This window comes from Dendrobates tinctorius, unplaced genomic scaffold (genome assembly GCF_039654945.1).
Source record: "Dendrobates tinctorius isolate UK_male_01 unplaced genomic scaffold, ASM3965494v1 ptg000069l, whole genome shotgun sequence".
NCBI classification, from domain to species: Eukaryota; Metazoa; Chordata; class Amphibia; order Anura; family Dendrobatidae; genus Dendrobates; species Dendrobates tinctorius.
This window is the reverse complement of record NW_027361737.1, coordinates 9,043,837-9,332,194: the sequence shown is the minus strand read 5'-3', so window position 1 is coordinate 9,332,194 and position 288,358 is coordinate 9,043,837. Positions and strand designations below refer to the sequence as shown.

General features: G+C 43.6%; 1 long non-coding RNA gene across 1 annotated transcript; it reads left to right on the top strand.

The window, feature by feature from the left end:
• The first annotated feature begins 86,141 nt into the window (after nucleotides 1-86,141).
• LOC141095360 (uncharacterized) lies at nucleotides 86,142-257,358 on the top strand. Its single transcript, XR_012233358.1, has 3 exons — nucleotides 86,142-86,246; nucleotides 132,221-132,255; nucleotides 256,414-257,358. It is a non-coding gene; the product is annotated as an uncharacterized lncRNA (long non-coding RNA).
• The last annotated feature ends 31,000 nt before the right edge of the window (nucleotides 257,359-288,358 follow it).

The window sequence follows — 288,358 nt, the reverse complement described above, 5'->3', positions numbered from 1 at the left end:
AATAGCAGGGTTCTCAAAAGAATTTATTAGCTGCTTATTTCTTCTTGGCCATATATTTCCTATCCTATATTGCCCTAGTTTAAAAGTCTCCTAATTAGTGTAATATGAGTTGCTACCTGATATTAGTAATGTTCTATGGTAAAAAAAGTATTCAAATTAGTTCTCATCCCAGAAACTATCTTACAAGTGTGACCTGTTGATTCTTATTAAACTACTAGCTGAAGAGCCCGGCGCTGCCCGGGCATAGTAACTAACTGTGGTTAGTTACAACAAATTATAATTATTCTCCATCCCATAGTCCCGTGCCCATATACCCATCATACATATCCTCCATCCCATAGTCGAGTGCCCATATACCCATCACACATCCTCCATCCCATAGTCCCGTGCCCATATACCCATCATACATATCCACGATCCCATAGGCCCATGCCCACATACCCATCATACATATCCTCCATCCCATAGTCGAGTGCCCATATACCCATCACACATCTTCCATCCCATAGTCCCATGCCCATATACCCATCATACATATTCGCCATCCCATATTCAAGAGCCCATATACCCATCAAACATCCTTTATCTCATAGCCCCATGCCCATATACCCATCATAATGAGCGGTGGGGCTTGCAACCTATGATGACATCAGCGTCGCCATGGAAACCATTATGACATCATAGTGAGGGGTGGGGCTTGATACGCACACACTGTTTCCCCATTATGTAGATAGGGGCATTATGACATCATAATGAGGGGCGGGGCTTGATGCGCACACACTTTTTCCCCATTATGTAGACAGGGGCAAAATTGTTTGGTGAATTGGAATGCGCGGGGTGAAAATTTCGCCTCACAACATAGCTTAGGACGCTCTCGGGGTCCAGACATGTGACTGTGCCAAATTTTGTGGCTGTAGCTGCGACGGTGCGGATGCCAATCCCGGACACACACACACACATACACACATACATACATACACACTTTGAGCTTTATATATTAGATTTTCATTCAAAACTTGTCAGCAGATAAGTTTTTGGCTTACTTCTAATATGTAGCACTTTTTCCTTTTTAAAGAGATAATTTGCATACTTTTTCTCTTGCAGCATTGACAAGAAGACTTCACACTTAGAGCCAGTCCCAAATGTTCCTGTGAATGTAATGCCTGAATGGGAATTGTAGTTATTTTCAATTCTCATGCAACATTTGCCATTCATTTTATCTTCTCTTTTTTTAGCTCATTTAGTTGGCCACATTTTTTGTACAAAAGCTATATCATTGTCAGTGCAGCATATCAGCAAATCTTTGAAGTTATCTAGGGTCCAGCTGTTTTCACACACAGTTTCAGTGTTTTCTGAAGTGTCCCACAAGCAATTTTTTTCATAAATACTGCACTAAGTGTTAAACCCCCGTTACACACTGCGATATCGCTAGCAATATCGCTGTGAAGTCCCCGATTTTGTGCCGTAGCAGCGATATTGCTAGCGATATCGCTACATGTGATACTTACCTCCGACCGGCTCCCCCACTGATTATCGCTGATCGCGCGAGAAGGTCCTGGATCATTTCTCGTCGGCCACTTCCTGCTGGGCTTCCTGTGGCGCCGACGAGCGACGCGTGGACACGGGCGGGAGGACGTCAGGATCGCCGCATCTGACAGGTAAGTAGCGACCCCCGACCACAGAGATGTCGCTGGTGAGATCTGCCTGTGGGGCAGCTCACTAGCGACCACTTAGCGATGCACCAGCGATCCATATCGTTGTCGGGATCGCTGGTGCATCGCTATGTGTAACGGTACCCTTAGTTTAAAGTCTATAAACAGTCTACAAACATAATGACCATTAAAAATAGAGAAAAATAGTATTTGTGAAGTGAGTGGTTTTCAAGAGTTTAATGTACACTGATGACCTTTCATTGTCCAGAGGACACTGCACCAATGTAGAAGTATGGAAAACCTCATTAACCAGTAGTAATAGTTTAAAGGTTTAATGAAGATGGAAGTCCATCAAGCTCAACTGTAATCCTAATGTTTTTCTACAAAGAAAGATAAAAAATATTAGGCAGATGCTAATTGCCCCATTTTTGGGGAAAAATGTCTTCCTAATTACTCTTATGGAAAGCAGACTAAGTGCTTTGGATTAACATTCTATCGCAGAAACTAGTACCCATACCCTGTGAAATTAGATTTTTCAAGAAAGACTTCCAGGCCTTCCTTGAACTTGTTTAGTGCATTGACCATTGCAACATTTTCTTGAAATTTCTATAATCTCAGTGATCAAACAGTAAAAAAAATCTGAAACCAATAGCGACATTGAAGTAGCAACACGATCAGAAATTAATAAAAATATACAAATTTTATTACACATTAATAGCAATTATTAATTATACATAATTATACAGTAAATTAATTAGATAACAAAGACATGAGTACTGGATTCCCTGTCACACATGGAATTATCAACAGTGACAAAAAATTAAGACAGCATGAAACATAAATCTTGACAAGAATGGATACTAAAATAGTAATATGAGCACCAATACTGAGTATATTATCCTAATGCAGTAAAAAAAATGTTAAATGCCCCAATAGGTGTCCATAGATGGATCAATGCACAGGCACACAGTCCATGAAACAAATGCACGAATAGCACAAGCACTGATGTTACAATCAAAAACAATGACAGCAAATGTTATCATAGGATATTAACAGAAGATGGACAGTGAATTACCTGTGGCCACGTTAAAGCAGGATAATGGTCTGTGACCGTACCTCGATGCACGTTTCACTGCCTCTGCAGCTTTTTTTTTGTGATGATAATTAAAACTTTTTTTCCAGCCAGTCAGATAGATTTAAATCTGCAGTCCAGTAAAGGTACTGTCACACTTAGCGATGCACCAGCGATCCCGACCAGCGATATGACGCGGTCAGGATCGCTGGTGCATCGCTAAGTGGTCGCTAGTGAGCTGCCACACAGGCAGATCTCACCAGCAACATCGCAGGGGTCAAGGGTCGCTACTTACCTGTCAGACGAGGCAATCCTGATGTCCACCCGCCCGCATCCACGCGTCGCTCGTCTTCACAGCAGGAAGCCCAGCAGGAAGCTGACGACGAGAAACGGTCCAGGACGTTCTCGCGCGATCAGCGATAGCCAGCAGGGGAGCGGTCGGAGGTAAGTATCAGACATAGCGATATCGCTAGCAATATCACTATAACGTCACAAAAAACAGTGACATTATAGCGATATTGCTAGCGATATCGCTTAGTGTGACGGGCCCTTTACAAACAACAAGCAGGTAGCCACTTCCCCATGTCAATGTAGACACAAATACAATGTTCAAACAAAAAATATGGTGTCCAAGAGCACATAAAATGTACATAAACCTTTATTTTATGGAATATCAGATGTTGGAACAACTCTATCAGCAGTAAAGTCATAGCTAATTACATGATAAATTCAAAAAATCCACATAATTCAGATTTATATAGGCTCCAGAAAATCTCACAACTGCTTAAGCATTGAACACAATAATAATTACATAAATAGTATTTTGAACTAATGTAGGCTATGAACTACCAAAATACCAGGAAAAAGAGCACTCTGTGGGGCAGTGGTATCTCCATATAAAGTTAGGCTTCTGCATTTTTGTACACTACGAAGACACAGCATAGAGAAATATTGGAATATATAGAATTATTATTCCATTTTATAGAGCGCTTTCTAAATACTGTAAATTAGCAAGAAACAATGATTGGCTTAATATTCATGAAATTATAGCCATGAAATATGCATGCTGCAAATATTGTTTGTAGAGGTTTCTTCATTGCTACTTCGATGTTTTTATAAGTTCTGTAACAAATTATTTTGAGTTTCAACTATTATATGTCTGATTAGGAATAACTCATAATTATACAGGTGAAAAAAATAACAGTTTGGCTCAGTAAAATTAAACAGTTTTAATTTTTCATCAAATTTGATATCATTGCATATGTATTCATGGAAATCAAGCACGCTGAAATGCTATAACATTGGTTACCTATAGTTATCAGGTTTATTATTGTCAGTGACCGGAGGGTCAAAAAGGCCACCTTGAACAAACTTCACATCAGGCACTTCATCTGTCAGATTCCAGAAGAACCTGGTCCTTCTCCCTAATACCGCTATACTAGGGTCTGGTTTTAAAATGCGAGCTAAGGGATTGCTTCCATGGAAGAGCTGATATCCAGTGAAGGCCACCAAAGCATCCTGGCTACTGCCTTTCTAGTGGCCCTGATACCGGGATGAGCACTCAGCCTAGACTCATGAAACTCCTGCAGAAGTCTAGGCCGCAAAAAATCCGGAACAAACAATTTATCCCCTGGCCTGGTCGTCCAAGTTAGGAACTGAGCACTCAAAATTTCTTGTTCCAATTCTGATGAGACCCCCGCCTCTACCACCCCTGGGGGAAGAATGGAGGACGGCGGCTCGGGGGGGAGAATCCGGGTCAAAACTTCTGGACTGGGCATCCGCTTTAACATTTTTGGACCCTGGTCGAAAAGTAATGAAGAATTGAAAGCGTGAAAAAAAATTGACCAATGGGCTTGTCTAGGAGAAAGCCTCTTAATAGATTCAAGGTATGCCAAATTTTTGTGATCCGTGATAACAGTGATAGGGTGAGCCGCCCCTTCCAAAAAGTGCCTCCATTCTTCGAATGCCAGCTTGACCGCCAGAAGTTCTCTATTGCCTACATCATAATTTCTCTCGGCGGATGAGAACTTCTTGGAGAAGAAGGCACAGGGTTTGAGATTAGTAAGGGTGGCCGGATCTTGTGACAACACTGCCCCCAGCCCTACTTCAGAAGCATCCACCTCCACAATAAATGGTTTGGACGGGTCTGGCTGGACCACCACCGGGGCTGACATGAAACATTTCTTAAGAGCTGAGAAGGACTCCTTAGCGAGTTCCGACCAATTTTTTACATCAGCCCCCTTCTGGGTAAGATCAGTGAGTGGTTTAACCACTTGAAAGAAACCTTTAATGAATCTCCGGTAATAGTTTGCAAATCCCAAGAAGCGCTGGAGCCCCTTGAGATCATGAGGCTGAACCCAGTCTGCGATCACCAGCACCTTCTTAGGGTCCATACGAAACCCCTCACAAGATACAATCAGCCCCAAAAAAGACAGTTCCTGTACGAAAAACGAACTTTTTTCCAATTTAGCAAACAGGTGGTTCTCCCTGAGTCTCTGGAGAACTGTCTGTAGATGTTGAAAGTGAGACTGACTGTCCGGGGAATAAACCAAAATGTCATCCAAATAAATGACAACAAAACGGCCTATCAGGTCAGAAAACACAACATTGATAAAGTTCTGGAAAATAGCGGGGGCATTAGTTAACCCAAAGGGCATAACCAGGTTTTCAAAGAGTCCCTCAGATGTGAGGAACGCAGTTTTCCATTCGTCCCCTTCCCGAACCCTTATCAGGTTGTAGGCCCCCGGAGATCTAATTTGGAAAACCATTGGGCCCCAGATAACTGGTTACATGCAGTAGATCTATGATGAGTGGAAGTGGATAATAGGGATGAGCGATATTGCCCGATATCGTATCGGAATTCCGATTTCCGATATTGAAAAAATATCGGATATCGGAATTTCCGATTTCCGATATCAATGCAAGTCAATGGGAGAAAAAAATTGGAATTACAAAATGACCACTACAGTGCTATATAATGGATAAAATGTAGGGGAAACACCTCAGGATAATGGGGAAGGAGTTTGCAGAGGCAGAGGAGCAAAAAAATCACTAGAAAAATGCACAGAGCGAAAGCTGTAGCAGGAAAACATCTTAACAGCGGTGTTATTTCTTTGGGTTAGGATTAGTTTTGGTAGGGTTAGGGTTTATAGAATCATAGAATCATAGAATCATAGAATCCTAGAGTTGGAAGGGACCTCCTGGGCCATCTGGTCCGACCCCCAGCTCAAAGCAGGATTCGCTAAATCATCCCAGTCAGATGTCTGTCCAGCCTCTGTTTGAAGACTTCCATTGAAGGAGAACTCACCACTTCTCGTGGCAGCTTGTTCCACTCATTGATCACTCTAACTGTCAAAAAGTTTTTTCTAATATCTAATCTGTGTCTCCTCCCATTCAGTTTCATCCCATTGCTTCAAGTCTTTCCTTGTGCAAATGAGAATAAAGTTGATCCTTCTACAATGTGACAGCCCTTTAGATATTTGTAGACAGCTATTAAGTCTCCTCTCAGTCTTCTCTTTTGCAAACTAAACATTCCCAAATCCTGCAACCTTTCCTCATAAGACAGGGTTTGCAGACCGGTCACCATTCTGGTCGCTCTTTTCTGAACTTGCTCCAGTTTGTTGATGTCTTTTTTAAAATGTGGTGCCCAAAACTGGACACAATATTCCAGATGAGGTCTGACCAAAGAGGAGTAGAGGGAAATAATGACTTCACGTGATCTAGACTGTATGCTTCTGTTAATACATCCTAGAATTGCATTTAATTGCATTTATGGTTAGTAGGGTAAGGGTTAGGGTAAGGGTTAGGGGTTAGGGATAGTTGGGGTTAGTGATTTTCCATTATTAAATTAAAACTGCCGGTGGTGGTGTCAATATGCCCTTTGACTAACATGTGTTCACGGTCAGCTCACCTTGCTTTGCAGGGACTTTCCAGGAGCACCACGTGGAGGAACGGATACACTCCCTTTAAACCATGCTTGGTCTTCTTCTGCTAATTATATTACTGTTATTCAGTAATTCTGCATATTGATATTCTGCTTTTCGTTCATGTACATCTGCTCCTACTGCTTCCTAAACCTCTGTCTATGGTTATCCTGCTATTGGCTGGTCGCAGAATTTCCCCAACCCAGAGGACATATGCAGAAGTAACAGTAGGCACAGGAACTTGAGAGAACCAGCTGGTGAGTCTGGAACCCATATAGGCAGCAGAAATCAGCATAAGAGCCAATGGAACTAACGGGCACCAGCTGACGTTACCGGAGGCCGATAACTAAGCAGGAGGTAACCTGTGCCAGAATGCATTACCAAGGACCAGCAGACGTTACTGGAACTCGGATACCACAAAGGAGGGACCTAAGCCATTGACTCTACTGAGAACCACCTGATGTTACTGGAACCCAGATAAGCAGCAGAAGGTAAAAGTGCCAGTGGCTGTACTGGGCAACAGCTGACATTACTGTAGCCCGGATACCACAATGTACTAGTGACATAAGCCAAAAGCACTGCCGAGAAGCCCAAAAAAACACACAAAGATGCAAGTTCAAGAGCAAAAAGACAGGAGTCCGGGGACATCTCCATCTGTCTTCTTGTCTTGGGTCTTCTGCATCTGTCTTCCTGTCTTGGGTCTTCTGCATCTGTCTTCCTGTCTTGGGTCTTCTACTGGAGTAATGTCTTCTCGGCAGAAGGTGCACGAGCCACATTTGCCCCCGCAACCCGGACATAGTCTTCTTTACTCCGCAGTCGCAGCAGGGGAGGAGGGCCTACTGGCACTGTCGAGACCAGTCTTGAGCGCCAGGTCCCGGAGTCCACGTAGGGGGCTCCTACACTGCCGACACCACGGATAACAGCAAACTGAGCCGGATTGATGCACGGCGGGGGCGTGGAACAGTGCGGCGGACACAACCGTGTAACGGCGAGCGTTGTCGAAACACGGTTTGGTGCAGGAGGTACCCGTGCCCTTGGACACTCCCGAGAACCAGCTGGCGATGCTGGAACTCGGTTTACCCCTCTGGGGAGGCACCTGTGTCCGCACTTCACTGCCAGGAAACAGCCGGCGTGGCTGGATCCTGCCTATTGTGCTTCTGCCTATAGGTGTTTGGCATCTGTCGTCCTTTTTTTCCACTTTGGTCTAACGAGGTACAGCTGGCGTTACTGTTGCCCAGAAACATGGCATGCTGTGAAAGTGGCAGTCACGGAAATGGGCACTAGCTGGCGGTACTAGAGCCCAGAAACACGGCATGATGTGAAATCAGCAGTCATGGAAATGGGCACTTGCTGGTGGTACTAGAGCCCAAAAACACGGCATGCTGTGAAATCAGCAGTCACGGAAATGGGCACTAGCTGGTGGTACTAGAGCCCATGGAAAACAGTATGAGGTGAAAGAGTCAGTCACAGAACCAGGAGCTAGATGTTGGTAGTAGAGGCCAGAGCACTGGCATAACAGATGACGCTGTGTGCAACATAGGCACATGACAGAGCATGCATACTGCTACCAACCATGCATGTAACCTGTCTACTCTGGCCCAGGGCAGCAAAAGTCACCAGAAATCCAGGCCTGGTTCATTTTTAGGAATGTAAGCCGGTCCACATTTGCAGCGGATAGTCTGGTACGTTGGTCTGTTAGTACATTGCCAGCTGCACTAAAGACACATTCAGAAATCACACTGGCACCAGGACAAGCCAGGACCTCCAAGGCATACTGGCTAAGCTCGGGCCATGTATCCAACTTGGAGACCCAAAACTTGAAGGGGGCAGATCCATCCTGAAGCACACTGACAGGGGTGGAGAGGTATTGTGCCACCATGTCACGGTAACGTTGCCTCCTAGTGCGTTGCACTGTCTGTCCTGATGGTGCCCGAACTGTTTGCGGGTTCAGAAACCGTTGGAACAGTTTGGGCATACTGAACCTGTCATTAGCAGATGTACTGCTTCTGCTACCGGCTTCTGAACGGATTCCGCTAGGCCCAGGACGCACTGAGGTGCCTGCTTGTGCACGCGCATCACTGCTATGCGGTGGAAAAGAGTACGAGTGAATTAACCAGTGCATCTTGGTACTCCTGCATTTTACGCGCCCGGTTCAACGGTGTAATTAGGCTTTGAAGGCTGTCCCGGTAACGTGGATCTAAGAGGGTGGCCACCCAGTAGTCATTTGTGTGGAGAATACGAGCCACGCGTGGGTTGTTTCTCAGACACTGCAGCATGAAGTCACTCAAGTGCTGAAGACTGCCAACTGGCCATGCATCGCTGTCACCAGCTGGAGGTTGCTCTGGTTGCTCTGCATCACCCCATCCATGCTCTATCTGGTGACTACTAGTAGAGCGCTATGTACTTTCCTCCTCTGGCTCATCCTCATAGTCCTCCTCATCCTCCTCGCTTGCTGTGTCCTGAATGGACCTTTGTGAGGCACACACAGAGCTTTGTACCAACCGGGCCAATGAAGATTGCCTGGTTGGTCCAAGTGTCTCATCATACTCCTCCTCCTCCAGAGAAACCTCATCCCTTAGTCCTTCAAGTGATGATTCTATAAGGCATATAAGTGGAATAGTCAGGCTGAGTAGGGCAGCATCCGCGCTCACCATCAGAGTGGAGTCCTCGAAGCACTTCAAAATGGTGCATATGTCCTTCATGGATGCCCACTCTGTGGTTCTAAAGTGGGAGAGCTGAGATGCGTGTTGCCTACTTTGCGCCTGCTGCAGCTGCAACTCCATAATTGCAGGTTGCTGCTCACACAACCTCCGCAGCATATGCAAAGTTGAATTCCACCTGGTGGGGAGGTCAACAATGATGCGGTGCTCGGGCAGGCCCAATCTGCGCTGCATGGCTGAAAGGCGCGATGCAGCCATGCTTGAACGCCGCAAATGAGAGCACTCGTATCTGACTTTGTGCAGCAGCTCCTCAAGGTCAGGATAGTTCCTAAGGAAACTCTGCACCACCAAGTTTAGGACATGGGCAAGGCATGGAATGTGAGTCAGACCACCTAGGCCCACAGCCGCGACCAGGTTTCGGCCGTTGCCACACACCACCATACCTGGCTGGAGGTTGAGCGGCGCAAGCCACATGTCACTCTGCTCCTTGAACGTGTTCCACAGCTCGGTTGCGGTGTGGCTAACATCACCCAGATAAACCAATTTCAACACGGCCTGTTGATGTTTGGCCGATGCAGTGCTGAAATCGGTTGTTGTGGTACGTCTGACGAGGAGTATGAGGAGGAGTCAATTTGTATGGAGGAGAGGCCTGCAATCCGTGGAGTTGGCAGGACCCATGCACTTGCACTGTCTACTTCAGTTCCAGGCTCAACTACATTTACCCAATGGGCGGTGTTGGAAATGTAGCGTCCCTGGCCATGCTGACTGATCCACGCGTCGGTGGTCAGGTGGACCTTGCTACTAACTGCATTTTGTAGTGCATGCTTAATTTTACGCTCCACATGCTGTTGCAGGGCGGGGACGGCTTGCCTGCTGAAGTAGAAGTGGCTGGGAACGCTGTATTGTGGGATTGCAAACCCTAACATATCGATAAAGGCTGGTTTGCTCACCAGCCAGAATGGTAGCATTTCCACTGCAAGCAGTTTGGCAATGTGAGAATTCATGCCCTGTGCTCGTGGGTGGTTTGCCGAGTACGGGCGCTTTTTTGTCCCACACCTGTGTGACAGATGGCTGCACACTGGATTGGGGGTGTGAGGATGCCAGTGATTGGGATGCTGATGCTGACGAAGTACAGACAGTGTGTCGCCACACAACACTGCCTGCAGATGCACCCTAGCATTCTGGCGAGGAAGCGGGAGCAGCTGTTTGCGAGCTGGAGTAAGAGGTGGCCGCTGTGGCTGAAAAGGTGGAAGGTGGGGAACCAAGTGCAGGTGGCGAATAATCTTGGGTGTGATGCTGCCACTCCACAGGGTGCCTCTTCCTGACATGTGTCAACATATTGGTGGTATTAAGGTTGCTGACGTTCTTCTCTCTCCGCACAATTTGTCGACAAAGCTTGCATCTGACTACTGTAATGTCATCTGCAACTTGGTCGAAAAAGGCCCATGCACCACAACTCTTGGGTGCACCCCTTGTGATCTTTAAAAGAGCCCTGCTCCTAACGGGTGCTGAAGTTGAGGGAGCCAACAACCAATTTTTCCCTCTTTCTCTCCCACGTGGACGGCCACGATGCGCCACACCTGCAAGCTCTTCCTCTGAGCTATCCCTATTTGCTTGCTGCCCCTCAGCATGCCATGATGGGTCAAGGACCTCGTCATCCAGTACACTTTCATCAGCAGAAACTGGCAGCTGAGTTTCATCATCATCTGCTGACTGGGGTCTGGTCACTGTGGGCACTGGCCCACTCTCCACTTCTTCCTCAGACGGACACAGTGGTTGCGCATCTGTGCAAACTACCTCTTCTTCAGCTGCAGGAGTGCTGTCTGGATGGCACACAGATTCCAAGCCAACAGATTCTGAGAAGAGGATTAAGGTTGGCTCCTGGCCCTCTGAATGTCTGGGCAATTTAGTGGGCGGTGAAGCAGCAGATGGGTGCTGCTCTTCAGTGGCCTGACCCGATGTGGTGGAGAGGTCCTGGGAGGATGCTGTGCTCATTGAGGTGGATTCCTCAGCTGCTATCCAACCAACAACGGTTTCTACTTGATCCTCTCTTATCAGCCTATGGCCCTGCACTCCTAACAAGCTGCAAATAAATGACTGCTGCCGGTTGAAAGTAGGTGCTGAGTGACTTGGGCCTGCTGCTTGCTCTGGATGTGCACCATGTCTAGCTGCTGATGCACTACTTCCGCGGCCACCGCGGGGACGTCCCTTACTCCCTGCCTTCTTCATCTCTATCGATGGATTCAGAATGGCAAGAAAGTAATTATTAGGAATTAGTGTGCTTATTCCTGTAGGACTACAAACAGGTATAAGAAACTCTAATGGCACTGTATTATGATGGTGTGTCTGCTACACTTTATTTGAATCTAGTGTGGCCTACACAAAGAGTAACATGTGTTTGTGGTATTGGTGTACACGTTACGGTCGGATGTCACAGCGCAGTAAATGACACTGCTGTGATACCAAAAAAAAAGGATTCTCCGGGACTGGGCCAGGTGCTGTGTGGCAGAGGTTGTTTGGGTCCCTCACAGCACAATCCCTATGTAGTGTTTAACTTTTAGGAAAAAATAGGGGAAGGGGATTTAAGGGATGAAAAGAAAAGGCAGTGAGACACACACCACACAGTGCTGCAGCAAGCCAAGGCATCTCCAGTACCAGTCCTGCAGGCAAGTTATCTAACACAGGACAAGTTAATTTTTCCACATGAGTGGAACCCACTTTCAGAGAAAAAAGTTCAGAGCTGAAACAGATACCGTCCCGGGAAGAGAGGGCGAGTTAATTGCCACAAGTTTAACAGGATCCTGAAGCCTGACTGTCCCTATCTTATTAAGAGTCATAATCCGGGCATCAATCAGGTTAACAGCAGAGCCACAGTTAACAAAGGCGGTAGTCTGAACAGGACCATCACCAAGTTCCAGTTCCACCCGAAGCACAATTTTTGCAAGTGAGGAAAAAGATACCTGAAGGTCTGGGTAGCCTCCTCGACTACTACCCAGACCAAATCATTTCCCGTCACCTTGGAGGATGACGGACAGGAGGGCAGTCCTTCTTCCAATGTCCAGATTCCCCACAATAGAAGCACAACTGCTTCTCCCGGCGGCATCTTCTTTCCTTCTCATCACAGGTGACAGCGCTCAGCTCCATAGCCACTGGAGGAGTCCGGGTCTCAACTCCACTGGAGAATAATGATGTTTCAAGTTGCATAACACCTCTTGCCCGCAGTCTGCGATCCATGCAAACCGCTTGGGTCATGGCATCCTCCAGGGAGTCAGGTGGAGGATGGAGAGCCAGGGCATCCTTCAGACATTCACACGGGCCTCTACGGAACAGCCCCCGAAGGGAGGCATCACTCCAAGAAACCTCAGCTGCCCAACGCCTAAATTCAGAACAGAACCACTCGGCCGAGTGCTTCCCCTGACAAACACTCTATCTGGCTCATCGAAAATTAGCCCTAAGGCCTCAAAAAACGCATCCACAGTCATTCTCTCTGGGGCAGAAGAGGAAAGAGAAAATGTCCAGGCTTGTGGGGACCCCCTAAGGAGGGACATAACTACCCCCACCCTCTGTTTCTCATCCCCAGAGGAGCGGGGTCTCAAGGAGAAAAAGAGCTTACAGCCCTCTTTAAACGCTCTAAATTTATTTTTGTCACCAGCAAACGTATCTGGTAACTTAACCGGGGATTCGGGTGGGACTAAAATGACATCTCTATTCCCCACCTGCTGAAAGCCTGCGGAAAGCACCCCCTGAACCGAGTTCCGCAACCTGCCGTTGAGACTGGGCCAGAACTTGGTGCTCCAAACTTAGCTTCTGCAGCGACTGAGTCAACCATTTCACCTGCTCAGATAAGGCATGCATTGGGTCCATGCTGCAGAAGTGAGAGAAAAAAAAGTTCATGGTCAGTTATAATGTCAGGAACACCGCACTGCACTTGCTCACTGAGCCAGTGCGCGTGTCCTGAGCAAGACAACCTGTGCTCAGAGATACCTGTGGAGCGGGCAGCAGCAGAGAAGATGCGTGCTTCAGACCCACAGGACCTGAAGCATGTGACTGCTGGGGGCATGGCCTAAACTCCCAAGAGTTAGGAGCTGCAGGAAAATTCCTAGTATGGTATCTATGGAACAAAGTTACTAATAGGCATAGACAGGGAAATAAACCAGATCAGGTCGGGGTCAAAGCACGGGATAGCATGACAATTACCAAAGGGCAAGACAGAACGGATAGTCAAGACGTAGCCAAGAAGTCAGAAACCAGAGAAGCAGATATACAGTACAGAATCAACAGGCAAACTCACAACGGGGGACAGAACCGGATCAGAACCATATAAGCAAGCTATAAGACAACGAACAGGCACACAGGGGTCACAACACTCGGCCAAAGGCAAAAGTATAACTGACAGGGATTGGAGTATCTCAGGGCAATAAAAACCTCCAGCTTAACCGGAGATTCGGGTGAGACTAAAATGACATCTCTAGTCCCCATCTACTGAAACCCAGCGGAAAGCATCCCCTGAACCGAGTCCACAACCTGCCGTTGGGACTGGGTCAGAGTTTGGTGTTCTAAACTTAGCTTCTGCAGCGACTGAGTCAAGCATTTCCCCTGCTCAGATAAAGCATGCATTGGGTCCATGCTGCAGAAGTGAGAGAAAAAAAAGTTCATGGTCAGTTATAATGTCAGGAACACCGCACTGCACTTTCTCACTGAGCCAGTTTGCATGTCCTGAGTACAAACCTGTGCCCAAAGATACCAGTGGAGTGGGGCAGCAGTGGTGACGATGCGTGCTCCAGGCTCACAGGACCTGCGTCACTGAAGGTAGAAAGCAGTGAAGGACCTACGAACATGTGACTGCAAGGGGCGGGGCTTAGCATCCTGCTGCTGGAGATAAATGCAGGATTCTACTACAGGGATCCTCAAATTAGACAGATGGGGGTCATACACAGAGAGGGCAGCGCGGTACCAGAGGGACAAGCAGAGAGAAGTCAGAACGTAAGCAATGAGTCATAAACGGAGATAGCAGTACAGTGCAAGAGGGGAAACCAAAGACTAGTCAGGACATAGGCAATGAGTCAGAAACCAGAGAAGCAGATAAACAGTACAGAATTAAGAAACAAACTCACAACAGGGGACAGAACAGAGTCAGAACCATATAAGCAAGCTAGAAGACAATCAGAAGGCACAGGCACACAGGGGTCACTACACTCAGCCAAAGGCAAAAGTATAGCTGACAGGGATAGGAGTCTCCCAAAGCTATAAGAAGCTCTCCTTGAGCAAAAGAGAGGCTACAATAATTAAGCCCAGGCATTCAGGTCAAGCCTGCACTGAGCTCAAGACATTAACCCCTGACGTGCAGGTCAAAACCTTCACTGGGATCATGACAACAACAGTATACAGTGCTGTGGTACTTTTAAATCTTCGTATATATTTCAATCTCAGTAAGCCAGTCCAGACTCTCTGCTACTGGAAACTACATGGATACAAGTACAGACGGAAAGTCGAGTGTTAGCAGAAATTTGGGAACTGCTCATAGCGGGAAAACCTCCCGGTAGAAGTTGCAGAGGCGATGCAGACACTCAATTACTGTGTCTGTGGAGACAGCGAAAACGGTTCTTTGTGAAGAAAGGATTGCTTTATCGCAGTAGCGTGGATCACATCACCGTTACTCGTCTCCATCAAATTGTGATCACAGGGAGAGATGTAGACATGGTCCTCACTGCCTATTATGATGTGTCTGGTCATTTTGGAGTGCAAAAGTAACAAGCCACAGGCTGTAGGCGATTCTATTGGATTGGCATGAGAGGAGACATTGAAAAATGGTGGTAGGAATGTCACACATCTGTGACTATCACAACTGTGAAAGGTGATCATAAAGCACCACTGCATCCACTTGTAAGTTGACGTCCATTACAAATGGTAACCATTGATCAGTATTGATAAGTATTGCAACTTGCAATTGCTGTGGCCATGACCAAGCAGGGGGGGCACACTCATGGTCGACGGTACTGGCACAGGGCCCCTCATAGTATGCTGGTGTGTCTGATGTCGAGTGGGCCCCCCCACCTTCAGAGACACTGTATTATACTTTGTGGGGCCCTGTGCCAGTGCCGTCGGCCATCAGTGGGCCCATCCACCTGTTCAGAGCAACTGCACTTGCCTGGGTGAGCCAGGTGTTGACCCCAGCCATTGGGGGGTGGGTGGGCAGCCCACTTAGGGAGGTTTAAAAAATGGCATATGTTGATGTGCTGGCTGGACATTCAGCTGCTGCAAAGGGCAGAACTGGGCAAGTCCGAGGAAGAGGAGGACAAAAGCGAGGCAGTTTTCTGGCAACCTATGTGTTATCAGGGGAAGGTGGGAGAAAATCCTTTGAAACCCATGTATGGTTCAATTTAATGAAGGTTAGATCATCAACATTTTGGGTCAACAGATGGGTCCTTTTTTTCTGTCAGGATTGATCCAGCAGCACTGAAGACTCTTTCAGTTAACACACTAGCAGCAGGGCAAGCGAGCTCCTGTAAGGCATATTGTGCCAATTCAGGCCAGCTGTCCAGTTTAGAGGCCCAATAGTCAAAGGGGAATGACCTGTGAGAGAGAAAATCGATATGGGATGAGAAGTAGTTTGTAACCATATTTGACAAGTGCTGTCTCCTGTCACTTTTAATTGATGCAGTATTAGCAGTCGCGTAAGTGGTACTTGAGAAATCATTCCACAACATGGTCATTAAACGCCTGTCTCCAACGCCACTTTGGCTGTGTGCACCACGAACACCTCTTCCATTGTGCCCAATACGGCTCGTGGGAGAACCAGCACCTCTGCTGTGTGCTGGGAAAGCCTCAAACAAACGGTTTACCACAGTTGCTTGTTTGTTAGCCAATATTATCTCTAGGATCTCCTGTGACATGATGTTGTGTAATTTGCCTTTGTAGCGTGGATCGAGGATGCTGGCCAGCCAGTAGTCGTCATCCCTCATCATTTTGACAAAGCGGGGGTCCCTTTTAGGATCCGCAAGGCATAATTGCACATGTGGGCCAATGTTCCAGGTGTCAATGCTGCTCTGCCACTTCTGGGTGTAGGAGCAGTTTCTGGCAAATCAACATCCCTACAGTCACGTACAAACACTGTACCTGACCTTGGAACGCCAACATTTTCTTTTGCCCTCTGAGAAGCATCCTCCTGCCCAAAATAATCATCCCCCTCATCCTCCTCCTCCTCTTCTTCCTCCACCTCATCCAGGACAGTTCCCTGACCAGACAATGGCTGACTGTCATCAAGGCTTCCCTCCTCCTTCTCCGCTGCACACGCCTGATCCTTACTGTGCATCAAACTTTGCATGAGCAGATGCATAAGTGGGATGCACATGCTTATGATGGTGTCGTCTGCACTTACCAGCCGTGTGCATTCCTCAAAACACTGAAGGACTTTACAGAGGTCTTTCAGCTTTGACCACTGCACATCCGACAATTCCATGTCTTCCCTCAAACTACCTGCCCATGTATCTTCCCACAAATGCATTACAGCCTGCCTCTGTTCGCACAGCCTCTCAACCATGTGCAGGGTGGAGTTCCACCTTGTTGCAATTTCTATGATTAGGTGGTGCTTGGGGAGGTGGATCAATCGCTGCAGCTTCCTCATATGAGTGGAGTAGACGTTTCAGCGACGGATGTGCGAGCACAGTTTTCACACCCTATGTAGCAGGGATATTAACTCCAGATAATTATTAAGGAAGCACTGCACCACCAGGTTCAAAGTGTCAGCCAGGCGAGGTATGTGTGTGAGTTTTGCACGGACTATGGCTGCCATAAAATCACAGCCATTATCACTGACTACCATGCCTGCCTCAAGATGTAGACTGCCCAGCCATGACTCAGTTTGTTGCTGCAAGTAGTCAGCCAGTACCTCTGCGTTGCGTCTGTTGTCGCCCAAAGGCATCATCTTTAACACAGCCTGCTGACGCTTACCACTAGCTGTTCGATAGTGGGACACCTTGTCTGCAATACTGCCAGCTGCGGATGGAGTGCTCGTGCGACTGCGCTCTGTGAACGAGCTTTCGCTGATGGAGGAGTAGGAGGGTCGAAAGCCTACAGCCAACTGTTTCCTATACCGTGGGCTAGGCAGCACTGTTCCACTGCCGCTGTCCCCTGTGGAGCCTGCATCCACCACATTAACCCAGTGCGCAGGACATGGACATGTAACGGCCCTGGCCATGCCTACTGGTCCATGCATCTGTTGTGAGTTGCACCGTGCCACTCACTGACTGTTTTAGTGCATGGACAATGCGGTCTTTCACATACCAGTGGAGGTCAGGGATGGCTTTTCAAGAAAGGAAGTGCCGACTGGGTAGGTCATAGCGTGGGACAGCGTAGGCCATGAGTTCGCGGAAAGCTTCGCTTTCAACCAAACGGTAGGGCATCATCTCTAATGAGATTAGTTTGGCAATGTAGGAATTCAAACACAGTGTACGCGGATGAGAGGATGAGTACTTTCTTGTCCTACTCAGAGTGTCTGGTAGGTGAGCTGGACTGGAGAGCTGCATATGGGGGAAGAAGCGGTGGACCGGATGGAGTGAGAGGGGGTTGGTGATGGTATTGGTGGTGATGGCCTAGATTCAGTGTTGTGATGCAAAACTATTGTGATTCCCTGAGTGCTTTGGCCTTGCGACGACACCTCCACATTTAGTGCTGGTGGTGTACTTAATGGTGGCGGTGGTCTTACAGTGGGGGAAGCGATGGAGCGTTGCTGGCTACCTTCAGTCGAAGAAGGTGCACATGTGCTACCTGAGGTTTTGTAGTCCGTCCACACTTGCAAGTGCATGTTGATTAAATGTCTAAGCATGCAACTGGTATTCAAATTTCTGAGTTGTTTACCTCGGCTAAAGGTCCTTCCGCACTTCTTAAAGTGTAACCTTTGCCTCATCAGTAAGATTTTGCACAAAGAAGTGCCACACTGCACTCTTCCTACTATGGTATACATTTTCTGGCCTTGCACGCTGTGCTAAGTTGACCGTCTGGCCAAGCTGTCCTGCAACTCTTTTAGTTTTTGGTCCACGTTTTTGGACAGCTACGGGCCTGCCAGAGAACTGCTGCTGTGATGTCAATGCCTGCTGCGGATCCTTCTCCTTATCTGAACTATTGCCAGCGCCACCCTCCTCCCCCAATGGATGCCATTCCGGGTCAAGAACTGGGTCATCCATCACCTCCTCTGCAAAGTCATCTGCACCTTCCTCTTTACCTTCCTCTGTGTCACCGTGTAAGGTGGTATAGTATGAGGGAAGGGGCACCTAAGTTTCATCAGGGTCAGATTCTGGCTCAATAGACTGTGAGGGCAATGTGCTCTGGGTCAATGTACCAGCAGAATCATCTAGCAGTGTCTGTGCATCAGTGCACTCCATGTCAGATTCATCTTGGACTGGGGAATTCAGGATTTGACTGGATAACCCAGGCATGGTATGTGAAAAGAGCTCCATGGAGTAATCTGAAGTGTGGACTGCCGCATCCTTAACTTTTGGGGGGGTGAAGGACACAAGGAAAGGTGTTTTTCCTGACCAGAACTCTGCACTGACAACTCCGTGCTTGCAGATTTCAAACGTTCAGAAGAAGAGGCAATAGAGGTGGTGGCTGTTTCGGCAATGTACACCAAAACCTGTTCCTGATGCTCCGGCTTTAAAAGCGGTTTTCCTACTCCAAGAAAAGTAAACCTTACAGGCCTTCTTGGGCCAGATGATGACGCAGGCTCAACACCTCCTGCTTTAGCTGCTATTGTGCTTTTGCCAGAACCAGCCGATGCACCACCACCATCAGTACGAGCTGCGCCCCCCTGCCCACGTCTGCGGCCTCTTCCACCAAACTTCCTCATGTTTGGGAATATGTACCAAAAATACCAGCAGAGAGATGGTACTGTATGAGGAGCATCCACCTGGGTAAGGTGTATTAAAAAAATTAAATCTACGTATATATTTTGTTTGTCACAGACGCCCTCACAGTATGTATTTGACCGTAATCCAACAAGCAGATATACGGAACTGTATCAGAAGTGTACGGCTGTATACGTTTTTTGTGTAACTAATAACATCTGTATATGTATTTACAGAGTGTCACACAAACACACGCTGACTCTGTTTATATGTGACTGTAATGCGAACGGCAGATATACAATACTGTTTGAGAAACGGACAGCTCTATACAGTGTGTGCATGGAAAATTGTCAATCTCCGTCTATTTTTATACGGATGACACACGATGTCTCTGTCTAGTTTTGACCATTATCAAACAGCAGATATACGAAACTGTTTGAAAAGTGGACAGCTCTCTTAGGTGTAGGTCTGGAAAAATGGAAAATCTCCTCAGCTTGTTTTTCCAGAGTCACACACAGCTTCTATTTGTCCATGATACAAGGCGGCACACGGTAGTATGTGAGGAGCGTACACCGCTATACGGTGTCTGTATGGAAAATTGTCAATCTCTGTCTATTTTTATACGGACTGAGACATGCTGTCTCTGTCTAATTTTGACCGCAATCAAACAGCAGATATACGAAACTGTTTGAAAAGCAGACAGCTCTATAAGGCAGCATGGTGGCTCAGTGGTCCTGGGTTCGAATCCCACCAAGCTCAACATCTGCAAGGAGTTTGTATGTTCTCCCCGTGTTTTCGTTGGTTTCCTCCGGGTACTCCGTTTCCTCCCAAATTCTAAAGACATACTAATAGGGAATTTAGATTCTGAGCCCCATCGGGGACAATGATGATAATGTGTGCAAACTGTAAAGCGCTGCGGAATATGTTAGCGCTATATAAAAATAAAAGATTATTATTATTATAAGGTGTAGGCCTGGAAAAATGGAAAATCTCGGCTTGTTTTTCCAGAGTCACACACAGATAGCTTCTATTTGTCCGTGATACCAGCCGGTACACGGTAGTGTTTGAGGAGCGTATGCTGCTATGCGGTGTGTGTATGGAAAATTGTCAATCTCCACCTATTTTTATATGGACTGACACATGCTGTCTCTGTCTAGTTTTGACCATAATCAAACAGCAGATATACAAAACTGTTTAAAAAGCGGACAGCACTCTAAGGTGTAGGTCTGGAAAAATGGAAAATCTCCTCGGCTTGGTTTTCCATAGTGACACACAGATAGCTTCTATTTGCCCATGATACAAGACGGTACACGGTAGTGTGTGAGGAGCGTACACCGCTATACGGTGTCTGTATGGAAAATTGTCATTCTCCGTCTATTTGTATATGGACTGACACACGATGTCTCTGTCTTGTTTTGACCGTTATCAAACAGCAGATATACGAAACTGTTTAAAAAGCGAACAGCTCTATAAGGTGTAGGTCTGGAAAAATCAAAAATCTCCTTGGCTTGTTTTTCCAGAGTCACACCCAGATAGATTCTATTTGTCCGTGATACCAGCCGGTACATGGTAGTGTGTGAGGAGTGTAAACTGCTATATGGTGTGTGAAAAAATGAACGCTCAGTATCTCACCAGAACAAAATAATAAAAGTTAGAGTACTTTGAAAAAAGCAGTTTGAACAGCAGTGTGCACACAGCAATGCAGCTAGCAGGTAGCCTTAAAAGGCAGCCTAATCACCACCAGCGCTGCTGCACACAACAAAAATCCTCCCCTTTCACTGCACACTAACTGTACAGTGAAAAGCGCTATCAGCAGAAGCAATTTTGTTTTTCTTCTTCCCTGCCTAACACTCTCCCTATTCAGAATCAGCAGCAGCACCTCTCCCTATTCTAAGATCGGCAGAAGTAAGATGGCGGTCGGTGGTCACAGCCTTTTATACCCACTGTGACTCCACACAAAGCCAGCCAATCTCTTCAATGCCCTTCTCTAAGATGGTGGTGGCCGCTGCCCATGTCATCGCGTTGCCTACAGTGTGCGTCCTCCATCATTGGCTGACAAAAGGCGCTGGAAGCATTAATTGAAACGTGACTTTGGTGCTCTGATCGGTGACCTCATGGCCGACCTTACGCTATGGTTGGGTTTCGATCAGCAAAACCCGACTTTAGCTAAATTCGACTATTTTTTATTTGACCGACCCGTTTCGCTTAACTCTGGTCAAAAGTAAAAGAAAAGTCAAAGATGCTGTATGATTTTTACAGAATGAAAATGATGAAATGGTAAGACAGGAAGTTGAGAAGGCTGAACGTTTAAATTCCTATTTTACATCTGTTTTCTCTGAGAAAGGAAATGTAACATCAACTGTTCTTCACTGTCCTATTAAGGGAATAGAAGAATCCAGGATATCTATAAACAGAAAGATGGTGAGGAAACACTTAGCTAACCTAAATGAATTCAAGTCTCCAGGTCCAGATGAGTTACACCCCAGAGTACTGAAGGAAATAGCAGAAGAAATTTTTGAACCCCTCTCCATAATCTTGGAAAATTCATGGAGAACAGAAGTCCCAGAAGACTGGAGAAGAGCAAATGTTGTTCCTATCTTCAAAAAGGGGAAGAAGGTGGACCAAGGGAACTATAGGCTGGTGAGTCTGACTTCTATACCAGGAAAGATCTTTGAACAAATTATTAAACAACATGTATGTAAGTACCTGGATAAGAATGAAGTGATTAGACAGAGTCAGCATGGGTTTGTAACTAATAAGCCAAGTTAGACTAACTTAATTTCCTTCTATGACAGAATCACTGATTGGGTTGATCAGGGAAATGGTGTAGATATAGTATATCTTGACTTCAGCAAAGCATTTGACAAAGTATCTCACACAATCCCTATTGAAAAATGACTAAGTATGGAATGGACAAGGCAACTGTTAGGTGGATTCATAACTGGCTTAGTGATCGGACCCAAAGAGTGGTTGTAAATGGCTGCACATCCAGTTGGAAGAATGTCTCAAGTGGGGTACCACAGGGCTCTGTCCTGGGTCCTGTATTGTTCAACATCTTTATCAACGATTTAGATGAAGGAATTGAGAGTAAACTAATTAAATTTGCTGATAACACAAAGTTTGGAGGGATAGCTAATACTAGAGAAGAGAAAGAGAGGATTCAAAAAGATATAAATAAACTGGAGCAGTGGGCAGCAACTAACAGAATGGTTTTTTAACAGGGAAAAATGCAAAGTACTACATCTGGGCAATAAAAATGAAAAAAGTATATACAGAATGGGAGAAATAGGGCAAAGCAACAGCACATGTGAAAAAGACTTGGATATACTAATAGATCACAGACTGAATATGAGTCAACAGTGTGATGCAGCAGCAAAAAATCAAATGCAATTCTAGGATGTATTAACCGAAGCATACAGTTTAGATCACGTGAAGTCATTATTTCCCTCTACTCCTCTTTGGTCAGACCTCATCTGGAATATTGTGTCCAGTTTTGGGCACCACATTTTAAAAAAGACATCAACAAACTGGAGCAAGTTCAGAAAAGAGCGACTAGAATGGTGAACCGGTCTGCAAACCCTTCTTATGAGGAAAGGTTGCAGGATTTGTGAATGTTTAGCTTGCAGAAGAGAAGACTGAGAGGAGACTTAATAGCTGTCTACAAATATCTCAAGGACTGTCACATTGTAGAAGGATCATCTTTATTCTCATTTGCACAAGGAAAGACTAGAAGCAATGAGATGAAACTGAATGGGAGGAGAGACAGATTAGATATTAGAAAAAACTTTCTGACAGAGTGATCAATGAGTGGAACAGGCTGCCACGAGAAGTGGTGAGTTCTCCTTCAATAGAAGTCTTCAAAGAGAGGCTGAACAGACATCTGTCTGGGATGATTTAGCGAATCCTGCTTTGAGCAAGGGGTTGGACCAGATGGCCCAGGATGTCCCTTCCAACTCTACGATTCTATGATTAACTATTTTACTATTTTACTTAACACTTTCCTCTTCTCTTGTTTAGCAATGGGCCTCACCTTTGGTTCCTCAGGAAGTACAAGAAACCCCTTGATGGCCTTTTTAGGGAATTAGGTCTGAGGTGGTGATTTTGTGTGTGCATCTAGGGTCTTTCTAGACTGTACCGTGACCAATTGAGTGCAGGTGCTGTGACTTTCTGTGGTTGAACTTCTCCATTTCTGTAACCCATGTGTGAATGTGTACATGTTCATAGTACCAATACTATTTGAGACTTGCACTAATTGGGGCCCATTGTATATTTTACTTTGGGTCCATGAGCTTCAAGTTACACCACTGCTCCTAGTGAAGTGCATTCAATGTTTCATGCTCCCCTTACATTGTCACCTCTTACTGCACTTTACCTCTTAGTACCTGTTGGCCCTTTGATTGCTGGTCCCTAATGTAGCTATTAAGACTACTATTCTTGCAATGACACCTATAATTTTAGGGTTAAATGAGATGTCTTTGCTACTTGACTGTTCTAAGCCATCTTTACAGGCAAATGATTTTACATTTTACCCTTCAGGTAAACTATTTAACATTATCCAATTATTGCTTTTCCATTTTACATAGCAGAAATATGGCCTCATATACTTGTATTTTGTAGGTGATTCAACTTAATACATTAAATTTGCATAACATGAGATGTAGAGAAAAAAATTTGACACGAGTGTTTGATCCTTGAAATAGGCAATGATATTAAGAACATAATGGAAAATTCAATCAAGTTGAATGTGACCCTGCTACAAGGAACACACACGCAATTGTAACGGTGTATAATTGTATATATAGCTAATGTATCATCCGAAAACATATCTTGTAGTGACTGTTTGTCTCTTGTGAATAATAGCAGTAAAGTAATTAGTCCATGGAAAAATCATTGCTATATACAATAAAAGGTGTTGTCTTTGTATATGGGTAAATTATCAAAGATCTTGTAAAAGAAGCAACTTTGCAAATAAATACCTTCTTGGCACTCAAGAATAGATTTTTTAAATTGATTTTTTACAGCAGATGCCAAATTTACCAGCCACCTGTGCAAGTGACCAGTTTCTTATGTAGGGAACGCATGCTTGAAAAATCTTTGCTATACCACTTCCAAGATGTGCTCTGAGGCTAAATTCACATATTCGGTATTTAGTCAATATTTTACAATCAAAATTTGCAAGCCAAATCGGAAGAGGAATAATCAGAGGAAAAGTGTAATATAAAAACATGTACTTCTGCATTTTTCACCCACTCTGGGTTTTAGCTTACTGTAGCATAGCTGGGTAGGACACTGTTAAATCCTAGCACTGCAAGTCTTAAATAGATGCACCTGACTTTCTTTAACTAAGAGCCAGGACCTTTGTTCACTAATTGTGTCAGTCTACTGAAAGAAGTAAAGTTGACTGGGTTGCTGCTGAGTAACCAGCCAAAATGTGAGCTGCAACTGGGAAAGAGACATGTCAGAATCTCTTTTGGAGTGGAGACTGCATGTTTTAACTAGGAAAGCTGAGCTGTCTGTGTGTTGGAGTTGCAAAGAAACATGTGGAAGCTGTAGCCTGTTCAGTTTGAACTGTGCCCGGAGTTCAACTCCTCTGTTTGGTGCTGGAGGCTGCCTCTCTTTGCTCCTGGAGAAAAAGCTGTAATCTTGTAAGAGGTAACAAGCAGGTACGCGGATGCAGTGACGGTACGCAGGCAGAGCAAGGGTTAACAGGTTTATTTACAGGAGAATGTACTCCACGCAGGGAGTGAGGGATTGTAGGGTGATGATAAGGAATGGGGGGCAGAACTGGGAGAGTGACAGGGTAGGTCAGAGACAAACGAAAGTTCAGTAATAAAGAGGTGAAACTTATCAGTCTGTAGTCTTCTTGGGTGCAGCTTCTCAGGGTTCCAACGGTGGCACCGACAACAGCAACACGTGACGTCTCGGTGAAGTCTGTAACAGGCGGGGATCCAACGGTGGCACCGAAAACAGCGGCGCGGGACATCTCGGCAAAGTCTCTGGAAGGCAGGAAGATTTCCCGTGCTCAAACGTATCTAGCACGGTACTGAGTCTAGTGTGGGGAACTGCAGGAACGGGACTTTGTTCTGTGGTCTACACAAGTCCTCAATAGCAAGGCTCTTTTCTAGCCATGTCTCTCTCTCTGTGTGTTGCACTCACAGTGCAGTCTCTGTCTTCACTAGGGTCACCTCCTAGCATGGAGAGTAGCAGGGAGCTGACAGTAGGTCACCCACAAACGGTGGACCTGTATGCAGGGGTCTGTCAAGTATGCGGTAACTCTTGGGCAGAGCGTATGAGGTACTCACTATCACGCCAGGTACGGCACTCGGCTTAGCTCTGCTCTGCTGGAATGGCTCTGCACGGCTCCACTCTGCTGGCATGGCTCCACTCTGCAGGGACGCAGGCTCCTTCTATACAGATCGTCGCCAGACCGGTACTTTCTGGTGGAGGAAACAGAGCACGCAGTTCTCTGCTCCATGCGCTGCTCTCTGCACTGTCCTCCGCACTGCTCTGCGCTGGCGCCAGAATGACCTTTTTGGCGCGCTACTCCCTTTTATCCCACTGCTGCTGTGCATGCTTTCCCAGCTCTCCTCGGTGAGCAGGTAGCTCAGTCTCTCTCCTCTTTCCTCCTGCAGCAGGGGAAGGTCCACCTCTCTCAGGCTTCTCCCCGGGAACAAAGGATGCCTTTCTAGTTCCGGACCTTGCATGCAGGTACCCACAGTCCGGTCTATCTCATTACAATCTATCTAGGGGAGCCCACATTGACTATGTGTTGACATCCTTTAAATTGTTGTAGAAAATCAAGTATTTCTCACAGAAAAATATTGTAGTTGTGCATGTTTTATACACAAGCTTATTTTCTTTGTGTGTATTGGAAAACCACTAAAAAACTGAGAAAAAAGGCAAATTGAACATAATTTCACACAAAACTTAATATTTTGTTGCACACCCTTTGGAATAAGTAACTGTAATCAATCACTTCCTATGACCATCAACAACCTTCATACACCTTTCAACTGGAATTTTGGACCAATCTTCTTTTTCAAACTGCTCCATGTGTCTCATATTCTATCTGGACTCATTGCTGGCCACTTCAGATCTCTCCAGTGCTTTGTTTCCATCCATTTCCCCCCGGATCAATAAAGTGTATCGTATCGTATTTCTGGGTGTTTCTTGAAGTATGTTTGGGGTCATCTGCTGAAAGACTCATGATGCCAACCCAGCTTTCTGATACTGGGCACTACATTGCAACCCAAATTCATTTGGCAATCTTCAGATTTCTTGATGCCTTGCACACGATCTAAGCACCGAGAGTCAGAAGCAGCAAAATAGCTTCAAAACATCTTTGAACCTTCACCTTATTTAACTGTAGGTTCAATTTTTGGGGGGGACATCCTCCTGTTTTGGTAAACAGTAGAAATTTATATTTTGGCAAATTGCAGTCTAGCTTTTTTATGTCTCAATATAAGCAGTGGAGTCCTCCTGGGTCTCCTGCCAAAGCATTTCATTTAATTTCAATGTCAAAGGACAGTTCACGCTGGCACCAATGCACCCTGAGCCCGCAAGTCAGCTTGAATTTCTATGAAACCTGATTGGGGCTGCTTATTCACCTTCCGGATTATCTTGTGTTGCAACCTATCATCAATTTTCCTCTGCTGTCCACATCCAGGGAGAGTAGCTGCAGTGCATTTGGCTGTAAACTTCTTGATTATGTTGCAAACCATGTAGAAAGAAATATCAAAATCTCTGGGAATAGACATGTAACCTTGGGATTGTTGATATTTTTCAACAATTTTGGTTCTCAAGTCTTCAGAAAATTTGATTCTCATCTCTCTGTTCTCCATGCTTAGTGTGGTATACATAGACAAATAATGCCAAGATTTAATCAATTTCTCCCTTTTTTATCTGGATTCAGGTGTAATTTTCATATTGCCCACACCTGTTACTTGCTACAGGTGAGTTTGAATGCGCGTCAAATACCAGAAACAAAGTTTTTTATTCACACTTTTGGAAAGGTGCAAACCATTTTGTCCAGCCCATTTTTGGCGTCTTGTGTAGTGGTTTGGGACCCGAACCTGACCCGAACACCGAACATTATATAAGCCAGTCTTGACCAGAACTTCAATGCTGCAAAATGGTCAGCGTAAGGGCTAGGGGCTCCAAAAGGAACAAAAATAGGGGTAAGAGGAGGACAATTACCCTGCAAACAAATGTGGATAGGGAAATGACTTAAATGGGTTCTGACACCATAGCAATTATGGTAAAATAGGTAGTAAATGAATAACATTAAATTTTAACAGTGTCCTCAGAGAAATTGAAGCTTGCTACTGCCAGTCCAATTAAAAATCTCACCCATGGAGCATGAGCCACAGTATCCCTATAGAAGCAGCTTACAAATTTCACCAACAGACCATGGGAAAAAGTACTCACACAGCTTCAAAATGTCAACTCCAGTAGCGTACTTTACAAATTCCACCAATCAATAGCTGGTAGTATGATCTTGACTCAAGCTGGTGATCCACCGCAAAGCTTGTTACTTGCAGTCCAGTTGAATATTTCCACAGAAACTGATAACAAATTTTACTCACAGAGCATATGTGGCGCCCCTGAGGGTTCAGTCGCCACAGAGGTACTGCACCTCCTCCTGAGGTGTGGTACCCCACCATCTATGTAAGGTGGAGACACCTGACCACGCTCCAACACCTGCACCCCACACCACAAAGTAGTGTAGCAAAGCACCTTCGGCGGCTCCCTGCTTGGAGTATAGCATAGCACCCCTTGGTGGCTCCCTGCTTGGAACACAAAACGTGCTGGGAGGTGGGTGGAGTTTAGTTGACACAAAAGATCGGGAAGAGTTGAGTTAGTCAGTCAGTTCATGCACTCAGTCAAAGAGTGAGGATGTATATGGACGGAGTGGGAGACAGAGAAGATCCCCGGGAGAGGGATGGAAGAAGGAAGTGCTGCAGCAGGCCACAATGATCTGGGTCTGCTGGCACGGGAAAGAGACAGAGAAAGGAAGCTTGATTCTCCATTGGAAAGAAGGATTAGCACGGAACGTGAGGCGAATAAGAGAACAAGGACCAGGGTTAGAGGAGAACCCTTTTCAAGTTCTAAGCGCAAGGCCGGGGTCCGGTCCCCGAGGTTGTACGGATACTAATGGTCCTGCAGCAGACACCGGAGGAATAGAAGTAGTGACCACTTTATTCCCACACAAGACTTGGGGGAACAACAGCAACATATTATTGAGCCGGGACTTAGTAGCAAGGAGTCCCCGAAGCAGGCTACAGCTGTCTGCCGTACAAGTAGAGTTCATAGGAACATCTGACAGGAGGCACTCCAGTGTAACTCAGTACTGAGAGTACTTCATTCTTAGGCGCTATAAGAGGAGACGTTCAGAAAAGGCACATATGTTGGCAGAGTGTTGGAAGGGAGTACTTCATCTTGTCTGGAAGTTGGCTGAGCTCCTGACCCGGAGGACATGGCACGGATGCGGGCACCTATACCTGCAACAGACTGTGAGTAAAGCTTTGGAACTACATGCCCTGGTGTCCTTCGCTTATTCCGGCGCCAACCTGCCCAGCACGGCTACATCCCCTGTGCCTGACACTACACCATCTATGTGTCACTTCACCTACACTGCCCTGGGACTACAGCCCTGCCTGTGGAGGGCTATAACATCACTGCTGCACCACACCATCTGTCCCAGAGGATCTGTCTGCAGCGTCGGCTTACATCTCTATTGCCGAATACCACAGGTGGCGTCACAAATCACTTATAAACTTTCACCACCATAAGCACACCTAAACAACCCCCCTTTGAAATGGAGCCCCAGGGCCACGGACCGGCTCACCGCTGCCGTGACGACCCCCCCGTCGAGAAGATCAACCGGCCCGGTACCGAGTACCCCACGGCCCTGGTGAGTGAGGGCGCTCCACATGTTTCAACATTTCCCCCACAGAAGCTGATAAAATACACCCACAGAGGATGGTTCCATATTTCCACCACAGAAGCTGATAAAAAATGTCACCCACAGAGTAAGTTTTCACATATCCTCCGCAGAAGCTAACAGCAAATTTCACCACACAAAACATGGTTTCAAATTTTCCCCAGAGAAGCTTAAAATGTCACACCCATACAATGGAGCACATACACAGTGAGGGTTGCAGAGTACACACCTTGTCATAGTGGAGTGCACATGGGATACGGAGAATCAGGGTTCTATTCAGGAGAGAGGGCCTGAAAAACGTGTACCACATCATAGGAGGCAGTCAAGCAAATTAACCACTTCTCAACTTAATCGGCAGTTGATGTATGAGACAAAATAGCCATCCATGATAATTCAGAGTCTCTTTAACTTGAATAAGTAGTTAAATCCTTTAATAAGCATTGGGCCTAGCTACAAAGGTAGAGTTAAATTATTTTGTAGGTATACTACTCCAACGGACACGGCTGAAGAATAAACAGAGACTTTTGGACACAGTACCTCCACAAAAGCTAATAATAAATTTCACCCACAGAGCATGTTTCCACATTTCCCACACATTAGCTTAAAAATTTCACCCACAGAGAATGTTTCCACATTTTCTGCACAGTAGCTGATAACAAATTTCACCCACAGAGCACCAAAGAATACACACAAAGGTTTTTGGCAAATGGCTCCCATAGATATGGTTTAACCCCTTTGCGACCTCTGCCGTACTAGTACTTTGGAGGTTGCCTCCCTCCCTTTGATGTAGGCTCCGTCACTGAGCCCACACCTTTCCCAGGACATGTCAGCTGTTTTGAACAGCTGACATGTGCCCGGATTAGCCGCGGGTGGAATTGCGATCCACCCGTGGCTATTAACCCGTTAAATGCCACTGTCAAACTATGACAGCGGCATTTAACGCACGCTTCTGGTCATCGGGCCACAAATCCTCCCACCGGTGACCCCCGTCACGTGATCGCGGGTCACCGCTGGGTTTGCATGACAGCCAGGGGTCTCCTGGAGACCTCTATAGTTGTCAGTGCAGATTGCTATGAGCGCCGCCCGGTGGTTGGCGCTCATAGCAATAGAGTAATTCTATTACATAGAGGTGAGCTGATCATCGCCACTATGTAGCAGAGCCGATTGGGTTATGGCAGCTTCTAGTCTCCCATGGAGACTATTGAAGCATGGCAAAAGTAAACAAAAAATGTTTTTAAAAATCTTAAAATATAAAAGTTTAAGTCACCCCCCCTTTCTCCGCATTCAAAATAAAACAATAAAAAAACAAACATACACATATTTGGTATTGCTGTGTTCAGAATCACCCGATCTATCATTAAAAAAGATTAACCTGATTGCTAAACTGAGTAGCAAGAAAAAATTTCAAAATGCCAGTATTACGTTTTTTGGTTGCCACGACATTGCATTAAAATGCCATAACGGTCGATCAAAAGATCGTTTCTGCACTAAAATGGTATCAATAAAAATGTCAGCTCGGCACGCAAAAAATAAGCCCCCACCCAACTGGAGAATATGAAAAATGGAGACGTTATGGGTCTTGGCGCAATTTTTTTTAACAAACTTTGCATTTTTTTCACCCCTTAAATAAAAAAGAACCTAGACATGTTTGGTGTCAATGAACTCATAATGACCTGGAGAATCATAATGGCAGGTCAGTTTTAGCATTTGATAAACATGGTAAAAAAAATCCAAAAAAACGCTGTGGAATTGCACTTTTTTGCAATTTCACCGCACTTGGAATTTTTTTTCCCATTTTTGCGTGCACGACATGGTAAAACCAATGGTGTCGTTCAAAAGTACAACTCGTTCCGCAAAAACAAGCTCTCACATGGCCAAATTGATTGAAAAAAGTTATGGCTCTGGGAAGAAGGGGAGGGAAAAGCAGAAATGCAAAAATGAAAATTGGCAGGGTCTTTAAGGTGTTAAAAGATACGCACAGCGGCTTTTTGCACAGTACTCCCACAGACATGTGTCAAAGAATGCATGCTGTGTCTTTTGACACAGTAATCCTACAGATATGGCTTAACCCCTTTCCGTCAAGTGCCATACATGTACTGCTCTGTGGGAGCTGTGTGCCCACAAACATCAGTATAGGTACAGAGCACCAATCGTGTGGTCTTACGCTGAGCGCCGTGGCGATCGGGTGTGGATGTCAGTTCTGTGTGCCCGCAGCAATGCCCACGATCAGTGCTATTGACAGTGACATAGAGGAGAATCGTGTAGGGAGGGGGCTCTCTGCGCGCTTCCATCAGCAAAATGAAATGGAGACCCCCGGCCCAAGATGGCCACGGGGTCCTTCAGGGAAGGTGGCTTCACAGTGCCTGCAGAGAGCAGAACCTGAGATGCCTCCTTCCCTGCCTGTCAGTTGCTGCTCCAATTTTCTGCAGTGCAGATGCATTGCAGAACATCAGATCAGTGATATGATGTAATACAGTCATGAAGAGAGAAGGAAGATCCGGCACTGGAGACTTAATAAAATCCACGATAAGTTTTATTCACATAATTCCATGATAAAACCATAAAGGGGAAAACAGACCCCCCACGCCTGACGCGTTTCGAACCTTACACCAGGTTCTTCCTCAGAGACATGAAACAAAACAGTTCACAAAATGATTATAAACATTCCTAATCAGCAGAGGGACTCCACACATGTGTATAATCAAAGAGGCAGACAACTAAGCCCTCAAATCACTGGTGGAGTCACTCCCTTGCAAGAAGAAAGAAAAAAAAAAAGGAAAAGACCAATACAACAATGGACAAGACATAGAATAAATAAAAACATGTGCAATACACACGTATAAATGCATAAATACATAGCAACTATCAAATGACAAACAGAAAAAAAAAAAAAAAAAAAAAATACAGTAATGTCCCACCCTGGGATTATGTATAAAAGTTAAAAAAACAAATATTTTTCAAATAAATACATTTATTTATGTTATTAAAAAAATAAACAATAAAAGTACTCATATTTGGTATCTCCACGTCCGCAATGACCCGCTCTCTAAAACTGTCCCATTAGATAACTTCTTCAGTGAGCACCGTAAAAAAATGAGGCAAGAAACAATGCTTTATCATTACACCACCAAATAAAAAAGCAATAAAACGCTATAAAAAATAAGAATGTAAATGAACATCATCTTGTAAAACTACGTCATCTTGTCCCGCAAAAAGCAAGCCATCAAACAGCTCCATCAGCATAAAAATGTAAAAGTTATATCTCTCAGAATAAAGCAATGCAAAAATAATTATTTTTTCTTTAAAATAATTTTTATTGCGTAAAAGCAACAAAACATAAAACCGATATAAATTGAGTTTTGGCAAAATACTACCACAGATATGGGATACAGAATACACACATCGGCTTCAGGCGCAGTAATCCCATATATGAATTAAAGAAATTACACAGTGGCTTTTGGCACAGTAATCCAATACATATGGGTTAAAGAATGCACATACTGGCTTTCGCCACAGTACTATCACAGACATGGTTGCATAAGAGTAGATAAATATGTTGAGAAAAACATCACTCCCAAGACACAGCTGAAGATAAAAACTATCACACATAAGGATGCAGAATACACAGAGTTTGTGGAAAACTGCACACGCGTAAAACCTAATACTGTCCTTCACTACAGTTGAATCCTATCCCTATGCTAAGCAGAACAGAAATATAAAATTAGAATCTTGAACAAGGAGGAACAGGTCCAAGTGGAGGAGGAGGTTTTCCCTGTGTTTGTGTGGGTTTCCTCCGGATACCTCGTTTTCTTCCCACACTCTAAAGAAATATTGATTGGAAAATTAGATTGTGAACCCCATTGAAGTTAGTGCCGATAATGCCTGTAAAATGCTGCGGAATTAATGAAGCTATATAAATGAATAAAATAAATAAATAAAAATAATAGAGTATTCAAGGAGCAGCAGTATTCCAACACTGCTTTGGAGTTTTTTTCTTTCATATTTTTTTATTTTTCTTATTTTATGCAACTGACTTAAAGAAACCTAGGATTTACAAAACTAAAACTATCAATTTATAACCAGGAGGCATAGGATCAAACAGAGGAAGAGGTGTACATGGCATTGAGATCTGAATCTCAGCATGCGCCGCCCCCAGCGGCCATTTTCCCGGTGGCCACCGCATCACAGCAATGGAGCTGCGGGGGACTCCGGGCATTGACGAAATGCCGGTGGAAGCCCCCACACTGCACAAAAAACCACCGTCACCCCAGCACAGAGAGCCACATAGAGCACCGCTGCCGCAATGAGGTAATACGGATACTTTACTTACACCTTCCCGGTGAGGTGCCCCGTCACCTCATCATCAGGACCACTCCCCCCACCATATGCGGTGACCGCAGATTGCTCCACACCCACCCTATAAGATGACACCCGATGTATAAGAAGACCACCGACTTTTGAGAAGATTTTATATTTTAACTAGAAAAGTTGGGGGTCGTCTTATATGCCCAGTTGCCTTATGCGCCAGAAAATATGGTACATAAGTTAAAACAAGACGATAAATTAAAACAGATATTGTCATTTGTCACAAAATGATATTAAGTTTGTAGCTAAAAAGGCTCCAACCCTGGGATCGATCCTGTCACCCAGTTTGATTTCCAGCTTTCCAAATGAAACTAATCGAGCTACTTGGCTTAGGCTACTTTCACACATCAGTTTTTCGCCGTCAGGTGCGATCCGGCATCGCGCCGTAGCCGGCAAATGTTATGTAAAACCGGATGTGACGGATCCGTTTTTTTGCTGGATCCGTCTTGGTCGTCAGACCATAAACCAGATCCGTTTCATCAGTTTCATCCGTTTTTCCATCCATTTTCCGCCGGATTATGCCGGATCCAGTTTTAAAAACGTCCCTTGGGGGCTTCAAAACGGGATTGGCTGCTGAAATCTATATATACCATGTTCCTACAGCCCATCTTTGACAGGTTGTAGAGGAGAAATTGCATGTTGGAGAGAAGAGCAAGCGACTGGTGAAGATGGATGTTGTGATTGCAAATATTTTGAAGAATGTGGTGGATGTTACAGCGGAGGCGAACCGTTTGAGGGTTCTGGACAAGGAGAGAGCAAGACAGCAGCGCATCAGGCATCAGCGACGCCGTTTGTGGATCCACACCATCACAGCCAAGAGAATGACGCGTGGGGTCTATTCTACACTCTGCATGGACCTTAGACGAAACCCGGAGAAATTTTTTGCATATGTTCGGATGAAAATGGAGAATTTTGATTACTTGGTGGAGCGCATTGCACACCTCATAAGAAAATCGGACACCTATTGCAGCTTCTCCGTTTCACCCGCAGAGCCTCTGATGGTGACTTTAAGGTAAGCCACATTTATTGGATATGCTCGCATCAGAGCACACTTTCACTGCAATCTTGTTGGTTGTAGTTTGTATCTCCAAGTGTTATAGCTGAGTTTTGGTATGTAATGCTGTGATTTTTAACTAATTTATTGTTTTTAACTTCCCCACAGATTTCATGCAACTGGAGAATCCCTTTCGCCACTGCATTTCCAGTACAGACTCGGGATTTTAACCATATCTGGAATAGTGAAGTACACATGCCGTGCACTGTGAGACTCCTTAGTTGAAGAGTTTTTACCAGAGCCCACAACAGAGAGGTGGATTGAAATTTCTGAAAAGTTTCTACAGATATGTCAGTTTCCGAACTGCTTGGGCGCTGTGGATGGGAAACATATCCGCATTGTAAAGCCAGCAGGATCGGGATCGGAATATTTCAATTACAAGAAATATTTCTCCATTGTCCTCATGGCCATCGCTGACGCGGAATACAAATTTATTGCTGTTGATATTGGGGCCTATGGCCGCTCCAATGACTCTCAAGTTTTCAAGCTGTCTGCCATGGGGCGTAAACTGTATGGAAACACCTTCCAGTTCCCATCCCCTAGACCACTGCCGCAAACATCTGGTCCACCTATGCCTTTTGTCTGTGTAGGGGATGAAGCATTCCAGCTGTCAGAACACCTTTTGAAACCCTACTGTAGCAGAGGATTGACAAGAACAAAACACATTTTTAATTACCGACTAACAAGAGCAAGAAGAATGGTGGAATGCTCCTTTGGTATTCTGACAGCCAAATGGCGTGTCCTAGTGACTGTGATCAACCTCAAGACAGAAACTGTGGACGAGGTGATCAAAGCTTGCGTGGTACTCCACAATTTTGTTATGTGCAAGGAACCCATTTCCATTGAGGACACCACTGAAGAAACCACCTTGCAAGATTACCAGAACATTACCAATAGAAGTTCTGTGACGGTGTCACGAATGAGGGACAATTTTGCAGAATACTTAATGTCACCTCAAGGCAGAATATACTGGCAGGATGACAGAATTTGATAAATTTCTGCCCTTAACCAAAGTTGTGTACCTTCTGTACCAACAGTATATACCTTTTCCAAACAAAGTTGGCTATCTTGTCGTCTATCTTGTCGTGGTTTAACTATTTTTACCTTGACCACAGTTGTGTACCTGGTTGTGTTTCAGGCAAAGTCTTTCACCTTTTACCAAAAGTTGTGTACATTGTTAGGAAATCCCCAACAAGATACACAACTATTGGTAAAAGGTGAAATACTTTGTCTAAAACACAACCAGGAACACAACTGTGGCCAAAAGGTAAAATTTATTTACCTTTTACCCACAGTTATGTACCTGGTTTTGTATACCTTTTTACCTTTTGTATACCCTGTACTTAACCTTTTTTTATACCATACTTCGCCGCAGAAATAAAAGACAGACAACCAGTGTAAACCAATACTTTAACTTTTATTGAAAAATTTTTTTTAATAAACTGTTTAATTGTTAAAAATTTTTCTCTTTTTTATTTGAATACACACATTTATAAATTAGTGTAGTGGAAATACTGCTGGAGGGGCTGTGGGACACTTCGACACTGGGAGTGTGGAGAGAGGACTGGGATCGTGGTGGGGAAGGAACAGTTAGAGGTGAAGGGGTGGAAAAAGCAAGAGAATGGGTGGACATGTGGGTGGCAGAAAAGGTGGTGGGTGGTGAAGTGGAGGTTTGGGCAGGGAATGGAGTAGCAGATGATGTGGTTGCGAAGTGGTAGGGGGAATGAGTTTGGTACTGGGAAGTAGTTTGGTACGGGGCAGGTTGCTGGAAGTGGGGAGGTTGCTGGTACTGGGGAGTTTGCTGGTACTGGGGAGTTTGCTGGTACTGGGTAGGTGGCTGGTACTGGGTAGGTGGCTGGTATTGAATAGGAGGGGGAGTAGGGACAATGGCTGGAGGGGGTGCAGGTGGAGGAACTACTGTGGTGGGAGGTGGATGTTAGGAGGTAACCTGCTGTAGAGCACCGTGGCACGAATGCATTACATGCATCTGCTGGGTAGGAGATAGCATTGCCATGCGCTCCACAACAGACCTGAAAAAGGTGTGGTTTGGAGAAGATCTTGCTTCTGAATGCATTGTTTGCAGAAGTGTCTTCAACTCCAGAATGCCGGAGTTGAGTTGCTGAAAGCCTGCGGACATTTGCTCGGACAAGACTTTGAGACAGTTCTGGAAAGATGCATTCAGATGCAAGAACTCTGGGGCATAGCTCTTTTCCTGACCCCTCTGCCGCTGCTGCCCAGTACCCGCAGGTGTTCTAGAGGTGGCAGGGGCAGAAGGGTGGGGTAAAGGGAAAGCGATCTCCTCATCAGCAGCTTCATGTAATGTAGGCGGCCACGATGCACCTGTGCTGGTGGATGGGACAGATGGGTCGAATGTGTGGGAAGGTTGGGAAGATGCAGATGTACTGGGGCGGTCGAAGTGTCCTTCGGTGCCTGTCTCCTCAGGGATCGCTTCAGAAGGGTCCAACCGTGCAGGCTCTTGTGTGCTGGTCACCGTGCTGTGGAACAAAGAGAAAAAAACACAATTAATATACTGACATGCCATTGGCCCTGGCTGAAAAAAAAATTAGACATGTAAACATTACTTTTGGACATGGGGTGTGTAATATTTACCTTCTGGTGACCATTGTTGCCCGGAGGAACGACAGGGCTCGTGCGTACTTGTACTTGCTCCTGCGTCCTCCAGATCCACTCGGGGCCCGCATCTCTTTATTGAACTCCTTCTTGAAACGATCCCTCACAGACCGCCACCGCTTCACAAATCTCTCCCCTGAAATGAGAAAGCACAAAGTGGTTAGTATACAACATCAGTGTCTCACAAACTCCAGTCCTCGTGGTTCCCAACGGGTCATGTTTTCAGGATTCCCATAGTGTTGCTCAAAAGGAAATCCTGAAAACATGACCCGTGGGTACCACGAGGACTGGAGTTCGGGAAACACTGCTTGACATCAAGCAACGGGAACTGTATATACTTACGCTCTTGAATCTGGGCCCGAGCTTCAAGGTCCTCCCAGCGGTCCACAAGGAGCGAACAGATTTCCTCCCAGAGCCGTCGAGTCAGAATTACATCATCATGCCGGCGGTCAGCCATATTCCAAAGCGGCACCCTTTCTCTAACAAGATCGATGAGGTGGTCCACATCAATCCCTCCATCCTCACCGTCAAAGTCGGGAGCATGCTGTGAAGGCTGTTAAAGAAAAAGAGAAAAATAAAATAATTAGACACCACACTTAAAAAAATGAAGTAAAAAGTTGAAAAAAAACAAAGCAAAAATATTATACTTACACGCTGGTGACCGCCGCGTCGCTGTCGCTGACGACCCTGGGAGGCACTGTGAGGACCTCTTGGCCGAGCACCAGATTGGGAAGACTAGAAAAGAAAAGCAAAAAAATGATGTGGTTGGATGTAGGCATATGTGTTTGCTGTGTGATATCTGCGCTACATTGTTTTCTATGTGTTGTATGTAGTGTGATGTTGTGTTTCTGCGCTTGATGCAGGAAACTTACCAATTGCGAGTCCACTCCATGTATCTGTCCACCCCTTCCTTCTTCTTCTGGGAGCTCCTCTTCATCTTGTGATTCCTGTTTTGAAATAAAAGCCAATGAATAGACATATATTCCAGAGATGATGGATTTTTTAAATAAAAACTTACCGTCAAACACTGACGATGTGAGGGAGGTCTCCCAGAAGAAGATGTGGTGTCCTCCTGCTGGCCAGTCTCCACTCCTGATGCTGCTGCTGTTGCTGCTGGTGCTGCCGGTGCTGCTGCATCTATACGGCGTGTTCTGCTGGTGAATAAAGAGAAACAAAGGGCCACTGAATATATTGATATTCCATGGCCCTATTTTTGAGGAATGGGGGATTTGATAATTACCGTATCTCATCTGCTGGTGGACTCCCCTCCACATGTTCACCATGGTCCCTTTGCTCCATTTGGGGTGGTGGTGCTGGTGGTGCAGTAGTCTCCTGCCTTCTCCTGCGACTGTCGACTCTCTTGGGTGGCATGTTGGCTGTGGCTGAGGGTCCCACTGTCATGGTTTTATATAGGTTTGCTGTGGGCAGGGCTACTGAGCATGCTCAGACCAAAAAAACCGAATCCGGCTTTGGCCGGATCCAGCACATTGCAGCGCTCATAGACTTTCATTGTGTGAAAAAGCCGGAAGCGCCGGATCCGGGGGGTCCGTCTTTTTCGCCGGAGACAAAAAACGTTACAGTTGCCATTTTTTCCAGACGCCGGATTGCGACACATTGCCGGATCTGGCCAAAACCGGACGAAACGCATGACCATCCGGTGCTAATGTAAATCAATGGGGAAAAACCGGATCCGACATTGCATTTCGCCGGATCCGGTTTTCGTAAAAATGCCGGACCGCGCCTGACGGCGAAAAACTGATGTGTGAAAGAGGCTTTAACGTCACAAGGTTTTTTAAGTGGGGAGCAAGTCGGTGTAAAGTATGTAATTATGTTAAAAAAACTAACACATTTTTTTCTTTATATAATGACAATGAATTTGTAATATATTCACTGCAATACTGAAAATGTGGTGTATCTTATTGCGTGCGCTGAGTGCAAAGTACAATATATCGGTTGCACCACATGTTCATTAAAAGTAGACGACATCTCTCTGACGCAGTGAATTCCAAAGCAATCTCAGCCTCTGCTGTTTCCATTTTTATAATATGCATAAAGGAAATTTAACTAATTTTAAATTCTGAGGGATTGAAAAAGTACATGAACCTCCTAGAGGAGGAAATTTACAACTGAAATTATTGAATCGTGAAACCTATTGGATGCTCATGCTTGACACACGAATTCCACGCGGTCTCAATGCGAGACAAGATTTGATAAAGCAATATTAATCATTATTCAGAAATGCACATTTTATAGTTTATATAATTGCTATCGTGTGCAATAATCCTATATCTGTGATTGTTTTTTTTTCCTTTTTTCTTTCATTTGCATATGTTTTTTCAATTTCATTTGCATTTTTTAATTGTCTGTCCAATTAATGTTTTGCATGTACTATAGATATGTCCTTCTCTTACTATTAGGTAGATCATGAGTAAGACTTTTTAGGTGAAACGTGTTGATCGCCACCACTAGTGTGTGCCAGGTGTGTGCTATGTTTGGGATATTTCAAGTTTGTCCAATAAAGGTTTGTCCTATTTTTGCCTACTCTGTCTTGAGCTGGATTCTTCCTTTCTTCGCTTAAAATTGTTGGTACCCCTCGTTTAATGACAGAAAAACCCGCAATGTTGAAAGAAATAACTTGAATCTGACAAGAGCAATAATAAACTAAAAATCTATGAGCATGAACAAATAAAAGTCAGACATTGCTTTTCATCCATGCTTTGATAGAATTTTTTACAAAAATAAAACTCGTGAAATAGGCCTGGACAGAAATGATGGTACCCTTAAATTAATATTTTGAGGCAATCACTGCAATCAAACGATTCCTATAACTGTCAATGAGATTTCTGCACCTCTCGATAGGTATTTTGGACCACTCTTCTAGAGCAAACTGCTCCAGTTGTCTTGTGTTTGAAGGTTGCCTTTTCCAGATGGCATGTTCCAGCTCTTTCCAAAGATGTTCGATAGGATTTAGGTCAAAGCTAACAGAAGGCCACTTCAGAATAGTCCAATGTATGTTCAGTAAATGCACTCAATACTTAGTTGGGGCTCCTTTTGCATCAATTACTGTATCAATGCAGCGTAGCATGGAGGCGATCAGCCTGTGGCACTGCTGAGGTGTTATGCAAGCCCAGCTTGCTTTGATAGCAGCCTTCAGCTTGTCTGCACTGTTGAAACTGGTGTCTCTCATCTTCATTTTGACAATACCCCATAGATTCGATATGGTGAGGTGAGTTTGCTCGCTAATTAAGCACAGTTATACTGTTGTTTTTAAATCGTGTATTGGTACTTTTGGCAGAGTGGACAGGTGCCACGTCCTGATGGAGAATGAAATTTCCATCTCCAAAAAGCTTGTCGGCAGAGGGAAACGTAAAGTGCTCTAAAATTTCCTGGTAGATGGCTGAACTAACTTTGGTCTTTATAAAACACAGTGGGCCTACACCAACAGATTACATAGCTCTCCAAACCATCAGTGATTGTGGAAACTTCACACTAGACCTCAAGCAGCTTGGATTGTGTGTCTCTCCACTCTTCCTCTAGACTCTGGGACCTTGGTTTCCAAATGAAATGCAAAATATACTTTCATCTGAAAACAACACCTTGGATTACTGAACAGCAGTCCAGTTATTTTTCTCCTTGGCCCATGTAAGACACATCTGGCTTTGTCTATGTTGTGAGTTCATTTTCCCCTTCGTCACTGAGGTCTGGTGAACTCCCTATTCTGGTAATGGAAGGTAATGAGCCTGATTATCAGGCACCTGAGTCTAATGATGATGACTGGCTGAGTGGAGTCACGGACTGGATAAAAGGCTGCCGACGCCCTTCTGCCCTGCGGGTGATTTCTCTGTGGACTTCTTTGAGACCAGTCTGATTCCTGCTCCTCTAAAGCTAAGTTTTCTGCTTTGCCTGTTAGCCTTTGTGTTTTGTTTTTTGTTTGCCTTGCTTTTCTGGATTCTGCCATTCCCTGCTGGGGTGAGCTGAATCTCCTTTTGCCTGTTGCTCTGTCTTCAGAATATTCCTGAGTACTGACATAGCTTTTGAAGCTTAGCGTCTTCAGGGCCTTTTTTCACTGTCAGTTTGTTGGCTCTTATTTTTGTAGGGTTTTTCGCGGATTGCAGACAGTAGCCTTCCTGTCCTTTCCTATCTAGTTAGCTTGGGCCCCGTCTTTGATCAGTCTATCTTTCTGTCTGTGTTAGTGTACTTTCTTCTTGCCTCACCGTCATTATATGTTGGGGGCTGCCTTTTGCTTTGGGGTCTGCTCTGGGGCAGTTTAGATTTCCCTTTGTCTTTAGGCTAGGCAGTTCTCCGGCTGTGATCGAGGGGTCTAGGTCATCGTAGGAACCCCCCACGGCTACTGCTAGTTGTGTTGATAGGTTCAGGGGTCTGCAATCCGATAGCTGCCAACTTCTCTGGTTTTCTGGACTTAGCTAGCATTTCTGTTTTTGCCTCCTACGGTGACTCGTTCGTAACAGAATCACCCGCACACACGGCAGATCCTAGGGTACTCAATAGCAGGAAAGAATTGTGTTAAAAAAAAAAAAAAGGGTGTATATTCTTTCCTCTATATCTCTGAGGCAGTAGGGGGAATTTTTTTTTCTCTCAATGGAGATAAAGCAATTGTCTGATCTTGTGGAGCAGCTTGCTGCGGAAGTGCGGGGAATTTCCGCCTACCTTGCTCATTCGCATGCTGTTGAACCAAAGATCCCTACACCTGATGTATTTTTTGGGGATCGATCTAAATTTTTGAGTTTCAAAAATAATTGTAAATTATTTTTTGCCTTGAAGCCTAACTCGTCAGGGAGCTCCGCGCAGCAGGTTAAAATTGTCATCTCTTTGCTGCGTGGCGATCCCCAGGATTGGGCGTTTTCTTTGAAACCAGATGATCCTATCCTGACTAATGTGAACGCATTCTTTCAAGCCTTGGGGTTGTTGTATGACGAACCTAATGCTATTGATCAGGCTGAAAAGACCCTGTTGGCATTGAACCAGGGTCGAGATTCTGCAGAGTTGTACTGTCAAAAGTTCCAAAAGTGGGCGGTCCTTACTACCTGGAATGATAATGCCTTGGCTGCTCTCTTTCGGAAGGGTTTGTCAGAAGCCGTAAAAGATACTATGGTGGGATTTCCTGTTCCCTCTGGTCTGGACGATTCTATGTCATTAGCCATTCAGGTTGATCGGCGTTTACGTGAACGCAGGATTGCACGAGAGGTGTTTCCACCGGTTGAACAGACGTCTGAACCTATGCAATGTGATAGAGTTTTGTCTAGGGCGCAACGTCAGGAGTTCAGAAGGCGTAATAAGCTGTGTTTTTTCTGTGGAGATGCCGCGCATATTATTTCTGTTTCTACTAAACGAGAGAAACGCTTTGCACACACGTTTTCTGTTGGTGGTGTTCAACCTAAGTTTCTTCTGGCAATTACTCTGATCTGCTCCCTGTCCACATTTTCCGCCAAGGCTTTTGTGGATTCAGGAGCAGCGCTAAACCTAATGGACTTGGATTTTGCCAAACGTTGTGGATTTCCGATGACACCTCTGCAAACGCCTATCCCTTTGAGGGGGATTGATGCTACTCCTTTGGCGAAAAATAAACCTCAGTTTTGGACCCAGGTGGTCATGCGGGTCGCCCCAGACCATCAAGAAATTGCAGATTTTTGGTGTTGCATGGTCTGCATGATGCCGTTGTTCTGGGGTTTCCCTGGTTGCAAATTCATAATCCAGTTTTGGATTGGAAATCTGTGTCTGTGGTGAGTTGGGGTTGTCGGTGTGCCTTTAGTGAGGCTCCGGTTTTTTCCACCTCTCCTCAGTCGCATGATGTTCCTGACTATTTGGTGGACTTTTATGATGTATTTAGTGAGAATGAGTCTGCATCTTTGCCTCCTCATAGGAGTTATGACTGTGCAATTGAACTGAGCCCGGGGTGTAAATTTCCCAAGGGTCGGCTCTTCAATTTATCTGAACCCGAGCACGAGGCTATGCGATCCTATATTAAGGAGGCATTGGAGAAGGGTCATATTAGACCATCCTCTTCACCCTTAGGTGCCGGTTTCTTTTTGTGGCCAAAAAGGATGGTTCTTTAAGGCCTTGTATTGATTATCGTGCCCTCAACAAAATTACTATTAAATATCAGTATCCGTTACCCCTGATTTCGGATCTATTCTCTAGAGTTAGAGGTGCTTGCTAGTTTACCAAGCTTGACCTCAGGGGGGGCGTATAATCTTATCCGCATTAAACAGGGGGATGAATGGAAGATGGCGTTTAATACTCCGGAGGGACATTTTGAGTACCTGGTGATGCCTTTTGGGCTCACTAATGCCCCTTCTGTCTTCCAGTGCTTCATGAACGATATTTTCCGAGACTTTGTCGATAAATTTTTGATTATCTATCTGGATGATATTTTGATCTTCTCCAAGGATTGGGATTCTCATGTGGAACATATTCGGACTGTGTTCCGGATCTTGAGGGAGAATTCCCTGTATGTCAAGGGATCGAAATGCCTTTTTGGAGTACAGAGGATTTCATTTTTGGGATTTATTTTGTCTCCGTCAACTATTGAAATGGACCCGGCCAAGGTACAGGCCATTTATGATTGGGTTCAGCCCACTTCTTTGAAGGCCCTCCAGAAGTTTTTGGGTTTTGCTAATTTTTATCGGAAATTTATAGCAAAATTTTCTAGTATTGCCAAGCCATTGACTGATCTGACTAAGAAGGGTGCTGATGTGTTGAATTGGTCTCCGGAGGCTGTTGCTTCCTTTCAGGAGCTGAAGCGAAGATTTACCTCCGCCCCGGTTTTGCGGCAACCTGATGTCTCACTCCCGTTCCAGGTAGAGGTGGATGCTTCTGAGATTGGTGCAGGAGCTGTTTTGTCCCAAAAGGATCCTGTAACATCTAAAATGAATCCCTGTGCTTTCTTTTCCCGAAAGTTCTCTCCATCTGAACGTAACTATGATGTGGGGAATCGGGAACTGTTGGCCATGAAATGGGCATTTGAGGAGTGGAGACATTGGTTGGAGAGAGCTAAACATCAAGTTGTGGTCCTCACTGACCACAAGAATTTGATTTACCTAGAGTCGGTTAAACGCTTGAACCCTAGACAGGCTAGGTGGGCCTTGTTTTTTACACATTTTGATTTTGTGGTCTCTTTTCTTCCTGGAACTAAGAATGTCAAGGCAGACGCCCTCTCTAGGAGCTTCTTTGCTGATTCTCCTGTGGTGACCAAGCCTGCTACCATCTTAGGCGAAGGGGTAGTTCTTTCTGCCATCTCGCCCGATTTGAGACTTGCTCTGCAAGAGTTCCAGGAGGACAAACCTGAGCGTTGTCCCAGTGGAAAGTTGTATGTTCCTGAACAGTGGAAGAAGAGAGTGATGTCTGAGGTTCATTGCTCTGCATTGGCTGGTCATCCATGTATTTTTGGTTCTAGAGATCTGGTGGGTCGCTCTTTTTGGTGGCCCACCTTGTCTCATGATGTCAGGAATTTTGTGCAGTCCTGTGGGACTTGCTCCCGGTCTAAATCTTGTTCTCGCTCTAGTGGGTTGTTGATGCCTTTGCCGGTCCCCAGGAGGCCATGGACCCATATTTCAATGGATTTCATCTCTGATATGCCGGTCTCTCAAAGATTGACTGTTATTTGGGTGATTTGTGATAGGTTCTCTAAGATGGTTCATCTTGTACCTCTCCCTAAGTTGCCGTCTTCCTCTGAGTTGGTGCCCTTGTTTTTGCAACAGGTGGTTCGCTTGCACAGGATTCCTGAGAACATTGTATCTGACAGAGGAGTTCAGTTTGTGTCTAGATTTTGGAGGACTTTCTGTTCCAATCTGGGAATTCAGTTGTCCTTCTCCTCTGCTTTTCACCCTCAGACCAATGGGCAGACAGAGAACAAACCAGACCTTGGAGTCGTATTTGAGATGTTTTATTTCCGCTGATCAGGATGATTGGGTTTCATTTTTGCCCTTGGCCGAATTTGCTTTAAATAATAGAGCTAGTTCTGCCACTTTGATGTCACCTTTTTTTTTGTAACTTTGGGTTTCATCCTCGATTTTCTTCAGGGCAGGTGGAGCCTTCTGCCTGCCCAGGTGTTGACACTGTGGTGGAGAGAATGCACCAGATCTGGGACCAAGTGGTGGATAAGTTATCTCTCTCCCAGGAAAAGGCCCAGAGGTTTTCCAATCGACATAGGACCATTGGTCCCCAGTTTAAGATTGGTGATATGGTGTGGTTATCATCAAAAAATATTGCTATGAAGGTGGCTTCTCCTAAGTTTAAGCCTAGATTTATTGGACCTTACAAGATTTTGGAGATTAATCCGGTCTCTTTTCGTTTGGCTCTTCCTGTCATATTTAAGATCCATAATGTGTTCCATAAGTCCTTGTTGAAGAGGTTTGTTGAACCAGTTGTTCCTGGGGTGGCACCTCCGGACCCTGTATTGGTTGAAGGTAACATGGAATATGAGGTAGAGAAAATACTGGATTCCCGTCTGGCTAGACGGAGACTCCAGTACTTGGTTAAGTGGAAGGGTTATGGTCAGGAGGATAATTCCTGGGTCTCTGCCTCTGATATTCATGCCAAAAGATAGGTGCGTGCCTTTCATCGGGCTCACCCTGGTCACCCTGGTGGCGTGGATGAGGGTTCGGTGACCCCTCCTCAAGGGGGAGGTACTGTTGTGAGTTCATTTTCCCCTTCGTCACTGAGGTCTGGTGAACTCCCTATTCTGGTAAAGGAAGGTAATGAGCCTGATTATCAGGCACCTGAGTCTAATGATGATGACTGGCTGAGTGAAGTCACGGACTGGATATAAGGCTGCCGACGCCCTTCTGCCCTGCGGGTGATTTCTCTGTGGACTTCTTTGAGACCAGTCTGATTCCTGCTCCTCTAAAGCTAAGTTTTCTGCTTTGCCTGTTAGCATTTGTGTTTTGTTTTTTGTTTGCCTTGCTTTTCTGGATTCTGCCATTCCCTGCTGGGGTGATCTGAATCTCCTTTTGCCTGTTGCTCTGTCTTCAGAATATTCCTGAGTACTGACATAGCTTTTGAAGCTTAGCGTCTTCAGGGCCTTTTTTCACTGTCAGTTTGTTGGCTCTTATTTTTGTAGGGTTTTTCGCGGATTGCAGACAGCAGCCTTCCTGTCCTTTCCTATCTAGTTAGCTTGGGCCCCGTCTTTGATCAGTCTATCTTTCTGTCTGTGTTAGTGTTCTTTCTTCTTGCCTCACCGTCATTATATGTTGGGGGCTGCCTTTTGCTTTGGGGTCTGCTCTGGGGCAGTTTAGATTTCCCTTTCTGTCTTTAGGCTAGGCAGTTCTCCGGCTGTGATCGAGGGGTCTAGGTCATCGTAGGAACCCCCCACGGCTACTGCTAGTTGTGTTGATAGGTTCAGGGGTCTGCAATCCGATAGCTGCCAACTTCTCTGGTTTTCTGGACTTAGCTAGCATTTCTGTTTTTGCCTCCTACGGTGACTCATTCATAACAGTCTATTGGTCATGAGTGGCTTGACACAAGGAATGCACTACTTGTAGTCCATGTCCTGGATATGTCTGTGTGTGGTGGCACTTGAAGCAATCACTCCAGCAGCAGTCCACTTCTTTTGAATCTCCCCCAAATTTTTAATGGCCTCTTCTTAACAATCCTTTCAAGGCTGCGGTTATCCCGGTTGCTTGTGCACCTTTTCTCTACTACACTTTTTCCTTCCACTCAACTTTCCATTAATAAGCTTTAATACAGCACTCTATAAACAGCCAGATTTTTTATCAATGATATTTAATGGCTTACCCTACCTGTGGAGTGTGCCAGTGACTGCCTTCTGGACATTTGTCAAGTCAGCAGTCTTCCCCATGATTGTGGAGCCTACAAAAACAGACGAAGAGACCTTTTTAAATGCTTAGGAAGTCTTTGCAGGTGTTTTTTGTTATTATTTCTAATTTCCTGAGATAATGCCTTTTGGGTTTTCATTGGCTGTCATCAACATTAACAGAAATAAACACTTGAAATATATCACTATGATTGTAATGACTCTATGTAATATATGAGTTTCACTTTTTGTATTGAAGAACTGAAATAAATTAACTTTTTAATGATATTCTAATTTTGTTTATCTGAAACACCTCAGTTTTCAGAATCAAATGTACCTGGCTGAGATCATACAACCACTGATACATGTTGGCTGCCCATCAATCTGGCAGTATGCTCCATGTGCCAGGTTCACTTTAACAATTAATTTTCACAACAGCAAACATGCATTTCATAGGCAATGTACATAATTTCCTGCATTTTGTGCATAATATCAGTACTTTAAGGTTGTATCCAATGTAGCTTTTCCTACTCTACATTTTGGTATTTATCTTTATCTTCCAATTGTACTTATGAGTTATGAAGTAACAACATACAGTATAATGCTACAACATATCTAGGTCAACATGTATGGATACAGGAAAGTAAAAACCTAACAACAAATAAACTAAAAGCAGTAAGTGAAGCAATCAAATGTAAATGTTTCTCTGTATAGTAGTTTTGCTTTCAGAAACAAGATTTGCACAGCAACCAATTTTCTATGTAAATAGCATCTTTTAAAAACACTTAACTGAACAAAGTGGACCGAGTTTTCAAACAGTAGAAAACAGGTAAAATAGCAGCGGTATGTTTTATGATCTGTGGGTATTGCTTCTTTAGTTTTAATATTCCCATTAAATGAATTGTAACTAGCACACTGATCTACCCTTTCATAACTTTCTATTTTATGACATATTGTATAGTAAGAAAAGAGCTTGAAGATTTATTTTATTTCTCAATGTTTTTAGAGATTTTATGTGGTAACTGCTAGCAGTATTCATATTGTGGGATAATATCACAATGTCTATTTTTCTTAACAATTTTAAGAAATACCTTATATTGGCGGTGATTACATTTATTAATTTGTGTCACAATCTGCAGTGAATGCAATGTCTTTAAAGCATTTGTCAATGATGGTTCAAGAAAAACATTTTGCGTACCTTAGTAGATGCACCATCAGCACTTTCTAAGTTACTTCCACCTGTCCAGTATTAAGCCCCTGCTCCCCCAAGTGCATTTACAGTAATTTTATGAAAATGTAAATGCAATTATAGTTCAAGTTTTGAGTTGAGCCTGAATTTAGTTGCACAACATTTCTTTTAGACATATATCTGCTTGAGGATAGAAAAACATAGGAAAGCGATAGATAATGAATAAAAACTTACACATGTTCATACTTTCATACTCAACTTGTGTCTTTTTGGAACCTCATGGTTCATGTTACGTGCTGCAGGATTTGGATGATGAGGAAAAGGTATAAGAGGAGGTGGGGTAGCAGCAGGTGATTGTAGAGGGGGACACAAAGCACACGGTCAGGGAACGTTGTTGACAGAGTGAAAATGATAGCGATGATGGAGTTAACCATGGTGACCAACCATCAAAGCAGGGCGATGAAAATGGACCAATGAGGCCCTTGATTGTTTTGTCTGCTGACTTTATTTTTCCTGCTTCTTCCACTATTCCTGAGTATGAAGCATCCTCGCTCTCCATGTGCCATCTTGCCAGCTCCAACAACCCAGACCTGGGGCTTAGTGGGTCCACCTCACAAGGTGAGCATAACAGAAGACTAAGACAATGGATCCCAAAGGAGCAGCAGCAACAACACCATTGACATGGGATATTGACAATTTGCTTGAACTGGTGGTGCAACTTGCTGTCACACAATGTGAACTTGTTCAGGCTATGCATAACCTCTCAGGCCATATGGAAATACTGCCTCAGACTCCCGAAGTCTCACCACCAGCTAATCAACACCTGCAACTCTCAGCTTAGGAAACATCGCCACATTTGCCAAATACTGCATGTTTTGCAGGCAACACTAAGGCCAGCCAGGGTTTTGTGAGCCAATGCACTGTGCACTTTGAGTTGTGATCTCAGTAGTTTTTTTCTGACTGGTCCAAGGTGGCATATATTTTTTCTTTAGTGTCTGGAGATGCCTTGGCATGTACTACACTATTCTGGAAATGGTATGACCTTGTGATGCATTCTCTACCAGCCTTCATGACTACAGTTTGTAAAGTGTTAGATGAACTAGGTCACTTTCACTCTGCTGCTGTTTCCATACTATGTCCAAGACAGGGAATTAACTCAATAGGACATTATGCCATCCAATTTCATACCTTGTCTGCTGAATTTGCCTGGAACAATGATGCTTACCTGGCTGTCTCCTATGACTGCATTTCCAGTCAAGTCAAAGAGAAATTTATGGGTGCAGATTTGCCTTTTTCACTTTATGATTTAATTTCCTCATTACTCATGTGGACTTACAGTTTAAAGAAAGAGCTAGGGAAAAAAATCTAAATTCTCATGTCTCACCTCTGAAAGCATCTTCAAAATCCTCTCCCAGACCAGACACACTGAAACATATGCAAATTGGTTGTAAAATATTTTTACTGGCAGAAAGATCCCATCTACTTTCACTAGAAGTCTGATTATTTTGTGGTGAATGGGATCACTCTGTTTCAAACTGAAGGCTACACTTAAAGTAGGTAGGAAGGAAGGATCATCCCCGCGCTGCCGCAAGAAGAATTCCAAAAATTGTAGAGATTTCAGCGTGGTTTATTCTACACGTTTCAGGGTTCAGGTGACCCCTTCATCAGGACATACCACAAATATTGTACAAGAGTCATAGGCATACAGGGTTTAAGTACACATCAGCATTTGAAAACGACGCCCAACGGATCAGATGACACCCAGTGTCAAAGTTCAGGCTCATCAGAAAGTTCACATGAAGATTAAAAGTCATCAGAGAAATACAAATTAATATCTTACACAGTTAACCTTATTTTTGTTTGTAGGATAACAAAATTGAAAAAGAGAGATATCATGGAGAGAGAGAAAAAAAACTGTGGGAATTTCCATGGACTTCTGAAATCGATATCAAATTAGACTATTACCATAATAATCTGTTACCTGCTCTACAAAGCATTCACTGAATGGAACCTGCCGACTACTGACCACGTAACTCCTCTATATTCTCTGCATACCCATCACATTGTGCCAGAGCTACTGTAGGTCTACAACAAGTTGTTGAGGCAGCAACAATAGCTAAAGGTAAAAAGGGAAATCACCAGCTTGCTTAAAGGGAAGGTGACATCCAAAAAATTTTTTTTCAGCAATTGAAAAAATGTAAAGAATTAATGTTTACATTTTCTTAAGAAATATTATCATTTGTTTTTAATTTTGTAAAATATGAAAAATAATTTTAAAAAGTTTGGCATTTCCACTTGTTAACACTAGGGGGAGCAGCTACTGAAGTTTGGCACAAAAACCTAGTGCAACTAGCTCACATTACTGCACTGGAGTAAATATGGGCGGAGTCTGCTGACATGGGTGTGATATCACTCCTCTCCTGCCCTTCTTGGTGTTTGCGAAGGGAAAATAGAGGATGACATTTAGGAACACAGTGAGCAGCCATTTTGATGGGGCCTTCAAAGTTACTGACTGTCTTTGCATGTAAAGTCTGGATCAGGACAGGTCATCAATCAGCGGAAATGTTTCCTGGATTTCTGTGGAGCAGACAAGAAGACGGTCCATCCATGTTTATAAAAGACAGCGCTCTATGTACAATCCCTGGCACCGAACAGGGTGCCCCCCATAGACCAGCACACTGCTCACCTGAAATACTCCGTGTTGCTGTCACCCTGCTCCCTCCACCATATATCAGGCCCCTGTCGCCTCGCTTTCACACATCGCCAGGACAGGATCTGAGGAGAGGAATGGGGTCTTCAGTCACTGAGGATGGCAGGCAGCAAGGATTCTGGGAGCAGGGTGACAGCAGCACAGAGTATTTCAGGAGAGCAGTGTGCTGGTCTATGGGGGTCACAGAGGGAGATATATGGTGGAGGAGCAGGGTGACAGCAGCACAGAGTATTTCAGGAGAGCAGTGTGCTGGTCTATGGGGGCATAGAGGGAGATATATGGTGGAGGAGCAGGGTGACAGCAGCACAGAGTATTTCAGGAGAGCAGTGTGCTGGTCTATGGGGGGCACAGAGGGAGATATATGGTGGAGGAGCAGGGTGACAGCAGCACAGAGTATTTCAGGAGAGCAGTATCACACGGGATAGGATTAGATACACGGCTCAGCAGTCAGTATCACACAGGATAGGATTAGATACACGGATCAGCAGTCAGTAGAACACAAAAGATTAGACACATGGCTCAGCAGACAGTATCACACAGGATAGGATTAGATACACGGCTCAGCAGTCAGTATCACACAGGATAGGATTAGATACACAGCTCAGCAGACAGTATCACACAGGATAGGATTAGATACACGGCTCAGCAGACAGTATCACACAGGATAGGATTAGATACACGGCTCTGCAGACAGTATCACACAGGAGAGGATTAGATACACGGCTCAGCAGACAGTATCACACAGGATAGGATTAGATACACAGCTCAGCACACGGTATCACACAAGATAGGATTAGATACACAGCTCAGCAGTCAGTATCACACAGGATAGGATTAGATACACGGCTCAGCAGACAGTATCACACAGGATAGGATTAGATACACGGCTCAGCAGACAGTATCACACATGAGAGGATTAGACACACGGCTCAGCAGACAGTATCACACAGGATTGGATTAGATACACGGCTCAGCAGTCAGTATCACACAGGAGAGGATTAGATACACGGCTCCGCACACAGTATCACACAGGAGAGGATTAGATACACGGCTCAGCACATGGTATCACACAGGATAGGATTAGATACACAGCTCAGCAGTCAGTATCACACAGGATAGGATTAGATACACTGCTCAGCAGACAGTATCACACAGGATAGGATTAGATACACTGCTCAGCACACGGTATCACACAGGATAGGATTAGATACACAGCTCAGCACACAGTATCACACAGGAGAGGATTAGATACAGGTCTCAGCAGTCAGTATCACACAGGAGAGGATTAGATGTCCAGCAGATTGCCAAGTGTTTTGAAACAGCAGGTAGCAGCTCCTCCTATGTTTTGCAAGTGCAGGGGCAGCAGTTGGCCGTGTGTTTTGGAAAGAGCAGCTTGGTGTCCAGGAGCTCGTCCTGGTTCCTCTCCTACAGCTGGTATGTGCAGAGTGAACATCCAAGCCCTGTTTTGCTGGAACAGTACAGCATCCAGGGCTTGCAATGGAGTGTAAATGAAGCTAAAAGAAAAGCACTGGGCTCTAATAAGATGGTGCCTGGCCACACCTACAGCTGTGAATTGAGCTGCCCAGAGAGGTGTGGCCAGTTCACAGCTGATGCTGCTGCAATGAAAGAGATAGGGTCGGCAGTCAACTATTGTCTCTTATGCCCAGGGACTGCCGTAAATGAGCATGGAAAGTGTTGTTCAGCAGCCAGAGAGGTAAGATGGCAGCCCCCAGTGGCTGCATTACTACAGAAAAAAAAAAATCCATACACACCACTGAATCAAGCTTAGGGGACAATATCTTTTTATACTATTTTCTTTTTTACATTAAATTATGAAAAAACACGGCACCTTCCCTTTAAGCTTACAACTTTAGATTTTGGAGAGCCTGAAGCAGAACACATTGCAAGGCGGTGATCAGTTGGAAAAAGAAGGTGAGCATGCCCAGATTAATCCAAAGAGCACTTTATTTCAAACATATTAAATCCATAGAGGAGTAGTGTGTTGTTAATGAACATCAAGGCACTTCAAATCTTACATGTCATCATAATCATGATGAATGAACACTCTGTGATACCTGCAGACTCAACACTGCCCTGCTTGTGCCAGCAATAGGTCTGCAACAAATAACTGATAACAGTATTTGTTACAGCACATTTTTCATAATAAACTGTATGATTTTTTTTTGTCATTGTGGCAACCTGACACACTTTAGTAAATAACTGATTGTACCCAGACCGCCTTTCTCAGGAAGACACCCTGAGCCCCAATCCCATAAACTTCTGAGTCTGTATGGTGCACATTTCTGTTGCAAGTGCCAAAGGCCCACTCTGAGCTCGGCATCTACTCCCTGTTTATCATGGTATCTCCACTGTAGTACTTCTGCTTCCTGGGACAGCTATTGGTTGCCCTACAGCTTTGTAATTTCAGATTCTGCCTATGCAGATCATAGGTGCTGATTGCACACTTAGCTTGCCTGCTATACTTTCAATATGCAGCTATGAGCAGGATATCACTATATCAGGGATCCCTGAAGAAGGAATCAGTGAATTCCGCAACGCGTAGGATTTGCTATTTGCTTTTTGGCCCCATCAGCGCTTCATAGTGCTTTTTGCCTGTCACGTGATCTCTCACGTGACTGTGATGTCCCGCAAGGTCCTTCAGCGTTCTCGGACCTTGCAGGCCTGCTTTTGCAAGCGGCGGCTGGCTCTCTCACAGCCGGCCGATACACACCTCCAGCTGCACGCCAGTCACCGACCGGGACAGCGGCATGCTAGGAGGTAGTACCCTTTAGCTCCAGTAACCTTTTATACATTTGTGTCGGGGAGTATCTTTGGGTAAGGAAATCCTGGAAATCCATCTGTATTCTGAAGATTTCTCTCCTTGCCTCGCCAGCTTCAGTAAACGTAATAGGTCTCTTCATGAGATATCTCTTTTCAACCAAAACACATTCAATTAGCGCAAGTTTATATAAGGTTTATTTCGGTATAACAACCTTTTTTGGGACTACCCCATATTCACGCACCTGGGGCCTTTTAGGCCTGCACTAGGTTTGCATGTGATACTCAGTCTTTTTGTCTGTATTGTTGCTGGGGAAGAACTTTTATGACTCTGCTATTGCTGGGAAGAGTGTGGGTTCTGCATGACAACATGGTCATGTGATCTTGGAAGGGAGGCTCCCTCACAAAGTCATGTGTCTCTGACCTCATCGCAGGTCTTTTTGTCCTAATTGCTGGAGAGACTTTGGAGGAAGAAGTCAGCTTTCTTTTGTCTGGAAATAGAAACTTTCTGAGCTCCAAAACCAGAGGCTTCTACTGCACTACAAGAAAGTGATCTGTTGGAGGTAAGAGGAGGGGGGCTGCACTTTACCTGCTTTATATCGCTTGGTGTGCTGGGACCCTAACAAAGAGTCTTATCACATACTGTTTACAGTGCACAAGCCTGATTGTAATCTTTTTTTTTTTTCTTTTTAGTTTACTGACATCTAAAAAAATTACAATGGCACAGTCTACTTCCAGGGGATTGACTGACCATGAAATTGAGGTGATTGTTTTCAATAGTGATGAAGAAAGTGAAATTTCTTTGTCTGATGAAGAGTACATGCCACCAGCTAATGTATCAACTTCATCGTCCAGCGATTCTTCAGATGATGAAGAAGTAGTGGATCCAGCAGAACGTTCAAATAGAACATCTAAAACGATTATTTTTTGGAACAGTACTGCTGCGGCTCCTGCACGCACCCCATCACATAACATTATTAGAGTTGCTCAAGGAGCTGTCGGAATTCCCCAATTCATGTCCAAAAGAGATGTTTTCTGTAAATTTGTTTTGGATGATATTGCTGATGAGGTAGTTTTGTGTACTAACGTAGAAGGAAAACGTATCGCGTCAGGAAGAAAAAAAACATGGAAAAATATAACTAAAGAGGAACTATATGCTTATATTGGCCTTACTCTTCTGGCAGAGTCGACAAAATCATACAATGTTCCAATCAGAGAGTTATTTCAGAACCCATTTGCAGATCCACACTACAAAGCTACTATGTCCATCAATAGATTTGAGGGTATTCAGAGATGCCTTCGTTTTGATGAACAGAGAACTCGCCCTGTGAGGTTGGCAACCGATAAATTAGCCCCTATTAGCTATATCTGGAATCTTTTTATCAAGAACTGTACAAAGCTTTACCATTCCAGTGATAATGTGCACAGTGGACGAGCAACTTCTTGCCTTTAGGGGATGTTGCAAATTTATTCAGTATATGCCCAGTAAGCCAGCTAAGTATGGCATAAAAATTTTCTGGATGTGCGATTCAGCAAGCTATTATGGGATGAATGGTCTGATTTACTGTGGCAAAGAAGCTGATGCTCCAGTCCAGAAAGACCTATGTTCCGACATAGTAAAAACACTTGCTCTACGGATTACGGATCCATTACGGATCACCTCCTGGCGGACCCCAGTGCTAGTGAGAATGCATCCTTACTTTGCAATTGTAAAATAAATTTTGAAAAGTATTTTTATTTGAGTTATTCCGTGTTATTTGCACACAGGTCTAAAAGGCCCCAGGTGCGTGAATATGGGGTAGTCCCAAAAAAAGGTTGTTATACCGAAATGCCTATAACATAAAAATATATGAACAACTGGAAATTACTAACAACTATATACCTGAGGAATACCTAGAGTTTCAAAATTCTAACTAAAGTACTTTTACAGAAAATAGAAAACAAGTAACCTAGCAGGCCTGTGAGGCCCCAGGTATGCGTCCGCCAGCCTTAGCTGGGGTCACCAGGAGGTCAGATCCATTACGGAATCCCGTCCTGGCGGACCCCAGCGCTAGTGGGAATGCATCCTTACTTTGCAATAAACTTTGAAAAGTATTTTTATTTAAGTTATTCCATGATAATTGTAAACAGGCCTAAAAGGCCCCAGGTGCGTGAATGTGTAGATTTCTATGGGTATTCCTTCTAGGGTTAAAGCTTGAGAATCATATAGTGGTATAACATAGACAAATCCCATTAAAATCAAAATGTATTCAACGTGTGTTAAAATTACCCAACACATAAACATAGACAAATAAATGCAAAAAGTTGCAAAACAAGAAAAGACACAATAAAGGATAAATATGTGCCTAAATATGACAAAAATATAATAAACAACCATTTTCTCACCTGTTTGATGAGAATATAATCCACTGAAGCCCATGTCACCTAAAAAAGACAAAATATAATAAATCTAGTTTAGACTGTAGGTGGCGCTAGTAACTGTAGAAAAAAGAGAGGAACATTTGCTGCAAATTAGGAACACACACCACCAATGTGATCAATAAAATGTAAATAAATAATTAAAATTTGCGCTTAATAATGAACCCCTTTAGCTTCTAGTGAACTAAAAAATGCACATAAATGAATTGGATTGCTCCAAGTTAAGTAGTTACTACCTTAGGTGTAATCTGAGTGGCATCCAAAACTAATCGGAGAGGAATTGGTCCACTGCGCTCCCTGCAGTCTATCACGTGGCCAGTGACATCATGAAGGTCCTGTTCGCTCATCTCACACCACAGCTTCACATCGTGCACACTGCATGCCGGCGTGCCACTGGAAGATGGGAGCATGGAGTGTCTGTCACCGGCCGGGACAGCACTCCTGAAGAGCCGTGGTATTAACCCACATTTATCTGGCAAATATCATTCAATCTGACTTCACATCAAGATATACAGCTCCCTTTACTGGTCATCTGGAGTTCAGACATCCATTCAGATTACACCTAAGGTAATAACTACCTAACTTGGAGCAATCCAATTCATTTGTGTGTATTTTTTAGTTCACTAGAAGCTAAAGGAGTTCATTATTAAGCACAAGATTTAATTATTTATTTAAAATATAATAAATAATCTTATTCCTCACTTGTTCCATGATAATCCATTAATGGACATCTCCCACGATAATCCGGAAGATTTGGATAGAAACCCACGGTTAGATTATTTTCTCATCAGACAGGTGAGGAATATGGTTGTTTTTTACGATTTTTTGTCTTTTACAGTGGACATGGACTTCAGTGGGTTAAGAGTAAGGTGAGTATAACTTTGATTTTTTATTTTTATTTCAAATAAAGAAGTCTGCCTTTATTTCAAATGGAGTAGTTTATTTTGGCTGTTTTGTTTTTCAATCTAACTATGGGGTTGGTAATTGTTTTTTTTTAAAGACGCCTCTCAATTACTAACCCCTGGGCTAGATGTCAGCTGACAATACAAAGCTGAGATCAACTCCAAAACTATTACCTCACTTGACACTGCACCAGGGCATGTGGGAAGGGCAAGTCTAAACATCAGATTTGGTACATATTATTGATGAGCCATTTCTGGGGCGACTGAGGGCTGATATTCTTAGCCTGGGAGAGGGACTAATTTCCATGGCCCCTTCTCTGGCTACTAATATCAGTCCACATCTGTCTGTTTTGCCATTGCCAGTTTTAAATTATGTAGAGACCCTAAATCATTTTTTTCGTGGGGTCTACCAAGAAAATAACTAGTAAAGACTTAGCAAACAGCTGTGAACTGATGATAATAGCCTGAGAACCTTAAGGGCTATAGTCCCGAGATTAATAACAACAGGCCCAAGCAGTTGGCTTTCCATCAGCTGTTTCTGAAAATTATGATGGATGCCATGCCATTTTTTTAATTTATGGTTTTATTTACTCAATAAATACAATGATTGGAGCACAAGAACGCTAATGTTCTGGGTCCGTACCAGACACACTGTGCTTTGTGCTGCACCAAGCAAACCACAAGCATGCACTTGAAACCGAAAGTGAATCAGCTACACCTAGTAAAGCTTGGTGAAAGGATTCATTGCAGCGAATCACCAAACTTTATGAGTGTGGACACGCCCTGCTCAATCACAGCTATTCTGTGTGATAAAATCTACTCCAGACATAATAGGGCACTCTTTAAGGGAATTGATACCTTTATGAATCGTGGGTAGGCTGTAGAATGTGGGAATGGTGTGAAATGTCAGCAAAAGAAACACTCATTGGAAGAGATATGAGAATCATCACATGCCTTGACCAAACTTTCTTGGAGATGCTTGTTATACGCATCTGTGGAATCTGATGATAGTTTCTCATAGGAATCTCCATCTCTTAAAATAGAATGACACGTTTTGAAGATATTTCAGATGGTCTAAAATACAAAATGACACTCTTTCTATAATGATTTAATTATTTAAATTTTTCTAAAGTTGTTTCAGGGCAACCCTTTCTTCATTGGAAAGGTTAGAGCTTACAGCATGCTTTGTTTTAAGCCCCCGTTACACACTGCGATATCGCTAGCAATATCGCTGTAAAGCCACCGATTTTGTGACGTTGCAGCGATATTGCTAGTGATATCGCTGCATGTGATACTTACCTCCGACCGGCTCCCCCACTGGTTATCGCTGATCGCGCGAGAAGCTGCTGGACCATTCCTCGTCAGTCACTTCCTGCGGCGCTTCCTGCTGTGACGACGAGCGACGCGTTGAGCCGGGCGGGAGGACGCAGGATAGCCGTGTCTGACAGGTAAGTAGCAATCCCCGTCCCCAGCGATGTCGCTGGTGAGATCTGCCTGTGTGGCAGCTCACTAGCGACCACCTAGCGATGTACCAGCGATCCTGACAGCGTCATATCGCTGGTCGGGATCGCTGGTGCATCGCTAGGTGTAACGGTACCCTTAGAGATTTTGCCCAAATCTGTCATGATCTCAGTGCGGGTTTGACTCGCACACGTGGGGTTAATGTCTGGAACCAGTGCTGATGACTGGCATTTCTGGGGTTAAAGGTTGTGATCCCGGTGCAGGCTTATCTGCACACCTGGGGCTTTGATTGTGGCCTCTCCCTGGTTCTGGGGGAGGCTTCTTATAGCCTCAGGACACTCCCATCCCTGTCAGTTATACTTTCGCCCTTGGAATTGTGTGGTGACCCCTGAGTGTGTTAGTGCTGTGTTCTGGTTACTTGATTCTCTGTGTATGACTCGGTCTGTTCCCTGGATATCGCTTTGGATTCTGCCTGGTACCTCCTATGTCTGTTTGGTTTTGATCTCTGCTTGGCCCTGATTATCCACTCTGTCTCCTCCCTGGTACTGTACTGATATCTTGTGTATGACCTTTTGCTTTGTCTGACCTCCTGTCTGTTTATCCCTCCTGTACCTCGCTGGTCTGTACTGTGCATGACTTCTGCTTTGCCATAATCTGAGTTCTCTGGCTTCTCTGACGCTAAGCCCCTCCCCCTTGCAGTCACATGACCGTTCACATGACCATAGGTCCTGTGCAAGCTTGCTCACTTTCAGTGTCAGCAGGTCCCGTGCCTCTTTACTTTCCAGCGCTGACTGGACCCTGACACTATTTAGCTTGAAGCACGCCTGGTCACCTCTGCTGCCCTGCTCCCCAGGTAACTCTTAGCACTGCTTCTGTACTCAGGACATGTGCACTGGCTCTATGAGCAAGTGTAGTGCGGTGTCTCTGACATTATAACTGACCGTTTCAGTTTTTTCTTTTTTTCCTTCAGGAAAAAAAAAAAAAAAAGTGTGTGTTATCCTCATGGATCCCATCATACAAGCCTTGGCTGATCAGGTCAAGCACCTGACCCAAATGTTCCATAAGGTCAATGTGGAACAACGCACGATGGCCCAGACCCAGCAACAGTTGGTGGTTACTGTGCAGGGGGCTGTCGATGCAGGGGCTTCAAGTTCTGAGGGTAGGGATGTGTCATTAGCGTCCCCCGAATCTCTGGTCAAATTACCAGACCTTTTCTCAGGGGATAAAAAGGAGTTCAGGTCTTTCAGAGAAGGATGCAAGCTTTTTTTTTCTCTAAGGCCCCGCTCCTCCGGGGATGAGTTCCAGAGGGTGGGGGTCATTATTTCCCTACTTCGGTGGGCTCCGCAAGCATGGGCTTTCTCTCTGTCTTCCTCTGCTCCTGAACGTATGTCAGTGAACGCATTCTTTGAGGCCCTCAGGCACATTTATGATGAACCTGACCGAGTGCGATTGGCAGAGGACATGTTGATGAGTGTCTGTCAGGGGAAACATTCAGCTGAGTGGTTTTGTTCTGAGTTCTGCCACTGGGCCGCAGAGGTCTCTTGGAGCGACGCCGCACTCTGAGGACTCTTTCGCAGAGGCTTGTCCGAGCGGCTGCAGGATGCCTTGGCGTTACATCCCCCACCTAACTCTCTCGAGGACGCCATGACCCAGGCCGTCCGGATGGACCGCAGGCTGCGGGCCAGAGGGGTGATGCAGGTGGATACTCCATTATTCCCCAGTGGAAAAGAGACTTCCCCTGTGCCCATGGATGTAGGCGCCCTCTCCCTGAAGGATACGGAGAGGAAACACCGGAAGGACAAGCAGTTATGCTTTTACTGCGGTAAAACGGGACATTGGAAAAGGGAGTGCCCGAATTGCCCGTCTTCAAACCCGGTCGGCGGGAAACAACTAGGTCTGGGTAGTCAACGCGGAGGCTGCTCAGACCCTCAGGTACCATTTTCCTCGTTTTCTAAAGTAGTACTGCCTGTGGAACTGTTTGTGGCTGGTAGTTCTTTTTCCTCTACAGCCTTCGTGGACTGCAGATCATCTATTAATCTTATTGACTCCCAATTGGTCACACACTGCAAGATAGGGACAGTTAGGCTCAAGGTTCCGATCAAGGTGATGGCCATTGACTCCTCTCCCCTCACTAAGGAGGGAATTCGCTTTATGTCTGATGTGTTTTCGCTCAGAGTGAGCGCTACTCATGTGGAAAACATAAGTTGTTTTGTGCTGGACAATCTACCTGCAGGGTTGGTGTTGGGCATGCCCTGGTTACAACGCCATAACCCAGTTATTAACTGGAAAACGGGGGAGATTGTACAATGGGGGTTTAATGATTTTGAGTTATGGGATAAATCCGCACTGCTGGTTGAACCTGTTAAATCTGTGTCTGTATCATCTGTCGAGCTGGAAGGTATTCTGGAATGCCTGAAGGACTTCGAAGATGTATTCTCCGAAAGCGAGGCCGAGACGTTACCGCCGCATAGACCCTTTGACTGCGCTATTGAGCTGGTCCCGGGGGCTAAATTACCCAAAGACCGTCTGTTTAATTTGTCCGGTCCTGAGCGCTTGGCTATGAAGGAGTACATTACTGAAAGTCTGCGCAAAGGACACATACGTCCTTCAGTCTCACCTGTGGCGGCAGGTTTCTTTTTTGTAAAGAAAAAAGATGGCGGGTTACGTCCCTGTCTCGACTTCCGGGAGCTTAATCAAATTACTGTACGGAATACGTACCCCCTTCCATTGATTCCTGATTTATGTAACCAACTATCAGGGGCAAAGTGGTTTTCTAAACTGGACCTTCGGGGGGCATATAATTTGATAAGCGTCCGAGAGGGAGATGAATGGAAAACCGCGTTCCTCACGACCGAGGGACTATTTGAAAATTTAGTCATGCCGTTTAGTCTTACCAACGCCCCTGCCATATTTCAGAATTTCATCAACGTGGTATTCTCGGATCTCATTGGTCATTTTGTCGTTATCTACTTAGATGATATTTTGATATATTCCCCCGACAAGTATTCTCATTTGGAACATGTACGAACTGTGCTCCAAAGGCTTAGAGAAAATCATTTGTATGCCAAATTGGAGAAATGTGTATTCTGTGTACAAGAGTTGTCGTTTTTGGGGTTAATTGTATCCGGTGAGAGTTTTCGCATGGACCCCAAGAAGGTGCAGGCCATTGCGGATTGGGTGCAACCCCGAGATCTTAAGGGTCTTCAGCGCTTCTTGGGGTTCGCCAATTATTACCGCAAATTTATCCGGGGGTTTTTGCAAGTGGTCAAACCTCTCACGGATCTAACATGCAAAGGTGCGGATGTGAGAAATTGGTCCTCGCTCGCAAAAGAGGCCTTTGCAACGCTGAAAAAATGTTTTATGTCTGCTCCTGTGTTAGTGCAGCCAGATCCGTCCAAATCATTCGTCGTGGAAGTGGACGCCTCTGAGGTGGGGGTGGGGGCGGTGTTGTCCCAAGGGCCTGCCACTCTAACCAACCTCAGGCCATGTGCTTTCTTTTCCAAGAAGTTCTCTGCTGTGGAAAGAAATTACGACGTAGGCAATAGAGAGCTTCTTGCAGTCAAATTGGCGTTTGAAGAATGGAGGCACTTTTTGGAGGGGGCCAGTCACCCGGTTACGGTGATCACGGATCATAAAAATTTGTCGTACATTGAGTCTGCTAAAAGACTAACACCCAGACAGGCCCGTTGGTCACTTTTTTTCCCGTTTTCAGTTTACGATTACATTTCGTCCAGGGTCTAAGAATGTCAAGGCTGATGCCTTATCACGCAGTTTTCAGCCGGTGTTGCCCCCTGAGCCACCGTCCTCCATTCTTCACCCTGGGGTTGTGATAGCAGAGGTCTCATCTGAATTGGAACGGGAGATTCAGGGGGCCCAGTCGCAGGCCTCGGCGGCCAAGCCGGAGGGGAAGTTGTTTGTCCCAGAGCAACTTCGCCTGAAACTCTTGCAGGAGTTCCATGAATCCAAGCTGAGTGCTCACCCTGGTATTTCAGCCACACGTCTGGCGGTGGCTAGGATCTTTTGGTGGCCTACCCTTGGTTCGGACATAAAAAATTTCATTGCTGGTTGTGGGGTCTGCGCTCGTTCTAAAAGCTCTCATAGCCGGCCTGCAGGGGAGCTGATACCCTTGGCAGTGCCCGAAAGGCCATGGACTCACTTATCCATGGATTTTGTTACCAATCTCCCTCCATCTAAGGGTAATACAGTGGTATGGGTAGTGGTGGACAGGTTTTCTAAGCAGACTCATTTCATACTGATGGGGAAGCCATGATTCTGTGGGGTCCCTCCATACACTTATAGGGTCTCACACTCCATACTTATATGATATTAGCTGACAAAGAAGAAATCATCTCTCTCCTGATCCTGTTATTCTATGCTCTCACCTCTATGACACTTATGATTCATGCATCAGCAGATCCACGTAGCCCTAATGAGTACGAAAGTCCTAGAAATAGATAGATAAAGGGGCTATGAACCCTTAGTAAGACAGGTTAATGAGAGAAATAACATGTTGCTGTATAACCAACACCTGTATTAACCTCTTTTCTGGAAATTCCCGAATGTATCTAATAATTAACGGCCGAATACAATCTGATTGGTTATAGAATATGAATATGATTGGTTGAAACCATTTATGCGTACTGTTGAATAATCAATTGTCCAATGAAATACGATGATGTAATGTAACCGCCTACACAAATGAGCATATAAGCTACCCAATTAAATCAGGAAGTGGGTGACATCCTACAGATACATACCCTGTCTCTGTGTGTGTTTGTTCACCGCTACTCGAGTAGGCCTCAAACCAAAATCTGGCAACCCTCCAGCATATCGATCTCCCATTGAGAGATAAAGATCAAATCGGATCAAACCGGATCATGCAGCTTTATATGAAAATCCCTATTATAATTGCCAGACCTGAATTAACAAGCATTTGTCACCTACTGTGTCCCCCCATTTCCTTGTAGATTGTAAGCTTGCGAGCAGGGACCTCACTCCTAATGTCACTGTTTGAATTGTCTTAACTTGTATTGAATTTATTGTCTGTACATGTCCCCGCTTAATTGTAAAGTGCTGCGGAATATGTTGGCGCTATATAAATAAAAAATTATTCTTATTATTTATCAAATCATAAACTCTTCAGTACCCCTGTCCGCACTACCGTCAGCTGAGACGTTGTCTAGGTTGTTTGTGCAGCATGTGATCCGGTTGCATGGGGTACCCCTGAATGTGGTGTCTGATCAAGGTGTGCAGTTTGTGGCTAAGTTTTGGCGTGCTTTCTGCAAAAAATTAGGTATGTCTCTGTCCTTTTCGTTTGCATACCATCCTAAGAGCAATGGGCAGACGGAGCGCACTAACCAGTCCCTGGAACAGATCCTCAGGTGTCTAACCTCTGCTAGACAGAATGACTGGTGTGATGCACTGCCGATGGCTGAATTTGCCTTCAATAGTCGGGTGAGTCAATCCACTGGTAGGTCCCCTTTCTTGATTAACTATGGGTTCAGTCCTCATTTTGGTGAGTTTTCTCGTCTGGATTCGGGGTGTCCCAGGGCTGAGGACTCTGTTCAGCGGTTAAAAGATACATGGGCAGAAGTCCAGCGGTGTATATCTAGGTCTCAAGGCAGGTATAAGTTTTTCGCGGACAGGAAACGAACACCTGGTCCCATGTTTCGGGTGGGAGAGAAAGTTTGGCTCTCCATGCGAAACATTAAGTTAAAGATTCCGTCAGCCAAGTTGGGACCCAAATTCATTGGCCCGTACAAGATTGTGGAAAAAATCAATCCAGTGGCGTATAGGCTGTGCCTTCCACCCTCTTTCAAGATCCCTAACGTCTTCCACAAATCTCTACTTAAACCTTTTGAAGCAGTCCGGGGAGACTCCGAGTCTGCTGCTCCTCCTGTTTTGGTCGAGGGGCAGGTGGAGTACGAGGTTGGTTATATATCGTAGATTCCAGGTTGGTACGGCGGTTGGTACAGTACCTGGTTCATTGAAAGGGGTATGGACCGGAGGACAGGTCCTGGGTACCGGCCCAGTTGATGCATGCTGATCGCCTGGTGCGGGCTTTCCATGCTAAGTACCCAGGCAAGCCTGGGGGTCCAGAGGCCCCCCGTTGAGAGGGGGGTACTGTCAAGATCTCAGTGCGGGTTTGACTCGCACACGTGGGGTTAATGTCCAGAACCAGTGCTGATGATGGCATTTCTGGGGTTAAAGGTTGTGATCCCGGTGCAGGCTTATCTGCACACCTGGGGCTTTGATTGTGGCCTCTCCCTGGTTCTGGGGGAGGCTTCTTATAGCCTCAGGACACTCCCATCCCTGTCAGTTATACTTTCGCCCTTGGAATTGTGTGGTGACCCCTGAGTGTGTTAGTGCTGTGTTCTGGTTACTTGATTCTCTGTGTATGACTCGGTCTGTTCCCTGGATATCGCTTTGGATTCTGCCTGGTACCTCCTATGTCTGTTTGGTTTTGATCTCTGCTTGGCCCTGATTATCCACTCTGTCTCCTCCCTGGTACTGTACTGATATCTTGTGTATGACCTTTTGCTTTGTCTGACCTCCTGTCTGTTTATCCCTCCTGTACCTCGCTGGTCTGTACTGTGCATGACTTCTGCTTTGCCATAATCTGAGTTCTCTGGCTTCTCTGACGCTAAGGCTAGTTTCACACTTGCTTTTTTTTGCAGCGCGTTTTCCCGCAAAAAAACGCATTGAAAAAACGCATACAAAAGCATACAACTGCTGCGTTTTTTTCAAGCATTTTTATGAGCATGCATGAAAAAAACGCAGCGTTTTTATGCATTTGTATGCGTTTTTAGTGCGTTTTTACCGCGTTTGCGTTTTTTTCCAACATTAGGTGGCCCCTCACACTAACCGAAACCATGACTTTACTAACCCTAACCCTAACCCTAACCCTAACCCTGACCCTAACCCTAACCCTAACCCTGACCCTAACCCTTAACCAAACCATACTTAACCCTAACCCAAACCCTAAACCCTAACCCTGACCCTAAACCTAACCCTAACCCTAACCCTAACCCTGACCCTAACCCTAACCCTGACCCTAACCCTTAACCAAACCATACTTAACCTTAACCCTAACCCTAACCCTAACCCTGACCCTAACCCTAACCCTAACCCTGACCCTAACCCTTAACCAAACCATACTTAACCCTAACCCTGACCCTAACCCTAACCCTGACCCTAACCCTTAACCAAACCATACTTAACCCTAACCCTAACCCTAACCCTGATCCTAACCCTGACCCTAACCCTAACCCTAACCCTGACCCTAACCCTTAACCAAACCATACTTAACCCTAACCCAAACCCTAAACCCTAACTAACCCTAACCCTGACCCTAAACCTAACCCTAACCCTAACCCTGACCCTAACCCTAACCCTAACCTTGACCCTAACCCTTAACCAAACCATACTTAACCCTAACCCTGACCCTAACCCTGACCCTAAACCTAACCCTAACTCTGACCCTAACCCTGACCCTAACCCTAACCCTGACCCTAACCCTTAACCAAACCATACTTAACCCTAACCCAAACCCTAAACCCTAACTAACCCTAACCCTGACCCTAAACCTAACCCTAACCCTGACCCTGACCCTAACCCTAAACCCCCTTAACTAACCCTAACTACCCAAACCCCTAAATTCCATGGTTAACAAAAAAAATGCATGTGCAAAAAAACGCATACATAAGCATGCCAATGCGCACATATGCGCACCCATAGACTATAATGGGTGTCTTGCTGTAAAAAAACGCATTGCGCGCGCATGCGTTTTTTTGAGGCAAGTCGGACGCACCAAAAAATGCAACAGGTTGCATTTTGTGCGCCCGAGCGCATACCGCAAAAAAACGCATGCGCGGTAAAACGCGTACAAACGCATGTGTATGCGCACATAAGCGCATCCCATGCAAAGTATAGGAAAAAAAAACGCATGCGCTATTTAGCGCTAAAATACCACGAAAAAAAACGCAAGTGTGAAACCAGCCTAAGCCCCTCCCCCTTGCAGTCACATGACCGTTCACATGACCATAGGTCCTGTGCAAGCTTGCTCACTTTCAGTGTCCGCAGGTCCCGTGCCTCTTTACTTTCCAGCGCTGACTGGACCCTGACACTATTTAGCTTGAAGCACGCATTGTCACCTCTGCTGCCCTGCTCCCCAGGTAACTCTTAGCACTGCTTCTGTACTCAGGACACATGCACTGGCTCTATGAGCAAGTGTAGTGCGGTGTCTCTGACAAAATCTTTCTCAACCAGTGTTACAAAGATGTCTATCCTGGTGACAATACTCTGTGGGGGCATTTTTGTACTATTATTTCTGAGGTTTGTGAAAGAAACTGCTCTCCTATCTTTTTGGTTCTTCCCTACTCTGCTATAAGAGTCTGACAATCAATCATATCCACTTCTGACAAACCCCTAAAAACTGCTCTCTGGCATCCCAAAGTTTGACGACCTGTCTTGGTAATGCAGTACGCACATTCCTTTCATAACCTTGACTTCTCTTTCGCTCTAGTTCAGCTATGTCCTTATTTTTCACTGGAGCACTAAATTGTTGATATAATTATAAGTATGTTCATACTAGTGACTAATATACAGGCATCGATGTAAATACTTTTATGCCAAATGATGACCAAAGTACTAACGGAATGATACCGTTATTAGCTAACCAGAAAACATACATACGTTTGCAGGCTTTCAGAGTACAGAGGCTCCTACTTCTGGCAGGATTACAAAAGAATTAATAAGACAAATGCTCAGCATTTAACAGATATCACAGCAGGACATTTGTTCTTGAGGTTGGAGTGAGGGGTGAAGCCTCCTAAAGAAAATCCAAGGAAATCAAATTGGTCATTTTGTTGCAAATGAAGAGGCAGTTGTTTTTTTCTGGCTAATACGGAACTGCAATATAAGTTGCTATTGTACATCATAGTATAAACACGAAAATGTTGTCATTATCATGAACATCTATGCCTCTTTTAATTTTATCCCATGCCATGATTTTATTTGCCATTGCAATAGCTGCCTAACACTGAGTTTTAGCTTCTTATTCACCCATACGCCCACGTGATTTCAGTGACAGTTTTCCACAGTGTTTTACCATTTAGTACATAAGTGTACATTTTATTTCCTCTGTCCAAGTTTATGACCTTACATTTCTCTACATTAAAATTTAAATTGGCATTCCTCAACCCAAGCTTCCAGCTTACATAAATCCCCCTGCAATATTAAATTATTCTCCTCTATGTTGATTAACTTGCAGAGTTTAGTGTCTTTTGTAAGTATTAAAATTCTGCTCTGTATGCACGCGACAAGGGTCAATAAATATGTTAAAAAGAAAAGTGCCCAATACTGACATTTGTGGTACTTCACAGATAAGTGTGACCAATCCAAGAATGTTCCAATAATGACTGCCTTTTGCTTCCTATCACTGAGCCTGTTGTTAACCCACTTACACATATTTTCCTGCAGCCCCGGTGGTAGATAGGCTCACTCAGCTGCACACAAAGGTAGGCACAGGTACACTGCCTCTTTAACTTCCACTGGTTTATTATACATGCAGCAGTGTGAAGTAAAAATAAACAAGGCCCTTCAGCAAAATAGGAAAATAAAACAAAATGGTATGCAATCTATGCAGCTGTGGGGAATCCACCCTCTAATGATACAACAAACGGGTTCAGTAGGTATTAACACAAACACTTCTCTGGAGCTGCCAGCTCCAGACACACAGAACACTGAATGACTCAGATGCTGTCTATTTACCTTCCAAATCCCACCCTAGGGAGGAGATGGTGAACAGCCTCCCATGTGCTTTTGATATGTTCACTAAGAAGCCTAGCTTTTAAAATGGCTGATTAACCACTCTCAACACTTAGTGTGCTGAAATAAAATTCTAGGTTTCAGATCACTGAAGCTAAAAGCCTCAGTGAAATATATCTCCCCTCGAGATCATTGCCAGTGACTTTGTCACACCCTATTGCTCCCATTTATGTGGCCCTGTGTCAAGCACCTTTGAAAAGTGCAGATTGCGGACATCCACAGCATTACTCTGTTCTAGTCTGGAACTTACCTTTCGTTTAGTCAGATTAAGTTAACAAGACTTATCTATCACAAATAGACATGGACAGACACCTGATTTTTCGAGTTCAGTGAGTCCGGCCTAACTGTTACAAAAAGTTTGTGTTTGGGAACCAAAATATTACCCAGACCCGTAGCCCTTGAATGGGGGACCCAAACATCCAGAGTTTGCCATGTTGTCATGTGCATGATAGCGCTGCAAACACCACTTCTGATCGGCGATAAAATCATAAATGCCAGTCAGACAGCCCCGGTTTCAAAGCAGTCAAAAGACAGCGTGAGCGGTCAGCTGTGATTGGAGGTATAAACTTTATCTCCAGTCACTGCTGTCAGCTGAAGAGACTACTGCTCCCATCAGCCAACATCGACTGATGGGAGCATTCATCAGCCGGCCCCTGCACTGTAAAAAATAATTTTAAAAAACTAGCATGGGTTCTCTGTAACCAGCCAGGCAAAACTCACAGCTGGGGGCTGCAACCCTCAGCTGTCAGCTTCAGCAATGAAGGGGTCCCCATTCCAAATTTTTTTTAATATTTAAATAAATAATAAAAAGTGGGGTCCCCCCATTTTTGACAACCAGCCTTGCAAAAGCGGACAGCTGGGGGCTAGAATTCTCAGGCTGGTAAGGGGCTATGGATATTGGCCTCCATCAGTCTAAAATTAGCAGCCCGCAGCTGCCCAGAATAGACGCCTTTATTAGATGCACTATTTCTGGCACTTTGCCAGGCTCTCCCCACTTGCCCTGTAGAGATGGCAAGTGGGGTTCATATTTGTGGGGTTGATGTAAACTTTGTTTTGTCTGGTGACATCAAGCCCATGACTTGGCAATGGACAGGAATCTATGACACAGCTATCTATTACTAATTCTATAGTTATATTGTAAATAAACACACAGCCAGAGTAAAGTTCTTTATTTGAAATGAAACAAAAAACACTTAAAAAAATAACAAACACAGTTATACTCACATAATGCTCTTTCCATTGAATCCCTTATCTTCTGTAATAAAACAAAAATAAAAACAACCAAATCCCTCACCTGTCCGTCATTCTGTCCTGCACCATAATCCATGTCTGGGGATAAACATTTTTCAACCTGAATGGCGGCAAGATGTTGTAATAAGCAGGCACTGGAATGGAGTAACAATACTGCTGCAGAGCAGGGATAAACGATATTTAATTATTTAACAGGGTTCTATGAATAATGGGAGTAACTTATTAAGGGTGCTCTCTTATATGCCAATTTTGAATCTTTAGCCTGTTAGATTAAGGTGCATCACATTTATTAGGAGGTGCACATAAATCCTTATGCAGTCCATGCTACAGAAAATGTAATCTATACCCATCATGAGTTGATAGGTTTTAGCTGCATTGTTAATATGCATTATAATAATTAGTAACATGGCGATAGGCTAAGCTTTATTTACTTGAAAAAGTGGTGGGCAAGCACAAAAGTCCCAAAAATCACAGAATTTTTCAAAATATTAATGCAATTTTGTGACCTTTTTGATTCCACGTTGGAATGATTAATTCTCTCTAATTTGTTTTCCTCGATAAAACACGCTTTAAGGCATATTATTTTTATTTTATGAAATAAAATGTCTTTTTTAGCACTTTGTAAGTATTGCATGCTTTACCATGCAGAAAATCTGGAGGTCACAACTAGGATCTTATTTAACAATGAGATGCACAATGCTAATATTTATGCTGCTCGCTTAAATATATTTCCATACTTATGTACCACAATGGTGCACAAAGGTAGGTCAATTTTAGTAAATATAACTTAAAGTCTGTTAGTAGATGGTAATGTTCTGACTACTATTGCAACTAAATTGCAATTAAATATCCAGCTAAACAGCTAGTTTAGCCTTCATTACCAACATATAACATCTTATGTTGTGAAACAGTTTATCAAACTGTGTCTTTCAACACACGTTAGTAGTAATATAGCAGAGCTCAATGCTCTAATACAGCGAAACCATGTGTTTGGATACGTAGTCATTATCTCCGCTGATAGTTTTATTTTTTTATTAAGAAATCTGTTAGCAGGATTTCTCTACCCTATTTGAGTGCAGCATAATGTAGGAAAAGAGACCCTGATTCCAGTGATGTACCACTTACATTACAGCGTGCCACAGATGTGACACAATCAGAGTTTATAAATGTAGCATGTAGCAGAGCTCAGAAAGCTGACCCTGCCCACACCATAGCTTTCTGTGCACACTGTCTATTGACAGTGAGCTGCTTATCAGAGGATGGTCGGACCAGGGCTCACATGAGCTGTAGTCCAGGTAGTGATAATCCACTGGTGATTAAACATTCATTGTAAGGAAACAACAACATGCAGTCTAATTAATGATACATCTGAGTCTCATCTACTACATTATGCTGTCATCAGATTACATAGCGGATTCTCTTTAAAGCAGCTGTAGAATTTCAAAAAGTAGTGTTTGTATAGAAGAATGTGAAAGATGTTTTTCATCTCCATTGTAGTCAATAGATGAAAAAATAGCCCATATATGCTCCAAAGTATAGAAAGGATGAAGTAAAATTGAAAAATCTACAGCAATGAAAAAAATTACTGATTTTTTTTCTGCATTGATTGGCAAATTGCCTCTTTAGAGAGCAAGAGGACTAGAACTCTAGTGCACCTATTGGTGCCTCCGCACATTAGCATGCCAGGCTTGGCATGTCACTCTCCACAAAGAAAAACATTACCCCTTGGACCTCAGCATTGATAATAATAGATTTACTTTTATTCAAATCTCCTGCTATGCTCATACCTTTAAATGTGCTTCAATATTTTACACCTGTCTTGGTTTAATTGTGATGCACAGTACCACAAACGCATCCAACCGTAGGTTTGTCAGAACGATCTACAAAATGTTTAACTCCCATACTGGTTTGACTTGGACGTCAAATCAATGTCTACCATTCACATCAATCGGAATATGCAGAACTGCTGCCATAGTTTCAGCAAACCTGGATCTAAGACAACATTCATTATGAAATAATCATTATTCAACTCTCTGAAACAGCAAGACAAGCACAATTTTTCACCAATGATATTCACTCACTTGTTATGTTTGTTATCATTAAATGCTTAACATTTTTGCCAGAGGCTTTTGTTAAAATATTTTGCCAAGAAAAATGCTTATTCTGATATTTCTGAGAAAATTATTATTTTTTCCTTGTTTTTGTTTATTATTGCTGGAGGTGGAAGTGAATCTTCTGAAACTAGTTTGGACAAACAAAGCTTTGGGGTTCAATGTATCTAAAATGAGTGGCACTTCTGACTTTTACTAAGGATATTTGCATACATAACACTTCTTTTGCGTTCTCTAATGAATGTAATGCTAAACAGACAAAGTGGAGTAATAGGAAATCAAAACTAGAATAATAGAAAATCACCCAGGGCGTAAGAAAACAAATTACTCTCTAATAGACCAATTTATTAAAGGTGTTATCTACTGACTTCTATTTTTTTTATCTAAGCTTATTATTTTCTTTAGATACAGCGTTTATTAAAGGAATATGCTAGATAAATGCAATACAGTATGTCTCTCGCTCTCACACATTAAGGCTATGTGCACACAATGCGGATTCACCTGTGGGTTTTTCCGTGGGGAACCGCAGGTAAAACCGCAGGTAAAGTGACCTGCGGTTTTGCCCTGCGGTTTCACACCTCTACTATGTTAAAGGTGTGAAACCGCAGCGGAATCCACAGAAACAATTGACATGCTGCGGTTTATAAACCGCAGCAAAACCGCGCGGAAAAAACCGCAGCGTGTGCACATAGCCTAACACCTACCAGGAAGGTTGCTGGTTGATATATTGTAATAAATATAAATAATAGTAGATTGGTGCTTTAGGAACAAATTTTTAAGAATTGAGGGGTAAAAGTTAAAGCAGACTGTACTTACTTGCAGCAGAAGGAAGGAATTTTAGGAATGAGTAGACACTATTCACTCACTGACTGCTTTACTAAGAGCACCATTTTATCACAGGGTTTGCCCTATGAATATTAAGAATTTTTCATTGCAAGGATCCAATCCCATACTGGATATTTTCATTACTATTGAACCGATGACATCACAATTAAGGCATACCAATTATTTCAGGTGACTTCAGCATTTATGGCTATTACAATGCTTGTATTTGGTTTTTTATAGCAGTTTTCCCCTCTTTAGGCTCATTTTCTAATGATCAGTTTTCTTTGAGCTCAATTCCTGGGTTGAGGGTAGCTGACAGGATGTTCCCTATAAACACCATACAGAAAAAAGAGGTGCTCCTGCTTCACTGTTTCTCTATAGCAAATTTTTAGAAGCAGAATCAGAATATATGGCATTGGAAAACAGTATGGAGAAATGTAGCTGTGAAATCAGCTCTAGGGTGAGGTACAGCACTCAGTAGAAGCCTAAAGGGGTTGTCCAGCCTAAGAGGCCTGTCACACTAAGTGATATCGTTAGCAATATCGCTATAACGTCACTGGTTTTTGTGACGTTATAGCGATATTGCTAGCGATATCGCTACATGTGATACTTACCTCCGACCGCTAACCCGCTGATTATCGCTGATCACGCGAGAACGTTCTGGGCCGTTTTTCGTCATCAGCTTCCTGCTGGGCTTCCTGTGGCGCCGACGAGCGACGCGTGGACGCGGGCGGGAGGACATCAGGATCACCTCGTCTGACAGGTAAGTAACGACCCCCGACCGCTGCTATGTCGCTGGTGAAATCTGCCTGTGTGGCAGCTGACTAGCGACCACTTAGTGATGCACCAGTGATCCTGACAGCGTGCATTCCTCAAAACACTGAAGGACTTTACAGAGGTCTTTCAGCTTCAACCACTGCACACCCGACAACTCCATGTCTGCCCTCAAAGTGCCTGGCCGTGTATCCTCCCACAAATGCATTACAGCCTGCCTCTGTTCGCAAAGCCTCTCAACCATGTGCAGGGTGGAGTTCCACCTTGTTGCAACATTGGTAATTAGGCGGTGCTTGGGAAGCTGGAGCAATCGCTGCAGCTTCTGCATACGACTGGAGTGTACGGGCGACCGGCGGATGTGCAAGCACAGTCTTCGGACCTTCTGGAGCAGGTCTGTTAACTCCGGATAATTATTGAGGAAGCACTGCACCACCAGGTTCACGGTGTCAGCCAGGCAAGGTATGTGTCGGAGTTTTGAAAGGGCTATGGCTGCCACAAAATTCCGGCCATTATCACTACCTTGCCTGCCTCAAGATGTAGACTGCCCAGTCATGACTCAGTTTGTTGCCACAAGTAGTTGGCCAGTACCTCCGTTGTGTGTCTGTCGCCCAAAAACATCATGTCCAACAGAGCCTGCTGACACTTACCACTAGCTGTTCGATAGTGGGACACCGAGTGTGCAACACTGGCAGCTGCGGATGGAGTGCTCGTGCGACTGCGCTCTGTGGATGAGAATTCGCTTCTGGAGGAGGTGGAGGGTCGAACGCCTACACCCAACTGTTTCCTATACCGTGGACTAGGCAGCACTGTCCCACGGCCACTGTCCCCTGTGGACCCTGCATCCACCACATTAACCCAGTGCGCAGTGATGGACACGTAATGGCCCTGGCCATGCCGACTGGACCATGCATCTGTTGTGAGGTGCACCTTTCCACTCACTGATTGCTTGAGTGCATGGACAATGCGGTCTTTCACATGAAGTTGGAGGGCTGGGATGGCTTTGCGAGAAAAGAAGTGCCGACTGGGTAGGTCATAGCGTGGTACTGCGTAGGCCATGAGTTCACAGAAAGCTTCGCTTTCAACCAACCGGTAGGGCATCATCTCTAACGAGATTAGTTTGGCAATGTGGGTGTTCAAACCCAGTGTACGCGGATGAGAGGATGAGTACTTTCTTGTCCTCATAGTCTCTGGTAGGGTGAGCTGGACTTGAGAGCTGCATATGGTGGAACTAGCGGTGGACATGGCGGACTGAGAGAGGGTTGATGATGGTGATGGAGTTGGTGTTCTTTCTGATGGCCTAGATTCAGTCTTTCGTAGCAATAACATTGTGATTCCCTGACTGCTTTGGCCTTGCGACGACACCTCAACATTTGCTGCTGGTGGTGTGCTAACCGGTGGGCTTACAGTGGGGGAAATGATGTAGCATTGCTGACTACCTTCATTGGGAGCAGTTGCACATGTGGTATGTGAGGTTTGGTAGTCCGTCCACGCTTGCAAGTGCATGGTGGTTAAATGTCTAAGCATGCAACTGGTATTCAAATTTCTCAGATTTTTCCCTCGTCTAAAGGTCTTTGCGCACTTCTTACAGATAACCTTTGCCTGATCATTAGGATTTTGTTCAAAAAAGTGCCACACTGCTCTCTTCCTACTATGGAAGATATTTTGAGGCCTTGCATGCTGTGCTAATTTGACCGTCTGGCCTAGCTGTCCTGCAACTCTTTTGGTTTTTGTAACCCGTTTTTGGACTGCTCCGGGCCTGCCAGATAACAGCTGTTGCGATGTCGATGCCTGCTGCGGATGCTCCTCCTCCTCTTCTGAGCTATTGGCAGCGCACCCTCTTCCCCCAATGGATACCAATCTGGGTCAACAACTGGGTCATCCATCACCTCCTCTTCAATGTCATGTGCACCTTCCTCTGTGTCACCATGTAAGGTGGTATAGTATGCGGGAAGGGGCACCTGAGTTTCATCAGGGTCAGATTCCGGCTGAGTACACTGCGAGGACAATGTAGTGCTCTGAGTGAATATACCAGCAGATAAATCTAGCAGTGGCTGTGCATCAGTGCACTCCATGTCCGATTCTTCTTGGCCTGGGTAATTCATGATTTGACTTGATAACCCAGGCATGGTATGTGAAAACAGCTCCATGGCGTAATCTGTAGTGTGGCCTGCCGCATCCTCTACTTTTGGTAGGGGTGAAGGACACAAGGAAAGGTGTGGTTCCTGACCATGAGCCTCCAATGACAGATCAGTGCTTTTATTTTTTGAAAGTTCAGAAGAGGCTGTGTCAGCAATGTAAGCCAAAACTTGTTCCTGAAGCTCTGGCTTTAAAAGCGGTTTACCTACTCCCAGAAAAGGGAGTCTTCGAGGCCTTGTGGAGCCAGATGATGACGCAGCCTCAACACCTCCTGCATTAGGTGCTATTGTGCTTTTGCCACTACCAGCAGATCCATCACCACCACCAACACCATCATTACCAGCTGGGAACCCCCGCCCACTTCTACGGCCTCTTCCAACACACTTCCTCTTTTTTGGGAAAATGTACCCAAAATACCACCAGTAATATGTTACTGTAAAACAAGGTACAAGGTGTATATAGTATTGGGGAGAATTTGAATCTCCCTACAGACTTGAGGACACTTAACTATTATCTTAGGCCCAGTGTAGATTACACCTCAATATAACAGGCTGAAATTGGATGGTGTAAAAAATGTCTATATAGTATTGGGGAGAATTTGAATCTCCCTACAGACTTGAGGACACTGAACTAATATCTCAGGCCCAGTGTAGATTACACCTCAATATAACAGGCTAAAATTGGATAGTGTATAAAATGTCTATATAGGACTGGGGAGAATTTGAATCTCCCTAGAGATTTTAGCAAGCTGACAATGATGCTCTCAGTCCCAAGTATGGCAGCAGGCAGCCTAATAAGCAGGACTGCTGCACACAAAAGTGTGGAAAAATGAACGCTTGGTAACTGGGCAAAAAAGAGGATGAAAAGTATTTTTGCTTTTAAAAAAAGCAGTTTGCACAGCAGTGTGAAAACAGCAATGCAGCTATCAGGGAGCCTTATAAGGCAGCCTAATAACCAACAGAGCTGATGCACCAAAACATAGCCTCCCCTTGCACTGCACACTAGCTGGTGTGTTGTACAGGCAAAATCACTAGCAGCAGGAGCAGTTTTTTGTATCTTCTTCCCTGCCTAACGCTCTCCCTACAGAATCAGCAGCAGCAGCAGCTCTCCCTATTCTGAGGTCAGCAGAAGTAAGATGGCAGTCGGCGTGCATGCTGTTATGATTGAGTCACCATAGGAGGCAAAAATAGAAATGCTAGCTAAGTCCAGAAAACCAAAGAAGTTGGCAGCTATCGGATTACAGACCCCTGAACCTATCAACACAACTAGCAGTAGCCGTGGGGGGTTCCTACGATGCCCTAGACCCCTCGAACACAGCCGGAGGACTATATAGCCTAAAGACAGAAAGGGAAATCTAAACTGCCCCAGAGCAGACCCCAAAGCAAAAGGCAGCCCCCCACATATAATGAAGGTGAAGCAAGAAGAAAGAACAAAACACAGACAGAAAGATAGACTGAGCAAAGATGGGGCCCACGCCAGCTTAGATAGGAAAGGACAGGAAGGCTGCTGTCTGCAATCCATGAAAAACCCTATGAAAATAAGAGCCAACAAACTGACAGTAAAAAAGGCCCTGAAGACGCTAGGCTTCAAAAAAGCTATGTCAGTACTCAGGAATATTCTGAAGACAGAGCAACAGGCAAAAGGAGATTCAGCTCACCCCAGCAGGGAATGGCAGAATTCAGAAAAGCAAGGAAAACAAAACACTAATGCAAAATGGCAAAGCAGAAATCTTAGCTTTAGATGAGCAGGAATCAGACTGGTTTCCTAGAAGTCCACAGAGAAATCACCCGCAGGCCAGAAGGGTGTCGGCAGCCTTATATCCAGTCATTAACTCCACTCAGCCAATCATCATCATCAGCCCCAGGTGTTTGACAATCAGGCTCACTACCTTTCTTCACCAGAAGAGGGAGTTCCTCGGGCCTCAGTAGTGAAGGGGAAAATGAACTCACAACAGTACCTCCCCCTTGAGGAGGGGTCACCGAACCCTCAACCACGCCACCAGGGCGATCAGGGTGAGCCCGATGAAAGGCACGCACCAATCTTTTGGCATGAATATCAGAGGCAGAGACCCAGGAATTATCCTCCTGACCATAACCCTTCCACTTAACCAAATACTGGAGTCTCCGTCTAGCCAGACGGGAATCCAGCACTTTCTCTACCTCATATTCCATGTTACCTTCAACCAATACAGGGTTTGGAGGTGCAACCCCCGGAACAACAGGTTCAACAAACCTCTTCAACAAAGATTTATGGAACACATTATGGATTTTAAATGTGACAGGAAGAGCCAAGCGAAAAGAGACCGGATTAATAATCTCCAAAATCTTGTAAGGTCCAATAACTCTAGGCTTAAACTTAGGAGATGCCACCTTCATAGCAATATTTTTTGATGATAACCACACCATATCACCAACCTTAAATTGGGGACCAATGGTCCTATTTCGGTTGGAAAACCGCTGGGCCTTTTCCTGGGAGAGAGATAACTTATCCACCACTTGGTCCCAGATCTGGTGCATTCTCTCCACCACAGTGTCAACCCCTGGGCAGGCAGAGGGCTCCACCTGCCCTGAAGAAAATCGAGGATGAAACCCAAAGTTACAAAAAAAAGGAGACATCAAAGTGGCAGAACTAGCTCTATTATTTAAAGCAAATTCGGCCAAGGGCAAAAATGAAACCCAATCATCCTGATCAGCAGAAATAAAACATCTCAAATATGACTCCAAGGTGTGGTTTGTTCTCTCTGTCTGCCCATTGGTCTGAGGGTGAAAAGCAGAGGAGAAGGACAACTGAATTCCCAGCTTGGAACAGAAAGTTCTCCAAAATCTAGACACAAACTGGACTCCTCTGTCAGATACAATGTTCTCAGGAATCCCGTGCAAGCGAACCACCTGTTGTAAAAACAGGGGCACCAATTCAGAGGAAGATGGCAACTTAGGGAGTGGTACAAGATGAACCATCTTAGAGAACCTATCACAAATCACCCAAATAACAGTCATCCTTTGAGAGACAGGCATATCAGAGATGAAATCCATTGAAATATGGGTCCATGGCCTCTTGGGGACAGGCAAAGGCATCAACAACCCACTAGAGCGAGAACACGATTTAGACCGGGAGCACGTCCCACAGGACTGCACAAAATTCCTGACATCACGAGACAAGAAGGGCCACCAAAAAGACCGACTCACCAGATCTCTAGTACCAAAAATACCTGGATGACCAGCCAAAGCAGAGCAATGAACTTCAGACATCACTCTCTTCTTCCACTGGTCAGGAACATACAACTTTCCACTGGGACAACGCTCAGGTTTGTCCTCCTGGAACTCTTCCAGAGCACGTCTCAAATCGGGCGAGATGGCAGAAAGAACTACCCCTTCGCCTAAGATGGTAGCAGGCTTGGTCACCACAGGAGAATCAGCAAAGAAGCTCCTAGAGAGGGCGTCAGCCTTGACTTTCTTAGTTCCAGGAAGCAAAGAAACCACAAAATCAAAACGTGTAAAAAACAAGGCCCACCTAGCCTGTCTAGGGTTCAAGCGCTTAGCCGACTCTAGGTAAATCAAATTCTTGTGGTCAGTGAGGACCACGACTTGATGCTTAGCTCCCTCCAACCAATGTCTCCACTCCTCAAATGCCCATTTCATGGCTAACAGTTCCCGATTCCCCACATCATAGTTACATTCAGATGGAAAGAACTTTCGGGAAAAGAAAGCACAGGGATTCATTTTAGATGTTACAGGATCCTTTTGGGACAAAACAGCTCCTGCACCAATCTCAGAAGCATCCACCTCTACCTGGAACGGAAGTGAGACATCAGGTTGCCGCAAAACTGGGGCGGAGGTGAATCTTCGCTTCAGCTCCTGAAAGGAAGAAACAGCCTCTGGAGACCAATTTAACACATCAGCACTCTTCTTAGTCAAATCAGTCAATGGCTTGGCAATACTAGAAACTTTTGCTATAAATTTCCGATAAAAATTAGCAAAACCCAAAAACTTCTGGAGGGCCTTCAAAGAAGTGGGCTGAACCCAATCGTAAATGGCCTGTACCTTGGCCGGGTCCATTTCAATAGTTGACGGGGACAAAATAAATCCCAAAAAAGAAATCGTCTGTACTCCAAAAAGGCATTTAGATCCTTTGACATACAGGGAATTCGCCCTCAAGATCCGGAACACAGTCCGAATATGTTCCACATGAGAATCCCAATCCTTGGAGAAGATCAAAATATCATCCAGATAGATAATCAAAAATTTATCGACAAAATCTCGGAAAATATCGTTCATGAAGCACTGGAAGACAGAAGGGGCATTAGTGAGCCCAAAAGGCATCACCAGGTACACAAAATGTCCCTCCGGAGTATTAAACGCCGTCTTCCATTCATCCCCATGCTTAATGCGAATAAGATTATACGCCCCCCTGAGGTCAAGCTTGGTAAACCAGCAAGCACCTTTAACTCTGGAGAATAGATCAGAAATCAGGGGTAACGGATACTGATATTTAACAGTAATTTTGTTGAGAGCACGATAATCAATACAAGGTCTTAATGAGCCATCCTTTTTTGGCTACAAAAAAAACCGGCACCTAAGGGTGACGAAGATGGTCTAATATGACCCTTCTCCAACGCCTCCTTAATATAGGATCGCATAGCCTCGTGCTTGGGTACAGATAAATTGAAGAGCCGACCCTTGGGAAATTTACACCCCGGGCTCAGTTCAATAGCACAGTCATAACTCCTAAGAGGAGGCAGAGACGCAGACTCATTCTCACTAAATACATCATAAAAGTCCGCCAAATAATCAGGAACATCGTGCGACTGAGGAGAGGTGGAAAACACCGGAGCCTCACTAAAGGCACACCGACAACCCCAACTCACCACAGACACAGATTTCCAATCCAAAACTGGATTATGAATTTGTAACCAGGGAAACCCCAGAACAATAGTATCATGCAGATTATGTAACACCAAAAACCTGCAATTTTCTTGATGTTCTGGGGCGACCCGCATTACCACCTGGGTCCAAAACTGAGGTTTATTTTTAGCCAAAGGAGTAGCATCAATCCCCCTCAAAGGGATAGGCGTCTGCAGAGGTGTCATCGGAAATCCACAACGTTTAGCAAAATCCTAGTCCATTAGGTTTAGAGCTGCTCCCGAATCCATAAAAGCCTTGGCGGAAAATGTGGACAGGGAGCAGATCAGAGAAATAGCCAGAAGAAACTTAGGTTGAACACCACCAACAGAAAACGTGTGTGCAAAGCGTTTCTCGTGTTTAGGACAGACAGAAATAATATGCTAGGCATATCCACAGAAAAAACACAACTTATTACGCCTTCTGAACTCCTGACGCTGCTCTCTGGAAAAAACTCTATCACATTGCATAGGTTCAGACATCTGTTCAACAGGTGGCAACACCTCTCGTGCAGCTCTGCGTTCGCGTAAACGCCGATCAACCTGAATGGCTAAAGACATAGAATCGTCAAGACCAGAGGGAACAGGAAATCCCACCATAGTATCTTTTACGGCTTCTGACAACCCCTTCCGAAAGAGAGCAGCCAAGGCATTATCATTCCAGGTAGTAAGTACTGCCCACTTTTGGAATTTTTGACAGTACAATTCTGCAGAATCACGACCCTGGTTCAATGCCAGCAGGGTCTTTTCAGCCTGATCAAAGGCATTAGGTTCATCATACAACAACCCCAAGGCCTGAAAAAATGCGTTCACATTCGTCAGAATAGGATCATCTGTTTTCAAAGAAAACGCCCAATCCTGGGGATCGCCACGCAGCAGAGATGACAATTTTAACCTGCTGCGCGGAGCTCCCTGACGAGTTAGGCTTCAAGGCAAAAAATAATTTACAATTATTTTTGAAATTCAAAAATTTAGACCGATACCCAAAAAATACATCAGGTGTAGGAATCTTTGGTTCAGCAGCATGTGAATGAGCAAGGTAGACGGAAATTCCCTGCACTTCCACAGCGAGCTGCTCCACATGATCAGACAATTGCTTTATCTCCATTGAGAGAAAAAAAAATTCCCCCTACGGCCTCAGAGATATAGAGGAAAAAATATACACTTTTTTTTTTTTTACAATTCTTTCCTGCTATTGAGTACCCTAGAATCTGCAGTAGGGCCGGTGATTCTGTGATTCTGTTATGATTGAGTCACCGTAGGAGGCAAAAATAGAAATGCTAGCTAAGTCCAGAAAACCAGAGAAGTTGGCAGCTATCGGATTGCAGACCCCTGAACCTATCAACACAACTAGCAGTAGCCGTGGGGGGCTCCTACGATACCCTAGGCCCCTCGATCACAGCCGGAGGACTACATAGCCTAAAGACAGAAAGGGAAATCTAAACTGCCCAAGAGCAGACCCCAAAGCAAAAGGCAGCCCCCACATATAATGACGGTGAAGCAAGGAGAAAGAACAAAACACAGACAGAAAGATAGACTGAGCAAAGATGGGGCCCACGCTAGCTTAGATAGGCAAGGACAGGAAGGCTGCTGTCTGCAATCCGTGAAAAACCCTATGAAAATAAGAGCCAACAAACTGACAGTAAAAAAGGCCCTGAAGACGCTAGGCTTCAAAAAAGCTATGTCAGTACTCAGGAATATTCTGAAGACAGAGCAACAGGCAAAAGGAGATTCAGCTCACCCCAGCAGGGAATGGCAGAATCCAGAAAAGCAAGGAAAACAAAACACTAATGCAAAAAGGCAAAGCAGAAATCTTAGCTTTAGATGAGCAGGAATCAGACTGGTTTCCTAGAAGTCCACAGAGAAATCACCCGCAGGCCAGAAGGGTGTTGGCAGCCTTATATCCAGTCATTAACTCCACTCAGCCAATCATCATCATCAGCCCCAGGTGTTTGACAATCAGGCTCACTACCTTACTTCACCAGAAGAGGGAGTTCCTCGGGCCTCAGTAGTGAAGGGGAAAATGAACTCACAACAGCATGCCCTTTTATAGCCCCTGTGACACCACACAAAGTAAGCCAATCACTTGCATCCCCTTCTCAAAGATGGTGATGACCGCTGCCTATGTCATCGCGTTGCCCACAGTGTGTGTCCTCCATCATTGGCTGAAAAAGGGCGCTGGAAGCATCTTTTGAAACGCGACTTTGGTGCTATGGTCGCCGACCTCGTGGCCGACCTCACGCTATGGGCGGGTTTCGTTTCATGAAACCCGACTTTTGCGAAAGTCGGCGACTTTTGAAATTGACCGACCCGTTTCGCTAAACTATACCTGTGACGATGATTCACACCAGCATTGAGTTAAGAATTTTTCAACAAACTGATTTATGCACATTATATTACTACCTTAATTGACAAATTGTGTAATTCTCTAGTAGTGATGAACATTTTATTTATGACATTGTTCACATGATCTAATTATATAACATATTCTTGCTGATTTTTTGTTTATTCTTATTTTATTGTCCCATGAATAAATATCCTACAAAAAGGCCTACGTGGCGAAACGTTGGAAATAATTTGCTGTTTTTTTCATTTGTCAGCTGTGAATTAAAAATCTTTTGACTTTTTGACTATTTTGAGTGCCAAAGGTGACATCGGAGAATTTTTATTCACATAAAGAATAGATTTAAAGAAAATAAATTATTTACTGTTTAAAATCTTTTCCCCATTGCTCTACATCCCAAAAATGACTAAGGGATAGAGACTTGGTGACTGTGGAGGTAATGAAAGTGTTGAAAACTCTTAGTTAAGAACCCACCTGCCCTGTTATAGAACATGACATGCTGGCTCAATATTTAAACAATGTTCAAAGGTAACCATGCTTAATGAGTGCCAAAAACACAGCTCATGTGTTTATTTGATATGTATATGTCCAACTGTAGTAATAATTTTCTGATCCAAACTGAAAGAAGTGTAACCCATTGTGGTTGTTGTAAATTTATACATTTATATTCAGACACTTCAAGTTACCAATATTGTAGCACATACCTGTCACAATTCCGCCTATCGGTGAATCTGGATACAGTGAATGACTGTTCTGCAGTCCAATCTAGGGTAGTGGTGAGCTGTCAGTATGGTAACAGTCAGCTCAGCAGTCCAATCGTAAACTGGGGCATGCTGAGCTGTCATTGTTTTGAGTGACAGTTTTGCCATCCAATCAGGGCCAGGACATGCCAGGGTTTTCTCTATGTATCTCCTGTTCAGAGTAATTACCTGGTTATCTAACCAGCTCTCTGATGCAGATTCCTGCCAATTGTAGCTTAGCTCAAGAGGTGTGTGTTTGTTCTGTGCGCCTAGTTTTGTATTCTGATCTTTGCTGCTCGACTTTCGGTTTGACTTTGACCATCTGTTTGCCTAGCCCTTTTACCATGATCCACTATCTGCTTGGAATTCTGATCCCGGTCTGTGACCTGACTATACCATTGTCTCACCTCTCTGTCAATGACATACCCTCCTGGTTTTTGACCTCGGACCTCTTGACTACCCAGCCTCACATCTGTAAGTAGTGACCAGCGTCAGAATGGCTATTTGATTTATTGTGACCTTCCTGTCAACTGGAAAAAGTCTGCTCATTCTATTCTTCCCTGACCTTTCTAATTAACAAAACATTTTTCCAACAGGACTGTTGATCATGGGCAGTTTGCACTGCACTCTAAGCTGGAGAGTGGAAGACACCCTTGATCTTGTCATTTTTCTTTTATTCATTGAGTTATTTCCACTTTGATAAGCTAACAAGTAAATGTCAACAGCTACCTAATAAAGTGAACCATGAGTATATTTTGGTATGAATTGCGTATGCTATTGCAATTCATATAGGATAACTTGAAATTGAAATATGTTAGAAATATTATTTCCGTATTGATTCTGGTGACTTCAAAGTAAAACTTTTTTTAAAGACATCCTCCAATTTTGAATGCAAAAACGCCCTTCTATGAAAATGTATGCATAAAGGGAGTGGAAAGCACCACTAGTAAATCATGGACAGGAATATATGTAAGAGAACAAGAGGGTTCACCAGGATATGCTAGAGACAATGGATGCAAAAAAAGGGAAGATCATACCCACAAAGAGGGAACACCTCAATTGCACAAATAATACAATGATATGAATTTTTTTTTTAATTTTATTAATGACCGAAACAAGAATACATACATGACAAAACCAAAACATGTATAAAAACAATTAAAATTGCATCTAATTAGTGCAAAGAAGCCCAGAACAATGCCACACCTTAATATGGAGACTGTGGCAAACCACACAGGGTACTCACAGAGGCGCTATATAAGAAAAATAGCTGGCTTAAACATATATGACCACACAATCAATGTGTGAGTAGACACACCATCAAATCAGTATGAGTCACACATAGATAAATATGCACCAGTATACAAAAATGTATGCAACCTATATCAGGGTGTGAATACGCTACCAACAAAGAGAGATCCAACAGCATTTATGATGGAAAGAAAAGATAATAAAATAATTTATCCTTTCTTTCCAAAAAAATAAAACAGAGATTGGCCCCTGAACAGGGGTTAACTGTCTGTAAACTGGCTGAATGGTAAGTTAGAGCAATGGTGAGTGAAACCACACAAGTAAATCTGTATGGACGCCAGGATCATTTTATGCCCCAGAGTAAATAATAAGACCAGCAGCGCCACCAAGATGAAGAGAGCCCCAGTGTGGGATGAAATCCCACGCGTATCGCCACGCAAAGGTGGCTTCCTCAGGGAAAAAATAGCATGCTATGTTGGGCGTTTAGAACATATATATACCCTTATCAAATAATTAGAATATGGCTCACCTGCAGAAGGGAGGAGAGAGAGAGTTAAGATGAATGGCGTGCAGTGCTGCACATGGAAAGCGTTGGGCGCGGACATCTTGTGTGAATGAGAGCCCAGCAATAAAGTTAAATACAAACAAACACTTACTGCGCATGCGGCCATCTTGTATACAAAGAGCGCAGTGATAAAGTTTTACTCAAAGCTCAACTGCACAGGCGTCGGCCATCTTACATGCAAATGAAGTTCGAATACAAGTCTCAATGCGCATATGTGCCTGTGTCATTAGCTATAGCACAGGTATAAACGCGATTATCTTATACAAAAGGAGCGCAGTAATAAAATTTTTGTTCAATTTTTATTCAAATCTCAACTGCGCAAGCGTCGGACCTTCTTGCATGCATATAGAGTACAAATCTAAGGACTACTACGCAAATACGAATGTATTGGTACCCTGAACGAAAGCATAGGCAGAGAGCTGCAGACATCTTATGTACACAGAAATTCATTGCGCATGTGTTGATCATTTTCTACAAATGACTGACACCGCAGTAGAGTCCCATTTTTGTTCTAAGTGTGCATGCCCACGGCATATAACCATTGCCAAGCAAAGTAAAGGTAAAGAAACTGCACCCTGTTGTGTCCTTGCCTTCTTCCTGCAACCCCCATCAGCACTGCTACATCTCTGTGCCAGACACTACACCCTCAACACCTATCCTCACTGCCCTGGGACAACTGCCCTACCTGTGGAGGGGCACAACATCATTGCTGCACCACACCATCTGTCCCAGAGGATCTGTCTGCAGCGTCGGCTTAACATCTTCATTGCCGAACACCACAGGTGGCATCACGAATCATTCACTCATATACTTTATTCCATCACTTAATCCGTTTTACATGGGTGCCCAGGGCCACGGACCGGGTCACCGCCATTGTGACACTTCCTTCTGAGATACCGGCCCGGTACCGAGTACCCCACTGCCCTGGGAGGGCGACCCATATGATCTTCCCTTTTTTTGCTTCTATGAAAATGTGAGACAAACCCTGTGATCTGCCTAAACATCTCCCATGCTCCAATCAATGGTCTCTTGTTGTGCTTTATTCCAGAAAGAAATACAACTACTCTTCTATGTAGGGCTAAACCTTTCGAGGCAATCGTTTATACTTAAGGAAGGTGATAAAGAAAGTAACGGTACGGATGGCACAAAAAGGTAGTTATTGGGAACAAGCATTTTAATGTCTGAACCACCATTAGAGATTTAGAGTGTCATTATCCTCCTACAAGGAGCTGTTTTTAGTATAAGGACAGAAGCTGGCAATTGAATTAGCGGCTATTCTGCTATGAAGAACTCTGTGAAATATAAATATATATATATGTGTGTCTCAATGACATGTATATATATATATTTGTATTCTATGTGTATATATCTATTCTTTCGTTTCTTTATTAAACCTGTCAGTGTGATTTTACTGTATCGCGCACTGAATTGCCGGCTTTTCTAAAAGACACCGGTGCGTATTTCTTGCAAGTCACACGTGTTGTCCGTGTGTAATGCGTATTTTTTGCGCACCCATAGACTTGTATTGGCGTACTACGGCCGTAGTACACTGACAATCGCAGCAGGTTGCGATTGACATGGACTGTAAAATATACGCAAGAAAAATACGGCTGGTGGGAGCTACCCCATAGAGAATTATTGGTCCATGTGCAATGCGTTTTTTAACGCCTCTCACTCGTCTGTATTTCTCTCTAGTGTGACGCCGGCCTTCTTTTGAGAGACAATTGTACAATACTTTTCTAGTTTTGTTGTTTAATGAATATTGATTGCATGAGGGTTCGTCATTTAGAATTATGACTATATATTCACAACATTGTTATGAATTTCCTCTTTCTTTGCCATTTTACTTCTTTAATTCACAAATGCTTCCACATTTCCAGAGCTTCCCACATCCCCAACCCTGTAACTAGCAAATACTTTTATTAATGGAATACAGAATAATGAGTCTTTTCCATCAAGTGACATATATTTTAAGGTTGTAAATAGATTTTCCTCTTTTATGATGATCGCTATGGCGGCAATAATCATTTTACTATTATTCTAGAATGTTAGAAGCCAAGAGCAAGTAGAAAATGCAAATGTTTTCTATATATCTTGCGTGTTTAAATGACAAAATATTATCATAGTTGTAGTAATGTGTATTTTTTTTAGTGTTGGCAGCAGTAATATTCTGCACCATTTCTATCTGCTTGATAATAATTACATAAGCCATTAGTGAGCTTGTGTTTATAGGAGACATATAACAGAATATTAATCTTTGAATTATTCTCCTCTTTCATTAGAATTGACCAGACAAGATTTAACAGGAATAATTACTGTGATTTATTACAGTGTTAAATGGTTGGTTAATCTGCCCTCTATATTCCTATTATTGACATAGGGTTATAACTACTCTTTCTCCCGCTCTGTTTGCACAACTGTACAGGACTGATCACACTGATTTATCTCGCTGTAGCATTTTATTGAACCTGTTATGCTTTCGCCGCTAATACAAGGTAACAATTATGTTATTTTTCTATGCCTCCAGACCTGCAAGTCCCTAGTGCTTAGATTGATTACAGTGACATTTCATGTTTTTATCAGCCCAGAATTATCCATCCATTATCATTGGTCCAGTGCTGCATATTATTTGATTTGCCAGTTGTATACCAGCCCTATCAGCTGCAAGTGACATAGTGATTGATTCTCCGCATTTGCTGTGCCTGATCACAACCTTGTTTGCAGTCCTCTTTATTATCTTATAACAAAAAATATTGCAGTATATTTGTGTTTCTTAATTTAACTTGTGTTTCTACTATTTTCTCATGTATAGAACATGAAGATTCATGTCTTGTGTCATTGGCCATTTTAACTCTGTCAGTCATACACATTATGCATAAATAAGAACAATTGCAAAATTACAAGATTAAACAAATAAGTATAAAATATGTGCTATTTTCTGGGGCTGGGGAGATACACTATATGGACAGAAGTATTAGAAGACACCATTTAATCACTGAAATAAGGGTTTTCATTCAGTGGTTCTGTAATATGAAGCCATCATTGTAATAAGTCAGTTCATAAACTTTCTTCTGTGAGTGGTATTAATGAAAAGTGAAAGCATTTAGGAATATAAATGAGCAAATCAAACAAAATTTGAATTAGCTTATTTTCTGTCATGATCCAGGCTGGATCTGACAGTTTAAATGGAAAAGTGAACTTTTTTTCCTTTGGCTTGGTGCCAAAGTGTGTTGTGATTGCCCCCGGTGGGCATTAGAATTATTACACGTGGTGTTTCATTCTAAGTTGCCCGGTGGTGGTGGTGAGTGGTATTGCACCTTAGTTTTATGTTTAATGTGCATGCAATTACAAATCAGGTGTTAGGCTCTATAAAAGGGAGCCAGTTGGGTTCAATGACTGTTGGTGATATTGTGTGTCATTTTGCAAGTAAGCCTGGGGGGAGGAAGGAGCTGAACATGAGTCCTGCGCAGCCCAGCCAGAGGGGACGAGTGGCAGCTAGGTGGTCTGCAAGAAGGGCTGGCATGGCGTCGTGGAGTCACAGTATACCTCATTCATACAACATACATACTACATATATACTACATTCATACAACATACATACCACAGACATACTACATATATACTACATTCATACAACATACATAAATACTACATACTACATACATACTACATATATACTACATTCATACAACATACATACATACATACATACTACATACAGAGTGCATATATACTACATTCATACAACATACATGCATACATACTACATATATACTACATTCATACAACATACATACATACTACATATATACTACATTCATACAACATACATACAACATGCTACATACATACAACATACATACTACATACATACTACATACAATACATTCATACAATACATACATATAGACATACAGTACATATAACATAGAGTAAATACTCACCATCACTTGTCACTTTGCTCCCCGGAGCCATTGTCATCTTTAAAAAATATGAAAATAACAAACAAGCAATATACTCCCTGATCTGCAGAAATCCACGAGTGTGGATACCGCTCTCTAGGGGCCCCAGGAATACAATGACGGGAGGTAGGTATCCTTTCGTACTGTATTCCTCCGCCACTGTAAAAAAAAAGTCCCTAGTCTCACTTTTGGCATTGCTGTTTGAGAAAGTTCCCACGCAGCTTTTTCCATAAAGTGAGACTAGGGACTATTTTTTTTACAGTGGCAGAGGAATACAGTGCAGAAGGATACCTACCTCCCGTCATTGTATTCCTAGGGCCCCTAGAGAGCAGTGGCATCAGCTGATGCTGCTGTTCTCCACGGGAGATTGTCGTGGGACACTCGTGGATTTCTGCGGATCAGGGAGTATATCGGTTGTTTGTTATTTTAATATTTTTTAAAGATGACACTGGCTTTGGGGATCAAAGTGACAAGTGATGGTGAGTATGTACTCTATGTTATATGTACTGTATGTCTATATGTATGTTTTGTATGAATGTATGAATGTATTGTATGTATGTAGTATGTATGTTGTATGTATGTAGCATGTTGTATGTATGTTGTATGAATGTAGTATATATGTAGTATGTATGTAGTATGTATGTTGTATGAAAGTAGTATATATGTAGTATCTATGTAGTATGTATGTTGTATGAATGTAGTATATATGTAGTATGTATGTAGTATGTAGTATGTATGTATGTTGTATGAATGTAGTATATATGTAGTATGTATGTAGCATGTAGTATGTATGTATGTGTGTTGTATGAATGTAGTATATATGTAGTATGTATGTAGTATGTAGCATGTATGTATGTTGTATGAATGTAGTATGTATGTAGTATGTAGTATGTATGAATGTTGTATGAATGTAGTATATATGAAGTATGTATGTAGTATGTATGTATGTTGTATGAATGTAGTATATATGAAGTATGTATATAGTATGTATTTATGTTGTATGAATGTAGTATGTATGTAGTATGTATGTTGTATGTAGTATGTATGTTTTTTTTTACATTCAACACATTTGCCGGATGATGGGACTACTACTGTCCCATCATTGGCTAATGTGTCAATCACTGTCATTGTAGCAGGCATCGCCCGATGGGACTTGTAGTCCCATCGGACGATGCCTGCACACACACAACCCCCGACAGGCCCGCATAGACCCCCCGGCAGGCCCACACAGACCCCCGAGAGGCCCGCATAGACCACCAAGAGGCCCGTACAGGCCCTAGCAGGCCCGCACAGACCCCTGGCAGCCCGCACAGACCCCCGGCAGACCCGCACAGACCCCCGGCAGGCCCGCACAGACCGCGCATCATGATGTGCACAGACCGCGCATCATGATGACATAATTTCAGCAGCCAATCACAGCCACAACACTGGCTCATTATATTATGGGAACTTCCGATTCCGGTGTCCGATATTGTAAAAATATCGGTACTCGGTATCGGAATTCCCATACAGCAAATATCGGCCGATACCCGATATTTGCAGTATCAGAATGCTCAACACTAGTCATTAACTTTCAGCAGCGAACAAAAGCAAATCCACTCCAGTACAAGGTAAACAAAAGACGGATCCTAAAGAGGACCTACAATCTATTAAATGTTGTGACCTTCTGATCCCAGATCCTGCAGGAGACACATCAGGACATTACACACCCATGACAGGTAAGCAGTGATGTGAATATAGGCTTTTTTTAACCTTCTGATGACCCTCTATGGTTCTGAAAATGGAGGCCAATGGTTGCCATTTTTCTGAATCAGCATGGAAGAAAATTATGAAAAAAAACATTTTTGTGGAAAAAAGAATATTGTAAAATTTGAGTATATTTCAATTTAGCTCAAATTTATTTGCTCATCTCTAGTTAGTTACTATATGGAACAACAGAGACATTACAATATAAAGTTATTTGATGCCATGCTTGCAAATCCGACTCTGCCACTTTTGTGATAAGCACCTCACTGTCTATAGCTATATACACAGAGAAGCCTGATGTGGGCGGGGTTAGCTTTCTCAGCTCTGCTGCATTGCTAAATCTAAAAATTCTGATTGTGTTATAATGGCTGCACCTAGTAATCTAAGAGACACATAGTTGGATTTAGGGTACCTTTGCCTACATCGTGCTGTTTTTGGATTAGATAGCAAAAGCCAGCTTCTCCACCATGACAGAAGATCAGCTCTCCACCCTTCTGTCAAGATCACACCTCACCACTTGTGCCCTCGACCCACTCCCGTCTCACCTCATCCCTAACTTGGCCACAGTCCTCATCCCATCTCTAACACACCTTTTCAACCTTTCACTTACAAATGATGTCTTTCCCTCATCCTTCAAACATGCCTCAATCACACCCATCCTCAAAAAGCCCTCCCTTGACCAATCCTCTGTGTCTAACTATCGCCCAATATCTCTTCACCCTTACGCCTCAAAACTACTGGAACAGCATGTATATCTTGAACTATCCTCCCACCTCTCCTCCTGTTCCCTCTTTGACCGGCTACAATCTGGCTTCCGACCGCATCACACAACTGAAACTGCCCTAACTAAAGTCACTAACGACTTACTAACCGCCAAGAGCAAGCGACACTACTCTGTCCTCCCTCTCCTGGACCTGTCCTCTGCCTTCGACACCGTAGACCATTCCCTCCTGCTACAGACTCTCTCATCTCTTGGCATCACAGACCTGGCTCTATCCTGGATCTCATCATACCTAACAGACCGAACATTTAGTGTCTCCCTCTCACACACCACCTCCTCACCTCGCCCCCTGTCTGTCGGTGTTCCCCAAGGCTCTGTCCTAGGACCCCTACTATTCTCCATCTATACCTTCAGCTTGGGACAGCTCATAGAATCCCACGGTTTGCAGTATCGCCTCTATGCCGATGACACGCAGATCTACCTATCTGGACCCGACCTCGCCTCCTTATTTACTGAAATCCCACAATGTCTGTCTGCTATCTCAGCCTTCTTCTCTGCTCGCTTTCTCAAACTGAACATGGACAAAACAGAATTCATCATCTTTCCTCCATCTCACTCTACCCCTCCACCAGACCTATCCATCAATGTCAACGGCTGTTCTCTTTCCCCAGTCCCATACGCTCGGTGCCTTGGGGTGATCCTCGACTCTGCGCTCTCTTTCAAACCACATATCCAAGCCCTCGCCTCCTCCTACCGCCTCAAACTCAAAAATATTTCCCGTATCCGCTCATTCCTCACCCATGAAACCACAAAAACACTAGTGCATGCCCTTATCATCTCCCGCCTCGACTACTGCAACCTCCTACTCTCTGGCCTTCCCTCTAGCACTCTGGCTCCGCTCCAGTCCATCCTACACTCTGCTGTCCGACTAATCCACCTGTCTCCCTGCTATTCCCCAGCCTCCCCCCTATGCCAGGCCCTTCACTGGCTTCCTATCACCCAGAGGCTCCAATTCAAAACCCTAACCATGACATACAAAGCCATCCACAACCTGTCTCCTCCATAAATCTGTGAAATGGCTTCTAGGTACCTACCCGCACGCAACCTTCGATCATCTCAAGATCTCCTTCTCTACTCCCCCTTATCTCTTCTTCCCACAACCACATACAAGACTTCTCCCATGCTTCCCCCATACTCTGGAACTCCCTGCCGCAACACATCAGACTCTCACCATCAACAGAAACCTTCAAGAAGAACCTGAAGACCCACCTGTTCCGACAAGCCTACAGCCTGCAATAATCCTCGGTCTACTGAACCACAGCATGACCTGCTCTACCCTCTCCTACTGTATCCTCACCCATCCCTGTAGACTGAGCCCTCGCGGGCAGGGTCCCCTCTCCTTATGTACTTGTGTGTCCCTTGTCTTACACATGTTTACTATACTTGTCTATATTTCCCCTTTTCACATGTAAAGCGCCATGGAATAAATGGCGCTATATAAATGCATAATAATAATAATAATAATAATAATAATAATAATAAAAATCTGCTGACACATTCCCTTTATTACCTGATTTCACATTCATCTAAAGTGTAACCTGTGATTAATTTAGTGGGATGGAAAAAGATAGATCTTAGAGATTAAAGATGAGGTAATGCAAAAGTAATTGCTAGAAATATCATAATATTTCTAATATATTAATATCGAGAATTTGCCTGGAATACAACTTTTAAACAAATATTTTCAAAAGAAATGGGGACAATTTATTCAGATTCTCTTGATTAGCAGTGTGTTTGATATTAAACTAGTATTTCTTCTGAAAGCATGTATTGACTTGGCATACCATTACCTCTAGACTTGGGTTTTCTTTTCACTCCCAGGAACAACATATTCAACTTTGGGCTGTAATTAAAACATTTTAACCTTTATCTAACTAATTTTGGATTTAAGTGCAATGTTCTAGATGAGAAGCTCAGCGCAATAGAACATTGAAAGTGGTCAAGTATCTAGTTAGCATGTGACTGCCCACTCGTGTAGGGAATACAGAGGAATCAAGGGCATCTTTTCCTTGCTGACCTGTCTTGTTCCAGAGAAATCTATTTAGGACCTGATTTATTAAGATTGGTGTTTATACACCAGTCTTAATGAATGGTGTAAGATGCATCAAATTCATTCTTTTTATTCATTTGGCACATCTTTCAACTGTCATGCACCACCACCAAAAATGTAATTCAGTCACATGTAGGCATGTGGTTAAAAATGAGCAGAGTGGTTGGAACTTGTAAAGAAACAAAAAAAATAATTTAAGATGCAACAAAATTTTACAACATTTCAACCAGTTTTATAGCAAAAACTATTTGGTGAATGGTGTTTAAACTAATGGGTTATGTTTCCTTAACCTAGTAAGTCACTTGCGGTAGAAAGAAACAGACAGTTACAGTGATTGAACAAAGTATTGCCCATTAGGCTGATTGCACAGTCATAAACCAGAATTTGTAACATGAAATTTATAAGGCCTTAAAAAGATTATTCAGAACTTTTATCATTTTTGTGTATGGGGATAAAAACTAAGGGGAAAATAGTTTCTAAGTACCTGCGTGTTTTGCATGGGAACTATCTGGAATTAGGTGGGATGCTAATGTGTCAAGGTCACAGGTGATGAGGTAAAGTCTTCAGCTGAGGTGAGAGGAGAGGGAGGGGGAACTGGTGTACGTAGGAGAGAATTTGAAGTACTGAACAGCTTTATAGAGTTGTGAGATAGCAATGATATGAGACATGAGAAGTAGTTTTACTTTGCTGCAGTGAGCAATTGCACAGCATTTTTACAACTTCTGTTACTGCAATGACAACTACAATCCCTTGCTTTGGCAGCCACACAGTGGTACACTTTGTAGATGAGGGCCAGAAAGAACATGTGCTCCAGTAGATGGCAAGCGTTGCATCAAGTGGCCTCTGCTCCTCTTTCTCCACCTTAACATCACACACAGTACAGTCCTCAGAGGTGGCACCCCAGTAATCCTTGTTTTCCCACACGTCACAACTCTCCAACCACCCAACTAACAGTAGAAAACAACAGATGGCTGAGTTTGCAGATCTGTTCACACATTCTATGCTATGGCCATAAGGAATTGTATTCCAAAGATTCACAAGACAAGAGGTGGAAATCATCTGCACCGATGCCAATTTTTTTTCAGTTTAATCTAAGGCTGGATGAAATAAGGTTCGAGCAGAATCCAAACCCTCGTCAATGGACGTTAACCCTGGTGGAGGAGATCCTGATGAAACTCAGATACTTAAGGCGCTCCCGGACTGTCCTTTGCTGTTTGGGTAGGAAGAGGAGGAGGGTGACTCTCAGAGCGAGGAGTGGGAGAACAGAGAGGATGACGATGAGGTACAACATCCCAATTGGTAGAAACCCAGAGGCATGCAGCTAAGTAGCTCAGCAAAGGAGGAGGAAGATGAGGTTACGTTGCGGCTTCCTGCAACCACAACAAACAATGCATCCTCAGCCCCAACTCTGTCAGTGGCCAATAGTGTTCGCGAGTGTGCAGTTCCCTACCTTGGGTCTTTTTTTCAGACTGCTAAAAATGACACAATAATCTTCCAACTTTTTTAAAAACGACAGAGTAGAGTTAAAAAAATTGCAATATTTTGACTACTGCATGCAAGAACTGGCACATGCACGATCAACATGCGTTAATCTGGGAATCTCACAGTTCTCATTTCAATGCCAAAACACACCCCCCCGGACGTTTTTCTTACAAGCAAGATATGATATCTAGCAAACGCTGCAAACTGGCCACAGAAGGTAAATTACTTATTGTCAGCATTCTGCAGCCCAGATATGCATTGAGATTATGTGAAAAGCCCGGACAACCCCTTTAATCATTGTATTAATGGCCAGCAAACTTGCATGACCTTAGCCCCATAGAGAATCTATGGGGCATTTTCAAGAAGAAGATGAGAGACACCAGACCCAGCAATGCAGACAAGCTGAAGGCTGCTATCAAAGCAACCTGGTCTTCCATAACATATCAGCAGTGCCACAGGCTGATCGCTTTCATGCCGCGCCGCATTGATGCAGTAATTGATCAAAAAGGAGCCCCTACCAAGTATTAAGTGCATTTACAGAACATATAATTCAGTAGGCCAACATTTCTGATTTTATAATCATTTTTTTCAAGCTGGTGTTATAAAGTAATCTAATTTACTGAGATAATGACGTTGAGGTTTTCATTGTCTGTAAGCCATAATCATCAACACTACCAGAAATATACCCTTTTTGTATTGAAGAACTGAAATAAAAATAAATTAACTTTTTGATGATATTCTATTTTTGTGAGAAGCACCTGTAGTATCCCTTCTTTACACTTCCTTGCGGGCTATATTTCCTGTTGGATGTAAGCTTAGGCGTTCAATATCTTTATCTTAGGGGTTTACTTGCTAGGTAAACTCCAGTTGTATTCTTGCTTCAAGATGGTTTGCTTTCCCTCCCAGAACCATTTTCTTTAACCACTGTTAGGTTCTTTACAGGTCTTTGTTCCTTTTATTTTTGCTTCTCCCTAACCTTCACCACTCCACCTTATTTGAATGTGTCTAAGTTTCCCACCTTGGGTTCTAATATCTCTCCTCACAATTTCCTTTCCCCTTGTTGGTAGAGTGTTGAGGCCTCCCTTCTGGTTCCTCAGGAGGTACAACAAAATTGATAGATGGACTTTTTGGGAGCCAGGTCTGAAGTGTTGTTTTTTAGTTGTGCAGCTTGGGAATTTCTAGTCTGTATGGAGTCATAGAATCATAGAATCGTAGAGTTGGAAGGGACCTCCTGGGCCATCTGGTCCAACCCCCTGCTCAAAGCAGGAATCGCTAAATCATCCCAGACAGATGTCTGTCCAGCCTCTGTAAGAAGACTTCTATTGAAGGAGAACTCACCACCTCTCGTGGCAGCCTGTTCCACTCATTGATCAGTCTAACTGTCAAAAAGTTTTTTCTAATGTCTAATCTGTGTCTCCTCCCATTCAGTTTCATCCCATTGCTTCTAGTCTTTCCTTGCGCAAATGAGAATAAAGATGATCCTTCTGCAATGTAACAGTCCTTGAGATATTTGTAGACAGCTATTAAGTCTCCACTCAGTCTTCTCTTCTGCAAGCTAAACATTCCCAAATCCTGCAACCTTTCCTCATAAGACAGGGTTTAAAAAACGGTCACCTTTCTGGTCGCTCTTTTCTGAACTTGCTCTAGTTTGTTGATGTCTTTTTTGAAATGTGGTGCCCAAAACTGGACACAGTATTCCAGATGAGGTCTGACCAAAGAGGAGTAGAGGGCAATAATGACTTCAAGTGATCTAGACTGTATGCTTCTGGTAATACATCCTAGAATTGCATTTGCCATTTTTGCTGCTGCATCACACTGTTGACTCATATTCAGTCTGTGATCTATTAGTATACCCAAGTCTTTTTCACACGTGCTGTTGTTTAGCCCTATTCCTCCCATTCTGTATATGCTTTTTTCATTTTTATTGCCCAGATGTAGTACTTTGCATTTTTCCCTGTTAAAAACAATTCTGTTAGTTGCTGCCCACTGCTCCAGTTTATTTATATCTTTCTGAATCCTCTCTCTCTTCTCTAGTATTAGCTATCCCTCCTAGCTTTGTGTCATCAGCAAATTTAATCAGTTTACCCTCAATTCCTTCATTTAAATAGTTGATAAAGATGTTGAACAATACAGGGCCCAGGACTGAGACCTGTGGTACCCCACTTGAAGCATTCTTCCATCTGGATGTGCAACCATTTACGACCACTCTTAGGGTCCGATCACTAAGCCAGTTATGAAACCACCTAACAGTTGCCATGTCCATTCCATACTTAGTCATTTTTTCAATAAGGATTTTGTGAGATACTTTGTCAAATGCTTTACTGAAGTCAAGATATACTATATCTACAGCATTTCCCTGATCAACCCAATCAGTGACTCTGTCATAGAAGGAAATTAAGTTAGTCTGACATGACTTATTAGTTACAAACCCATGCTGACTGTTTAATCACTTCATTCTTATCCAGGTACTGACATACATGTTGTTTAATAATTTGTTCAAAGATCTTTCCTGGTATAGAAGTCAGACTCACCGGCCTATAGATGCCTGGGTCCACCTTCTTCCCCTTTTTGAAGATAGGATCAACATTTGCTCTTCTCCAGTCTTCTGGGACTTCTCCTGTTCTCCACAAATTTTCAAAGATTATGGAGAGGGGTTCAAAAATTTCTTCTGCTATCTCCTTCAGTACTCTGGAGTGTAATTTATCTGGACTTGGAGACTTGAATTCATTTAGGTTAGCTAAGTGTTCCCTCACTATCTTTCTGTTTATAGATATCCTGGATTCTTCTATTCCCTTAATAGGACAGTGAAGAATGGTTGATGTTACATTTCCTTTCTCAGAAAAAACAGATGTTAAATAGAAATTTAAAGGTTCAGCCTTCTCAACATCCTGTCTTACCATTTCATCATTTTCATCCTGTAAAAATCCTATAGCATCTTTGACTTTTCTTTTACCTTTGACCAGAGTTGAGTGAAACGGGTCGGTCAAATAAAATAATAGCCGAATTTAGCTAAAGTCGGGTTTTGCTGATCGAAACCTGACCATAGCGTAAGGTCGGCCATGAGGTCACTGATCAGAGCACCAAAGTCGCGTTTCAAATAATGCTTCCATCGCCTTTTGTCAGCCAATGATGGAGGACGCACAAAAGTTCGGCCTTCTCAACATCCTGTCTTACCATTTCATCATTTTCATCCTGTAAAAATCCTATAGCATCTTTGACTTTTCTTTTACTTTTGACATATGCCCAAAATCCTTTATTATTGCTTTAGATGTTTCTTGCAAGCCACAATTCATTGTCAGCTTTAGATAATCTGATTCGTGCCCTGCAGGTTCTGCAGACAACATTATATTCTTCTTTAGATATGCTTCCCTCTTTGCATATGATAAACATTTCTTTCTTCCTTTTTAGCATGTGCTTAAGTTCTGTGTTCATCCATCTTGATTTCCTTAAATGCTTCCTATTCTTCCCTCTTTTCAGAATTGTTAACAATTGTGCTTTGAGAATTTCATTTTTCAAGATTTCCCATCCTTCCTGGACATTTTTGTCCTTAAGGATATCCAGCCATTGGATCCCTCAAATTCTTTTTCTGAATCCCTTAAAATCTGCCTTTCTGAAATCTAGCCTTGACGTCTGAGTCTTCACAGGTCTTCCTCCTCTAGTTATCCAAAATTCTAAAATAGCATGGTTGCTTCTTCTTAGGGTCCCAGCCACTTTTTCCTCCTCAACCATTTCCTCCCTTTTTATAATGATTAGATCCAATGTAGCAGATCCCCTTGTTTTCTCCCCTACCTTTTGGAAGATAAAGTTGTCAGCAAGAGAGGATAAGATTTTCCTTGACCTGTTAGTTTTGCCTGAGAGAGATTCCCAACAAATGTCTGGATAGTTGAAATCTCCCATGACAACTATGTCAAATTTTTTGGAGAACTTGGCCATTTGATGCATAAAGAGTTCATCCATATCTTCAGCTTGCACAGGCGGCCTGTAGTAAATGCCTACAATGGTGTCCTTTCCATTGTTCTGTCCTTGCATTCTTACCCAGTTTCCACAGAACTCCCAATCTCTGAAGCTTCAATCTCTGTGCAGATATACACTTTTCTAACATACAATGCGACACCTCCTCCTCATTTATCAAGTCTGTTTCTTGCAAATAAGTTGTATTCTTCTAGCCTTGTATTCCAATCTTGTGTATCGTCCCACCAAGTTTCTGTGATTCCAATGACATCATGTTTCTTTTCCTGTGTTAGTAGTTCCAATTCTCCTTGTTTGTTGCCTATGCTTTGTGCAGTAGTATAGAAACATTTTGGTTTGTGATTGGTTTCTCTTTCTTCAATATTTTTATTATTTAGATTTTTTGGTCTTTGTTCTTTCCTCCCATTTCTAATAGCAGAGTTCTCAATAGCATTTGTCATGTGTATGGCTTTTTCTGGCTTTTTGCTTCCCTTCCCACATTGTTCTAGTTTAAAGCTCTCCTGATGAGTATAGCAAGGTGACTTCCAAATACATGTTTTCCAGTCTTCGAAAGGTGCACCCCATCTCTAGCAAGTAGTCCATCGTGTAGGTAATTCACTCCATGATCCAGAAATCCAAATCCTTGCTGACATCACGAAACAATCACTGACCTCAGGGAGGACTTTATTTGCAAATCCTTGCTGATGGCACCATCGACGTAGCCAGTTGTTCACCCACAGAATCTTATTCCATCTCCTTGTTCCATGGCCATCCACTGGGAGTATGGAAGAGAAGACCACCTGCGCTCCCAGTTCTTTCACTTTCTTTCCTAAATTTTCAAAGTCACTGCAGATGGTTTCCAGGTCGTTTCTTGCTGTGTCATTTGTCCCCACATGTTTTAGCAGGAATGGGTAGTCATCTGTAGGTCTGAAGAGTCCTGATTTCCTGTCAGACACATCTTTAATTTTTGCACCTGGAAGACAGCACATTTCTCTTGAGGTTATATCCGGTCTGCAGATAGCAGTCTCTGTTCCTCTTGACAGGGAATCCCCCATGACCACCACTCTCCATTTCTTCTTCACAACATTTTTCTTTCTCCATCCAGGAGGATTCTGAAGGTGTACAAGGTTGCTGTTTGTTGGCAAAGTCTTATCCTGATGTATTTCTTCATCGTTCTCCTGCGTGAGAGCCTGGTATTGGTTCCTGAGCAGTATGGGCGCTGACTGCCTCCCGATCCTCCTGCTTCTCTTGGTCACATGCTTCCATTCCTCTGCTTCTTCAGGTGCACTTCGAATTTCTTCTGTTTCTGTAACATGAAGAGAAAATTCTGCTCTGTCTAGTTGGGGACTAGTTGGGCATAGATTCGATGTTTCCCTGGTGCGAGTGTGAACACAGTCAGAGCATTAAAGCCAGTACATTAGTGCATTCTGATGTGTCAGCATGGATCCAGTAAATGCTTAGACCGCATAACTGCAGTCTTTATTCCTTGAGGTAGCACATATCAAGAGACACCAACAGTGCACAGGTTCTGCTGTTACAAAGGACTCAGGCCCACAGAGCAACATGGCTGAGCCCAAGGTAAACTTGCTTCAATGAAGACAGAAGTAAATGTTTTGTTTTTTCTGCTTTGTGTAAATTATGCTTTTGCCTACATCCTGTATCCTGTGTCTGAGTCAAGTAGGCATTGTTTTGTCTTTTCTTTGTGGAGATCCAGTCTTTGGCATTCTCTTTTCCTGAGGATTCTTCAGTGTTTTCCTCTGTAGAGACATTTTTTTTGGCTCTTGGCCTCATTTATGAAGACCCTAACAAATTTAGTGTGACTGAGTCCAAAATCCATAAGTTGGTTCATGGAGGCCATAAAGTTGAGAACTACTCGTCAGTGTTTAGATGCTGGGCAGTAGATATCTCATGGAAAGACCCCGATCTTCGGAGTCAGTTCTGCCAGGCACTTTTGGATCAGATTAAGGATATACTGTTTGACAGTTCCTGGCCAAAGTACTTGGAAGAGGCTATGACACATATGGTTTCACTTATATAGACTCTTGAGAGATAGACACCTTTAAAGGCATTTCAGTATTTCAGTGACATTTTCCTCACTGTTAGTTGAAACTTGTGAACCTATGTAAATTGGTGCTTGCACAGATCCCAGAAGGGGTACAGAACTCAGAACATCAGCTTGTTTTGTTTATACTGTTGTCCTTCAGGTCACATTGTGGTTCAACGTTTCAAATATAATGAATTTATATGTAAGATGTATAAATTAATTACTTAAGAAATAAAAAAGACATTAAAATGTGAAGATGCAGGTGTCAAAAGTCTGACATTGACTCTTGTTTAGACATCCAAATTTTTCTTTCAGGTGTCCCTGGAGTCAAATTTCAGTTTTATATTTACGTCTGCACTTGTGGATTCAGGTTCTGCATTGATTATAATTGATTATGGTTTTACTATAAACTGTGGTTATGTTGTCTCTACTCTCAGCCTTCCCATTCGAGTTTTGCAAATTAATAACTCATCTTTCACAAAGTCACGTTAGTATGAAGGTATAAATCTTTGTATGAATGTTGGAGTTTTACATATTGTATAAATTTCAGCTATAGTTTTTGCTTCTCTACCTGCAAAGTTAATATTAGGCTTGCAATGGTTAATTAACCTCTTTCGGACGTTGGGCATAATAGTCCACCCAAATAAGTAGAAAAGACATGCTATAATTGAGATCACCAAACAATAATATAGTACAAAAATACAAATTTAAAAAAAATTGTATTTTTGTACTATATTATTGTTCTCGTGATCTCCATTATAGCATGTCTTTTCTTCTTATTTGTGTTTATGGTTCTCCATGCTTCAGGTAGATCCCAGTTACGTGTGAGACATTTATGTGATAACATAGTAGCATAGTAACATAGTTTTGAAGGCTGAAGGAAGACCTTATGTCCATCTAGTTCAGCCTATTTTTAGTGCAGCTGTTCTGCATTGTTGATCCTGGGGAAGGCAAAAAACCCACAGAATAGAAGCCAATTTTCTCCATTGGGAAAAAATTCCTTCCCCTAAGCTGGATCAACCATCTACCTATAATATTATGTTATTTGTAACCTCTATACTGTTACTCACAAGAAAAGCATCCATTCCTTTCTTAAATTCATTCAGTGAGTTGGCCATCACCACTTCCTCAGGAAGAGAATTCCAGAGCCTCACTGCTCTTACCGTGAAGAACCCTCTTCTATATTGGTGCAGAAATTGTTTTTCCTCCAAATGAAGAGAATGCCCCCTTGTTCTTGTCACAGTCCTTGGTACAAACAGTTCATTGGAGAGATCTCTGTATTGCCCTCTGATATACTTGTACATATATATTAGGTCTCCCCTAAGTCTTCTCTTTTTTAGAGTAAATAGACCTAATTTTGATAACCTTTCTGAGTATTGTAGTGAACCAACTCCATTTATCATTTTAGTAGCCCGCCTTTGAACCCTTTCAAGTTCAGTAATGTCTTTCTTGAGCACCGGCGTCCAAAATTGCACACAATACTCCAAGTGATTTGTACAGAGGGAGAATTATGTTTTCATCTCACGTCCCCAGACCTCTTCTAATGCATCCCATGACCCTATTTGCTTTGGTGGCAGCTGCCTGACACTGGGCACTCCAATTTAGCTTCTTATTGACTAAGATGCCTAAGTCTTTTTCCATGTCTGATTTCCCCAGTAGTTTCCCATTCAGTAAGTAATTGTAGCATCTGTTTCTCCTTCCCATGTGCATAACCTTACACTTATCTGTGTTAAACCTCTTTTGCCATTTTTCAGCCCAATTCTCCAATTTACTCAAATCTGTCTGTAGTTGCCAACTGTCCTCCTTTGTGTTAACTACCTTAAATAGTTTTGTATCATCTGCAAATACTGATATTTTACTGTGTAAGCCATCCACTAGCTCATTAATAAATATATTAAATAGTAGGGGGCCCAATACAGAACCCTGTGGTACCCCACTAGTAACCTTGGCCCAATCTGAGTATGCACCATTAATAACCACTCTTTGTTTTCTATCACTAAGCCAACTACCTACTCATCTACACACATTTTCCCCTAGCCCAAGCTTTCTCATCTTACTTTCCAATCTTTTATGTGGGACAGTGTCAAATGCTTTAGAGAAGTTGAGATAAATGACATCCAATGATTCTCCTAGGTCCATTTGAGAGTTTATATCCTCATAGAAGCTGATCAGGTTAGTTTGACAGGAGCGATCCTTCATAAATCCATGTTGATATGGAGTTAAACATTTATTAACATTGAGATATTCCATAATGGCATCCCTTAGAAACCCTTCAAAAATTTTACCCACAAAGGATGTTAAGCTTACCGGCCTATAATTTTCAGGTTCCCTTTTACACCCCTTTTTGAATATTGGTACCACATTTGCTTGCCGCCAATCAAAAGGAACAGACCCTGTTTCTATAGAGTCTTTAAATATAAGGAATAGAGGCCTGTCTATCACATTACTTAACTCCCTTAATGCCTGAGGGTGAGTGCCATCAAGGCCTGGTGATTTGTCAATTTTAATCTTACTAAGGCGGTTCTGCACTTCTTCCTGGGTTAGGCAGGTGTAATACTTAATGGGGAGTTTACATTATCACTCTGCATTTCCCCTGGCAAATCCTTTTCCTTTGTGAAGACTGTTGAGAAAAAAGTATTTAAAACATTTGCTTTTCCCACATCGCTCTCTATGATTTCACCCTCATTGTTCTTTAAAGGGCCGACAACATCAATTTTAATCATTTTACTGTTTATATAATTAAAGAATAGCTTGGGGTTTGTTTTACTTTCCTTAGCAGTGAGTCTCTCAGTTTCCACTTTTGCTAAATGTATTTGTTTTTTGACACATTTTTTTTTTCTCTATAACTTTTTAATGCTTCTTCATTGCCTTCTTGTTTTAGCTTCTTAAATGCCTTGCTCTTGTTATTTATTGCCCTTTTTACATCCTTATTTAGCCACATTGGTGCTCTCCTGTTCCTAGCCCTTTTATTTCTGTATGGTATGGCTAGCTCACAGTGGGAGTGTAAAACTGATTTAAATATTTCCCATTTATTTTCTGTGCTCCTATTTTTGAGGACATTTTCCCAATCATTTCGGCGAAGGTCCTCTCTAAGCTGATCAAACTTTGCTTTCCTGAAATTCAGCGTTTTTGTAACCCCCTTCCAGGGCACCTTACTGAAGGACAAGTGGAATTGTATTATATTGTGGTCACTGTTCCCTAGGTGCCCATTGACTCGTACTTCTGTTATTCTATCTGGCCTGTTGCTTAAAATTAAGTCCTCAAGGGCTGTCCCTCTAGTTGGGCCCTGCACAAGTTGTGACAGATAATTATCCTTGGTCACTGACAGAAATTGGTTTCCTTTCTGAGATACGCAGGTTTCAGTTTCCCAGTCTATGTTGGGGTAGTTGAAGTCCCCCATAATAATCAACTCATTGTGATTTGCTGCTTTGTCTATTTGTTTCAATAATACATTTTCAGTGACTTCTTTTATATTTGGTGGCTTATAACAAACCCCTATGAGGATTTTATTACTTTTCCCTCCTTGTATCTCCACCCATAGAGACTCCACCTCTTCAATTCCCTCTTGTATATCTTCTCTTAGTGTGGGCTTTAAAGTGGACTTTATATATAGACAGACTCCACCCCCTTTCCTTTTTTTACGATCCCTCCTAAACAAATTATATCCTTGCAAGTTAGCCCTCCAGTTATAGCTGTCGTCTAACCATGTCTCAGTTATTCCTACTATGTCGTATTTTTCCTCATACATTACCAACTTCAGATCTTCAATCTCATTGGTTAGGCTTCTTGCGTTGGTCAGCATGCAGGAAAGAAGTTTTGCTTCCTTTTTCTTAGCTTCCTTCTGAGTACCCTGTCTTGGGTCCTCTTTATCACATCTAGTATCCTTGATTAGTTTGTCCTTCTGCTGCATGTTCTTGTCTGCTGTTTTTCCTCCCATCCCCTCTTCTTCTAGTTTAAAGCCCTCCTGATGAGTGTGGCAAGTCTTCTGGCGAATGTGTGTTTCCCAGGTTTTGTGAAGTGTATCCCATCTCTTGCGAGAAGTCCATCGTAGAGGTATTTCATGCCATGGTCCAAGAATCCACATCCTTGCTGCCTACACCACCATCATAGCCAGTTGTTCACCTCTAGTATCCTATTCCATCTTCTGATGCCATTTCCATCGACTGGGAGGATTGATGAGAAAACAACCTGTGCGTTCCGTTCCTTTATTTTCTTCCCCAGAATTTCAAAGTCTTTGCAGATAGTTGGTTGGTCAATTGGTGCTATTCAATTTGTTTTTATTCTTGAATAGTGTTAGTGTGGGTTCTTGTTCTTCATTTCAGGAGTTGCGGCACATCAATACATTTATGATATTTTACTGATTATATTTTCTATTTTGTTGTGATATTTATTTGATTTCCCTATGGATCTTTCAGCGATAGAGATGGCGTGGAGTAATAGGGCAATGGGATTGTTTGATATTGATACTAACAACTTGGTAGAGAGCCCAAGTAGAGACTCTGACTTTCACTCATTATCTTTGGAGATTACCAATTTGCATAAATCCCTTACTAAAACCTGGTGGAATATTAGGCGTCTGGAAGAGTACAAAAAAGTGGGCATTATACCACGCAGCTTACGTTTGCAGATATTCCCCTCATGGGAAGCTGCTCCTGAATTCCAAAACACTTGGGAAGCAGGAGTGGCTAAATGTTCCGCTATCTTAATTGACTTGCTTATTGAACGTGACCAGATCCTCTTAAACCAAATTAAGGACAACATTAAGAAATGCAAAAACAAATTGACTAATTTTGACAAGGATACCACTGTGGTTCCTTTCCAACAAAAGTTAAAAACTACTATTGAACAATTTGAGAAGGAGATTATTACTAAGAAAATAAATAAATTCCAAAGAGACAAATTGGATTTTAGTAAAGTAAGGGCTGCCAAATGGGTTCATCCTAGAAACAGACATCCTATGTCCAAAGAATCCAAACGAGAGAATGAGACCGTACCAGGAAGTGAACTCTCATTGAGTAATTTTTTATCTTCTGACCCCAGCGACACAGAGGGCGCCACTGGAGGGGTAGAAGGAAAAATAGAATTACACAAAAAGATCGGATGTCTACGGAGGAATTGGTCACCAACATTCAAGAAGGAAACCAGGTACAACAAGAGGCGATGATCACTATGAAAGAGCCTATAAAACCTGAAGGTAACCTACAAGTTATTAACCTCTCATTATATACTCTATCTGACCTGGAAATCCAGGTTCTCTCCAAAGGTTTATCATTTTCCCCGATGAATACCCTAAATAAATTCACTCATCAATGACTTGTATTTGTTCTGCAGACAAGTAACTTTTAAATTGTTATACCACCAGCCAACTCTTTTGGACACATTCCCTGATAATGTGAAACAGATATTTTTGGACCTCCTTGAATTACTGCAAGAAAATGAAATGGCAGAAATAAAAAGTCGATTTTCCAGATGAGTTCCATCTCAAGTGACTCCATCCTTCTCCTTGTTTCTTGCTGTTCAAATCTTCTTTGACAAGGTATGGAGGGACATTTACAATCTAAAATTGGATGCTAGTAAACACAACAATTTTAGTAGAGAGGAAAGGAGAACTCTACAACAATTGAAAACTAACAAGGAGTTTGTAATCCGTTAGGCAGACAAAGGGGGAAATGTTGTACTGTTGCCCCATGAACAGTACTTGATGGAAGTTATGCGACAACTCCAGAATAATGATTGTTATGCCTTACTACCATCTTATCCCACCACCTTTTTTAAGAACAAGATTGACTGTCTTATGAACAGGGCGTTACAAGATAATATTCTGAAAAAAAAGGAAGCAGGGTTTCTGATAACTCCTTCTCCTATCATTCCAACTTTCTACGTTGTACCGTTAAATCACTTATTGAACCACCAGGTGGGCCCATGGTGTCTGGGATTGGTAGCTTGTTCGAGTGTCCTTGTATATGTGTAGATCACTTCCTCCAACCTTTGGTTTTAACTTTAAAATCTTTTACTAGAGATTCTACACATCTAATGTAACTCTTGGAGGGCCTGGACCTACCAGAAAATACTTAGCTTGTGAGTTTTGATATTGAAGCTTTGTAAACGAGCATCTCTCGCAACCTAGGTATGCGGGCTGTAAGATATTTTCTAGATAGGAGTACCAACAGGAATATGGAACATAACCAATTTTTATTGGAATTGTTACATTTTAACCTGGACAAAAATTATTTTGTCCTTGATAGAAGATATTACAGACAAACATCCAAACATCTGTCCTGGGCCCTGTATTGTTCAACATCTTTATCAACGATTTAGATGAAGGAATTGAGGGTAAACTGATTAAATTTGCTGATGACACAAAGCTAGGAGGGATAGCTAATACTAGAGAAGAGAGAGAGAGGATTCAAAAAGATTTAAATAAACTGGAGAAGTGGGCAGCAACTAACAGAATGGTTTTTAACAGGGAGAAATGCAAAGTACTACATCTGGGCAATAAAAATGGAAAAAGCATATATAGAATGGGAGGAATAGGGCTAAGTGACAGCACATGTGAAAAAGACTTGGGTATACTAATAGATCACAGACTGAATATGAGTCAACAGTGTGATGCAGCAGCAAAAAAGGCAAATGCAATTCTAGGATGTATTAACAGAAGCATACAGTCTAGATCACGTGAAGTCATTATTTCCCTCTACTCCTCTTTGGTCAGACCTCATCTGGAATATTGTGTCCAGTTTTGGGCACCACATTTTAAAAAAGACATCAACAAACTGGAGCAAGTTCAGAAAAGAGCGACCAGAATGGTGACCGGTCTGCAAACCCTGTCTTATGAGGAAAGGTTGCAGGATTTGGGAATGTTTAGTTTGCAAAAGAGAAGACTGAGAGGAGACTTAATAGCTGTCTACAAATATCTAAAGGGCTGTCACATTGTAGAAGGATCAACTTTATTCTCATTTGCACAAGGAAAGACTAGAAGCAATGGGATGAAACTGAATGGGAGGAGACACAGATTAGATATTAGAAAAAACTTTTTGACAGTTAGAGTGATCAATGAGTGGAACAGGCTGCCACGAGAAGTGGTGAGTTCTCCTTCAATGGAAGTCTTCAAACAGAGGCTGGACAGACATCTGACTGGGATGATTTAGAGAATCCTGCTTTGAGCAGGGGGTTGGACCAGATGGCCCAGGAGGTCCCTTCCAACTCTACGATTCTATGATTCTATGATTCTATGATTCTATGAAATGTCCAGCGCCATATCCATTGCTGGGCAGCTCTGATTATAAAGCACAGCAATGGGTGCCCGCTGTGCACCTGTCTATGCCAACCTATTTCTTGGGTGGAGGGATGAAACAATTGTTTACCAACATGAGGCCTTCAGAACTAAAATTCTTACATGGCAACGTTACATTGATGATATTGTCTTTTTATGGATGGGCCCCCCTTGAAAACTGTGTAAATTTCATCAGTGACCTCAATTGTACTGTTTTTCATATCAAACTCACTTCTGTTTTTTCAGCAACCTCAATTGACTTTCTAGACATCAAACTGTCATTCAAAAACTCTCAGATGGTCTGCAGCCTGTTTCAGAAAACAATGGCTATGAATAACCTTCTACACTATACAAGCTTTCATCCACAACACTTGAAAAACAGGATACCTGTAGGCCAATTCCAAAGGAGATATTGCAGTTCTAATGAGGAGTTTATTGAACAAGCGAAAGACCTGTAATCTCGCTTCAGACAAAGGGGCTACCCACAAAAGGTGATCTCAAAAGCACATCAACATGCCTTCAGTCAGTATAGAGCTGCTTTATTTAATAAATGATTACCACATTTAATAATCAGTGCTCCGAACATTCAGGGGATCTTAACAAGAAATTGGGGCATTCTTTTGAGTGACAGTAAAACCACTCATTTTGTGTCTACCACACCCAGTCTAGTGGCCAGGAGGGCCACAAATCTGAAAGATGACCTGTGTCATAGTTAGTACCAGCGGCCCTACAGTAAACTTAATCGGGGTATGAAGATTTATGGTACTACCCTTGTGGGAACTGTAAAATCTGTCAGTTTATTATAGCAGAAGATGGTTACTCAGTGTCCACTTTTTCTTCCTGATCTGCCCTAAGCAGTTTTTCAACTGTAGATCTTGAAATCTCGTATATGCCATCTTCTGTGACTGTCCCAAAAATTTATGTGAGACAGACATCACAGGAAATAAGGAGAAGGGTGCAACAACATAGAACATCTCGAGAGCTTCAAAGGATCAGGAGACGAACAAAACGCTATCTTCAGTGGCTGCCCATTTTTTGGACGTTCATCATGGCCATACATCTGGCTTTAAGGTAATGGGCCTAGAAAGCATGCACACTATCATCAGGGGAGGGAACATTACTAATCTTCTCCTCCGTTGTGAATCCAAATGGATCTACTAACTCCAAAGTCGCACGCCTAAGGGTCTAAATGAGGACTTATTATTCACAGGGTTTTACAAACAACTCTAAATCTTTTTCAATTTGGGCACCTCGGCTTGAGAAACAATATTAAGATGGACTTTTGCCATGTTAGCTTGAGATAACTTGTAATCTCACCTGTACAATTGATTCTTCTTTGTAGGTCACGTGTAAACATCCTTTTCAGACACTTTTTCAAGCGTCTGTTTACATTTTTCCTATATCCACTGATTTGGCACTTGATATGGGATCTGGTCAAGTAGTTAATACACACCTGAAGAGTTCTACCATTTAGGATATTTTAAATACGGTGGATTCATCATGTGGCACCTTCAGATCGGTCTACTTTCCATTTTGGGGGCAATAGTAATACATTAGGATGTCCCTCTTCTTTATTGGAACTTTATTGCACATTGGTTTTTGACCATAGTCAAGTAATTGAAACGCTATTTGTTTCCATTTATCGCGGGGGATGTTTTCATATGATATGATTAAGATCTTTTTCTGGTCTCCTTTTCCCTTTTGTAGTATGTCATGGGTTATTTTATACAAATCTTCTGTTTCCATAAAATTAAAACTACCTGTACCTATCTTAACCCATGGGATGCATGATATAGCCTAATGAAAAATTCTATTAAGGTTCTCTTATAGGGGCGAGAATTTGTGGATATACAAGATAGGTTCCACTCTGATTAGTTTAATCTTACTGAGGCCTTTCTGACACAACAGGCCTTTCTGGAGCTATGTATAAATTGATTTATCAATAATAGTGTGATTATAGATATTTTTCATCTCTTATTGACACGAATGACGTATCTTTACAAGCATTGCTCCTAACAAGTCTGTGTATTGCGATACAGCGCATGAGTCTTAAATATATATACACTATAAGTTATTTAATATCTTTACTATATTGTCTGAAATTTGGGGTTTACAGAGCTGGGGTCCTTTTGTATATCTTGACCTAGTATGGCTCTTTACTAAAATTTGACATCTTTATTCATCGCTCAAACTTCTATAGAGATGAATATCCCTTTTTTGACCTATTAGTAATTATATAATTTTGGCTTTCTAAACTTACACTCTGATGCCAACTAGTATATATTATCTAGTTGGGACTATCTGAGGACTTTTCTGAATCTGTGCTGCAGCGATCCCTTAGTACCACATTGATATGGTGGGTGCCGTGTAGAGCGTTGCCCAGTTTGTAACTTTGCTGATTTAGGATTTGACATCGGCAACTTCATGCAGGCGCGGTTACTATGCTCTGAATTGTGCTTTGGACGACGGGCGCACGCGCAGTTGCGAGAAAGACAAGCTACTCTGGTTTCCATCTAAATGCGCCTGCGCAGCTGCATATACGAGCACTGACTCTGATAAAGATAAGGTCACTCTGGCATGTATTAGGTGCATGCGCAGCTTGGCTGAACTGGCTGATGAACTATTCCAGCCTATACTAACGCACCTGCAAGCCCTTTACCCTGAATGCTGTTCACGTCATATCTGGCCAGATGGTTGGCATCTTCAACAGCTGATATGGATCTTCAAATCTAGGTATGTGTATTTAAAACTGAGGAACATGATAATGGTCATACTTGCCCCTGACGAAGCCACTGTGTGTGGTGACACGCGTTGGGCTCCCATGCCCCACGGACCCTTTTGACACTCTGACTGCGATCTCTACTGGTCGTGTTCAGTAGGTATTGTAAGTACCTTCCATATACTGTGATGGCACATCCAGCAGAGGTTGTTCTTATAAGTGTAAGTGTCTGCTGAGACATCCTCTATAAGACTGACATTAATTGTTTATAATTTGGACATATAGGCTTCTTTATTAGAACAACTGCTGGTGGGCTTCTTGGTAGGGGAGTAATTATTATATGATAAGAAATGTTATTCCCACTACAATGCATATTGTCTGTGCTTATTGAGGCTATTTTTCTATTATAATAGTGCCTAGCACTGTTGGAGCTCAATCACGTATCTGCCTTTTGTATTCACCTCTATTTGAGACTTGGGTTTTTGTCACATAGCCCCTTTATCTCATATTAAAAATCTCAAGTAGGTATAGCTTTTGTTAAGTTACCGTAACAATGGGGGTCTTTTGTGAACGTAAAAGTGGCTGTCACGCTCGTGCCTTAGCTGAATGACGCGAGCCGGGGATTTGTGGCCCCACTGTGCAACAACCCAGACTACCCTGGAAGGGGCGTGACTACGACAGCTACCGTGGTCTTCACTGGAGCCTCTGATGGTGAGGTCAGGCTTGTGCGGCAGATAGCTGTCGGGTGCCACTCCAGGGTGGTGTCTGGCTGTGGCAGCTGGTCCCACTCGGGGACGAGTCACTATGACAGAAGCTATAGACAGGCAGGCGGGTAGACACGACAGGCACGGCTGAGACACTGGGCAAGCAGGCGTGGCTTGGAGACACAGGACAGGCGGGCACGGCATGGAGACACAGGACAGACGGGCACGGCTTGGAGACACAGGACAGGCGGGCACGGCTTGGAGACACAGGACAGGCGGGCACGGCTTGCAGACACAGGACAGACTGGAGTGTTATGAGAAAGGACAGGTAGGGACCTGTTCACACAGCAGGTGCAGGCAGGAGGGAGTGTGGTATGTTGGAACAGGATTTGGACCTGTTCACACAGGAGGTGCAGATATGGATATAGGCAGGAGTGTGGAGTAGGCAGAGCCGCAGGAGTGCGGAGTAGACTGGGCGGCAAGGGAGCCATGCAGGCAGAGCGGCTAGGGAGCCGTGCAGGCAGAGCAGCTAGGGAGCCGTGCACGCAGAGCCGCTAGGGAGCCGTGCAGGCAGAGCAGCTAGGGAGCCGTGCAGGCAGAGCGGCAAGAGTGCAGATTCACAGGCAGAGCTGCAAGGGTGCAGATTCATAGGCAGAGCTGCAAGGGTGCAGATTCACAGGCAGAGCTGCAAGGGTGCAGATTCACAGGCAGAGCTGCAAGGGTGCAGATTCACAGGCAGAGCTGCAAGGGTGCAGATTCACAGGCAGAACTGCAAGGGTGCAGATTCACAGACAGAGCTGCAAGGGTGCAGATGAACAGATAGAGCTGCAAGGGTGCAGATGAACAGATAGAGCTGCAAGGGTGCAGATTCACAGACAGAGCTGCAAGAGTGCAGATGAACAGATAGAGCTGCAAGGGTGCAGATAAACAGATAGAGCTGCAAGGGTGCAGATTCACAGACAGAGCTGCAAGGGTGCAGCTGCACAGACAGGGAGGACACAAGGAAAGACACAGCAGGGAAGGAAGCCACGGACAAGGAGAAAGGGAGATTAAGGTAGGACAGAGTACAGACAAGGTACTGGGACCAAGACTGAAGGGCCAGGATATTCAGCCTCCTGGCAGGCAGACAAGGTACAAGGCAAGACTAGGAGTAATCCTCCAGAGAAGGAGATACACAGAACAGGGCCTGGCTAGCTCAGCAGCAAGTTGCTAACTGAGTATAGACATTGCTCAGGCAAAGGTCAGTGGGTGTGACGAAACTGAATAGTCAAGGGCTCTAGGTGATTGATAAGGGACATATTACACAGGTGCACCCTGACTGCATAAGAACCAGAGAGTTCAGGCGCCGCCTCCCTATACACACATAGCCAGGAAACATACAGGAGAGCAGAGGCACAGAGCACAGGACTGGCAACAGACAGAATTCACAGCATGGCTTGAAGCAGAAAGTAAGTTGGTGTACGGGGGATGGGAGGCCATGCAGTGATGCCAGCAGGGTTGTTACAGTGGCTCTTATTCAGCTGCATTGACTATTTAATCTATACTGTGATTATACCCATTTGTTAAAGAGTGAACTCTTGTTGATCTTGTCCAGCCATTCTCTATCAGGTGCCAAATTACTACACAAATTATTATAGTATACTATTCTTAGGTCTGTGGGGCGGTGCTCACTCTGACAGGCTCACTCTGATATAAATGAACAAAGCCTGGATTAGGGCCCCATCACACATAGCGACGCACCAGCGATCTCGACAACGATACTACTTTGTCAGGATTGCTGGTGTGTCGCTACATGATCACTGGTGAGCTGCCAAACAGGCAGCTTCACCAGCGATCAGCACCAGCGACAGGAGGGTAACAAGCGACGCACGTCACTTAGTTACCCACTGTGTACCTTAGTTACCAGTGCGCTGGAGCAGGGAGCTGGTAACCAAGGTACACATCGGGTTTCTAAGCAGCACGCGGCACTTAGAAACCCTATGTGTACCTTGGTTACCAGCTCCCTGCACCAGCGCACTGGTAACTAAGGTACACATCGGGTTTCTAAGCGCTGCAACGTTTACCTTAGTTACCAGCGCGCTGATCGCTGGTCACCCGCCTGTCACACGCAGCGATGCGTGCTGGCCATCGGGAGACCAGCGATCAAAAAAATGTCCTGGCCATTCCAGGACGATCAGCGATAACCGGCAGTTGGGCTGGTCGCTGGTAAGTGTCACACACAGCGATCTCGCTGGTGATATCGCTGTTGCATCACGAAACTTGTGACTCAGCAGCGATCTCGCTAGAGATCGCTATATGTGACGGGGGCTTTAGACTCGACTTTTCAACACCACCAGGTGACAGCAGCACATAGTGTTTTTAGTGCTCAATATATGAATGAGGCTTGCCAGTTGCTGCCTTCTAGGGTGTTCTTCGTCTCTCCTCCTGTTTGGGCAAGGAAGCTTTCCCACTGCCTCTAGCATTGTCTGATGGGAATGTTTTCAACATATTTTCCACAGTGGCCTCCTGGTATAGCACTTTTTAGTAGACATCTCCACCTCAGGAAGGACAGACTCAAGGTTCTCCATGAAGCGTGGGTCTAGCAGAGTGACAACAAGTACACTTTTTTGGCTAAGATGAATGTAAATCGAGGGTCACAGGAAAATCAGTGGTACATAAAGTCAAGATATGTGCCAAAGTCCTTACAGCCAACACTTCCTCGTCTTTACCATGATGAGTAATCACTATCTCCTCCATCTCCTCCATTTCATACTCCTCAGCACAGCACATACACTTAGGGGAGACACAACAAAGCTTTATGTGGGTACTATCCTCTCATATGCTAACCTCTTGGACGAGCATCCATCAGGCAGCTCCTGTTCCTCGTACTCTTCCTTAGCCTCCACCTTCTCATTGTTCCCCCACCTGCGCTGAGCAGATGAGATGAGGCTGAGTAGTACCTCCCTGTCACAAGTCTTTATCCGTCTCCACCTTGTCTACATGTAAAGCTTCATGTTTAATTATCATCAGTGACTGTTTAAATAGGCACAGTAGCGGGATCGATGTGCTGACTATGGCATCATCACTGCTCACCAACTTTGTAGAGTTCCCAAAGAAAGTCTTTGAGAACCACACAAATGTCAGACATCCATGCCCACTCTTCAGTTGTTATGTGTGGAACGTGACAAAAATACCATCAAATGTGTTGGTGCTGGTATTCCACAACTGGCCTCTGCTGCTACCAAAGCATTGGCAGCATGTGCCATGAGGAGTTCTTGCACCTGGTGATGTCGCACAACAGTTGGTGAGCTAGCACTTGCATGTGCTGCTGCAGCACTGTCAAAGCAGCGACAGCTGTAGCTGACTTGTGGAAATGGGCGCTGACGCAGCATATCTTGAGCAGAAGCTCTGTCAAATCTGGGTGTTTTTCAGAAACTGTTGAACAATCAAATGAGCTAATCATGGTACATTTGTAAACTTGAAAAGCTTCACAGCAGCTACCAGGTAACTCCCATTATCACAAACGAACATGCCTGGTTGAAGGAACAGCGGTGAGAGCGACAGATCTGTCTGGACTGATATTCCTTTCAATAATTCTACTGTGGCATTTGTCTCTTAGACGGATTTGCATCAGTAGAGCATGTTGGCACTTCACTGAGGCACTGGTGCATCCATCTGATGTGGTCAACATGCTTTGAGATAGTACATTGGACATGTAGGATGCAGGTACTAGTGTCGGAGTTGGGGGAGACCCTAATAGAAGCAGTGCCAGCAATCCTCATTGTTGGTAGTACATGTGCTGGGCCAGGGTGGGACTTGGCTCCAGCATCCCTAATGTTCATACAGTGCACCAAAACCGCTTTTCCACATGTCAGTTGCTAAGTGCAGGATCCCAGTAAGTGCGTTGCTAAGGGAACAGATAATGTTCCTTGGTACAAGGCAGGGATGCTACACCAGGAGAAAAAGTGGTAGCTGGAGACAGAGTACCTAGGGATGGCTGCCGCCATGTGTCGGCGGAGATCCTCCTTGTCAACAAGCCTTACCGGCAACATTTCCACAGCAATCAGCCTGGAAATGTGCCTGTTTAGTATTTGGGAATGTGGGTGGGTGGGTGGCTGGAATCTTTCTCTTTCATTCCAAGGCCTAAGGTAGGGACAGCTGAACACTGTGCTTGGACAAGAATTTTAAGTGCCTGATGATGGTGTGACATAATGGGCATGGACAAGATAAGGCAGGTGGCATCTACCCCAGTGTCATGGGAAGCACCTAGCACAGGGGAAGAGGCCATAGTGTCATCCGCTGGCACCAATCGTGGACCCAAGCTTTCAGCCCACCATGTCGGATGCTTAAATGACATGTGCTTTATCCTGCTGGTGGCGGTTAGGCAGCCCACCTGCTGATCTTGGCATTGCATGGGTTGCAAATAACCATTTTTTTGTCTCATGACTGTTTTTTAAAAAAGTGAGAGACTGGGTGACACCTAACTTTTTGAAGGGGAAATTCATGAGCGATGGTGCTTTTCGGAACAGTTGCACACCTTCTCCATCTGGTCACCCCACTTCCTCTTACTGCCTGTTTCAGTGCTGCCGATCCCTCCCCCTTAGTGCTGCTTGCCTGTCTCTGCATGTCAGCTTCCCAGGTTGGATCAGTGAATTCATCATCCACCACCTCTTCTTCCATTGCTGCCTTTAACATGGTGACTTAACAACAACCTGACTTATCAGTAACTGTGTATCATCATCATCATCTTTCTCCTGAAACAAAATTTGCTGTTCCCCACCATCACCTTCTTTGGGCGTGGCTGCTCTAAGTTTTGTGCATCACTGAACAGCATGTCCTTCAGTCCTTCTTGGAGCATACAGGTTGAGAGGGCACTATCAAGAAATTATGTTGTATAGAGCTCCTTAATGTGTTCTAATGTGAAAATACTAGTCTACTGGTAGTCAAAATGGTGGGGGAAGGTGAATCATGATGAAGACTAAGTGATCCAGACTGTAGGCTGGTAAGACTGGACCATGTGGAAGGCTGTATGGTGCTGCCAAGCATTATCTGTGTCACAGGTCTATCATGACAGAGAAGAGCCAGAAGACCACAATGTCTGATTTCCCCTGCTCCTGCCCTAATTAGAAGCACTTCACCTTCATATTAAAAGGTGCAGTTTTCTTTTACCAGTGCAGTGATTAATCTGCTCAGTTGAGAGCTCTTGAAGCTTTCCTGCATTAAGTCTCTCAGCTGTTCACCATTAGCCACTGCCATCTCCTATATAATCTGGGCTCTGGCAAGCATTCATTGCTAGAAGTAGTTTAAGCTGCGTGGGGGAGATGTTGGTTTGTGGCTACTGTTTGAAAAGGTGTTGGGTGGATTTATCTGTTTTTTGTGTGTGCTAATCCCTTTCTTCCCCTACTTTTTTCCCCATTCTCCACTCCCCAGTATATACCGCTGTTGTTTGAGTGAGCATATTTTTATAATTGGCATTTTCCTTTATTCCTGTGCTTCCTTGTTAGTCTGATTGGTCTATTACGGTACAGAACTAATCCCCTCTTCCCTTTGTGGGGGGAGAGGTACAGGCTGAGGGCAAATTCAGGAGCTAAGGCAAGGTATGTGGCCCCGGTGTCTTCATCATCAAAAGTAATCTGGGGAACAGGGAAAGCTAGGGTGCCCCTAGTGTTAGGGACAAGTAAGAAGCAACTGGCCAAGGGATACCGACAACAGAGTTGCCTTCATCTGCTATTCATCCGACCATCTGTTTGCACCGCTCTGGCTCAGAAATGGTGTACCGTGCCTACCTGCAAAGTGGGACAGGAAGCAATGTGTCATGGATGGACGTGTTTTTGTGCAGCAGGCGTAGTTGCACCTGCCCCATGTCCTAAACCATCTGCGTGCACTATCATAAGCACTTCCATGTTCCTTTCCGCACACCTTACTTATTTTCTAATTTTGCTAGGTATCTTGAAACCAAGTTTACCTTTAATGAAAAACAAAATGCTCATCTGCAGCAGTAAAAGCATTTTTTTCGGAGTTTAATACCACCGTAGTGTAACACAAAGGATGCAAAACTGCATTGATGACAAATTCAATATAGAAAAAAAGTCAATGCTTTTTGGAGTGTTACATGACACCAAAATGTACCACAAAGCACATAATACTCTATGGGTGAGTTATTGAATCCAGAAAATAGCTTCAACGCTTTTTGGGGGTGTTATATAACAATGTAATGTACCATACCACAAGTAATACTCTATGGTTTTGCAAGTGAATCCAGAAAAATGTTTCAACGCTTTTTGGAGTCTTATATGCCATTGAAATGTATGACAGATCACACAATAATACATGGATTTAGTAATTGAATACAAAAAAATGTTTCAATGCTTTTTGGGAGTGTTTTATAAAACCAAAGTGTACCACAGAGCATACTCTCCGGATAAGATATTGAATATAGAAAAATGTTTCAATGCGGTATGGGAGTGTACAGTATGACAAACCTCTCTGGTTTTTTGGACTTAGCTTTTTGTTGTTCCTCCTTGGTGACCCATTCATAACAGAATCACCAGCCATACCGCAGATTCTAGGGTACTCAAAAGCAGGGAAAGATTGTTTAAGGGAAAAGGAAAAGAAAGAAAAAAAAGTGTCAGAATTTTTTTTTTCTTTTTTTGGTATATTTTTTCCTCTTTTTTTTTTTTTTTTCTGGGGCTGTAGGAGGATTTTTTTTTCTAATGGAGATTAAGCAATTGTCTGATCGTGTGGAGCAACTTGCTGCTGAAGTGCAGGGAATTTCCACCTACCTCATTCAGTCACATGCTGCTGAACCTAAGATTCCTACTCCTGATGTGTTTTCTGGGGATCGGCCTAAATTTCTGAATTTTAAGAATAATTGTAAATTATTTCTTGCCTTGAAGCCTAATTCATCGGGGAGCTCTGTGCAGCAGGTTAAAATTGTCATCTCCTTGCTGCGCGGCGATCCCCAGGATTGGGCTTATTCTCTGACACCTGAAAATCCTATTTTGGCTAATGTGGATGCATTTTTTCAAGCCTTGGGGTTGTTGTATGATGAACCTAATGCTGTTGATCAAGCTGAGAGAACCCTGTTGGCATTAGACCAGGGTCAGGATCCTGCAGAGTTGTACTGTCAAAAATTCCAAAAGTTGGTCGGTCCTTACTACATGGAATGATAGTGCATTGGCGGCTCTCTTTCGGAAAAGTTTGTCAGAGACCGTAAAGGATGTTATGGTGGGATTTCCTGTTCCTTCTGGTCTGGATGGCTCTATGTCATTAGCCATTCATGTTGATCAGCGTTTACGTGAACGTAAAACTACACGGGAGGCGCTGCCACCTTTTGAACAAATGTCTGAACCTATGCAATGTGATGGGGTTTTGTCTGGGGCGCAACATCGGGAGTTTAGAAGGCGTAATAAGCTGTGTTTTTTCTGTGGAGAAGCCTCTCATACTATTTCTGTCTGCCCTAAACGAGAGAAACGTTTTGCACACACTTTTGCTGTGGGCAGTATACAACCTAAGTTCCTTTTGGCAATTACTCTGATCTGCTCCTTGTCCACATTTTCCACTAAGGCTTTTGTGGATTCAAGAGCAGCTCTGAATCTGATGGATATGGACTTTGCTAAACATTGTGGTTTGTCCATGACGCCTCTGTAGACGTCTATTCCTTTGAGGGGTATTGATGCCACTCCTTTGGCGGAGAATAAACCTCAGTTTTGGACCCAGGTGATAATGCGAGTTGCCCCAGACCACCAAGAAAGTTGTAAATTTTTGGTGCTGCATAATTTGCACTATACTATTCCTCTGGGGTTCCCCTGGTTGCAAACTCATAACCCAGTTTTGGATTGGAAATCTGTCTCTGTGGTGAGTTGGGGTTGTCAGTGTGTTCTTAGGGACTCTCCTGTTTTCTCCACCTCTCCTCAGTCTCATGATGTTCCTGATTATCTGGCTGATTTCTCTGATGTATTTAGTGAGAGTAAGTCTGCATCTTTGCCTCCTCATAGGAGTTATGACTGTGCAATTGACTTGATGCCTCGGTGTAAATTTCCCAAGGGTAGTCTTTTCAACTTATCTGTACCCTAACATGATGCTATGCAATCCTATATTAAGGAGTCGTTGGAGAAGGGTCATATTAGACCATCCTTGTCACCTTTAGGTGCTGGGTTTTTTTTTGTGGCCAAGAAAGATGGTTCATTAAGACCGTGTATTGATTATCGTTCCCTTAACAAGATGATGGTTAAATATCAGTACCCGTTACCTCTGATGTCTGATTTATTCTCCAGAGTTAAGAGTGCCTGCTGGTTTACTAAGCTTGACCTCAGGGGGGCGTATAATCTTATTCGCATCAAGCACAGGGATAAATGGAAGATGGCGTTTAATACTCCGGAGGGACATTTTGAGTACCTGGTGATGCCTTTTGGGCTCTCTAATGCCCCTTCTGTCTTCCAGTCCTTTATGAATGAGATTTTCCGAGACTTTGTGGATAAGTTTTTGATCATCTATCTGGATGACATTTTGATCTTTTCTAGTGACTGGGATTCCCATGTGGAACATGTCCGGACTGTGTTCCGGATTTTGAGGGAGAATTCCCTGTTTGTTAAGGGATCGAAGTGCCTCTTTGTTGTACAGAGGATTTCATTTTTGGGATTTATCTTGTCTCCATCGACTATTGAAATGGACCCGGCCAAGGTACAGGCCATTTATGATTGGGTTCAGCCTACTTCTTTGAAAGCTCTCCAGAAGTTTTTGGGTTTTCCTAATTTCTATCGTAAATTTATAGGTAATTTTTCTAGTATTGTCAAACCACTGACTGATCTGACCAAGAAGGGAGCTGATGTGCTGAATTGGTCTCCTGATGCTGTCTCAGCATTTCAGGAGCTTAAGCGGAGATTTACTTCAGCTCCAATTTAAAAGCAACCTGATGTCTCACTTCCATTTCAAGTGGAGGTAGACGCTTCTGAGATTGGTGCAGGAGCTGTTTTGTCCCAAAAAGACCCTGTGACTTCTAAGATGAATCCCTGTGCCTTCTTTTCTTGAAAGTTTTCCCCATCTGAATGCAACTATGACATGGGGAATCAGGAATCGTTGGCCATGAAATGGGCATTTGAGGAGTGGAGACATTGGTTGGAGGGAGCTAGACATCAATTTGTGGTCCTCAACGATCACAAGAATCTGACTTATCTGGAGTCGGCTAAATGCTTGAATCCTAGACAGGCTAGATGGGCCTTGTTTTTCTTGCGTTTTAATTTTGTGGTCTCTTTTCTTCCGGGCACTAAGAATGTTAAGGCAGACGCCCTTTCTAGGAGTTTCTTTGCTGATTATCTTAATGTGACCGAGCCTACTACTATCCTAGGTGAGGGGGTAGTTCTTTCTGCCATTTCGCCCGATTTGAGACGTGCCCGGGAGGAATTTCAGGAGGATAAACCTGAGCGATGCCCTATGGGAAGATTGTATGTTCCTGACCAGTGGAGAAAGAGAGTGATGTCTGAAGTCCATTGCTCCGCATTGGCTGGTCATCCAGACCAATGGGCAGACTGAGAGAACAAACCAGACCCTGGAGTCTTATTTGAGATGTTTTATATCTGCTGATCAAGAAGATTGGGTCTTATTTTTGACCTTGGCCGAATTTGCGCTGAACAATAGAGCTAGTTCTGCCACTTTGATGTCCCCTTTTTCTGTAATTTTGGGTTTCATCCTCGATTCTCTTCAGGGCAAGTGGAATATTCGTCCTGCCCAGGTGTGGACACTGTGGTTGTGAGAATGCAGCAGATATGGGACCAAGTGGTGGATAAGTTGTCACTCTCTCAGGAAAAGGCCCAGCGTTTTTCCAACCGGCATAGGACCATTGGTCCCCTTTTTAAAGTGGGTGATATGGTTTGGTTGTCGTCTAAGAATATTCCTATGAAGGTTGCATCTCCAAAATTTAAGCCCAGATTTATTGGACCTTATAAGATTTTGGAGATTCTTAATCCTGTTTCGTTTTGATTGGCTCTTCCAGTTACATTCAAAATCCATAACGCATTTCACAAGTCACTGTTGAAGAGGTTTGTTGAGCCAGTAGTTCCTGTGGCGGTACCTCCTGACCCTGTATTGGTTAAAGGCAATGTGGAATATGAGGTAGAGAAAATATTGGATTCTCGTTTGGTTAGACGGAGACTCCAGTATTTGGTCAAATGGAAGGGTTATGGCCAGGAGGATAATTCTTGGGTCTCTGCCTCTGATATTCATGCCAATAAATTGGTTCGTGCTTTTCACCGGGCCCATCCTGATCGGCCTGGTGGCATGGATGAGGGTTCGGTGACCCCTCCTCAAGGGGGGGTACTGTTATGAGCTCATTTTCTGCTCCACCAGTTGAGAGTTCTCCTTCCGTTCTCCCTCTGGTGGTGACAGGAGGTAGTGAGGTTGGTTTAAGTGGTAGTGATCTGCCACCTGATGAGAAGGATAGCGATTGGATCTCTGGAGTATCAGACTGGATATAAGACAGCCAACGCCCTATCCTAGTGCTGGTGATTCAGTCTGCTTCTCAGGTCTTGGACTTCAGCTCTCTTCCAGTCTTCTTAAGTTAAGTTTGTTTTTTTGCTAATGATCACACTTGCGCTTGTTGGTCAATTCAGTTTCTTGTGTGGTCAGCTTGCCCCTGCTGGAGCTATGCTGAACTTCCACTCCTATTTATCTGTATTTGCCAATTTGCCTTTTTGTCCCTTATTAGATTGGCCTCTTTTTGCTCTGTTTCAGAATATTTCAGAGTGCTGATATAGTGGGAGAAGTCTAGTGACTTCAGGGTTAATTTTGCTCTTGGACATGTTGGACATTATTTTTGGTAGGGTTTTTTGGCAGATTGCAGACAGTGGCTTTCCATTCCTGTCCTTTCTAGTTAGTCGGGCCCCATCGTTTGCTCAGCCTATTTTCCTGCCTGTGTTTGTGTTTTCATCTTGCTTCACCGTCAATACATGTGTGGGGGCTGTCTTTTCCTTTGGGGTCTGCTCTGGGGCAGTTAGTTTTCCCTTTTCTTGCTTTAGGTTTATGTAATCCTCCGGCAGTGATGAGGCATCTAGGAACAATGTAGGAACGCTCCACTGCTACTGTTAGTTGTGTGGTTAAGATCAGGGATCTGCAATCTGCATAGTGACCAACCTCTCTGGTTTTCTGGACTTAGCTTTTTGTTGTTCCTCCTCGGTGACCCATTCATAACACTTCTGATAACAAAATTAACCCTGAAGTCACTAGACTTCTCCCACTATATCTGCACTCTGAAATATTCTGAGACAGAGCAAGAAAGAGGCCAATCTAATAAGGGACTAAAAAGCAAATTGGCAAATACAGATAAATAAGAGTGGAAATTCAGCACAGCCCCAGCCGGGACTGGCTGAACACACAAAAAACTGAATAGACCAACAAAATCAAGTGTGAACATTAGCAAAAACACTTAGCTTTGAGAAGGCTGGAACAGAGCTGAAAACCAAGACCTCAGAAGCCAGAAGCAATCACCAGCACTGACTTAGGGCGTCGGCTGTCTTAAATCCAGTCTAAGATTCCTGAGGTCCAATCGTCATCCTCATTATCAGGTGGTATTAAATCAGCCTCACTACCTCCTGTTACCACCAGAGGGAGTCTGGAAGGAGAACTCACTACTGGTGGACCAGAGAACGAACTCACAGCAACAAGCCACGTAATAGTGTATGAATTAGTAATTGAATACAAAATAAAATTTTAGCTCTTTTTTAGACTGTTATATAACACTGAAATGTACCGCAAACCACGTAATACACTATGGGTGAGTAATTGAATCCATAAAAATGTTTCAATGCTTTTTTGACTGTTTTATAACACTGAAATGAACCACAGAGAATGTAATACTCTATGGATGAGTAATTGAATACAGAAAAATATTTCAATGGTTTTTAGGAGTGTTATATAACACAGAAATCTACCACAAAGCACGTAATACTGTATGAATGACAAAAGAGTTAATTTTTTCACCTCCAAAAAAAGTGTTGTCAACTGCTGCAGCTATATATTTACCAATGGACAGCAAAGCCCTAATCCCTGCCTAGAGATTGTATTCATATACTCTCCCTGCTCCTGCAACTCTTTCCCTTCCTAGGCTAAATGCAGAATGTATCTGACACAAACAGCAAAGGACAAAATTAGCCATTACAAGGACTGTTGGTATGATGTTACAGCTTCAGCATCAGTATCAACACTACAGGACTGTGATTCGTTAAACTGTGCATACAAAACAAACGCCTGGACATGCACTCTCTCCCTCCAATAAGAACTGTCACAGAGCTGTACAATGGCATCAGTGTGCTGAGCCTGGTAGAACCTGTCCGATTATAACCATAAATATTGGCCATATGGCCAGTCAATCGCAATAATGCTGCTACAAAGATATCCACAGCATTAGTTACATGCAGGAAATCCCTGCAAGCTTCTTTCCTGAGGCACCAAACACGGGGGGCAGGGATACCAGTTTGAAATTGAGCACCTGCTAATGCTCGCTGAGTGACGAGCACATCCGGACAACCAGATACTCGAGTGATATCAGAGTATCACAGAGCACGTTTACTCATCGCTAGTTCTCATTTCCACCATTGATGAGAAATTCATTTAACCATACCACAATTGAAGTCTTGCTTGCTTAAGAGCTTTTAAACATAACATTCAGCAATAGATAATGCACCATTATTATCACAATCGTTCCATTGTATAAGATACATAAAGCATTTTTAGTACCAATATCAGAAGGGCAAAATTGAGGACCAATCGCAGCACTAGCATATGAAGAAACAAAGAAAAAACGCGATCAAACAGATCCAATATAATATTGAAGTAATATATTTCATTATAAATCTTACATCAAAGAGTTAGGAAAAAAGGGGAGAACAAAGTGCATTAGTGTGTCAAGAAAAAACAGCAACATCTAAAAAGGTGCAGGTAAGCATACGGTAAAGGTATAGACAAAGAATAACACAAATGCAAATCACTCGTACACAAAAAGTAATATTAACTAAGTGGGTTAAGAAGTATAGATTAGATGATTTCCAGCAGATATTAAGCTCATAAAGAGCACACAGTCATAAAATCATATATGACGATGGCCACACCGAAACGCGCATTGGAGGGGGTGCAGGTGCTGCGGTGTAACTACTTGGGTAAGATCTATTATATATGATTTTATGACTGTGAACTCTTTATAAGCTCAATATCTGCTGGAAATCATGCAATCTATACTTCGTTACCCACTTAGTTAATATTACTTTTTGTGTGCGAGTGATTTGCATTTGCATTATTCTTTGTCTATACCTTTACCGTATGCTTACCTGCACATTTTTGGAAGCTGCTGTTTTATCTTGACGCACTTATGGACTTTGCTCTCCCCTTTTTTCCTAACTATATGATGTAAGATTTATAATAAAATATATTACATCAATATTATATTTGATCTGTTTGATCATGTTTTTTCTTTGTTTCTTCATTTGCTTAGGCAATTTGCAGAAGGCAAATGTCATGGTGACTATTCATAACATCTTATAGAATTGCATAGCAACTAGCAAGAGTAATATTATAAGGTTTAGATCTCTCTTTGGTTTTCACCAAAAGTCAAACATTTCCCAGTTAGCCATACTTATCATGTCCAGTGTCATTATAAGTATGCTCATCACATCATTCCAAAAGGGCAAATTATTCAAATAAGTCAAGAAATATTACAGATATAAGTAAATCTTTACTTTACATAATAATTCAAGAAAATTGGTGACCTATGAAAACTTATTTTCATATAAATTACAAATAGGCAATATCATTATTGTTTGAAACTTGTTTACAAAAATCACTTATAGTCTAATAAAACTCAAATGAGAAACAGATTAAATGTATCGCGCAATGTGCAGATTAGCATTTGGTTTAATATATTGCTCCAGTGCTTGTTAGAAAGTATATTTATGAGCAGGATTATGGAATTACTCAGGAACATTATAAAATCGTTCATAGATGCCATTTCTGCTTAATACTTTATAATAAATTGAAGTCTTTTCACTTTTCAATATCACTGCTTGGTTTACACCTACACGTTGAATTCTTTTACTCGATACAATTTCAATTTGTATGAAATGTAGTGATGAGCGAGTATACTCGTTGCTTGGGTTTTCCCGAGCATGCTTGGGTGATCTCTGAGTATTTTGGCGTGCTCGGAGATTTCGTTTCTGTCAACGCAGCTGCATGATTTGTGGCTGCTAGACAGGCTGAATACATGTGAGGATTGCCTGTTTGTTAGGGAATCCCCACATATATTCTGCTTGTCCAGCAGCCACAAATCATGCAGCTGCATCGACAGAAACTCAATCTCCGTGCACGCCAAAATACTCAGAGAACACCCGAGCCATGAGTATGCTCGCTTATCACTAATTAAATGGCATCTGTCACCATGTTTTGGTACACCATCTGAAAGCAGCATGATATAGAGGCAGACATTCCATTGATGTGTCACTTACTGGGCAGCTTACTGTCATTTTGTTAAATTCCTGTTTTCTGTGCATCAGATCTACCAATTCTTAAAATCAAATAACCCACATCACTGATTTGCAGCTTTCTGCTTCTGCACAGTGTACGCAGAGATTTACCAATCAGTGGTGGGGATTGTATTATACTGAGATCATGATTATACTTGAATACCTGGCATCAGGTTTAGTAGTCCTGTAGTAACAATCTACTGCTGATAAAACATTGATATTATCAAAACTACACAAAGCAGTCCAGTAAGTGATGTATCGCTGGAAACTGTCTCTGCCTCTACATTATGCTGCTTTAAAACTAGGTGGCAAAAACTTGGTGACAAATTCCATTTAAGAAATGTCACGACAACTATGGAGACCAGCTGTACAGGGATCAGTCTCAAGTCACAGAAGAATGCCGTCGACAGAGGGAATTAAGTTTCAGACCAGTTTTCTGTATAACAAGATTCACTGTTGATTTGAGGAAGCTACTTAGTCGATTGTTAGTTTCTAACTAATATGTTATAGACTTACTTTTCATGCATAATTAACATAGTGTGGGCACACTGCCATGGGGGAATATGTGTCTCAAACTTTTTCTATGTGAGCTGGACAATGCCTTCTCGGTAGAAGTCCACACATAAAAGCTTTGAAGATTAAACACAATGTTCCTTCTGAAGGTCAGTACGTATTGACAAATGTATCTTTTTAGAAATTCCTCATAAAATTATTGTCTATTTAGAACACTATAGAGAATGTCAGTGCTTTCATCCCAAATTGGATGCCACCGTTATATTTCCCTTCTGTTGAACGAATTTCTGAACTTACATACAACTATTGTACACCCCAAGAGTCCATAATTTATGCCTGTCTAGGTCAGTGAACCCCTATTGTCAGCTGGTACTTACCCGTGTGGATAGGCCACTTAAACCAAATGATGCAGAGATCTGTCCCCAGAATGAGCTAGATGCTCACTGTAGCTAACATACACTCATGGTTTATTTTCATTCAGAAGCATGCATTCTCTAATTGCTCCCAAGACCTGCTTTAAGGCCCCATCACACACAGCGAGATCATTGATTTTTTGATGCCACAGCGATCTCGCCAGCGAAATCGCTGTGTGTGACATGGATCAGCGACCAGCCCCCCTGCCGGGTATCGCTGATAACGCTGGAACGTGCTGGGCCGTTTTTTTGATCGTTTGTCTCCTGCTGGCCAGTACGCATCGCTGCATGTGGCAGCGAGAGACCAGCGATCAGTGATGCTGGGAGCTGGTTTCCAATGTAAACAGCAGGTATCTAAGAGCCGCGCGGCTCTTAGATACCCGCTGTTTACCCTGGAAGCCAGCATGCACGCTGGTTTCCAAGGTAAACAGCAGGTAACTAAGAGCCGTGTGGCTCTTAGATACCCCGCTATTTTCATTGGAAACCAGCTTGCTCGCTGGTCCTGATCGCTAGTGGGATCAGCTAACTATGTCCCAGCGATCCCATCCACGTCGGGTCGTTGGTGGGATCGCTGGGACATTGATACGGGTAAAGGGGCCCTTACCCCTAGGGACAGCAGTTAATCTGCCCCTACTATCTTTCCAAGTCAAATTGAGGGGATATTGTGTAAAATTCTTTACTCACCATGGGTTTTGGGACCATGTCACCACCCTAAGGGAGACAATTGTCTTGTTCCACCCTTTATCAGATGCATAATATAATTTACCAGGTCACTAGCACAAGAATGGGGAACAATTCCTCAGGGATAAAAGGCACAGCAAAATACAGAATGGTTTTAGATGACAGAGGGGCATGAGTGCAAAGTCAACAGCTACTCAGTTCAGCTCTTTTGGCAATAGATTCATGCATTTTTATAAATAAATTGTCAAGTGGGGCTTTAGGTTCTTGCTCATCCTCAAGGTTATGTAGTTGCTTTTTACCACTCACAAAACACAAATATACAATGAGAACACTGAGAAGTACTCCCCTAGAAATCCTTGGTCAAGTCCGGGGTGCCTTTTTTGCAATGACTGGCGTGTATCCAAACCAGTCTTTCTTTGAGTTTGACTGCTGTAGGTGTGGTCAAATGGATTTGAAAGGGTCTATAAAACCTTGATTTGAGTGGTTTCCTCATGTATCTCTTTATGACTACCCAGTCTCCATGGACTAATGTTTGGGTAGTTCCTAAGGAGTTAGGGTCCGCTATGGAAGAAAACACATGCAAATGCACTTTTGACAAATGATCATGCCGTTCTGCAACATAGTCAGTCATTGAAGGATAGTCTGCTTGGAGTTGTTGTGGCAAGCATACTGTAAGCCTGCTTTGGGATCAGGTAGAGAACAAGTCAACAGTGATAAGGACACACTTATTTGGGCCTAGCTTTGGTAACTGTGTGTAATCCACTTGCAGTCTCTGAAATGGGTACAAAGGTTTGGGGGGGTGTCTATTTGGGTTCTTAATAACATTACTTGGATTGTGATTAGCACAAGTGAGAGATTTCTTGACATATGTGGCAAAGAGTGTCTGAATCCCTGGAGCAAACTAATGGCTCAGGATTAAGGAGAATATAGCTCACTTTGACAAGTGTGTGGGGCATGTGCTAATTTGGCCATCATGGGATACAAGTTTCTGGGTAAACATAACCTGATTCTTACCATACATTGCCCATCCCCTACATTGGCACTTGTGTCCAACCATAATTTTTTTGTCTTGAGGTATTATTTGGGCCTGCAATTGGTCTAGAGCTACAGGTGGAAACAGCGGAGAGAGTACCATTAAAGGTAAAGCATCAGCTGCTTTTGTTGCTTGGTCAGCTAGGGAGTTCTCCGTAGCTTTTGGAGTGCCAGCTCGTGAGTGTGCATCAGCTTGTGAGTGTAAGTGTGATTGAGTTTCCTTGCTGGATGAGCAAGCATGGCCAGAGGCATTGTATCTCTTGGACTGAGCACTGGGTGACTCTGATGGCTCTGCTTTGGGAGCAGGAAAGGGAAGCGGCTTCTCCACAAGTCTTGAAATCCCCAAGGCTTGTGGGACAAACCTCTGTATCTGTCACTTCCTAAACTGCTTCTGCCTCCTCCACCTCCTCTAGGGCCTCCACCTGCACCCTCAAACTATCCCTTAATTAGACATGTGTGAAAGAATCCCCCCCACCTCCATACTGTGCATAAAGAGCTCACTGCAATCAGGTAGTGTTTAAATTAATATGCCTTGAAGAACATAGTCTCACAACTCAAAAGGTATAGCTATCCAGGCCAAGTTTGAGCAATGGCTGTCTCCACTGAGCCTGAACATTTTTTTTTTTATGTTTTGGCGCTTTTACACAATTCATTGTTATTTTATAGAAAAACTTATTATCTTTGCATCGCTTTATTCTGAGAGCTATAGCTTTTTAATTTTTCTGCTGATGGAGATTTATGATGGCTTGTCTTTGGCGGGACAAGATGATGTTTTCAGCTGTACCATTTTTATTTACATTCATCTTTTTAACAGTGGGGTACCAAAGGGGTCAGTTTTGGGCCCACTTCTTTTTAACATATTTATTACTGACCTTGTAGGGGGCATAGAGAGTAGAATTTCAATATTTGCAGATGACAAAAAACTCTGCAGGGTAATCAATACAGAGGAGGACAATTTTATATCACAGGAGGATTTATGTAAACTAGAAGCTTGGGCTGATAAATGGCAAATGAGCTTTAATGGGGATAAATGTAAGGTCATGCACTTGGGTAGAACGAACAAGATGTATAATTATGTGCTTAATTGTAAAACACTGGGCAAAACTGTCACTGAAAAAGACCTGGTTGTATGGGTGGACGACAAACTCACATTTAGTGGCCAGTGTCAGGCAGCTGCTGCAAAGGCAAATAAAATAATGGGATGCATTAAAAGAGGCATAGACGTCCCCTGATGAAGAGGACGAAACGCGTGTTGGGGTGAGGGACGTGGCATAAGACTGAGTTCCTATAACGGGGTCAATATATTGGTTGCGCCTCATACATTGCCTATGTGCATCTATTATGGTATGCTGGGCTTTAATAAGACTGTGTGTATATTTATCTATTATTAACCCCTAATGGTAATAATTTAAAGGGCCAGTACTGTTTTTTGTATATATTTGGATACACATTAATCGCATATTTTTAGTGATCTGTAGCCTTTTTATTGTCCCACCATAGAGGTTACTTGGTTTGTACAAATTTTCTTTAGTTGTTTATGAGAATTTTAAATAATTTTCCATGTGGATTAATAAAATTATTTTTATACTTTGATGTGAAATTGTGCCAGCTTCTGTTTTTTTGTGATATATATGAAACAGATTGGTTGGGTAAAAGATTTATATGAGGCACATTGACATTATTTGTTGTTGGATCTTTTGGTTGATTTTAGCTGCTGCAAAGGCAAATAAAATAATGGGATGCATTAAAAGAGGCATAGATGCTCATGAGAAGAACATAATTTTACCTCTATACAAGTCACTAGTGTGACCACACTTAGAATACTGCGTACAGTTCTGGTCTCCGGTGTATAAGAAAGACATAGCTGAATTGGAGCGGGTGCAGAGAAGAGCGACCAAGGTTATTAGAGAACAGGGGCTCTGCAATACCAAGACAGGTTATTACACTTGGGGTTATTTAGTTTGGAAAATGGAAGGCTTAGGGGTGATCTTATTACAATGTATAAATATATGCGGGGACAATACAAATACCTTTCTAATGATATTTTTACTCTTAGACTTGTGACAGGGACAAGGGGGCATCCTCTACGTCTGGAGGAAAGAAGGTTTAAGCATAATCACAGTTGCGGATTCTTTACTGTAAGAGCAGTGAGACTATGGAACGCTCTGCCATATGATGCTCTAATGAGTGATTCCCTACTAAAATTTAATAAGGGCCTGGATTCCTTTCTTGAAAAGTATAATATTACAGGGTATATACACTAGTTTCCTTAATATTGCGTTGATCCAGGGAGCTAGTCTGCTTGTCGTATGTGGAGTCGGGAAGGAATTTTTTTTCCCCAATGTGAAGCTTACTGTTTGCCACATGGGTTTTTTTTGCCTTCCTCTGGATCAACATGTTAGGGCAAGTTAGGATAGGATATGGGTTGAACTAGATGGACTTAAAGTCTTCCTTCAACCTTAATAACTATGCTACTATGTTACTATGTTTTTGATTGCGTTTTATTGCACTTTTTGCTTGGCAGTATGATGATAAAGCATTGTTTTTTGCCTCGTTTTTTATTTATTTTTTTACAGTGTTCACTGAAGGGTTTAACTAGTGGGACAGCTTTATAAACTGGGTTGTTATGGATGTGGCAATACCAAATATGTGTACTTTTATGGCTTTTTTTATTTACATAAATAAATGTAATTATTGGAATAATATTTGGTTCCTTTTTTTCTTTATTGGGGGATTTTTTTTAAAAAATATTCTTATACTTAATTTTTTTAAAAACTTTTTCACATTGTCTCATCCTGGGACACCACTGTGTGGTGTCAGATTACTGATCTGATACTCTGCACTGCAGAGTATCACATCAGCATCTGACAGGCAGGGAAGGAGGCATGTCAGCGCCTGCTGTCAGCAGACGCTCACAAGCCACCTTCCCTGCAGGACACTGAAGGACCTTGTAGCCATCTTGCAGCCAGGGCGCAGGTCAGGAAGGGGTTAATGTTGAAGCAGTGTCTCTTTGTAGCTAGACAGCTGGATTTGCAATAGAAACCCTACTTGATGTTGATACTTAAAGTTTTAAAAGGCTTTTGAAACAAAATAAAAAATTATGAAATTCTCCATTACATATTGAAGGTCCAACATAAATGATTACTGAAAAGACAATAAAATCTTTTAATTATAACAAATAAAACTTCTTGTATGCTATACAAAAAATTTGGATATTCGGTAGCAGACAGTTTCACATCATTGTAAAGTAATTTTTGCAATCTGTGATTTATTAGATTTATTTATTTCATCACAGGTTGACTTTCAAGGTGTATGGAGTGGGCTCCCGAGGTAAGCACGTACCATATCTGGCAGATACTTGCTGTGTTAAACAGCAAGTACAAGTATATGCTTGTAATAGCAGTGACTGCCACTTGCAGCAGTATTTCCATGGCCTGCTTGCAGCAGGCTCATGGACGGGCTCCTATTCACTCAAACCCATGAGTTATCATTAGAGATGAGTAAATTTATTTGCATGGAAATAAATTCTCAAATTTTCAAGAATTAGTATTCTCCAGATTACCGTTTTTATTTAATTTCACTTCTCATGACTTCAACAAAACTCTATGAAAACCATTTTGCTGAACCAAAGATGGACAAGCAAATTATTAACAAAATAATAAAACTCTCCTCACCGCTTTCCTTTCCATGCTTCACCACAGCCCATCCTCTGGTCATCCACAACTCTGGTCTTGTCCTATCGCACAGATTCTATTCGGCTTGTTAATTGCAAACCAAGACTTTGGCAAGATTAGTCCTCTGATATCACTGCTTGGTGCTAATCATGAGGTCACCGAGTGTGTGTGGAGTGTTTGTTCTAGGAGAACAACTGTACTGTGCTGCCTGGTGGACTACAAATTCCAGTCACTCACAGCAAGGCTGCAGAGCGAAGTAAAGGCGGTATTAAAGTGCAAGTGAGGTAGAAAAGTGCATAGTTAAACACGGGAAAGATGTATATCTTTGTACCGTGTTAGCCAGTAGATAGAAATATATTCAGAATTGAGAGTCCTCAGTGGTTGATACTTTTTATTGGCTAACTGAAAAGATGGTAACACATTGCAAGCTTTCGAGACTACTCAGGTCTCTTCAACAAGCATTGACTAATAAAAAATCTGAAGAGTCACATATTTGTGCACAATACAGCACAGAAAAAATGCAATAGATGAGACAAGTGATGTGAAGCTGAATTATGATTATGGGAGAGGGAGAAACATAAATATTGGACCAGTTCATAGATATCTTCAGATTTTGTATTAGTCTAGCCTGATGAAGAGACTTGAGTCGTCTCGAAAGCTTGCAATTTGTTACCATGTTTTCAGTTAGCCATTAAAAGGTATCAACCACCGAGGACTCTCAATTCTGAATATTTTTCTAGCTAAACACAATATCATAGTTTAACATACGAGCATAGTTTGGTGTTTTCCATTGTTGTTCTTCCTTTATGTGTACTGTTTATCCCAGTTAACATGTGCTCTATGGACAATGCTACCAGGTGTGTATCTTGTGAAATGTATGCAAGGGAAGCAGGGAGCTGAGTAGGCGTAACAAATGTGATTATGGCATTATATGTCTGATGGAAAGTGCAAGCAGCCTTGCAAACAAAATGAATGAACTGGAAACTTTTATGTCGGTCACAGAATATGATGTGATGGGCATTACAGAAGCCTGGCTGGATGAAACCCATGACTGGGTTACAAAACATAGAGGGTTAAGGGGGTTTTACACATAGCGATACCGCTAGTGATATCGCTACAACGTCATCGATTTTGTGACGTTATAGTGATATCGCTAGCGATATCGCTATGTGTGATACTTACCTCCGACCGGCTCCCCCGCTGTCCATCGCTGATCGCGCGAGAATGTCCGGCTCCATTTCTCGTCGTCCGCTTCCTGCTGGGCTTCCTGCTGGCGCTGACGAGCGACGCGTGGAGGTGGGCAGGAGGACGTCAGGATCGCTGTGTGTGAAAGGTGAGTATCGTGTGCTGTGTTGCTGCTGCATCGCTGTGAGATCTTCAGGTGTGAAAGCTCACTAGCGATCATTTAGCGATGCACCAGCGATCCTGACCGGGTCGGATCGCTGGTCGGATCGCTGGTGCATCGCTAAATGTAAAGGGGCCTTTGCACTAGATTTATGTAGGACAACAAAGATAAAAAAGGTGTAGGGGGTGTGTTTTTTTGTAAAATCCAATTTAGAACCTGTGTATAAATACAACATTGTTAGGAGCTGCAACAATATAGAGTAAGTATGGGTAAATATACATAATAATGGAAAGCTGCTAATAGAAGTTTACTACAAGCCTCCTAAAATAGCTGAACAAGAAGAGGATGAAATACTGGAACAAATTAAAAAGGGAGCATATAATAATAAAGTCCTTATTATGGGGGATTTTAACTATCCAGATATTCAATGAGACGGGACATAGAATCTTCTGGTTGTGCTAAAAGCTGCAAGTTGTTAGCCACAGTTTAGGACAATTACCTCTGTCACCTGATGAACCAACCATGGGAGGTAATCTGCTGGATCTGGTCCTGTCAAATAGACCAGATACTATTTCAGACATAAAGGTCAGGCAGCATTTCTGAAGCAGTTGTAGGGGTCGGGCCGAGGGAGGCGATTAGGCGATGCTGCTCCAACAGGACAGGGGGGTGACCCACTTCATGGCGCCGGCAGACATGAGACTGAGACAAGGGTTGTGTCCAACAGCTCAGATTTTATTGGCCATTTTCTGGACGACCACCGTACTCCATCACAGGGTTAGTCACAATTCACTTTTTACACAGACCCGGGTACTTCCTCTTCCTTGTACTACCGTTCGTGGCGTCCTCTATGGCTCTTTCCTGCTGTGGCTGCCCTAGGCACTTTCACCACAGCGTTGCACCCTTTAGAGTACGCCATCCACCTGAGACTCAGTCTTTCTCTGTCCACAGCCACGGTCTTTTTGGGTCACCCCTTGTGACCGTCTCCACTGTCAGGCTCTCTCTCTGAGGGTTCTCTGCTGCCTCTCCTCACCGCAGACCCTCCTCTCTTGTGAGCTCCCCTGGCTGACTGGAACTTCCAGAACCTTCCCTGACCTCTTATACTCCCAGTCCCAGTAGCTCCGCCCACTGTCACCTGACAGTAATCTTTGACCAATGGCAGTTACACAACCGCCCTCCTATACTCCCCACTGCCCTCTAATGGTCAAAGTACCACATAACACCCTTTTCTCTTTATCTCAGCCTACACTGCGCTATCTCTCTGTCTCTTACTACAGAGCTCTGCAAAGGAATATGTGGATTTCGTCCGCACTGCCCAAATGATGAAATTCCAGAAGGTTGATAAAGTTTGACAGTGGTTTATTTTACGCATTTCAAGGTTTTTTGCTCCTCTTCTTCAGTATTTCCTGAAGAAGATGTTGCAAAAAACCTTGAAACGCGTAGAATAAATCACTGTCAAACTTTATCAACCTTCTGGAATTTCATCATTTGGGCAGCGCTGACGAAATCCACGTATTCCTTTGCAGAGCTCTGTTTCAGATAGTCAGTGACTGACTTGTGAATCTGCAGCAGCCCTTATCTATACATACCTTGAATACCTACTACCAGGTGAGCAGTTTTTTGTGGAACCGCTTACTTTTTTTGTGGGATAAGAACCTATATTGCGCTTGTGTCTCCCTCTTTCCTCACAATACTTGTCTCTTACTACAGACAGACCAGTCCGTCAGCTCAACCTCCCCACATTCCTCCTTCCTTTGTCTATTGTCATCCTTGACAATCTTACTCTGAGGGATGCGGGGTTCTGGGGGCCTGACTCATGTACCCCAGTCTGTCTACACTCTTCCTGTCTTGACGTGCTGTCTTCTTAAATACGTCGTGGTCGTCATACTGCATGCACCCGGAACCTGTTGAACACACATTTTTTTTTAAAAATAACATTTCAACATAGCAATTTCATCACACACCTCATATGTTTACTGCAACATGTTTTTTTAAAAACATTACTCTTTAAATAAACAAACAAAGCAAGCACAAAACAAACAAACAAACAAAAAATTAAATCTTAACAGAATGAGAACAGAGGTGCTCCCCCTTCCTTTACGAACAACACCCCCACAAGCATTCCTGTTACATCAGGAGGAGGGTATGCTTTCTATGGGGGCACGGAACAGTCCCCTCTTTGTACAACAGTGCACTGCAGTCCCAGCAGTCCATTGTATGGGCCCTCCAGGCCACCTCCTGGTGGCCATTGTCTTGCCGTAACAGGGGACTCCACCACCATAGAGGCTCTGGGATGCCAGTAGTGTCCCTATTTTGGGGGCTCATACCCCTCAAGGTAAGCAATGACCGCTATGGCGTAAAGGCCACGGGGACAGTGTTCCTTATAATACGAGACCAAGCCTCCCTCCCACAGGTCATGTACATTCTGGACGGAGGCTACATTTAGATAAAACTTATAGCCGGAGGCAAGGTCCCGAATGAAACCATATCCTTTTCCTTTGTTCAGGTGCACCAACTGCCCGTATGATCGTGGAACAGACATGGCGGCCTCTCCTTCCTTATGGAGTAGCGCCCACACCTCCCGCTCTCTGGCATTTTTCTTTTCAATTATGTCCGCAACCCAAACGGAGGGTCCGGTATAGGCCACAGAGTCCGGTGGGCAGGCCGCAGTCGAGGGTGGAGCAGAAACGGCTGCGGACAAGGGGAAGCAGGCCGCCACCGGAGTTACAGGCGGGACTGAGGAGGCTGCGGGCATCTTCAGATAAGTTGAAGAGTCGGTCACAACCGGAATCAAGGCGGCCGTGGGCTTCGGTAAATAGGCCGCAGCCATGGCTGCGGGCGCAACAATGGCAGCCGTGGGAGTTGTTCCATAGGCCGCGGTTTTCTGTGGCGGGCCCGTGTTGATGGCAGGTTCTGATGAGCAGGCCACAACCGGATGCCAGAGCATGGCAGGGGTGGTCGTGGGTTGGTTCCACGCCGGCGCCACTGGGCGAGGCGGCTCGGAATGGTCAGCAAGAGCCGTGAGCTCATCCAGGGCCATAGTCTCTGTAGAGCCTGGGGTCGTCCAAGGTGGTTGAGGGCTGATGTCTGGACCCGGGGACCAGTCTGTTGCTCTGGGCATGGGGGCGGGCTCTGTCTGCGATGCCACCGATTGGGTCGGGGAAACGCTCACCTTCCCCGGCATCGCAGCTCCCAGCAGGTTGTCCCACCGCTCCTCCAATCGCCATAGATCTTCCATCGGCAGCTGCATCGGGGCACGGGGCACTCAGACTGGCTCCCAGGAACAGGTCTCCCATTGGGCTTCAACTTCCTGACACCATCTCTATTCTAGGTGTCCGAGGCCACGACAGCTGCAATGCCGCATTTTGCCTGAGTTTCCGAGGCTCAATGGCGCCAAACAGCTACACTCTGTCTCTTCACCAGGGCCTCTCCCGCTCAAGGGTGGGGCGTTGTTCGGCCTCTCCACCCATTTTCCAAGGGCCAGCATGGGAGGGTGGCTGCTTTCTGATGTAAGCCGTTCCCCCCAGGGGTGGATGCAACACAGTCCTGGATTGTCAGCAATGGCTTCAAACTCCTGGGTTTCTTCTTGTCGCTGATAAGTCACAGCCATATTAACAGTCCACTTTTCTGCTCTGGTTTTCACTTTTTGACAGCCAGAAACTCGAAGCTCAGTCCCAAATTGTAATCCACAGGAAGATTAAAATTCTTCACCCCATACAGCTTAAGGGGTCCTCTGGTACTAGCTGGCAGGCTTGTCGCTGACGATGTTGTCTTTGCGGCAGTGATCCTGCCGACTACACCAAATGTAGGGGTCGGACTGAGGGAGGCGATTAGGTGATGCTGCTCCAACAGGACAGGGGGGTGACCCACTTCATGGCACCGGCAGACATGAGACTGAGACAAGGGTTGTGTCCAACAGCTCAGATTTTATTGGCCATTTTCTGGACGACCACCGTACTCCATCACAGGGTTAGTCACAATTCACTTTTTACACAGACCTGGGTACTTCCTCTTCCTTGTACTACCGTTCGTGGCGTCCTCTATGGCTCTTTCCTGCTGTGGCTGCCCTAGGCACTTTCACCACAGCGTTTCACCCTTTAGAGTACGCCATCCACCTGAGACTCAGTCTTTCTCTGTCCACAGCCACGGTCCTTTTGGGTCACCCCTTGTGACCGTCACCACTGTCAGGCTCTCTCTCTGAGGGTTCTCTGCTGCCTCTCCTCACCGCAGACCCTCCTCTCTTGTGAGCTCCCCTGGCTGACTGGAACTTCCAGAACCTTCCCTGACCTCTTATACTCCCAGTCCCAGTCGCTCTGCCCACTATCACCTGACAGTAACCTTTGACCAATGGCAGTTACACAGTCACCCTCCTATACTCCCCACTGCCCTCTAATGGTCAAGCTACCACATAACACCCTTTTCTCTTTATCTCAGCCTACACTGTGCTATCTCTCTGTCTCTTACTACAGACAGACCTGTCCGTCAGCTCAACCTCCCCACACAGTGACTATAATATGGTGAGTTTCATTGTAATTTTCAATCAAACATTCAAACAGGGAAATGCAAAAACCTGGAACTTTAGGAAAGCCAATTTCAACAAATTAAGGAAATAATTTAATCAAGTAGACTGGGACCATGTCATGGTAATTGGGAATACCAAACAAAAATGGGGTATGTTTAAGGAAATCCTACTAGAATTCTGTAGAAAACTTTTGCACTCTGGTAATAAAAAGAAACAATTATCAATAAATAAGGCAGTACAAAGTTTAATAATCAAAATCATGAAGTCTGAGAAAACAGAAATAGCATTTCAGGAGTATAAAGATCTAAATAAGAAATTTAAGGGGAACCTGTCACCCCCCAGGGCGTTTTTAACTAAAAGAGCCACCTTCAGCAGCACTAAGGCTGCATTCTGTGAAGGTGGCTCTTCTGTTTCTGACCCCCATTAACGGCAAAATATTGACTTTTATAACTAGGTCCTCATACCTGGATTCAGTTACAGAGGTATTGTGTGTCGCTCTGTTTAAGCTTCCTCCCAGCTGTCCATCATCCCCCCCTGTAGCGCTCCGGCACTGCCTCCTCCTGTCTTGTTGCCGATACATGCCGGCGGGTGCCTGCGCTGTGACAACAGTTCTCGGGCATTCACAGCGTGCGCTGCCTGGGAACTAACATCAGGCTATCGCCCCTGCGTGTTTTGGAGTCCCTTGATCCCCCCCTGCACTGTGTTATGAAGTATTCACACTGCGGGGCGGGATCAGGGGACTCCAAAACATGCAGGCTTGATAGCCTGATGTGAGTTCCTGGGCAGCATGTACAGTGCATGCCCGAGAACTTTTGGAACAACTCGGCGCTCTCCGGCATGTAAACCAAACAGCAATACAGGAGGAGGTGGGGCAGGGACGCTGCACAGTGTTGATGGACAGCTGGGAGGTGGCTTAAGCAGAAGGACACACCATACCTCTGTAACTGATTCCAGGTATGAGGGCTTAGTTATAAAAGTCAATATTTCGCCGTTAATGGGGGTCAGAAACAGAAGAGCCACCATCACAGAATGCAGCCTTAGTGCTGCTGAAGGTGGCTCTTTTAGATAAAAATGCCCTGGGGGTTGACAGGTTCCCTTTAAAAAAGAAATCTAGCTAACAAAATTATCTGCAGAGAAACAAATAGCCAATTACATTAAAATGAATTCAAAAAATTTTTAGAAATACATCAATGCCATAAAGAAAAAGAGAACAGTTGGCATCGGCCTCTCAAAAGATGATAATAACAAGAAAATTATAAAGGACAAAGAAAAGGCTGAAACATTAAACGGACACTTTTCATCCATGTTCACCAATGACCTGTTTATTTCTGTGATCTTTCAACAAGGAAAATGTCAAAGTTCACTATCTGATATAACTAGTTTAACACAAGAAGTCCGCCTGCGTCTGAGAAAATGAAACATTGAAAAATCCCTCGGCCCAGATGCGATTCATCCACGGATACTGAAGGAATTGAGATCAGTAATTGACAAACCGCTGTATCTTATATTCTTAGACTCTCTTCTTACAAGTTTGGTGCCACAGGATTGGAGGATAACTGATGTGGTACCGATATTTATGAAAGGTAAGGAGTTAGATCCAGGTAACTACCATCCGGTAAGCTGACATCAGTAGCGTGCAAAGTTCTTGAGGGCATCATAAGAGATGATCTGCAGAGATATATTGCAGAGAATAATATAATAAATGAAAACCAGCAAGGATTCATGAAGGATAGGTTGTGTCTAACTAACATGTTGGGTTTCTATGAGGAGCTTAGTGCAAATTTGGATGTTGGTAATGCAGCTGATGTGATTTATCTGGACTTTGCAAAGGCATTTGATACTAACATAGTAACATAGTTAACAAGGCCATATTACATAAAAAAAAGTCTGAGGGCACCACAAAATAATACTAGGGATCACTAGCCTCACACTTAAAACATGACTATGTTAATACTCAAGAAGAAAGAAGTGTGTGCAAAAAATGGCCAGGATAACCATGCATAAATTTCAAATATTAGAAACAATACATTTTATTGAAGCATGCTTACACAGGATAACACAAACAAGGTATAGACCACATGTTAAAAAAATAACAAAAACAATCGAAGGTATAATCCATAACTCCTGAAGGACCGGTTAGGTGTCTTGTAGCTATCTCCTCTGTGTGCCCCAGACGTATAAAAAATAACGCAACATTGAACAACTGACAATCAGCCAATAGTCTAAATGAATTAAATTACCCCCAAAACAGGCAAAATATTCAAGTCCTGTGGCTAAAGCTGCAGTGAGAGAACCCAAATAGAGCAAATGCAAAAGACCCTAATCAATGGGGTCAGTTGAGCTATAGGTTTAATTATAAAGACTATAGCATATGGTAGAAGCCATTTAAGGGTAAAAGAAAAAGGCAGCAAAGAAGCCTGTAGGTGGATGCGGAGATACAATTACCCAGTCACAGCATGGTGTGTGGAGAGAGGAACCCCACGTGTATCGTCACTAAGCGTGGCTTCCTCAGGATCCCAAACAAGGTATCATTACCTCTTTATCACTGGTGAGGCCACATATAGAATATGGGATGCAGTTTTGGGCTCCACATTTTAAAAAGGATATTCAGACATTAGAGTCATTTCAAATACAGGCAACTAGATTATTACAAGATATGGAAGGCCTCTCATATGATCAGAGGTTGGAAAAGTTGGGCTTGATAAGTTTAAGAAAAGACACCTCAGAGCAGACCTCATTCACATGTATAAATAAATGTTTGGTCAGTACAGAGGACTGGCACATGACGTATTCCTTCAAAAGACCATACTAAGGACAAGGGGGCATTCATTAAGGGTGGAAGATAGGTGATTCCGTCAGCTAAATATGAAAGGGTTCTTTAGTGATACAGCAGTTAGACTGTGGATTGCCTTACCACAAGAGGTAGTAATGGCAGACAGAATGATAGTTTTTAACAAATGGCTAGATGATTTCCTTGATACACAAAAGGTGCTTGTCACAAAATTAGAAAATCATCAAATCATTCTTCAATAAAAAAGTGAAACTCATATATTATTTAGAGTCATTACAAATAGTGATCTCTTTCTGTTAATGTTGATGATTATGGCTTACAGCCAATGAAAACCCAATAGTCATTATCTCAGTAAATTAGAATAATTTAAAAAAAAACACCTGCAAAGGTTTCCTAAGCATTTAAAAAGGTCCCTTAGTCTGTTTCAGTAGTCTCCACAATCATGGGGAAGACTGCGGACTTGACAGATATCCAAATGTCCGTCACTGACACACTCCACAAGGAAAGTAAATTTTGCATTTCATTTGGAAATCAAGGTCCCAGAGTCAGGAGGAAGAGTGGAGAGACAGACCATCCAACATGCTAGAGGTCTAGTGTGAAGTTTCAACAATCAGTGATGGTTTGGGGAGCCATGTCATCTGCTGGAGTAGGTTCACTGTGCATTATCAAGACCAAAGTCAGCGCAGCAGTCTGCCAGGAAATGTTAGAGCACTTCATGCTTCCCTCTGTCGACAAGCTTTTTGGAGATAGAAACTTAATTCTTCAGCAGAACTTGGCACCTGTCCACACTGCCAAAAGTACCAATACCTGGTTTACAAACAACAGTATCACTGTGCTTGATTGGCCAGCAAACTCGCCTGACCTTAACCCCATAGATAACCTATGGGGCTTTGTCAAGTGGAAGATGAGAGACACAAGACCCATCAATGCAGATGCGTTGAAGGCTGCTATCAAAGCAACCTTGGCTTCCAAAGCACCTCAGCAGTGCCACAGGCTGATCGCCTCTTTGCCTTGTTGCACTGATGCAGTAATTGATGCAAAAGGAGCCCCAACAAAGTATTGACTGCATGTACTGAACATACATTTCAGTAGGCCAACATTTCAGATTTTAAAATAATTTTTCAAGCTGGTGTTATAAAGTATTATAATTTACTGAGATAATGACTTTCGGGTTTTCATTGGCTGGAAGCCATAATCATCAACATTAACAGAAACAAACACTTGAAATAGATCACTGTTTGCAATGACTCTATATAATGAGTTTCACTTTTTGTATTGATGAACTGAACTAAATTAACTTTTTGATGATGTTCTAATTTTGTGAGACGCACCTGTAACATTGCGGGTTATAGTTAAATTAGTGACAAATGTGCAATTGGTGAAGAGTGGTTGGACTTGATGGACCTGCGTCTTTTTTCAACCTATATGACTATGTAACTATGTAACAACAGAGTAAAACCATGGCACAGTGTGACGTCTGAGACCAGGTCATGCTAGAAGTCCTGGCCTGGAGTAAATAGGCCAGAGAGAATCCGTGTGACTTGGGTAGATGAAATACGGGTATCAGACAACGGGTTGCAGAGACAACTAGAAAGGTGAGCGGTGAGGTCAGTAATATTAATTTTTTATTTTTTTTTTTCCTATTCTACCCTTATCATATTCTGAGGTCAGGAATGACTCCAGAGCATGCTAAGAAACATTACATTTATACAGAATAACTTTGCTGCAAATCAAATTTATTAAAGTCCACATGGTTTGCTATAAACAAAATCACAATTATATGGAGAATCATATTGCAAAGTTATTTTCCTAGAGAAATAAAAGATGCAAAAACAATCGCACCATGAACCCTCCCAAAAAAGTCAGAATTGCATTGTTTTTTACCATTTTACCTAACTTGGATTTTTTTTACACCATTATATTATTGAAACATGATTAAAATGATTCAAAACTCCAACTCCTACTTCATAAGAATTATAACTTATGAATTTTTTTGCAAAAAAATTTAGAAAACTGCTAGAAATTCATTTTTTATTATGCCCTCTTTTCCTCACATTTTTTGTTTAGTATGTGAAAATAGCATTTCAATGCACACTTCAAACAAGATGGCATTGAACACTGTATGATCTGTTTAATATTATTTTTCAAACTTCTACATTGTTGGTGTTAATTACCCTTCGAACCAATAAAAAATGCTCCTGATGACTTTGCATCTTCGTGAACTTTAAGAGAAAACATCTTGCACATTATAGACAACAGACACAACAGATAGAGATAAACAGTTCTGCTATTCATGCTTAATGAGGCTTTGTATTGGCTAAGCCTCTCGTCTGCTATCTTGTTTGACCAGGAGATAATATTTTCAGTTTGGATAACTTCTGTGTTTTTGTAATGTTTGTGTTCATTTTAATTTGCTTACTTGTCATATTCTACTAAATCAAAGAAGACTTTGTCATACGACGTTACTTTCTACATTCAATTGTATGGATCACTAGATGACAACAAACGCACCCTGTCACTTGGTTTTCTCTGAACTGCTATTACAACATTTTACTACTGTAGAATAGCATTATCAACATGTAGACTGTCCAATGTATTGCTTTACATAAAATCTGGTAACATTACAGTACAGGCAGCTCTCGGGACAAGTCTATTTTGTAAAAAATTGTTTTCAACTCAAATTTAATAAAAAATTTGGATTCGCCAGAATCTGAATATTTTTGCAATTCACTTTCTGTGATTTTATTTCATAAAATAGGCTCCAGAAGGGGTTTATTATTATTATTTTTTTTTTAAATAGCACTCACCTCTCCTTATTCTTCAGCATGTATGTGTAGCTTCTTGCTGGATTGTTCCTCTGCTTTAATTCACTGACAGTTATATTTCTTCATGCCATGGGTTCTGGTGGATCTTCGGCACCTATAGCACACACCTGGCTTTGCAATGTCATAACATCATGGCGTAGAAGAAATAATGGCTTTCGAATGGCATGTGTGTTTCTAGATACAGTGAAGGAAATAATTGTTTGATTCCTTGCTGATTTTGTAATTTTGCCCACTGACAAAGACATGAACAGTCTATAATTTCAAGGGTAGGTTAATTTTAACATTCACATTGTACAAATTATATAAATTTATTTGCATTTTGCAGTGAGAAATAAGTATTTGATCCCTCTGGCAAAAAAAGATTTAATACTTGGCGGCAAAACCCTTGTTGGCAAGCACAGCAGTCAGATGTTTTTTGTAGATGATGATGAGGTTTACGCACATGTCAAGAGGAATTTTGGTCCACTCCTCTTTGGAGATCATGTTTTGGGGTTGCTTTGCTGCCTCTGGCACTGGACTGCTTGACCGTGTGCATGGCATTATGAAGTCAGAAGACTACCAACAAATTTTGCAGCATAATTTAGAGCCCAGTGTGAGAAAGCTGGGTCTACCTCAGAGGTCATGGGTCTTCCAGCAGGACAATAACCCAAAACACACTTCAAAAAGCACTAGAAAATGGTTTGAGAGAAAGCACTGGAGACTTCTAAGGTGGCCAACAATGAGTCCAGACCTGAATCCCATAGAACACCTGTGGAGAGATCTAAAAATGGCAGTTTGGAGAAGGCACCCTTCAAATATCAGGGACCTGGAGTAGTTTGCCAAAGAAGAATGGTCTAAAATTCCAGCAGAGCATTGTAAGAAACTCATTGATGGTTACCGGAAGCGGTTGGTCGCAGTTATTTTGGCTAAAGGTTGTGCAATCAAGTATTAGGCTGAGGGTGCCAATACTTTTGTCCGGCCCATTTTTGGAGTTTTGTGTGAAATGATCAATGTTTTGCTTTTTGCTTCATTCTATTTTGTGTTTTTTCATTTAAGACAAATTAAATGAAGATAATAATACCAAAGAATTTGTGTTTGCAATCATTTTCAGGAAGAAACTGAATATTATCTGACAGAATTGCAGGGGTGTCAATACTTTTGGCCATGACTGTATATACTACATTCATACAACATACAACATACATACTACATACATACTACATATAAACTGTGTTCCAAATTATTATGCAAAAAATATTTCCTCATATTTTCTCTAAATTACCTATATGAATTGCAGTCATTGTTATTTTCCAGTCATCTAATATTCTAGTATAATTGCAATGTTTTTGAACAAACTGCCTATGAAAACAGTATATTTTTAAAAATAAGAAACACTCAAAATGCATGTTCCAAATTATTATGCACAGCAGAGTTTTCAACCTTTTTATTTTTATTTTGAACAAAAAAATGGTCAATTGTGAAATTATAAGCATTATCAGCTTATTACAAAATGAAATCAAACAGTTTTCAAGTCAAAAATTTATTCTAGGTGATGTTACATTTGCACATAGGACCCCTTGTTCTAAAGAAGCTTCTGAACTCTCTTGTCCATTGAATTTGTCAGTTTTTGGATGGTTTGTGCTTCAATAGTTTTGCATGTGGACAGAATACCCTCCCAGAGCTGTTGCTTAAATGTGAACTGCCTCCTGCCATCATAGACACTACTTTTGATGATGCTCCAGAGGTTCTCAATGGGGTTGAGGTCAGGCGAAGATGGTGGCCACACCATAAGTTTGTCCTCTTTTATGCCCATAGCAGCCAGAGATGCAGATGTGTTATTTACAGCATGAGATGGTGCATTATCATGCATGAAAATGATCTTGCTGCGGAATGCACGGTTCTTCCTCTTGAACCATGGGAAGAAGTGCTGTTTTAGAAACTCCACATAGATTATGGAGTTCATCTTTACCCCTTCAGGGATCCTAAAGGGGCCGACAATCTCTCTCCCCATGATTCCAGCCCAAAACATTACTCCACCTCCTCCTTGTTGGCGCCTTAGCCGTGTTTTCATGGGGTGTCCATCAACCAGCCATCCTCCACTCCATCCATCTGGACCATCAAGCGTTGCACGGCACTAATCGGTGAACAAAACAGTTTGGAAGTCAGGCTTCATGTATCTTTTGGCCCACTGGAGCCGTTTCTGCTTGTGTGCAGTGGATAGAGGTGGTCGACAGGATGGCTTACGCACAGCTGCAAACCTCTGAAGGACCCTGCATCTTGTTGTTCTGGGGACATTGGAGGCACCAGCAGCTTCAAAAACTTGTCTGCTGCTATGACAAGGCATTTTTGCAGCTGCTCTTTTAACATGACGCAATTGCATGTTGGAAAGAGTCCTCAATTTTTCCTTATCTGCACACACACGTGTGTGCTGGGAATCAGCTACATACTTCTTGATTGTGCGATGATCACGATGAAGTGTCTTGGCAATGTTGATTGTAGTCATGCCTTGACCTAAATACTCCACAATTTGTTGCTTCTCAGTAGCCGACACATCCTTTTTCTTTCCCATTTTGGCAAAAAATGTAGGCTGCTTAATAATGTGGAACAGCCTTCTTAAGTAGTCTTGCCTTTATTTGGACACACCTGCCAAACTAATTTGCACAGGAATCTGCAATTGCTTTCAGTGATATCAAGAGCCCTGACACACATCACCATCAATGAGTTTAAATGACAAACAAAAAAATTCTAACCTTATCACTCCTAAACTCTTTTTGCATAATAATTTGGAACACAGTTTATACTACATTCTTACAACATACATACATACATACTACATACTACATACTTACTACATACATACAACATGCTACATACATACAATATACATACAACATATATACTGCATACATACTACATATATACTACATTCATACAACATACATACATACTACATGCTATATACATACTACATATATACTACATTCATACAACATACATACATACATACTACATACTTACTACTTACATACCACATACATACAACATGCTACATACATACAACATACATACTACATACATACTACATGCATACTACATACTACATACAATACATTCATACAATACATACATATAGACATACAGTACATATAACATAGAGTACATACTCACCATCACTTGTCACTTTTTTCCCCGAAGCCAGTGTCATCTCACTGCAAAAAATATTAAAATAACAAACAAGCAATATACTCCCTGATCCTCAGAAATCCACGAGTGTCCCACTACGATCTCCTGCACTGCATCACTGAGAGGTTACTATAGTTCACTGGTCTCACTTTATGGCAAAAGCTGCGTGGGAACTTTCTCACACAGCAATGCCAAAAGTGAGACTAGGGACTATTTTTTTACAGTGGCGGAGGAATACAGTGCAGAAGGATACCTACCTCCTGTCATTGTATTCCTGGGGCCCCTAGAGAGCGGTGTCATCAGCTGATGCTGCTGTTCTCCACGAGAGATCATCGTGGGATACTTGTGGATTACTGTGGATCAGGGAGTATATCGGTTGTTTGTTATTTTAATATTTTTGATAGATGACACTGGCTTCGGGGATCAAAGTGACAAGTGATGGTGAGTATGTACTCTATGTTATATGAACTGTATGTCTATATGTATGTATTGTATGAATATATGAATGTATTGTATGTAGTATGTATGTAGTATGTCTGTAGTATGTATGTTGTATGTCTGTAGCAGGTTTTATGTATGTTGTATGTATGTAGTATGTATGTAGTATGTACTATGTATGTATGTTGTATGAATGTAGTATATATGTAGTATGTATGTAGTATGTATGTAGTATGCAGTATGCATGTATGTATGTTGTATGAATGTAGTATATATGTAGTATGTATGTAGTATGTATGTATGTTGTATGAATGTAGTATGTATGAAGTATGTATGTAGTATGTATGTATGTTGTATGAATATAGTATATATGTAGTATGTATGTAGTATGTAAGCATGTTGTATGAATGTAGTATATATGAAGTATGTATGTAGTATGTATGTTGTATGAATGTAGTATATATGAAGTATGTATATAGTATGCAGTATGTATGTAGTATGTATGTATGTTGTATGAATGTAGGATATTTGTAGTACGTATGTAGCATGTACGTAGTATGTAGTTTGTATGGTTTTTTTTTGCTTTTTTACATTCAACACATTAGCCGGATGATGGGACTGCTACTGTCTCATCATTGGCTAATGTGTCAATCACTGTCATTGTAGCAGGCATAGCCCGATGGGACTTGTAGTCCCATCGGATGATGCCTGCACACACACACAACCCCTGGTAGGCCCACACAGATCTCCGGCAGCCCGCACAGACCCCCGGCAGCCCGCACAGACCCCCGGCAGCCCGCACAGACCCCCGGCAGCCCGCACAGACCCCCGGCAGGCCCGCACAGACCCCTGGAAGCCCGCATAGACCCCCGGCAGCCCGCACAGACCCCCGGCAGCCCGCACAGACCCCCGGCAGGCCCGCACGGACTCCCGGCAGCCCGCACAGACCCCCGGCAGACCCGTACCAACCCCCGGCAGCCCGCACAGACCCCCGGCAGCCCGCACAGACCCCCAGCAGGCCCGCACAGAGCCCCGGCAGGTCCGCACAGACCCCCGAGAGGCCCGTACAGATCCCACCCGCACACACAGACATGCACAGTGTCCGCCCACACACCGCCCACACTCTTCCCCCCTCCCGAACTGGATGTGCAGGTAAAGAAAGGGTTTTTTTTAATTCCGATATTTCGGTCCCATTGACTTGCATGGGACTTCCGGTATAGGAATCGGCGATACCCGATACTTTTGGGTATCGGTCCGATCCAATCCGATCTGATATTTCTCAATATCGGAAAGTATTGCTCAACAACAGTGTTGAGCATTTCGATATTGCAAATATCGGGTATCGGCCGATATTCGCTGTATCGGAATTCCAATAACGAGTACTAATATTTTTACAATATCGGATACCGAAATCGGACGTTCCCATAATGCAATGAGCCAGTGTTGTGGCTGTGATTGGCTGTTGAAATGATGTCATCATGATGCGCGGTCTGTGTGCACCATGATGCGCGGTCTGTGCGGGCCTGCTGGGGCTCTGTGTAGGCCTGCCGGGGGTCTGTGCGGGCTGCCGGGGGTCTGTAGGGATCTGCCGGGGGTCTGTCCGTGCTGCCAGGGGTCTGTGCAGGCCTGCCGGGGGTCTGTGCGGGCTGTCGGGGGTCTGTGCGGGCTGCCGGGGGGTCTGTACGGGCCTGCCAGGGGTCTGTGCGGGCTGCCTGGGGTCTGTGCGGGCCTGCCGGGGGTTGTGTGTGCAGGCATCGTCCGATGAGACTACAAGTCCCATCGGGCTATGCCTGCTACAATGACAGTGATTGACACATTAGCCAATGATGGGGCAGTAGTAGTCCTATCATCCGGCAAATGTGTTGAATGTAAAAAAAAAAAAAACATACATACTACATACATACATAATACAAACATACTACATATATACAACATTCATACAACATACATACATACATACTACATACATACTTCATATATGCTACATTCATACAACATACATACGTACTATATACATACTACATATATACTACATTCATACAACATACATACATATTACATACTACATACATACTACATATATTATACTACATTCATGCAACATACATACATACTACATATATACTACATTCATACAACATAAATACATACATATTACGTACTACATATATACTGCATTCATACAACATGCTTACATGCTACATACATACAACATATATACTACATTCATACAACATACATACTACATATATACTACATACATACTACACACTACATACATACTACATATATACTACATTCATACAACATACATACTATATACATACTACATATATACTACATTGATACAACATACATACATACGATCTCCTGCAGTGCATCACTGAGAGGTTACTATAGTTCACTGGTCTCACTTTATGGCAAAAGCTGCGTGGGAACTTTCTCACACAGCAATGCCAAAAGTGAGACTAGGGACTATTTTTTTACAGTGGCGGAGGAATACAGTGCGGAAAGATACCTACCTCCCGTCATTGTATTCCTGGGGCCCCTAGAGAGCGGTGGCATCAGCTGATGCTCGTGTTCTCCACGGGAGATCGTCGTGGGACACTCGTGGATTTCTGCGGATCAGGGAGTATATCAGTTGTTTGATATTTTAATATTTTTGATAGGTGACACTGGCTTCGGGGATCAAAGTGAAAAGTGATGGTGAGTATGTACTCTATGTTATATGTACTGTATGTCTATATGTATGTATTGTATGAATGTATGAATGTATTGTATGTAGTATGTATGTAGTATGTATGTAGTATGTCTGTAGCATGTTTTAAGTATGCTGTATGTATGTAGTATGTATGTAGTATGTATGTATGTTGTATGAATATAGCATATATGTAGTATGTATGTATGTATTATGTAGTATGTACAGTATGTATGTTGTATGAATGTAGTATATATGTAGTATGTTTGTAGTATGTATGTATGTTGTATGAATGTAGTACATATGTAGTATGTATGTAGTATGTATGTATGTTGTATGAATGTAGTATATATGAAGTATGTATATAGTATGTAGTAGAGTTGAGCGACTTTTGGTTTTTTAGGGTCAAGTTTCTTTTCGTGAAACCCGACTTTTCCAAAAGTCGGGTCGAGCAAGATCGGCCGATTATAGGGAAAAGTCGGGGTCGTCCCGAAACACGAAACCCAATGTAAGTCAATGGGGAATAAAAGTTGGCAGTGAGAGGAGGACAGGAAACACACCTACAGTGCTCATTTGAATGCCAAAAGCATCAATTCTTCTTACTTAAGCTTGTCAACCTTAATTAACTTCATAATACAAGTTACGCACTGAAAAATGGGGGTTATTTGGCTAAAGTTGTGGGGGGGTAGGGCTGGCTCCAGGTTTTCATGTGCCCTGGGCGAAAGAGCGCCCCTTTAACACATACCACAACTCATCATGCTCCGATACGGCAGAGAAATAGCGGTATAGTACAATGAAAAATACTTCACTTTTTACATCTCATGACGAGGCCCATCATTCTCCATACAGAATCATTGGTCCCATATAATGTTTGAAACAGTATATGATGAGCTCCACATAATGCTACAGTATATGTTGGTGCCCATGGATGAAGCTCCACTGTCTTATGGGCCCAAATAATGCTCCAAACATAATGGGCCCCATTTCTAATGCTCTAGTGTATAATGGGCCCTGTAAATGCTGCTCCAGTGTCTGATGTCCACCTTTGGAATGTTCCAGTGTATGGTGGGCCCCATCTATCATTCTCCAGAGTATAGTGCTCCCCAAAAATTGCTGTCCCAACATTGAAAACAATCAAATAAGTCTCCTCGCTAGGGAATCCCTGTACTAGTCTGGACTCCTCGTCGTCCCCATCTTCCATCTCACTGCACAGTATTTCAACCTTGCAAGTGCTGTGATCCTGAGCAAGCAGGGGGGCCCACTCGTTGGCGACGGCACTGGCACAGGGCCCCTGATAGTACGGTGGTGTGTCTGATGGCGGGTGGGCCGAACCTGCACTTTCATCTGCAGCTTCCTCTTTGTTACCGTGTAAGATGGAACTGTATATGGGAAGGGTAACCTGAGTTTCATCAGGGTCAGATTCAGGCCGTGTAGCGTGCGAGGTAAAAATGTAGTGGTCTGGGTCAATGTACCAGCAGATTCATCGAGCAGTGGCTGGGCATCAGTGCACTTGTGTCGCCCCCAGGAGTACGGTCGCCACAGTGGCATTACCTTCCTCCTAGGGAGTGTGATGTCATGCTTGGGAGCAACGAAGGATCTCTCTAGCAGGTTAACTGAATGGGCGGCGTTATTCCCACGAGTCATGAAGTGTTTGTTTTACGTGGGCAGTATGGTTGCAAAGCTGAACCTTAAAGGAATGTCCAGAAGGGCACCACCAGGAGTGGAGCCTACGGTTAAATTCGACTGCACCTGGGAAACCTCAACCATGCCAGCTACAGAACAGATGCACACATTGCAAGCTTAATTCCGTTAACGAACGAGACTCCATCATGCCCCGCGGTCCGAGTCCGGCTTACTAGAGGGACACGTGAGGCTCTGGCACATGAGATTGGCCAATAACTGGTGTGTCATGCCCTTACATGTCCGAGGCTGCATGTGCGCTACACTGAAAAGGCCAGCGTTTGTCACTTACAGGTGCAGATAACCCGCTGAACAACGTTAGTTATGGGGATCACTGATTACAATTATTACCCGCGAACTATGATTTCCCAGTAAGTGCAGGTCAACCGCAGTTCCGGAATTAGGCCTAACCGTCATTCCTGAAAAAATGAAAAACTTACGTGTGCAAACCACAGGTGCTGTAGCTTGCTTAACAGCTCGCCAGCCGTTCTCACGCCCAGTATGGATTACACATGATTGCACAGAGGTGAGAAAGGGTACCGTATCCCCGGATAACATGTATGGATAGCGTACACATTCAAAATATATGTCTATATATCAGGAGGCAGGCTCAGACGGTGTTAGGCCCAGTATGGCTTGCACGTGATTGCACAAAGGTGAGAAAGGGTACCGTATCCCTGGATAACATGTATGGATAGCGTACACATTCAAAATATATGTCTATACATCAGGAGGCAGGCTCAGACGGTGTTAGGCCCAGTATGGATTACACGTGATTGCACAAAGGTGAGAAAGGGTACCGTATCCCCAGATAACATGTATGGATAGCGTACACATTCAAAATATATGTCTATACATCAGGAGGCAGGCTCAGACGGTGTTAGGCCCAGTATGGATTGCACGTGATTGCACAAAGGTGAGAAAGGGTACCGTATCCCAGGATAACATATATGGATAGCGTACACATTCAAAATATATGTCTATACATCAGGAGGCAGGCTCAGACGGTGTTAGGCCCAGTATGGCTTGCACGTGATTGCACAAAGGTGAGAAAGGGTACCGTATCCCTGGATAACATGTATGGATAGCGTACACATTCAAAATATATGTCTATACATCAGGAGGCAGGCTCAGACGGTGTTAGGCCCAGTATGGATTGCACGTGATTGCACAAAGGTGAGAAAGGGTACCGTATCCCCGGATAACATGTATGGATAGCGTACACATTCAAAATATATGTCTATACATCAGGAGGCAGGCTCAGACGGTGTCAGGCACAGTATGGATTTGACGGCCCAGACTACACAGCGGAGGAGCAGGGAGAGGTAAAGATTGCAAATGCTGGGGCCCTGCCCAAGCAAGGGGGGCCCACTCGTGGGCGTCGGTACTGGCACTGGGCCCCTCATAGTACGGCGGTGTGTCTGACGGCGGGTATGCACCACCACCGTCAGAGACACTTGATTGCACTATGAGGGACCCTGTGCCAGTGCCCGCGCCCAAGAGTCGGCCTACCCACCTGTCCAGGGCAACGGCACTCGCACGGTGTCATGCGCTAGGTGGTGACCCCGGCCATGGGGGGGGAGGCAGCACAGTTAGGGAGTTTTAGAAAGTGGCATATGTTGATGTTGGACATTCAGCTGATGCAAAAGGCGAAATAGGTCAAGTCCCAGGAAGAGGTGGACCAAAGCAAGCCATTTTTCTGTCACCCTATGTGTCATCAGGGGAAGGTGGGACAAAATCCTTGGAAACCCATGCATGGTTCATTTTAATGAAGGTTAGATCATCCACATTTTGGGTTGACAGACGGGTCCTTTTTTCTGTCAGGATTGATCCAGCTGCACTGAAGACTCTTTCCGATAGCACACTTGCAGCTGGGCAAGCGAGCTCCTGTAAGGCATATTGTGCCAATTCAGGCCAGGTGTCCAGTTTATCGGCCCAATAGTCAAAGGGGAATGACCTGTGTGGGAGAACATCGATATGGGAGGATAAGTAGTTTGTAACCATAGTTGACAACTGCTGTCTCCTGTCACTTTCCATCGATGCAGTATTACCAGTTGTGTGAGCGGTACTTGAAAAATCAGTCCACAACATTGTCATGAAACCCCTGTCTCCAACGCCACTTCTGCTGTGTGCACCATGAACACCTCTGCCAAGCTGCCCCCGGCCCGTACGGCTCGTGTGAGAACCATCACCGCTGCTGTGTGCTGGCAATGCCTCAAGCAACCGATTTACCAGAGTTGCTTGTTTATTAGCCAATATTAGGTCAAGGTTCTCCTGTGGCATGATGTTTTGTAATTTGCCTTTATAGCATGGATCCAGGATGCTGGACAACCAGTAGTCGTCATCGTTCATCATTTTGGCAATGCGGGGGTCCCTTTTTAGGATCTGCAAGGCATAATCTGACATGTGGGCCAATGCTCCCGGTGTCAATGATGCACTGCGAGTGCTGGGTGGAGGAGCACTTTCTGGCAAGTCCACATCCCTCCAGTCACGCACAAACCCTGTACCAGACCTTGCAACGCCAACATTTTCACTTGCCCCACGAGATGCATCCTCCTCCCCTAAGTAATCATCCCCATCATCATCCTCCTCCTCCTCTTCTTCCTCCACCTCGTCCAGGAGAGGTCCCTGAGCAGACAATGGCTGAATGTCATCAAGGATTCCCTCCTCCTCTTCCTCCTCATCAACATTGGCTGCAGACGCCTGCTCCTTAAGGTGCGTCAAAGTTTGCATGAGCAGACGCATAAGTGGGATGCTCATGCTTAGGATGGCGTCATCTGCGCTTACCAGCCGTGTGCATTCCTCAAAACACTGAAGGACTTTACAGAGGTCTTTCAGCTTCGACCACTGCACACCTGTCAACTCCATGTCTGCTCTCAAAGTGCCTGGCCGTGTATCCTCCCACAAATGCATTATGGCCTGCCTCTGCTCGCACAGCCGCTCCACCATGTGCAGGGTGGAGTTCCACCTTGTTGCAATGTCGATAATGAGGCGGTGGTTGGGAAGGTGGAGCAATCGCTGCAGCTTCTGCATACGAACGGAGTGTACAGGCGACCGGCGGATGTGCGCGCACAGTCTTCGCACCTTCTGTAGCAGGACTGTTAACTCCGGATAATTTTTGAGGAAGCACTGCACCACCAGGTTCAAGGTGTGAGCCAAGCAAGGTATGTGGCTGAGTTTTGAAAGGGCTATGGCTGCCACAAAATTACGGCCATTATCACTAACTACCTTGCCTGCCTCAAGAAGTACACTGCCCAGCCATGACTCAGTTTGTCGCTTCAAGTACTCGGCCAGCACCTCGGCGGTGTGTCTGTCGCCCAAACACATCATCTGCAACACAGAACACATCATCTGCAACACAGCCTGCTGACGCTTTCCACTAGCTGCTCGATAGGGGGACACCTCGTGTGCAACAGTGGCAGCTGCAGATGGAGTGCTCGTACGACTGCGCTCTGTGGACGAGCTTTCGCTTCTGGAGGAGGAGGAGGAGGAGGGTGGAATGCCTACAGCCAACTGTTTCCTATACCGTGGGCTAGGCAGCACTGTCCCACCACCTCTGTCCCCTGTGGACCCTGCATCCACCACATTAACCCAGTGCGCAGTGATGGACACGTAATGGCCCTGGCCATGCTGACTGGACCATGCATCAGTTGTGAGGTGCACCTTTCCACTCACTGACTGCTTGAGTGCATGGACAATGCGGTCTTTTACATGATGGTGGAGGGCTGGGATGGCTTTGCGAGAGAAGAAGTGGCGACTGGGTTGGTCATAGCGTGGTACTGCATAGGCCATGAGTTCGCGGAAAGCTGCGCTTTCCACCAACCGATAGGGCATCATCTCAAACGAGATTAGTTTGGCAATGTGGGCGTTCAAACCCAGTGTACGTGGATGAGAGACTGAGTACTTTCTTGACCTACTCATAGTGTCTGGGAGGGTGAGCTGGACTTGAGAGCTGCATATGGTGGAAGTAGCGGTGGACAGGGCGGACTGAGAGAGGGTTGATGATGGTGATGGAGTTGGTGTTCTTTCTGATGGCCTAGATTCAGCATTTCGTTGATATAACAGTGGGATTCCCTGACTGCTGTGGCCTTGCAACGACACCTCAACATTTGCTGCTGTGCTAACCAGTGGGCTTACAGTGGGGGAAACAATGTAGCGTTGTTTACTACCTTCTTTGTGATCAGTTGCACATGTGGCACTTGAGGTTTGGTGTTGTGTCCACGCTTGCAAGTGCATGCTGGTTAAATGTCTAAGCATGCAACTGGTATTCAAATTTTTCAGATTTTTCCCTCGGCTAAAGGTCTTTGCGCACTTCTTACAGATAACCTTGGCCTGATCATGAGGATTTTGTTCAAAAAAGTGCCACACTGCACTCTTCCTACTTTGGCAGACATTTTGCGGCCTAGCACGCTGTGATCTTTTGACCCTCTGGACAAGCTGTCCAGCAACTCTTTTGATTTTTGGAACCTGTCTTTGGAGTGCTCCGGGCCTGCCAGATAACAGCTGTTGCAATTTCGATGTCTGCTGTGGATGCTCCTCCTCATCTGAGCTATTGGAAGCAGCACCCTCTTCCCCCAATGGATGCCAATCTGGGTCAACAACTGGGTCATCCATCACCTCCTCTTCAATGTCATGTGCACCTTCCTCTGTGTCACCGTGTATGGTGGTATAGTGTGCGGGAAGGGGCACCTGAGTCTCATCAGGGTCAGAATCTGGGTCTGTACACTGCGAGGACAATGTAGTGCTCTGAGTGAATGTGCCAGCAGAATCATCTATCAGCGGTTGTGTATCAGTGCACTCCATGTCAGATTCATCTTGGCCTGTGTAATTCACGATTTCACTTGATAATCCAGGCATGGTATGTGAAAACAGCTCCATGGAGTAATCAGTAGTATGGCCTGCGTCATCCTTCAATCTTGGTTGGGGTGAAGGACACAAGGAAAGGTGTGGTTCATGAACATGAGCCTCCAATGACGACTCAGTGCTTTTATTTTTTACAACTTCAGAAGAGGAGGCGATAGAGCTGGAGGCTAAGTCAGCAATGTAAGACAAAACTTTTTCCTGAAGCTCTGGCTTTAAAAGCGGTTTGCCAACTCCTAGAAAACTAAGCCTTCGAGGCCTTGTGGAGCCAGACGATGACGCAGGCTCAACACCTCCTGCATTCGGTCCTATTTTGCTTTTGCCACTACCATCAGATCCACCACCAACACCATCATTACCAGCTGCCAACCCCCGCCCAATTCCACGGCCTCTTCAACCAGCCTTCCTCATTTTTGGTAGAAATGTAGACAAAATCCAACAAACTATATAGTAATGTAAAACAAGGTACAAGGTGTCTATAGGACAGGGGAGATTTTGAATTTCTGCAGACACTTGTGGACACTGGACACTTTTGGATTGTGTGAGGCCCACTGAATATCACAGCGCTATGTCACTGGCTCGATGTCGCAGGTGTGAAAAATGTCACTAGAGGATAAGGGATATTTTGAATTTCTGCACACAATAGTGGACACTGGACACTTTTGGATTGTGTGAGGCCCACTGAATATCAGAATGCTATGTCACAGGCTCGATGGCACAGGTGTGAAAAAAGTGACTACAGGATAAGGGAGATTTTGAATTTCTGCACACACTAGTGGACACAGGACACTTTTTGATTGTGTGAGGCCCACTGAATATCAGAGCGCTATGTCATAGGCTCGATGGCACAGGTGTGAAAAAAGTAACTACAGGATAAGGGAGATTTTGAATTTCTGCACACACTAGTGGACACTGGACACTTTTGGATTGTGTGAGGCCCACTGAATATCAGAGCGCTATGTCACAGGCTTGATGGCACAGGTGTGAAAAAAGTGACTACAGGATAAGGGAGATTTTGAATTTCTGCAGACACTAGTGGACACTGGACACTTTTGGATTGTGTGAGGCCCACTGAATATCAGAGCGCTATGTCACAGGCTCGATGGCACAGGTGTGAAAAAAGTGACTACAGGATAAGGGAGATTTTGAATTTCTGCACACACTAGTGGACACTGGACACTTTTGGATTGTGTGAGGCCCACTGGATATCACAGCGCTATGTCACAGGCTCGATGGCACAGGTGTGAAAAAAGTGACTACAGGATAAGGAGATTTTGAATTTCTGCAGACACTAGTGGACACTGGACACTTTTGGATTGTGTGAGGCCCACTGAATATCAGAGCGCTATGTCACAGGCTCGATGGCACAGGTGTGAAAAAAGTGACTACAGGATAAGGGAGATTTTGAATTTCTGCACACACTAGTGGACACTGGACACTTTTGGATTGTGTGAGGCCCACTGAATATCAGAGCGCTATGTCACAGGCTCGATGGCACAGGTGTGAAAAAAGTGACTACAGGATAAGGGAGATCTTGAATTTCTGCACACACTAGTGGACACTGGACACTTTTGGATTGTGTGATGCCCACTGAATATCAGAGCGCTATGTCACAGGCTCAATGGCACAGGTGTGAAAAAAGTGACTACAGGATAAGGGAGATTTTGAATTTCTGCACACACTAGTGGACACTGGACACTTTTGGATTGTGTGAGGCCCAATGAATATCAGAGCGCTATGTCACAGGCTCGATGGCACAGGTGTGAAAAAAGTGACTACAGGATAAGGGAGATTTTGAATTTCTGCACACACTAGTGGACACTGGACACTTTTGGATTGTGTGAGGCCCACTGAATATCAGAGCGCTATGTCACAGGCTCGATGGCACAGGTGTGAAAAAAGTGACTACTGGATAAGGGAAATTTTGAATTTCTGCACACACTAGTGGACACTGGACACTTTTAGATTGTGTGAGGCCCACTGAATATCAGAGCGCTATGTCACAGGCTCAATGGCACAGGTGTGAAAAAAGTGAATACAGGATAAGGGAGATTTTGAATTTCTGCACACACTAGTGGACACTGGACACTTTTGGATTATGTGAGGCCCACTGAATATCAGAGCGCTATGTCACAGGCTCGATGGCACAGGTGTGAAAAAAGTGACTACAGGATAAGGGAGATTTTGAATTTCTGCACACACTAGTGGACACTGGACACTTTTGGATTGTGTGAGGCCTACTGAATATCAGAAAGCTATGTCACAGGCTCGATGGCACAGGTGTGAAAAAAGTGAATACAGGATAAGGGAGATTTTGAATTTCTGCACACACTAGTGGACACCGGACACTTTTGGATTGTGTGAGGCCCACTGAATATCAGAGCGCTATGTCACAGGCTTGATGGCACAGGTGTGAAAAAAGTGACTACAGGATAAGGGAGATTTTGAATTTCTGCAGACACTAGTGGACACTGGACACTTTTGGATTGTGTGAGGCCCACTGAATATCAGAGCGCTATGTCACAGGCTCGATGGCACAGGTGTGAAAAAAGTGACTACAGGATAAGGGAGATTTTGAATTTCTGCACACACTAGTGGACACTGGACACTTTTGGATTGTGTGAGGCCCACTGAATATCAGAGCGCTATGTCACAGGCTCGATGGCACAGGTGTGAAAAAAGTGACTACAGGATAAGGGAGATTTTGAATTTCTGCACACACTAGTGGACACTGGACACTTTTGGATTGTGTGAGGCCCACTGAATATCAGAGCGCTATGTCACAGGCTCGATGGCACAGGTGTGAAAAAAGTAACTACAGGATAAGGGAGATTTTGAATTTCTGCACACACTAGTGGACACTGGACACTTTTGGATTGTGTGAGGCCCACTGAATATAAGAGCGCTATGTCACAGGCTCGATGGCACAGGTGTGAAAAAAGTGACTACAGGATAAGGGAGATTTTGAATTTCTGCACACACTAGTGGACACTGGACACTTTTGGATTGTGTGAGGCCCACTGAATATCAGAGCGCTATGTCACAGGCTCGATGGCACAGGTGTGAAAAAAGTGACTACAGGATAAGGGAGATTTTGAATTTCTGCACACACTAGTGGACACTGGACACTTTTGGATTGTGTGAGGCCCACTGAATATCAGAGCGCTATGTCACAGGCTCGATGGCACAGGTGTGAAAAAAGTGACTACAGGATAAGGGAGATTTTGAATTTCTGCAAACACTAGTGGACACTGGACACTTTTGGATTGTTTGAGGCCCACTGAATATCAGAGCGCTATGTCACAGGCTCGATGGCACAGGTGTGAAAAAAGTGACTACAGGATAAGGGAGATTTTGAATTTCTGCACACACTAGTGGACACTGGACACTTTTGGATTGTGTGAGGCCCACTGAATATCAGAGCGCTATGTCACAGGCTCGATGGCACAGGTGTGAAAAAAGTGACTACAGGATAAGGGAGATCTTGAATTTCTGCACACACTAGTGGACACTGGACACTTTTGGATTGTGTGATGCCCACTGAATATCAGAGCGCTATGTCACAGGCTCGATGGCACAGGTGTGAAAAAAGTGACTACAGGATAAGGGAGATTTTGAATTTCTGCAGACACTAGTGGACACTGGACACTTTTGGATTGTGTGAGGCCCAATGAATATCAGAGCGCTATGTCACAGGCTCGATGGCACAGGTGTGAAAAAAGTGACTACAGGATAAGGGAGATTTTGAATTTCTGCACACACTAGTGGACACTGGACACTTTTGGATTGTGTGAGGCCCACTGAATATCAGAGCGCTATGTCACAGGCTCGATGGCACAGGTGTGAAAAAAGTGACTACTGGATAAGGGAAATTTTGAATTTCTGCACACACTAGTGGACACTGGACACTTTTAGATTGTGTGAGGCCCACTGAATATCAGAGCGCTATGTCACAGGCTCGATGGCACAGGTGTGAAAAAAGTGAATACAGGATAAGGGAGATTTTGAATTTCTGCACACACTAGTGGACACTGGACACTTTTGGATTATGTGAGGCCCACTGAATATCAGAGCGCTATGTCACAGGCTCGATGGCACAGGTGTGAAAAAAGTGACTACAGGATAAGGGAGATTTTGAATTTCTGCACACACTAGTGGACACTGGACACTTTTGGATTGTGTGAGGCCCACTGAATATCAGAGCGCTATGTCACAGGCTCGATGGCACAGGTGTGAAAAAAGTGACTACAGGATAAGGGAGATTTTGAATTTCTGCACACACTAGTGGACACTGGACACTTTTGGATTGTGTGAGGCCTACTGAATATCAGAACGCTATGTCACAGGCTCGATGGCACAGGTGTGAAAAAAGTGAATACAGGATAAGGGAGATTTTGAATTTCTGCACACACTAGTGGACACTGGACACTTTTGGATTGTGTGAGGCCCACTGAATATCAGAGCGCTATGTCACAGGCTTGATGGCACAGGTGTGAAAAAAGTGACTACAGGATAAGGGAGATTTTGAATTTCTGCACACACTAGTGGACACTGGACACTTTTGGATTGTGTGAGGCCCACTGAATATCAGAGCGCTATGTCACAGGCTCGATGGCACAGATGTGAAAAAAGTGACTACAAGATATGGGAGATTTTGAATTTCTGCACACACTAGTGGACACTGGACACTTTTGGATTGTGTGAGGCCCACTGACGCTGTATGGTGTGAAAAAATGCACGCTCAGTACCTCAGCAGGACAAAAATAAAATTGGGATTGCTTTTAAAAAAGCAGTTTGCAGAGCTGTGGGTTAGCAGCAATGCAGCTGTCAGGAAGCCTTAGAAGGCAGCCTAACAACCAACACCGCTGATCCACCACAATATAGCTTCCCCTTGCACTGCACACACAGTGACTGGTGTGTTGTACAGGCGAAATCACTAGCAGCAGAAGCAGTTTTTTTTTCTTCTTCCCTGCCTAACGCTCTCCCTACTGAATCAGCAACCTCTCCCTATGCTAAGATCGGCAGAAGTAAGATGGCGGTTGGCGTGCACGCCCTTTTATAACCCCTGTGACGCCCACCAAAGCAAGCCAATCACTTGCATGCCCTTCTGAAAGATGGTGGTGACCCCTGCCTATGTCATCACGTTGCCCACAGTGTCCGTGGATCCTGATTGGCTGAAAAAGAGCGCAAAACAAACTTTTGAAATGCGACTTTGGCACGTAAGTCGCCGACCTCGTGGCCGACCTCATCCTAGGGTCGGGTTTCGTTTCATGAAACCTGACTTTGCCAAAAGTCGGCGACTTTTGAAATTTTTCGACCCGTTTCGCTCAACTCTAGTATGTAGTATGTATGTAGTATGTATGTATGTTGCATGAATGTAGTATATATGTAGTATGCATGTATTATGTATGGTTTTTTTTACATTCAACACATTAGCCGGATGATGGGACTACTACTGTCCCATCATTGGCTAATGTGTCAATCACTGTCATTGTAGCAGGCATATCCCGATGGGACTTATAGTCCCATCGAACGATGCCTGCACACACACACAACCCCCGGCAGGCCCGCACAGACCCCCGGCAGGCCCGCACAGACCTCCGGCAGCCCACACAGACCCCCGACAGGCCCGCACAGAGCCCCAGCAGGCCTGCACAGACCCCCGAGAGGCCCGTAAGACCCTGCCCGCACACACAGACACGCACAGTGTCCGCCCACGCACCGCCCACACTCTTCCCCCCTCCCGAACTGGATGTACAAGTAAAGAAAGGTTTTTTTAATTCCGATATTTCTGTCCTATTGACTTGCATGGGACTTCCGCTATCGGAAAATAGAAAAAACATGGCACTCAATGGGGAGGGAGGTGCACAAGTCGGGTATCCAGCCAACTAACAATGTAGTACAAAAACTTGGCACTCAAAAGAAAAATTGATTTGACAGTTCCTTTATTGTAAAAGGCATCCAGTTAAATATACTTCTTTTACTTCTTTAAACGTTTTCGGTCATACAATTGACCTTCATCAGAAACAGAATTTTTTCACAGTTGGTTTTAACTAGAATGAGTTTACAAGAAGACAAGACAGTATGGTTAGTGAACAAATAAGTATATAACAAATATCTGAGCAACATGATGCTGATAATGACCATATGAACATCATGTAAAGTTTAGACAAAAGGTCGATGACTAGATAAATACTGAAATAACGAATCCTGAGATAAGGTTCAAGTGAGCTTAGTGAAACTCCACAGGTTCCATGGGCTGTGATAGAGAGTCCGTGCTGTGATGGTATGTAAGGAACATATGTAAAAGACGTGCCCTAGGAGGTTGAAAACAAACAACAAGTGTGACACTAGTCAATAAAGGATACAGTGAGATTCTTGGTCGCTACTGGATGTGCAATACCACATGAAAGGTAATAGCCGACTGGACTGAGTGCCAAGACAGATACCTGAGAGGAACTGTAATGGAAAATTCCATATATTATTATTAAAGAACCGCTGTCATAAGCACAAAAATGATCTTTTCGTCTCCAATTTTTTTATTTTACCAAGGGTAAAAGGAAAAATTGGACCGCAAAACGTTGTTGTGAAATTTGTCCTGAGTATGCTGATACTTCATATGTGGAGGTAAACCACTGTTTGGGTGCATGACAGAGCTCAGAAGGGAAGGAGCGCCGTTTTTCTTTTTCAGCGCAAAATTGGCTGAAATTAAGATCGGACACCATGTCACATTTGGAGAGCCCCTAATGTGCCTAAACTGTGGTAATTCCTACAAATGACACCATTTTGGAAACTAGACCCCCTAAGGAACTTATCTAGATGTGTGGTGAGCACTTTAAACCATAAGTGCTTCGCAGAAGTTTATAGCGTAGAGCCGTAAAAATAAAAAATCCTTTTTTTTCCACAAAAATGATCTTTTGACCCCTTTTTTTGTTCCCAAGGGTAACAGAAGAAATTGGAACCCAAGAATTATTGTGCAATTTGTTGCAAGTTGTTGTGAAATTTGTCCTGAGTACGCTGATATCCCATATGTGGGGGTAAACCACTGTTTGGGAGCATGGCAGAGCTCGGAATGGAAGGAGCGCCAGATTTTACTGTTATGTTTTGCAGGTGCCATGACCCACTGGGAGAGCCCATGAGATACCAAAACAGCATAACTCCCCATAATTGATCCCATTTTATGAACTTCATCTCTCATTGAATTGATCTAGGGGTGCAGTGATCATATTGACACCATGGTTGTGTCACAGAATTGATTACCATTGGGCAGCCATGAGGAGCGACTCGGGAGGAACGGAACGCTATTTGCCTATTCAAGTGAATGGGTCTGTGCACATGTCAGTCTGTTTCCACGGACCATGTGTCCACGGGCAAAACACGCGGCATGTCCATTTTTTTAATGTCAGCATGGGCCACAAAACATCCAGCACATGTGCATACACATAACACACATGGGTGTCATCCATGTGACACGCATCGGCGCTGGGGAAGAAGTGTTACAGTAAGCACCGTTCCCCAGCACCAGGTGCTGAACACGGCTCTCATCATTCTCCCCTGCTTGTGCCGATGGCTATCAGAGCAAGGGAGAATGATGAGAGCCATGTTCAGCACCAGGCTCCGGGGAACAGTGCTTACTCTAATGCTTTTTCCCTGTCGCCCGTCCTTGTGGTACTGATGCGGCACATGCATTCCACATGTGTGCGCAAGTATTACACACACGGACACTGATATCCCCTCTACCGGAAATATCTGGACGTGTGAAAGAGGCATTGTAGCGGGTTTTTATGTTTGGCTGCTGTCACACACTAAAAGATGAATTTTATTGAAAAAATAGTTTTTGTATCACAATATTTTGAGAGCTATAATTTTTCCATATTTTGTCCACAGAGTCATGTGAGGTCTTGTTTTTTGCGGGACAAGTTGATGTTTTTATTGGCACCATTTTCCGGCCCATGACTTTTTTTATCGCTTTTAATTCAGATTTTTGGGAGGCAGAATGAACAAAAAACAGCAATTTCTTTTGGGGTGGGCGTTTATACCGTTCCGCGTGTGGCAAAACTGATAAAGCAGTTTTACTAATCAAGTTAGTACGATTACAGCAATACCTCATTTATATCTTTTTTTATGTTTTGGCTCTTTTTTACAGTAAAACTATTTTATATAAAAAAGTATTTATTTTTGCATTGCTTTATTCTGAGAGCTATAAGTTTTTTATTTTTTAGGTGATGAAGCTCTATTGGGGCTTGTTTTCTGCGGGACAAGATGATGTTTCAGTGGTACCATGTTCATTTATATCCGTCTTTTTGATCGCGTGTTATTCCACCTTTTGTTCGGCGGTTTGATGATAAAGCATTGCTTTTTGCCTTGTTATTTTTTATGGTGTTCACTAAAGAGGTTAACTAGTGGGACAGTTTTATAAGTCAGGTCATTACAGAACTGGCGATACCAAATATGTGTACTTTTATTGTTTAGATTTTTTTTATTCAAATATTTATTTAGTGATAGAATAAATATTGATTTTTTTATTATTATTATTTTTTTTTTATATTTTTACAATTATTTTTTTTTTACTTTATTCTGTCGCTTACACTTTGCTCCACTATGGAACAATCATTTTTTGCAGGCTAATCTCTTCTGTAGCATGCAGATGAAGGAGCATCTGCATGCTATAGAAGTTGTCAGTGCTGCTCTTATTGCACACTGACCTGAGAGACTTACTGATCATGAACTGTGCATGACAGGAAGTTTCTCAGCTCTGGTAACCTGGATGTCATCATGACAACATCGGGTTATCATGGAAACGATCGGGACCCCGTGTCACTCCGCAGGGTCTCCGATCCAAAGGCAGAGGGATGACAGCCCTCTTCCTGCTCCCAGAATGCTGCGATCAAACACAGCAGCATGTCAGGGGTTAATGTGCTGGGAGCGGTCTGTGACTACTCCTGGCAGTTAGTGCCGGGTGTCAGCTGTGAAAATCAGCTTACACCCAGCCGCGATCGGTCGCACACCACCCATGTGCGCGTGAATTCGCTATAACATAATATACCGTCCATGGTCAAATTATGCTGGGTCACATGGACAGTATAGTACATCAGATTGCAGAAAGGGGTTAAATATTATTTTGCTTTCAGCTCATTGCCAAGGAAACCAACCACCATTGCTGTGTAGCTTGTACTTGCTGTGCTGAAGCTTTAATGCGAAGTAACATGATGCTATTGTGATCCTAATCATCTCTAAATTAGGTTGGTTTTACACTTACTGTATTTTTGAGAGCCGATTTTGCGGCCCTAATAGATTTCTATGGGGCGGCAAAATCGGCCATCAAAAATTCCACGGTACTCTCTGTGCCGTACGGCCGTGAGGGCCGTTTTTGCTGCTGTGGTAAAAGATTGAGATTGCTCAATCTTTTATACGGCGTACAGACACGGCCCCCATTATAAATCAATGGGGCCGCAAAAACAAGAGGAAGTTTGCTTAGAATCATAGAATCGTTGAGTTGGAAGGGACCTCCTGGGCCATCTTGTCCAACCCCCTGCTCAAAGCAGGATTCGCTAAATCGTCCCAGACAGATGTCTGCCCAGCCTCTGTTTGAAGACTTTCTATTGAAGGAGAACTCACCACCTCTCATGGCAGCCTGTTCCACTCATTGATCCCTCTAACTGTTAAAAAGTGTTTTATAATATCTAATCTGTGTCTCCTCCCATTCAGTTTCATCCCATTGCTTCTAGTCTTTCCTTGTGCAAATGAGAATAAAGATGATCCTTCTACAATGTGACAGCCTTTGAGATATTTGTAGACAGCTATTAAGTCTCCTCTCAGTCTTCTCTTCTGCAAGTTAAACATTCCCAAATCCTGCAACCTTTCCTCATAAGACAGGGTTTGCAGACCGGTCACCATTCTGGTCACTCTTTTCTGAACTTGCTCCAGTTTGTTGATGTCTTTTTTAAAATGTGGCACCCAAAACTGGACACAGTATTCCAGATGAGGTCTGACCAAAGAGGATTAGAGGGCAATAATGACTTCATGTGATCTAGACTGTATGCTTCTGTTAATACATCCTAGAATTGCATTTGCCTTTTTTGCTGCTGCATCACACTGTTGACTCATATTCAGTCCATGATCTATTAGTATACCCAAGTCTTTTTCACATGTGCTTTTGCTTAGCCGTATTCCTCCCCTTCTGTATATGCTTTTTCATTTTTATTGCCCAGATGTAGTACTTTGCATTTTTCCCTGTTAAAAACCATTCTGTTAGTTGCTGCCCACTGCTCCAGTTTATTTATATCTTTTTGAATCCTTTCTCTCTTCTCTAGTATTAGCTATCCCTCCAAGCTTTGTGTCATCAGCAAATTTAATCAGTTTACCCTCAATTCCTTCATCTAAATCATTGATAAAGATGTTGAACAATACAGAGCCCAGGACAGAGCCCTGTGGTACCCCACTTGAGACATTCTTCCAACTGGATGTGCAGCCATTTACGACCACTCTTTGGGTCCGATCACTAAGCCAGTTATGAACCCACCTAACAGTTGCCTTGTCCATTCCATACTTAGTCATTTTTTCAATAAGGATTGTGTGAGATACTTTGTCAAATGCTTTGCTGAAGTCAAGATATACTATATCTACAGCATTTCCCTGATCCACCCAATCAGTGATTCTGTCATTGAAGGAAATTAAGTTAGTCTGACATGACTTATTAGTTACAAACCCAGATAGATATCCTGGATTCTTCTATTCCCTTTATAGGACAGTGAAAAACAGTTGATGTTACATTTCCTTTCTGAGAGAAAACAGATGAAAAATAGGATTTTAAAAGTTCGGCCTTCTCAACATCCTGTCTTACCATTTCATCATTTTCATCCTGTAAAAATCCTATAGCATCTTTGACTTTTCTTTTACTTTTGACATATCTCCAAATCCTTTTTTATTGCTTTTGACGCCTCAATTCATTGTCAGCTTTAGATAATCTGATTTGTGTCCTGCAAGTTCTGCAGGCAGCATTATATTCTTCTTTAGATATACCTCCCTCTTTTCATTTTATAAATATTTCTTTCTTCCTTTTTAGCATGTGCTTAAGTTCTGTGTTCATTCATCCTGGTTTCCTTAAATGCTTCCTATCCTTCCCTCTTTTCGGAATTGTTAACAATTGTGCTTTGAGAATTTCATTTTTCAAGATTTCCCATCCGTCCTGGACATTTTTGTCTTTAAGGATATCCAGCCATTGCATCCCTCAAATTTTCTTTATGAATCCCTTAAAATTTGCCTTTCTGAAATCTAACCTTGATGTCCAGTTTTGCGGAACACCATTTTTTTTTCCCAAAACAATTTCTGTAGTATTGGGGAAAAAAACGGGGATCCACAAAAACGGGCCACAATAACGGGCCACAAAAAATGTGGTAAGTGTAAAAGTAGCCTTAGTGCATAGAAGCTCAGCAGAAAAAAACTTGAAAGCACTGTGCTTGCTCTTAAGTGTAGTGAATGCGGTCGGTCTCTGTAAACAAAACAAAACAATAATGGCAAATTGGTAATATTTCAAGAACGAAATTGCCTGTTTTTACATGCGCTATCCTACAATATCGATGTATAAAACTGGGAATAACCCTTTAACAGTGGACGTGCACATATTTTATGTAGGTCAATGGTGTGGCAATTTTTTTTTCCGGCGGGCATAAAGAATTCCAGTTTAACCCTGCCTAATATACTATATTAAAATAGCCAGTTTTGCCTGAACTGTAATATTAATTTCTGCATATATGATTTAAATATTAATTTTATTTTCATATGTTAAATGCTTAAACATGGATTGGTAAATTATACAGTTGTAAGGTTCACCTCCTTAATTGTGTAAAGGATATCAGATATACTTCTAAATATTTTATTTATACTAAGAGAAAAAATGTAATTATATATTAGACTGAGAAATTAAATATGTATGCTATGCTCCCATCCAGGTAGATATATGGAATTGTGTGAATAAAGCCTTAGTACTTTCATGTTGATTTCAAATGTGGAATTATAAATAGTCATTCAGTTTGTCCTTCAGCTTTGCATTAAACCAAAGTCCTCATAGAAAACACGATTCTGAAATTCCTACCTAATGAAGTATAATTTGTATTAATGGATTCTAGTCCAGCTTTATTTCATGTGTTTGGGGAAATCCTCAGTATGCAATACATTGTGATGTGTGGCTGCTGTGGCTGAGAAAATGTTACATAGAATATTCATCTCTTTTTTCTTCTTTAATGTAGTTTAACATACATGTTCTAATTAATAATTAGTCAAAAATTGAGGATGGTTCAATTTATTTTCTGTGATTTAAAGGTTTCTTACAGCAACTGAACCGCCTCATTAAAATATTAAGAAAATTTACACCTGTAGCAGGCCAATTTTTGTTTTTATTTCAAACCAATAAAATTTCACAAGCAAGCATGTTCTACAGTATATACAAAAATAGTAAATTTTTTGGCCAAAAATATTTTGTGAGCTGTCCCAGGCGAAGCATTTTTTTAAAATTTTAACCTACCTTTTTTTTACACAAAGCACATTAAACTGTAAGCAAAAATTTGGGAAGGTTTTCTGTGAGTCTAATATACCAACGAAATATAATAAGATCCGCGTTACAGTGTATGGATGAATCACTGAATCCATAAGCATTTTTTTCAATTTTTGGGGGGATTTTTATATGACACCAAAATGTAACAGAAAGCACATAAAACTGTATGAATGAGTAATTAAATCCAGACAAATTTCTCACTGCTTTTTTGTAGTGTTATATATACCACCGAAATTTGCCAAAAAACACATTATTCTATATGGATGAGCAATATAATACCAATAGATTTTTTTAAACAATTTTTTGATGGTTAGATAGCATAAAAATGTACTCAAGAAGACGTAATACTCTATGGATGAGGAATATAATACTGATACATTTTTTTAATGTTTTCAAATAATGTTATTGTTTTTTTTAGAAATAAACAGGGTAGGGAAAGGAAGGTAGGAAGGGAGGGAAGGGAGTGGGGAATAAACAACCTTGTACAGGTACGGAAAAAAATTTATAAACTAGAGAACCCACAAATAGGCATAAAATAGCATATATCGAATAACAACATAAAAGGAAAGAAAAAAAATCGACAATCCTTTTTATGGGGTAACATTCTTGGAAGGAGATACAGCATCCCAGTACTAGAGCGCCCAAGTTTAAACCTCAAAATATAATGCCTCTTAAGTCTATTTGATATGAAATTTGTTGTTCCAGGTCTTACATTTTTTTTGTATATTTGTGGATGTGATTTTTGTTAATCGCAAATCTGCATTCTAAATCGCTGTGTTGGCCTATTTTGTCAAGTATGTCTGAAAATTTGGGAACCTCGGCTTTCTTCCACCATTGTGCTAACATGGTCTTGGTCACTAAAAGGATGTGTATGATAATGTGTCTTACCGAATCATCAAATTGTTCAAAGTCTAATGAAAGAAGTGCTCTTTTGGGTGTAATTGTGAAGTCCTTAGCAATGAGGTTAATGTGCTGTGTGACTTGAAGCCAGAGGTTTTTGATTTTTGAATAACCCCAGAAAATATGGTAGAGGTTCCCTTGGTGTCCACAATCTCATCAGCACAAGGAAGATAGCTCTGTGTTAAAATGCGATAACCTTGTCGGGGTATAGTACCACCTATTTAACAATTTGAAATAACTCTCATGAAGACCCATTGATATGTTGGAATTGTAAGTGTTTTTGATGGCATCGTTCCAGTTCTTGAGACGGATATCAGCACCAAAATCGGACTCCCATCTCTTCATGTATATGTTTTTGTGGCTCGTTAGGTCCTTGACAACAGATCTATACAAATTACGCAGACTCCAGAGGTTTTTATTTTTAAGGTTGCACAATAGTGAAGATAGCATTTCATAATTCAAAGTCTTCTCTTTCATGAATTTCCAAATTGTGTCTTTCAACATGGAGTAAAAGACTAGCTCAGATGACGGTAAATTATATTTAACCCTGATATCAATGAATTTCAGGAACTCCATTTCCCCCAAACCTCCGGTATCAGGAGATCATCCATCAGTGCCAATGATGATAGAGGCAACTTTAAGATTTGCTCTGCATTTTTGATATTTTTAGTCGGCTTAATGAGATCCCTCCAGGCTGAGATTATCGGCCGGAATATAGGATGAGATGGGTTTGCACTGTGCTTTTGCAGAAGGAAGTGAAAGAAAAGCTTTTGTATGGAACCTCTATCACTAGCATCTCTCTCCAAGCCATACCAAGCTGGATGCGTCATGTTTTCAGTAAACCAGTGCCAGCTCTGTTTGATGAGTGAGGCCTGATAATAAGCGTATATGTTGGGCAGTCCTGCGCCCCCATGTTTTTTATGTTTGTACATCCAAGTCTGCAGATATTCTTGCTTTTCTACCTTTCCAAATAAATAGTCAGATGAACTCTTGAGCTTTATCAATGGTTTGGTGCGGAAAGCTAACTGGCAAAGTCCTAAATATGTATAAAATTTTGGGAAGGATAAAGGTTTTGACTGCCAGAATCTTCCCAAAGATGGAAATTTATAGTTGAGCCAGAAAGGATAGATCGCCTGTAATCGTCTTTATAATGCTGTCTAAATTGGCCTAACTTTGGCTTGGATTGATCCAGCTATTCTAATCCCTAGATAGACAATCTCTTTCTCCTCCCAAATGGACTGGGTTTGGGCCTTTATTTCGTTAATTTCGGATTGTTTCATGTTTAGAGTTATAAATTTTGATTTGTTTGTGTTTATCTTAAAATATGATGCTCTAGAGAATTTTTCTAATTCATCTGAAAGGGCTTTAATGGAGTTTGCATGATCCAATAGCGTGAGGAATAGATCATCTGCGAATAATCCAATTTTAAAATTTTGTGATGGCAGTTCAAAGCCTTTAATATCATAGTTTATTCTTATTTTTTTGGCTAGGGGCTCTATGGCAAGCACAAATAGAAGGGGGGACAGGGGGCACCCCTGTCTCGTGCCATTGGTAATGTCGAACGGGTCGGAGAGGAAATTGTTTGCATAAATCCTGGCACTAGGACCCGAGTACAAGGCGAAGACTGTTGATAGAAACTTCTCGTCAAAGCCAAATCTAGCGAGAGTTGCTTTTAAGTAAAGCCAGTTTAGTCTATCAAACTCCTTCTCGGCGTCAAGTGCCAGAAAAACAGTTTGGGTTCTCTGGTTGTTCGCTAAATTTATCAGATTCAACACCCTTCTAGTTCCGTCTGAGGCCTGGCGGCCCTCTGTAAAGCTTATTTGATCATCCACCAACAGACATGGAAGGATGCTTCTTAATTGGTTTGCAATGATCTTTGAGTATATTTTAATATCGCTATTTATGAGCGATATTGGCCTATAGCTCTGTATCCTCTCGGGGTCCCCCCTCCTTTGGAATCATAATTGTTGCCTCTAGCATCTCCTTTGGGAAGGAACCCCGAGAGGACGCCAGATCAAAGACGGAAGCCAGCTGTGGAGCCAGAACTTTTGAAAAGGATTTATAGTAATCTCCAGAGAAGCCATCCGGCTCTGGTGATTTTTGGGACTGCAGTTTCTTGATAACGTCAACAACTTCTCTCTCTGTAAAGGGGCTATTGACATAATTCAAAAAAATTAAGCAAGGGACAGAAGCATAATGCATTGTATATTGCTGGCTCATCCATCAGGAATTTAAGAAACTTCGGACCCTCATGTGGAGTATAGATGTGGTAGTGTTTGTCATTATACCAGACTAATAACTTGGTAGGGAAACCCCATCTATATGACACTCTAAGTTCCCTAAGTTTAGAGGTCAGATCTCTGAAGGACCTTCTTGCATCCATAGTCTCTTTGGAAAAGTCTTGGAAAATCCTAAGATCTTTATAAGGCTCTGGAGGTGAACCTCTCTCTCGCAAAGATTTTAAAACCTTCTCCTTGGTTTCAAAGAAATGGACCCTTAGGATAGTGTCCCTAGGCTTTTCCTGTGGGACCCCTTTTGGACGTGGGAGGCGGTGTATACAATCGATATTAACTTCTAATTCTGTCAATTTTGGTGATAATTTTTTAAACAAATTTTTAGTGCAATCAGAGAGATCTGCCTGGGGACCGACTCAGGGATACCTCATATCTTTAAGTTATTTCTCCTGCTTCGGTCTTCCAGATCCGTCAATTTGTTTTTAAGGGAAATAACTTCCTTTTTGAGGAGTGAATTCTCCTTTGAGAGGTAGACTATGTCTCTCTCCGCCTGTACCATCTTTACCTCATATTTCTCAACCTTTTGGCTAATATTTCTGCAAGTTTACTGTAGGGCCTTGGCCTGAGTCTCAAACCCTATTTTTAGGGTGTCACTGAAGGACTGGAAGAGATCCGCCATGAATCCTTCAGTGGCTTGTTTGTTGGACCCCTTGTATTCCCCAGGTTGATGGATGGAGGTGGAACCTCAAATGAAGGAAATGGACCCCCAGTGTCCCTTCTAGGCCTCTGCCTTTCAGGGCTTGTGTTTGGGGTATAATCAGCTGAGACACTGTTGGATTCCTAGGATGAGTGGCTCCCAGTGTTTTCCTGATCGCCTGGTTCCTTTCTTTTGTTTGATTTGGAAGTGTCCATTTCCCCCTTTTGCAGCTTTAACATATACAGGATTATGAGTTTTTTTAGATAAGATGTTTTTGGCTCGTCTCCCTTCAGGGGTGACCTAGATTTTGTAGGGCTTAACAAATTAGGGATGTTATCATAGGGTTTAGAGTATGCCCCAAAATTGTGCCTCGTGACCGTGCGCAAGCTATTGATAGCTCTGCCCCTACTCGACTGCATCTTAGCTTGCCCCGTAGCCTTCCCAGACATCAGATATATGACCCTTTTAGAATGAACAGGGAAAAAAGTTGAGAAAAAAAGTCAAAAAAAAGATTTCACTAAGGGAGTCAACTGAGAAACGCGCAAAGTCACACAATTCAATGGTAATACTACAGTCTGTCCATTGTGGCTCTGATCCTGTTTTGGAATGAAGGTACTCTTTTATTAAAATACACTGATCAGATGGTTATATGGCACCTGGACCACCAACCATAAACTGCAGGCACTGTTATGCTGTAAGGTTACACCACTTATATGCTGAGATCGGCCAGTGAACGTTCCCTTGGATCACTGTAAGAAGGTAGTCAGGTCTTCCCAGATGCTTAAATCTTTTCCCCAGAATCTATGGGGTTAAGTCTCTGCTGCGTTGTGCAGATTGTATGTGAAGCTGGGACTGTCACCGGGAGACCACTGGCTGAACGATGCAGCACCTGTGACGTCAGTTCAATTCAGTGTTGACAGGCTGGGAGCTGGGAGCTGCCTGATCTACTTCCAATTGAAGTATATGGCTGCCGTGGGTGCTAATCCAAGGCTGGTTTCAGTGCCCCAATCTGACCTGTGCCTCACCTTCTCTATGCTGAGAGGCTCCCCTGGTGCTAGTCGCCTCCTATCCGGTCCTCCCTGTAGCTTTTGAGAGCTAATCCTGGCCGTTCCTGATGCCTGTTCGGTGGATCCGGTGGTATCTCTCCGCCTCAGGTCCGTTCCAAGAAAAGAGTCCCCGCCGATGTCCTTTGCTTAAATCCTCGGTGTGCTACTCAATAAAGGGTCCAGATTAACTCCTCTGCCCGCGCTGTCCTCACCCCAATCGAAGATCATTCAGATTTCAGTGGCACTCCTTCAAAAATTAGCAGGGGAGATCATGCATGTGTCCGTATCCTTCCGCCACAGCTGCACCATTATCCTCAAACCCCGCAGATAACAAGCATTGCAGGCAGTTAAAATCCAGTTGTGCCCTATGGGGGGGTCCAAATAAAGTTCTTAATGTCCTTATTGCTGGCAGTGAGGCTCCAGATCAGTCCTGGCCTCAATATAGCCCACAGTAGTGCTTTAGTTCCTTCCAGGAAGGCAGATGATGAGGGATGAAGTTCCTCAGTTTCTCCTATATTACAGGTGTCCCAAACTTTTAAAAGCTTAATTTTTTGGTACCATTTGGACCTGGGTCCTGGCTTTAGGCTCAAAATGTGCACCCAAGTTTCATGAATAAGATAGGGTCCAGTATGGATAACTTGCTTAACCCTTTGCATGCTTTTTTGTAGCTTTTGTGTGTGACTGTGGGAGCTTAGGGCTCTAGCCTCCTACATGCTCAGAGCCCAGGCCACACCCTCACTGATACATTTTTAACAATTTTTGAGAAGGTTAGACACCAAGGAAATGTACCCAAAAAGATGGAATACTCCATGAATGAGTAATTTTGAAATGCTTTTCTTCAGGGCTATGTACCACCGAAATTTACTCCCAGAGCACGTAATACTCTATGGATGTGTAATTTAATGCAGAAATATTTTTTAACACTCTTTTGTAGTTTTACATACCACTGTAATGTAACAATAAATCCTTTAGGACAGAAACATGCATCAGAATGGGCACAGTTTTTAAATGTCTGTACAGCCCTTTTTAATGAGAAATAAAGCTACATATTTGTATTCATATGGTCATGTGGATCCTTTTCTTCCTTTTTATGTCAATTTTCTACAGTGTTCAGCGATACTGGATCTATGATTTTAACAAGGAGCAATGCTACATTTACCAAATGGTGAGGCTTTTCCCAATTTTTCTTTTTGTGCTTCATCTATTTTTAAAGCATAGTTGCTGTACTCATACACTCATAAAGGCTTTGCACAAAGTACAAAGCCAGGAAAAAATAAGGAAGGTCATCCATAAAACCTTGAACACACACTTATACATACATGTACATGGCACACACTTATACAAACATGTACATAGAACACACTTATATATATATATATAGTACAAAGTTATGCATATGTGTGCTTAGAACACTCTCATACATACATAGTGTTAGGGTTGGCAGATTGCACTAAATAAAATAAAAAATAAAGTGCAATTGCAAATCAGGGTCCACAATGCAGAGATATAACCTGCTGCCAGTGAGAATAATGATGGAACAAAACTGCGAGCGTTACCTTAAGCACACTGTGTTAACGCCAAATAGTGTGAACAGAATGAAGAGTGCCAAGCTCATTTACTTCACTGAGGTACTGCCCTAGGAATGGTAAGTACTATACTTGTTGACGTCACAGATGCTAAGCCAAGTGACTGGTTGCCCCAGTCCTGACGCTAATGAACTTGTGCCTGACCGCAACCCTAAGCATGTGGCAGGCTAGAGACTCTGGCGTTGAGCCATGGGTACAAAACTGCATAGGTGTGCTACCTGTCTGCCAATGTGTACAGTCTTAGAGCATAGACAGACACACACAAACTTGCAGACAGATAGGTAGAGCATCTACCCACACACACAAAACATGTGTAGGGGTGTGAGGTGGGGTGCCGAGCTGGGGGGGGTGGTCCTACTTCTTACCACGCAGAGATGATACAGAGACACGATGAGGCAGATTCTGGGTGCAACAGGTCCAAGTTTATTGCTCACCGTCCGACTGACGGTCCTCGCGGTACACCGCGATATCTCTCTCTGCCCTCCGTGTTCAGGGCCGCTCCAACACCGTATGTTACACTAGGGACGTATTTATACGTCACGTCCCGTCTCACACTGTGACAATCCTGACAGCTCGGTTACTGTGGCCGCCTTAGGCCCGTACACCAACAGCACTTTACTGGTCAGTTTCGTCGTAACACATACGGTGTCTTCCACCCAGAGCCTTGTCTCTGCTGCGGTCCTTCCCTGTCAGGACCACCCCCCTGACGTTTCCTCTCCTCAGTCCCCCTGGTCGGATTCTCCTCAGGGAGCACAGACTGGCATGGTCCTCCTGTCACCTGGGCTCCCCCTGGGGACTGGAATCTTCTGGAACCCTCCCTCAGAATTTATAACTTCCCCGGTTCCTTGAAACTGTCACTAACTGTCACAACGCCCCCCATGACCAACGGTTTCTAAAGCCCTAAGCTGCTGTAAAGTCCTTTGCTCACACTCCACCCTGCCATCTAATGGTCCTCCCAAGGTAATGCACGTCCACTACACTTTCCTAGTTGTTTCCCCACTGTAATCACTGACTCCTACCTACACTGTGCAAACCTATCTTTCTTCACTCTGACTAGTCCGTCCATCCGTCAGGTCACCTTCCCTACACTCCCCCTTCCTTTGTCCATTGTCGTCCTCGACAATCGTCATCCCTGCCTTCGTCGTTCTGAATCTACACCTACATTCTGTTGTCGGACCAGAAGTTGAGCCAAACCCACTATCTGCGGGGGCCGAACCATACTGGGAGCACTATGCTCTGAGCAACCTACTGCTACTCACCAGCGCGCACGCCACATGACAACGTCTTTCAAATTGGGCAAGGTACACCCGTATTCTCTCTACGGCGTGTATCTTTCCCCTACTCTCCCCTACTGTTACCTTTCACTATCCGGTACGCCATGATCGAGGCCACTAACCTACCAGATCATTGCCGGCGCCCGCCTTTCCTTCTTCAGGGGTGTCTGTGGTGTCGGGGACCTGACCTAGGACGGCTGTCTTTCTCACATCTTCCCATTCATTTTCCTTCTTTCAATTACATGTCATGGTCGGCGTCCCGGTCTCCCAGACCTCAACTCTTAGATCCCTACCGGATCTCACACTTTCCTTTGGTCCCGCAGACCTTCCCTTACCCGGACCTGTTGCATTTTACTTTGGCATATTATACAATAAACAACTTTATAATAGCACAAGTACCCCGTTTTTTTATAAATTTTTTTTTTTTCATTTTCTCTTACTTTTAAAACCAAAATATAACATAACATTGCATTTCCTCTTTCTTCCTCCCCCCTTCCTTGGACCTGGACACTCCTCCACTTTTCCATATCCCCGTTCTGTCAGGTAAACATATTTTCGTATATAAAGAACATAGAAAGAAGAAAGAAAGAGAGAGAGAGAGAAAATAGTTGCATCAGTTAAACAACAACAAAACTTTTTTTCTAAATGCAACTGTCCTTATAATCTGCACAACGGTGCATCGAACTCCTGACAGTCTATACCACTCTCAATGGACAGAGGTGAGGGCTCCACGGGGATACTGAGGGTGTCCATTCAAGTCCTCTTCTTTTCCATGACGGCCTCTCCTTGAGTGTGGAGCAGGTTCCACACTTCCTGCTCCCGGGCCTTTTCTTCTCTATAACTCCTGCGACCCAAACAGAGGGTCCGGCATGAGCCCTGGAGTCCGGTGGGCGGGACTTAACCGAGGAAGGACGTGGATCAGAGGTGGCCGATGATATCTGTGGCCCAGCAGCCGCTGGGGTCAGGTGGCAAATGGGGACAACCGGGTCCTCGGGGGCTGGAATCACAGGGCCCGCTAAGTCGGTCGCAGCCAACTCCAGCAGCGGCATAACCGCGGCCTCAGGACAGGCCGCATCCACTACTTCCAACAGAGCCGGAGTAACGGCCGATTTCAACGATGCAGCTGCTATTAGCAGGGGAAGCGCAGCAGCGTCTTCTTTGGGTGAGCTCTGCACTGGTGACTCCGGGCGGGGTAGTTCGGGGACATGAGCGGGGACCTCGCTCAGCTCTGCATACACCACGGGGCCCGTGGTAACTAGGCCTTCCGGTGCGCGGGGGGCCGCGTGCTGCAGCAGAATGGTGGGGGCCGCTTGCGGAGGCACTGGTAGGGCCGGGGGTACTCTCACCTTCCCTGGCGCTGCGGCCTCCGTTCCATCATCACGCAGTTTCCCCCGCAGCCTCCGTTCCTTGCTCCACTGTCCTGCGGGCCTTCCCTCCAGACTCGGGGCTCCGCTGAGAAGTCCTCTGCTGGTATTGGTGGCAGCCGTTCTCGCTGACTCCCCTCAGGCTCCGCTCCCCGGCTCAGCATCCCGCTGCCTGCCCGTAAATCTGAAGATGACTTCTGGTGCAGCTCCATCTCTCGCCGCCATTGCCACTCTAGGCGGCCGATGCCCCGACACCCGCAGCATCTCATACCGTCCGTTGGGCAGCACTCGAATGGCGTCAGACAGCCGCAGCCAAGTTTTTCTTCTGTGCCACTCCTCCTGCTGGGTGGGGCGTTGGCAGACCTTTCCATCCATCTGCCAGGGTCCAATATATGGAAACGTCAGTCTCCGGGCATATATTGCTTCCTTTTGGGGTACGTTGGAGGGGGTCCCAGTCCATTCTGAACAACTGCAAACACCCGGACCTCTCCTCTGTGCTGAAGTAATACCGCCATCTTGGGCAGAATCAGCTACTGCCTTGGATCCTCTGCAAGCAACACAGATCCGACACAGCGTCCCAATTTGTAATCCACAGGTCAGTAATTTTTAGTCCACAGGTGTTTATAATCCGAAATAGAGCAGTCCAAGTTTTCCTCAGTCCTTCAGTTGCAGGCCTGCCGCAGAAGATAGCGTATTAGCGGCGGCGATCCTGCCGACTACGCCAAATGTAGGGGTGTGAGGTGGGGTGCCGAGCTGGGGGGGGGGTGGTCCTACTTCTTACCGCGCAGAGATGATACAGAGACACGATGAGGCAGATTCTGGGTGCAACAGGTCCAAGTTTATTGCTCACCGTCCGACTGACGGTCCTCGCGGTACACCGCGATATCTCTCTCTGCCCTCCGTGTTCAGGGCCGCTCCAACACCGTATGTTACACTAGGGACGTATTTATACGTCAAGTCCCGTCTCACACTGTGACAATCCTGACAGCTCGGTTACTGTGGCCGCCTTAGGCCCGTACACCAACAGCACTTTACTGGTCAGTTTCGTCGTAACACATACGGTGTCTTCCACCCAGAGCCTTGTCTCTGCTGCGGTCCTTCCCTGTCAGGACCACCCCCCTGACGTTTCCTCTCCTCAGTCCCCCTGGTCGGATTCTCCTCAGGGAGCACAGACTGGCATGGTCCTCCTGTCACCTGGGCTCCCCCTGGGGACTGGAATCTTCTGGAACCCTCCCTCAGAATTTATAACTTCCCCGGTTCCTTGAAACTGTCACTAACTGTCACCACGCCCCCCATGACCAACGGTTTCTAAAGCCCTAAGCTGCTGTAAAGTCCTTTGCTCACACTCCACCCTGCCATCTAATGGTCATCCCAAGGTAATGCACGTCCACTACACTTTCCTAGTTGTTTCCCCACTGTAATCACTGACTCCTACCTACACTGTGCAAACCTATCTTTCTTCACTCTGACTAGTCCGTCCGTCCGTCAGGTCACCTTCCCTACACATGAATGACCCTAGCGCGCCCGCGTGCGCCACTGAGAGCCTTTTATAGGCTAGGCTCCACCCCAAACACTTATGCCCAGTCGGTTGAGGCATTGCCTGTGGGCCAATCCAGAGCTGCCACATCACCAGCTAACATCCAACTACCAATAAGAAGATGCCACATCACGGACATGCTCAGTAAGGTGATCTTTGGACTTAGACTCTAGAGTGCAAGGCTGTACCTGTATATCACTGGTTACCATAGACTTGGCCAAAGAGCCAGCAGTAACCAAATGTATACCACGAGCCTGAGCAAGATGCTGGGACTGACGTCTATGCTGAGCAGCACCCACAGTGGCTGGACTTAAATGGGAGACCACAGTACCAGATAATGCTTATGATCTATCCTGCGCAATGGGAGAATCCAAACTCCTAGCACATAGTACACACTTATACTGTACATACATGTACACAGCACACACTTATACATACATATATACGGCACACACTTATTCATTCATGTAGATAGTGCAGTCATGTACATAGTACACACTTATGCATGTATAGTGCTCTCTTGTACACAGCACACACATACATGTACACAGCAAACATAAAACTTCTAATTACCCCTCTTTTGATCTAATACAAAAAGAACAGTTATAAAAGAATAAAACATACACATACTGTATGTAATTATCCTACAATAAATGTTTCTTCATGTACTCTAGTACTATGGATATGAAAAAGATGAATTAGTGTTCCAGCATGACAGCGCTTGAAGCATACGTCAAGATTGGTGAAGAAATGCTTCAATAACAATGAAGTAGAGGTGCTGAATTGGCCCTCACAGCCCCAGACCTAAATCCAATTGAACACTTATGGACAGAGTTGAAGAAAACACTGTATACACACCCAAGTGAGATGACCAGTTTGAACCCACTTTGGGAACGTGTAGTAGAAACCTGGGATGAGATTTTGTTTGAGACATGCTTGAATCTGATCGAGAGCATGCTTACAAGGATTCATGCAGGGTTTAAAGCCAAAGGTGGATTTAGAAAACACTAACAAAATAATAGAAATTAAAATTGAGATTTTTAGGAGCAAAACAGTAACAATGCAGTGTTATGACAAGAATCTGCATAACCTATTATATGCAAAATAATTGCAAGTCAAATTTATTTATGAGATAGCCAAGATGATTGTCTATTAAATGATGGTAGTCTCACGTTCGAAGCTGTAGTGGATTGTGAGATATGGAGCCTGAGTCAAAAGTTCAAAACAACCTTTTGCTTGTCATTGTATATATGGAGTTGGCTACTCTTAGTGTGCACCTGTTCACATCTGTTATGTTGGGAAGCGATGTTTAGTCTTTTGATATTTATATGCATAGCCTCTCTGAACCAGCACTCCAACCATTATCCTATGAAGGTCTTAACCACAGCAGGATCCTACCTCATCATAGAAATGTAGGCTCTCAGACCAAAAGACAAAACACTTTAGGCTAGGTTCCCAACAAAGAAGACCACTTTCTCATTGGCTGCTGGGCATACATGAATTGGCCAACTTACAGTATTTGCTAAGTATCTTCATTTTTTCCTATTTTTCTAGAACTAATTTAATTCCAATTTTATATATTTCATGTCTACATGCTATAGTGTTACAAAGTGAAACTTTACTTGATAGTTGTATATGCAAATGGCTACTATTAGTATTCACCTGTTCACGCCTGTTACCTTTGGAACTTTTGATATTCGTGTTGTAAAATGCCCCCATTAGGTTCAAACATCACACAAATATTGTACAGCACTATTTCATTCCAAATCAATATGTGTTGTAAAAGCATTACAATTTCTTGAAAATATATGTACAATTTTATACTGTGCTTTTTACTATCTGTACTATACCCTTTTTGAGACATTTTAAGTAACTGCTGTCAAATTTATTGAGCAGCATAAAAATCTTATTAGAAATAATTAGAAGTGCCTCAAAATTCTTGAACAGTACATAAAGAAAAATGAACACTATAACAAATATCTTAAAACCTTGCAGAAAGCACAATCTTCCAAAATGCAGAAAGCAGCATAATCATAATATGAATTGTTTAAATAAAAAAAGTTTATAGATTTGTGCATGCAGCTGACATGCCCCAGGGGCCGTGGGATACTCGGTACAAGGCCAGTCATCTTAAAGGGATGTGTCACAGTGGCAGTGACCCAGTCCATGGCCCCAGGCGGTCATAAAAAAGGGTTGAAAACACATGTGACATGCACAAATGTGAACAAGTCGGTCGGACAGTGTTCACACCACCCACTGACTGAAACACAAAAAGAAAGCACAGAATAACAAATGTGCAAAAATACCCTGCAGTAAAAAATATGACAATAATCAGCAAGTGCTGGTAAAAAGATGACAACAAATACAGGGTATTTAGTAGATACGTTTTTTTGCAAAAAAGTGTATAACAAGCCACTCCACCTCGTCAAGGTAACCCTTAATGGAGCAGTCCCTATCTAATGTATTTAAAACCTGAACATATGAACAGTGCCTAAATGAACAGGATTAAGACAGGCGCTTCCTAGTATGGGCATGTGGTGTAAGACGGCTCTTTATGTGCATGTCACAGAAGAGAGGGGTGGGGGTCTCTCAAACCATGCAAAAGCAAGGAAAAAGGTCATGTAAAAGGGGTAGAATTGAATGGGAATAAAGTTTATAAAGTGATTCATGACACCAGTTGGAGTGTTCGACTGTAGTATAGCCGGCACTTCAGATGATCCCTGGGGGAGTAGATGGTGATGGCGTTTAACCTTCTCCAACCAGGGCTGACCCCCAGAGATTGTGATGGAAGTAGCAGACATGGCGTAATAAGGCAGGAGACAAGAAATGTCACTTTATCATTTACTGTAGTTCAGGTGCAGTTCAGAGGAGATATTACAACTCTCACCAGGTTACAGTCTGCTCTGCAGAATGGGAGTTAACCTTCTCTCTGCTGTGACTCAGTGTAAGCTTTCTGCTATTCTAATCCCTTCAGGGACAAAGGCTTTCCGGAATTTGGAACATCCAGTACGATGCTTACTCAGAGTGTTTTCTGTTATGAATGAGTCACCGAGGAGGAAAAAGCAAGCCAAGCCCAGAAAACCGGAGAGGTTGGTAACTAGCGGATTGCAGATCCCTGATCCTATCCACAACAACTAGCGGTAGCCGAGGAGCGTGCCTACGGTGGTCCTAGATGCCTCGTCACAGCCGGAGAACTAAATAAGCCTAAAGAAAGAAAGGGAAAATCTAAACTGCCCCAGAGCAGACCCCAAAGTAATAGACAACCCCCAACATGTATTGTCGGTGAAACAAGATGAAAATACAGACACAGATAGAAAGATAGGCTGAGCAAACAATGGGGCCCTCACTAACTAGAAAGGACAGGAAAGAAAAGCTGCTGTCTGCAATCACGCAAAAAACCCTGCCAAAAAAAAGTCCAACACGTCTGATAGAAAAAGGCCCTGAAGTCGCTAGACTTCAAATCACTATATCAGCACTCGGGTATATTCTGAAGACAGAGCAAAAGAGATCAACTGATCAGAGACAAAATCGGGATTCAACCCAGTCCCAGCCAGGGCTGGCTGAACACAAAAACTAAGTAAACCAGACAAAAACTCATATGAACAATAGCAGAGAAAACTTAGCTTTAGGAAGGCAGGAACCAAACTGGAAACCAAAAGCCACAGTCAGGAAAAATGACCAGCAAGAAGCTAGGGAGTCCAGATAGAGAACTCACTACTCCTCTGTCAGCACAGCCAGCTCCATAACCCTCACCAGAAGCCAGAGGCAAACCCGAAAATGAGCTCACAACTAGAGTTGAGCGATACCGTCCGATACTTCAAAGTATCGTATCGGATGGTATCGGCCGATCTTTAAAAAAAGTATCGGTATCGCCGATTCCGATACCGGAAGTCCCATTCAAGTCTATGGGACTTCCGGTATCGGAATAAGAAAAACCCTTTCCTGCCCTTGTACAGCCTCTCTGGGGTCTGTACGGGCCTTTCGGGGGGCTGTGCCGGCCTGCCAGGGGGTCTGTGCAGGCTCCGGTGGTCTGTGCCGGCCTGCCGGTGGTCTGTGCAGGCTCCGGGGGGCTGTGCTGGCCTGCCGGGGGGCTGTGCCGGCCTGCCGGGGGGCTGTGCAGGCTCCGGGGGGCTGTGCCGGCCTGCCGGGGGGCTGTGCCGGCCTGCCGGGGGGTTGTGCCGGCCTGCCGGTGGTCTGTGCAGGCTCCGGGGGTCTGTGCAGGCATCGTCCGATGGGACTACAAGTCCCATCGGGCGATGCCTGCTACCATGACAGTGATTGACACATTAGCCAATGATGGGACAGTAGTAGTCCCATCATCCGGCTAATGTGTTAAATGTAAAAAAAAAAAAAAAAAAAATTACATGCTACATACATACAACATGCATACTACATACATGCTACATTCATACTACATACTACATACATGCTACATATATACTACATGCATGCTACATACATACTACATGCTACATACATACTACATATATACTACATGCATGCTACATACATACTGCATGCTACATGCATGCTACATACATACTACATACATACTACATGCTACATACATACCACATATATACTACATACATACAATACATTCATACAATACATACATAGACATACAGTACATATAACATAGAGTAACATACTTACCAATACTTGTCACATTGTTCCCTGAAGCCATTGTCTTTCCGGAATAAATATTAACATAACAAACCACAAAAATACTCACCCACGATCCGAAGCAGTCCACGAGTGTGTCCCACGACGATCTTGGGTAGAGAACGGCAGCATCAGATGATGCTGCCGTTCTCTACGGGCTGCAGGAATCCAATGACGGAAGGTAGGTATCCTTCCGCACTGTATTCCTCCGCCACTTAAAAAAAAAAAAAGTCCCTAGTCTCACTTTATGCCATTGCTGTGTGGGAAATTCCCACGCAGCAATGGCATAAAGTGAGACTAGGGACTTTTTTTTTTTAAGTGGCGGAGGAATACAGTGCGGAAGGATACCTACCTTCCGTCATTGGATTCCTGCAGCCCGTAGAGAACGGCAGCATCATCTGATGCTGCCGTTCTCTACCCAAGATCGTCGTGGGACACACTCGTGGACTGCTTCGGATCGTGGGTGAGTATTTTTGTGGTTTGTTATGTTAATATTTATTCCGGAAAGACAATGGCTTCGGGGAACAATGTGACAAGTATTGGTAAGTATGTTACTCTATGTTATATGTACTGTATGTCTATGTATGTATTGTATGAATATATTGTATGTATGTAGTATATATGTGGTATGTATGTAGCATGTAGTATGTATGTAGTATGTATGTAGCATGCATGTAGCATGTAGTATGTATGTAGCATGCATGTAGTATATATGTAGTATGTATGTAGCATGCATGTAGTATATATGTAGCATGTATGTAGTATGTATGTGGTATGTATGTAGCATGTAGTATGTATGTAGCATGCATGTAGTATATATGTAGTATGTATGTAGCATGTAGTATGTATGTAGTATGTATGTGGTATGTATGTAGCATGTAGTATGTATGTAGCATGCAGTATGTATGTAGCATGTATGTAGTATGTATGTAGTATATATGTAGTATGTATGTAGCATGTAGTATGTATGTAGCATGCATGTAGTATATATGTAGTATGTATGTAGCATGCATGTAGTATGTATGTAGTATGTATGTAGTATGTATGTAGCATGCAGTATGTATGTAGCATGTATGTAGTATGTATGTAGTATATATGTAGTATGTATGTAGCATGCATGTAGTATGTATGTAGCATGTAGTATGTATGTAGCATGCATGTAGTATGTATGTAGCATGTATGTAGTATGTATGTAGTATATATGTAGTATGTATGTAGCATGTAGTATGTATGTAGCATGCATGTAGTATGTATGTAGTATTTTTTTTTTTTTTTTTTTTTTTTAACATTTAACACATTAGCCGGATGATGGGACTACTACTGTCCCATCATTGGCTAATGTGTCAATCACTGTCATGGTAGCAGGCATCGCCCGATGGGACTTGTAGTCCCATCGGACGATGCTTGCACAGACCCCCGGACATCAGCACAGCCCCCCGGCAGGCCGGCACAGCCCCCCGGCAGGCCGGTACAGACCCCCACAGGGTGCACAGACCACCGGCAGGCCGGCACAGCCCCCCGGCAGGCCGGCAGAGACCCCGGGCAGTCCACACAGCCCCCCGGCAGGCCGGCACAGCCCCCCGGCAGGCCGGCAGAGACCCCCGGAAGGCCCGAAATGACGGCGCATCATGATGCGCACACACCGCGCATCATGATGACGTCAGGCCGTCAATCAACTGAACTTCCGATTCCGATGCCGAATTCCGATATTGAAAAAATATCGGAAGTCGGTATCGGAATTCCGATACAGCAAGTATCGGCCGATACCCGATACTTGCGGTATCGGAATGCTCAACACTACTCACAACAGTAACCCCCTTGAGGAGGGGTCACCGAACCCTCATCCACGCCACCGGGCCGATCAGGATGGGACCGATGAAAAGCACAAACCAATCTATCGGCATGAATATCAGAGGCAGAGACCCAAGAATTGTCCTCCTGGCCATAACCCTTCCACTTGACCAAATACTGGAGTCTCCGTCTAGCCAGACGAGAATCCAGTATTTTCTCTACCTCATATTCCACATTACCTTCAACCAATACAGGGTCAGGCGGTGCAGCCATAGGAACTACTGGCTCAACATATCTCTTCAACAGCGACTTATGAAACACGTTATGGATCTTAAACGTAACAGGAAGAGCCAATCGAAAAGAAACCGGATTAAGAATCTCCAAAATCTTGTAAGGTCCAATAAATCTTGGCTTGAACTTTGGAGAAGCCACCTTCATAGATATATTCTTTGATGACAACCAAACCATATCACCCACTTTAAACCGTGGACCAATGGTCCAATGCCGGTTAGAAAACCGCTGGGCCTTTTCCTGGGAGAGAGACAACTTATCCACTACTTGGTCCCAAATCTGCTGCATTCTCTCTACCACAGTGTCAACACCGGGGCAGGCTGAAGATTCCACTTTCCCTGAAGAAAATCGAGGATGAAACCCAAAGTTACAGAAAAAGGGCGACATCAAGGTGGCAGAACTAGCTCTATTATTTAAAGCGAATTTGGCCAAGGGCAAAAATAAAACCCAATCATCCTGATCAGCAGATATAAAACATCTCAAATAGGACTCCAAAGTCTGGTTTTTTCTCTCCGTCTGCCCATTGGTCTGAGGGTGAAACGCAGAGGAGAATTCCAAGCTTGGAATAAAAGGCTTTCCAGAATCTGGAAACAAACTGAACTCCTCTGTCCGATACGATGTTCACAGGAATCCCATGCAACTGAACCACCTGTTGTAAAAACAAGGGTACCAACTCTGAGGAAGATGGCAACTTTGGGAGGGGTACAACATGGACCATCTTAGAGAATCTATCACAAATCACCAAGATAACAGTCATTCTCTGAGAGACAGGAAGATCAGAAATAAAATCCATTGAAATATGGGTCCATTGCCTCTTAGGCACCGGCAAGGGCATCAACAACCCACTAGAGTGAGAACAGGGTTTAGACCGGGAACAAGTCCCATAGGACTGCACAAAATTCCTGACATCACGAGATAAGGCGGGCCACCAAAAAGACCGACTCACCAAATCTCTGGTACCAATAATACCAGGATGACCAGCCAATGCGGAGAAATGAACTTCAGACATCACTCTCTTCCTCCACTGGTCAGGAACATACAATTTTCCCATAGGACAACGCTCAGGTTTGTCCTCCTGGAATTCTTCCAGAGCACGTCTCAAATCGGGCGAGATGGCAGAAAGAACTACCCCCTCACCTAAGATAGTAGTAGGCTTAGTCACAATAGGAGAATCAGCAAAGAAACTCCTAGAAAGGGCATCTGCCTTAACATTCTTAGTGTCTGGAAGAAAGGAGACCACAAAATCAAAACGCGTAAAAAACAAGGCCCACCTAGCCTGTCTAGGATTCAAGCGTTTGGCTGACTCAAGGTAAATCAAATTCTTGTGGTCAGTGATGACCACAACTTGATGTCTAGCTCCCTCCAACCAATGTCTCCACTCCACAAATGCCAATTTCATGGCTAACAATTCCCGATTCCCCACATCATAGTTGCGTTCAGATGGGGAGAACGTTCGGGAAAAGAAGGCACAGGGATTCATTTTAGACGTCACCGGATCTTTTTGGGACAAAACAGCTCCTGAACCAATCTCTGAAGCGTCTACCTCCACCTGAAAAGGAAGTGAGACATCAGGTTGCCGCAAAAGCGGAGCAGAAGTGAACCTCCGCTTCAGCTCCTGAAAGGTTTAGCAATACCAGAAAAATTAGCTATAAATTTGCGATAAAAATTAGCAAAACCCAAAAACTTCTGGAGAGCCTTCAAAGAAGTGGGTTGAACCCAATCATAAATGGCCTGCACCTTGGCCGGGTCCATTTCAATAGTTGACGGAGACAAAATAAATCCCAAAAATGAAATCCTCTGTACATCAAAAAGGCACTTCGATCCCTTAACATACAAGGAATTCTCCCTCAAAACCCGGAACACAGTCCGAACATGTTCCACATGAGAATCCCAATCCCTGGAAAAGATCAAAATATCATCCAGATAGATGATCAAAAACTTATCCACAAAGTCCCGGAAAATATCATTCATGAAGGATTGGAAGACAGAAGGGGCATTAGTGAGCCCAAAAGGCATCACCAGGTACTCAAAATGTCCCTCCGGAGTATTAAACACCGTCTTCCATTCATCACCGTGCTTGATGCGAATAAGATTATACGGCCCCCTGATGTCAAGCTTAGTAAACCAGCAAGCACCTTTAACTCTGGAGAATAAGTCAGAAATCAGGGGTAATGGATACTGAAATTTAACCGTAATTTTGTTGAGGGAACATAATAACATAGTAACATAGTAACATAGTTATAAAGGTTGAAGGGAGACTTTAAGTCCATCTAGTTCAACCCATATCCTATCCTATCTTGCCCTAACATGTTGATCCAGAGGAAGGCAAAAAAAACCCATGTGGCAAACAGTAAGCTTCACATTGGGGAAAAAAATTCCTTCCCGACTCCACATACGGCAATCAGACTAGCTCCCTGGATCAACGCAATATTAAGGAAATTAGTGTATATACCCTGTAATATTATACTTTTCAAGAAAGGCATCCAGTCCCTTCTTAAATTTTAGTAGGGAATCACTCATTACAACATCATATGGCAGAGAGTTCCATAGTCTCACTGCTCTTACAGTAAAGAATCCGCGTCTGTGAGTATGCTTAAACCTTCTTTCCTCCAGATGTAGAGGATGCCCCCTTGTCCCCGTCACAGGTCTAAGAGCAAAAAGATCATTAGAAAGGTCTTTGTATTGTCCCTGCATATATTTATACATTGTAATAAGATCACCCCTAAGCCTTCGATTCTCCAAACTAAATAACCCCAAGTGTAATAACCTGTCTTGGTATTGCAGACCCCCTAGTACCCTAATAACCTTGGTCGCTCTTCTCTGCACCCGCTCCAGTTCAGCTATGTCTTTCTTATACACCGGAGACCAGAACTGTACACAGTATTCTAAGTGTGGTCGCACTAGTGACTTATATAGAGGTAAAATTATGTTCTCCTCATGAGCATCTATGCCTCTTTTAATGCATCCCATTATTTTATTTGCCTTTGCAGCAGCTGCCTGACACTGGCCACTAAATGTGAGTTTGTCGTCCACCCATACACCCAGGTCATTTTCAGTGACTGTTTTGCCCAGTGTTTTACAATTAAGCACATAATTATACATCTTGTTTGTTCTACCCAAGTGCATGACCTTACATTTATCCCCATTAAAGCTCATTTGCCATTTATCAGCCCAAGCTTCTAGTTTACATAAATCCTCCTGTAATATAAAATTGTCCTCCTCTGTATTGATTACCCTGCAGAGTTTAGTGTCATCTGCAAATATTGAAATTCTACTCTCTATGCCCCCTACAAGGTCATTAATAAATATGTTAAAAAGAAGCGGGCCCAAAACTGACCCCTGTGGTACCCCACTGCTAACCGTGACCCAGTCTGAGTGTGCTCCATTAATAACCACCCTTTGTTTCCTATCCCTGAGCCAGCTCTTAACCCACCTACACATATTTTCCCCTATCCCCATTGTTCTCATTTTATGTATCAACCTTTTGTGTGGCACTGTATCAAAAGCTTTTGAAAAGTCCATGTACACCACTTCCACTGCATTCCCTTGGTCCAGTCCGGAACTTACCACTTCATAAAAGCTTATCAGATTAGTCTGACAGGAACGGTCCCTTGTAAACCCATGTTGATATTGGGTCATAAGGTTATTCTTCTCCAGATACTCCAGTATAGTATCTCTTAGAAAACCCTCCAGGATTTTACCCACAGTTGAGGTTAAACTTACTGGCCTATAATTTCCAAGTTCAGTTTTCGTCCCCTTTTTGAATATTGGCACCACATTTGCTATATGCCAGTCCTGTGGTACAGACCCTGTTATTATGGAATCTTTAAAGATTAAAAATAATGGTCTATCTATGACTGTGCTTAATTCCTGCAGTACTCGGGGGTGTATCCCATCCGGGCCCAGGGATTTGTCAATTTTAGTGATTTTTAGACGCCGCCGTACGTCCTGCTGGGTTAAGCAGGTGACATTTAACGGAGAATTTTTATCCCTGATCATGTTATCTGTCATGGGATTTTCTTGTGTAAATACTGATGAAAAAAAGTCATTTAGCATATTGGCTTTTTCCTCATCCTCATCCACCATTTCACCCAGACTATTTTTAAGGGGGCCAACACTATCATTTTTTAGTTTCTTACTATTTATGTAGTTAAAGAAAATTTTGGGATTATTTTTACTTTCTCTGGCAATGAGTCTCTCTGTCTCAATCTTTGCTGTCTTGATTTGCTTTTTACAGAATTTACTTAATCTTCTGTATTTTGTTAATGCCTCATCACTACCTACCTGCTTTAATTCTTTAAATACTTTATTTTTATCTCTTATTGCACCCCTTACAGCTCTATTTAGCCATAGTGGTTTCCTCCTATTTCTAGCATGTTTATTCCCATATGGTATATATTGTGCACAGGTCCTATTCAGGATGCTAATAAACGTCTCCCATTTTCTTTGTGTATTTTTATGTGTCAGGATATCGTCCCAGTTAATTGCACCAAGATCATCTCTCATCCGTTGGAAATTTGCCTTCCTGAAGTTTAGTGTCCTTGTAACCCCTCTACTACACATCTTATTTAAGGATACATGAAAACTTATTAATTTGTGATCACTATTACCCAAGAGACCCTCAACCATTACATTTGATATGCGGTCTGGCCTGTTGGTTAATATTAGGTCTAGCAGTGCCCCCCCTCTTGTTGGGTCCTGAACCAGTTGTGAAAGGTAATTGTCTCTCATAGTTGTCAAAAACCTATTTCCTTTGCAGGAACTGCAGGTTTCGGTTCCCCAATGTATTTCAGGGTAGTTGAAGTCCCCCATAATAATGACTTCTCCTTGAGTCGCAGCTTCATCTATTTGCTTTATGAGGATATTCTCTGTTGCTTCCATTATTTTTGGAGACTTATAACAAACCCCTATCAGTAATTTATTATTTTTCCCCCCTCCCCTTATCTCTACCTACAGGGACTCTACATTTTCATTAGATTCATATATATTATCACGAAGGATGGGTTTTAAGGATGATTTTACATATAAACACACACCTCCCCCTCGCTTATTTGTTCGGTCAAATAGTCCAATAGTCAATACAAGGCCTTAATGAGCCATCTTTCTTGGCCACGAAAAAAAACCCAGCACCTAAGGGCGAAGAGGATGGTCAAATATGACCCTTCTCCAAAGACTCCTTAATATAAGATCGCATAGCCTCGTGTTCAGGTACAGCTAAATTGAAAAGTAGACCCTTGGGAAATTTACACCCAGGTCTCAACTCAATTGCACAGTCATAACTCCTATGAGGAGGCAAAGATGCAGACTTGCTCTCACTAAATACATCATAAAAATCAGCCAAATAGTCAGGAATATTATGCGACTGATTAGAAGTGGAGAAAACAGGAGTGTCGCCAAGAGCACACCGACAACCCCAACTCACCACAGACACAGATTTCCAATCCAAAACCGGATTATGGATTTGCAACCAGGGAAAACCCAGAACAATGGTATCATGTAAATTAGGCAACACCAAAAATTTGTAATTTTCTTGGTGGTCTGGGGTGACCCGCATTACCACCTGGGTCCAAAACTGAGGTTTATTCTTCGCCAAAGGAGTAGCATCAATACCCCTCAAAGGAATAGGCATCCACAGAGGTGTCATAGGAAAACCACAACGTTTAGCAAAATCCAAGTCCATTAGATTCAAGGCCACTCCTGAATCCACAAAAGCCTTTGCGGAAAATGTGGATAAAGAGCAGATCAGAGTAATTGCCAAAAGAAACTTAGGTTGTACACCACCCACAGCAAATGTGTGTGCAAAACGTTTCTCTCATTTAGGGCAGACAGAAATAACATGAGAGGCATCTCCACAGAAAAAACACAGCTTATTACGCCTTCTAAACTCCTGACGTTGCGCCCTAGACAAAACTCTATCACATTGCATAGGTTCAGACATTTGTTCAAAATGTGGCAGCGCCTCCCGTGTAGTCTTGCGTTCACGTGAATGCCGATCAACTTGAATGGCTAATGACATAGAATCGTCAAAACCAGAGGGAACAGGAAATCCCACCATAGAATCTTTTAAAGTCTCAGACAAACCCTTCCAAAAGAGAGCTGCCAATGCACTATCATTCCATGTAGTAAGGACCGCCCACTTTCAGAATTTCTGACAGTATGACTCTGCAGGAACCTGACCCTGGTTCAAAGCCAATAGGGCTCTCTCAGCTTGATCAATAGCATTAGGTTCATCATATAACAACCCCAAGGCTTGAAAAAATGCATTCACATTAGTCAAAACAGGATCTTCAGGTGTCAAAGAAAATGCCCAATCCTGGGGATCGCCGCGCAGCAAGGAGATGACAATTTTAACCTGCTGCGCAGAGCTCCCCGATGAGTTAGGCTTCAAGGCAAGAAATAATTTACAATTATTCTTAAAATTCAAAAATTTAGACCGATCCCCAGAAAACACATCAGGAGCAGGGATCTTTGGTTCAACAGCATGTGAATGAGTGAGATAGGCGGAAATTCCCCGCACTTCAGCAGCGAGCTGCTCCACACGATCAGACAATTGCTTAATCTCCATCAAGGAGAAAAAGAAAAAGAATCCTCCTACAGCCCCAGAGAAAAAGAGGAGGAAATATACATATATATATAAAAAAAAAAAATTCTGACACCATTTTTCTTTTTTTTTTTTTTCTTCTCTACAATTCTCTCCTGCTTTTTAGTACCCTAGAATCTGCGGTATGGCTGGTGATTCTGTTATGAATGAGTCACCGAGGAGGAAAAAACAAAAAGCAAGCTAAGTCCAGAAAACCGGCGAGGTTGGTAACTAGTGGATTGCAGACCCCTGATCCTATCCACAACAACTAGCAGTAGCCGTGGAGCGTGCCTACGGTGGTCCTAGATGCCTCGTCATGGCCGGAGAACTAAATAAGCCTAAAGAAAGGGAAAATCTAAACTGCCCCAGAGCAGACCCCAAAGAAATAGACAGCCCCCAACATGTATTGTCGGTGAAGCAAGATGAAAACACAGACACAGATAGAAAGATAGGCTGAGGAAATGATGGGGCCCTCACTAGCTAGAAAGGACAGGAAAGAAAAGCTGCTGTCTGCAATCACGCAAAAAACCCTGCCAAAAAAAATGTCTAACAAGTCTGATAGAAAAAAGCCCTGAAGTCGCTAGACTTCAAATCACTATATCAGCACTCGGGTATATTCTGAAGACAGAGCAAAAGAGATCAACTGATCAGAAACAAAATCGGGATTCAGCCCAGTCCCAGCCAGGGCTGGCTGAACACAAAAACTAAGTAAACCAGACAAAAACTCATATGAACAACAGCAGAGAAAACTTAGCTTTAGGAAGGCAGGAACCAAACTGGAAACCAGAAGCCACAGTCAGGAAAAATCACCAGCAAGAAACTAGAGCAGGGGTCCTCAAACTTTTTAAACAGGGGGCCAGATTACGGTCCCTCGGATCGTTGGAGGGCCGGAATATAGTTTAAAAAAAATTTTGAATAAATTCCTGTGCACACTGCACATATCTTATTTAGAAGTAGTAAAACAAAAATAGGAACAAATACAATATTAAAAATGAAGTTAAATCATCAAACTTACCGATTTCTTGGGTTCTTCGAATATCCTACACTTCGAGTCAATTTTTTCTCTTTCTTGATATCATTGTTTCCTAGGGATTCAAAATTGCCATTAGTAAAATACCAACATATATACAGCGCTACAAAAACAATATACCAGCAATAAAACTGCCCACACAGAGACATACAGACTGCACTGCCCATCAATGCAGCCTGATCAGTGCCCATCAATGTAGCCTGATCAGTGCCCATCAATGCAGCCTGATCAGTGCCCATCAATGCAGCCTGATCAGTGCCCATCAATGCAGCCTGATCAGTGCCCATCAATGCAGCCTGATCAGTGCCCATCAATGCGTCCTGATCAGTGCCCATCAATGCAGCCTGATCAGTACCCAACAATGCAGCCTGATCAGTGCCCATCAATGCAGCCTGATCAGTGCCCATCAATGCAGCCTGATCAGTGCCCATCAATGCAGCCTGATCAGTACCCAACAATGCAGCCTGATCAGTGCCCATCAATGCAGCCTGATCAGTGCCCATCAATGCAGCCTGATCAGTGCCCATCAATGCAGCCTGATCAGTGCCCATCAATGCAGCCTCACCAGTGCCCATATTGGTGGAACTCCACTTTTACCTCAGGCTCAGACTGGTGTGGTGCAAGAATCCCCAATAGGCAGCATTGGTCCCTAAAAGGCAGGAAAATGTACCCAATAGGCAGCATACGTCCCCAATAGGCAGGTAAATGTCCCCAATAGGCAGCACAGGTCCCCAAAAGGCAGGTAAATGTCCCCAATAGGCAGCACAGGTCCCCAATAGGCAGGTAAATGTCCCCAATAGGCAGCACAGGTCCCCAAAAGGCAGGTAAATGTCCCCAATAGGCAGCACAGGTCCCCAAAAGGCAGGTAAATGTCCCCAATAGGCAGCACAGGTCCCCAAAAGGCAGGTAAATGTCCCCAATAGGCAGGTAAATGTCCCCAATAGGCAGCACAGGTCCCCATTAGGCAGCACAGGTCCCCAATAGGCAGGTAAATGTCCCCAATAGGCAGCACAGGTCCCCAATAGGAAGGTAAATGTACTCAATAGGCAGGTAAATGTCCCCACTAGGCAGGAAAATATCCCCAATAGGTAGCACAGGTCCCCACTAGGCAGGAAAATATCCCCAATAGGTAGCACAGGTCCCCACTAGGCAGGAAAATGTCCCCAATAGGACCCGGCATTAAAAAAAAAAAAAGTACTCACCTATGTCCCCGCGCTGCTCTGAAGAGGCGCCCGCTCGTCTCCGTCTTCTTCCGGCACAGGCCCAGGCGGCGTGACATCATCAGGCGGCGCAGGCGGCGTGATGACAATCACGTCGTCTCTGTGCACTGTGCTGTGGGAAGCTGCGCAACGCCTTTCCTCGGCGCCTCATCCCGCCCGCAATTACACGGCCCGCCGGCACTGAACTGCAGTGCAGTTCAAGAGCTCAAAGTCGGCCTGGCGGTGGGCCGGGTAAAAGTCTTTGGAGGGCCGCATGCGGCCCGCGGGCCGTAGTTTGAGGACCCCTAACTAGAGAGTCGGCTGCCTTAAATCCAATCACAAACTCCTGATGTCCAATCGCAGTCCTCTTCCTCAGGTGGCCGGTCTCTGCCATTTAGATCAGCTTCATTACCTCCCTTCACCAACAGAGGGAGTCCAGATAGAGAACTCACTACTCCTCTGTCAGTACAGCCAGCTCCATAACCCTCACCAGAAGCCAGAGGCAAACCCGAAAATGAGCTCACAACAGTTTTCCTCCTCTGTCATCTTGCAGCTTGGATCCTGTGTGAAGCTCGAGTTCCTTCTTGCAAAATCCCTCACTGATCCTGGTTTGCTGCTATCTTTCTGGAAAAAAGCACTCCACTGTTGGTTGTATAAACTCACAGAGTCTCTCAGCTTACCACCCTGCTCTGAAAGCATCAATGGCCTAGGGACTAACTCCCTGATTCTTCTTAGCTTTACTCCTGGAGGGAGCACATATCATGGCTTCCAGGAGCGTGCTCCATCTTCCTCCACCTTCTTCTTCACTGAAAGCAACAACATTAGACTCCTCCCCCTCCCAGTTAAGATATGTCTACAAAGCTCCAAGCTTCAGACAATTAAGGGAGTGAGGTAAATTGTGTGTGTTGTTGTGGTTTCTAGCAGAGAAAGCATAACTCCCGTTGCTCACAAAACACATGCAAAACAGTACATATTTAACCCTTTTGAGGTGGTGAAGACGCAGGGCGCCACATTCCCACCTAGTTAATGGTAGCACGTCCTCGGGCTACACAAGGAACATAAGCAAATAACAAAATGACAACATTTAACCTGAGTTGAGTCATGGATTACAGCCCAAAACCACTTCTGATTGGTTGGATCGTCCCTGAGTGCAGCTGCAGGGCACACAGACCATAGTATGAAATTCACTGCAATGGCTATTTTAGATGGCTTCCTGCCAAGGCACAATGAACGAGTTTTGCTTCTCAAGTTTAAGAGTCTTTGCAAGAGTTATTGTAGTAGAAAAAGGCATAATAACTACTGAAATCTCACATTAGTCCTTGTGGGCACAATTTCTTTAACATTTTTAATAACATTACCTAAGGCAAAGTTCAATGTATGTACAACTCAAAACTAACTTATTAATCTTAGAATATTTTTACAAATCATTTCTATAATGAGAAGGGGTTTGACCCTGTGTGCTACGCTGTGATCTGTGCAAGATAGGAATACTAGACGACTTCCTATGACTCTTTGAACCTACCATGGGTACAACAGGTTCACTGCTGACTGTGGGCAAGTTTTCTGATTCTTCCTCATGCACAGTGTTAGTGGCTGGCATTAGCGATTCCTCACTTCCAGAACAATTTGACATCTCTGGTAAAGACCTTTGTGGGAACACCATCACTGGAACTACCACTGCGTTGTTAACTTGTAGCCAAGAATTAGGAAATTCGCCAAGAACAGTGCAAATCTTCGTATCAGTCTTTTCTATTAGCTGAGGATCTTCCTTAGTCTCAACTCTTTCATGCAATTGTGCTGGACATACTTTCAGATTGTCTCTGGATACGGTGGTACACGTCTTTCCGCCGTCTTTGGAGATGGTACACACTTTGCTGTTGTCATAGCTAGATGGTTGAATAGTGTAAGGCTGAGCCTCCCATTGGTCATCTAACTTGTGGTGTCTTCTCTTTTTCTTCAGCAGTTATACACTTGTTGGTAAGGGGGTTGTCACAGCATGTCTATGAAAGTTCCTTTCTGTTTTTGCCTAGCTTGAGGAAGACTTTCTTCTACACATTGCTGAACTTTTTGATACTGCAGTTGTCTTTCTGTATTCCAATCAGTGTCCAATTGGCTGGATATGGTTTCAGGAGTTAGGACTCCCATTTCTAGGTCGATGGGGAGTTTACCTGGACGTGCACGCATCAGGTAAACTGGAGCATATCCTGTTGAGCTGGAGGTACAGGACGATACCTCTCTTTGATAGGTGGGTGATCTCCAGTGGGGATGTTATGTTGAAACCCTTTTACCTGCCCAAAATCCAAGGGATGGTTACTGAAAACCCTCATATTCTTGTACCACTCGCTGCACTCCATTTTTCTGATGTACAGGAGTGGATTCGGTGCCAACATGTATCTTTTGGAACCATTCATCCGTTTGAACAGAAGAGCCATTGCCATCCATCACTTCTGACGGATCCAAGGGTTCTACAGGCTGAATATCATTGTTGTTGACTGTGAATAGTTTGGCTACAGTTGCATAATGGGGCAAGCGAGCTTCCTCCTCTCCACAGTTCATAACACGTACCGGGACCCTGCCCCTTTTAACATCAACAATTCCCCTGGCTGTCAGCACAGTAGGTCTGCTATCTGAATAGATGGGCTCAAGGAGGGCTCAGTAGTCCCGTCCTCTGATGCCTATGGCTGCTCTGCACCAGATGAGAGTCTCACTCCTAGGGGGAAGCATAAATGGAGTAGGAATCACTCACCCTTACACTACCAATCTCTCCATCAGTTAACACCACCTGCTGTTGCTGCACAAGGGCCTTGATATCTTTATTGAGGGCATGCTGTTCTTTGTACGAGGCTGACTCGGCTATGTCTTTCAAAATGGTGATGACCTCACTTAAACAATTTTCAGTCACATTTGTGCCCAATGTTATGATAGGTTGGCACTCTGCTCTTTCCACCTCTACCACCATCAGACCTTGTGCTTTGAGCTCCACTTTTCCCACTTCAATGACAACCTCTTAGTACCCCATCTGTGTCAGAGGTTGACCATTACTTGCTATTATTGACAAGTCACCATCAGGAAGTTGGGTGAAATCAACATCAGTCCAATATCTCTGGTACAGTTTGTGAGGCATTGTTGTTACCTGTGATCCAGTGTCCATGAGGGTAGTGAAGGGGATACCATCCACTACCATGGGTATAAGTGGACATCCTCCAACATACCTGTTTCTCCAGTTAGGTGGACCAGATTGTCTTACTCCTGGGGGTTGGCCCTTGCCCCCAAGGGTCGCCCATTTAATTAACATTCTCTTACAATATGATCCACCTTATGGCACCGTCTGCAGATGGGTCTCCCAGAAGAGTCAAATCAGTTTGTACTGCAGGCACCTGGGGTCAGGATACTGCCCCCTGGTGGTATGTAACTGCTGGATGTTTAACTGGCTCAGTGCAGACATAGGTAGATTCTCTTAAGATATGGATGGATCTATCCTTAAACTGAACAAAGTCCATGTCAGAGTTCTGCAATGACATCATGTGCTGTTGTGCCTTACTGGAATCAGACAAAAGACCTCCAATGAACTGCTCTTTCAGCATTTTATTCTCATCTCTTACACTGTCTGGATCAATTTGTTTAATGGCCTGCAGCATCTACTGCAGGTTAAGAGCATAGTCTTTAACCCCTTACCTACAATTGACGTAATATTCCGTCCATGTGACCATGGACCTAATTACCATGGACGGAATATTACGTCATCGCGATCAGCGGCTCCCAAGTGGTGAGCGCCGCTGATTGCGGCCGAGTGTCAGCTAATTATCATAGCTGACACCCGGCACAATGTGTCAGGGGCGACCGCCCCCGAGACGTTAACCCCTTGCACACCGCGATCAAACACGATCGCGGTGTACCGGGGGTTAAAGGGAAGCATCAGCAGGGAGGGGGCTCCCTCCGTGCTTCCCTGAGCCCCCCACGGCAGCGCAATGTGCAGCGCTGCTGCGGGGAACTCCTTTCCTGCAGGTCCCCGGATCCAATATGACGACGGGGACCTCCGGGGGCCTGCAGGAAGCTGGCTTCCTCAGTGCCTGCAAAGCGCAGGCATGAGGAAGCCTGTGCAGTGCCTGTGACAGATCGCTGATCTGTCACAGTGATCTGTGATGTGACAGATCAGCGATCTGTCACAGGACAGTGATGTCCCCCATGGGACATTGTAATAAAGTAAAAAAAAATAAAAAAAAGTGTAAATATAATTTAAAAAAAATCGCCAAATAAATTAAAAAAAAAAAAAAATATTCCCCAATAAATTCATTTTTTGGACAATAAAAAAAAAAAAAACAATAAAAGTACACATATTTGGTATTGCCGCGTCCGTAAAGACCCGCCCTATAAAACTGTCCCAATAGTTAACCCCTTAAGCGAACCCCTTAAAAAATAAAAATAAAAAACGAAGCAAAAAATAATGATTTATTATCATACCGCCGAACAAAAAGTGCAATAACGCACGATCAAAAAGACGCATAAAAATATACATGGTACCGCTGAAAATGTCATCTTGTCCCGCAAAAAATGAGCTACTATACAGCATCATCAGCCAAATAATAAAAAAGTTATAGCTCGCAGAATAAAGTGATGCAAAAATAATTATTTTTTATATAAAATTGTTTTCATTGCATAAAAGCGCCAAATCATAAAAAAACGACCTAAATGAGGTATCGCTGTAACCGTACTGACCCGAAGAATAAAACCGCCTTATAAATTTTACCGCACCCGGAAAGGCGTAAACGCACCAGCCAAAAGAAATTCATGAAACGCTGGTTTTTGTAAATTCTGCGTCCCAAAAAACAAAATAAAAAGCGATCAAAAAATGTCACATGCCCGAACATGATACCAATAAAAGCGTCAACTCGTCCTGCAAAAAATAAGACCTCACATGACTCGGTGGGTCAAAATATGGAAAAATTATAGCTCTCAATATGTGGTGATGCAAAAACTATTTTTACATTAAAAAGCGTCTTTTAGCGTGCGACAGCTGTCAAACATAAAAACCGCCATAAATAGTAAATCAAACCCCCCGTTATCACCCCCTTAGTTAGGGAAAAATAATAAAATTAAAAAAATGTATTTATTTCCATTTTCCCATTAGGGTTAGGGCTAGGGTTAGGGTTAGGGCTAGGGTTAGGGCTAGGGCTAGGGCTAGGGTTAGGGTTAGGGCTAGGGCTAGGGTTAGGGTTAGGGTTAGGGCTAGGGCTAGAATTGGGGGTTTCCACTATTTGCGCACATCAGGTGCTCTCCAAACGCAACATGGCATCTGATCTCAATTCCAGCCAATTCTGCGTTGAAAAAGTCAAATGGTGCTCCATCCCTTCGAAGCCCTGCAATGCACCCAAACAGTGTTTTACCCCCTCATATGGGGTATCAGCCTAATCAGGACAATTTGCAAAACAACTTTTGGGGTCCTATTTCTCCTGTTGCCCTTAGGAAAATAAAAATTTTGGGGCAAAAATATCATTTTTGCGGAAAAAAATTTTTTTGTTATTTTCACGCCTGGGCGTTATAAACTTCTGTGAAGCACTTGGGGGTTCAAAGTTCTCACCACACATCTAGATAAGTTCCTTGGGGGGTCTAGTTTCCAAAATGGGGTCATTTGTGAGGGGTTTCCACTGTTTTGGTACATCAGGGGCTTTCCAAACGCGACATGGTGTCTGATCTCAATTCCAGCCAAAAAAGTCAAATGGCGCTGCTTGCCTTCCGAGCTCTGCCATGTGCCCAAATAGTCATTTACACCCACATATGGGGTATCAATGTACTCAGGACAAATTGCACAATAACTTTTAGGGTCCTGTGTCCTGTTACCCTTGGGAAAATAAAAATTGGGGGTGTAAAGATCATTTTGTGGAAAAAATATGATTTTTTAATTGTACCGCTGTGCATTATAAACTTCTGTGAAGCCCTTGTGGGTTCAAAGTTCTCACCACATATCTAGATAAGTTCCTTAGGGGGTCTAGCTTCAAAAATGGGGTCACTTGTGGGGGGTTTCCACTGTTTAGGTACATCAGGGGCTCTCCAAACGCGACATGGCATCCGATCAGAATTCCAGCCAATTTTGCATTGAAAAAGTCAAACGGCGCTCCTTCCCTTCTGAGCTCTGCCATGCGCCTAAACAGTGGTTCCCCCCCACATATCAGGTATCAGCGTGCTCAGGACAAATTGCACAATAATTTTTGCAGTCCAATTTCTCCTGTTACACTTGGTAAAATAAAAAAATTGAACCTGAAGTAATTTTTTTTGTGAAAAAAAGTTAAATGTTAATTTTTTTTAAATATTCAAAAAATTCCTGTGACGCACCTGAAGGGTTAATAAACTCCTTGAATGTGGTTTTAAGCACCTTAAGGGGTGCAGTTTTTAGAATGGTGTCACTTTTGGGTATTTTCTATCATATAGACCCCTCAAAGTGGCTTCAAATGTGATGTGGTCCGTAAAAATAAAATGGTGTTGCAAAAATGAGAGATCGCTGGTCAACTTTTAACCCTTATATCTTGCTAACAAATAAAAATTTTGGTTCCAAAATTGTGCTGATGTAAAGTAAACATGTGGCAAATGTTACTTATTAACTTTTTTGTGTGCCATATCTCTGTGATTTAAGGGCATAAAAATTCAAAGTTGGAAAATTGCGGAATTTTCAAAATTTTCGCCAAATTTCCGTTTTTCTCATAAATAAACGCAAGTTATATGAATGAAATTTTACCACTAACATGAAGTACAATATGTCACGAGAAGACAATGTCAGAATCACCGGGATCCACGGAAGCGTTTCAGAGTTATGACCTCATAAAGGGACAGTGGTCAGAATTGTAAAAATTGGCCCGGTAGTTAACGTGCAAACCACCCTTGGTAGTGAAGGGGTTAATAATGTCCTGTGGTTTCTGTCTGCAGCTGAAAAATCGCATCTTTATTTCTGAAGCAGTATGGGTGTCAAAAGTATCCTTTAGTTTAGCAAAAATGTCTTTTACAGTCTTTTTATCAGTCGCTGGCCAAGATTTAACTTCTCTCTGAACAGCGACACTGAGCTGACTTGAAGTAAACTGACTTTCTGCTCCTCTGACATAGAGTGAATTTCAAACATGCTGCACAGCTTCTCTTTGAAGTCACTTAAGGTGTGTGATTCATCTGTGTATGGTGGCAGCAACGTCGCACCCGATATATAAGGCATGGTGAGAGGCAATATAAGAGCTGCAGCTGCTGTACCCTGAGCGTCGCCGGGATTAGACCCAGTTAACCCTTGCAGTGGTGCGACTCCCGGCTTCAGTTGTTGCAGGTTGTTGCTCCTGTAGGACTTTTGGCACGCACAGTATCCTGTTCGAAACCTGTTTGTGACGCCAAAATGACACACCCCAGGGGCCGTGGGATACTCGGTACCGGGCCGGTCGTCTTAAAGGGATGTGTCACAGTGGCAGGGACCCGGTCCATGGCCCCAGGCAGTCATGTAAAAGGGGTAGAATTGAATGGGAATAAAGTTTATATAATTATTCATGATGCCAGTTGGAGTGGTCGACTGTAGTATAGCCAGCACTGCAGATGATCCCTGGGGGAGTTAATGGTGATGGCAGTATAGATGTTTAACCCTCTCCAACCAAGGCTGACCCCCAGAGATTATGATGGAAGTAGAAGACACGGAGTAATAAGGCAGGAGACAAGGAAAGTCACTTTATCATTTACTGTAGTTCTGGTGCTGTTCAGAGGAAATATTACAGCTCTCACCAGGTTACAGTCTGCTCTGCAGAATGGGAGTTATCCTTCTCTCTGCTGTGATTCAATTCTGCTATTCTAATCCCTTCAGGGAACTTCCAGTATGACCCTTACTCAGTGTCTTTTCCTCCTCTGGCAACTTGCAGCTTGGATCCTGTGTGAAGCTCGAGTTTCTTCTTGCACAATCCCTCACTGATCCTGGTTTGCTGCTGTATTCCCAGAGAAAATACTCCACTGTTGGTTGTATAAACTCACACAGTCTCTCAACTTACCACCCTGCTCTGAAAGCATGGATGGCCTAGGGGCTGACTCCCTGATTCTTCTTTGCTTTACTCCTGGAGGGAGCACATATCATGGCTTCCAGGAGCGTTCTCCATCTTCCTCCACCTTCTTCCCTATGTCCCTGTACTTTCGTAGACTAATATTGCAGAAATACTGTTATAAAAGCAATGCTTCTTGGAGAAAATTCCACTGCATTATAACACTTAATAGAACTTGGCACAATCCTATGAGCATTTTTCATTTGAAGATGCGCTGATTCCTTCGCTTGATCACTTCCTAATTTTAAGTTTTTTGAACACAAAGTGACTCCATGCTTTCATTAAACAAAAGTGCTGCTCTTTTGCAGAGACATCTCTTAAATCTACGTCTTACCTTAACCCTAACACAATCTCTTGCCCTAAGTCTAACCCTGAACTAAACCCTAAACCAATTCCTATGTGGAATCCAAGTTAGGGTGAGAAGAAATGTAAAATATAAGAGCAGGTCTTAGTAATGAATGTAGAGTAGATGGTATGCAAAATGCTTCTTCAGAGAGGAAGAGGACTTGAACACTGTAGCACCACCTGTTGGAAGCTACAATCCTACAAGTCACTATCAACCTTCTAATGGGCCTTGAAATGCAACGTAAGATTAAAGCCAAATTAGAATATCAAGATGAAGACAGTGATTTGGGGTAGAGTTGAGCGAAACGGGTCAGTCAATTTCAAAAGTCGCCGACTTTCGCAAAAGTCGGGTTTCATGAAACGAAACCCAACCATAGCGTGAGGTCGGCCACGAGATCGGCGACCATGGTGCCAAAGTCGCGCTTCAAATGATGCTTCAGCGCCCTTTTTCAGCCAATGATGGAGGACGCACACTGTGGGCAACGCGATGACATAGGCAGCAGTCACCACCATCTTTGAGAAGGGCATGCAAGTGATTGACTTGCTTTGTGTGGCATCACAGGGGCTATAAAAGGGCATGCACGCTGACTGGCATCTTACTTCTGCTGATCTCAGAATAGGGAGAGCTGCTGCTGATGATGATTCTGTAGGGAGAGCGTTAGGCAGGGAAGAAGATACAAAAAACTGCTTCTGCTGCTAGCGATTTTGCCTGTACAACACACCAGTTAGTGTGCAGTGCAAGGGGAGGCTACATTTTCTTGCATCAGCTCTGTTGGTTATTAGGCTGCCTTATAAGACTCCCTGATAGCTGCATTGCTGTTTTCACACTGCTGTGCAAACTGCTTTTTTAAAAGCAAAAATACTTTTCATCCTCTTTTTTGCCCAGTTGCCAAGCGTTCATTTTTCCACACTTTTGTGTGCAGCAGTAATGCTTATTAGGCTGCCTGCTGCCATACTTGGGACTGAGAGCACGATTGTCAGCTTGCTAAAATCTCTAGGGAGATTCAAATTCTCCCCAGTCCTATAAAGACATTTTATACACCATCCAATTTCAGCCTGTTATATTGAGGTGTAATCTACACTGGGCCTGAGATAATAGTTCAGTGTCCTCAAGTCTGTAGGGAGATTCAAATTCTCCCCAGTCCTATATAGACATTTTATACACCATCCAATTTCAGCCTGTTATATTGAGATGTAATCTACACTGTGCCTGAGATAATAGTTCAGTGTCCTCAATTCTGTAGGGAGATTCAAATTCTCCCCAGTCCTATATAGACATTTTATACACCATCCAATTTCAGCATGCTATATTGAGGTGTAATCTACACTGGGCCTGAGATATTAGTTCAGTGTCCTCAAGCCTGTAGGGAGATTCAAATTCTCCCCAATACTATATACATCTTGTACCTTGTTTTACAGTACCATATTGCTGGTGGTATTTTGGGTACATTTTCCCAAAAATGAGGAAGTGTGTTGGAAGAGGCCATAGAAGTGGGTGTGGGTTGCCAGCTGGTAATGATGATGTTGGTGGTGGATCTGCTGGTAGTGGCAAAAGCACAATAGCACCTAATGCACGAGGTGTTTAGCCTGCGTCATTGTCTGGCTCCACAAGCCTCGAAGGCTCCCTTTTCTGGGAGTAGGTAAACCGCTTTTAAAGCCGGAGCTTCAGAAACAAGTTTTGGCTTACATTGCTGACACAGCCTCCAGCTCTATCGCCTCCTCTTCTGAACTTTCAAAAAATAAAAGCACTGAGTCGTCATTGGAGGCTCATGGTCAGGAACCACACCATTCCTTGTGTCCTTCACCCCTACCAAAAGTAAAGGATGCGGCAGGCCACACTACAGATTACTCCATGGAGCTCTTTTTACTTACCATGCCTGGGTTATCAAGTCAAATTGTGAATTACCCAGTCAAAGAAGAATCTGACATGGAGTGCACTGATGCACAGCCACTGCTAGATTTATCTGCTGGTACATTCACTCAGAGCACTACATTGTCCTCGCAGTGTACTGAGCCAGAATCTGACACTGATGAAACTCAGGTGCCCCTTCCCGCATACTATACCACCTTACATGGTGACACAGAGGAAGGTGCACATGACATTGAAGAGGAGGTGATGGATGATCCAGTTGTTGACCCAGATTGGCATCCATTGGGGGAAGAGGGCGCCGCTGCCAATAGCTCAGAAGAGGAGGAGGAGCATCCGCAGCAGGCATCGACATCGCAACAGCTGTTATCTGGCAGGCCCAGAGCAGTCCAAAAACGGGTTACAAAAAACAAAAGAGTTGCAGGACAGCTAGGCCAGACGGTCAAATTAGCACAGCTTGCAAGGCCTCAAAATGTCTTCCATAGTAGGAAGAGTGCAGTGTGGCACTTTTTTGAACAACATCCTAATTATCAGGCAAAGGTTACCTGTAAGAAGTGTGCAAAGACCTTTAGCCGAGGGAAAAATCTGAGAAATTTGAATACCAGTTGCATGCTTAGACATTTAATCACCTTGCACTTGCAAGCGTGGACGGACTACCAAACCTCACGTGCCACATGTGCAACTGCTTCTAATGAAGGTAGTCAGCAACGCTACATCGTTTCCCCCACTGTAAGCCCACCGGTTAACACACCACCAGCAGCAAATGTTGAGGTGTCATTGCAAGGCCAAAGCAGTCAGGGAATCACAATGTTATTGTTGGGAAAGACTGAATCTAGGCCATCAGATAGAACACCAACTCCATCACCATCATCAACCCTCTCTCAGTCCGCCATGTCCACCGCTAGTTCCACCATATGCAGCTCTCAAGTCCAGCTCACCCTATCAGAGACTATGAGTAGGACAAAAAAGTACTCATCCTCTCATCCGCGTACACTGGGTTTGAACGCCCACATTGCCAAGCTAATCTCGTTAGAGATGATGCCCTACCGGTTGGTTGAAAGCGAAGCTTTCCGCGAACTCATGGCCTACGCAGTAACACGCAATGACCTACCCAGTTGGCACTTCTTTTCTCACAAAGCCATCCCAGCCCTCCACCTTCATGTGAAAGACCGCATTGTCCATGCACTCAAGCAATCAGTGAGTGGAAAGGTGTACCTCACAACAGATGCATGGCCCAGTAGGAATGGCCAGGGCCGTTACGTGTCCATCACTGCGCACTGGGTTAATGTGGTGGATGCAGGGTCCACAGGGGACAGCAGCGGTGGGACAGTGCTGCCTAGCCCACGGTATAGGAAACAGTTGGGTGTTGGCGTTCGTCCCGCCTCCTCCTCCTCCTCCAGAAGCAAAAGCTTGTCCACAGAGCGCAATCGCACGAGCACTCCATCCGCAGCTGCCAGTGTTGCACACTCGGTGTCCCACTATCGAACAGCTAGTGTAAGCGTCAACAGGCTGTGTTGAAGATGACGTGTTTGGGCGACAACAGACACAATGTGGAGGTACTGGCCAACTACTTGCAGAGACAAACTGAGTCATGGCTGGGCAGTCTACATCTTGAGGCAGGCAAGGTAGTTTGTGATAACGGCCGGAATTTTGTGGCAGCCATAGTCCTTTCAAAACTCCGACACATACCTTGCCTGGCTCACACCTTGAACCTGGTGGTGTAGTGCTTCCTCAATAATTATCCCGAGTTAACAGGCCTGCTCCAGAAGGTCCGAAGACTGTGCTCGCACGTTCGCCGGTCGCCCGTACACTCCAGTCGTATGCAGAAGCTGCAGCGATTGCTCCAACTTCTCAAGCACCTCCAAATTATCGACATTGCAACAAGGTGGAACTCCACCCTGCACATGGTTGGGAGGCTGTGTGAACAGAGGCAGGCTGTAATGCATTTGTGGGAGGATACACGGCCAGGCACTTTGAGGGCAGACATGGAGTTGTCGGGTGTGCAGTGGTCGAAGCTGAAAGACCTCTGTAAGGCTACTTTCACACATCAGGTTTTCTGCGTCAGGCGCGATCCGGCGTCGTGCCGGAGCGCCGGATCCGGCAAATATTTTGTAAAACCGGATGTGACGGATCCGTTTTTCTGCCTGATCCGTCTTGTTCTTGACAGGCAAAACCGGATCCGTCTCATCCGGTTAATCCGGTTTTTGTTCCGTTTTTCGACGGATTACGCCGGATCCGGTTTTTAAAATTGACACTTGTGGCCTTCCGAACGGGATTGGCTACTGAAAAACTATATATAGCGTATTCCTACAGCCCTTCTTTGACAGGTTGTAGAGGAGAAAGTGCAGGTTGGAGAGAAGAGCAAGTTACTGGCGAAGATGGATGTTGTGATTGGAAATATTTTGAAGAATTTGGCGGATTTTACAGCGGAGGCGAATAGTTTGAGGGTGATTGTTCTGGAGAAGGAGAGAGCGAGACAGCAGTGCATCAGGCATCGTAGACGACGTTTGTGGATCCACCCCATCACAGCCAAGAGAATGACGCGTGGGGTCTATTCTACACTCTGCATGGACCTTAGACGAAACCCAGATAAATTTTTTGGATATGTTCGGATCAAATTGGAGAATTTTGATTACTTGGTGGAGCGCATTGCACACCTCATAAGAAAAGCAGACACCTATTGCCGCTTCTCTGTTTCACCCGCAGAGCGTCTGATGGTGACTTTAAGGTAAGCCACATTTATTGGATATGCTCGCATCAGAGCACACTTTCACTGCAATCTTGTTGGTGGTAGTTTGTATCTCCAAGTGTTATAGCTGAGTTTTGGTATGTAATGCTGTGATTTTAAACTAATTGATTGTTTTTTAATTCCCCACAGATTTCTTGCAACTGGAGAATCCCTTTCGTCACTGCATTTCCAGTACAGACTCGGGATTTCCACCATATCTGGAATAGTGAAGTACACATGCCGTGCACTGTGGGACTCCTTAGCTGAAGAGTTTTTACCAGAGCCCACAACAGAGAGGTGGATTGAAATTTCTGAAAAGTTTCAACAGATATGTCAGTTTCCGAACTGCTTGGGCGCTGTGGACGGGAAACATATCCGCATTGTAAAGCCAGCCGGATCGGGATCGGAATATTTCAATTACAAGAAATATTTTTCCATTGTCCTCATGGCCATCGCTGACGCGGAATACAAATTTATTGCTGTTGATATTGGGGCCTATGGCCGCTCCAATGACTCTCAAGTTTTCAAACTGTCTGCCATGGGGCGTAAACTGTATGGAAACACCTTCCAGTTCCCACCCCCTAGACTGCTGCCGCAAACATCTGGTCCACCTATGCCATTTGTCTGTGTAGGGGATGAAGCCTTCCAGCTTTCAGAACACCTTTTGAAACCGTACGGTAGCAGAGGATTGACAAGAACAAAACGCATTTTTAATTACCGCCTCACAAGAGCAAGAAGAATGGTTGAATGTACATTTGGTATTCTGACAGCCAAATGGCGGGTCCTATTGACTGCGATCAACCTCAAGACAGAAACTGTGGACGAGGTGATCAAAGCTTGCATGGTACTCCACAATTTTGTTATCTGCAAGGAACCCATTTCCATTGAGGACACCTCTGAAGAAACCACCTTGCAAGATTACCATGACATTACCACTAGAAGTTCTGTGACGGTTTCAGTAATGAGGGACAATTTTGCACTATACTTTATGTCACCTCAAGGCAGAGTACACTGGCAGGATGAAAGAGTGTGAAAGATTTGTGCCCTTAACCAAACTTGTGTACCTTCTGTACCAACAGTATATACTTTTGCCAACCAAAGTTGGCTATCTTGTCATGGTCTTACTATTTTTACCTTTAGGCCACAGGTGTGTACCTGGTTGTGTTTTATGCAAAGTATTTCACCTTGTAACAAAAGTTGTGTACATTGTTAGGAAATCCCCAACAATAAACACAACTTTTTAGGTGAAATACTTTGCTTCAAACACAACCAGGAACACAACTGTGGCAAAAAGGTAAAATGTACCCACAGTTATATACCTGGTTTTGGATACCTTTTTACCTTTGAAACACCCTGTATTTAACCTTTTTTTTAAACATAGTTCGCCGCAGAAAGAAATGACAGACAACCATTGTGAAACGATAATTTAACTTTTATTTAAAATATTTTTTTTTGTAAAATGTTTTTAATGTGCAAAAAACTTTTTTAATAAAGGTTTTAAAAACAATAGGCATTTTTATTAAAAAACACATTACAAATCTGTGTAGTGTGGGGTGGAAATACTGCTGGAGGGGCTGCGGGACACTTCGACACTGGGAGTGTGGAGAGAGGACTGGGATCGTGGTGGGGAAGGAACAGTTAGAGGTGAAGGTGTGGAAAAAGCTACAGAATGGGTGGACATGTGGGAGGCAGAAGAGGTGGTGGGCGAGGAGGTGGAGGGTTGGGCAGGGACTGTAGGAGCAGATGATGTTGATGGCAAGTTGTATGGGGAAGGAGTTTGGTAGGGGGAAGGAGTTTGGTACGGGGCAGGTTGCTGGAAGTGGGGAGATGTCTGGTACTGGGGAGGTTGCTGGTACTGGGGAGGTTGCTGGTACTGGGGAGGTGGCTGGTGCTGGGGAGGTGGATGGTATGTAATAGGAGGGGGAGGATGGAAAGTGGCTGGAGGGGGTGCAGGTGGAGGAACTACTGTGGTGGGAGGAGGAGGTTGGGAGGTAACGTGCTGGAGAGCACCATGGCATGAATGCATTACATGCATCTTCTGGGTAGGAGAGAGCATTTCCATGCGCTCCACAACAGACCTGAAAAAGGTGTGGTTTGGCGAAGATCTTGCTTCTGAATGCATGGTTTGCAGAAGTGTCTTCACCTCCAGAATGCTGGAGTTGATCTGCTGAAAGCCTGCGGAGATTTGCTCTGGCAAGACTTTTAGACAGTTCTGGAAAGATGCATTCAGATGCAAGAACTCTGGTGCATAAGTCTTTTCCTAACCCCTCTGCCGCTGCCGCCCAGTACCAGCAGGTGTACTAGAGGTGGCAGGGGCAGAAGGGTGGGGTAAAGGGAAAGCGATCTCCTCACCAGCAGCTTCATGTAATGTAGGCGGCCACGATGCTCCTGTGCTGGTGGATGGGACAGATGGGTCGAATGTGTGGGAAAGCTGGGAAGGTGCAGATGTACCGGGGCGGTCGAAGTGTCCCTCGGTGCCGGTCTCCTCAGGGATCGCCTCAGAAGGGTCCAATCGTGCAGGTTCCCGAGTGCTGCTCACCGTGCTGTGGAATAAAGAGAAAAAAAAACAATTAAAATAGTGACATGGTATGGCCCTGGCTGAAAAAAAAAAAGGTACATAGAAACATTTTTTTCACATGTGCTGTGTAATATTTACCTTCTGGTGACCATTGTTTCCCGGACGAACGACAGGGCTTGTGCGTACTTGTACTTGCTCCTGCGTCCTCCAGATCCACTCGGGGCCCGCATCTCTTTATTGAACTCCTTCTTGAAACGATCCCTCACAGACCGCCACCGCTTCACAATTCTGTCCCCTGAAATGAGAAAGAAGTGGTTAGTATACAACATCAGTGTTTCCCAAACTTCAGTCCTCATGGTCCCCAGGGGTCATGTTTTCAGGATTTCCATAGTAAATGGAAATCCTGAACACATGATCCGTGGGGACCACGAGGACTGGAGTTTGGGAAACACTGGTTTACATCAAGCAACCGGTACTGTATATACTTACGCTCTTTAATCTGGGCCCGAGCATCAAGGTCCTCCTAGCGGTCCACAAGGAGCGAACAGATTTCCTCCCAGAGTCGTCGGGTAACGATCAGGTCAGCATGGCGGCGGTCAGCCATATTCCATAGCGGCTCCCTTTCTCTGACGAGATCGATGAGTTGGTCCACATCAATCCCTCCATCCTCACCGTCAGAGTCGGGAGCACGCTGTGAAGGCTGTTAAAGAAAAAGACAAAAATAACATAATTAGCCTCCACAAAAGAAATGAAATAAAAAGTGCAAAAAAACAAAACACAAATATTTATACTTACACGCTGGTGACCGCCGCGTTGCTGTCGCCGACGACCTTGGGAGGCACTGCGAGGACCTCTTGGCCGAGCACCAGATTGGGAAGACTAGAGAAGAAAACAAAAAATGTTATGTCTTTGGATGTAAGCATTTGTTTGCTGTGTGTGGTCTGCAGAACATTGTTTTCTATGTGTTGTGTGTAGTGTGATGTTGTGTTTCTGCGTTTGATGCAAAAAACTTACCAATTGTGAGCCCACTCCAGGTGTCTGTCCACCCCTTCCTTCTTCTTCTGGGAGCTCCTCTTCATCTTGTGATTCCTGTTTTGAAATAAAAGGCAATGAATAGACATATATTACAGAGATGATGGATTTTGGAAATAAAAACTTACCGACAAACGCTGACGATGCGAGGGAGGGCTCCCAGAAGATGATGTGCTGTCTTCCTGCTGGCCAGACTCCATGCCTGTGGGTGGTGTTACTGCTGCTGCCAGTGCTTCCAGTGCTGTCACTGTTGCTGCTGCTGCATCTCTTGGGCGGCTGTTGAATAAAGAGAAACAAAGGGGCAATGAATATCTTGATATTCCATGGCCCTAGTTTGGAGGAATGGGGGATTTGATAATTACCGTCTCTCATCTGCTGCTGGACTCCCCTCCCGTTGTTCAGCATGCTGCTCCATTTGGGGTGGTGGTGCTGATGGTGCTGCTGCAGTGGTCTCCTGCCTTCTCCTACGCCTGGTTGCTGTCTTGGGTGGCATGTTGGGTGTGGCTGAGGGTCCCACTGTCATGCTTTTATATATGTGTCTTGTGGGCAGAGCTACTGAGCATGCTCAGACCAAAAAAAACGGATCCGGCCACCGGATCCGGCTGTCGCCGTATCCGGCGCATTGCGGCGCTCATAGGCTTTCATTGTGTGAAAAAGCCGGACGCGCCGGATCCGGCGTGTCCGGCTTTTTCGCCGGAGACAAAAAATGTTACAGTAGCCATTTTTTCCAGACGCCGGATTGCGACACATTGCCGGATCCGGCGAAAACCGGATGAAACGCATAGCCATCGGTTTTTGTCAAAAGCGCCGGATCGCGCCTGACGGCAAAAACCTGATGTGTGAGAGAGGCCTAAAGTCCTTCAGTGTTTTGAGGAATGCACACGACTTGTAAGCGCAGACGACCCAATCATAAGCATGAGCATCCCACTTATGCATCTGCTCATGCAAACTTTGACGCACACTAAGGAGCAGGTGTCTGCAGCCAAGGAGGTTGAGGAAGAGGAGAAGGGAAGCTGTTATGAATGGGTCTCCGAGGAGAAAAAAGCAAAGCAAGCTAAGTCACAGAAAACCAGAGAGGTTGGTATCTCTACAGATTGCTGATCCTACCACACAACTAGCAGCAGCCGTGGAGCATACCTACTATGATCCTAGACACTCCGTCACAGCCGGAGGACTAAATAAGCCTGAAGCATGAAAAGGGGAAAACTAACTGTCCCAGAGCAGACCTCAAAGGAATAGATAGCCCCCACACATGTATTGACGGTGAAACAAGATGAAAGCACAAACACAGGCAGGAAAATAGGCTGAGCAAACGATGGGGCCCAAACTAACTAGAAATGAAAGGACAGACACTGTCTGCAACCTGCAAAAACCCCTACAAAAATAATGTCCAACACTTCTGATAGTAAAATTAACCCTAAAGTCACTAGACTTCTCCCACTATATCAGCACTCTGAAATATTCTGAGACAGGGCAAAAAGAGGCCAAACTAGGAAGAGACAAAAAGCAAATTGTCAAAATACTGATAAATAAGAGTGGAAATTCAGCCGGGGGCTGTGACTCTAAACTGGACACCTGGCCTGAATTGGCACAATATGCCTTACAGGAGCTCGCTTGCCCTACTGCTAGAGTGCTATCGAAAAGAGACTTCAGAGCTGCTGGCTCAATCCTGACAGAAAAAAGGACCAGTTTGTCGACCCAAGATGTTGATGATCTAACCTTCATTAAAATGAACCATGCATGGGTTTCAAAGGATTTTGTCCCACTTTCCCCTGATGACACATAGGGTGCCAGAAAAATGGCTCGCTTTTGTCCTCCTCTTCCTCGGACTTCTCCAATTCCTCCATTTGCAGCTGCTGAATGTCTAACATCAACATATGCCATTTTTTAAACCTCCCTTACTGGGCTGCCTCCCCCCAATGGCCGGCGTCATCACCTAGCGCACGCAACCGTGCGAGTGCCATTGCCCTGGACAGGTGGGTGGGCTGACTCTTGGGCACCAGCACTGGCACAGGGTCCCTCATAATGCAATCAAGTGTCTCTGACAGTGGGGGTGCACACCCGCCAAAAGACACACTGGCGTAATATGAGGGGCCCAGTGCCAGTACCGACGCCCACGAGTTGACCCCCCGTGATTGGGCAGGGCCCCAGCATTTGCAATATTTACCTCTCCCTGCTCCTACGCTGTGTAGTCTGGGTTGTCAAATCCTTCCCTGGGACTGCCACTACAAATTTGGTGCACTGATAGATGATGGTTAAGACGTAGCTATGCCCTGTCCTGCTGGCTGGGCTCTAGCTTCAGATGATCAATGGCTTCCATTTCTTATGGACGTCGAGTCGACTCACAATGAGATGCAGTGGTGGTTTATCATCAGCTTTCACAGTTTTCCTACTCACAGACGTGTGACATTCCTGCCCACATTTTTAAATGTGCCCTCTCATGCCAATCCAATAGAATCGCCTACAGCCTGTGCCTTCTGTCTTTTGCACTCCAAAGTTACCTGACAGATCATGATAGGCAGTGAGGACCATGTCTACATCTCTCCCTGTGATCAAAATTTGATGGAGATGAGTAACGCTGATGGGATCAGCGGTACTGCGATAAAGAACCCTTTCTTCACAAAGAACTGTTTTCGCTGTCTCCACACACAAAGTAATTGAGGGTCAGCATCGCCTCTGAGAATTCTCCAGGGAGTTTTTCCCGTGATTAGTAATTCCTAAATTTCTGCAATCACTCGACTTTATGTCTGTACTTTTATCCATCTCGTTTCCTCTTGCGGAGAGTCTGGACTGTCTTACTGAGACAGAAATATATATGAAGATTTAAAAATACCCCAACAGTGTATACTGGTGTACGCTTCAAAAACATTTCCTTTTTTCTACTTTTTAGATTGTTGTCTAATCCATACTGAGGCTGTGAGTGTCTTTGTCGTACTCCAGAAATAAACACAGAGATTTTAAATGTTTAAACTATGCTATATATACCTGTTATCCGGTGATACTGTACCATTTCTCAACTTTCTGCAATCTTGTCGAATCCATACTGTGCCAGAGACCGTCTGAGTCTGCCTCCTGATTACAGATGAGTGGTGCTTGAGTGGAACTGTTGGCCAAGTTCAAATTCTAGCTGTTTTGGGCAGTGTTAGATCCGTTCGTCGAACTACAACACTTTGATTAAAAATCGGCTGTTCGAGTTTCCGTTCGAGAACGTTTCGTTAAACAAAAGTCGTATCTTTTTTTCACATTAATAATGGTTTTCAATGATAATAGACAGTTTTAGGGCATAGTAGCGGTGTCTGGTAGCCAGCTGTGAAGGAGCTACACCATGTGTGTTTCTAATAATTTTTTACCGCATATTGTCCTGAAAATCCTTTTGGGCCTAGTAACTGTGTCTGCTACTCAGAAGAGGAGCCGACCTGTGCACCGAGCTACTCCGCCTGTTTATGAAAGAACCAGTTTTTGGCTGCATTTACACTACTTAATACTTTGGGCCTAGTAAATGTGTATGCTACTCAGCAGAGTTGGCCACCTGTGAACCAAGCTATGCCGCCTGTTTATGTATGAACTGTGTGCTACTCAGCAGAGGAGCCCAGCTGTTAAGCAAGCTACAGCACCTATGGTTTGGACACTTAATTTTTTCACATTCTTTTTGGAGTGCCATTTAGGCCTAATTCCAGAATTATGGTTGACCTGCACTTACTGGGAAATGCTTGTTCACGGGGAAGAATTGTAATCCCAGATCCCCATCACTAACGGGGTTCAGCGTGTTATCCGCACCTGTAAGCGATACACGCTGGTCCTTTCATTGTAGCACGCGTGCAGCCCCGGACATGTAAGGGCATGACAGACATGTTATTGGCCGATCTCGCATGCCAGAGCCACGCGTGTCCCTCTAGTAAGCTGGACGCAGACCGCACGGGCATGCCTGAGTCTCGTTCGTTAACGTAATTAACCTTGCAATCTGTGCAGCTTTTTTGTGGATGGCATGGTTGAGGTTACCCGTGTTGAGTCCAATTAAGCCGCAGGCTCCACCCCCGGTGGTGCCCTTCTGGACATTCCTTTAAGGTTCAGCTTTGCAACCATACTGCCCCCGGAAACCAAACACTTTTCCTGACAGTGACATTCTGGTCAAAGGGCGCGATGACATCATGTCTGTGCGCCCTCTGCCTAAACAGTCCAAGTGCAGAGAGATGGAAGATGGGGATGATGAGGAGTCCAGAGAACAGGGATTCCTTAGCGAGGAGACTTATTTAATTGTTTTAAAGGTTGGGAGAAATTTTTGGGGAGCACGATACTCTGGAGAATGATATCTGGGGCCCACCATACACTGCAGCATTCCAAAGGTGGACATCAGTCACTGGAACAGCATTTACAGGGCCCATTATACACTGGAGCATTAGAAATGGGGCCCATTATATATGGAGCATTATTTGGGCCCATAAGACACTGGAGCTTCATCCATGGTGAACAACATATACTGTAGCATTATGTGGAGCTCATCATATACTGTATGGAACATTATGTGGGACCAATGATTCTGTATGGAGAAATATATGGGCCTCATTACTCTGTATGGCGCACTATGCGGTGGCCATAATACTGTATGGAGGAATATACTGTCTGTTTTTGGAGCTATTGGAGAATTTAAAATGGATATCAGTCATGTGATGTAAGAATTGAAGTATTTTTCATTGTACTGTACCGCTATTTCTCTGCCTTATCAAAGGATCATGAATTGTGTCATGTGTTAAAGGAGCCCAGTGACACTCTTTGGCCCTGGGCCAACGAAAATCTGGAGCTAGCACTACCTCCCCCACAACTTTAGCCAAATAACCCCCTGTTTTCAATGCCTAACAATTATTATAAAGTAAATTAAGGTTGACAAGCTTAAGGAATAAGAATTTATGTTTTTGGCATTAAAATGGGCACTGTAGGTGTGTTTCCTGTCCTCCACTCACTGCCGACTTTTCTTCCCCATTGACTTACATTAGGTTTCGTGTTTCAGTCGGACTTCGACTTTTCTCAATAATCGGCCGATTTCGTTCGACCCGACTTTTGCGAAAGTTGGGTTTTGTGAAACCCGACTCGACCCAAAAAAAGGTAAAGTCGCTCATCTCTAGTTTGGGGTATTGCCCCTTGTCAGTGCAAAGTTTGAGAACTGATTTGGGTAGATGAGAGGCTCTGTACTGAGGTCTAAGGGGTAACATTTCTCCTTATGGAGAGTGACATACCAGCTCTGACATGCCAAAGTAAGAGGCTTATTCACAGTGCCATGCTCCTCTTGGAAATATAATATACAAACTTCCTCTTCAGAGAGGAGGTTGACTTGAATTCTATAGCACCACCTGTTGGAAGCAGCAATCCTACAACTCATTATCGACCCTCTAAAAGGCCTTGAAATGTGACTTAGGATTAAAGCCAAATCATAATCTCAATTTGCAGACACAGTGTTTTGAAGTATTGCCCCTTGTCAGTGCAAAGTATGAGAATTGATTTGGCTAGGTGAGAGGCTATGGACTGAGGTCTAAAGAGTAACATTTCTCCTTGTGGAGAGTGACATAACAGCTCTGACATGTCAAAGTAAGAGGCTTACTTAATATACAAACTGCCTTTTCAGAGAGGAAGAGGACTTGAATGCTATAGCGCCACCTGTTGGATGCAGCAATCCTACAAGTCACTATCAACCCTTTAATGGGAATTAAAATGGAAGCTCGGGTAAAGGCAAATTAGGATCTCAATTTGCAGAGAGTGTTTTGGGGTATTGCCCCTCATCAGTGCAAAGTATGAGAATTGATTTGGCTAGGTGAGAGGCTCTGGACTAAGGTCTAAGGGGTATTGTTTCTCCTTGTGAATAGTGACATACCTGCTCTGGCATGCAAATGTAAGGAGGCTTATTCGCTGTGCAATGCCACTTTGGGAAATTTAATATGCAAATTGCCTAAAATTCTCATACTTTGCAATGATGAGAGGCAATACCTCAAAACAACGGGTCTGCAAATTGAGCTTCTGGTTTGGCTTTTATCCTAAGTCACATTTTAAGGCCTGTTAAAGGGTTGATTTGTAGAATTGCTTCTTCCAGCAGGTGATGCTATTGAGTTCAAGTCCTTTTCCTTTTTGCAGAGACAATTTGCATATTAATTTTCGCAGAAGAGCATTGCATAGCAAACAAGCCCCCTTACCTTTGGCATTCCAGAGCTAATATGTGACTTTCCACAAGGAAAACCGTTACCGTGTAGACGGTAGTAATTTATGTGCATTGCAGTTGAATAAACACCGCCTTCATTCATTATATGTTCTACTTATTTCTTCACCATCTCTGTCTATGCAAAGTGTGGCAGTGGAGATAAGTTTGACACCGGCTTCTGCAACCTGCATAGGCAGCGACAAAGCTCACTTCAAAATATTTAGCTTTGTCTTTTCAGGCACTACCTATGCACAGCATATAAAACAAAAAGCAAAAAACACAAATAAAAAGTAAAAAATAATGCATAAAGGTAATAATAATAATAAGGGTATTTAGTAAACATAATTTTGATCAAAATAATGTACAAGTCATCCCGCCACGTCACGGCAACCCTTGTGGGACAGTCCTACTCTAGTATTTAAAACCTTTTCACTTGCCAAGTGACGTGAATGTGAACAAGGATCGAGGGACTGACCCACTAGTAAAAGCATAGGCCAGACTGGATGGTTTTCCCAGCTCAGAAAGAGGGTGGTCACACCCTTATATGCACTGAATGCACAATGAAATGGATAGAAAAAATGAAGTCTGAACTGAGAAAATAAATTAATGTGTATGCACAATGTAAGTGCATATTAACACATGACCATTAACCAGAGAAAACAAAAAGCAAAAAACACAAATAAAATGTAAAAAATAAGCTGCAAATAGTGCATAAAGGTAATAATAATAATAATAATAATAATAAGAGCATTTAGTAAACATAATTTTTATCAAAATAATGTACAAGCCATCCCGCCACGTCACGGCAACCCTTGTGGGACAGTCCTACCCTAGTCCTACTCTAGTATTTAAAACATAGAAGCCTATGACAAACTAGCATCCACTATTGCATTCTGTGTAAACAACTTCACATCATTGTGTGCTTGCAGGCATGATAAACAATGATAAAAGGACCCATAGAAATTCATGTTCTGGTATCCAACCAACTTTAGTCGAAAAGTTAGATTCGGGAGCAAGAACTGCACCCAAACTCCATTGTAATCCATGGAGACCCGAACTTTGGAGCTAGAAATTCTCTATCTCTCCTCCTCAGACTCCTGAACTGTAAAATGAACTTATAGCAGAAGTCCATGTTCACAATTCAGCATAGGACACTAGGTGTCCCATACCAAGCCCAAACTTTGCCTTGTGGGTTTGTTCATCTCTAATGAACTCTTCACAGTTATGACTACTGCATTAAAAGGGCAGGTGGGGAAAAAATTGCTCCCCATAGACTGTGGAATCCTGTTGCAACAACTCCCCTGCCCTTTTCCCCAGGCTAAGAAACGTATTTATCTTTCGGTGTATGCACATTCGCAAAAAGGGATTCATGGGGATGCAATAATTGGCCATGGTGTCTCAGTCTATGATGGTATGTTCTCACAGAATGCATTGATATTCACTTCTGCAATTAAAATCAACTTAGCATCTGTTTCTCAAAACATTGTTCAGATGGATAACACAACAAATCTGCCTTGTGTGAATTTACTCTAAATTGATACAATAAGAGTCATGAAATAGGGTTGCAGGACTAGTAGAGTAGTTTGCTTAATAGTGATTTTGTGATGAAAAAGAAGTTTTATCATTTTTTAAGTTTGAAAGTAGACATAATTACATAGAGTTCAACCAATACCTTAACATGTTGATCCACAAGGTGGCACAAAACCCATGAAGCAGAAGCCATTTTCCCATTTTAGGGGAAAAATCATTATTGAAATTATTGAGGTAAAAAACGACAATGAGAAATTTTGATATTGTAGCTGCAAAGAAAGCTGAGATTAGTTGGAGGTGAGTCATTGAATGGAAATTGAGATACAGTGGGGAAAAAAGTATTTAGTCAGTCACCAATTTTTCAAGTTCTCCCACTTGAAAAGATGAGAGGCCTGTAATTGGCATCTTAGTTAGACCGCAACTATGAGAGTCAAAATGAGAAAACAAATCCAGAAAATCACCTTGTGGGATTTGGCAAGATTTATTTTTCAAATTATGGTGGAAAATAAGTATTTAGCCATTAACAAAAGTTAATCTCAATATTTTGTTACATATCCTTTTGTTGGCAATGACAGAGGTCAAACATTTTCTGTAAGTCTTCAGAAGGTTGGCACACACTGTTGCTGGTATGTTGGCCCATTCCTCCATGCAGATTTCCTCTAGAGCAGTGATGTTTTGGTCCTGATGGATTTTCAAATCCCTCCAAAGGTTTTCAGTGGGGTTGACATCTAAAGACTGGCTATGCCACTCCAGGACCTTCATATGCTTCTTATGAAGCCACTCCTTTGTTGCCCTGGCAGTGTGCTTTGGATCATTATCATGCTGAAAGACCCATCCACATTTCATCTTCAATGCCCTTGCTGATGGAAGGAGGTTTGCTCTGAAAATCTCATGATACATGGCCCTATTCATTCTTCATGCACACGGGTCAGTTGTCCTAGGCCCTTTGCGGAGAGACACCCCCAAAGCATGATGTTGCCACTCCCATGCTTCACAGTAGGTATGGTGTTCTTTGGATGCAACTCAACATTCTGTCTCCCCCAAATACGACGAGTGTTTAATTTAAGGATTTAGCAAGGGACTTGATGTGCCAAGTATGGTAGTTGTTGTGAAATTATGTTCCACCCAGCATCCCTAATGGTTAGATATGCTTGTTTAGTTAGGACATTTATGTTCTAACAAGCTGTTCACAGTACAGCTGATTTGGGACTCCAGGCTGGCATAAATTAGTAATCTGGAACAAAAGCTAATTTGTGTTACCTTGGACCACATCAGTGAGGATAAGAGTAATGGTGGTTATAAAGGTCAGATAAAATGGTCTTTGAAGGAAGCTATTCTAAGATGAGGCTCTCAAAAACATTTTGGATTAATACAAGATGTAAAGTCTACAGTTGTGTTGTGATTTTTTGTGGTTGGTTATGGGGTCTCATGAGTGGAGTGAGAATTTAGTGCACAAGTTCACTTGGTAGTCTTGGACCAGGTGAATGAAAATTAAAATAATGGTAGTTAAGTACACTTAATTTTACATTATAGTAGTGCAAGGAGAGATTGCTGGTTCCCTTCAAGGAAACTTCCTGTACCATAGGAATGATGCATTTTATAGTGTACAAAATGTCTATGTACATGGTAGTTTGTGAATTAATTTAGGATGTTAGATGTGTCATTTCCGATTTATACTTTCTTATACTTTCTTGGAACACATTTTTGCTGTGGGCTTTTGAAAGATATATATGCAGGTGCTTCTTACAAAATTAGAATATCATTATAAAGTTAATCTATTTCAATTCTTCAATACAAAAAGAGAAACTCATATAACATACAGAGTGATCTATTTCAAGTGTTTATTTTCATTAATGTTGATAATTATGGCTTACAGTCAAAGAAAACTCAAAAATCATTATCTCAATATACTGTATTAGAATAATTAACAAAAAAGACCTACAAAGGCTTCCTAAGTGTTTAAAAAAGTCCCTTAGTCTGTTTCAGTAGACTCCACAATCATGGGGAAGACTGCTGATTTGACAGATGTCCAGAAGGCAGTCACTGGCACACTCGACAAGGTGGGTAAGCCACAAAAGGTCATTGCTAAAAAAAACTGTCTGTTCACAGAGTGCTGTATCCAAGCATACTAATAGAAAGTTGAGTGGAAGGAAAAGTTTGGTAGAAAAAGGTGCACAAGTAACTAGGATAACCGCAGCCTTGAAATGATTGTTAAGAAAAGGCCATTCAAAAATTTGGAAGAGATTCACAAAGAGTGGGCTACTGCTAGAATCATTGCTTCAAAAGCCACCACACAAAGATGTATCCAGGACATGGACTACAAGATTTGCTTTCCTTGTATCAAGCCACCCATGACCAATAGTCAATGCCAGAAGCGTCTTACCTTGGCCAAGGAGAAAAAGAACTGGACTGTTGCTCAGTGGTCTAAGGTTTTGTTTTCAGATGAAAGTATATTTTGCATTTCATTTGGAAATCAAGGTCTCAGAGTCTGGAAGAAGAGCGGAGAAGCAAACAATCCAAGTTGCTTGAGGTCAAGTGTGAAGTTTCCACAATCAGTGACGGTTTGGGGAGCCATGTCATTTGCTGGCATAGGTCCACTGTGTTTTATCAAGACCAAATATAGTTCAGGCATCTACCAATATATTTTAGAGCATGTCATGCTTCCCTCTGCCAACAAGCTTTTCAGAGAAGGAAATTTAATTCTCCATCAGGACTTGGCATCTGTCCAAACTGCCTAAAGTACCAATACCTGGTTTAAAACAACAGTATCACTGTGCTTGATTGGCCAGCAAACTCGCCTGACCTTAACCCCATAGACCATCTGTGGGGTATTGTCAAGAGGAAGATGAGAGACACTAGTCCCAACAATGCAGACTGTTATGATTGAGTCACCGTAGGAGGCAAAAACAGAAATGCTAGCTAAGTCCAGAAAGCCAGAGAAGTTGGCAGCTATCGGATTGCAGACCCCTGAACCTATCAACACAACTAGCAGTAGCCGTGGGGGGTTCCTACGATGCCCTAGACCCCTCGATCACAGCCGGAGAATTAAATAGGCCTAAAGAAAGAAAGGGGAAATCTAAACTGCCCCAGAGCAGACCCCAAAGCAATAGGCAGCCCCCAACATATAATGACGGTGAAGCAAGATGAAAATACTAACACAGACAGAAAGATAGACTGAGCAAAGACGGGGCCCAAGCTAACTTAGATAGAAAAGGACAGGAAGGCTGCTGTCTGCAATCCGTGAAAAACCCTATGAAAATAAGAGCCAACAGACTGACAGTGAAAAAGGCCCTGAAGACGCTAGGCTTCAAAAAAGCTATGTCAGTACTCAGGAATATTCTGAAGACAGAGCTACAGGCAAAAGGAGATTCAGCTCACCCCAGAAGGAAATGGCAGAATACAGAAAAGCAAGGAAAACAAAACAAAAAAGCTAACAGGCAAAACAGAAAACTTAGCTTTAGAGGAGCAGGAATCAGACTGGTGTCCTAGAAGTCCACAGAGAAATCACCCGCAGGGCAGAAGGGCGTCGGCAGCCTTATATCCAGTCCGTGACTCCACTCAGCCAGTCATCCTCATTAGACTCAGGTGCCTGATAATCAGGCTCATTACCTTCCTTTACCAGAATAGGGAGTTCACCAGACCTCAGTGACGAAGGGGAAAATGAACTCACAACAGTACCTCCCCCTTGAGGAGGGGTCACCGAACCCTCAACCACGCCACCAGGGCGATCAGGGTGAGCCCGATGAAATGCACGCACCAATCTTTTGGCATGAATATCAGAGGCAGTGACCCAGGAATTATCCTCCTGACCATAACCCTTCCACTTAACCAAATACTGGAGTCTCCGTCTAGCCAGACGGGAATCCAGTATTTTCTCTACCTCATATTCCATGTTACCTTCAACCAATACAGGGTCCGGAGGTGCCACCCCAGGAACAACTGGTTAAACAAACCTCTTCAACAAGGACTTATGGAATACATTATGGATTTTAAATGTGACAGGAAGAGCCAAACGAAAAGAGACCGGATTAATAATCTCCAATATCTTGTAAGGTCCAATAAATCTAGGCTTAAACTTAGGAGAAGCCACCTTCATAGCAATATTTTTTGATGATAACCACACCATATCACCAATCTTAAACTGGGGACCAATGGTCCTATGTCGATTGGAAAACCGCTGGGCCTTTTCCTGGGAGAGAGATAACTTATCCACCACTTGGTCCCAGATCTGGTGCATTCTCTCCACCACAGTGTCAACACCTGGGCAGGCAGAAGGCTCCACCTGCCCTGAAGAAAATCAAGGATGAAACCCAAAGTTACAAAAAAAAGGTGACATCAAAGTGGCAGAACTAGCTCTATTATTTAAAGCAAATTCGGCCAAGGGCAAAAATGAAACCCAATCATCCTGATCAGCGGAAATAAAACATCTCAAATACGACTTCAAGGTCTGGTTTGTTCTCTCTGTCTGCCCATTGGTCTGAGGGTGAAAAGCAGAGGAGAAGGACAACTGAATTCCCAGCTTGGAACAGAAGGTCTTCCAAAATCTAGACACAAACTGAACTCCTCTGTCAGATACAATGTTCTCAGGAATCCCGTGTAAGCAAACCACCTGTTGCAAAAACATGGGCACCAACTCAGAGGAAGATGGCAACTTAGGGAGTGGTACAAGATGAACCATCTTAGAGAACCTACCACAAATCACCCAAATAACAGTCATTCTTTGAGAGACCGGCATATCAGAGATGAAATCCATTGAAATATGGGTCCATGGCCTCCTGGGGACCGGCAAAGGCATCAACAACCCACTAGAGCGAGAACAAGATTTAGACCGGGAGCAAGTCCCACAGGACTGCACAAAATTCCTGACATCATGAGACAAGGTGGGCCACCAAAAAGAGCGACTCACCAGATCTCTAGTACCAAAAATACCTGGATGACCAGCCAATGCAGAGCAATGAACTTCAGACATCACTCTCTTCTTCCACTGGTCAGGAACATACAACTTTCCACTGGGACAACGCTCAGGTTTGTCCTCCTGGAACTCTTGCAGAGCAAGTCTCAAATCGGGAGAGATGGCAGAAAGAACTACCCCTTCGCCTAAGATGGTAGCAGGCTTGGTCACCACAGGAGAATCAGCAAAGAAACTCCTAGAGAGGGCGTCTGCCTTGACATTCTTAGTTCCAGGAAGAAAAGAGACCACAAAATCAAAACGTGTAAAAAACAAGGCCCACCTAGCCTGTCTGGGGTTCAAGCGTTTAGCCGACTCTAGGTAAATCAAATTCTTGTGGTCAGTGAGGACCACAACTTGATGTTTAGCTCCCTCCAACCAATGTCTCCACTCCTCAAATGCCCATTTCATGGCCAACAGTTCCCGATTCCCCACATCATAGTTACGTTCAGATGGAGAGAACTTTCGGGAAAAGAAAGCACAGGGATTCATTTTAGATGTTACAGGATCCTTTTGGGACAAAACAGCTCCTGCACCAATCTCAGAAGCATCCACCTCTACCTGGAACGGGAGTGAGACATCAGGTTGCCGCAAAACCGGGGCAGAGGTAAATCTTCGCTTCAGCTCCTGAAAGGAAGCAACAGCCTCTGGAGACCAATTCAACACATCAGCACCCTTCTTAGTCAGATCAGTCAATGGCTTGGCAATACTAGAAAATTTTGCTATAAATTTCCAATAAAAATTAGCAAAACCCAAAAACTTCTGGAGGGCCTTCAAAGAAGTGGGCTGAACCGAATCATAAATGGCCTGTACCTTGGCCGGGTCCATTTCAATAGTTGACGGAGACAAAATAAATCCCAAAAATGAAATCCTCTGTACTCCAAAAAGGCATTTCGATCCTTTGACATACAGGGAATTCTCCCTCAAGATCCGGAACACAGTCCGAATATGTTCCACATGAGAATCCCAATCCTTGGAGAAGATCAAAATATCATCCAGATAGATAATCAAAAATTTATCGACAAAGTCTCGGAAAATATCGTTCATGAAGCACTGGAAGACAGAAGGGGCATTAGTGAGCCCTAAAGGCATCACCAGGTACTCAAAATGTCCCTCCGGAGTATTAAACGCCGTCTTCCATTCATCCCCCTGCTTAATGCGGATAAGATTATACGCCCCCCTGAGGTCAAGCTTGGTAAACCAGCAAGCACCTCTAACTCTAGAGAATAGATCCAAAATCAGGGGTAACGGATACTGATATTTAATAGTAATTTTATTGGGGGCACAATAATCAATACAAGGCCTTAAAGAACCATCCTTTTTGGCCACAAAAAAAACCCGGCACCTAAGGGTGAAGAGGATGGTCTAATATGACCCTTCTCCAACGCCTCCTTAATATAGGACCGCATAGCCTCGTGCTCGGGTACAGATAAATTGAAGAGCCGACCCTTGGGAAATTTACACCCCGGGCTTAGTTCAATTGCACAGTCATAACTCCTATGAGAAGGCAAGGACGCACATTCATTCTCACTAAATACATCATAAAAGTCCGCCAAATAGTCAGGAACATCATGCGACTGAGGAGAGGTGGAAAAAAACGGAGCCTCACTAAAGGCACACCGACAACCCCGACTCACCACAGACACAGATTTCCAATCCAAAACTGGATTATGAATTTGCAACCAGGGAAACCCCAGAACAACGGCATCATGCAGACCATGCAACACCAAAAATCTGCAATTTTCTTGATGGTCTGGGGCGACCCGCATGACCACCTGGGTCCAAAACTGAGGTTTATTTTTAGCCAAAGGAGTAGCATCAATCCCCCTCAAAGGGATAGGCATCTGCAGAGGTGTCATCGGAAATCCACAACGTTTAGCAAAATCCAAGTCCATTAGGTTTAGCGCTGCTCCCGAATCCACAAAAGCCTTGGCGGAAAATGTGGACAGGGAGCAGATCAGAGTAATTGCCAAAAGAAACTTAGGTTGAACACCACCAACAGAAAACGTGTGTGCAAAGCGTTTCTCTCGTTTAGGACAAACAGAAATAATATGCGAGGCATCTCCACAGAAAAAACACAGCTTATTACGCCTTCTGAACTTCTGACGTTGCACCTTAGACAAAGCTCTATCACATTGCATAGGTTCAGACGTCTGTTCAACTGGTGGCAACACCTCTCGTGCAATCCTGCGTTCACGTAAACGCCGATCAACCTGAATGACTAATGACATAGAATCTTCCAGACCAGAGGGAACAGGAAATCCCACCATAGTATCTTTTACGGCTTCTGACAAACCCTTCCGAAAGAGAGCAGCCAAGGCATTATCATTCTAGGTAGTAAGGACCGCCCACTTTCGGGACTTTTGACAGTACAACTCTGCAGAATCTCGACCCTGGTTCAATGCCAACAGGGTCTTTTCAGCCTGATCAATAGCATTAGGTTCGTCATACAACAACCCCAAAGCTTGAAAGAATGTGTTCACATTAGTCAGAATAGGATCATCTGGTTTCAAAGAAAACGCCCAATCCTGGGGATCGCCACGCAGCAAAGAGATGACAATTTTAACCTGCTGCGCGGAGCTCGCTGACGAGTTAGGCTTCGAGGCAAAAAATAATTTACAATTATTTTTGAAACTCAAAAATTTAGATCGATCCCCAAAAAATACATCAGGTGTAGGGATCTTTGGTTCAACAGCATGCGAACGAGCAAGGTAGGCGGAAATTCCCCGCACTTCCGCAGCGAGCTGCTCCACACGATCAGACAATTGCTTTATCTCCATTGAGAGAGAAAAAAACAATTCCCCCTACGGCCTCAGAGATATAGAGGAAAGAATATACACACACCTTTTTTTTTTAAACACAATTCTTTCCTGCTATTGAGTACCCTAGGATCTGCGGTATGGCGGGTGATTCTGTTATGATTGAGTCACCGTAGGAGGCAAAAACAGAAATGCTAGCTAAGTCCAGAAAACCAGAGAAGTTGGCAGCTATCGGATTGCAGACCCCTGAACCTATCAACACAACTAGCAGTAGCCGTGGGGGGTTCCTACGATGCCCTAGACCCCTCGATCACAGCCAGAGAATTAAATAGGCCTAAAGAAAGAATGGGGAAATCTAAACTGCCCCAGAGCAGACCCCAAAGCAATAGGCAGCCCCAACATATAATGACGGTGAAGCAAGATGAAAATACTAACACAGACAGAAAGATAGACTGAGCAAAGACGGGGCCCAAGCTAACTTAGATAGAAAAGGACAGGAAGGCTGCTGTCTGCAATCCGTGAAAAACCCTATGAAAATAAGAGCCAACAGACTGACAGTGAAAAAGGCCCTGAAGACGCTAAGCTTCAAAAAAGCTATGTCAGTACTCAGGAATATTCTGAAGACAGAGCTACAGGCAAAAGGAGATTCAGCTCACCCCAGAAGGGAATGGCAGAATACAGAAAAGCAAGGAAAACAAAAAACAAAACAAAAAAGCTAACAGGCAAAACAGAAAACTTAGCTTTATAGGAGCAGGAATCAGACTGGTGTCCTAGAAGTCCACAGAGAAATCACCCGCAGGGCAGAAGGGCGTCGGCAGCCTTATATCCAGTCCGTGACTCCACTCAGCCAGTCATCCTCATTAGACTCAGGTGCCTGATAATCAGGCTCATTACCTTCCTTTACCAGAATAGGGAGTTCACCAGACCTCAGTGACGAAGGGGAAAATGAACTCACAACAGCAGACGAGCTGATGGCTGCTCAATGCATCCTGGGCTTCCGTAACACCTCAGCAGTGCCACAGGCTGATCGCCTCCATGCCACGCCGCATTGATGCAGTAATTAATGCAAAAGGAGCCCCAACCAACTATTGAGTGATTTTACTGAGCACCCATTTCAGTAGGCCAACATAAATACTTGAAATATATCACTCTGTAATGACTCTATATAATGAGTTTCACTTTTTGTATTGAAGAACTGAAATAAATTAACTTTTTGATGACATTCTAATTATAGTGTTTATATATATATATATATATATATATATATATATATATATATATATACAGTGCCTTGCGAAAGTATTCGGCCCCATGGAACTTTTCAACCTTTTCCCACATATCATGCTTCAAACATAAAGGTACCAAATGTAAATTTTTGGTGAAGAATCAACAACAAGTGGAACACAATTGTGAAGTTGAACAAAATTTATTGATTGTTTTAAATTTTTGTGGAAATTCAAAAACTGAAAAGTGGGGCATGCAATATTATTCGGCCCCTTTACTTTCAGTGCAGCAAACTCACTCCAGAAGTTCATTGTGGATCTCTGAATGATCCAGTGTTGTCCTAAATGACTAATGATGATAAATATAATCCACCTGTGTATAATCAAGTCTCTGTATAAGTGCACCTGCTCTGTGATAGTCTCAGGACGCTGTTTGAAGCACAGAGAGCATCATGAAGACCAAGGAACACAACAGGCAGGTCCGTGATACTGTTGTGGAGAAGTTTAAAGCCGGATTTGGATACAAAATGATTTCCAAAACTTTAAACATCCCAAGGAGCACTGTGCAAGTGATCATATTGAAATGGAAGGAGTATCATACCACTGCAAATCTACCAAGACCCGGCCGTCCCTCTAAACTTTCATCTCAAACAAGGAGAAGACTGATCAGAGATGCAGCCAAGAGGCCCATGATCACTCTTTATGAACTGCAGAGATCTACAGCTGAGGTGGGACAGTCATACACTGCACAAATATGGCCTTTATGGAAGAAAGAGTGGCAAGAAGAAAGCCATTTCTCAAAGATTTCCATGAAAAGTGTGGTTTAAAGTTTGCAGCAAGCCACCTGGGAGACACACCAAACATGTGGAAGAAGGTGCTCTGGTCTGATGAAACCAAAATAGAAATTTGGCGTAAAGGCAACACAGCTCATCACCCTGAACACACCATCCCCATTGTCAAACATGATGGTGGCAGCATCATGATTTGGGCCTGCTTTTCTTCCGCAGGGACTAGGAAGATGGTTAAAATTGATGGGAAGATGGATGGAGCCAAACACAGGACCATTATTGAAGAAAACCTGTTGGAGTCTGCAAAAGACCTCAGACTGGGATGGAAATTTGTCTTCCAACAAAACAATGATCCCAAACATAAAGCAAAATCTACAATAAAATGGTTCACAAATAAACATATCTAGTTGTTAGAATGGCCAAGTCAAAGTCTAGACCTGAATCCAATCGAGAATCTGTGGAAAGAGCTGAAAACTGCTGTTCACAAATGATCTCCATCAAACCTCACTGAGCTCGAGCTGTTTGCCAAGGAAGAATGGGCAAGAATTTCAGTCTCTCGATGTGCAAAACTGATAGAGACATACCCCAAGTGACTTGCAGCTGTAATCGCAGCAAAAGGTGGCGCAACAAAGTATTAAGTTAAAGGGGCTGAATAATATTGCACGCCCCACTTTTCAGTTTTTGAATTTCCACAAAAATTTAAAATAACCAATAAATTTTGTTCAAGTTCACAATTGTGTTCCACTTGTTGTTTATTCTTCACCAAAAATTAACATTTGGTATCTTTATGTTTTAAGCATGATATGTGGGAAAAGGTTGAAAAGTTCCAGGGGGCCAAATACTTTCACAAGGCACTGTATATACACACACATTAACATTGGTATATAACAGTTTGGACAACCCTGGTCAAAATTACTGATATTGTGAACAGTTAAGCAAGTTAAAGATGAAATGATCTCTAAAAGGCTTAAAGTTAAAAACACACATTTCCTTTGTATTTTTTTTAATTTTTTACATTTTAAAAATTACAGAAAGGAAAATGGGCACATAAAAAAGTATTTTATTAGTACCTAGTAGCACCCCCTTTTACAAGTATCACAGCTTGTAAATGCTTTTTGTGGCCAGACAAGTGTCTTTCAATTCTTGCTTGGGTGATTTTCATCCATTCTTTCTTGAAAAATTCTTCCAGTTCTGTGAGATTCTGTGTCATCTTGCATGCACTGCTATTTTGAGGTCTAGCCACAGATTATCAATGATGTTAAGATCAGGGGACTGTGAGGGCCATTGTAAAACTTTCAGCTTGTGCCTTTTGAGGAAATCTATTGTGGAATTTGACATGTGATTAGGAATATTATCCATTTGTAGAAGCCATCCTCTTTTCAACTTCAGCTTTTCTACAGATGGTTTTATGTTTGCATCAATAATTTGTTAAAATCTCATTGAATCCATTCTTATCTCTACACATGAAATGTTCCCCGTGCCATTGGCTGCAATACAACCTCCAAGCATGATTGATCCATCCCTATGTATACTCGTTGGCAAGATGTTCTTTTCCTGAAATTCTATGTCCTTTTTTCTGCCCACATACCTATGATCATTATTGCCAAAGAGATCTATTTTAACCTCATCTGTCCACAGGAGTTATTCCCAAAATGCATCAGACTTATTTAGATGTTCTTTTGCATACTTCTGAAGCCAATTTTTTATGGTGAGGTAGCAGAAAAGGCTTTGTTCTGCTGACGCTTCCATGAAGGTCCTATTTGTGCAGGTGTTTCTGAACAGTAGAACAATGTACCACAACTCCAGAGCCTGTCAAATCTTTCTGAAGGTCTATTGCAGTCAAGTGGGGGTTCTGATTTGCCTCTCTAGCAATCCCACAAGCAGCTCTCACTGAAATTTGGCTTGGTCTTCCAGACCTTTTCTTGACCTCAACTTTTCCTGTTAACTTCCATTTCTTAATTACATTTCAAACTGAGGAAAGGGGAACTTGAAAATGCTTTGCTATCTTCCTACAGCTTTCTCCTGCTTTGTGGGCTTCCATCATTTTAACTTTCAGATTGCAAGGCAGCTGCTTAGAAGAACCCATAGTTGCTGTTTTTTGGCACAAGATTAGAGGAGGCTGGGCTTTTATAAAGCTGGGAAATTTTCCTCATCTGCAATTTTCTAAAGATGACAGTGAACAAGCCATAGCTCTGACAGGCTAATAAAGGTCTGAAACCTTGGTCAAAGTTATCTGAGCATACAAATCTCCAAAAGTGCCAGCAGTTTTGCATCTGCCCATTTCCCTTTTTGTAATTTTTAAAATGTAAAAAAATTACAATATATATATGTTTTGCCTACAATACACATGAAATGTATCGTCTTTAACTTTAGGCCTTTTAGAGATCATTTTATCTTCAACTTGCTTAACTGTTCACAATAATAGTAATTTAGAACAGGGGTGACCAAACTTTTACATGCCACCATATATACAATTGTGTGGAAAAGTGTTCGAACCTTCCAGATTTCCTATTCTTTTGCATATTTGCTACACTTATTTTTCAGATCACCAAACAAATTTAAATATTAGACAAAGATGACAAAACTAAACACAAAATGCAGTTGTTAAATTAAGGTCTTTATTTATAAGGAAAAAAAGAAGTCCAAACCTACAATGTCCTGTGTGAAATAGTAATTGCCTCCTAAATGTAATAACTGGTTGGGCCACCCTTAGGAACTACAACTGCAATCAAGCATTTGCTATAATTGGCAATGAGGCTTTTACAACACTCTGGAGGAATTTTGGCACTCTCATCTGAGCATAAACTGGATTTTTAACATCATGCCACAGCATCTCAATCAGATTAAGTTCAGGACTTTGACTAGATCACTCCAATGTCTAAATTCAGACTTTTTTTGGTTTGCCATTCACTTTTGAGAAGATTCACCACTGTTCCATGTTTTTGTCATTTGTGGACAATGGCTCTCACTGTGGTTAGCTGGAGTCTAAAATCTTTAGACATGGCCTTAAAACCATTTTGAAACTGATAGATCTTAATCGCTTTGTTTTCATTTGTTCCAGAATTTCTTTAGATCATGGCATGATGTCTTGCTTTTGAGGATCTTTTGGTCTTCTTCACTTTGTCAGGCAGGTTCTATTTAAAGTGAACCTGTCAGCAGGGTTTTGAAAAATAAACTACAGGCATTGATATGTTGCCGCTGTTATATTGATTAAAGAGATACCATGGGTCCGTCTTTTGGTTCTTGTGTAATTAGTGTTAGAAGTTTTCAGTTAATGAGATTTTCTTGCTCCAGGGCAGAGCTGTAGGCAGAATCTTATCTTCCTGCTCTAAGTAGGAGAAACCAAGAAAAAACCTTCCCAGAGGCCCGCGTGAAGCACAAACAGTCTGTCTCTCTGTCTCAATAATGAGGAACATTCTTGTGCTTTGGGGCAGGCTTATGGGCAGGTCTGTCCTTGTTTTCTTTGGCCTAGAGCACAAAGATAAGACTCTGCCTACAGTCCCACCTGGAGCATGTACATATCATTAACTGAAAACTTCTAACACTTATTGTATTATTTTAATCAGTGTAACAGTGGCAACATGGCAATGCCTTAAGTTTGCTTAGCAAAATCCTGCTGACAGGTTCGCTTTAAGTGATTTCTTAATTGAGAACAGGTGTGGCAGTAATCAGACCTGGTTGTGGCTAGGGAATTTGATATCAGCTTCCCAGAGATGTGATAAACCACCAGTTTTAAGGTGGGGGGTCAATCCCTTTTTCACACAGAGTCTTTTAGTTTTGAATTATGCCTGCAGGCACTGTATGTGTGTACATAGATCATTGCATACATCAAGAGGCTCCTTTCCCTTCCTGTGTTCTGGTGCTGCTGCTACCAGTATTTTGGCCCAAATAAAACATACAGGCCACACATTTTTTGGTGTGGGTTCTCCGTGCCTGCTCATACACTCCCTGACATAAGTTATGTCACTTATGCATGTTATGTAAATAAAAGCTTATAACCTGACGTTAAATTCATCCATTGGTTGTATAAATTATTCTTTTGAAAGCTGAATCCCTCCGAAATGTGGTTTAGGTTAAGAAAATAAATTGGCATCAATGCAGAAATATTGATCATTTAATGGACACAGAATGGTCTGATTTTGGCAAGACAAAAGTTTTGTCGCCCACAAAAAATAATGTGATATTCAAACAAATAACTCAACTTAAAATACAAATATATGTTGCATGACATTGGTGAATGAAGTTATGGTGCCATTAGAGTCATATTTAATATTTTGTGTGACTTCCATGAGCTTTAAGGACTGCATCCATGCGGTTCAACAATGATTCATACAATTTATTAATGAAGTCATCAGGAATAGCAAAGAATGCAGTCTTACATGCCTCCCAGAGTTCATCTAGATTATTTGGTTTTGTCATCCAAGCTTCCTCTTTCATACTACCCCTAACATGCTCAATGATGTTCATGTCTGGTGACTGGGCTGGCCAGTCCTTGAGCACTTTCATCTTTTTTACCTGGAGGAACTTTGTTGTAGAGATGGATGTATGAGATGGAGCACCATCCTGCTGCAGAATTTGACCCCTTTTATGAATTGGAATATAAGAGGTAGCTAATACTTCTTGATATTTTAGGCTATTGATATTGCCTTCCACCTTGCAAATGTTTCGCACACTCCCATACTGAATGTAACCCCAGACCATGATCTTTCCACCACCAAATTTAACTGTTTTCTGTGTGTATTTTGAATCCATACGGTCTCCAGTAGGTCTCCTGCAGTATTTGTGGCGGCTTTGGTGTAATTCTACTGAAGATTCATTAGCGAAATCCACCTTCTGCCACATTTCCAGCGTCCAGCAGTGTTTAGCAGGCTGTGGGACTTTGCAAATGCCACACGGCTTTTTATTTGCCTTTTGTTTATTGCTGGCTTCTGGGCACTGATTCGACCATGGAGGCAATTTCGAGACAGAATCCTTCAACTGTTCTAGTTGACATAGGGACTTGAGGTGACCAGGCCTGTTGGAACTCTGCTGCACTGGAAGAGGGGCTTGCTTTGGATTTTCTAACCAACAAACATTCCTCCTAAGCAGTTGTCTTGTGGGGTCTGCCGGACCTGGGCTTGTCAAACACATCTCCAGTCTCTTAGAATCTTTCTTTAATTCTTTTTACTTGACACTGAGACACATTAAAGGTGCCAGCCACCTCTGCAGTGGATCTGGTCTTCAGCCTCTTGATAATCCAGGCTTTGGTCACAGGGTGGATTTTTGGCATGTTGTCAGAGCTCAAGTTGCAGCTCAAGTGAAGGTCTTGGGTGCTGGATTTCTTTTTATACACACCCACTAATTAACCGATCATTTACTGAGCAGAGGTGAGGATGTAAACTAGGATTGGGTGCATTATATGACCAGGTGACAAAACTTTTGTCTTGCCAAAATCTGACCATTCTGTGTCCATTAAATGATCAATATTTCTGCATTGATGCCAATTTATTTTCTTAACCTAATCCACATTTCGGAGGGTTTCAGCTTTCAAAAGAATACAGTAATTTATACAACCAATGGATGAATTTAACGTCAGGTTATAAGCTTTTATTTACATAACATGGATAAGCGACATAACTTCTGTCAGGGAGTGTATCTGTGTGTGCTGAAATTTTGGCCAGTTTACGGCTTTTTTCTCTTGTGGGCAGGGACAGCACATCTCACTGACGGCACACTGGGTTAACATAGTGGAAGCTGGGACCCAGTTGGATCTTGGGATAGAACACATCCTCCCCACGCCGAGGATTGCGGGCCCTATGTCACTTAGAGTTGCCCCCACAGTCTACTGCTCATGCACCTCCTCCTCTACTCTCTTCAGCCTCCATCTCTGAAATGAACACATCAGTCAGAAGCTGGAAGCACTGAAGCACTGCCTCATCCAAGCGGCAACAGGCTGTGCCGAAGCTAATCTGCATAGGTGACAAACCACACAATGCAGAAGAGTTGTGGACAGCGCTGAAAGAGCAGTCAGATTTTTGGCTGACACTGCTGAACCTACAGCCAGGCATGGTCGTGTGTGACAATGGCCAGAACCTGGTGGTGGCCCTGAGGCAAGGTGAGCTGACACACGTACCTTGCCTGGCTCATGTTGTTAACCTTGTGGTTCAAACTTTTCTCAAAAGCTACCCAGAGCTGCCGGATCTGCTAGTAAAAGTATGCCGTCTGTCTGCCCATTTTACAAAGTCAGATACAGCTTCAGCCGCACTTGCCAGACTTCAGCAGCGTTTGCATATTCCAGCTCACCAACTGGTGTGTGATGTCCCCACACACTGGAACTCTACACTGCATATGTTTGAATGTATTTGTGAGCAGAAGAGGGCAGTTGTTGACTACCAGCATCAACAAAGCCGTCGATATTCAGTTGCAACTCCACACATAAGACCTCAGGAGTTGACATGGATGTCAGACATATGTACCATCCTCCAGAACGTTGAGGACTGCACCAAGATGGTGAGCGGTGATGACGCCATAATTAGCATCACCATCCTGCTTCTCAGCATTCTACACACCTCTCTGTGCACAATTAAAGATGATGCATTGCAGGCAGAGCATGAGGACATGGAGCAAGGAACCATACATGGTGATTACACTCAGCCCAGCCTCATGTCATCGCAACGTGGATTGGTAGACAATGAGGAGGAGGAAGAACAGGAGCTACTTTCATGCGCTATAGATGGTACAATCACAGCTGTCATACCGTCTGTTCAGCAGGGATGGCCTGAGGACAGGGAGAAGGAGGATGAGGATGAGGAGGAGGAGGACAGCATGATCAGTCATCCTGTTGGTGAGGACACGGAAGTCTTGCCTGTTAGTAGTCTGGCACACATAGCTGACTTCATGTTGCACTGCTTTTCCAATGACCCTCGCATTATAAAAATTTTGGGGGACACTCATTACTGGTTGGTGACACTTCAAGACCCACACTACAAGGAAAACTTTCAATCTCTTATTCCAGAGGCAGAGAGGAGTACAAAAATTTTGATGTACCACAGGGCCTTTGTAGCGGAATTACTTAAAAAATTCCCATGTGAGAACGCTGACAGCAGACAGCAGAGTTTGTTGTACAGTCAAGGAGTCCAAACAAGAAAGACAAAAGTACAATCCAGCTCAGGCAAAGGAACAATGGCAAAGTTCTGAGACAGTTTTCTCAGACCCTTCCATCGTGCCGCCACAGAGGCAAGAGGTGGTGTCACAAGAAGTGTAATGTTTAGGAAGATGGTGAGGGAGTACCTTGCAGATCGTACAAATGTCCTCCAGGATTCCTCTGTGCCTTTTAATTATTGGGTATCCAAGCTGGGCACGTGGCATGAACTGACTCTCTATGCCTTGGAGGTCCTGGCCTGCTCTGCTGCTAGCGTTCCGTCAGAGCAGGTTTTTACTGCCGCTGGTTGGATTATAACAGAAAAGCGCATCCGCCTGTCAACTGAACAAGGGCTGAATAGGGCAAGACTTCTGTACCCCACCAAATGAAAACATCGAAACATAACCTCAAATTATTTTTTGTGTTGGTTGGGGAGGTGTATTGTCATGCACCTCTTCACAATCACACATGGTTATCTGCTTCCTGATTGGGTCTGTTTGGTGTTATCCTCATCCTCATCGTCCACAACCAGTTGAACACCAGGGTGAATGTATTCCATGATGCAAAAGTCACTATATTTTTATTTATATCCCTGTCTCTGGGCTGTTGCTAGGGACAAACATATCTTGTTGGACACATTCTGGCTTCATATCTATGAGCCTGTGTTTGCCCCTCCCTTTTGTTATTTTTTTTCATAGGTGGATTCACATTTTTAATTTATTTGTTTGATTTCAGTATGATCTATCATTATGTCTCCTCAATCTCCACCACTAGATCATCAGGGTTAACATGTTATGTGCTGATACAGGCAGTCCAATTTTTGGCAAGGGTGTCTGTAATGCCCATAGTATACTTTTAAAAAAAGTAGCCCACTTGGGAAATGTTTGTCAGCCCAAGCACTGCGTGTATGGGTGTTACAAGTTTAGGAGAACGGCTCCTTTTCATTGGACCTAGTTTTTACTGAGGCCTTCATCATTGTCTCCTCCTTGTCTGCCACTAGATGACCAGGGTTAACGTGTTCTGTCCTGCTACAGGCAGTCCAATTTTTGGCAAGGGTGTTTAAGATGCCCATAGTATAATTTGAAAAAAGGTGAAAAAAATTCCAAAGTTTGTTAAAAATAAATAAATTGCGCCATTTTCTGATTCCTGTAGTGTCTCCATTTTTTGTGATCTCAGGTTAGGTGAGGGCTTATTTTTTGCGTACCAGGCTGACATTTTTAGTGATACCATTTTGATACAGATATGATTGTTTGGTTGCCTGTTATTGCATTTTAATGCAATGTGGCGGGGACAAAAAAAAGTAATTCTGGCGGTTTGACTTTTTTTCTCGTTACGCCATTTAGCGATCGGGTTAATTATATTTTTATATTGATAGATTGAGTGATTCTGATTGCAGACATACCAAATATTTGTATGTTTGCTTTTTATTGTTTTATTTTAAATGGGGCGAAAGGGGGGTGATTTGATTTGATTTATTATTTTTTAAATATTTTTAAAAACTTTTTTTTACTCTTGGCATGCTTCAATAACGTCCATGGGATACTAGAAACTGCCATAACCCGGGTTTTGCTACATACAGGCAATGATCAGATCGCTCTTATATAGCAGAATTGCTGACTTGCTATGAGCACTGACCAACGACCAATCCAACAGTGAAAACGATAGCGATCTGCAAGAGACCTCTGACTTTCATGCCAACCCATTGGTGACCAGCGATTACTTGATGGGGTCACCGATTGGTGGATTTCTGGAGTGCTTGCTGGAAGTGTGTGATAAATGCCACTGTCAGAGTTTGACAGCAGCATTTAATGGGTTAATAGCTGCAAGTGGATTGTAATTCCACTGGCAGCTACTAAAGGCACATGTCAGCTGGACTCACCGCCGGAGACCACATCAAAGGGAGTGTGTCCAAGATCGGCGTATTATTACACCGGATGTCAGAAAGGGGTTATCCTCAGTCTCATAAGGCCATAGCATGTTTTCCCTCATGCAGCTTTTTGCACACTTGATGAAGGTTTTGGCAACACATACAGTGGTTTGTGAAAGTATTCATCTTTCTTGGCATTTTAATACTTTGCTACCTCACAACCTGGAATTTCACTGTTTTTTTAAGAGTTATATCAGCTAACGTAAAGAATATGGCTCTAATTGTGAACATTTGGCTTTCTTTTTATTGGGAAGCAAACAACAAATAGGACAAAATAACTAAAACCTTCAGTGCACATAACTATTCACCAACCTAAAGTCAATACTCTATAGAGCTTTCTCTAGTGGTAATTACAGCTGCAAGCTGCTTTGGATCGGTATCCAAGAGCTTTCCACAACTTTACATTGGGATTTTTGCAAATTCCTCAAGGCATAATTGCTCAAGCTCCTTCAAGCTAGAAGATTTCCTCTGGTGAACAGCAATGTTCAAGTCAGACCACAGATTCTCAATTGGATTAAAATCTGGGCTGTGACAAGGCCATTTCAAAACAGTTATATGTTTCCCTTTAAACCAATCGAGTGTTTCTATAGCAGTATGCTCTAGGTCATTGTTTGTTTAGAAGAAGGTGAACCTCCATCCTTGTCTCAAATCACTGACAGACTGAAAAAGGTTTTGCTCAATAATAAGCCTGTATTGTGTACTATCCATCTTTTCCTCAACTCAAACCATTTCCCTGAGAAAAAACATTCCCACTGCATGATGCTGCCACCACCATGTTTCACTGTGGTGATAGTGTTCCTAAGGGTGATGTGCTGTGTTGGTTTGGCACCAGAAATAGCATTTACCTTGGTGGACAAATGGTTACATTTTAGTTTAATCTGACCATACATTTGGGGATCCGGACACATGTCTTCTGGTAAACGCAAAACGATTACAATTTATGTGTGTGAGTAAAGGCTTTTATTGCCCATTCTTCCATAAAGGCTACCTCTATGGAGTGTATGGGTTATTGTGGTCATATGGACAGATAGTCCAGTTTATGCTTGGGAACTCTGCAGTTCCTTTAGTGTTACCTTTGTTATCTGTGCTTCCTTTCTGATTAATGACCTCCTTGCTCTGGCTGAGAGTTTTAGTGGGTAATTTTCTCTTGGCAGTTTTGTTGTGGTACCATGCTCTTTCCATTTGATGATAATGGATTTGATGGTGCTTTTTATTACCTACATTGACCTGGACCTTTTAACAACTTTGTCCCTGGCTTGTTTGGAAATTTCCTTGTTCTTCAAGGTGTTGTTTGGTTAATGGTGCCTCCTGATTAATGATGATGCAGCCTATATGGCCTTTCAGGAAATGTGTGCATATACTGACAGACAATGTGACACTTAGATTGCGCACAAGTGGACTTCCTTTGACTAAGCAAGTGACTGTTTCATAAAAAAGGTGAATACATATGCACATGTCAATTTTTAGTTAATTGATCTTATAAATTTAACTTATGTTTATATTTTTATCTGTTCAGTTCATTATCTTAGACTATTTAGTGCTGATACATCACACACAAATTGGATTACAAATATATTTAAAGAGAGATTGTTGGGACATGCAATACACAACCAATACTTGCCAAAAATTCCTGCAGCTCCTTTAATGTAGCTATAGGCCTCTTGGTTATCTCCTGGATGAACTTTGTTTTTCTCTTTTCAGCAATTTTCAGTAATTTCAATTTACCAATTTTGTAGAAATTTCCCCCAAAATTTCATTTACGATGAATTAATTTTGGCAAATTTCAATATTGGAAAGAATGTAGTTGCTTGGGAAGTACACGTGTGGGAGAGGTGGGAGAGAGAAGTCTGCTGCCCATAAAGGGTTATACTCTTTATGAGATAGAAAGAATGAGAAGACACTGCTAACAATTATAGCTTATACTCTACTGGATAGACAGATGAAAAGAGAGGGAGAACCCTGCTGTCCTCAAGAGCTTACACACCAGGAGAGAGAGAGATTTACCCAGTGGCCTTTGAAATGGAAAATGACTGTCATACAAACTGTGCTCCATTGCGAACCACTGAAAGTGAAAATGACTCAATTCTGTACCCATTGGTGCTTCAAAGAACTTTTAACAATCTGAATAAAAATTTAAAAAAATGTTTTTTTTCCAGTGAAAAATTGTTTTAGCCCCAAACTTGGACCACATAATTTATTATGCAATTTATCCTGAATGCAATAACTACATATACTGTACATCGGGTAAGAGTGAGTTCTGCTTATAAAATGTGTAGATAATAAAGATTTGTATGAAGAACTCCTTTATAAAAGGATAACATTTGTGTCCTGATACTGTAATTATTATTATGCAAAGGTAAACCATAAAATATATCTGTCCAATAAACTTTTAAAGTTACATTAGGAAAATGGTCTATTGAATTTTCTTTTCTTTTCCCAAATGAAGAGTAAATATTTTCTTTCTTTAAGTTGCTATAGAAAAGGTAAGGAAATATTTTTTATGTGTTGGTAAATGTGTTCCTTTTCCTACAGAGCATAATCATTTTTTTTAACTACACTAGATTTTGCAGTATATTTTTTTCTTACCTTTCTATTGCATCAATGTCGCTGTTCCATTAGGACAAATTTTCTAAGCTGAGCAAACTGATTTATGTTCTTGAACAGTGCTAATCATTTCATTGGTATAAACATTTCCCTTGAGGACAGTAATTGTCTTCCCTTTGTGTATTTATTGTGTGTTTATGGGAAAAATTGTACTCAGAATGAAATAGAACAGCTCGCCATAAACAATGCATTTATCCCCCATAGATCCTTGTAGGAACAATGCTGTCTGCCACTAGTTACTGTAATTATTTATTTTTTCATTGCAGTGTGGTAAAAAGTTACTTCCAAACAGAAAACGTGTTTCTCTTAGAAAAAAGTTCTTGCTTAAAACAATAAATAATAAAACTATTCCTTCAACAAAAAGAATAATTTAAAAAAATTGAGAAATTCAATAGTCTCAATTTCGGCTGTGGCCCAACGAACTCATATTTAAGAATCTGAATGTGGACCTTAAATCTTTAAAGAGAGGTGGCTAAAAATGTTGCTTGTGCAGTATAAATCAGGGACTAGATCTCACTGTTAAATTATCTGGTTGTTCTACTGTTGACTTGTGCAAAGAAGAAAAACTGGCATTCAATTGTAAGTGTTTCTGGGCTCTTGCCTTCTTCCATTTCTGGTGGCATCATTTAAGAATGAATGAGTCTCAATGAACGCCATGTCTGCCCAGTGTCCCTCTGTTGAAGAGACAGTCATTACGTTTGACCAAAATCCTATCTATTTTTAGGCATACAATTGCATTTATTTTCCTGATTTGCCCCTCAAAGAGTTTTTTTCAGTTAAAGAAATGCAGTATATCTAAATCAGATTTAGGCCCACTTCACACCTCTGCTTAATAAAATGTTTGAGCGAGACGGACTGTTTTTCTATCCATGGGCTTTCTGTTTGCCATCCATGTATACGTGTGTACCATTCGTCTAACAGACATGTGACATCCATCTGCACCATCCATATGACACGTAATGGAATAGAATGGAGAATAGAAGTTTCAGGTGTTTAGATGTTAAAGAAGTGCAATTAGATAGCTAGAAAGACATTGGGTAATTGGATAATAGATGGTTATCAAAAATGGAGGGACCCCATGTCATTTTTTCATTTATTTATTAGCTTAATACATGTACAGTACCCAACATATGCAAGGCAAAAACTATATATCTCATATCTATCTATCTATCTATCTTTGCACATCATTAACACCTAAACATCTGTCATTTCTATTTTGCATTCTATTGCCCATACATGTCACGTGGATGGCACACGGATATCGCACCTTATGTCATCCGTATGCATGTGTGAAGGGGGCCTTAAATAGTTCATTGTGAAACCTATTCGTATAGTTACTTTATCCCAGGTTACTTCCTCTTTGGTTGTAGCCAGCTAATTTTTGGTCCTGTGCTTGACTTGTAGTGGAATAGCCAGGGGTGCTCTTGCAATCTAATAAGCATAGCAGCAGTTAGACATGAGCAGATTTGATCAGTTTTCAATTCCACAAATCACTGGGTTTTATCAGGAAATTCAATTCTCAGCAAATTTAATATTTATATGTCCCCATATGGTCCTAGGTGTCACTTGTTGCCACTGTGCCCTGAAAGCCCATATGTCTTCATGCTTGCCCAAGACTTCAGAAAAAGATTAGGCTTAGGATATCCCTGCTCATGTGGAGAAACTTCCCTGGCCTAGTCAATGCAGAAGTCCCAGCCTAGACTGAACATCATTAAGGTGACTGTAACTGTGCCCATCTTGACATAACAACATCACATCAACCTTATGTTGCACATGTGCAGAGATATCTCTGGCCTGGTTGGGAAGTCGTCCTAGCCTAACATGATAAAGTCCTGGGTTTCAGTGTGCAGTGGTGGGAAAAAGAGATAGACTGTACGGATAGAATTGTGCATAATAGGAGGCAGGGAAGTATTAGTATTTTATTTTTTTTACTTTTTTTCATCCCTCTACAACTCAGCAAAATGGCAGCCAGCCAGTCATCATCTTGCTGAATTTGAGCTTAGAGAATTAAAAAAATTACAAAAGTACAAAAATTCCCAATTTGAGAGAATTCAGATTTTTGTGAAATTTTAGTAGAATTAAATTCGACTTAAATAAATTTGCCCAACTCTAACACTAATGATAACTTTGAGTACTAGAAATAAGAAAAACAAAGATAAATGTCACAAGACCTGAAAAAGAGACATTCTTTACACAAGAAGGTTAAAGCTAGAAGAAGATCAACACAACTTTGCATATTAGTCAGTATATTGCAGCAAAAATGTAATAATAAAACTACAACTATCATACAGAGATGTCCAAGCCAACCATGGAGGGTAATATCTGAACATGAGTGTCTTCTGATGAGAAGGGGTCAAGAAAATCAACATGCAAGTTCACTGTAGTTATCTAAAGAAGTAAAAAGCCAAACTTGGGTGAGTGTTTCTTGTGACACAATATGATGTACACTGCAGAGGAATGAATGGCATACATACACTACATGTCACCCAGGAAGGAAGTTTCTGCCAAAGCCCAAGCAGAAATAGCCCACCTACAATTTTCCAGGTCCCATGCTAAAAAATATAAATACTACCTGGTCTCTATAGTCTGGAGTAATGCAACCAAGATGAATGTTTTTGAAACTCATGACTAGAGATGAGCGAACTCGAACAATAAAGTTCATTGTCCGTACTGAACACCTACTGTTCGAGCATGGACACCAAACACAGACTTCACCACAAAGTCCATGTTACTGTTTGGGTTCGGCCTCTCAAGCACTGGGTATTTGTCCTGCTGTCATGTGCATGACAGTGTGGAAAGCACTGCTTCTGATCGGTGGTTAAATCATTATTTAAAAAAATGTTTTGGGGTCTCCCCATTGTTGACAACCAGCCAAGGTAAAGCAGACAGCTGGGGCCTAGTATTCTCAGGCTGATAAGGAGCCATGGATATTGACCCCACCTAAAAGTAGCAGCCTGGAGCCACCCAGAAAAGGCATATCTATTAGATGCACCAATTCTGATGCTTTGTCCAGCTCTTCCCACTTACCCTGTAGCGGTGACAAGTGGGGTTAATATTTGTGGGTTTATCCATTACTAATCCTATAGTTCTATTGTAAATAAACACTAGTTATATTGTAAATAAACACACAGCCAGAAGAAAGACCTTTATTTGAAATAAACACACTTTTACTTTTTTATTTAAAATTAACTAACATAATTATACTTACCTAACCCCCATTGCATTGAAACCCTCGTCTCCTGTAATAAAACAAAAATAAAAAACAACCATAATAATATGCAATATTAGGGGGATTTGCAGCAAAAAGGGATGAGAGAATCCCTGTGTATTTGGCTTTGGACACTGTCTAGTCCACACTGTAAATGAATAGAGGGGTGGGCGAGCATGAGTAGTAGGGAGGACTCATGTGCCATTCAATGTCCCAGCTTCTGTCCCAGAAAATAAAATTTGTTGAAAGGCTGAGTGAAGATCAGCCAATCAACAAACTTTACCACTGTAGCCCCTCCCTTAGTCATTAGCAAAGGTTGATAATATCGAAGGAGAGAGTGCACAGCTGAATACACAGGGATTTGCTCATCCCTAGCAGCAACAAATCAAACTTTAATGAAATATGGTTTTATGTTTGCTATTTAGGCCTCCCACAGAGTTATTACTGTTGTCAGAAAAAAATGTCTTCTTGAAATCGCATTGTTAGAGTATGCAGTATTACCGGTTCTAAGCTGCCGTTGAATGGCAGGTGTTGGCCAGGTTTTATTTCCCGCACTGTACAGAAATGCAAACCAACATGCACCAGTGCTACTGTCACAGTCAATTAAGTTCTTTGGTTCTAAAAAAAGTGAGAATCCCAACAAAGCAATGATATCACGTGATCAGTAAGGTGAAGAGTCTGGTTAATGGAAGAGTCTCAAGAAGAACCAAAACACAAGAATCTAAGGAGAAGGAATTTGTTAATAAACTTGATGACTGGTTTTATGTTGCTCATACTGATGCCATGAAAGCTTCAGGAAGACCTTGATTTCTTGCTTTCTCAAAAATAAAAATGTCACTATGGAAGTATGGGACCATTTGACCAAAAGCAGGCTATGGTCCAGGAAATAAGATTTATTAGAGAATTACAGACAGAGAAATGAAGTAAAAAGAAAACTGAGTGAGTTCAGCAGTCTACAGCATCAGCTAAACATTGCAATAGTAGTAGCAGTTCCAGAGACAACTGCGCTTCCAACAACAACAGTGATGAAGGCAATGAGCATTTTAGTCCCAAGAAACATTAGTTGGTTAAGATCAGTCAACACTGTGACTCGGAAGGTGCTGTAGGTCTAGACAGAACTAATACTAGTGATGGAAAAGCAACCAATCTGCGTGCTGCCGCTTCTCAGTTTCTTGGTCATAATCCAGACAGTATCGCGCTGAATAGGGAATCTATTAGTCAGGCTCATCACTGGCATTGAGAGATTGCAGCAAATGCTATCAAAGCTTCCTTCAGTAACAGTGGGCCACTGATTGTACATTGGGACAGGAAAAGGTTTGCAAGCCAGACCCACAATGAAATTGCTGAGAGACTGGCAGTACTAATGTCAGGAAGAGAAACTGAGAAGTTGTTGACGGTCCCAGAGCTACCTAACAGCACAGGATCAGCACAAGTTAAGGCTGTATTCAAGGTTATGCAGGATTGGCAGCTCTTGGATAAAGTGAAGTTTATGTCATTCGATGCAACCAGAAGTAACACTGGTACAAAGGCTGGTGCATGCACCGTCTTGAAACAGAAACTGCAGAAAGAACTACTGATTTTGCCATATAGGCTCCACATTCATAAGCTTATTATTTCAAGCATGTTTTCTAAAATGTAGCCTGCATCAAGTGGGACAAATATAAAGTTGTTGGAGAGATTTTTAGCTGCCTGGACTCAACTGAATAAAACATTTTTAGCTGGAATGGAAGATGACATAGTTTCAAATGAACTAGTTCAACTTAAGGAGTGTCTAGTTGAATTTTGCACCAAGCAGCTTGCACAATGCCATCCTAGAGATGATTACAAAGAATTGTCAATACAGGCATTCCTGTTCCTTGGTTCGCTGGAAAGCCCAGGCTTGCACATCAACACTCCAGGACTCCAGGCACCTACCATTGGACCGGATGGATTACCAAAGTAAATATACATTCTGAAGAGCTTCATGTTTCATCACCAATTCTGTTTAACTTTGACAGAGTTTATGTTTATGATCGTCTCATCACAGAATCTATAATAAGTAATAACTAGTGATGAGCGAGTACTAAAATGCTCGAGTGCTCGTTGCTTGGATTGAGAAAATTGGAATACTCCGGTCCTCGAGACCCGAGCAATGAGCCCAATGTAAGTTTATGGGAAAACCGAGTATCTTTAGCGCGACACCCCGGGGGTCCTTTGAAAGTCTAAAAACATCTGAAAATGATGAAAACAGTGCTAAATTGCCATGGGAACACCATGGAGAATGCCCCTGGAAGCATTTATGACTCCCAGGTCACAGCTGTGAACAATGTCAGAGTCTTGCGCTATTTTAACAGGCGCACTAAAAAACATACAAAAACAAAACCAAAATGGATTTTCCTGGGAAATATGTTAAAGAACATCCTTTCCAGGGTGATGACTTTTTATATAAGGCAAAATAATTAACCAAAAACAAAAATGTTCCTCCACCACTTGAGCTATGTTTAAATGTAAAATTTTGTATGTGTTTTTCAACTTTTGCATTGCTTTCAACCAAGACAAATGCATTCACTGGGAAATGTCATTTTAACAGTTTACAACCTTCTTTGGCCATGTGGTATGTGACACATCATCAGACACATCCTGTTTCATTTATGAAAGAGGGACTCTGAAAATCACAATAGAGGGCCAGCAGTCGGCCCTCAATATTCTTAGAGAGCCATCAGCTGGCTATGCTTTGTTGTTCCCATTATTAAACTTTGGGTCTCTTATACTGTTATTGTATGTGCAGTGAGTGGCAGGGCTGCCCAAAATTTGGACGCACCCCAACAACCCATGGAACAGACGTCATGGATGACCACATGCAACCATAGTTCCCAGTATTCATTTGGTACTCCTATACTATTTGCTTTTTCATTGAATGCAAGGGCTGCCCTGCACCAAAGTTACATGCACCCCAATAAGCCTTTGAAGCCACATACTGGATTGCCACATGCAAACATAATTCCCAGTATTCATTTGGTACTTCCATACTGTTTGCTTATCCATTGAATGCAACGCCTGCCCTGCACCAAAATTACATGCACCCCAATAAGCCTTTGAAGCCAAGTGCTGGATGGCCACTGGAATAACAAGTTCACATTATTCAAGTTAGGAGTGGCGGAAGACACTAAAAAAAAAAAAATAATTAAAGTGCCTTCGCCACTCGGGGTCCACCCTGCGGTGGATGGTAAAACCGCTGCTGAGAGAGGCAGAGCACTTATATGCACAGGGTTCTAACTCACCAAGGTGCAATAAGGCAATCTCTGTTAAGAGACACAGAGCTGCAGGGAGAAACAATACAAAAATAGAATTGCTGAGCCTGTTAACAGCACAGGATCTCAGCAGCACATGTGCGGTAGCCAGAAACTGGAGTAGTTTAGTATAATCACTACAACCGAGTGGACTTACCGTGTACACGTGTGCCCGGCGTCGCAACTGCGTACGCCTGGACAGGCTGCAACCGCAAGTATTGCAAGCGTGATGCAGGACGCTAAGCTGCTGGAAGATGGAGCTTGTGCGCGCTGGCGCTAGCGCAGGTGCTGACTGAATACCACTCACTCACACAGGCGTATTATCAGAGGGAAGGGGTTTCTTAATGAGTCAGTCACCAGACCAAGCATCCGTCACCATACACACAGCAGCAGTATAAAAATACTAGCCCCAGGGTCTGGCTGAAGATGGCAGATCAGCAGCAACTGTTGCAGTGCATGCGACAGCTCGAGACTCGCTTGGCTACCCTTGAGAGAGCTCTCGCAGCTTCGCAGGCCAGAGATGCTGCTGTCCAAGCACTCACGGACGTGGTTGGGCGTATGTCCATGTTCGCCCTTGCGCAGACAGTTACCCGCCTCCCGTTACCTGAAAAATATTCTGGGGATGGCGCCTCCTGTAGAGGTTTTATCAGCCAGTGCTCGATTCACCTGGAGCTGCTGGCTGCGCAATTCCCTACAGAGCAGGCCAAGGTGGCCTTTATTATATCCCTACTGTCGGGCAAGGTGCTGGAATGGGCTACGCCACTATGGGAGCGTGGTGACCCGGACATCCGGACCGCAGCTAATCTGCTAACTGCTTTCAGGCAGGTGTTTCTCGGTCCACGGGTTACACACGACACCTCTCTCCAACTGCTCACCTTGTCTCAAGGATCATTCTCGGTCAGCCAATACGCCATCCGTTTTTGGACACTGGTATCTGAGTTGGAGTGGTCTGACAAGGCTCTAATTCCTGTATTTTGGAAGGGATTAGCGGAGCATGTCAAGGATGCTCTCCACGAGAGAGATTCCTACCACCTTAGAGGAGTTAATATCTATCTCCTCACGGATTGACCTCCATTTTTCTGAGCGTGGTTTGGAGCGAGCTCACTCCAAACAGAGAGGTACTCCGGCTCCCAAATTTTTTGAGCCTCTGGACCTGCCCGAGCCAGAGGTTCTACCTCCTGAACCCATGGAGGTGTCTTGCGCCATTTCTGAGACATGTCCGGCTCAAGAGTCCATAAGCTGGTGTCACCATCTTTTTGCTGATTCCCAGGAAGACAGTTCCCCGCACTGTGAGCCGGTAGGTGAGATTTTTGTCCCTCCTTGCCAGCAGCCTAAAGTCCTCGCTTGGGCACACGCGCCAAATGCGGACGACCATCGTGGCTATATGCAGACCACGAAGTCTCTGGCCGGAACGTATTGGTGACTGCACAGGGCACGGGACGTAAAAAAGTTCATTCGGGCATGCGTCTTATGTGCACGGGATAGTCTTCCCGAATGGAGTGTGGTTACGTCCGCTGATACACGGCGGCCTTCTCCTAAAACTCCCACTCCCATTGTCTCCCGGGTGTCTCTCCTGAGACCTGGCAATCTGGCCTCCCATGATACTGTCCGTGTGTCCCGGTTTTCCGTTTCACCTACCGGGACATCAGGCTCGCCATTTGACGAGTCTGAGACCTGTGCCGCTGTCGGGCATAGGCGGGTGGATTGGAGGGTTCAGGGAGGAGGGGGCCCTAGGAGGGGGGGTAATGTTAGGAATCTGGTTTCTATGATGCCTATATCCAGATTCTCACATTTGTCTCCAGAGGCTAAGTCCTTTTTTCCAGCTTCTGAGCATGCTCACGGGTCGAGCGCTCATTGGAGTTCAGGAGTCAGGTGCTCAGGTCCTGCTCCTGATTCCATTGGCTTAGGTCTTGGCTCTGGAGATTTCCGGCAGGTCCCGTAAGCTATAAAAAGTGCGCATGGCCGTTATGCCATGCGCTAGTATTTTTATGTTAGGAGTGGCGGAAGACACTAAAAAAAATAAATAATTAAAGTGCCTTCGCCACTCGGGGTCCACCGTGCGGTGGATGGTAAAACCGCTGCTGAATGAGGCAGAGCATTAATATGGACAGGGTTCTAACTCACCCTGGTGCAATAAGGCAAGCTCTGTTAAACACAGAGCTCCAGGGAGAAACAATACAAAAATAGTATTGCTGAGCCTGTTAACAGCACAGGATCTCAGCAGCACACTTGCGGTAGCCGGAAACTGGAGTAGTTTAGTATAATCACTACAACCAAGCGGACTTACCATGTACACGTGTGCCCGGCATCGCAACTGCGTACGCCTGGACAGGCTGCAACCGCAAGTATCGCAAGCGCGATGCAGGACGCTAAGCTGTTGGGTGACGGATGCTTGGTCTGGTGACTGACTCATTAAGAAACCCCTTCCCTCTGATAATACGCCTGTGTGAGTGAGTGGTATTCAGTCAGCACCTGCGCTAGCGCCAGCGCGCACAAGCTCCATCTTCCAGCAGCTTAGCGCCCTGCATCGCGCTTGCGATACTTGCGGTTGCAGCCTGTCCAGGCGTACGCAGTTGCAACGCCAGGCACATGTGTACACGGTAAGTCTGCTCGGTTGTAGTGATTATACTAAACTACTCCAGTTTCCGGCTACCGCACGTGTGCTGCTGAGATCCTTTGCTGTTAACAGGCTCAGCAATACTATTTTTGTATTGTTTCTCCCTGCAGCTCTGTGTCTCTTAACAGAGCTTGCCTTATTGCACCAGGGTGAGTTAGAACCCTGTGCATGTTAGTGCTCTGCCTCTCTCAGCAGCGGGTTTACCATCCACTGCACGGTGGACCCCGAGTGGCGAAGGCACGTTATTTATTTATTTTTTTAGTGTCTTCAGCCACTCCTAACATAAAAATACTAGCACATGGCATAACAGCCATGCACACTTTCTATAGCGTACGGGACCTGCCGGAAATCTCCAGAGCCCTGACCTAAGGCTGGTTTCACATTTGCGTTTTTTAGCGCTGGAAAAAAACGCTAACCTGCGCATGCGTTTTTTCCCCTATATTTAACATGGGTGCGCATACCTGCGCGCTTGTAAGCGCATGTATGCGATTTTCATGCGCTGCGTTTTTTTGGGGTGTGCGATTGGATTTTCCAGACGCATCATGTTGCATTTTTTGGCCCTGCAAAAAAGCGCATGCGCACATATGCGCACGTTTTGCGCTAAAAATGGCCATTATAGCCTATGGATGCGCATATGTGCGCACTGGCATGCTCATGTAAGCGTTTTTTTGCATATGCGTTTTTTTTTTTAACCATGGAATTTAGGGGTTTGAGTTAGAGTTAGGGTTAGTTAAGGGGGTTTAGGGTTAGGGTTAGGGTCAGGGTCAGGGTTAGGGTTGGGTTTTGGGTCAGGGTTAGGGTTTAGTATGGTTTGGTTAAGGGTTAGGGTCAGGGTTAGGGTCAGGATTAGGGTTAAGTATGGTTTTGTTAAGGGTTAGGGTCAGGGTTAGGGTTAGGGTTAGGGTTAGGGTCAGGGTTAGGGTTAGGGTTAGGGTCAGGGTTAGGGTTAGGGTCAGGGTTAGGGTTAAGTATGGTTTTGTTAAGGATTAGGGTCAGGGTTAGGGTCAGGATTAGGGTTAAGTATGGTTTGGTTAAGGGTTAGGGTCAGGGTTAGGGTTAGGGTTAGGGTTAGGGTCAGGGTTAGGGTTAGGGTCAGGGTTAGGGTTAAGTATGGTTTTGTTAAGGATTAGGGTCAGGGTTAGGGTCAGGATTAGGGTTAAGTATGGTTTGGTTAAGGGTTAGGGTCAGGGTTAGGGTCAGGGTTAGGGTCAGGATTAGGGTTAGGGTTAGGGTCAGGGTTAGGGTTAAGTATGGTTTTGTTAAGGGTTAGGGTCAGGGTTAGGGTTAGGGTTAGGGTCAGGGTTAGGGTTAGGGTTAGGTTTAGGGTTAGGGTTAAGGTCAGGGTTAGGGTCAGGGTTAGGGTTAGGGTTAGGGTCAGGGTTAGGGTTAGGGTTAGTTAGGGTTTAGGGTTTGGGTTAGGGTTAAGTATGATTTGGTTAAGGGTTAGGGTCAGGGTTAGGGTTAGGGTCAGGGTTAGGGTTAGGGTTAGGGTCAGGGTTAGGGTTAGTAAAGTCATGGTTTGGGTAGTGTGAGGGGCCACCTAAAAATGTTGGAAAAAAACGCAAACGCGGTAAAAACGCGCTAAAAACGCATACAAACGCATAAAAACGCTGCGTTTTTTTCATGCATGCTCATAAAAATGCTTGAAAAAAACGCAGCAGTTGTATGCTTATGTATGCGTTTTTTCAATGCGTTTTTTTGCGGGAAAAACGCGCTGCAAAAAAAAGCAAGTGTGAAACTAGCCTAAGCCAATGGAATCAGGAGCAGGACCTGAGCACCTGACTCTTGAACTCCAATGGGCGCTCGACCCGTGGGCATGCTCAGAAGCTGGAAAAAAGGACTTAGCCTCTGGAGACAAATGTGAGAATCTGGATATAGGCATCATAGAAACCAGATTCCTAACAATTCATTTGGTAGTCCTATACTGTTTGCTTATGCATTCAATGCAAGGCCTGCCCTGCACCAAAATTATATGCACCTCAATAGGCCTATGAAGCCACATACTGAATGGCCACATGCAACCATAATTCCCAGTATTCATTTTGTATTCCTATACTGTTTGCTAATGCATTGAATGCAAGGCCTGCTCTACACCAAAGTTACATGCACCCCAATAAGTCTTTGAACCCATGTACTGGATGGCCACAGGAAAACCAACTTCACATTATTCATTTAGTACTCCCATACTGTTTGCTTATGCATTGACTGCAAGGCCTGCCCTGCACCAAAGTTACGTGCACCCCAATAAGCTTTTGAATACACGTACTGGATGGCCACAGGAAAATCAAGTTCGCATTATTCATTTGGTACTCTCATACTGTTTGCTTATGCATTTAATGCAAGGCTTGCCCTGGACCAAAGTTACATGCACCCCATTAAGACTTTGAACACACATATTGGATGGCCACATGAAACCAAAGTTTCCATTATTTTGATTTTTTTTAAGTCACCTAAAGTTTGCCCATGAAGTTAATACAAGGTCTGCCCAAAATTTGCACACACTCCAATCTCCCAAGGAAGAAATATGGAGGATGGCCTCCTAAAAGTGTTTCCCCAATTTAAAGGAGTGGATCTCCCATAATTGTAATGCCCATACACTAAGTGTATGGGCTAACAAACATTTCACCCTGGGGGTACACATGAACCTATGTTGGATGATCCTATAGAAGGATTAGAAAATTAGGGAGAAAACATCATCGCAGACAAAAAAGAAACGAAACAGAAAGTGCATACTAATCCCCCGAGATTGACAACAGCCAAGAAGAAGGAGTAGATTTGGTGGTAAATACCTCTTCTAAAATCCTTTCTAGTGAAGAAGTCAGTGTATTATCTAAATGCCTATCATACTGTTTGAATTGTCATGTCAATTGGTTTAAAATTAAAACTGAACTTTTTAAATTTTATAGACAGATTAAGTGAAAACATTGGTTTTCTAGAAGTACCGGTAGTTATGAAGGTGTCAAGGCTGTGTCTCAAGACTCTAATTAAATTACATGATTTTGATCTTAGAAACAAAAGTGATTATGTTCTAGTAGATAATGTACCTGCCATTGAAGCATTTATTTCTGCAGTCAATAATTTGATTGAGTCTATTAAAAATATAAATAACAGTGGTCAATTTAAATATCCCAACATCTCTAGTAAGGAGAAGATTGCTTTGCAGGCCTTAATCCGTGACGACGACATCACCATCAAGTCACCAGACAAGGATGCTGCTGTCCTCGTCATGGATACTATTAACTATATAGCTGAAATAAGAAGACAATTATCTGATGATAAGGTATATAAAAAAAATATGTGGAGATCCTAAATTTATTATTGCTGGTAAAATTAAGGTTACACTGGACAGAGCATTGAATTCAAATTTAATTGATGAAAATTCATATAAATATTTAATAGTTGAGAATCCAATTACTCCAGTCCTATATATTTTACCCAAAATCCATAAGACATTACACTATCCCCCTGGCAGGCCTTTTGTGTCGGGGAGTGGGTCAATCTTTAGCCAATCTTCTATTTTTGTGGACAGAATATTAAGTCCTTTATCTAACAAAGCTGCATCCTTTATTCTGGATACCACTATTTTTTGTGTAAATTGAGAGATACAAAAATTGAGGGTAATATTATCTTGGCCTTATTCGATGTGGTATCTCTTTACTCTTCTATCAATCATGAAGTGGGATTGGCTTCTGTAAATAAAAATCTTTTGACGACTGCCTATGTTCCACCTGTTATCAAATTTTGTCTTTATCTTTTGGAGTGGATATTGATGAATAACTATTTTCTTTTTGGTGAAGACTTTAATGTATAATTAAGAGGTACAGCAATGGGTGCCAATATGGCACCGGCATATGCCAAACATAGCATGATGGCCTTGGAGGAGGACTTTATCTATATTTCCCACCACTTTGATCATGTTCTCAGGTTGTGGAGAGTGTTGTGAACACGTTTGACCTGGCTTCTGAGTTTGGGCTCCCTCTGGTGGTTGCAGCAGGTAATGAAGTTGATCTAGCTGACAGAGGTCATTCACCTGAAGAAGATGATTGGAACTTAGGTGTTACTGACTGGGAAGATTTAAGTGAGCAACCCTCCCTCAATTGTTGCTGGTGATTTCATTTCTTCCTGTGCACTTTGGAAGTCTGTCTCCTGCTTGGTCTTGCATTTTTCAGATAAGTCATTTGTCTGTTTTTGCCCTACTCTGCTTTCTGCTTTGCTGTTGTTTGTTCAGCCTTGTTCCCTGCAGGGATCTGCGCTGGACCCTGTTTCATATGCTTCAGCTCATGTCAGTTTGTTCAGTGTTTCTGGTCTCCTGATGTGTCAATGTCTTTTGTTTTGCTTCCAGTTCACACCAGAATTCTGATCTAGTGGGGGAGAGGTCGTATGGCCTCAGTTTTTTGCATATCAGATGTGTTGAATTTTTCTTAGGGTTTTATGTGTGATTGCAGACAGTATTCTTTCCTGTCCTGTTCTATCTAGACAGTTTGGGCCCCATCAATTGCTTACGCTATTTTCTGCATGTGTTTGTGCTTCATCTTATCTCACCGGCAATATATGTTTGGGGGCTGTCTATTCCTTTGGGGTTCTACTCCAGGGCAGTTTAGCTTTTCCCTTTCTTTAGGCTTATTTAACTCTTTGGCTTTGCCGAGGCGTCTAGGGCATTGTAGGTATGTCCCACGACTAATTCTAGTTGTGTTGTCAGTTCAGGGGTCTGCAGTCCGCTTAGTTACCAACCTTTCTGGTGTTCTGGTTGTCTAGCCTGTGCCCCGGCTATCCTCCTCGGTTACCGAATCATAACAGAGATACATAGATGATGTCTTCCTCCTTTAGAAAGGATCAGCTGGTGAATTGATGGATTTTCACTGATTTCTTAATAATATAAGTGAGGAGATTAAATTTACTTTAACATATTCTGACAATGAGATACAATTTCTTGATGTTTTGATTAGAAATGTTGATAATAATTTGACTACAGAGCTTCTTGCAAAATCTACAGATAAGAACAACCTGCTTTGCTACGGTAGTCACCAGCCACGAAAAATGGTAGAATCATTGCCCTTCAGTCAACTTTTGCGAGTTAGACGTGTTATAAGTAATGAACATAAATTGGATTCATCATTAGATAATATGGTAAAAAAAATTCGAACAGAGGGGCTATCCTAGAAACTTAATTAAAAAATGGCAAAATAAGGTTAAGGGGATTAATCACAATAGTTTGTTGGATAAGTGCAATACAAATAAGAAATTTTCTAAAAGAATACCATTTGTGACCTCATTTTGTGAGGAAAGTAAAGAAATTGTAGCTGTGATTACACGACATTGGCCAATGTTGGGCAAATGCCTACCTAATACAGACAAATTTAAATTTCCTCCACTAGTTTCTTATAGACGGGTGGTAAATCTGGGAGACAAATTAGTACACAGTCGGAAACAGGCCCTCAGAAGATTGCTAACAGACTTTTTTAACATGCAAGTCTAGAACAGGTTGCTTTCCATGTTTAAGCTGTGCGAATTGCTCGTATATGTTAAAGAGGTCTTCTTTCCAACATCCAACTACGAATGAAGTTTTTACAATTAATTATTATCTTACCTGCTCCTCTGATTTTATTATATACCTCTTACAATGCCCATGTAACCTTCTATATGTAGGAGAGACCAATTGTGATCTCAAAACGAGAATGAACCAACATAGGTATACTATTAGGAAAGGTAGAATGGACTTACCTGTGCCAAAACACTTTATTGAATGTAAACATGCTGAGAAAGATCTTAAATTTAGGATAATTGATCAAGTGCCCTCATTGAGAAGAGATGTTGATAGAGAGAAATTTCTTAAGATTAAAGAGCTAAGATGGATTAAGAAACTTATTACCTTGAAACCTTTGGGTCTTAATGTAGACTATAAGCTTATTAGTACATTATACTATTTGGCTTGCCTTTATGTCCCAGGTAGTTCTTTTGAATATTTCATGTTGTAAATTGATATACATTGGTCATTTTTTAATTTATGTTTTATTTTTTGGTTTTTTTTCAGACGAATTGATCACCACACCTTCTAATTTGGATGTATGGCTCCTCCCATTTATACCATTATGTGGATAATCCTGTATAAAAAAATATTCTTTGTACAATTACATGGCTACTTCTTTATAATACATAAATCAAGAATTAATAAAAATAAAAATATATCTAATAGCTATTCTTTGTGTACAGTTGTTCAGGTGGTGTTATATTGGTGTATTGTGGATTTCTTACCCAATTGGATGGAGATTGAGAGCTGTTCCCACAAATGGGGGTGGTTCTCCCACCGTCCTCTGGAGTTATGGGTGACCTATCCCAGGTCTTGGGGGTGCTCCCAATACCATTGGGCTATTCCCTTAACCTATTACCCCCGGTACTGAACTACAAGTTCTGCTAAATGTGCGCTTTGATTTGAGTTTTCTAATATGTCCGATATGCCCATTTTAAAGATGGCGTTTGTGCTTTTGTAATATTCATTGAGCATGCATGATTAATTCACATTGAATTCTGCTATTTTTTGCCTACCAGCTTGTGTGCAGTTTTATAGACATCAACAAGATGTTGCCGGTGGCTTCATTTGATATCTGCGCATGAGTGGAAGTTATGTGGCCTTTGTTTTCCTGTCTTGCGCATTAAGTTATTTAGGACGCCGTATATCGGCGCCAATTTTTGGATTATGAATGGGGTGAGTCATACTCTGTATAGATTATGCACAGCTGCCACTGATTACTAATTTAGTTTTAATGGCTATATGTAATTCTATGTATGTATATTTCACTTTATGCACATCGTCACTTTATATACACAATACTATTGATAACATCACATTGATGTATCTTTTTTAAAATTCTGATATAATATATATTTCTACTAATTGCTTAAACAGTATGTTTGTTATATAATGTCATGAATTACCACTTTGTAACTGCTTGAGAAAGGTCCACACTTGGGAACGAAACGTCGGACATGGGCCAATAAATTGCACTTGGAAATTACCTATTGATGTGCTGAATTCACATATTGGAGTCTATTATTTATCAAGGTTTGAAATATGCCTGGAAGTTTTTTTCCCACCCTGTTTTTTTGTGCTGCTTTTTGCTTTTCCTTTTCTTTTTCACAGATAGATCAGGCGTCTGACGGAGATAGTGGCCTGTATTTTTTTATTTTTTTACAGTCTATAGAACTAGGCTAAGACACAGAAAATACCAGTACCGGAAATGTCAGTGTCCATGTGTTTAATACTTGCGGTACACATGTGGCAACTGTGTGACACTCGTGTGCAGCATCAATACCACACACATGGGTGCCAATGAAGTAGCGTTACAGTAAGCACTTTTTGCCGGCGCCATTGCTGAAGACCGCTCTCATCATTTTCCCCTGCCGGCGATCAGCCTGAGCAGGGGAGAATGATGAGACTTATATTCAACTGATAACGGCGACATCAGGTGGCGACTGATGGGACTGTTACTTTCATCAGCCTACACCTGCTACCGCTAATAATAGTGAGTGCAATTGGCGGCTGATGGGAGTATTCATCACCCGCTGACTGCTCTATAAATAAATAAAAAATCTGGTGTGGGTTTCCCTGTATTTTTTATAACCAGCCAGGCAAAACTGACAGCTAGGGGCTGCAATCTTCAGCTGTCAGCATTAGCAAGGCTGGCTATCAAGAATAGAGGGGTCGCCACACTGTTTTTTTCTACTGCAGTGACGTCATCACTGACTTTTTCCCACGGTGCTGGTGTTCCCGTGGTTCAGCCCTGCTGGGAACGCAGTATCGGTGACCTTCGGTATCCTTGATGATGTCACGACTGGTTAATGATGCTGCGCTTGCAACAGCTCCTTCACCAGTGGTTCTCAGCCAGGAAGGTCACAGTAATGCAGGGATTGCAGAACAATGCTCTATAACAATATCATTTAATTTTTAACAAAAGGATGAAACTGATCTCGCAGGGAGTTAATAAACAATAGACAAGAATCAAAGGAGGTAAAAAGTTAACGCGACAGTCTAATATTTAAACAGCACTTATTGAAGTCTTCTCTGATCCTCATCCACATATAGTCTGATAGGAGTTGGAGTACTGGCAATGGCCAGCGTGGTGTCCTCAGATGGATCCCAAGAAAATCACAGACCATCTACTGGCAGCAACGGGCAGTCACCGGTTTTGCCCGCTGTGCAGCTAAAGTGGGGATCGCTACAGGAGTCTCTGTCCAACACTGGTGCTGCTGTGCGTCTATCATAAATGGGGAAAGCACCTCAGGGTCCTGCACCTAGCCCCCACTCCTCCGCATGAGCACTGCACTCTGCTTAGCTGGGTGCACAGTGCTCTGCACACACATGGTCTCACCAGAGCGTTTGCACAAGTTCTGCCGGGGTATGGCACTGCGCCGACTCTCTCGCTGTGGAGCACGCTGCACATCTGCCTCTGCTCTCACCACCAGAGGGAAACTCTGAGCTCTTTCCCGCATTTCCTGCTCACTGCTCGGCTTAGCCATGCCCCTTCTCCCTGGGTCATGGGACATGTCCGGTCCGACATTCTTTCCCCCCGGCAACACTGGACACAGCCTCAACAGTTCTGGACCCGGCACTACGCAAGCACCCACCACCTGGTCTTCCTCCTTACACAGGTTGAAAACTATTTATCGCCCAGACATCAATTATGGTGTGGGACATAATGAAAGACAGGTGAGGGATATTGTTGTTGTTTTATTTTTGTTTTCTTACTGGAGACGAGAGATTCAGTGGAATTAAGCGTTGATGAGTATAACTGCTCTCATTGTTATCAGTTGAAAATAACTCTCATCATTCTCCCCTGCTCTCACTGATCACCGGCAGAGCAGTGAAGAATGATGAGAGCGGACTTCAGCACCTGGCTCTGGGAAACTTTGCTTACTGTACCACTGCTCCTTAGGCACCGGGACGTGTCACACGGATGACATCCCAGTGAGTCATCCATGTGCGCGAGTGTGGGACGTTTTGCGGCCCGTGCTGCCAGTAAAAAATGGACTCGTCTACATGTGGGTCACACGGACACATGGTTCATGGAGGTACACTGACATATGCACAGTAGCATAGATTTTAATGTGTCTGTGTGTTTAAGTTTCTTCAGTATGTGTGAAAACTGTCACCAGATGTATTGGACACACTGATGTGTGAAACTGGCTTTATCCAGTGTTTTACCATTTAGTACATAATTATACATTTTAAATAAGTAATTTTAATTAATCTGCTCAAGTGCATGACCTTACATTTATCAACATTAAGCTTCAAGTGCCATTTCTCTGCCCAAACCTCCATATTTCATGAACATATCTGTAATAGTAAACTATCCACCCTGTGTTTATTGCCTTGCAGAGTTTAATATTATAAGACAATTATAAGACACATTTTTTTCCTTCAAAATTTTGGAGGAATGTGCATCTTATAGTTAAGATCTTTGATATGCCGTAAACTCATTGAGCTGAACTGTGTTGAACTCAGTGACTTTTTCCCATGGTGCTGAGGTCACTGCAGTTCAGCCCACCTGGGAATGCAGCCTCACTGGCCAGTGGTAACCTTGATGATGTCACCGCTGGTCACTGATGCTGGTCCTGGACGGTTGCATCTTGGCACCGTCCAGGTTGAAGACAATTTTCCCCAACATTGATTACGGCATAGGACAGAGCGATGGACAGGTGAGGGATATTGTTGTTTTTTATTTTTGCTTTTATTACAGGAAATGAGGAATTCAATGGAATGGACATTAGGTGAGTATAACTGTGTTTGTTACTTTTAAATAAAAATGTAAAAATGTGTTTTGTTTTATTTCAAATAAAGGACTTTATACTTGCTGTGTGTTTATTTACCATACAACTATCGGATTAGTAATGGATAGGTGTCACATAGATGCTTCTCCATTACAAAAACGTAGACTTGATGTCACCTGACAATACAAAAGTGACATCAACCCCACAAATATGAACCCCCCTTGCCACTGCTACAGGGGAAGTGGGAAGAACTAGGCAAAGCACCAGAATTGGCACATCTAATAGATGTTCCTCTTCTTGGGAGCTGCGGGCTACTAAATTCAGGCTGGGGGTCAATGTCCATGGCCCTTTACCAGCCTCATAATACCAGACCCCAGGTACCAGCTTTAGCAAGGCTAGCAGTCAAAAATAAGGGGACCCCACTCCATTTTTTAATTATTTATTTAAATAATTTAAAAAAACTGTGTGGTGACCCCTCTATTCCTGATAACCAGCCTTGCTGAAGCTGATAGCTGATGGTTGCAGCCCCCAGCTATGAGTTTTGCCTGGCTGATTATAGAAGATATAAGGGAACACATGCCATTTTATTTATTTATTTAGAGCATAGGCTGAGGATGATGACTACTCTCATCAGCTGGCGCCTGCTCTCACTGTTTTTAGCCACAGCAGGTGAAGGCTGATGGTGGTAATAGTCCCATCAGCTACTGCCTGCTTTCTCTGTTATCAGTGGAATAAAACTCTCAAGATTCTCCCCTGATCATGCTGATTGCCAGCAGAGCAGGGGAGAATTATGAGACGTGTCTTCTGTACCCAGTGCTGGGGAAAAGCGCTAAGTGCTTCTTAGGCACCGGTGCATGTGGTGCTCATGTGGCACACATGCAACTCACGGTTGCCACATATGTGCCGCAAGTATTACACACACGGACAAACGGACACTGACATCTCCATTACAGTTTTTTCTGTCAAAAATAGCACATTTTCCAAACCACTTGCAAGCTTGTTCACTTGCTATTTCAGATGCTTTAAATATAGCTGTTTTTCATTAGCTACAATACAATCTGCAATTAACTGCAAACTTTTCAAATTCATGTACCTGAGATATACAGACAGGTGAGGCATTCTCTGGCTAATCCTCATTCACTCCTCAATTTTTTATCCCTTAATTTATTTTTAGCTATCTCTGTTTTCACTTTCTAAAACTCAAAAAGTTTATAAGAGCAATGTGCTAAAAATAACACAAGTACTAAGATGCAAAAAATAAATGTATTCCAGCAGAGAATTTAACTACATTTCTACATTTGTGCATTTCTACTGTTGTGGATGGATTTACTTTTGATTTGGGTAGATTTACCCCTGTGCATACTGTGGCCTGTCCTAATTAGACAGAGTCTTATTGAGCGCTCAAAGAAGGAAAGACGCCAGACTTGGTTGGCAGCAATACCTCCCAGCAAAAACTCTGGAAGTTTATTGAATATACTTGGTTTTATCAGTTGTACAGAAAGGAGTGGCTACTCATTAACATAGAGGCTTTACTTCTTACCTAATTGGTCAGTTTTAATGCATAAACATATATGGGCGTCGACCTAAGGTGACTTAAGCATCAGATGATATACTGCTCTTTGTCTTACAATGTCAGCAATGTTCTGATATCGGCTGGCACATCTGCCCTAAACTTCCTCTTTCTATGTCTGGGACAAATATCACAAGACAATGCTATCATAAGATACCATCTGCTCCCCAGACTCTCTCATGGGGGGCAGTAGGTCATTTCCACCAACTAGTTACAAGGTTCAAACTGTGAATATGTATCTGTGTGCATATAAGAATATATAAGAGTACATGAGTATATAGCAGTATATGGAGTATATAGCCTATAGCAGGCAAGTGAGATCTATATGAAATACATATACATATATATTTCCATAACAATCCCCCCTTAGATATCACTTGCCCTAAAACCCTGCTCCTGGCCCAAAGCGCTGCAACTCTTTTATGCTGCCAGTGGACTGACATATGCCTAGTGCATACATCCTCCTCTGTACAGACTTTTTGCAAATGGGCAGTCAGGAGATCTGTCCCTAAAGGGGGTGTGGTGCAATGTAATCAAAGTCTCTTAGTCAGCAGTCTATGCAGTCAGTGCATGTGTATTCTCCGTCAGGTAGGTAATTTATTCAGTCAGGGAGGTCATCCACAGCATCATTCCAGCTCAGGTGTATCTTCTGGTATGAAGGTCTTTTCCTGCAATGCGATGCGTGGATCCAGGCGGGGTTTTCCCTCCAGGTCAGTGGCGTCAGCACTTGGAGAAGGGCCATCGGATCAGGGACGAGTGCTTCCCTTTACAGACTTTTTTTTCACCAACACTAAGCAGTCTCCTGACTTCAGGACGTGCATACCAGGCACCGAATCTGGACCTGGCAATGAGGGAGAAAAACTCAAGAATGGACATTAGCAAAATTCTTGATAAATTCAATTACACATGCAGACAAAGTATCATATTGCATAGTCAACTGCTAAGTAAAGAATACCCCTAAACTGGTTTTTTTTACCCAAATAAAATCTCATATTGGTGACAGCTTTCTCTGAGCCTACGGGAGTGTCTAATGCCAGGGTTTGTCTGTCTCTTGGGCAAATCTTTTAGCATGCTGCTCTTAAGTGTCCCACCTAGTCTATGGTGTGGGATGGTGAGTAGTGTGTAGGTCTACGTCTGACCCTACTGCTGATCAGGTCTCCTGTGTTAGGTTTGCTGTGTATGCGGGTCCCTGATCACTTGCTATTGCTTCTGGAAACCCCATATCTGCACACTATTTTTGAGAGTAGCTTCTTTGCAGTAGTCTTCGCCAACTGGTTCCTTACTGGGAAGTCTTCAGGCCAGATGATGTGGGGGAACTTTTCCCGCTTGTCCGATGTTAAATTTGTCGGTGGCCGAACAGCTGCTGGGAATCTTCGCTGTTTAGGTGTGAGTTGAGTCCAATCAGGTCATTCATCTGTGTCTTCAATTCTGTGTGGGGGCCATGTGCCCATTGAACCACCGTAGGGTACACACTTTGAGATAGACTGGGTCCGTCTTGAGGTAGACGGTTTGAGGTAGACAGTTTGAGGTAGACGGTTTGAGGTAGACTAGGCCTATCTTGAGGTAGATGTTTTGATGTAGACGGTTTCTTGGAGCCCAGTGCTTTTGGCCTTCAGCATCCAGCTCTCCTTCTCCTCCTTCCGAGTCTGATCCTGTTACTTCTTGTACAGGTTTCAGGAAGTCATCTTGTCAGGTTTAGTGACTGGGTTGTGGTAATTGACATTCTCTGAGCTGATGGTGGGATTTTAGCTGAGGTTTTGTCTCTGTCCGCGCCTCCCTCTGTATGAAGACTCTGGTTAGACTGTGTCAGAGGAGGACTTGGGACTCTTTGCATTGGTACAGGTCCAGCCGGTATTCTCCGGGGATGAGGGGGAAGGTCAAACTGTTGTAGCCTTGGGATGCCTTCGGACTCATGCAGCTCGTCTCGGGGAGTGTTGCCGTGGACTGCCAATCGTAGGACTGTGCTGGAGGAGAAGTTTCCCCACGAGAGGATGGTGGAGGACAATCTTCTGGAATGTTCTCCATCCAATACGTCCTTTCTGGTAAAGGTGGGCACCATTCTTCTGCCTCAGAATTCATATCCACGTCAGAGTCTTCGTCCTGGAAGTGATTCAGCTTGTTGACTGGTGGAGGAGGAGGCAGCACTTCTGTCCAATTCAGAGATGGTATCTTCAATGGTTTTCCCATTGACTTCTGTTTGCCAGGTTTTCTCGTCTTCAGTCGTCATGTAGTAGCCGTCCGGCTCTACGACCTCTCCCATTTTCCATATTGTCTTCCTCTGGCTGCTTCTTTGGCTGCCACATCTGCTGTTGATGCCCCGTGTCTCTACTGTGTTCAGTTTTCCGTGTGCCTTGGCCTTCAGCACTGCCACCACTTTTAGTAGTTGAAGAGCGTCCAGCAGGTCTCTGATGGCTCCATGGTGCTTCACGGTTGATCCGCTGGTTGTGATGAAGTTTCTTGCAGCCCAGATGGGTCCGAAGTCAGGTGCCATGTCATGCGAGTACCTGGAAGTTTTTGTTCTTCGCAATCTGGCAGGTCTTTCATCAGCTCTATCAGCTCTGTTTCTTGGGCTCTTGGGCTGATAACCTTCTGGACCATAGAATGTCTTGATTGCTGGTCGCTGCACATCCCGTGTGGAACTTTCCTTCATCATTTGCAAGGCTGGAGCCCTGTACGGTATCTTGCAGACTTTTCATCTGAGGGTCCGTATCCGCATCCCCCCTTGGGAGTGGGAGTAGAGACAGGTAACGGCTGAGAGCACTGAAGAGTGGTGGAGAGCAGCCTTGTCAGGAGGGCGTGTGCTGCGGGTATTGTTTTCATGCAGGAGGGCCCCCCCTTGCAACTGGATCCAGGCCGGCTGAGAGGTAGTCTAGAGGCCTCTGGTTTTCCTCCGTGGGTCTGTTTTAAGCCTTGCCAGTAGCATGACCTTCTCCATCTTGGTCCTTCTTTTTCCGTTTTGGTCAGGACGGGATGGCTTCTCGTACTCAGTGAGGTCTAGAGTTGGCGCAGAGACTATGAAGTCTTTCAGTTTCCTGTACGAGATGAAGGTTGCAATGCGTTGATGCAATTGTACAGAGGCTGCATTAAGCCTGGAGCACCAGGGATCCAAGTTCTGCAGTACTAGACTAGGGAAGGACTGCATCTTCGGAGTTGTTGAGGGAGCCATCTTCTCCTCCGCGGCCCTCCGGTCATCTGTCAAGTGTTTCGTCTAGTGGGCGATACAGTGTCTTCAGGAACTTGCTTTTGACACCACTGGACTCTGTTTTGCAGAACTTACGTTGCTGCTCTGCCAGGCAGAGTAGAGGAGACATGGAAAGCGCTGTGCAGGTAGCGGTGTCGATGACTTCTGCATGCTCCGCAATCCAGTTGGTGGGGACGGAGGGCAATGCTCTTGCGAGCTGTGAAAGGCTGTTCCGGGCCCTCTTGGGCCTCACTGTCCATTTGTTCTGCACCCCCCTTGTGCATTTTCAGGAACTGGTCGTCCAGGTGAGGGGGAACATTGAGGGAAGCTTCGGGCAGATCCATTGCCGTGAGCACCGTTGCTTTTGCTGGCACGTTTGTCAGCAGAGTGTGCAGATCTGGCACAACTGGGGTTTCAAACATGGTTGCTTCGCTCACAGTCCTCAGGTTATACATCATTCAATCTGATCTGGTTCTCCTTTCACAGTCTTCCTCTTGATCGAGAGAAGCTGGGACCGCATGATGATTCCCGTGGGTGAGGCGGCTCAATCTGGCCTTGCTCTTCACAGTGCCGTGAGCGACTCCCATCTTCTGGCACAGGGCTGGCAGGAAACCAAACCGTTTGCTGGGGTCCTTATTCTTCGTCAGAGGTGACGTTCAGCTGAGCTTTCTTGCTCTCACAGGGGGTCTTTTTGCTGGGGCATCTTCTTTACCAGCCAGCAGCAGCTCCTTTCACCCAGCTTGATTTCTGGTCAGCATCTTTTTAACCAATTTGAGGAGCTGAGTGGCTGTCTTCTGGTCCAGGGCCTGGATTAACTTCAGGGAGCACCTTCAGAATCTTGTCCAAGATGATCCTCTGGCGCTGGAGCCATAAGCAGTGCAGCCATTCCACGAAGCGGGTGTGGTCCCTCTGGGTTGAGAGTTTTCCTGGTCCATGCCAAAGTTCTTAGGCCATTTCTTGAACAGCAGTTCCACTTAGACCTCCAGCTGGTCAGAGTCAGTTTAGCTCTGGGTGATGAGCTGCGGATGCTGGGCCTTCGGAGCGTCCGGGGTTGTAGACTTGAGTGACACCCGCACTGGCGCAACTTGAAGTCTCCCTTGGGCCATAGGCTTCTGGGTGCTATGTCCAGCACCTCCTTGGGTAGGCTTGCACCGGTTGTTCGAGCGAGGCTCTTGTAGGGCCACCAGCATGATTAATTCTTCCTGGGCCTGGGGTGGAGAAGAGGTCAAGGTCACATCTTCATGGGACACTTTGGTCACCTTCAGTTCCTGCAGTAGGTCTGCGCTCATCAGGTGGGGTGGGCAGGTCTCCACCGTAAACTGGAACAAGATGGAGTGTCCTGGCTGTGTCCACATGCTCAGGGGCTTGCAAGCTGGGGAACGTCTGTCTTTACCTTATATCCCCATACAAGACACAGAGTGTTCTGATAGACTGGTGGTGTCGGGGATTTTTACTTCTGACTGCACCAGTGTCCACAAGGAAAGATATGACAGTCCCCAGTGATTTGAGGTATTGGGTTCGCTGATGGGGTTTCACATGTCAGGGGCGTGACTCTGGCGGACCTGGTTTGCCTCTGTCCTATGGACAGGGTTCTTCATTGTCTTCTGTGTTTCTTTCTTGGCCTACTCCTCTGCGTGATGACCTGGGTTGCCGGGGTGCTGTGCACTGGTTCCGGAAATGGCCAAAGTTGCCACAGTTGAAACACCTGACAGGTCTTCTGTCTCTGCAGGGTGGTTGCTCCTCCACATCAGTGGCCATCACAGGAGGGCCTGTCCTCCGTACTCCTGGGAGGGACTCAATTCTTCTGGCTACTGTAAGCAGGACATCTTCTGCTATTGTCCTGTACTCCGGCCTGGCCACTATCAGTAGTTTCTTGATTGGTTCTCTTAGTCCATGCACAAAGGCCTGTGCCAACATTTGTCCGTGTACCTGATCATGAATAGTGAAGCCTAAAATTTGGAATACTTGCCTCACTCTGCCATGAAACCTGTCTAGAGACTCTGTCTCGGCCTGTCTCATGTTATGCAGGCCGAGTGCTTGTCTGGCGTTGGTCCACTCTCTAAGCTGTTCAATTAGCTTTGATCCTGATTCCCAGGAATGCACATCTAATTCTGATGGAAGCTTGAGGTGTTCCTTCATGATTTTAGAATACTGAACACCTGACTAGGGGTGAAGGGCACATAGTGTAAGAGTTCTGTCTCTATCTGCCCCTGCCTACTATGCAGCATAATCTCCACTTCATGTTCATCAGAGGAGGAACTGTGCCACTGTGTGATTGTCTTTCTGTGTGTGTGTGTGTACTCCCCCCCCCTTGAGACTGGAGCTCCGTGTGGCACATAGGATCTTCAGTCTCAGAGTTAGCAGGTGCAGTGTCTGATGGCCCACACCTCCCTTCTGCTATCTGTTGTATCGGGAGGGCACCTGTGTTGTCATGTGTGGGGAGTGATTCACTTTCTTCTCCCGGTGACATAACTGTCTCTTTAGAGAGAGTCCCCTGTGGAACTAGGGACACTCCATTGTCTGGATCTGGCACTGGGCCAGCGGGTGACGATGAACTGAGAGGTGGGTGAGAAAAAAGAAGAAAGAAGAAGAAGAAGAAGAAAGGGTGGAGGAGATGGTGAAGACAAGGAGGAGGGAAGAGGAGATGGATGCGGTGGATGAGAGGGATGAGAGGTGGGCGTTGGTGATGAAGATGGAAAGGGAGGAGAGGAAGGAGAGAGAAAAGGAGGAGGAGGATGAGGGATAGGAGGAGAGATAGATGAGAGAGGGGAGGAGATTTTGCATTGTGAGAATAGCAGAGATAGAAGGAGGAGGGAGATGGGAGGAGGGAAGAGTGAGGAGAGAGAAGATGGGGGGGCGGACTGCTCCCCCACCTGCCATCACGGAAGGCATTCTTCAACCTGTGGTCCTCCCCAGACGGCACAGATTACTATGAAAACACTTTTTCCTACACATGAAACAAAAAAAAACAATTCTGTCTTGTTCACACTATCTGCTAGCACCTACTGCGGCGTTAAATGCTCTGTCACTTTAAGAAATGAAGACTGCAATTGAGCTCAGCTAGCTACTTCCCTTTTTTCCTTTCAATACATTATGCCATTGTACAGCATATGGAGCTGCCCATAGAAACCGACATGCTTAACTTTCTGAATAACACCTACTGTGTCTGTTCCAAAAACTTCAAAAAAGGTAAGTGATTAAACCTTTTAACACCTTGCAACCCCTTTTAACCTGCTTACAAGGGAACAAAAAGAAAACAAGAATATGGAATATCAAAAATTGGCAAGATAACACAGGAATTACCAAAGCAGGTAAAAATTCAAAATTCTTTTTTAAACAAAAACTGGAAGAAAGAAGTGAAAACTAAAACTTAAAAAAAAATGATAAAATATGTCACAAAAACGTGGAAGAAAAACTCTGAAGAAAAATTAAAAGAGATAAAAAAGGAAAAAATTTTCTTTTTTTTTCCTTAAAAAGATTTTTAAAGGATGAAACCCCCCAAAAAAATTGATAAAATCAAAAAGTATATAGTATATAAAACTTTAAACCAACAATAAAACGGTTAATGTAGAATGTAGGCACCCAACTTCATCTTTTTTCTGCCTGTGTCTTTCAGTGACATGAAGAGGAAAAAAAACAAAAAAAACAAACATTGATATGCTTAAAAAGACCCAGCTTTCCCGAAAATTCTCACACTGCAGTAACAAAAGCCTCTACCAAAAATGCAAAATAAAAGATAAAATAGGGAAAAACAGAGTCCAAAATATAACAATATGAAAAATATATATATATCTCAGGGGCACACCCTGCAGGCAAAAGAGGAAGTTTACAATAAAAAAGGCAAAACTCTTTCTGCTTCAGATCTTTGCGGAAACCTGCAATAAATTCACATATAGACATCCGGGGAGAGAGATCGAAAGCCCTTCTGCGACACGTCAAACAGCTGCTGACAACCGGCAACTGCCAATCACCCATGGCACTTTGGTTAGCACCGGGATGTATCACCCTCCGTCTGCTGGGAGATGGGAGCCATGATATCCCATTAGATTATCACCCCTCCGTGTGCACCCGAGAACAGTGATAATCTCTCCAGTGATCAGTCTGTGATATTCCCCCAGTCTGCCGCATCCGCGTGTGTGCGGGGACTGTGGCAGCCGAGGGATTCACCTGTGATGCCTCCCTTAAGCTGACACCTCCGTGTGTGTGTGCGGGGACCGTGACAGCCGTGGGGTGGGATTCACCTGTGATACCTCCTTGAAGCTGACACCTACGTGTGTGTGTGCGGGGACAGTGACAGCTTTTTCAGAGGAAACCACCTGTGATATCCCGACTAAGTCAAAACCTCCGCGTGGTGCGGGGACGTGATCTGACAAGTCAGAGAGACTCAGTCTTGTTATCGGTGTCTCAGCAGCCACAAATCAAGTCACAGTCTCCACCAACTCTCTCACCCGAATCTCAGACACACAGGATCACAGTAGACACTTATCTTATCCCAGGGTTTGGATTTTCTCGTGGACTTTTCAACACTACCTGGGTTTGGTGACCACACTGACCGGCTAGAGTTGCCGACCTGGACTGGGCACAGGGAACATTCAGGTAAGATAACTAGATTTTCTTACCTTACTTATGGAGTTGCGCAAATCTCCGTTCCCATGAGCCAAGACCTTGGCCGGCACCTCTGTCCTCTCCGGTCAGCAGGATCCCCGTGCGTTTTCGTCCACGGCCTCGCTGGGCGCCACTTGTTGTGGATGGATTTACTTTTGATTTGGGTAGATTTACCCCTGTGCATACTGTGGCCTGTCCTAATTAGACAGAGTCTTATTGAGCGCTCAAAGAAGGAAAGATGCCAGACTTGGTTGGCAGCAATACCTCCCAGCAAAAACTCTGTAAGTTTATTGAATATACTTGGTTTTATCAGTTGTACAGAAAGGAGTGGCTACTCATTAACATAGAGGCTTTACTTCTTACCTAATTGGTCAGTTTTAATGCATAAACATATATGGGCGTCGACCTAAGGTGACTTAAGCATCAGATGATATACTGCTCTTTGTCTTACAATGTCAGCAATGTTCTGATATCGGCTGGCACATCTGGCCTAAACTTCCTCTTTCTATGTCTGGGACAAATATCACAAGACAATGCTATCATAAGATACCATCTGCTCCCCAGACTATCTCATGGGGGGGCAGTAGGTCATTTCCACCAACTAGTTACAAGGTTCAAACTGAATATGTATCTGTGTGCATATAAGAATATATAAGAGTACATGAGTATATAGCAGTATATGGAGTATATAGCCTATAGCAGGCAAGTGAGATCTATATGAAATACATATACATATATATTTCCATAACACTACGTTTGTGCATCATCGATGAACTATATGAGGATCAACAAGTCCCCACACTTTATTAGGAATGTGATGATAACAAGGCTTCTTTTCTACATGAGCTAAACTCTTCTGTTATATTTACCAATAAAATAAAACTTGGCTCAGATTCAGTTTCCCGTGTCACTTTAAGCTATTATACACATAAAGTATTCATTGGAACGGTGCATTAAAAATGTATATAAATTAAATGCTTTGGCATCAATTTCTCGGATCATTATTTAAATGTCAAGAAATGATGAAGTGAGCTCATGATCCATTTATATGGGATATAATTCAGTCACACATATGGATATCCATTGTTGAGATAGTTTGACAGACTTATATCTCACTGGACACAAAAATGTGCTGAAAAAGTAGAACACTTAACTTTAATCAATATGTACCAACGTCTGGACCAATATATTTACAAAAAGCATCACTATTGGTCATATTCAAATAATAACTCACAATTAAGTAAAAAAGCAACAAAACATGAATACATCCTCACCAGAGTGAGTAGTAAGGATATTACCACCAGAGGCTAACTATTATAGTGCTATGCCAGCTCTCAATTTTTGTTTGTAAATACATTCTTGATTTTATTTATGCTTCAAGTTTCCTCTTGGTAGGTCCCAACAAGTTTTTTTCCTTGCAAAATGGGTGCATTAAATTAAAGAGGTACATTCACATTAAAGCCGAGACAGAGTTGATGTGTATGGGGGAGTTAAGACACATAGCTTTTGGCTAAATGAGTGTTTAATCAACAGCTATCTAATGTATTGGGCCTAGTGATGAGCAAACATGCTCAGAAAACGTCTTATCCGAGCATGCATGTGTGGCGCCCCTGAGGGTTCAGTCGCCACAGAGGTACTGCACCTCCTCCTGAGGTGTGGTACCCCACCATTCAGGTAAGGTGGAGGCACCTGACAACACTCCAACACCTGCATCCCACACAACACAGTAGTGTAGCAAAGCACCCTTTGGTGGCTCCCTGCTTGGAACACGAAGCGTGCTGGGAGGCGGGTGGAGTTAGTTGGCACCAAAAGAGCGGGAAGAGTTTAGGATTTAGTCAGTCTGACAGAGGCAGTAGAAGAGTGAAGATCCCCCAAGTGGGATGGATGAAGGAAGTGCAGCAGCCGACCTCAGTGACCTTGGTCCGCTGGCACAGGAAAGAGACATTGATGGAAAGCCCCACTCTCTCCATAAGAAGGAAGGATAAGGACGGAACATCAGAAGAAGAGAACTAAGGATTAGGGTTAGAGCAGAGCCCTTCCTCAAGTTCTAAGCACATGGCCGGGGTCCAGTCCCCAAGGTTTTATGGATACTAATGGTCCTGCGACAGACACCAGAGGAATAGAAGTTGTCACCACTTTATTCCCACACAAGACTTGGGGGCACAAAAGCAACGTGAGAGAGCCGTGACTTAGTAGCAAGGAGTCGCCGAAGTAGGCTACAGCTGTCTGCCGTACAAGTAGAGTTCTAAGAACATCTGAAAGGTGGAACTCCAGTGTAACTCAGTACTGTGAGTACTTCAAATAGACGCTAGAAGGGAGACGTTCAGAAAAGGCACATATGTTGGCGGAGTGTTGGAACGGAGTACTTCATCTTCCCTGGAGGTTGGCTGAGCCCCTGACCTGGAGGACACGGCACGGATGCGGGCACCTGTATGCACAACAGACTGTGAGTAAAGCTTTGGAACTACATGCCCTGGTGTCCTCCTTATTCCTGCGCCAACCCACTCAGCATTGCTACATCTCTGTGCTGAACACTGCACCATTACGCTCTCCTCACTACCTCTCCATTTACACTGCCCTGGGACTACAGCCCTACCTGTGGAGGGCCACAACATTATTGCTGCACCACACCATCTGTCCCAGAGGATCTGTCTGCAGCGTCGGCTTAACATCTTCATTGCCGAACACCACAGGTGGCGTCACGAATCATCCACTTATAAACTTTAATCATCTGCCACACTACCCCTTTTACATGGACGCCCAGGGCCACGGACCGGGTTACCGCTGCCGTGACACTTCCCATTGAAATCAACGGGCCCGGCTCCAAGTACCCCACGGCCCTGGGAGGGAGACCCACACGGGTGTTATCCAAGTATCTTGGGAGTTAAATTTTTCCTGCCTTTGTAATACTGCTATTTTTTCAGCAGCAAAATGTTATATGTCATTTACCGCGATCCAGCCGTGCCTCAAAAAAAACCTTACTTGGTTAGAAATAGCATTGCTCTATTTATACTGCAGCTTAAGAAATCCAGTTGAGGTGGGACAATTTTCCTGCAATTGTAATGCTGCAATTTTTCTCAGAAGTGAAATTTTATACATTTACCGGGCTCCAGTTGTGCCACAAAACAAAAAAAATTGTTTAGAAATAGCATCGCTATATTGGCACTGCAGTCTAAGAAGTATTTCTACGTCTGAGGAGGAACTGCAGTCGACTAGAGGACTTTCAGAAGGAGTCTCGTCTACTTACAGATCATTTTCTGGAACATGGCTATCCACGTAACACAGTGTCTAAAGCATACGAGTACTCTAAGAGCTGCACGAGAGAAGAAACTTTGAAACTTCGGGTAAGAACTAACTCGGGTATGATTAGCTTGATTACCAAATTTAATAACCAATGGTGCGATAGCTACAGAGTATTGAATAACAACTGCGATATTCTACTTAGTGAGAATAGGTTAAAACCTTTTATTACCGAGAAACCTAGAGTGATTGCTAGGAGAGCGACAAATCTCAAAGACTACCTCACTAATAGTCACTTCAGGCGTTCAAAAACTAAAATAAGATGCGAAAACTCCAACAAAGAATCATTCCCTTGTGGCAATTGTTCAGTGTGCCCACTAATGATTTTAAATAATGGACTCACAGTTCCTGGCTTGCCCACACAAATTCAATCAAAGGCGCATTTCATCTGCCGCTCGCGTAATTTGGTATGCGCATTGATTTGTGGTTGCAACAAGATTCATGTGGGTCAAACCACACAAGAGCTGCGTAGGAGAGTCCAACAGCATCTCTTAAACATAGCCACAGCTAGAAGTGACAAATCAAAGGAAAAACAGATCATGTCTGTAGCAGCTCATTTTTTGGAGTTTCACAACAGCAGCCCTAGGACCCTTAGGGTAATGGGATTGGAGGGAGTATATACAAACATTAGGGGGGGCAGGGCAACGGAGGAGCTTTTCAGATGTGAGGCCAGGTGGATCTTTGATCTCAAAAGTCTGGCCCCGGGGGGCCTTAATGAAGAACTGCTGTACACAGGGTTTTACAAAGTGGCTTAATCTTTAAATTCCTTTGTTTACCAGTATACAGTTGTTGGTTTATAGCTGCACTTGTTAACCCCCTTTCTTTCCTTCTCCCCCACTTTTCCATTCCTTGCCCTATTTACTCTTGGAGTAAATATTATTTCATTTTGCTCTATTATAGGACTAGGGTATGAAGCTGGAAGATTGTTCCTCATGTGATGTTGGACACTGAAACTAACCTACATATGGCAACCGTCAAGGCGCTTGATATCAATACGACACCTAAATTAAATAATGAAATTCCTCATTATATCTTTGATACGTATACTCTCCTGTTTATTGATGTATAATTTTCTGAATATATCGCAAATACCCTTTATGTGATATCCCTTAATATAGGGATTTTCTAAGTATGCTGTTTGTATATGAGCTCAATCATATCTAGGGAAGGGTTAATTTGTTCTAATGAAAATACCTATTAAGTGGGAAACTTACTAATACGTACTTCTGTAAACCTTCCCAAGTCTGGGCTTGCATCATTAGGACAACTTTTTGATTGATACCTGGGCCTATACATATATATATACAGCGTAAAGGGCTGATAGTGATGATATGTATTACGGTCAATTTATGATTTAACAATATGCACAAAAATACTTTTATGATAATTAATTGTTTAGGAGGTCCCATGTGGGGGTTATAATTATCAGGTTGGGATGAATTATGAGTAAGGTGTCAAGACAATATTTTGCAATCTGTGTGTTGCGCTTGACTGTTATGTATGGGGGTGCCCCTGAGATGGCTGTGCATGTCTGTACTGCTCGGTGACTGATTAACTACTCATTTTCCATATATATGTGCCTTACTGAGTTGTAGCCAAATGGTTAACTGGTCATCCCTTAAAATCTGAAATATGGTAATGCTCTGAATATGGTGGATTTTAATGGTTTAGCGCTACAGCAGTTGGGCGTTGACACAAGTTCTCCTTCTTGGATTTGTTCAGTGTGCACACTGACTTAAAACGGTACCTCTCTAAAATTAGTTTATTAACATGGTATTGGAGGACAATATGTGCTTAGCACATTGAGATGAACAAGACATCGCATCATGTTATGCCCTGGCACTATTTCAGTCTCATTATATTCTGGCAGCTGCGCAGTATTATGCACTGGTCTAATCTTATCCGCGCATGAGCAGTGATTTCTATGTATAAGTATCCTGGTGATGGCCAGCACATGCTTGGGCATTGTTAAAGATTGCAAAGATATGCATACAAGCAGTCCCGTGACAGTTCCCTATGCGCCTGCGTGCTGACAGTGATGTGGTGTTACACTGGATGCTGCATCTACGCCGTGGCTCTTGATGACGTGAGGCTTCTCACACATGCGCATTGGCATTAGATCAACGTCTCCTGAGGGGAGAATCAGGGTACTTCCGTCGCCATGTTCAGGCGCTTGCGCAATGATAGTGTTAGGACGCCGCCTCATTATGCCCGGGACTGACTTGCTTCCTCCCTACAAACGCTCAGTTGGTAAGACTCACTAATCATTCGGTACATATATATATATATATATATATATATATATATAGTGACCACAGCATATCATTGCACTGACCTTGAGAAAGACACATCACTGTGTCGATACGCGTGGGTCCGGGGCCCCATGTAATTTAGCCGTGTGTTTGTGCTCAGGGGCAAGCTGTTATTACACTGGGTGAAGGGGTGTTTTCACCCATACCTCAATGGCCTGGTTTGCTGGTAATATAATATAATATGCTGTTTTTTGTGTGGCATAATTCTATAACTGGTCTGTATTCTGATGTGACCATGATATATGTTTTTTTTATTTAATATTTAATACCATCAATATTGTTCATCGGAGGCTTATATGCAAACAGCATATGGTTATACAAGTGTCACAGCACTAGTTGGGTTATGACTACCAGAAAGCATATGTTCTTTGTCTACAGCACACTGACAGTATGGCTAATCTGGGGCTCTTAGTATTTAACTGCTTAATGTTCTGACCCATTGTATGTCGTTCGATTTAAGTCTGTTTCTTCAGACTTTTTAATTGATTTTAAACAAGTGTTTTGTTTGTTGTATTCACTAAAATAAATAAATTTGTTGATTTTTGACTATATAACTTGGTGGTGATCCCTATATCTTTGTGCGTATAGCTTCTTCTTGTGTGTTTTTTATGTAAATTTATATGCACTATGTGATCCCACCTTAATTGACATTTCAGATGGTGCCTGTTTACTTTATTCTCTGCAGTCTAAGAAGTAGAGATGGGCAAGGACCTGGATGTTCGGGTCCACCAGGGTCAGTGATACAGTTAAAAAAAAGTCTGTGTTCGGGGGCCAGAAGAATATCTGGAGCCCATTCGCATCTAATATATGCGCGTTTTCAGGGCAGCTTCGGGCTGCTATATTTAGGCTGGGGGGGCCAATATCCATGGCCTCTTACCAGCCTGATAATACCGGGAGTTGGAAGTTTCGCCCCCAGCAGTTCGCCCCCAGCATTTCGCCCCCAGCAGTTCGCCCCCACAGTTCGCCCCCAGGTACACTTCGCCCCCGAACATTTCGCCCCCAGCATTTCACCCCCAGGTTGTTTCGCCCCCGCACATTTCGCCCCCAGCAGTTCACCTCCGGATGTTTTGCCCCCAGCAGTTCGCCCCCGGATGTTTCGCCCCCAGCAGTTCGCCCCCGGATGTTTCACCCCCAGCAGTTCGCCCCCAGATGTTTCGCCCCCAGCAGTTCGCCCCTGATGTTTCGCCCCAGCAGTTCGCCCCCGGATGTTTCGCTCCCAGCCGTTCGTCCCCAGCAGTTCGCCCCCGGATGCTTCGCCCCCAGCAGTTTGCCCCCAGCAGTTCGCCCCCGGATGTTTCGCCCCCAGCAGTTCGCCCCCAGCAGTTCGCCACCGGATGTTTCGCCCCCGGATGTTTCACCCCCAGCAGTTCGCCCCCAGCAGTTCGCCCCGGATGTTTCGCCCTCGGATGTTTCGCCCCCAGCAGTTCGCCCCCAGCAGTTCGCCCCCGGATGTTTTACCCCCAGCAGTTCGCCCCCGGATGTTTCGCCCCCAGCAGTTCGCCCCCGGATGTTTCGCCCCCGGATGTTTCACCCCCAGCAGTTCGCCCCCGGATGTTCGCCCCCGGATGTTTCGCCCCCAGCAGTTCGCCCCCGGATGTTTCGCCCCCAGCAGTTCGCCCCCGGATGTTTCGCCCCCAGATTTTTCGCCCCCAGCAGTTCATCCCTGGATGTTTTGCCTCTAGCAATTTGCTCCTGGATCTTTCGCATCCGGGAAAGACCTGCCTGAACAGAACATTGGCAGGTTTGCTTATAACTAATAATACACCATATGAGTCTAAGATATAGAATTCTGATCAAATTAGTTTTTTTTATTCTCAAACTTTGTTTTCTGGATGAGCAATTTTACAAACAGACAGGAAAATAGTAGGATTTCATTGGTTACTAAGGAGGTCGTGCCCCCTTGGGAGCAGAACGGATCCTGGCTCCCTATGATACATTCAGGGCTGCTTGTTCACAGCCCTCTGCAAAGCTCCCCTTCACCCTCATGTGCTCTGTCCTGGACAAGAGGAGGGCTCCCCCCTGCCTGTGTAGTTACAGGACGGAACACATAAGGGGGGGCCTTGCAGACGGCTGTAAACCAGCAGCCCTTTATACATCATAGGGAATATATTGTTAGCTGCATGCTCCTGTGCAGCCACTCCACAAGTACTGCTACTAAGGAGAAACAACCACTGAAATCCTGCAGCACATGGAGCTTTAACTTGGATGAGACTTTTCACACAGAAGTGAAGCTGCTGGAAGGTCTCCTTTGGAAATGAATATCATGGGCACAGGTACTATAACATAACATGTTTTTTGTAGAGTTATGCTTTAACTGTATATATCAAAACAAGAAACATAAAAAGGTATAGAGGGGAAGGATTAGAGAAAAAGAGAAAATACAAATTACAGGTTATAATGCTTGAATTATTTTACAGCTAAAAACACTGCTCTCAACACATATAATATGTGACCATGAACTAAAAATCAAAGCTGTAGGCAATGCCTCTCAGATAATACATCAAGCTTCTATTATTGAAATCTTGCACGATACGTTTAACCCTTGATGAAATTGCAGCATACTTTTTGTTTCTTGCAGCGATGGGATTTCCTGCTATTATCTGAATAATTTCAAAACTATGGAGCTCTTGCTGATGTTTCAGACAGTTAATAAACCCGTATATATTTTGGAAAAGAGTACCACATGTTTCTCGAAAGCTACGGTGCCATCCTTCGACATCATTATTTGTTCACTGTTGATCATTCAATGTTCGTTCATACACATTCCAGAATTGAACTGGAAACAAAGGTGCTTGACATCCTCTGCGATTCATTCGACCGATATAGCTGTCTTCAAAATAGTTGGCAATAGGTATTGCTTCTTGTGGAAAGTCAGGATCTTCCACCAATTCTTCAAATGATTGCACAATATTCTGTGGTGGTAGAAAGGCCAGGGCAGGTATCATGCGTATCCAACGGGCAAATTCATGGTCACCTTGGTATTGCATCTTGAGTCCTTCATTTTGAACTTTACACCAAACCGACTGTGATAGGTGGAAAAAGCAGCCAGTCTTCACAAGGTTGGGGAATTCACTTTCAAATGCCTGTATTGCAGCTAGTTCAAAATCCAACATCAGGTTGTCTGGCTGCAGTCCAGGCTGCAAGTTCTTCAGCTCTTGCAGCAACCTCTGGTATGTAGAACGGCTCTTGTCTGTCAGCAAGGTGTACACTACAGGAACAACAAGGCCGCTGTGGACTACATGGATTGTGTAAAGTTGCTTAAACAAGGCTGGTGTAGTGAAAAACATGCCATCAGCAAACCACTCTTTACTTTGTGCCAGTAGATGGAGATGGTCTCTTGTTCCAAATATCAACATACGGCTGTGTCCATTTCCTAATTTAAAATGAAAGTATTAGTAGAGGAAATAACAGAAAAAGTGTAACAAGCAGCAGACAGAGTTTTGGCATAAATTCACAAAAAAAATATCCTAATCAGAAGCCTCTGTTCATATCTCACATTAAATACTCACATTTTGCTCCAGATTTTCTGATTTCATTATAAAAAAACTGAAGCAAAATCTAGTGTGAAGGGGCCAACCAATAGTTTTTTACAACATATATTGTCCCAGTGGAAAATTATATATTTTTGTTTAAAATTAAAATTACTTCCAAACTTGAAATAGGTCACATTTTTAGTGTACCTTTAGACCCTTCAACTAGACGGCCATTCAGCACGGCCGATCGCCGCCATGCTGAACGGCCGTCTAGTTGACAGCCGCATCCAGACGCGGTGTGCGGCTGGACGTCTGAATGAACGACTGGGCGGGCCGCCTGCCTGAATGGGGCGTTTCATTCAGGCGGATGGGCGCACTAGTCGTCGGGTGAGCAGTGCGGACGTTCGTGACGTCCGCGCTGCCTATGCTGTCTCATTGAGAGGACTGTGCAGGACGCAAAAAACGCCAGTAAAATCACCAGTGTGCTTTTGGCTTAAGGCATAACTGAATGGTCCATTAGGCTGGGGTCATATGCAGCATTAATGTGTAAATCCCATCCACATGCTGATGAAAAAATTTTGTTTACAAAAAAAAAACATGCAGTGCAGCATGTCAATGTATGCTGCCATTATACAAACAAAATTCCAGCCATTCAGACAAGGGGCTGAAATCCTGCACTAAAACCTGCACCTAAATCCATAGAGTTAAGTGAAGATTTTGATACAGAATTAGGGTACCACAATAGTGGCCACAATTGCAGGCACAAATAGATTCCTGTGGGATCTGCAATTGCTACCGCAATTACAGCCGCTGCGGAGATGCCGCTCCGCAATCCCCTTCCGTCAGTGGGCACGAGGCCTCAGGCTTTATCCAGACAAGCTGGATTTACAGGCGTATTCCTTGCTGTGTTTCCTGCCTGAAACCCGCCCTTTCATGTCTATGGTGCGGGTTATGGGCGGATTCCGGCCGGGGCCGGAAAACGCCCCATCGGAAAATAGCTGCAAAGCTATTTTCCGGCGGATCCTGGAAAGAATGGGAATGGGCAAGTGGGAAACCTCCCGAAAAATGCCTGCAAACCACGCCAAATACGCTCAGTTTAGGCCATAGCAGGGCATGGCCACGCCCATAGCAGAGCTTGGCCACGTCCCCTATTTGCAGAAGCGTTTTGCTAAAGCGCTTGCAAAGTGCTTAAAAAGTGCTTGGAAGCAGCAGGCAAAACGCATCTGCAAATCCTGGCGTATCTCACCTGAGCTCCGGAGTTCAGCCCGACCTGTCCACGGATCTGCAGGACTGAACTACGAGAGCCGAGGAATCAGCCGGCGATGGCAGTTCAGCCCGTGCATGCCGCAGACAGGCGAGGCTGAACTTCGGAGCAGCATCCAGGACAGGTGTGACCAGTACAATGCTGCATATTTGGAATTAGTGTTGGCCGGTCCAATCACTGAAGATCGTAATTTATTACGATTTTCAGGCTGATCATTATTTTAAATTACGATCCGATTTGTAGCCAGATCATGATGATGATCTGAATTAGAAATCGGAATCCTCCGTAATCTGAAAACACTGTCCGAGCATACACTCCCGAACAGTGTGCGTATATATATATACACATACACACACACACTATACGGGTGTACAGCGTGTGTGCATTTTTAGCTTTAGTAAATGGCTCCAGGCTGCGCTGTTAAAAAATAAACAAACCCAGTTACTCACCTCTTTCTCCAGTGTCCAGTACTGGCTCCGGCTCCTATCCCAGCAGTGCAGGGAATCCCGGAATCCGGGCGGCGCATCGCCGCCTCTGTGCCTGCCGTACTATAACTACAGTGGAGAGTGATCCCAGGACCGCTCACTAGACGGTCCTGGGAAAGCACCACATCACGTCGCAGAACAGCTCGGCACATGTGCAGAGGTGGTGATGCACAACCCAGAATGCATAGCGTTGGGATTTCAGAATTCCCTGCACCGCCGGAGACAGCGCTGGACACCAGAGAGAGAGTTGAATAACTGGGTTTGTTTATTTTTTAACAGCGCAGCTTGGGGCCATTATATATATGCAAGAAAGCTGGAAGAAGAGTGGCTCAACTGAGATTGTTGCTGAGGACTCAGTGTGCTGCTAAAGCAGGGGTTGGCTTCTGCCCGTACTTAACAGAGTCATGCAGAAGGAACTGCTGCTGGACACCATCAATACTGATCTCCTGGAACTCCAGGGGGATAACAAGTTAATCAAGGGTTTGAGGTAACCTTGGGATATTGCCAAATTGCCTTGCTAATCGTATTGTCCTCTTCAGTGATGCTTTCCTTGGGAGAAGTGCTGCAACATTAGAATGGGCTCCTGAAACGACATCTGTGAGAATCTGTTGTGGTGTCTCCTGTGTTGTCTTTGCCCTGGTCACAGCCTCATTAACAATTCGGATTGTTTCAGGTCTTGCAGCTTGTGCTGCGTGATTGTTAAGATTGACTACTTTCACAACTTCGCCAGATTCTTCATTGGTCCAAACACGTCCCTTGCAAGTCAACCGTTTTTCACATACCCAGATGGAATGGACATCATCAGCGGTTCGTTTGGAAAATAAGTAAATGTGATTCTCATGGACCAACTTCCTCCTTCCACGTTTGGACAGAACTGAATTCATAGTTGTAGAAAGTGAATTGCTGTGGAAGCTGACTGATTTTTTGTGGCAGTACACTTCTCTCTTTGTGGAGATTTCAGACACTGCTATATTCTGATGTACAGATGGAATAAAAGCTAGTCTAATGTAACTTGCAGGACATGTGACCTGCTACTTGTTACATCTGCAACAAAACTTGCAACAAAGCAGGTCAGTGCTGGGTCAGGTAAAAGTTCAAAATTGTTTAGATTTTAGGCCTCTTGCACTCTGTAATTTTAGAGTGGTTTCACACTTGTGTTTGTGGCCGCCAGAGGTCGATCCGCTCTGGATCTGACATCCAGCTGACCCCAGGGCAATGCTGGCTGAATGCTGGCATTCCGCTTGCATTGCCCATAGAAGTGAACGGCTGGGTTCCGCGATCTGCAGCCGCCCGTTCGCTTTCGCAATGCGGCATTCCGCTATCAGTGTCAGAACAAAAAGAAGAGCATTTTCTTCTTTTCATTCCGCTGCAGGTTAGCGGAATGCGGCATTACAGAAGCGAACGGGCGGCCTGTAGTGCATATGTAGCGGAAGTGTGAAAGCACCCTTATGCTGCCACTGTTTTAGAACTCCAAAGCACGTGCTTTACTGGCATTTTTCAGAGCGCTTTTGTGAGCGCTCTCGGTAATGACCCATAAGATACAGGCTATTGATGAACGCTAAGTGCTCAAAAATAGCTCCTGTAATAAAATAAAAAGAGTTGGCCAAAACAACACCTCGCTTTTCTAGTCATTGACTTATCTACTATATAATTGTCTAAGGGTCACTTTCGTCTTTCTGTCTGTAACGTTTTATTCGTATATTCATTGGTCGCGGCGTCTGTCTGTCATGTAAATCCAAGTCGCTGATTGGTCGTGGCAAAATGCCCACGACCAATCAGCGACGGTCACAGTCTGCCATAAAAATGACCGCTGCTTCACTGCCCTGCACTCACCGCTGACCGCTCACACAGGGTTAATGCCAGCGTTAACGGATCGCGGTATACTGCACTCCGTTAACGCTGCTATTAACCCTGTGTGACCAACTTTTCGCTATTGATGGTGCCTATGCAGCATCAATAGTGAAAAGATGTAATGTTAAAAATAATAATAAAAAAAAAAGTTATTCTCACCCCCTCCAACGTTGCGCTGTCCTCCGCGCCGCTCTCCGATGCACGCCGTGCCTTCCGATCCGAACGATGCTATGCGTCCAGTACCTGCAATGATGTCATGGTCATGTGACCGCGACATCATCGCAAGTCCTACGCTCAGACCGGAAGCCACCGCCAGCACTGCAGAGAGGCGCGAGGACTTCAGGGCCCATGGCTGAGGTGAGTATATCTTTATTATTTTTTTAAACACGAATATAGTGCCCACATTCCTAGACTACGTGGACAGTGCAATATACTACGTGACCAGTGCAATATACTACGTTGGCTGGCCAATATACTACATGCTCTATGCAATTTACTACGTGAACTGTGCAATTTACTACGTGCGCTGTGCAATTTACTACATGGACTGTGCAATTTACTACATGCGCTGTCCAAAATACTACATCGGCTGTCCTATATACTACGTCGCCTGTGCAATGTACTACGTGGACTGTCCAATATACTACATAACCTGTGTAACATACCACGTGGCTGTGCCTTCTAGAATACCCGATACGTTAGAATCGGGCCACCATCTTGTATATTCAAAATTGACAATCTTCTTAGCGATTTTCCAGTGCTTAACACTTGGGAAAGTGGCTACTGTGAAATTCCCTGCCTAATTTGGGGCCAAAACATCTGGGGGCAAAAAGCAGGGGGCGAACTTCTGGGGGCGAAACATCCGGGGGCGAAACATCCAGGGGCGAACTGCTGGGGGCGAAACATCTGGGGGCGAACTGCTGGGGGCGAAACATCCGGGGGCGAACTGCTGGGAGGGAAACATCCAGGGGCGAACTGCTGGGGGCGAAACATCCGGGGGCGAACTGCTGGGGGTGAAACATCCGGGGGCGAACTGCTGGGGGCGAAACATCCGGGGGCGAAACATCCGGGGCGAACTGCTGGGGGCGAAACATCCAGGGGCGAACTGCTGGGGGCGAAACATCTGGGGGCGAACTGCTGGGGGCGAAACATCCGGGGGCGAACTGCTGGGAGGGAAACATCCAGGGGCGAACTGCTGGGGGCGAAACATCCGGGGGCGAACTGCTGGGGGTGAAACATCCGGGGGCGAACTGCTGGGGGCGAAACATCCGGGGGCGAAACATCCGGGGCGAACTGCTGGGGGCGAAACATCCAGGGGCGAACTGCTGGGGGCGAAACATCCGGGGGCGAAGTGCTGGGGGCAAAACATCCGGGGGCGAAACATCCGGGGGCAAACTGCCGGGGACGAAATGTGCGGGGGCGAAATGTGCGGGGGCGAAGTGTACCTGGGGGCGAACTGCTGGGGGCGAACTGCTGGGGGTGAACTGCTGGGGGCGAAACTTCCTAAAACCGATAATACCAGCCCCCAGCTATCTGCTTTAGCTTAGCTGGCTGTCAAAAATTGAAGGGATCTCATGTCTTTTTTTAAATGTATTTATTTATTTAAATAATTTAAAAAAAACAGGGAACCCCTCTATTCTTGATAAACAGCCTTGCTAATGGCTACAGCTGAGGGTTGCAGCCCATAGCTGTCAGTTTTGCCTGGTTGGTTATCAAAAATACATAGGAACCCACACTGTGGTTCTTTTTATAACTATTATTTAGAGTGCAGGCACCAGCTGATGTATACTCCCATCAGTTACTGCCTGATCTCGCTGTTATTAGCAGCAGCAAACGTAGGCTGATGGGAGCAGTTGTGCTATCAGCTGACGCCATTGACTGGATGTAAACTTTTTCACTGCAATCACAACTGTAGGGGGTATGAACCGCAGCTATCTGACCGGCGGTAATGATTTTACAGCTGATCAGAAGTAGCGTTTGCCACGCTTTCATGCACATGACAGCACGACAAATACCCAGTGTTCAGGGTGCTAAATCCAAACAGTAGCACACACTTCATAGTGAATTCCATGTTTGGTGTCCGTGCCCGAGCAGTAGGTGTTCCGTATGGACATCAAACTTTACTGTTCAGGTTCATCCTTCTCTACTAAGAGGTCAAATTTTCCAAAGGTTGTAGTACTGCAATTTTTTTCAGCAGTGAAATTTTATACATCATTTATTGTGCTTCAAAACAAAAAAAACTTGTTTGATTAGAAATCATATCGCTATGTTGATACTGCAGTCTAAGACATCCATCTGAAGTGGGAAAATTTTCTCAAAAGGGATATATCATACGTATCCTAAAATGGACAAGGCGTGTGGTAAGGGATGAGGAAGTGGATGTGATGCTGATAATTAGTGTAGAGGCAGAGGTCGTAGGCAAGTTCAAACTGTGCTTGCCGCAGGATTACCACAAACACGCACATCATGTTGATCTAGCTTCCTGTCCCACTTTGTAGGGGGGTGGGGAGCACCACTTTTAAAGTCAGACCAGTTTGAAAAGGTTGTTGGATGGATAGCAGGTAATGCTTCCAATAACTTTGCCAACACCCCCCTGTCTTCCACACGGTCCAGTCAGTAACCATGATTCTGGACCACATAATCTTCACCTTGTTCCTCCTTCCTCACACCATACCAAGTGCCAAGAGACAACACTTGGACACACAAAGAGCTGTTCACATTATATATTCTGGCCTCTAGACCTGCCCGTTTTAAGCAGGACATGAAGAGACCACCACCAGCATGCTCAGGCACATGCATTCAAAGCACCTGACTACTTGCAGAGACTTTGAAAACTTAGGTAAGAAAGTGAAAGAATTGGGAGCACAGGTGGTCTTCTCTTCCATTGTTCCAGTGAATGGCCATGGAACAAGGAGATGGAATAAGATTCTGCAGGTGAACAACTGGCTACATCGATGGTGCTGTCTGCAAGGATTTGGATTTCTGGATCACGGATTGAATTATTTATATGATGGACTACTTGCTACAGATGGGGTGCACCTTACAAAGACTGGAAAACATGAATATGGAAGTCACCTTGCTACACTCATAAGGAGAGCTTTAAACTAGAACAATGTGGGAAGGGAAGCAAAAGACCAGAAAAAGCCATACACCTGACAAATACTATTGAGAATTCTGCTATTAGAAGTGGAAAGGAAGAACAAAGACAAAAAAACTAAATTATAAAAATGTTGGAGAAAGAGAAACCAATCACAAACTAAAATGTTTCTATACTAATGCACATAGCATGGGCAACAAACAAGGAGAATTGGAACTAATAACCCTGGAGAAGAAATATGATGTCATTGGAATCACTGAAAATTGGTGGGACGATACACATGATTGGAATACAAGGCTAGAAGGATACAACTTATTTGCAAGAAACAGACTTGATAAACGAGGAGGAGGTGTCTCATTGTATGTTAGAAAAGCATATATCTGCACAGAGATTGAAGCTTCAGAGACTGTGAGTTCTGTGGAAAATGTTTGGGTAAGAATACAAGGACAGAACAATGGAAAGGACACCATTGCAGGCATTTACTACAGGCCGCCTGTGCAAGCTGAAGATATGGATGAACTCTTTATGCATCAAATGGCCAAGTTCTCAAAAAAATATGACATAGTGGTTATGGGAGATTTTAACTATCCAGATATTTGTTGGGAATCTCTCTCAGGCAAAACTAACAGTTCAAGGAAATTCTTATCCACTCTTGCTGACAACTTTATCTTCCAAAAGGTAGGGGAGATAACAAGGGGACCTGCTACTTTGAATCTAATCCTTATAAACAGGGAGGAAATGGTTGAGGAGGTAAGAGTGGCTGGGACCCTAAAGGTACTGTCACACTTAGCGATGTACCAGCGATCCCGACCAGCGATATGACGCGGTCAGGATCGCTGGTACATCGCTAAGTGGTCGCTAGTGAGCTGCCACACAGGCAGATCTCACTAGCGACATCGCTGGGGACGGGGGTCGCTACTTACCTGTCACACCAGGCGATCCTGCGTCCTCCCGCCCGCCTCCACGCGTCGCTCGTTGTCACAGCAGGAAGCCCAGCAGGAAGCTGACGACGAGAAACAGTCCTGAATGTTCTCGCGCGATCAGCGATTACCAGCGGGGGAGCGGGTTGTAGGTAAGTATCACACAAAGCGATATCGCTAGCAATATCGCTATAACGTCACAAGTTATAGCGATATTGCTAGCGATATCGCTTAGTGTGACAGTTCCTTTATAGATAGCGAACATGCTGTTTTAGAATTTTTAGACCTGTGAAGACTCTGTGGAGTAAGGCCCTCCTTTCTTTAATTGACACTCCATATTGGATGTCCATCTGCTGGACTGGGTGTAGTGGAAGAACTATCGGTCCCTGTTATACTATTTCTACTGTGGTAAAATTGATGCCAATTTGGTGGTGTCTGCCAATAATTTTTGGAAATGAAAACACTCATGGTTGGTTGTTCAGCTGCTGCATTGAGTGCAGTGAAAGACCTGTCAGTCCTATTATACTATTTCTACTGTGGTGAAATTGATGCCACTTTTCTGGAGTCTGCCAATAATTTTTGGAAATGTGAACACTAGTGATGGGCGAGCATTAAAATGCTCTGGTGCTCGTTACTCGAGTCGAGCAAATTGGAATGCTCGGGTGCTCGACCCGAGCAACGAGCCCAATGTAAGTCTATGGGAAACTCGAGCATTTTTCCGGCAGCCCCCCAGCAGTCTGCAAAGAGACTCAAAATTGCGGAAATCGATGGGAACAGTGCTCAAATGACATGGGAACAGCATGGGGAAGTCCTCTGGAAGCATTTTTGACACCCAGGTCACTGCTGTGAACAATGTTGTCAGAGTCTTACTCCAGTTTTACAGACTCACAATAATACAATCAAAAGCAAAATTTATTTTCCTGGGAAATATGTCAAGGAACATCCTTTCCAGGGTAATTACTTGTATATAAGGCAAAATAAATAATCGAAAACAAAAATGCTCCTCCACATCTTGGGCTATGTTCACACGTAGTGTTTTTGATGCATTTTTGAACTTTAGCATTGCTTTCAACCAAGACAAAGGCATTCACTGGGAAATGTCATTTTAACATTTTACAACCTTATCTGGCCATGTAGTGTGTGACACATTATCAGACACATCCTGTTTCATTTATGAAGGAGGGACTCTGAAAGTCACAAAGCCTATTTTTATAGGGCCATCAGATGGCCTTTACTATTCATAAAGGGCCAGCAGTTGGCCCTCACTATTCTTAGAGAGCCATCAGCCGGCTGTGCTTTGGCTTTGTTGTTCCCATTGTTAAGCAGTGGGTCTCCTATACTGCTATTGTGTATGCGATGAGTGGTTGGGCTGCCCAAAATTTATATGCACCCCAATACCCCTTTGAAGAGATGTACAGGAGGGCCTCTTGAAAATAATGTTCCCATTAATAGGAAGTGGGTCTCCCATACTGTTTGCCTATTCAGTGAATGCAAGGTTTACCAAAAATTTGGAAGCACTCCAATTCTCCTTTGAAGAGACGAGGAGGATGGCCTCATGAAAACATGTTCCCATTATTAAAAAGGAGGTCCCCCATAGTGTTTGCATATGCAGTGAATGTAAGGGCTGCCAAAAATTTGAGGACACTCTAATGCCCCTTGGAAGAGACGTGGAGGGTGGCCTCATGAAAAAATGTTCCCATTATTAGGAAGTGGGTCTCCCATAGTGTTTGCCTATGCAGTGAATGTAAGGGCTGCCAAAAATTTGAGGGCACTCCAATGCCCCTTGGAAGAAATGTGGAGGAGGGCTTCATAAAAAAATGTTCTCATTAGAAAGGATCGGGTCTCCTATACTTGTAATGTCCATGCACTAATTGTATGGGCTGACAAGCATTTACCCCTGGGGGTATACATGAACATACTGTATAACAAATTTTTTTTATGAGCATCATAAACACCCTTTAAAAGAATTATGTGGGTGTTGCATCATGGACCATGGTCACTCTAGTGATATGGTGGTGGAGGATCAGGATGAGGAAAAGGAGGAGGACAACAGCAAATAGCCAAAATTAGGAACCATATACCCATGTGTGGGTGTGAAGAGGTGCATAGAAATAGAACTCCCAAAAAAAGACGCTGGAATTGAGTTTATGTTA